Source organism: Coturnix japonica, chromosome 2 (assembly GCF_001577835.2).
Source record: "Coturnix japonica isolate 7356 chromosome 2, Coturnix japonica 2.1, whole genome shotgun sequence".
Taxonomy (NCBI): Eukaryota; Metazoa; Chordata; class Aves; order Galliformes; family Phasianidae; genus Coturnix; species Coturnix japonica.
This window is the reverse complement of record NC_029517.1, coordinates 96125835-96404080: the sequence shown is the minus strand read 5'-3', so window position 1 is coordinate 96404080 and position 278246 is coordinate 96125835. Positions and strand designations below refer to the sequence as shown.

Here is a 278246-nt window from a genome sequence, read left to right as displayed (position 1 = left end):
ATTAATGTAATTACTCAGGACAAGACGTATTGTCTTGAGATGGAAAAATTACTTACATAACAGTTGGGCACCCTGTTATAATAGTCTCAGTCTATACCACATTTCACTGGGTTTTTCAACAGGAAAATGAAGATTAAAAAAAAGAACAAGTATGATGCACAGAAAATAAAACAGGCTCACCCATTTCCTGGGTATAGTCATTAAATGTGGTATAACTGTGCATAATTGCTGGTGCCATTCTTGGTGCATTGGCTAAACTTTGCATCTGCGTAGAAATTAAGATGCAAATATGAGTTGTGTTCATTGGTATAGTTAGTGTAAACAGGAGATGTTTCTATTGTATGTTTAAGGTTGAGAAACATATCTCATGAACAGCTTATTATCAGCAAAGAGGCCAAGTGGTGATTTTAAGGTAAAGAATGCAGAAAAGTCAAACCAAAATGGATGATTTAATTTCTCATCATTATTCTACTGAAGAATTAAATTTGCAAGGTCATGTCGAGGCATATTCAGTCAGAGGCATATCACTGAAGGTAACGGGATTCAGATGAGTTCCCATCCAAGAGATATTTAAAGAAGCAGCTTTTCTCTAAATACATGTACAAATCAGTGTTGTCTCGACTCACGTTGCATATTAAACCAAAGCTCGGCTTCCTGCAGCTAAAGGACCGTATTTTTGTTCTTATCAAATATACAGACCCAAGTTCTGAAATCCACCTTCCCACATTCACTTTGTAAGATATCACCACATTTCATTTATGGCTTGCATGTACTTCATTCCTTTGTTTCATTTTAAAATTCTCTGCCCGTACCTGTAACAGCAGAAATATGCTTTCTGCACTTCCCATGCCTCACTAATAAATAATCATGGTAGAACAGACGTGAAAAATATCGGTTCCCTGCACCAGGCCCATGCATTTTATTTTATTTTTTAACATATCAGATGAGTACTTTCTCTAATTCATGCACGTAATAAACAGCTGTATTTCAGGTGTGTTTGCAATTGGATATGGGAAGAACAATTCAGAACATGGAAGGAAGGAAAGAAAGAGAGTAGAATTACCGTAGAAAACTCTCACAGGATAAATTTTGAAAAATCTAAACAAAATTATTTCAGGAGCGAGTACATTTTCCCTATTAATATTCACCTTTGTATTAATTTTCTTGAACTCAACACTGAATTGCAAAGATATCATTTTAGATCTTTTGAACTACTTTTGAAATGTGTATCAGCTGTTTTTGATTGAATTTATTATTAACAGTTGGTAGCCTTGGCTTTAAGAATCCAACTGTGATATGTAAAAATGATATCTCAGGTTTTTCTTTTAACCAAATCCATAATTTTCAGAGTCTTAAAAGATTCAGTTCTTCCTTTTATTTTATTTTTTTCCTTACTATTTTTTTTTTTTTTCCAACAACTGCTGGGAAACAAGCAGCCCAAGTACCAGCAATATGTCAAGAGTACCTGAGAGTTTTTAGCTTCCGTATCTTCTTCCACAGGGAGACAGACTTCAAACCCAAATTCAGATTAGTCTCTGAATGAGAAACAGAAGCCAAGTAACACTGAAATAAGCAAAAGTGGAGGTATCAGTAAGCTTTGTTCCTCTGTAACATCTCCTGCTATGCCCTCATATGGTTAAAACCACATGCAGCTTTGGGACATTTGATCAAAAATAATAAGCAGGCATGACAAAAGTGTAGTCACTTCTGTAATGGGGCAGAAAAGAACCCACACTTTCTTACCCAACAATCCGAATGTTCCACACTTCAGGTCTGATCACTGAGGAAACATCTGGGAAGGTGCTATTGTTTCCATCATGAACTCTTTCAAGTCCCATTAGCCTTAAGGGCTTTTATTTTTATTTTTTTTAATATTATTTTTATGTAGAAATGTGAACTTCTGTCACAAGCCCTACATAGCTGGCTTCCCCCCAAATCTCTGTAACTACATCGGTGCATAGAAATAATTTTTTACTTTCTAGAAAGTAGGGTTGGATCAAACAGACAATTTGGAGTTTTTATAAAAAGCATATTAGGCAATAACTACAGTTTTGCAAAGCTTGCGCTGGCCTGTGAAGCAGTCATATGAGACTTCCCCACCCCTTCTCTTGAACCTGCTCCTTAAATCCCATGAGTGTCACTTGAGGCTCTGTTTGTTCATGTATGTATTGTATTTCATCTCCTACACATCTCTGCGATCCTTTTCAGCACTCAAACCTTTGCTATATGTTTTTTTTGCACATGTGACAGACACACTGCAAATTAAAACCTGCAAGAAACATACTGAACAAAACCAAAGTCTTGTGAAAGCCATAAAGCACTGGAGTGGTTTATTAGACGCTGGCTCCATACCTCAAATGCAATTTTAATTAAAAAGCTTAACCATCACGCTGGTACTGTTTTTAGCAACTGGATCCTTGTATTCTAAAATTACCGCTCTTAGAAAATCTAGAGAAAACAGATGGGAAAGAGAAATTCTCCTTTGGGACCTGTGTTGAAACCCAAGCATTGGGGAAGTCTTTATGAGAAAAGGCCATCTCACGGCACTATCCACACAGAAGGGGTGCGAGGGAAAGCCAAGGTCAAATACTTAGCAAGTGGCTTTGAGATATGAGCCATTGTGAAGGACACACAAAACAGAATGGTTGCACTCCTTTGGATGCCATGTGCATTGTGAGTTTTACTCGGGAATTATGAGGGTATAATTTTATAAAATCACTTGGTGTAAAAAATGTTCATCTTAAACATATGATGCCTATTTTGTCTCACATATGTGGCAATTTCTTTTAAAGAAAAATGAAAACATGGAAGTGGGCTTATAACAGCTTCTTTAATTTTTTTCTGTATTCTAAATTATGCTTATTCACCCATACATTCCCTCTCTGAGTATTCATTTAGAAGGAAGGTTTTGCAATAGTCACATTTAATTTATCAGGGTGCAATAATTTGTGTTTCCCAATCATCTTGCAGACTTTGGTTCATTATACTATTGTTTCACATGAGTAAGTTAGCAAAGTTTGGATTGATTGACTCTAATTAACTAAAACTGGTTCCAGGCTGTGCATCTATTGTCATGGTAGCTACCCACAAAGCCCCAAACTGTTCAGTAATGGCAATATAACATACTATCGATATGAAAACTCCAGCAAATGTTTAACGTTGGGCTTGTCAGCAAATGAAGAAAAGCAATAGTGGAGGAGGGAGAAAGGGACATTAGGACAAGCATGTCTCAGAAGGCGTAGGGAAAATACAGCCTTCCAGAGCTGCTAGTGCCCTGATCTTCTAACTAATTGTTGCCAAGACAAAGCTGCGCACCCTGTCCTGTGATGGAAATTTCCATTTATTTTGTTCTCTAAAAAAAGCATCTGGAAATGTACCCAAAAATCTAGGCTAAGACATGACCTTCTGGAATAATGTATGGGGCTTCTCCCACTGTATATATATTTTTAATAGTCTTATTATTTAAAAATTATTTCCTCCTGGTTTTGTGAAGCTCACTTGCATCAAGTCCAAATCTATTCTCTTTATTGCCATGAAGATAATCCAACCATGAATAAAAGCATCCCCATACACGTGGCATTGCAGAAATAGCTGCACTGAGAGCTAGGAAAAATAAGCAAATCTTCTGTCTCCTTATTTGTTCTTTAGTGTTCTAATTCTGAAATTAAGCAAAGCCATGAGGATCTTAGAGGACAAGCTCTCTTCTGCACCGTAGCATGCCCAGAATGTGCAAGCATGAAAGTATAAGTCTTTTTACCATAACACATGTGCTCTGCAAAGGTGCATGACCTAAATTCTCAGCCACTTCGTACCTGTGAACCTTTACAGCATTCTCCTAATGATAATGCAAGTGTCAAGCACATGGGCTGGGAAAGGCCAAGACTGCTTTCCTTTGCTTGTCCAACTCATGTGACTGCATTGCTGCCATTTCCAGAGCCTGGCTCAGGAGATATTTGCAAGACCTGTCAGTATCTTAGGCCCATTCACTCAGGGGCCAATTCTGATGATGCTTAGTCCTTCCTGTGCTCCATGGGTCTGTTTCCCATATCTTTAATGTACATGATTAAGAACACAATTCAAGAACAGACATGAAATTCATCTCTGTTTTCTGTGCCCTGCAGCTACAGGGCAGGTCAGAGCTCTACTCATTTATATGTAGCAGTCTCTCTTTTTCAGATTCTCTATGTCCAAACCGTACTGTTTGTAGTGCCAGCACCTGATTGCAGCCAGTTTGACCCTGTGTCACCTGGCTGCCCTGGGGCTGTACAGGAGGGTCATCCCACCTTCTGTGGCACCAAGAATGGCTCTGCCTCAGCTGGGGCTGTGGTGGCTGAGCATTGCAGCATGGGCAGACAGGCTGCCTTGCATCTTCAGCCTTTATTCAGTAGAACTCTTTCTGGGTTTTCCAAACTGAAGTGCCTCATCATGGGCTGTTTCCAAGGAGACCTTTGTAGTTTCATGTTCTCCCCAGGCTGGACAGAGGGATTAAGAGCAGGGCTTGCAGGTAGGAGCCACAGGGGCACTCTGGTCCCGCTGGGGGTGTGTGTGCAGTTCCCATCAACTTCAGTGCAATTTGCGTCCCTGGGAGTGATGGAATTGGGTCCCGGAGCCCAGTGCCAGCCCTGCTCTGACTCACTGTGTGCCTCTGGGCAAGTCATTTCACACCAGGCTGTGATACTTCTCATTGAACTACACATTACGCCAAAAAGGGTCTCATGGAAGTCAATGGAGCTACTTGTGGAGCAGTCGCACTTATTAAGTGTGTCACAATCTGGCCTTCGCTTAAGTTTCCCCTTTTATAGGAAATTACAGGCTCATTTCCAAGGTTGTGGGGCTTAATTAGTTTATGTTTGCAAAACACATCTTATTGCTGGTGAAAGGGAATAACCATTATTATGATGATGATGCGTTCAGTGCATGGCAAGGTCTTGGGTCTGTTTAGGCTTTGCTTCATTTATTCTGTAGAAAAAAAAAGTCCTTCCTTTGCAATCATTTGCAAACCTATTTCCACGAATGGTGCACTCATTCTTCTGTCAGAAGCATGAGGGAAAAAAGGAAGCAAACTTTTCTCAAGCAAAGAGCCCACGGCGCCCATCCAGCAGCCATGCCAGAACAGCGGGGCCTGACCAAACGCAGCCACCTGTGATGTAAGTGCAGCGTGGATTGACTTGTTGGGTAATACTCCCCCAAACACAAATGCCATTCTCTTCCCCAGACCCGAGATGTGTTCTCCTTTAACCCTAATGTGTATCATACCTTTAAAGCTCAGCATTAGCACACAGTTTGGTGGCGTGCTTTTTTTTTCTCATCAGCTGTAATCAGTTTCTTGAATTCTGCTTTTTGTTAGGGTTTTTTGTATTTTTAATCCAAGTATGGTTCTCATGGTGTAGTAAATGACATTAGGCTTTTGTAAATTCTCACAGAATATAACAGATCATTGGTTTTATAACACAGTCACTGCTTTTGCATTCTGATGAGATTATTAGTAGCAGCCTAGAATACAACATCCCTGCATACTGTTAGTTAAAAAAATAAAAGTTTACTAAATGGTCTCTTGTCAACTGTATCTGAAAATCATTATATTTTCTCTGGTTTCCTTTATATGGAGAGGTTCTTCTGTGAGCTGGAGGGTTACATTGGTCTGAAGTTACAGAATTATTACAGAAATGCTGTTTATTTCTCTCTAGCACTGTTTGCTTTTCTACAGAAAACCCATTTTTTAAGTATTTACATCATGATTTTAAAAGTTGTTCCCATTCTTAAGACATGCAGCATGACATCTCAGCTCAGTAAATATATTTTTCCTTTCCTGTTTAAACTTAAACTACATCAGACTTTTTTTTCTCTCATGTCAAAGCACATACAAATCAAGTGGTTTTCTGATCTTCACACATATGTCTTACGGACCCAAAGCAGTTCTCCTGCCAGTGAAGAGATGAACCATGGGATCTTTCCAAGCCAAATTCCTCTCTCCACCCCACCCTACAGCTCCTGCTGAATGTCATAGTGTGCAGGGCTGCTGACCCACCCACTGCCTGACCATGCATCAGGCTCTCCTCACGAGGCAGAAGGGAAGGAAAATTTTAGCTTTGAAACATTTTTTTTAAGGACTAAAAATGCTGGAATTAAAAGCTGGCTACTAGCATGTAGCATTTTCTCTGCTTCCCTACTCTTATTAACATACATCTGTATTAGCGTCGTGACAGTCCACTCTACAAATTGATACAATACCAAATAAAGAGCCTGCACTGTGCACCTTAACGACTCTACAGGAACCATTACATCTGATCTAGTCAATATTATACATTTTTTAAAAATGTATAAATGCATATTTAAATGAGAGATCTGATCTGCTCCAGCAGTTCTGGTCTATCAGAAACATAATATGCATTTTAAAAAACTGCTGGCATACATTTTACATTTTTACCTGAGAAGCAGAACACATCCCAACATCTTCTGTTCTCTGCATGCCCGTGATGTGTTTGTTTCAAAACAAAGCAGAAATCTGAGCAAAAACGAATGAAGTGCTCACTGTCTTGTCTCACTATGTCATGGTTTCAAAATAAAGAGGGGAGATTTAGACTGGATATAAAGAAAAACTTATATTTTTTTTTACAATAAGGCTGGCAAAGCAGTGACACAGGCTGTCCAGAGAGGTGGTGGGTGTCCCATCCTTGGAGACACTCACTGTCAGGCTGGATGAGGCTCTGAGCAACCCCATGTAGCTCTTCGCTGTGCCTTTTCACTGCAGGGCAGCTGGACCATGTGGCCTTTAAAATTCCCTTCCAACTCAAAAGATTCTATGATATTACCAGCTTCCCTGTCACCCTGAAGTCCAAATCAGTGCCCCCAGCTTTGCATGTCCCTCCTGCAGGCTTTGCTCCATATCTCTAGCATAGTGAATGGGTATGTTTGCTTTCAGTACAGCTGGGAGGAATGATCCACTTGCATCTCAGCATGATGGGGCCTCTGCTGGTTTACATCACTGCTCACAGACCAGCCACCAGCTATGTATACCCACACATATGCTAAGGAAGTGCTGTGGGAGTGAGATACCACCTACACCCACAGGTTACCGCAGCTTTGCTGGTAGAGGATGGAGAAAGAAAGGAATTCGGATGTAAAGTATTAGGGGATGTAGTTTTCTTTTGAGTGAGCTCATTCCCTGCTGTTTTCCCAAGGGGCACATGGAAGTGGGAACAGCTCCTTGAGGCAGAGAGAAGAGCTCTGGGTAAATATCACCTAGAACACACAGGCTAAAGTTACATTTTGAAAAGTTACCATCACCCAATCTATTAGAAACCTTCCTCTGGATTTTCCCTTAATGCAGTCATTCCCAGAGGCTTGTGATGGTTGTGAGCATCTTGGTTTTCCAAACAAAAGCAGGCCTCTGTCACACACCTTTGTGATTTAGAAACATGTACGTAGGCTCTAGTCTCACACTATGAAGACACAATCATACTTAATTGTGTCTGTATGTTTCTTCTATCAGGCAACATGAAGAGATGTGCATCTTAAAGTGTGTGTAGAGAAGGCATTCCTTCTGTTAGCAAGGTGTACTAGTTGGTGTAAGGCATGTCACATCAGCCCTTCAAACACATAGGAAGGCATATTTCAGAACAGCCCAGGTGAAAATGGCAACTGCAGCTGTTTCAGGAGCTGCAGGTAAAAGTGGACTTAATAGGAGTAAAGATCACAGAGGATTTGGATGGAGATACAGTTTCTTGTACTCTGTGCTTTCTTTGCTTCCTAGGTGAGAGGAGCTGGGTGTTAGTGCTACTGGGGACATCCTCCTCTAACACTGCAATAAATAAGCTAGAAATGCAAGAGCTGAGTCTTTGCTTAGTACTGTGTAAGACAAAAGTGATGGTCCTTTACCGACAGATCCAATTCAGAGGCAACTCCCAGCTTAAAACAGTGAGCAACTCAGGCTGGCAAAGAAAAAAAAACTGCTCAGAAGGCAGTCCTTGATCTTAAAGTTCTCTTCTGTTCTCACATCAGAAGAGTAATTCAGTGTGCAAATATTATTAAAGAAGAAATGTATGAAATAATGAAGAATCATTTCTGTCAAATGGATATAAGATGCTAATTGGTGATGTGCTGAATCCCAGAGATGCTTGACATTCAAAAAGTGAGTGAAGTACGGCAGAGCATTTGTATAGGCCATCTGGAGATGTACACCATACTCTACACTTGATGAGAAAGTGGCAATAAACTGAAATTTTTGATTCCAAGATCTAAATATGCATCACTACAGGCTTCAAATTTCATAGATCGCTGGGAAGATCACAGATAAGCAGCAATCTGGCACATCTCCGACTAGAGGGAGATGTATGCCACTGAGAGAAATGCTTTGCGCTCCAGTCCTTACAAAAATATTAATAAAGAACTTACATAAACTTCAGTAAAAACTTCAAAGCTCGTGTTTTCATTTAGTTATACAGTTTTAGCTTCCGGAGTACTTTGACTGTGAAATCTCTGCGCAGACAGGGATATCCATGTTTCTTATCAGCAAACTCTGGTACTGCTACAAAGAGAACATGCAAAGCATGGCCAGAAACACCATACAAAACTGCCCAGTGATGTTGCCCACTCTGCCATGACACTAGGGTTGTTCTAGAAAGAGAATAAAAATGTTGTGAAAGCATGTACTAGAAGTAGCTGTTAAACACTGGCTTTTCTAAGTTTCCAGAAATTTGTAATTTATGCCAATGAACAGTTTGCTCTTTGTAAAATATGCCCTCATGAAGAACTTACACATTTTAGACCTTAGAAGGTCCCAGATGGTAGTTTCAGACATTACATCACAACTGTACACGTTGTTACTTCCTTTATACGTTACCATCAATTCTTTACGGTGCTGAAGGTCTCAAAGGCTACCATGACATGCTCTGAACCTACTGTGTCAGATGCTGTACCAGCACAAGTAAATCACAGCCCAGACAGCCCACAAACTGAATGTAACACTAATGCTAAGTCACAGTGTGACCTAGTGATTGAGCACTTGGTGGAAAGGTAGGGCCCACCCAGAAGAGCTCAGGTGCATTCAGTGTGCCTGAGTGACTGTAAGGGCTGGAGTGAGTATTTGGCTCTTCCCAGACTTCACTTATAGGTTGGCAGAGGAGGAAAGGGTATCTTGCTGGAGATTCTCACCTGCTGGATGTCTTTAACGGTAAGCAAATTTACTTCTTTTGTTTCCACATTTGTTGCTGCTGCATTTGGGCTTGTCCCCATTCTGCTGCAACCTAGGGCTTTGCCAACTTGCAATTATCACTGTGCTTTCTATCACATTATAGCGTTACAATGAAGAGTACATATGTGGCAGGAGAGTCACTGGGAGGCAGATAGAAGTACAAAGCAAGACTGAACTCTGCAGTTGTTGACAACCACAGGAAAATAGTAAGTGATCTTCTTGATGCCGATAAAAGCTTCTTCCCAAGCTTGAAGAACAGCAACAGAGAAAGTAAGAATGCGCTTTCTTTGGTGTAGCAGCTGGGAGTTGTTGACTACTCCCTGACCCTTGTCATCATCTCATCAGTGCCAAGATCATGGAGGATGCTGCAGGTTCGTTAGGGAGACAGAAATTCTGACAAGTTACACAGATGGAGGTTTGCAATGATGGAAGGTCTATGAAGAGCAAAGTCAGAGCTGAACCAGAAGAATTAAACGAGATGAAGTGAAGGACACTGTCTTTTGTGCTTTAAAACTAAATTTATGACAATGCAGTTGTGTGCTTTGCTTGCTTCACATCTAACCTGTGTGGTTTGGGGGTCTGCTCCTAAATGGATCCAAGGTTAATTAATGTGCTCTAGAAGAAAGGCCACCACACTAATAATTCACCAGCATGCCAGGTGAAAGAGCTGTGGAGATCACCTTGTCTGTTCCTCTGTCAGAAGTCAGAGGAGTGAAACTAGAAAAAAAAAAAAAATAAAAATGGAAAATATATCTGACCTCTTCTTAAATGTCCTTGTTGGTGGTAACTCAAGAACTTTCTTGAACAAACTGTGACAATACTCACTGCTCTTGTTTATAGGATGGTTTTCCTAGTATCTGAATGTAGTCTTTCCTAATGTCTATTGAATTTATCACTTCCTATTCTACCAATTAGGCTATAATCTTTAAAATTAAGTTTTGATCATTTGTTGTTAATGCAGATTCCGGTGGGTCTGTAGAGCTGTCAAACAGTTTTTGTGATAAGTTTCAATTGGGTAATTAATCATTGCAATTGTTTTCTGTTATTGTGATTCCATTTTGCATGTGTATACATGATTGATTTTTAGGCACACAAATGGTCTTATTAGAGGCAATAACACTAGTGGATTTATAGCTGAGCACATGCTTACAGGTTTGGAGAATTGAGATAATGGCAGTAATTGTGGTCTGTATAAAAATAGTCTCATTTCAGTCCTGGACTTCTCTTGTACCAGATCATAGGTAGTACATCAAACTAGGAATTAGTGACATCCAATAACCTCAAAAATCAGCAAATGTTGGTTACGCAGGTAAAGGATTTGGGTGCTGTCACAGCCAAGGAGTGCTTCAACGGGCTGGATTGCCATTTCCAGGGTGGCATTTGTAAGTATAACTTACCAATTGTTTGCACCCTTACAATGATATTTATTAAGACCATCAACCAGTGATTCTCAGCATCCCTCCACAATAATTGCACGGTTGCATTCAAAATTTTGGTAAATAAATATGCTGTTAAAGGATTGACTTCTCTAAGACACTAATAACTTAAGAGATGACCTCAAATTACTTGTAGTGGTTGACATCAGGGAGAATTTTTCAAATAGGAGTAGTGTAACCTGTTTCCATGGGTATTTATTAGAAAATATTCAGGCTATTTAGGAAAGTTTTTGAGAAAAATTATTAAAGAAAAAATGCAAACGTTTTAATTTGATTTGAATAAAGAATACAATTCAATATTAAATATACAGTCTGAATAGTCCATTCATCATGTTTCGTTAAAACTTGATAGTAGATTTTGAATTTCCAGAGAATCCTAAATTTTTAATGCTGGTAAAATTTGTCCACTTAATTTTTAGCTGATATTGAAATGCTTACAAGCTTATATGCGATGATGATCCCTTCTAGCATGAGAATGCAAACATTCATGTGTCTGCAACTTTTTGCTTTTCCTGTTTCAAAAACAGGAATCCGTATCCATAAAGAAGGACAATGCTACATAGGTGTTAAGAAGCCCAGTCTCTCCTATCACCCGTGTGAAGTATTTGCAAGGGCAGTTCATCTGGTCAGCATTGCTTTCTCCACATTTAGGAGAGACAGCTGCAAAAACATTTGGATGTGTTGCTGAAGGACATAATTTAGTGGAGGGTTGTTAGAGTTAGGGTAATATGGCTAGGCTGTGGTTGGACTTGATGACCTTTAAGGTCTTTTCCAACCTGAGCAGTTCTATGGTTCTGTGAAGGGCTGAGTGCTGCCCTACACACCCCAACCTCAGCTACCAGCCTCCATGCAAGAGGGAACATCTATTTTCCTGAGTTCCAGGATGTGTCTCCATTGGTAAACTGAGATGTGTATGGCTGTGCTTGCAATGAGCTTCAGAGAGTGCATTAACAGCCTAAGGTTCTCTCTCAGTGCCTGGGACAGAGCAGCATTTTATGCCCCTAAAGCACACTGTTCTTCTCCTTGTGCATCCAGGACATTCCCATCAGGTAAAAGTGCTACATTGCTGTGCAGTGAATGGGATGAAGGATATCTCTGAAGCTGCCCTCCTTTTCTGGTAGCATTGTTGGTGGCAGGAGGACACACTGAACCTGGTGTAGTGAAGCTTGGGCTGAGCTCTTTGTTTTCCTGACAATTAGCCTGGAAACCATCCTATTACCTGCTGATCATCTGCTCCCCTTATTAACTCACTGCAGGATAAAGGCGAGGATAGGGGAAGCAAAGAACAAATCACTGCTTACTTGCATCTCTCCCCTGCTACTGCCCCTTTGGGAGCCTGGGGCTTTCCTTTTTCAGGCAGAGGGGCAAATACTGCGATGCCAAGTTGATCTGTTTGTGTGAAATATCGCTATCATGTTTGATTTGTGTGATGCTCTCATTCTGCCATGTATGACTTCACTCTCATTAAGTCTCACTTGTTTCCACAGTGCTGCAACTTCTCAGGTTTGTCTCTGGGCTTAGATGGGTCCTTCACCTTTAGGAGGCTAAAAGAGGAAAACAACCTTCCTTGGCCTGGCTAAGAGTTCACGTCACTCAGAATGCTAAGTTGTCAGTGGGAATGGAGTCTGCTGACACTTCTATGATCCATTCCCTGTGAGCAGTAAGGCACATATGGCTGGAAGCCCTGTGGAGGCTGCAGCTCATGGGCACATGCATGCAGCCATGAGCAGCACAGAGCACGTCTTGTCAGGGCAGCCTTGACTGGTGCTGGAAGTCTCTCAGCTCATCAGCTGCTCTGCAGGGCTCTGCATCCCCACCAAATTGGCTGCACTAAGACCCACAGGAGACCTGCAGCCCCAAGCTTCAAGTCGTATGTCTCCTTAATATTCCCTTTGGCTAAGACAGGGGAATGGTACTAGAGCTGGCCTTTGAAGTCATTGCTGGTTTCCCATGGCCAGGACTTCGTTACGTATCTGTCTGGCGCTTTGCACCTCATTGTTTCTACAGGCAGAATTTGAGTCTGACTGCAAAAGAGGTAAAGCTTTAATGACCCCCTCAGCAATAGGCTCTCAGCTTTCCACAGCCTGTGCCTCACTAGCATTGCCCCCTGAGAAAGGGGGAAGCTTAAGGAAAGAGGAGCCTACAAGAGGAGAGTGATTCAATGAAGAAAGGAAACTGGCATCCTGCTAGAAAAAAAAAGAAAAAAAGAAACTTAGAAAAACTATGTGGGTGTAAAGGTGTGAATGCAAAAGGACTAATAACAGAGAAGCTGAGCCCTGTATTTTGACTCAAGCAATATGTAGTGTGTTACATTACAAAGCAGCAATACAAAATACTGTCTGATGTGGCATCTATTCATAGGTTACTTTGGAGAAGGCTCTCTTGGAGATTTCTGTCAACTTTACATCTTCTCTCAGTGCTCTCAGAAGTGCAGGTGGAGGAGGTATTAAAAGCAGTATTAATGACTTCTGGGTTGGGACAGGAGTGTGGAGGTATTAATGCAGCTATTTCACTTGGAGTTAACAACAACAACAAAGTAGTATTGTAGCCAGGATGAGGTAATTATGTATGGGTTTCCTAACATTACTCACAGAAAAATCTGATGCAGCAATGCCCTTTTCTACAAGGTGTTTATGTCACTTTGTATTATACCAGAAATGTGCAGTATAAATGCTGTTTGGTTCAATAGGTTAGCTCTTCTAAGTAATTCTCTAGTAAATCTCAGCTGCTATTCAGAGAAATTTCCAGAATCCCACTTGCTCCATGCCTGTTATCAACTCTGATTTCTACTGCTCATGGTGAGTCTTCATGGTCTAAAGGGCTGAGTACGAAGAGCCAGAAATTAGACACTTTTACAGGAAGAAAAATACATAAGTAGGATGTCCTTTCCAGGTGCTGAGTTGAGGAATTTCATTTTGCTCAGCTAAATTCCCCTTGAAGTTTCTGGTAGGTGCAACACTTTTCTTTATGTTTTGCTATAAACTTGTCTTCTGCTGTTCACTGCGGAACACTTACATGAGCAGTAGGCTGCATTTCAATGGCCAGTGGAGTCACATTTGTTTCTATTTCTTTCTGTTTGTAAATGCTCCAAGAGCCTTTTCTATAAAAGGTGCTGTATAAAATGCAAAATATATTTGTGTTTTGTGTGCCCCCTGTATGAATCTCTATATAGGCGGAATGCTCTGAAATTAATGTTTCCTATTTTATTATGTTGGTTCGTGATGTCAGAGGTAGATGTTGGTGGTGTGGCACTTGAGGTTGAATCTTCCCACCTATATTCCAGTAAAGCAACAGCTGCCCAAACGTGCAGCAAGTTAGTGTGTTACTCAAGTGCTCATCATCCTTTAAATACATCAACTGTTTCATATGCTGGTGAAAGTATCAACTCTATTCTGCCTATTCCCTGCAACAGTCACCCAGAAAATAGGAGAGAGATTATCCAACTGGACTAAGTTCAGCCAAAGCCAACAGGATGCTGAGGGTTGGAGTAGATGTCCTGTGAAAAGATGCTTTGGGACCACACTTTGCTTGGCCTGTGGATAAGACAGCTTCAGGGGACACCAGTGGCCCTCCAGTACCTATAGGAAAGTTATCAAAAAATCAGAGATGGGTTTTTTATAACAAGTTCAGAAGGCAAAAGACAACAGGCATACATCAAAATCAAGCATCTTCATTATGGATATAATAAAAAAACTTCCTTGGGCACTTAGCAAGAGAATGGCACAAGATGAAAAGAGAGACTGTGCAGCTGCCATTCTTGGAGATCTGTGGACCAGAAAAATCTCACAATTTGACTTGGTTGGAGAAAGCTGGATTAGAAACATGTTGAGGTCTTTTCTGATTTATCCTGTAATCATGTGGACATCACAGAAAACCTTTTCCTCATACAAGGAGTAATACAGCTGCGTCAGTAATTGTGGCTAAACAGACACATTGTATTTATAAAAACTCTTGTCCAGGGTTGGGAAATGACAGAATAATTTTCTGCCAACAACACCTTTTTAAGACTTCTGCAAACTTTCTGAGAGTTCTCCTATGGGATGAAATGGAAACTGTTAGGAAATTGGTTTGCATAGGAAGAGGGGGGCAGTTAGAAGAAAATCAAGCATCAGATGCTCAGCAGGTACTAATTGGGTGGTTAGTTGTGAAGAAACTGCTTCCCCCAGGTGCTGGGATAACGCAGCACAGAAATGACTTGAAATATAGATGTGACCCAATACCTCCCTTCTAATTCAATCTTTTTCCAGACCATCATTGGAATTTACACAACGTTTTATTGACTATGGTATCAGAAGCTATCAATTTGCTGCAGCCTCATAAAAATAAAATAGTGATACAGAAGAGAAACTGCTGTGTCAGACACACTTCAGCTATTTCCAGCTTTCCTCAACCCCTTCCACCCTCTTCTCATAAACATCACTATTCCTTTTGCTTCTTTCTTCTCCTAATCATTTAAACTGGGAAACAAAACGTGCAGTCCAGAAGCTGCTAATGCAAGACCCAGGAATGTGCCAAATATTTGACCTCTGAAATATTTGTTTGTATCAAAAAATTGAAAGGAACAAAGCAAGCAAACAGTATCAAAACAGGTGTGTCTGCAGGGAAGAGAGAGATAAAAGCAAGGCTATATATTCAAAATGGTGGAAGAGTGTTGAGTCATACCATGATTGCTGTGGTAATTATCAATTTTAATGCGTATTAGTGCAAACAGCTGTGCAAAATTCATGCAAATGTTGGAGTGTAAGTAATACACTCAGTTTAAAAAATTATAAGGTTATTTATTGGGGTTTGTTGTTTTGGGGTTTGTTTTTGTTTTTTGAAAGCTGAAGGTATTTTGTTCAGCTTGCTCAACTCTTTCTGACATAAAGCCTTCCAAGGAACAGTAACAGGGGTAACTGCTTAGCTCCTGGTGGAATTACACATGTATTGAAAATACTTTGGTTGGGCAGGTTCAGTAGTGTGTTTTGGAATGATACCTTCCTTTTGGCCCTGGAAATCACAGGCCTTCTGCAATATGTACTCTGTTTATCGTACTTTATACATGATCACCTGTCAAAGTACTTAACAAAACAAAATCACTTGGTTCTGAAGAAAATTCTGTTGTGACCAGGAAAACGGGATTTGTTATCAGGACGGTAGCAGGATCTGCAGGAATTCAGACCAAAATTATGGCCCTGGGTGATTTGAAGACATGAAGAACCATGACATAGCATCTTCAATAAATAGACAAAAGCATTAAGGAAAAACCACAATATCAGGACATAAAGGTGTGATCTTGTGCCTCGGGGCGGAAGTCCTGGAGCATGGAGCCTCTGTAACCACATCACCCAGATGTGGGCTTGCAAAATTTGCCAGAAAGTTGAAAGCATTTTAGTGCATGCATTTGCTGATGAGAGTTGTTCCCTTAAGTATGCACCCAAAGAGATAAACTTTATGCTGTATGCCAACTTTATGACGTGATAAAAGTTTGTGTTTGAGGTACTTTACTGATTATCTATTAGGTGGAAGAAAAAGAATAAAACAACCAATTAAACAGTAGCTCTCATATATGTATCTTAGCTAACCTGGTAATTGAAAAATGGCCCCCATTTTTCCCTCCCCCATCCATTTCCTTGTAGCATTTCAAGAACTCTGTCCAAGAATATCACTATATGAAAAAAAAAAAACATCATCTCAAAATTATTAAAATCTCTGTGGGAATTCATGATTAATTTTAAGGCCTGGCAGATTAAAATACATTATTATGTACACTCTAGTGCATCCTTTCAGATATTTTCAGAATCTGATTTTGCTCTCTTGATACACACCAATGATTCTACATGTATCTAGTAGATTGCAAGGAATAGATTAGCATTAAAGAGGCAGCATTGTGTTGTTAGGTTGTTATGTGTAACTTGTGCTCATACATTAAGAAAAATGTAGCTGGCATTCCCTTGGACATGACCAGACCCCTTAAAAAAAAAGAGAATTATTAATAGTTGGTTGTAATGCATTTGTAGAGCACTTCTGAAAATTTGACCTTTAGTGCATTAACTAGTTGTTTTTATCCAGCTCCCAGGCAGAGTAAGATTTACAGTAGCCTGCCTAGGAAATAGAAATAATGGGCATATTAGTGGGACTTGTTAAGCCTTCCTCTCCTGAACAGTGTCTCTTCTACCTTATTTCTGTACATAGCTTTGCAATGAATTTGTTGTGCTAAACAGCAGCATTAACAGCATTCAACATCAAGAAGGTACGAATGCTTTTCTTCGGGACAGACTGACCTAACTGATGATTACTGAAAAGCCATTCATTCACAGTTCAACTTTGTAAATATTAAGGCTCTAACTTCAGCCCCGTTATTTGATTCATCATATATTCCTGACCAGAGAATGGAGGACCCATCTAGCATCAGTTTTCCATCCTCCACAAACTCCTTTTCCCATACTCTGGCAAGGTAAGTAAATAGACCTCCATAGCTTGTTTGTTTGTTTGTTTTAATAAAGCTGTGTTTTCCAACATAATTATTTTTGACACTCTTTTGTGGTCCGCGTACAGCTTGGTATCAACCTGTCTGAGCCATGGGGACAAAAGCAGGGCATAAGACCCTGACAACACTGACAAAACCAAACCTCTCTTTTACTGCACAGCCTTCTGTTCATACAGTCAGAGACCACAGCAGATGTCAGGTCACACTGGAGCTCATGCTCTGCTGACCATCTTTTTAAGCGCCTTTTTTATAAAGGAGATGTCTCCTCCTTTTCAAATATTTTTCACCCGAACACTGCACATGCTAGAACTGTTTGTGCCATTGTCCTCATAATCAGACCCTTCTGTTGCAGAGATCTATCCAGCTCATTATTTAACATGGCCCCAAATGTCATGTTATGTCATCTGCAAACTTTATCATAATTATTTTATGTTTTCTTCCATGTCACTGATAATGTTAAATGATATACAGCCAAGAACCAATCCCTGCAGAACTCTATCAGCAACAAACACAGTCAGTGGCAATTGGTATTTATAATTACATTTTGAGGCATATCATTTAAACAGTTTTAATGTGTTTAACTTGTGCCACATTGGTTTTGTGTTGTTCTATTATATTAACTAAAGTGCTTTGAAGTATCATACCAAACACTATACAAAATACAGAGTACAACATCACTGTTATTATCAACCAAACCAATAATTTCATTAAAATGCTGGAAAGTTAGTATTGCAAGATGTATTTTCTGTAAAAATGATGTTAAATGTTGCTAATAATGTTATATTCTCTGTTAAATAGATCTTCTACCCATGATCCTATTTCAAGACTCTGGTCTAATGTCAGAACTGAGAGCAAATTGGATCATCACATTTACTACTATTTTTCTTTTAATACTGGCCTTTCTGTTTCTACTCTGCAACATCTGGACTGTTTAAAAATATACCGAAAGGTGATGTCAGCAATGTAACAGGTCCTTGGGTAGCTCTAAATAGAACGTGTATTTGGCATGATGATCTTAAATATGTAACCTTAGCAATGGCTGCCTATATGCTGTTGGGGAGTTGTGGGAAATATTTCATCAGCAGTTTCATGCCATCTGAAGATCTAGGCACATTTCTTCTGCATGCAGAAGAGAGTGAATTAAAATCGTAGAATCATAGAATTGCTCAGGTTGGAAAAGATCATCAAGTCCAACCACAACCTAACCATACTACCCAAATTCTAACAACCCTCTGCTAAATCATTTCTTGAATGCTTCCAGGATTTTGTATCATATATTTTTATTCTACTTTTTTAATCCATTTTTTTCCTTAAAAGCATCGTTCAGCCAGACCCCTTGTGAAAGCCTAAAACTTTAAAAAAAATAATAATTATCCCTTAACTCTCTTACTGTACATTTCCTCTTCATGTCCACTAGCTTCATAATTCAGTTTTCTGTATTTCCTTGTATTTCCTTGCTTTTAACATTTGTTGCTTTTGGCATTCCATTCATTTAACTATCTCTTTCCTTTGGTATTTATAACTATTTCTATTTTCATGCTTTCTTTTCTCATAGAGTTATTCTTCTGGACTTATGTGAATTTAGGAACGTAACTTTTTCTCAAACAGATTACAGTTATCATTCATATTTTTTCTGCTTGTATTATGTGGCACAGATATTTAAGGTTGCTTAAAATAGACCTCTTCTGAAGCACCAGATGTATGTATTGAGAGTTCAGGCTGTGTTCTGTTTTCATATCATAACATACACAGCCAATTTACAGTCCTGAATGTCTGTCAGACTTTATTTCAGACATAATTTTCTCTTTTCTGTTAGATGAACTACTGCATAACTTTTCCAGTGTTAAATACAGTTGTGAAGGTTTTGTATTTTTTTCTGGAACTTATGAAATCATAATACACACTTTAAAGAAAACCCAAGACCCTTTCATTTCTGCCAGTTAGAGATTCCCTGCTCACATCAATCAGACTGAAGTCTGCTTCCCTAACACAGCTGTTTTCCCCCTACCTCAAACTGGATATGCTGTTTTCCTCAGGGATTTGTTAGACCAGAGGTGTGAATTGTTACTTCATCTTCTTCCTTATCTGTTATATCTTTGGTAATCAGCGATTGTTATCACCTCTTTCAGAGCTGTCAGTTACCTTAAAGCAAGTACTGGCATAAGTGACAGAGTGCTTTTACTTCTATTCTTTAGCTCATCTGGTTGTTCCTTTAAAAAAAATCAACAACAAAAAGAAGCGTGCCAGACTCAAAATCCAGTCTATTTCATAATAGCCAGTATATGAAATAAAAAAAGCTAAATATGTGATTTTGTGAGATGACTGGGATTTAAAATCATAAGGTTCTGTTGCTATTGATTCACAGCATTTTCTCTTCAGCTTTACTACTTATGGATTAAGGACATTCCCAAACCAAAGGGGACTGCGCAGCTTGTGCTTTGGTCTCAGTGCACAAAGATCTAAGCAGTAACAAAGTGGAAGACAATGCACATGCAAGTTAAGTGAGAGTAAATCACATCATGTTTCCAAAATCATTTTCCTCAGTGAGTACTTCTGATTGCAGCATGAAGAACCTGCCCTCTCAGGTGTCGTACATCCCATTCCCAATATAATTCATTAAGATCTCTAAAGTGAAAAAACTTGGGTTGGATTTCATTACCCCTTCTCCCCATTTTAGATGTCCTCAGGATCAAGGTCAAACATATGTGAACTCTACCTTCAGTGCCTGTTCATGAACCCAAACTAGAAACCCAAACAGGAGCCTGTTGTTAGCATGGCTATTTTATTCCTCGTGTTTCAGTGCATCTGTTTCTATGAAGCAAAAATGGGAATAACAGTGAGTATAGGGAGACAACCCCTACAAGTACTCAGTCATCTGAAGGGGCCAGAACTATAAAAGTGTGAGTATGGGACATGATCTCACAGCTCTAGCAGTACCTTCTGATAAATGTATAATGTCGTCACCTGCTGTGAAAGCCAGAAGACCTAATAGCACTTAGTACCTTGCAGAAACTGACCTATTGTTGCTCATTATATTTACATATATATACACATATAAATATAGATATGGGTTTGTTTGTTTTTTTCTTTCCATAACATATGGTTTAAATAATGTCTGTATGTTAACTATTGCAGCTCTGAAGAAAATCTCTCCCTCCTCTTTTTCAGTTGCCTGAATCTTGGATTTCACTCACTTAGGTAGCTCTGGAATTTGGGAAGGTCTTCACATCTAAGCAAATAGAAGGGGCAGAGCAGCTTTATCTCCTGTTTCCCCCCTCATGGAATAAGTTGACTGCGCAAGCAAAAGGAAATGGTCTACAGCTCTTCAATAAGCAAAATATTTTCTGTATCCCTGAACAGGAGTTGGAAAGGGCAGGCTGTAAGGCATCAAGTTTTGGGTTAGAAAAATTCATAACACCTTGCTCACTAAGCAGACCTGAGACTTGCTTCTTTACTGTAGTCATAAAATGAAAGACTGAACAGCAGGTTGATGTGCTGATGCAGTATCCTGAGCTCATCTCCTCACCAGCAACCACAGGAGAACTAAACAGCCAGGGAAAAGGCTGAAATGGTAAGGCAGTGATACGAGGATAGTTGAGGCACAAGTATGAAAATGGAATAAAATCAATGAGATGTAGTGGTCACTTCTTTGGGACGTGTCTAAGGGTCTGATTTTCAGCTATATTGCAAACTGTATAACTAACTCCTTTCTGCTCCTGGTAACATGGGCCAGAAGTGGGTTAGACACTGCAGAAGTGCATGCATGAATTTTAGGTGGACAACATAATGTAATAGGTAATGAAATGGAAACAAATCCTTGTGAGAGAAGCACATGAAAATCTGCCAGTAATGCTTACAATCTCTTTGATGTATATAGATACTATATATATGTGTATAGATACATATATAGCCTGGCATTTGTCCCTTATATATTTCAAGGAAATTATTTTTTATTTTCTTTTAAAAACAAAACCAGAAATCACCCTATCAAAGGGAGAAGCCAAAGAGTATGCAGTCTGGATTCTTTCCTTCACAATTAAAGTGGCTGAGATTTTTTCTGTGTAGGAGAACACAAACCAAAATATTCCACCATCTCTCTGCTGTTTCTTTAGGGCTCTCTCAGATCAAACAGAGCTGCTATTCCTGCCAAAGCCGTGAGACATCATCTTCTCCACCAGCTTGTCCATGCTGTGGTGAGAGGTACCGTTATTTTATACTATTGCTCTGCACACAAACTGAGCCTCAGTTTCATCTGCCAGGTGGGGAGAAAAAAGTTTGAATATACAGCATCTGCAGTGACTCGATAGGTGCATTTAGTGTTTAGCATTTTAAATATCTCCACAAGGAGTTTCATCCTGAGTACTCATCTAACAGTGACCCAAATGGCCTAGAGAGGTGGGATTTGGGTATGGAGGAGGTCAGGGGGTGGAAGTTATAGGGCTCGTGTCAGGAGGTGATCAGAAAGCTGATGCTGTGCACTTTCCTGCTCCTCAGTGAACTGATTCGCTTTGAATGGTTCATTTATTTATGTGACCATCAAGGGGGAAAAAAGCCTTTAATTGCAGGCTCCATAATGTGTTCTTCACATTAAATTCCAAAGTGCTGATTTCAGTTGATTCTGTTTAGAGGTCCATATAGTTTTGGCGGTGAGCTATTCTTATGCTTTAATTCTTCTGGTTTTGGTGATATTATATTCTTTATAACAACACAAATCACCTTTGGAAGGTAGCTAAATACTGTTAACCCCTTTGTATGGAGAGAAAAAAAGTTAAAGAGTTTAAAAAAACTAGCATAGATTTGCCCCAGATATACTGTGATGTGTATGCAAACAAGAAGTAAACTCTTTATTATCGAGTAGAGATCACCTTCATAAGCCCTAGTGCTCAAGGAGGAAGATCCACATTTAGGCAAACCAAATATATTTCCTTCTTTTTTCACAAGTGCAGCTTGGTCACAGTGCACAAGCCTTGATTCTCAGAGGTGCTCTGAGTTCATTGTTTTGAGATTTCCTCCCATGAGGGCTTGAATATCCAGGAGCCATGCAGCGATATTTTCTCACGCCTCTCTCAAATCCCCTCTAGCAAATCTTTCTTCAGGCCTCCAAAGAAACTGTATTTCCACATCTTTCCTATGCCCCTTCAGCTGCTCTTAAAATAACCAGAAAGGCTTGTGCAAAAAGGGCATCCAAATGTCTGCTTTCTTTAACTGAAGCCAAAGATCAGTTTCCAGAATAAAGAGAGACCTCCATGAGAAATAAACAATGAAGATCAGTCTTTTCCCAGTGTTAGATATTAGTTCTTCAGGAAACAAAAACCTATAAGGGATTCTTTTGACACAAGACATTAATAGGCAGACTTGCCCACAAGTTTTCTATAAAACCCCAAATGTTATATATGACAAGTGGTTCATCCTTAGGATGTGAATTACATTTAACCCTCTTTCCGAAGTGCTAAACTCAAGGTTGAGAAACAGTAAAGTGATCTTGCTGTGCAGCTCAAGATTTTAAAAACATAATAACTGTACTTTTTAGATAGTCAGGACTTAGTGAACCATTGAAAGTGACCCAGTTCATTGAGCAGAGCTGAACAGATGGAATTCCAGCCCCGCCATGCTTGGGCGACTCTCTGAACAATACAAAATCTTCTTTCAAAACCCACTCCACCAAGCTTCCTGTCTTCTACATATAACATTTGGGGATGTTCTGGTCACTTTTCAGTTCAGTTCACCATGTTTTGGGGTAGAGCAGCCGACAGACTCTTAGCATTGAGCCATTTCTTAGGTTTTTTCATTGGGGCTTTTAAAACTGTTGCTGTTCTGTTCCAGACTTTAAAATAAAATCCTATAGAATTATCTCTGTTCACTGGAAAATGTCTCACCGGACTCTAGCCCCAAAAGTACAAGTTATTTTCCTCTCTTCTTTCAACTTGCCTACCATGAAACAGTGACAAAACATATTCAGTGTGTATTTGTCATTTTCAGCAAGCCCTCTCCTTTTCACAGGCTAAACAAATGACAAACTTCCCCTCATGTTTTTGTTAACCTCTTAATTGGCTTTTTGTCTACTATATTAATCAGTTTCTACAAGACTGTTTCTACTTAGGGAAATAACAAAGAGAAAAATTCGTCATTTCTAATCTAAACAATTTCATTAAAAATATCTGCATGGATATTTCTCATATTTTAAACAATATTCTTACACATTTACCAAAATTTGTGGGCAGTTTGACCCCATTTCATGTTGTTCTCATTAGAATGTTAATAAATGTTTCTAGAGTCAGAACAAAATGTGATGCTTTTTTAAAATGAAGTGATTTCTAAATCAGTTCAATGTTTGCTGAAAAGGTAACTGTCAAGGAGCAGCTCGGTCTTTTCATTTTAGAAAGGGTTGAAATTGAAGCAATTTTTTTATTTTGCTTTAAAAAATTTATTTCATAAATGCAAGATTACCAAAAAAATGGAAAAGAAATATAAAAGGAAATTAAAAAGGTGCAAATAAAGACATTTGGGGTTTATTGTAATTGTTGCTAGTAAATTGGAAACAGGTTTTTCTACTTCATCGGGGAGAAAATAAAAGAATTTTTCTCATAGTCCTAATTTAGAAACCCAAAACAAAGGTGAAAATGGAAATATGCCTTATACTTTTCTTCTGGAAATGTATAGCAGAAGACCTCCCAGCAGTCAGGCTGATCTGGATCCTCAGATGACATCCACCACTTTAAAGCTGAAAACACAGATATACTGAGCCTATAAATAGTTGTTCACACACATGCGGATAGCAAATAAATTTCCTTAAGGTTACAATGCAAGTGAGAGTCAAATCACATTTCTACAATCTTTTATGAGAAACCATAGAAAAAGTCAAAAATGTCACATTAGGATTCAAACAACTTCATTGGTTTCCCTATCAAAAGGTGCTTTCAAAAGGATAGTTTCCCTGAGTTCTCACTCTTCCCTGCTAAAATGCCCCATCAAACAATACAAAAGCAGTGGCACTTTATCAAAAGGTTGCAGCCAAAACAAATCAAAACTTCTGTTGCTTTGTTTTTAGAAACTCAACTGAATTAGCATGGTGCTTACATTACCTTCCTTGACTGCCAGTTGAATGAGCATCCTGGGATCACACCCCAGCTCTGCATGGCTTGCCCTGCTCCCTCACTTGGCACTGTTCTCATATCAGCATCTCCAAGAGACATGGCTACCCCATGGCTGCTAGGTAGAAATCACCGGCACCAGCTGTGGGCTGTCTACCACAGTGGGAAGATGAGGGGGAAGATAAAGTAATAAGTGGAAGGTATGGATAAAGGTGGGTGGAAAGCTGCCATCACTTCCAACGAGATCAGAGCAAAGAGAAAAAGAATGGAAAACTTGATTTAATAAGGGAGAGCTAAGCGTGGCAGACAGAGACCTCCTCTTAGAGCAGTGGCACTGCAAATTCTCCTAACAGCAAACAGTGCAGGACTCTGGTGTTCATGGGCTGACAAAAAGCGAGCTTGGATGAGGCAAGCTTCAAGCTAAGTGCAGGAAGGTGTGCACTGAAAGTCTGTAAGGCTTTAATCTTCCTGCATGCCTGAATAGCTTAGAAAACTGGCTCTATTTTAGATTCATTTTTAAGTGCCCTTAGCAATCTCTTCACTTCTCTTGGTTAGAAAAGTCCTGCTGTTTGTATCTTTGATAGTCAACTAGGAGCTTATTGATTAGATATAACTTGGTAAGAGAAAGATTGTGCATACTAGTACACCAGAGGGGGATTATGAATAAATAAACTGCTGGAGCCATGCAGCTTGGAATATACCAGAACAATTAGCTGTGGCACAGAGAAACACTCACACAGCTGTGCAAAGCAAAGGTCTTCTGAAATCATCTGAAACAGTGAGGTGACCAAATCCCAAAAAAAAGGAGCAAAAACCAGACAGGTCCAGAACAGGAATGAGTGGCTGGTCAGGGGAATGAAGATCTTGTGGTATAGGATACCAGAAGGTGTTCATCTGTTTAAATCCAAAGCCTCCCTTTATCCACCGTGGAAAAAAAAAATAAAAGAGAGATAAACATGGGGGTGGAGAAAGACTCTTTAACATAAAGGACAGTGTTCAAAAGCACACATGGGTATAGGCTGGTCAGGAGTGTTCCTGGCCAACTGAGAGGTCATTCTGACCCACTGGATAAAGGCCACTGCATTAGTGCTCAGCTGGGGCAAGCGAGGCCACGCAGAGCTCCATGTATCTGGCATAGCTTCACACAAGGAGAGGCTGCCTGACCCGGGATGCCTTCCTCCCCAGTCCCTGTGTACAGCTGTAGCTGGCATTTAGCATTTCTGCCAGTGAAAAAGTCTATAAGGAAGACAAAATCTTTTCTCTCTTCCACGTTGGCTGGGTGGCTCAGCAGAGGCGATGCAGACTGGGTTTTGAGTCTATCTCTGCTATATCCTTGCAGAAGACAAAGGGCTTCTCACCTGTATTGCACTTACTGGATTTTTTATTAGAACAGGTCCCTGAAGTCTGTCAATGTGATAATGAGAGATAGTTTAGATACCTGTAACCTAATTAACCCCAGTACCAATAACAGTTGGTAATAACCATGACTAAGTCCTTGACATACGAGCAAGCTCCTAGCCTCCTGGAAAGGCTTTAATCAGTTCCTGTGAGCACCTCATTGTCCTGCTCCACAATGTCTGTGCAGGGCGAGGTCACAGCCAGCTCTGCTGCATGCAACCACATCTATGCTGTGCCATTCACACAGCCGGGGCCAGTAGCACCTCCTTGAACAAGCACTTGATGCTGAATCAGGAGCATATCTGCCCGTTTTGGGGTACTGGTAGGGATGCCTACCGCCTATCTGAACCAAGAAGGGAAATTAAATGTAATGAACTTATTGACTGTTAAAGCTGGAAACTCACAGGAGAGGAATGCTCCTCTGATGGCTGTCAGCTCAGATTGCAAACAGGATGCTCCGGTGGCTGGGTGAGACTTGCATTCACCCCCTGAACCCACCAAGTGCTCCTGTGTGGGGCACTCAGGAATTTACAAGCACCAGGGGAACCACACCACAGCCCCGGGGCAGGTGAGGACCATAGAGGTTTGTAATACACACAGTTCTGAGGCAAAGTGAAGAGTGATGTGCCAAACTAGGATGCCCAGAGGCTGGGCTGCCTGACTGCACCCTTGGCACCACTTTCTCTCCTGTCTGAACCAGGATGCTTGATAACAGGCTGTTCTTGCTGCAGTGATTCCATGTGGTCTGGAGGGTATCACCTCCGATGTGCTTTACCTGTCAGACAGAAGGAAGGGGTGCATTGCAAGCCATCCCCACCCAGAGCCCCTTAAGGCAGTAACCTTTGCAAAGCCTCTGCCCCAGACACAGTGGCATCCATTTCACTGATGGAGAGATGCAAAAAGCAAGCAGTTTGTTTGATCCAGTTTGTTTGATAATCTGGACAACGAGAAACCATCCCCAATATATAAATGCCGGCATGAGCCTAGTAAGTGTTATAATTAGGTGGCATTAATTAGTGCCGGAAAATACTGTCATGTCTTATAGCAAGCCTTTGGGTAAAAGACAGGAGCAGAATACCTATCCTTAAAAAATTCCATGTCTATTTTCTTGTTTTACTAGTAGGGATTTTTAATCAGTTGAATGAACTTGTATGTACTAGTTAACTTTGCTGGAGTTTAGTGGTTGTATTTAAAGCAGATTTTATCCTAGAATGATATTAATTTGATAGGATCCCTGATCTGTAAAACCATTGGTTATCTTGGTCTCTCCTGATAAGAAAAAAAAGTGCCGAGGGTTTCCAGTTGGTGAGCACATTTGGGCAGAATCTTTCACACGTCACAAATTGCAGATGGGAGGCAGTGATCTCGAACATGCAGTCACATTGCGTGACCATCTGACACCTTCCATTTAGAAAAATAATACTTTCCTCACAGCATACGCTCCCTGCTGCAACCAGCACCAAAAATTATGCCTGGGAGAGCTGTTCCTCCTAGACTAAGGTCTTAAATATTTCTTAGGCTGCTTTTAAAAGATTCATGCAGCAGCACCACCTCACTCACATCCTGCTAAACCACAGAAAATACTGAAATTCTTCCCCAGATGGTGTTAATCACAAAATAGCTGAAAAGAACAAAAGGGGGAAAAAGACAGCGGGAAAATTATATACTCACACTGGCGAGGTGAACAATGGAAGGCTCCTGTTGTATGTGTAATTCAAACATGCCCATGTAAAACACCGCATGGAGGTATTTCCTACTGCTACCAGCTCCTCAGCTGCAGAAAATCCCACAGCTGTGGGGAAGCTCAGCTCTCAGGCACCCCGCTTTGTGCATAATTCCTTTTGACAATGCTGTCTATTGACACTCATTCGTTTGAAATAGTAATGACCATTTCAGGGTGTCCTTTGCTATATATTGAGGTGTCAGTAGTGATAAAAAAAATATTTACCGTGTAAGGACACAGCCATGTGAATTCAAAGGCTGACATCCCATGGTAGCTTATTCTGTCCTGCTAGTTACCAAGTCCTAGGAAATACTGAGAACAAAAATTAACCCATGTGCATTCTTTCTATCCAAATTACAAGACTGTCTTAGATGACATTTTTTAACCTATGAAATTATCGGCAGTAGGCCGGTGCGACCCATAGCAGGAAGCTGCTCCTGCTGTCCAATCTGACCTTACCAAGTGTAGCTATCTTAAAGACCGGTCCATGTTTTCCCATTCACCTGCCAAGGAGATGTGCCCCAGCAGCCAGAGCAGCCAAGCGCTTCATTGCTGCAGTGCACCATCCTCCCCACCCACAGCCTCACTGCTGCAGGTCTGCCACATGCAGCACCCTACACATCGCAGCAGGGCTCAGCCTGCACCCAGCACCCTGGCAGACCCCACCATCCCTGAGGACTTTTTTAGTGATAATATTGTCCCACTGTCAGTTTCTGCCTGCCCGGGCTGACCTGAGCCCACTTAGCAGTGTTACAAATGCCCATCATCCACAAATATCAATTAGTGCCTATGACTGTGGGTCAAGCTTGACCTCATTAAACAGAAGAAAGAACTTCCGTCTTCTTCTTTGTCCTCTGGCACAGTCTTTTTAACACCCCACCTGGGTGCCCGCCTCTTTGAATGCCAAACTGTTTGAAGACTTCATGCTGCTTCCATGACATATGACATCTGAGCACAGCGTTACCCCTTCCGTTACCCCAGCTGAGCTTACGGGATGGTGAACAAGAAAGTTCAGTCCTCCCTGGTGAGAGTGCTTTGGTGTGCAGGTGGGACATCTGCACCAGGTAAAGCTGCACACAGTGTGCTTGTGGGCCATATGGTCCAGGCAAGGCTGCACACAGTGAGCAGGTGAGACATCTGGACCAGAACCCACAGGCTAGAGAATCCCATGCATCAGGCAAGGATGACAGGGAAGCACTGGTTCAGAACAGAGAGCCAAAAATGAAGTGGGGGAGCTGTGCAGGTGCATAACTACTCCTCCATCCCTTGCCAAGGATGTGCACACCACTGAGGTTACTGCCAGAGTATCTCTGTGCTTATGCTGTGTTACATATGCCGCTGCCTCCTAGCCTGACTATTAGCTCCCCCATCGACCTGCATGTTCACAGCAATGATTAATCCACCCTTCTCACAGAGCAGAGGATGCAATTTTAGGATGCTGTGGGACTGACCAAAGGGTCTATAAGACAGCATTTATTCTCTTGGGGCCGAAAGTGTCAGGTGTGGTGTATTTTCCCTTAGGGACATGCTAATCAGAACATTCAGCAGTTTGTTTTCAGAGTTTGTGGGTATCTATTGAGATCACCGCAGCCCTCAGCTGTTGCCTAGTGAGGATTACAAGCCTCAGGTTCAGATCCTAAAAGCAAAGGAAATCAAGAATTCTCCCAACGACCCTAATGCTTGTCAGAGAAAAAGAAGACCTTATGTCTTCCCAGAATGAGCCCTTCCCAGCCTCATGGCTGATGTCTTCCTTTGCAGGAAGGCTCCACCTGAACCCTCTTTGTAGGTCAGGGCAGCCTGCGTTACTCTGGGGCAGGTGGATACCTGAAAACCAGACTTAGCCCTCTTGAACCCTGTGTTTTTGACGTGGTCTCATATAAGCTGTGACTTGCTGCTTGTATCTCATCCTTGTGTCTGCCAGGAGTCATTGCCGTGTCTGGATCAGCAAGACAGAGCCAACTGGTGAACTTGTCTCATTATCTCCTTGCCGAAAACTTACAAACCGTTACTTATTCTTGGATACTTGTAGTATTTATGTTTTTCCTACCCAGAAAATTAGCTCAGGCATAGCAGAGCTCAGAACACAAACCCATCTCTTGGCATTATCTTAGCCTGGGCTGGCTGTCATTTTACAGTAGTTGCACAAAAAGAGTAACTAGAAACAACACTTACAAATCACAGATTATATTGTATTGGTTTAGCTCATATTGTTTGCCTTAAATTTATATTGTGCTTTAAATGCTAGCCATTAAAATTATTAGGGCAAGGTTTGCCCTCAGTTTACAGTCTCTCTCTCCAACAGCTCATACAAGTAGCTGTGGCCCTGGTCTCTCCTTATTTTGTACAGTAGAAGTCACAGAGAGTATCCGGAGAGTCATAACACAGCCTGGAGCTATTTCACTTTTTCACTAACAGGTGACATTTGTGCTTGGAAATCCAGGTACAGAACTAGGGAATAGGCCTCCGAAAGCTGCATTTTGTTTGCTCCACCTGCTCACCCCACCCCAAATCCATGGCATATCTCTGGGTGCAGTGATGCAAAAGGGAACAGGGATTAAAAAGATCCAACTTGCTTTTGGCAATAGGTTATAGGGTGGCTATCTCAGCCTATGGAGGACCTTTCCCTTTTCTAGGAGTCTTCTTTATTAATGTATTCTTTTTGACTGTCATTATTCTCTCTCATGCGCTGCTTTGTATTTTTCTAGACTGTCCTCACATTTCCTGTAAGACATAGTTTTTAAATAGCTTCAGTCATGCATACTGAACTTTCTGTGGATGTTCTTAATCTGTGGAAACAAGATTTGTAGCATAGAAACTAATACAGTCCTAAGCACAGAGACATGAATGACACTTCTTCAGGGCTCTTAAAACAATGAATACGATCTTATTTTGACTATGACAAATCCTAGAGATGAAATGTGAGCAGAGATTGCTCAGAAGTCTACCTAACATGGGCAATGCAAAATTAACCTTTTCCAGCCCCACTGCCAGAACAGAACACAGCTGCTTGGTTTTTCTGTAAGGACAAACAAGCAGCAGAATCTGAAAAAGACATGATTTGTTTGAGAGTTGTATGAGGCAGAGTTCTTTGTATTTGTCCAGTGACAGCAATTGCAATTTGTCCAGAATTCCTCAATAGAAGTTTGAATTAACATCACAGCTATCTTATAGGCTCAACTACAGCTCTTAATATAATAAACTATAATAACAACTACAGTTCTTAATATAATCACAGAATGGCTTGGGTTGGAACAGACCTCAAAGCCCACCCAGCTCCAACCCTCTGCCATGGGCAGGGCTGCCACCCACCAAACCAGGCTGCTCAGGGCCCCGTCCAGACTGGCCTTGAGTACCTCCAGAGATGGGGCACCCACAGCTTCTAAATATGTAAGACACAACTGGGCAGTTTCCTCTAGAAACTTGAAATATATCTCATGAAGTAGTTCCCCAGCTGTTCATTAGCAGTGCACAGGGTGATCCAAGGCCATAATAGGAAAAAATTATTTACGCAGTGGGCAGTGAGGCCTAGAGGATCTGTGGGTGCCACATTCCTGGAGGTGCTCAAGGGCAGGTTGGATAGGACCCTGGGCAGCTGAACTGGTGGGTGGCAGCCCTGCCTATGGCAGGAGGTGAGACTGGGTGGGCTTTGAGTTCCCTTCCAACCAAACCATTCTATGATTCTATGATTCTATGTACAGCAAGACACAATTCATCTCAAAGAGCAGGCAGTGGAAGAGAAGATAATATCCCCCTTCTGCTACATACAACCTGTGATGTATGTTATATCACAGTGATGACCAAAAATCCATGAAAGAATAAGGGAGTCTGCAAGAGCAAGGAGTGGATTGCCAGAGATGTGTGGGCTGGTGGGTGGTGAGATGGCACAAAGACATGAGTGGCCGAAAAGCATCAGTATGTCCTTGGGGAGAATACAGCAAAAAGGACTATGGGAAAATGGGATTTGGAGATTCAGTTGAAAGAGAACCAGTGGAGGTGTCTAAACGAGGACAGATGACGGTGTGCCTGCAGGAGGCAAAGCAGTGTGTTTCACGGCCAATGGCGTCCTACATGAGGTTAAGATAAAGAGGCAGGTGGGAAAGGGAGAAGGCAGAATGTTGTGTGGAAGTATAGATAACTTCTTGTTACTGCAACAGTAGAAACAGCACATAAAGGAAAGAACCGGATTTTAGGAGTTTCCAAGAAGGAGAACTGGTCCTTGCATGCGTCTGGGGGAGCAGAGAAAGGACACCACATGTTTCTGTGGTGGGGATGCACAGGGTATCAGCCCTGGGATTGTGAAGAATTCTGTTGTCTCTTGCCCTTTGCAGGGGATGGAGATGGAGCTCTGGCAGTAGCTTCAGCTGGAAACTCTGCTGGAAAATCACCGAGCTGCTCCCGCACTGCAGCAGGAGCAGCTTGTGAAGTGTGTCACCCCGAGGTCAGGCAGCAAAGGGAGCAGGGGATGCCTTGCACAGAAGAGGAGAACTTCAGAAGGCAGGAAGCCTTCTGCAAAGCTGATATTGTATTGTTGCTAACTAAATTAGCTGTAAGGCTGTATTGTAGGAATAGGCCAGCAATGAGCTTATTTAGCAACACATATATGTGCTTGTAGGCTTTGTTCCTTTTTTACAGGTTCTGTCTGGAGCAATGAGGAGTGCTAGCTGTGCCCAGGAAGCTGTGGTGCTCACTGCACTGGTAAGGGAGAGAAGCATTAATCAGGAAAAAACTGCTTAGAAATTCAGAGTTATTATTCTGGCTTGTTCAGAGACTTCATTACAGTATCACCTTCTTTCTTCTTCCAGATGTGCTGAGCAACTTCTGTTCCTATGGAATTTTAGAGCAGGTTCAGTCACCTAGCCACTCTGAATGTCATGCAGTATCACACTCCTTGTATGTCCCTTGTCCGCCAGTGCAATACAGACACAACTGCCCTATGCCTTTTGACTGAAATGCCTGCTGAATTAAACACAGCCATTAGAGGTTGTTTAGGTATATGCTGTGTCTCAGCCCATGCACTGGCAAAATGCAGACATTTGCTTCACACAGACAAGTAGGATAAGACATAGAGCGTCAAAAATGGTGCAAGACAGAAAGAAAAGTCAAAAACAAATAGTGGGAAAAAAAAAAGAGAGAAAAATAGTAACAGGAGGGCTGTCAAAAAAGTTGGTAAGAAAAGTAGAATAATTATATTGGAAAATAAATTACCTTAAAGGGAACAGAGGTTAGATAAGGGGCAATATGGTACTGAAGGGGTCTGCCTAACGTCTCCTATACCCCTCTCATTCTCTGAATGGTGATGTGGGGTTGAACCAAGTGGCTGGCAGGCAGGAAAGGAGCAGCAGACCCCAGCATTGCCTGCCAGCTGCGACATGTGCAGTGCTTCCAACTGGGTTAGGGTGGGGCAATAACTCAATCTCATGGGTTTGTTACATTCTATGATTCCATATATCAACAATGTGTGACCAATCCAGCCAGCAGTCTGTGTGCTCTATGATGTCACGGGGAAAAAACAGTTGAAAATGCAAGTGATATACCAGGCACTGAAGGGGTCTGGATATTTCCTACCCACCACATTTCATCTTTCTGGGCTTTACTTTAGATTTCAAATGTCCTTCACATAGAGAAAAACCATAGTCTTGTTCCTGAGGTTTTTGAGCATTCAGACTTCTTTCTCCTTGCATTTTGGCCACTGTTGTGCATCTCGGAGGCCATTTCATGATGTTGTAAGATAAGACAAGGCTGTGACCCAGATTCTGGTCTCTTGGGTGCTGTGGCTCAGTTGCATATACTAGTGTTGCTTGGGGTTTCACTGTTTTTACCCTTCCTACTGTTCCTGTAAATTTGATTTCCCACTGCAACACATAAAGAGCAACAATACATGCTCCCAGGCATCATCTCTCACCTCTTCATCCTCATCCATGAGAAAATGCCCCTTTTAGCTGCACCTTGCTTGTATGCCTTTGGTTTCTGCTCTTTTTCATATTATTTAATATTTTCACTGCATTTTTGTGTAATTCTTTCTGTTAGATTTTAGATAAAACACAGAACACTAAGCAGATCTGCAGCTGCTTCCCTGGACAGTAAAAGCTATGGGTCAAATGAAGAAGAACAGATCTCTGCATGGTGGGCCTATAAAATGTGCATTTCAGGGGCAGTGCAGGAATCTGTTGTACACACTTCTGGCTAACAGCTAGTTGCCATGTCCTACAAATGCTTTTCCTGCTGCAAGCACATTGGAAGGTGTTTTAAGGCCAGTGTTGGCTAAGGAGGAATGGCCTGACAGGTAACTGAAGGACCATGGGACAATCAGATACCAAAGGGCCATTCTGTGTGCTGAATAATTCCTGGAGGAGGGGCCTGTTCGATTTCATATATTCCCCATAGTTTCAAAGTGCTCTGTAAGAAATAACAGTACATTATATCTCACAGAATCACGGAACCATGGAATGGTTTAGGTTGGAAAGGACCTTAAAGACAAACCAGTTCCAGCCCCCTGCTCCAGGCTTGGTTACCACCCACTAGATGTGTTACCTTACATTATTCACCAGTTTCTTAGAGAGACACTTTGTAAGATAGGTTTGAGCAAGGTTCAAAGTCTGCCTCTGTCCCTCTCCACTTGTTTCCTCAAGAGCAAGTATCTGGAATCACATATCCCTTGCATCTTTTTGCTGCTTCCTTCCTTACAGCACAGGAGAGGCTTCTGAATGTGTGCATCTGGACCACACTAATACTTTTAAAAGGCTTTATGCTTCTTGCCCAACACCTTCTCAGCACGACATCCTTCATTTAACCCAACAATACTTTGCAAATATTCTTATTGAGATCCCGTGGCCATAGCACAAGGGGCATTCAGAAGGATGTGACTTGCTGGACCACAGTGATGAGAGGAATGGGCTCAGTCCCAGGCATGCTCCACTGCCCTGAGCCCTTCCAGGCTTTCTTCTGCTGTCCTTCTTGGAGCTGCCCTCTGTCTGCAAGTTGAAAGAAAACTGAGGCCACATTGCAGGGCCAGCAGCAGGAAAGTACAGTGTGAGAAGCACTTGTCACCATGAATAAACAATGAAATGCATTTCTTTTTAAGTTGCTAATTCCACTTGGCATTTCTGAGTCCAGCATTGCAAACATCCATCTTGTTAAAAAGTGATGTCATTTGCGACACTAGTAGCACTAGAAGAGACTGCAAACATGTTCTCAACCTATTTTAATAATGATTTAACAACCAGGAAAGTAGTCAATATTTTAGGGAGAAATTTTCCACCGTGACTCTACCAGACTCCATCTGTGCCCATGCGGAGCTGTGTCTATGGATATGCAGGTGAAATTACCTGAGTGCATGTGTCAAACATGTGCATGTGAAATATTATACTGGCAACACTTAATGTTCTGAACTGAATTAAAAATCCCTTCATCTTTCTCCAGTCTCTGATAAAATCAATCCCACCTATCTTTCCAGTGAATCTATAAAATAAACCTTCATATCTGTTTTCTATTACATATTTTTGTGTTTAAAAGCAGCAAAATAAAACTTGGGAGATTTTGATAAAGCACAATATATAACACGATGAACCTAAATGTCATTTACCGATGAAATGGGATGAGATTTGCATTACACACCCTGGTCACAAAATGAGATTAAGGCATTCAGAACTGCTTGGATAATTGACAAGCAGGCAATTTTTTTAAAAGTGGCTATGAGGGAAGGGAAGGGAAGGGAAGGGAAGGAAGGGAAGGGAAGGAAGGGAAGGCAAGGGAACGCGCGCACACGCCGTGAAGCGGAAAGGGAAAGAGGAAGGGAAGGGAGGGGAAGGAAGGGAATGGGGACAGGAAGGAAGGGAAGGGGGACGGGAAGGAAATGGACATGAAGTGAAGAGAAGGGAAGGGAAGGGAGTCCTGGGGGTTCTTCCTTTTTAGTGCTGATTCATCCCAGGTCTACGTCACTGAAAGTGGAAGCTTTTGCAATGACTTTTGGCTTTCTGTTTGGTTGGTTTCATCATGTTCAGTGAATTGTTCTTATTGTTCTCCTTCCCAACAGAAATATTTTTACAAGGCTTTTTAATCATAGGCAAAGTTCTTGAAAATATCACAGGTAACCGTGGAATCTATGTATGTCCTCCTCTCTGGGGAGAAATAGAGCAATACTTTCTGAAGTAGTAATTAGATCATCATTTGTCTTAAACTGACCTCTTTGTTGTATTAGTTTGGGTTGCTTTTTTTTTTTTTTTTTTTTTTTTTAATTAACAGATGCTCTGAAATTTCCAAATCTGAGTCATCTCAGTTCACTTCTCCTCTCAAAAATCTTGGTTCTGTATGAAAATTCTGTGTACACCCTCATTTCCCTACAGCTATTTTTAACGTATCACCTGGCTTTGGATCTGGAATGCTCATGTTATTATTGATAGTAAGTCTTACTGACATTATCAGTCATATAATGATATTTGTTCTCTTATAAGGAGTTTTAATTAAACAGATTATTTTCAGTAAAGGATATCCAAATGGCCAAATTATGAAGGTCTTATTCCATGTATGTTCGATTCACTGAGTTACATTTCCACTTTGAAGTAAGCAGGAGTCTCTACTCATACCACTGTAACATTTGGTCCAAGACTGCAGGCACCACAATATGGATGAATCACTTTTCCATCAGTATTCTAACAGAAAATTTGGCTGTAATATTTAAAATGACAACTTTTCTTTTTTTTTTTTTTTTTCTTTTAGAGAACATGTTATAACCACAGTTTGGGAACATACTTAGCTCACCTGGATCTTATTAATCTCTCAGTATATTACTGAGGTGGGAGACTTGTGCTTCTGTGTACATATGTACACGTGTGTGAGCAGATTTGTGAAACAGTCTATACTTCCATCTCTGCTGGTATTTCTAACCCAACTTAAATATGAGAATCTGTGAAGTACAGAAAATGTTTTCTTGAGTGTGGTGCAAAGAGACCCTTTTGGGAAGTACAGAGATTTAGGTAGGATGTCAGAGGTATGAAGACAAATGTTTCAGTCATTCTTCTGAACCTGAGTTGTACTGTTGTCAAGAAAAGCCTTCTAAACCTAAAGCAGGCAGTGGCTTTTGCTCCTGGCAGACAGGCTTTTGCAGCTGCTAGGAGGTATAGGTGGCCCCTGTGCCAGTCTGTCCTACTGCCCTTGGATGAGCAACCAAGCCGGTGTCCCAGTCCACACTTGGACGGGAGATGACTTGGGAATCCCTGTTGTACTGTGATGCTGAGGAAGCTCCAACTTACCCCAGATGGGAGAGGAATGCCAGGTGTTGGTTGTTGTCTTGGTGGGCTATGTAAGCCATGCACAAAAAGGAAAGACCAGATCTTGGCTCTCCACACTGGGCTGGAGGGGCTGTCCAGACAGCTTAACACTGATGTATGATGTGCCAGTCAGCTGGCAATTGTAGAAGTCTTATTTGCCTCCCAAGAGCCCCAGAAGAAATTATACTGTAAAGGATCTGACCAAAACCCTCTGCCAGAGCATGTTTCAATGGGAATATATTAATTCCATGAGTTGGAATCCTCCCATGAAATATACCCTGGTGGTCTTTACCACTTTTCCTGCTTTAGTTTCTGAATGTGTGAACCCACAGCCTCCTAAAGTTATCCATTTCCCTATGTTTCCTCAGTCCAGCAGGTGAAACACCTGCAAAGCACTTAGACAAACAAGGGCTTTAAAAAAATGTATCTTCTGCAAGAAAAAAAATCCCAGACTCCTATTTGGGACTTTTCATTTTTCTCTGAAATAAAGAGTCCTTTGAATATGTAAGCATCCCTGCATCACTCTATTACCAAATTGGAGGAAAATTATGATATATTTGATGTCTCTATTTTTACAGTCTCTATCATGCATATGTCCTGGAAAGAAGGAGCATCACATCACACAGACCTAGGGATTCACTGAACACCAGAGAGTGCTACGGAGCGGAGTGTACAAAAATAGGACATTTATAAAAGGCTGTAAGAGTCAGGATAGGCTCCTTGTGGCCCGATTTTGTTTAACATGAGCTGGGCTTCTGTAAGCCTGGGAAGTACAGGAGCAGTGACAAACAGCTTAATAATTAGAGGATGGTACAACATATTACATGATCGTGACCAGTGACTCAGCCCAACTCTTGACCTGTTCTATGACTGTAAGCAAATTCTTTTATTGTTCCAGGACAACTCTACTGTCTGCATCCAGGCAAAACAGTCAATACAATAAAATTATGTCCTGCTGTATGTTTTATGACTAACCACAATAATGTTGTTCCTTTCTTCTTGCCTACAGCAGGATCTTCTTATACCACAGCCCCCTGAGGGACAAGGCTAAACGTGGTACAATTTGGCAACAGGCTGTGATCAAAATCAGATCTGAACATCAGTATACAGCAGTGGTGACCCACTTTCACTCTTTATTTCCTCCTCTCATCCATGGTTCTCAAAAATCACTTGCCTCTAGCACTGTCACTCCTTTAACTCCCAGCCTAGAAGATCTGCTGTGCCAGAGCACCCCATGACTCAGAGAGATCCAAAAAGCCTGAGCTTAGCAGCATGCCTACTGAACTGAGACAAATAAGATGAGCAGGTCAGTCTGACGAGCTAATCAGAACTCTCCTCTAGGAAAGATTATGCTTTCAGGACATACTCCACATATTGCAGAAAGCATGTGGAATAGAGCCAAGGCAGAGATACCAACTCCAGCATAACCCACGTTCCCTCAGACTTGCATATCCTCAAGGACAGTTTGTCTTTTGACCTAACATTCAGAACCCTTAAAAAGTACAAGATCTCTACCCTTCCCTTCCTTCTTATTAAACAGATGTTTCTTCTCTAATCACTTTATTTAATTTTGTCAAAAAAAAAAACCCAGGGATTTTACAGCCACTGAAAAAATTGTCTCCAAATGCCCAAGACAGAGTAGGTACAAAACCCTGTGAGACTCCTCACATCTCCTCTGTGTGAGTCCTTAGTGCCTGTATTTGTGACCCTTGGCAGGTTTCTTAGCCATGGCAATAGGTCTGAAGCTATTATGTTTCTTCTTTACCTTAGGCAGGGAAAGCCAATGTTGGGGCAGAACAGCTGTAGATGGTACCAACCACTTTAGCTTTACAAATGCATCTTCAAATTCTAGTCCAGAAATATTACTGATTGGTGTCCTCAAGCTTTAAATTCATCACTCTTCTACCTTTTTAGATACCCTACAGCATCTTTCTGTCTTAAATGCCTAACAAAAATCTCTGTTGAAGTAGGAAAGATGCACATGTTTTCTGAACTGAACTCCTCTTATCTACACAGCCATATCAACACAGTATTTTCTAGTGGTCTTGGTCAAGTATCAAAAATATAGCATATTAGCTGAATGGCACCCTGGGAGTGGCCCTCCTTTCAGACATGGCAGTGGTCATATCCATTCCACACACGATTCAGACTTCAGTGGCTTCAGAAGAATGGCAGATAACTAATGAGCAGCAGCCGCCTCTGCCACAGCGTGTGCTGAGCCACAGCTTTAGCTACAGCCAGTACATTCATGAACCCCTTTAAAAAGCAAAATTCTCATAGCTTTTCTAAGAAAGCCATGCTACAAAATCCAAGGGTTTCTTTGAAGCATGCTTTTCTCATTTCCATCATTCTTTATAATTTTTGCATTGGACAGGAGTAGTAAGACTTTGTAGATCAATACAAACATGCTAAGGGAAGACCTCTAAGAAAAACAATGCAGTTCTTATCTGCAATATGCTTTTTTAATAAGAATTACCCACTGCTGTTCTTCACTTCTTGTAGCACCAAATTCACGTGCAGGTTTAACACTGAAAATAAATAAGCAGTGACTTCCTCTGTGTGCATGAGCCTGTGTGTAGTATGGCAGATACTGGGGCAGATCGTCAGCTGGTGTAACTCAGCCTAGGTCCATTGACTTTAATGGAAACTTGCCAACTTACCCCAGCTGAGAATCTGATTATTGTTTTGCAAGTTCTTGCATTAAAGATAAGCATTCGCATTCTGCTCTGTTACACTGGTGTAAGTGGGAGTAACTTTGCTGGAGTCTCTGGAGTCCTTCTTCATTTACATTACCGGGAAAGCAGAATTTAGTTCAAAATCTTAATGACAGTAAAGCAGTTTTTACCTTCACTGTATTTCATCTCTCTCCTTTTCTTTAAAGCAAATTAATAAATAAAAAACAGAAAGGGGGAAAAGGAAGGAATTTCAGGCTGTTGTGGAAATTCTCAACTAAATATATATATTTTTTTCTCTGACTCTCATTTGCAAGCTTTGTGCAAATAGTTTATTTGATTTGACACCTACTGCACAAAAGGCTTCCCCTTCTGTTCTGTCAAGGCTGGTATCAAGAAAAAAGAGAGAAAAAATCACACAGCTGGTAATACAGAGAACCCAAAAATATACAAAGACGTACCAGAGGGAATAGTCATCAACATAAAGTGAACAAGCACCCAGACTATTGATTACATGCTGCTCACAGAACACCAGGCATTTCTGCCAACTTCTTTCCACTCTTACACTGAGCTGCAGACAGCATGTTGTACTTTGCATCATCAGTTTTGATGAATAATGCACTGATAAACACTGCAGCCAATATTCTGGAGGAGCTGAGAAGCCAGATGTCATCTGGACCTCCAATAGTTTTAACCCTGGGTCTCTGACAGACACAGAAATAAACACAAGACATGCACCGCAGAATGGGCGATTCCTAAATGTGAGGCTAGGTACAGTGTTAAGCTGGCAGTAACTTGGAAAATAGATGGGCATTGTAATTCTTTCACAAAATACTTCAAAAGGTGCTGATAGTGAGAAAGCTCCCTGGCATCATCTGCTTCCCGGAAAGATCTTCCAAATGCAGTGTCCAAGTTAAATTGGGGTGCCCAGACAAAGGAAACAAGGCTACCTTCATCAACTCAGTCCTACAAGGCACTTCCAGACTCCACTTTGGAGTGAGGGGAAGGTTCAAAGGACTCACCGCCTTGCAGAGTGAGGACCACGTTTGGAAGAGTGGATATGTCCATCCTATAGCCATGGTTTCAATGCTGTGTGTCTTAGAGATACACCCGATCTTTTCTTTTCATGGGCAGCAACTTATGGTGGTGTTTCTCAGCCTTTAAATATCATCTGGTGTTTGTCTTGAGTGCTTCCCCACCAGTGAGACCTGGCTTTTACCAAAGCAATCTGTGGGCCCCCTGGTTTTGAGATCAGTGCACAGGGGACATCAGGGTCTGGGAGGGTTTCAAAAGTGAGTCTTATCAGCACCAGCTGCCCTTTAAAATCTCACACAATTTACCAATATCATTAATGAGATTCTGCAATTTTTGAAGGAAGCTATTCTACCCACCACAGTAATATGAGGTCTCAGCATGCCACTTAAGAGTAAAATTTACTCTTTTAATGAATGAGAGAAAAGGTTCTGCCTTCCTCTGAATTATAGTGTAAAGGGCTCATTGCTAACTCGAAATCCTGTTCAAGGAAGATCTGCTTATATAAAAAGCCAAATTAGGCTCTCAAAGGCTCAGTGTATGCCTAAGCAACGGAAGAGCAGTTCCTCTCTGCTGGCAGTGCAACATTGCTAGGGTCAGGAAGCCCCCTCATGGTTTGCTCACCAGGAGGAGGGATGTATTATTTGAAGCATCCTAAATGTTCTGCTTTATTTTACTGCCAGAACCTCCCAAGAAAAAAACTACATGTAGAAAAGCATATATATGACTTAAATATTGAGGAGAATGTTTTCCCTCTATTTACTTTCTCCACTTTCTTTTGCACCTGAGTAATCACTCTTGGCATAGCTAGCAAATGTTCTAAGACATGCCCCTCTCCCGCTTTGAGGGGAAATCCAAAAATAGGTAGCACACTCCTTATACATGCTATTTCTTTTCCATTCAGCTTGTCAAATATCTGACAAACGTGAAGCATGAATAAGGACCTCTTAAAGGTATGAAACAGTCCAAGAAGAAAACTGGAAAGTGCTTAAAACAAAGAAATGGTTCGGGAAATGCTTACATAGACAAGGGGTAAGCGGTGAAAAGGCAGACACAGTGACTACAGTGGAATTTCAATTATACTGACATTGATGGGCATAGCAGTAGAGGAGTCATTAAGGATGGATGCGCGTTTCTAAGTGTGATACCAAACTGTTTTTTCGGTTTGAGGAGCAATCAACAAGACCAGGGGCTATTTTGGACTTAGTCCAAGGAAATGAAACTAGGTGAAATGAATAACATAGAAGATAATAAACCCTTAGGGCCAGGTTATAACATCATCAAATTGGAAGCACTTCTGAAAATATTTGTGAATGGTTATGAAAGTACAGTAATTTTGAGGACGGAATGAGTTGAAGAAAGTTGATTGGAATCAACTGTTTGTGGACAATAATGGAAAAGCATGCAGTATTTAAGAAATGGAGAGGCTGCTATTTCTGTTCAGTTTATTAGAATCAAAGTCAAAATGATAGCAAAAACAAGCTAATGTGGCCTCAAAAAAATGTAATAAAGGTATCAAATGCTTTCCTTATTTAAAAGGCCAGGCATCCTTGAAAAATGGGAAGGTTCGGCAGTTTGAAAATGAATGAGAACAACATTGAGAGAATACCAACAATGAATAATATCCATTAAATATTTCAATCAAGACTGAAGCCAAGTTGCTCAAGTGTATGCATGCAATGTAAATGATAAAAAAGAATAACAACAAAAAAAAAGAAAGATGATAATGAAACACGGAGCACTTGCTTATATCTATTTCCACACATCAAAAGACCAATGCTCAGACTACAATTCCCACAGCTTTGGCAGAGGAGCAATACAAGGTGCATCTCTTCAAGGAGAGGGCCACTGATGGAGTTGATGGCTGATGGAGACCTGCATAACAACTCCTGTACAGTGAGAATCTGGTCCCACTCTTGTGATGTTGAGAACCACTTAGAAATGGCCTTGTAACAGTGTGGGATCTATACTGGCAATGTGATGGTTATTATCACCTGCCATGACAACCTGGGAGATGAAAGTGAAACTGTGCTTACTGATCCATACAAAAGAATCCAATGGCACGGTCAAGTGATCAGAGAGGTGGTTCAATCACATCCGTTTTCCTTCCCAGAGTTAAACCACCTACACACATTGCTGAGTTTTCTGCCTCCCCTGGGATAGCCACAGCCTCCAAGTGAGAGGGGCTGTGGAAGACTTGCTTCCCCCAGCAAGCTCCCAGAGTATCTTGTGGTTTGCCTATGTTTTCAGCTGCCACTTCTGGGCAAAATCACCAGGAAGCATCTTACCCTGGGAAGGAAATCAGACATTGCCTAGTAAGAGGCTCTTCAGAGAGATAGACAGGCAGCAGGAGCTTGAGAAAGCAAGAGGCAGTGTGATGGGGAAGGAAAATGTGTTGAAAAAGTTACTTTGCCTCATCTTGGGGAGAAGCAGGATGTCCTTGGTGAGCATGCTGCAGTCAGCAGCAAGCCTGGCCAGCACAGACGGGGCTGGCCACACCTGGCTGAGCAGCAGTTCATCCTCCCGTAGGGACATGTTCATCTGGCAGCATCTCCTGCTGCTGCGCAGAGCCTGTGATGAAGACTGCTGTTTTCCCCAGGGAAGTAGGTGACAGAGCCTTCCTCCTTCCCTGCCCACATCCCCATGCTTCTCAGATCCGAGCACCAGCCAGATATGCCACAATAACACCAACAGAGCCAGCTTCCAACCTTCCCTAGCCTCCAGGAAGACTGGAATTACTTATTTCCTTTCAACCTCACACGGTGGAGATTCCAAGATCACATCCCAATTTTCAAAGTCTTTTGCCTAACACCTCTAGAAAAGCTCTTCTTATTTTTCATCATGCATAAGTTGAAGATTAAATAGTAAATCTTCCTGTGCTTCTCTGAAGATTTACAGTTTCAGAACCTGGAAAAGGACTGATTTAAGTGACTTTTTTCCTTCAGCTACAGATATTGTACTTCATTTTCACTAGGTACCTTCTGAACACAAGACCATTGAAAACAGAGGAAGTGTTTTTTGGGAAACACATTAGATATGACATGGGTGAATCTCTCCCTAAAATGATGAAACAACATGCAGATGAGTCTTGAAGACAGATGATTTCTGGTTTTCATGGTCTGATAAACTGCCAGTGGCTGAATCTCACAGTAAACCGTATACTCAGATTTCCACAGTGAGGGCCAAAGGCAAAAACAGACTGAAGAGGATCATGGCTGGTTTCTGGACCATGCTGTCATGATACTGTGGGAAGTAGGATAAATATTATATTCAACAGTTTTATGCAGGAGTAAGCATGGAATAGGTCAGAGAAAGTAGGTAGTTAACCCATAGAATGGCTGAAATTGTTATTTTGGCTTCAAAGATAAAAACGAATGGCAGTTGATTTTTTTCCAGTTATATGTTGTAGAAATGAACACAGTTCAAATTAAGCTTAAGAAGTGATTCAAATTGCAGATGCAGGCCTTGAAATTATAGGCTGGGGTCAAAACATAATCAGGACCAATCTTTTGCATGCCACCCTTCACTCACCAGTGAGACTGTTTGGAAGTAGAGGATGGTCCTGAGTGGAACTGAAGTTTATTGTATGAATCCTCTCCCCTCAGGCACTTTGGCACCTACCAAGCATTAAGCATCCCCCAGCTGTCCCCACAGTCTGCCTTTTCCATGCCTCCTGCATCACTGGTTCACATGGCCCTCTGGAGCTCACAGACACCCTACTAGCCTGTACTGCAAGCTGGCCTGGGGAGGATGGTTCATACTGTGATTGCAAAAATCACAAAACTCCATAGAAATTTCAGCCCTGAAATAGTGGCCCAATTTTCCATGAGCTCATAAAAATTTAGTGTAGAGTGTACAAGATCACACATGCCTGTGCAGAATTACTTCTCACTTAGGTGCTCTGGAAAGTTCAGAGTAATGGAGGCAAAAACATCTGTTTGTAGAGAAATTGTATGCTTCTTGTTTTATAAAGTGAAATTTGTAGAAAATGAGACTGTTGGTGATCCATAAAACCCTGGGAAGCTCAGATCAGGGTGTCCTTCCTTTTGTCCGAGCACCCATAGTAAGTGAGGAACAAAGAAAGGATTGCAGGAGTGTAGAAACCGGAGTAATTTATTTATTTTATTTTTTTTTGCAAATCCTACTGCACAGTCTGTCTGGGAGGAGGAGAGAGCCCCAGCCTTTGTGATGGGAAAACTTGCCACATATTTGCCCTGGGTAATGAGCTCAGAGGAGGAGATTTGCAAGAAGACTTTGCATTGTTCGTGGAGGCTCTCAAGCAGAGGGAGGGTGGAATTCCATCTGTTCACTCCAGCGCGGTTCAGTGAGCTGCTTCACTTTTAATGGTTCACTAGACTGTGACACTTAGCAGAAATTACGGTAAATGTTTTTTAAAACCTTTACATTATCATTTAAGAAGACGCATGACAAGATCACTGAAAAGCTAACCCTTTGATCTCTGTCTCTTGTGAGGTTTTTTGTCTGATAATGGAGACAATGTAGCATGTGCCATTGAGGTTGGGTAATGTCTTGGTGTGCTTATGTTCATTTCACTGCCCATCTTCATGACACTCTCCATCGTGTTTTTCACACAGTCACACATAGAAGATAAGATAGATTTTTACTCATAAAACCTATAGTCACCTTAGCATTTCCCATACAGCTCTTCACGTACTAGGATTGCTGAGATAGGAAGTACCCTATGTTACTGTTCAGGTGGAATTCCACTTTGCCTGCTTGAGTGACTCTTTGAACAATGTAAATCATTAAGTCTTTGCAGTGGTGCAGGAAGGTGGTGGGGGAAGGGAGTTCTCTGAGTGATGCTTGTTCAATGCAGTTTCACAGGAAGTATGTTTATTTTCCATAAACCTTTGAAAAAGAACAAACGGTAGATGACAAAATCAGTTTAACTTGAAAGACGCAAATGGGAAGTCACAGTAATTCTTATGCACCTTGGGGTTCAATCAATATTTAGGACATTTTTTTCTCCTCATTTTTTCTCCTTAGCATCATTGTTTTCAACACTTTGCAGTATGAATCTGTCTTTGCCATCTGGAAAAAAGTGTATGGAATGTCTAGAATTTCTAGAAGACATTCAGAAGTCATCACTGTTGTAGGAACCAGCCTTATAGATAGCAAGAGAAAGTCTTTATCTCTTTGCACAGAAGAAGAGAAATACATATGTGTGAAGTCAGACTCCCCACAGATCCATGGCTTGCAAAGCTCTCTGTCATTTTTTTCCTAATCTAGAAATGGTTTATAAATTTTTGAGACACCCCTTCTTCAACTTCACTGAGCAAGTAGTATATCTCACAAACAGGCAACCTGAGAAACAAATGGAAGCTATGGATTCCAGCCATTCTCACCTTCTCCAGCATTCAAGAGTTAATTACTAAAGCCTATCTTTTTCTGTAAATAAAAGATTCTACGATTTTAGCCATCACAAATGAGAACTCTGAAGTAAAACTTAGTTAAGCAAGCCCAGAGAATTCTTGCTATAGTCCTGCCATTGAGTTGGTCCTCTCACTGAAAAATATCTATTTTCTTCCTACAAGATGGAATATACGAGAGGAGCAGAAGGATGCTGAGACAGTTTAGGAGAAGGCTGACAACTATTCTCTGAGAAGAGACAGAGAGGTCACCGGACAGGGAGAAGAAGAAGGGCTGCAGCTGAATTCCAACCAGAATAACACAATACTTTGGATAAGTCAGTAGTAACAAAGGGGAAGAAACTAGAAGTGCTAGTTGGGATTCCAGCTGTGAGCAGCTTCATGTGGTCCCCTCTAGCAGATGAATAGGGTAAGGTATTTCTGGCCTTGAGAATTTGCCTGACACCTAAACCAGAATAAATAAACTGAGGAAATGCAAACAGCTAAATACTGGCACTAGAGACATGCTTTGCCTTGCTCCTTGCACCATCTCCATGCTCTTCTCTGCCAATGCTCCCAGCTCACCTGCACAGCTGGTAAGGCAAGAGAAGTCCTCACACCACAGCGCTCACACTGGTTCCTCCAGTGGGTTCTGGCTCATCTCAAGCAGGAGCAGTGGCAGTGAGAGCCCCCGCTCACCTTCCTAAGTTCTACTAAAATGTAAGTCCAAATATTTCCTTTCAAGCAATGCCCAAATCCCTCCTAGGGATTTTCAAAAGCTCATTTGAATGCCAGTGTCACAGCACTGGTGTAGTGGCCAGTGAATGCTTTATGTTGTAGGAACATGCTACCACTCTAAAAGTGGAATTCTTCCTGCAGAAATATCCGTATCTCATGGAGCTGCAAAAGCATGGCCAATATAGAGCAAATAAATCTATCTGCATGTGGACTTTGACTGGTATCAAACTGGCTCATTTATTGCCACAACTCTTTGCTGGGAGATTTTTGTTCTGCTGTAGAGCTGCTAAATTCCCCCTGAGTACTATTAGTGTTGCTGCTTTTTATGTCTCTCTCCATGACACTACTCAATGCAAGTTATAATTAACTCAGAGGAAGTAGAAGGGGATGGACTCTGTCTGTAGAAGGGAGATGGGTACAGAACAGGAAAAATAACCTTCAGACTTTTTATTTTCCCCTGTTAAATACCCTGAGTTCACTTTTCTTCTCAGAGGCAGCCCAAAGTCTGTTTTCAGCTACAAACAACAGCATCAGGACCAATGTTTGGGGCCAAAGGGGCACAGAGTGACAACTTGTGCAACCTTCGTACTGGTCTTTTGCACAAGACTGGTTTTAAGCCTTGGAGAACTGCAGAAGCCATCCCTGGCTGATATCCCAATACCAAGGGTGACATTTTGTATTTCAGCAACACTGGACAATCCAGAGAATAATGTATTGTTTCACTATTAAAGATTTAAATGTCAAGTGCAGAAGCTGCCCTGATTCCCACAGATTCCCACATTTGTGCATGTACATACAAGCCAGAGGGCAATTATGGGGCTGAGGCATGCAAAAGCAAGCTGAGAGAGGGCAACACAGCATTTCTGAAAGTATATGAAGTGAAATAGGATACTGGTGAGGCTTCTTGCAATTTTTTTAAAATACTACATGGTACAGAGTAAAAAGGTAGCATAGCCAGCAAAGTAATGATCACATCATACATGCTTTGGACACAAAAAATCCCTAGTAGCAAATAGTGTATGCCAGTAAGATCTTATCATCACCTAGCAGGGCTCTTGGAAGCTGACAAGAAAAGAACAGAGAAATGGGAAGTTTACTTGGACATCTCTCCTGTAGCTACATAAAGCCATAAGTAACTTTATGCAACTGAGTAAACCTACAGAGCTCAGCTGGACCACTTACATGTACACATTAGTCACATGGGTCTCCATACTGTCAGCTCACAGTCAACAGTTCTTATTTTTGAACTATTAAAAAAGTGAATTTCTGAACCAAGAAGCCATTTGAATAGCTAGCATGCTATTTTGTTCTGCATTCTAATTTGAAAACTCATCATTATTTACATGCTAAACATAAATGGTGCATTTGGAGTTGTTATGGTCCATCATGTAAATCCGTATTTAAGCATTACAAAAAAGAGGATTTGTGACTCAGTAGATCATATTAGCTTTAAAGCAGCTATTCCTGTTGATCAAACCTATTTTCTTACTGTCCCACGTGCATCAAATCCATGCGATAAAAAGTCCCTATGACATATTTACAGCTGTGTTAAATGATGTGGTCATTTTTAATTTCATTGTGTTTTTTTTCTATAACATTCTGCGCAGCTTGGCATTCCCAGAGGAGAGCAGCAATCTTAGCCAAGGTGGACCTACTTTGATCTCAGCCAGGTGGCAGGGGGTAATGAGCTCCCACAGGCTTAAGAAGGATTCCCCAAACTATTTTCCCCTTCACCAAGTGATGTCTATGATGTTCTCTGGGAACGTCTTCATCAAAAAAACACATCCCAGTGCCACAAATATTTACTACCATGCACAAGACAGAAGGTGTTTGTGGCATTTGGGAGACGCCTTCATCTGCCTGTGTGGGACTGCCAACCCAAGGAACAGCAGAAAAATGGAACCGATCAGTTTCATATCTCCCCTCATCATCTCCTATTTCCCCTGTGTTGAATCATTATCTCACTGACCCATCACAGTTCCTCATCCTACTAGCCTGGTAGCACTTATAAATGATTTCCTTGCCCAGAAGTTTTTTTTTTTTCCAAACTGAGTATAAGAGAGTTGGGTGATCTCTTGTCCCCATTGTCCCATTGATTCCTGTGGCAGAGTTCTTCAGTGGACATTGACTCTCCAGCTCTGCTCTACCATCAGGACAGGCAGTTAGAGGCAGACTCACTTTTCCTTCTGTTCCTCAGGCTGACAGCTCCACACAGACAGATGAAGGTATCTCTTAAATGCCATAAAGACCTTCTGCTGAGTGCTGTGCAGTGCATGTTTTTCTTTCTTCACGGTGGACGAAAATGACCACTTTCATTCTCCTTCCTGCAACATAAACAATGTGTACTCAGAAAGGGCTGGAAGTATTAACTAGAGAAATCAGCCTTAGAGTTTGGTCACAGGTAGGAACTTTTCCTTCTTGTCTCCACTTCAACCGCAATCAAAAAACATCTGCAATTGTCACAACCTTATTTATTTGGTGCAAAGTTTTTAGGGAATGCTAACAAGCTACAGATCTCAGGCAGCTCTCAACTGCCATCATCCTGTACATACTTCTAGGTATGCTCAGCAGGAAGAGAGAGGCAGATTTTTGTCCTCCTGCAGCAGCAGCACTTTGTACTCTTTCTGCTCTCTCCACTTTGATCACATTTCTACAGCTTGATTTGCAGAAAAAGGGGAAACAGACTTTGGTCCAGATCAGGAAACTGATCTATTTAAGAATGTTGCTGTTTTGTTATTATTGGTGGAGGTCAACCCCATCTACTGGGTAACTAGTGATAGTGGCAATAGATGTGATGGCTTTAAGTTGTACCAGGGGAGGTTCAGGTTGGATATTTAGGAAAAAATTCTCCTCAGAGTTGAAAGGCATTCAAATAGGTTGCCCAGGGAGGTGGTGGAGTCACTGTCTCCAGAGGTGTTAAGAAATATGGAGAAGTAGCAGTGAGAGACATGGTTAGTGGACATGGTAGGGATGGGCTGATGGTTGGACTTGGTAAACTTAGTGATCTTTTCCAACCTTAATGATTCTATGATTCCAAGATAAAACTGAGGTTATCTTTGCAAAGCCTCCATGGTTGTTCCTATTGGCCCAAGCTGTTGGAAGATTCCCACAAATCCAGTTTCTCTCTTTGCTGAGGACATCCAACAGCAGGGTCCCACCTGCAGTGCAGCTGCACTTCATCGACCTTCTTGGGCGAAATCTGCTGCAGACTGAAACTAGAGGATGAGTCAGAGAGAAGTAAAGAGTGAGAAAAAAAAGTAAGGCAAATGACAATGCAAAATAAGGGCAACATTCTACCTAACAGATGTTCTGTACTCCTGCAACTTGTTACCTTTGGTTAAATGCTTAAATCAATGTTTTTAGTTTAACAAAGAAAACAGATGCAAAATTTGTTAGGAATGAATGTCAGGGCACAGCAAGTAATCTGCACGTCTCCCAGGATTGTTTTTTTCAGTCCAGGATGGGAAACCCATTGTTTGAATTGTTCCCAGGCCATATCCCACTGGCCCTGATTACCTTGATGTTGGAGAAACGTCTCGAGGGGCATAAATTGCCTAGAAACATTTGCAACAGCTGCCAGCAACTGTGATTCTATGTTATTTCAAAAGCAATCTCCCTTTCCAGGAATTTGATTTGCAAAAAATAAAAGAATTATTAGAAATGGAAAGAAAGGTTTTGAAATAAGATCAATTTCCAGAATCCAGGTGCCCTGTGCTGGTTATTCCTTTGTGACACGATTACCCCTTATGATCTCAAATGGGAATAAATGCAGAAGTGACTGCCACAAGATGGTACCTGCTTGTGAAAAATAATTTTCTCCCTTGAATTTAGGCAGGCTCAAGTCAGTATTTCTTGCAGAAGAAATCTCTCCTTTAAGCTCGGTATATTTTCTGGAACAATGGATATTGAAATGTGTCTGTTAACATAATCACTTGACATCTACCATTTTGTATATTCTGTGTTCCAGTGAAACCTCCTCTGTATGGCTAATGAAATAATTTTTTTTATGTTCTCAATAATCATTATTCTCTTTAATGAAAAGTTAGGGCAGATCTTTCAGCCCTTACACGTGGGAATAATTTCTACCCTCACATTACTTTCTGGAGTAACTTTAGCTGAGTTGAGTGAATTAAAGTTTTGCAGGGATGGATTGTTCATAACTTAAGTGCTAATTGACATCTATTTCAGAACATGACATTCCAGAATAAACCTTACTTTAAAAAATTAATGCAATTACGGATTTTATACCAATTGACATAATTATATTTTGGGTAATAAGTCATTGTACTGGAATGTAACGTAATGCTTCATGACTGCTGCCTTCAAAAATCCCCTGTCCTGAGTTACATCAAGCATCTCCCACAAACACTGTAAAATAAAGGAACAGGAAGCATTGTGCTTCAGCCTTCTAATTTTGAGGCAAGACTAGTTGTCGTGCTTGGAAATTTTAGAGTCCTTGTATCACGCATGAAACAAACCGTCTCATTTCAATGACTTTGCATCAGAAAAAGTGTCAGGTCCAGATACAGAAGTCAGACTAATAAGTGATTAATAGCTAAAGTGAGCCTCTGGTGCTTTATTTCCCATCCCCTGCTCTGTCTCCTCTTTAACACTCAGGTAACTGTCAGAAATGGACCTGGCAGTTTATAGATGACAAGGGGTAAATGCCTTCGTGTTGTCCTCCAAAGGTTAAGGTTTACCAACCTCAGTTGGAAGCCACAATCTCCAATAACCATTAATCCACTAAACTCCAGCGCGAGTGAACATATTTATGGCTGCAGTCACTAAAGGGTGAAATAAAGATTAGTTTTTAGTTAGGAACGCAAAGCTTTTTAGATCAATACAGACCCACTGCTGAAATCAATCTAAAGTTTGGAATTTTTAAGTAAAGATTTACTGGGCTTCCTTGTACAGTTAATTTTCCAAAGGGGGAATAGTCTCAGCAATGTTACATAGTAATCAAACTGAGTAAACACCGTCAGTTTGTAAACTGACCTCAGTTATGCGCATAGCAAATGAGTGTACAGCAATAAAAATACCCATAATGTGGACAGTAAATTTGCCAATAAACAGGTAAAGCCAAAAAGCACATATAGATTAACACGATAAAATATTAGTAGCTACATTTGCCTATTTGAAAACATAAATAATCAATAGACATTAATAATGAAGCTGTTCGTGCGTTTCTTTATTACTGTGCATATTAAGTGTTTCAATTATTTCTACTTAGTTTGATAGATAAATGTATATGCACATTTTATGCCTTGAAAAGAACATAGGATTACTCTTCAAAACAAAAGCTACTGTTCAGATGAACGAACAAGTGGACTGGAAATTCTCTGCTTGTTATACCGCTCTGCTGTTCATGTTTGATGCATGTATACAATTTATTATGCAATTTCTTGAGATTTGACAAAGTAATTGTCTGGCAAACCATAGCTTTAATGATGGCTTTTCAGCTTCATACAGAAGGTTTGAAGGTAGTGTAGGGAAATGACTTAATAGATCAGTGTCTATAAACACCGTTAATGTGTATTATATATATATGTGCTACGGTAACCCAAGTTATTTTCTGAGTTACCGCACAATATGTTGTGAGATTCCATGTGGTAAATTCATTTTTTGTCATCAGAGCCACTGCATGAAATCTTATATGTTGGGCTGTAACTTCCAAAATAACTCGGGTCACTGCTGTCGCTTTAGTCCCAGTGTCTGTCACTGGCTGTTCCTGATGGTGGACCAAGGGCTGTGAAGGAGTCCAGATGTTATAGTATCACCATGGAAGCTGAAAAAAGCCAGAATTTCCACTGTTAATCCCGTTTTAAAGGGCCTGTCGGTTTGCAGTTAAAAACTGTTCAGGTCTGAAACCAAAGTCAAGGTGCAATATATAAATTTCCTTCTGATCATATTCGTTTTAAATCATCACCTCTGTTCTTGAGATAAGGAGAATAGAAATCCTAAAGTTTTATTATTTGGGACCCTTTCACAGCCTTTTGTAACTAAAATACATCTAATTTAAAAAAGAAAATGAAATTTTTTAGCAGAGGGATGTTCTTCATTTTGCCTATCTCCCCATTTTATCATCAGTAAATGACTTCTGGCCAGATTCAAGGCTTGTGTGAGTGAGCGCTGAGTCCACTAGGACCAACCCTTTACATCAGCAATGAACCTTTTTCTGCTGATGAGTGCTACATGAATGAAGTTAAAATGGAATCCCTTTTTCATTTCTCTTCAGGATCACTTCTCAGCCCGAGGATATCCAGGATGTTTATTTATACCTTGGTGTAAATGGATAGGAAGCGCTGGTCAGACAGGGAGATGTTATCTTATGAGCAATAGGTACCTGAAAATCACCCAGGCAACTTGAGCCAAAGAAAAAAAATGAGATGAAGTTCTAGTGACTGGGCTCTGACATCAAGCAGCACTTTATTTCACTTTCATTTTTCAGAATTAATGATATCTACCCTAGTACCTACATTTTTACCTCTTACTAACAGCTCATGAATTAGTTTGATTGTTGATAACGGGAAAGACTAAAGCTTCCTCTTAATTCTCTAGTAGAACAGAAACAGAGCTCATATTGACTTCATCACATTCTCCACTTGTCATCATGGAAATATCTGAAAAGGTGATGGGGAACAACTTCCAGCTGTGAGCGGCTGGTATTTCCTTTGCGCCAAAGCAGACCGCAGATGATCTGCTTGTATTCCAAGGCAATGTCACTCAAGCCAAATGGAGGGATGTTTCTATTATGTGAGATAGATGCTGGACTGAAGCAGCTGGCTGGTGACATGCAGGGCTGTGCCAGCCATTCCGTGATGACTTCTTTTGGGTTTCTACTGCCTGGGCCAGATGAGAACCAGGAAGCCAGGCACAACTGCCCACTGTTCTGAGATGCACAGAAACCCTCCAGCAAAGAAAAGAGATTATTTTCACGCTCTCATTTTCTCAACAGGTAGAGTATCTGCTACAAAATTTATATCTTGCCTAATGAGAAAACAGATTTGCACAGTTCTGCAGCTGCCCTGGGTTGCTGTTTCACAGTGGAAAGAAGAAAGAGATCCCTGTGTACCTGGTAGCTGGTTGGGGTAGGCCTGAGCTGCTGCTGGAGTTCACCCAAACCACAGTGCCTAACTTGTGAGGGTCAGCTCCAGCTAGGGGAAGAACATTTGACCTTCACTGGCCGTATGAAGTTAAAGATTACCTGGTTTTAATCTCATGTAGCCCTGTCTCCAGGTTTTGCTTTGCTTTTTCTCTTAGCAAACTAACTTACTTGAGTAAGCAGTTTCTGACTCTAAAAACACATTTTGGAGTAGAGGGGAGGAATACAGGGAGAAAGCAGTATTGATTGTTCCACAATGGTGAATAGCTCTGGTTACTGAGAAAGTGATGATACACCATCTCCATGGAGAGATCTCTTTCTTATGCTGCAGCATAAGACCATTCCATTTAGGCAGAGCCCTGCAGGGTATAGCAAGGGGACACTGTAAACCTTAACTCGTGTTTCCTTTGCTTTTTTTTTATGCTTCTGTTTATTTTGCTCCTAAAATCATGCCAGTGAAGAAATAACTTGGTAGTCAAAGTCTAAGCTGCATTTTATTTTAAATCATTACTTCTTCACCACCTTCTTATGTGGCACTTCCTAGGAGGATTCAGTCTTGGGCATTGGAAAGGAAGCACTGTGGCAAAATTTCCATCCACAGAGCACTTAGTAGTGGTGGTGAACAAAATTCTTTGTCAGCAGACTTTCTTGAAAGAGAATTAAAAATTCTTTGCAACTCTTCTCTCCCTTAAAAATGGTTAGTGCTCCTCTGGGGCTTGTGAGAGCCACGTCAAACCTACGGATTATGAATTAGATCAGTACAAAAACAAGCTCTAAATCTAGGCACTGCAATCCAGCCAACTTCTTTGACTCTGAAGCTTGTCTTTTCCCACTGTTTCCCAAAAATGCTGCCACACAAAATCAGCACCTGGGAAGAATAAACGTCCCACCTCCTTACAAAGCCTAACCATGAATTTGGAGAAGTCATAGTACCAGTGGCAACCAGTACATCCTCTTCCCTGTTTGCAGTGAGTCCTGCATGCACCAGGCTGGGGAATAAGCATCCCCTTTCAAGAGAGCACTTAAGTATATGCTTTGACAAATGCTTAAATGCTTTCCTGAACAGAAATGGACTTAAGCACAAGAAAATATTCTTTAATTTGAACCATGGTGCAGACACAATCACTAATGCTCATATTATGTGCCTGAATATCAAGTCCCAGAGCATAAGCTCTTCCGAGCGATGGTTAGAGGGTTCCTACTTGTAGCATGGTTCTGTATAGAAGGATTTGCTTAATCCACCTTGCTTTTAGATTGCAATTTCCCCAAGCTTAGCTGCTTCTTTTAACAGTTGTGAGTTCTGCCTCCCCAAAGTTATTTTAATAACTCTTTCAGAGGCAATACCTTGTAGTCTGATTTTTCAGAAGCTATCGGTTTGCTACAAACTTTATTCATGTCTTTTTGATTGCACAACATTGCATCGAATAGCTTTATTTTTTATTATTATTTTTATTTTTTATTATTTTTTACGTGATTTATTCTGTTGTCTATTTGGGGGCAAGGGAAGAAAGAATGGTTTTGTCTTTCAGTGTTCTTATGATCACTCCTGTTTATCACTCCCAGTTCTTCTTCATTAGGACTTTGGACAAGCAGGGCAAAATCCTGAATACCTACTGGTGTTGTGACACTGCTACTGACAAAATTCTTTGCGTACACTCAGACATGGAAACTACTTCAGGACATGGTTGCATGCATAAATAAAAACAGTCAGCATCCCTGGAGGAATCTCAAAGCACAGGGCAAGCACTGATTAAGCAGGGCACAATACAGGTGATCAGAATGCCAGTGACACCTCTGGGGACATCTGTGCCAGCCTCCAGAGCCACACAGCTGCAGCAGCCACTGGCATTGCGGGTGGAATGGGAAACGCTCAACAGCCCCAGCTGGGGGTGGAGCTAGGCAGATGAGCTCAGTAGGGCAGACAGACCACAAGCTGGGGGAGCCTTGGACTGCATTAATGAAAATCCTTTTTTAGCATTTATTAACTGAAGCACAAAGATACTAAAGGATGCACCTGGGTCAAGGTTGTTACATGTATATTACCAGATCCAGGATAGCTTCTGATTTGAGGACACTTTCCCTCCCAGATCCTTTGTTTTCAGGGAAAAGACCACTCAGGAAGAAACTAGGAACCCATCAGAGCTGGCCCAAACCCTAAAGTATGTAAGTGAGCATAGTTACAACCTCTGTGTCAGTGTGAGAATCCAAATATATGGATTTGAGAGCTATAGCATCATTCCAAGCTTCCCCTCCTGCCTTATTCCTAAATATGCTCCCTGGCAATGGATTAAGTGGGTTTGTCTGTAAATAGGAAGTGCCGCTGTGATGTCAGGCCTGCCTTCAGAAGAGGAATCTTATAAACTACCTCATCAGAAACTCTACAGTGGATTGTACAACAATTTTTGGCAGGAGCAATGTTACTGATAACACCCAGTACTGCTGTGGCTTGTCTACTTGTGAAGTACTTGCACTAGAGTTGGGACTGCATGCTCAGAGCTCTCCCAACAGCATGTATGGCACATTTTTCAGCAAAGACAACCCAGTTTATCTCCAGTCTTGTCCTCTCTTGAAAGTCCCCAAAAGAAGTTTCTTTTCCTGTGGGGAGAGACCCCATCCACATCTGGATGGTTCCAGCAAGCACTGTCAACTGGTCATGTTTTTTTCCGCCATTTGCAATGTGATAGTGGTAGAAATGCAAACAGATGAGAGAGTCCAGCAGGCCAGAAACTGCATACTAAAGCAACTTCTGTGCCCTAAAGAGTGAAGCCAGCCAAAGCTCTGTTTTGTGCAGCAGTCTCAATGACAAAGGGCAAGTGTTCAGAAGTGACTCTTTTCATTCATAGTGATTAAGACCCTATGCAGATAACTTGTTAATTTTGGAGCTGTGCTGGACTATCAGTGTCAATGCATATTACAACCAAAAAATACACAAAAAAATCTCCCAGACCACCTCAGTTGTACAGAGATACATTTCATACTTAAAGCACAGATATTATCAAGGGGTGAAAAGCTTCTCTCTTTTCCTATAGAATTACTCTTACTGAAAAGTGTTGCATGCTTATTCACTGAGTGAATTCTCTTGGATTTTAAAGACAACGCCTTACATTCTCTTGATGTAAGCCTCTTCTGCATGAGGACTTCTTCCTTGACAAAAAGTGTGATTCAGTTCACTCTGTGGGGCTGTCCACTCTGACACAAGCCTCTGCAATGAGACTTCAGCAAGCTGAGGCACATGCATGGAAGGGAGGCGATGAGTAGAGGGAAATCAAATGAAAGCACAACAAATGCTCACAGCTGAATTTCAAATATGAAAACAAGGGGTGCCGCCCTCCAGTCTGTGGGAATCCTGCTTAAGAACAGGACCCCATGGTTACAGTAAGGAAGGCTCAGGACTTAGCATGTGTTCATTGCCTCAGAGGAGATGCACTTCATTCTTAGTTTCTCTCAAGTCTGAGATACTCTTAAGCTATAAGGTAGAGACACAAAGTCTTGCTTAAACCATGTGGCAAGTATATGTAGTTTTGCTTGATAGAAGCAATGGATAATTTTACATGGTGTGGGTCTGGAGTAATCACAGAAGAAAGAAAACACAGTATTTTCTGCTGACAGCTGCTGCCTGTAAGAGGTGAACTTTAATCTCCTACTTTGCAGCCATAATGTTTAGAACTTTGAAAAGCACCCAAGTGAGCTGGGAGCTTTGAACTCTTCCTTCAGAAGAGCTCAAGTCCATTTAGAAAACAACATACTCAGGAGTTTTGAAAATGTTTGTTCAATGTGATTTAATTCAGAAAGCTTCAGGGCAGAAAGTTAAAAATTGGTGATTGGGAAGTGACCACAAATCACATCCATAAGTAGCTGTGAACTTTATTCTAACTTCAGTTAGTATACCAAAGTCAAATAAAAATTAATCAAGTCTTTTCGCTGAGAAAGACACACTAATCTGCTGTTCTTAGACACTTGCCACATGTTGGCACAGCCGTATCTGGCAGCTTTCAGTGGTGTGAGAGTGGGCAATATGAAACTTATCACTGAGTGAAAGCTGATACAAAATGCTCTGAGGGTTATCTACAGACATCACAGCTGCATAGTTTAGCAGCATAAACATGATCTAAGAATTGTCCTTCACTTCTATTACAGCTGGGAGACACCTAGCATGGATGGGGTCAGGTCCAGGTAACAGTGACAAGAGGTTTTGGCCTCAAGCTGTGCGAGGGGGTGTTCAGGTTAAATATTAGGAAAAAAAATATTTCCATAAAGAGTGGTGAGGCAGTGGCACAGGCTGCCCAGAGAGGTGACAGAGTCACCAACACTGGAGGTGTTCAAGAAACATGTGGATGTGACACTGAGGGACACGGTTAGTGGGCATGGTTGGATTGGGGGATTTTAGAGCTCTTTTCCAACCTCAATGATTCTGTGATTCTGTGATCACTAAAAACACCAGCTATGGTTGGAATAGAGCATTTTGTAATTCACTCATCTGCGTGGGGCCAAATCTGGGCGCTCAACAATGTATAGTTGGAATTAAGGGGAGGAAGAGCAGGAACAAAACAACAAAAATGTTTTTAGCAGAAGCATTAAGATGGCGTCATTCTTTTAGGAAGAATACTATGCCCTAAAACAGAAGCTATCTAATTTCTCTTGGAAATGTCTTACAGAAAGGACTGACACACAAAGGAGGAGGCCGGGAGCTCTCTGGTGAGGCAAAATGGGGAAGTGTGGCAGAACTTCTTTTTTAAGGTCACCAGAAGGTAAATAAAAATGAAACCTGTCATGATGCCTTTCAGTTCCATTCCTTTGCATCCCTGCGCAATCTGACTCCAGCTCTGCCAATGCACTGGCATCCTCAGCCAAGCCAAAGAGGAGGACCATGAGAGCTGGCATTTCAAGTCCCACTCCTGGAGTGTATCTCAGTGACAAAAGCATTAGTATTATCTGGGAAACAGGATAGGTCTTATGGATTTCACATCAAGTGAAACTTCCCCTAAGTGCTCATTCCAGCCTCCCTTCATGTGCAATTCTTTCAAGGGCATACATCCCACCTTTCATTTTTTTCCTCTTTTTTGTTTCTCTTTTTATTTATTTATTTGACAGTTGCAGGTTTGACAACAGAGGAACACACCTATCTATGTGAGGGTGCAATACATCATGAGATAAAGTGTAGAGAACGTGCCCTCTACCAAAATGTCCCTTTGTGGAAAGAAAAAGCCTCCAGGTGCCTACCATGAGAACTCCCTCTGCTTGTTCCAGCAACAAAGGAGCAAAAACCAAAGCCAAAACAAAGCCCCAGCAGCATGGGCTGCGCATGTTTCGGGGTATCAGATCTGGCAGAAAGTTGAAAGGTTACATTCGCGATATAGCAGCTGCTTTCCTGCCATTTGATTCAGGGTTCTGCATTGCAAAGTCTCGAAACTGAAAGACAAATCTGACAATATGCTAATCTTCCAATAAAAAACAACAAAAAAGTGACTTCTGAACCCTTATCTGTTGAAGAGCTGACAGTGAAGTTCAGAGACGGTTGTCTAACCAGACAAAACAATAGAGAAAATATGCCTTCAAACAAGATCATAAATCTTGAACAGTGCAGGGGAACAAATGGAAAGGGAACGTTTTGCCACTAACACCATGTAGGAGCCTCACTTTCTCTCTCTCCCCTCCGCCCCTTCAGCCTCACCCCGGTTGCTAGAAAGGAGAACACACCTCATCAACGCAATAATATAAATACTGGGGGGTGGAGGGGGCAATGTATCGGGTGCTGAAATCAGGCATTATTTCCATCACATCCGGGGTGGAGGGGAGAGCAGAGACATAAACCCTATGCAACCTGAATACAACAGCCTGCCCCCCCAGCAGCACACACACACACACACACAAAAAGTTTGCATATTGCACAGGGCGCTTGAAGATCATAAATCTATGCATGAGAAAGATGTAGTGGAAATTTTTGGGGGGATTAGAGTTTATTTTTGTCATCTCTGTGAGACAGCTACTCATTCATCCAGATCACAGCTAAGAAAAAAGCTGGTCACAGAAATTAGCAGTTTCAGCTCAGCAGCAAAGTCGCCAGCCTGTGAAGGCAGAGAGAAATTGACTAATTAGCAATGCGCACTAAAACTTGACGGTTCTTTATAGAGAGAGAGAAGAGAGAGGGAGAGCGGGAGGGAGGGAGGCAGCGAGAGGGGGGGTGGGGGGGGGGCTCGCTTTTTCCCCTTCTTTCTTCCAAAGATGTTTGAAATCGCAGTCATTTACGCTCGACAATTTTTACAATAGCCTTGAGCCATAATTTTGCGAGTCTCTCCAGCATCCATCCCCCTGTATGGTCTCTCTCCACTGGCCATGCACGACCGTTTCTCTCCCCAACCGTGGATTTCCTATTACTCTCGTTACGACTCACTGAGCCCCAGGCCCAAGGATAATGATGTGTTGTTTCTTGGTAGCATAATTTGTCACACGTACATTTTTTCTTCTTCTTCTCTTGCAGAAAGCTCTGCGCTCTCTCTCTCTCTCTTTCTCTCTCTCCCCTTCTCTCTCTCTCGTACATTTTCTTGCTGTTGCTAATTCATGGTGATCAAATGATGTACGACAAAATAAATTGTAAAGAGTGACTGCTCCGAGTTGGGAACCAGAAGGTTTTTTTTTCTTTCTTTCTTTCTTTCTCTCTTTCTTTTCTCACCCTTTTTTTTTTTCTATTTTTTTTTTTTTTATTATTATTATTATTTTTTCTTGAAGGAGCGAACAAACCTTTAAAAAGGAAGGAATATTGATATTTTTTTTTCTGGGGGGGAGCTTAAGTGAACCTTTACTTTGGCAGCCGGTCGTGGAGCAGGTAAGTTTCTGGCCTTGTGCCTCCCCCGTCTCGGCGCATTCTCTCCCGTCTCCCGATGTGTTTGTTGCCGGTGTGTGTGTGTGTGTGTGTGCTGGAAGTGTGCGCGGGGGGGGGCAGTTGTGTAACAAACGCGTTGGCAGAATAAACTCCGGTTGCAAGAAATGGGCAAAACGAGGAAGAAAGAAGGGGAGGGAGAAAGAGGAGGAGTGTGTGTGTGTGTGTGTGTCTATGTGTGTGTATGTATGTGCATGTATGTCTGTGTGTGTGCGCTGGGGAGGGGGGACTGACCGGGTCCGCTTAAAGGGAGAGGCTGCGGGAGCTTTCCGGAGCCGGCGGCGGGGCTGCGCGGTGCCGGCCAGGGGCAGAGCCGGGGGGAGCCCCGGCTGCGCCGATCGATGGGGTTGGGAGGGGGCGGCGGGCACGGGCAGCCCGGCGCTGTTGGGGAGCAAACGAGCGCGCTGCAATGGCAGGAGCGGGGTTCGGCGGGATCCCGCTGAGGAGGAGGAGGAAGAGGAAGAGCGGGATGCGGCCGGCGCGGGTCGGTGGCTGCGCAGTCCCCGCAGGTGCGGTCACGGCTCGGGGCTGCGGGGAGCGGGGCCGCCGGGCAGGGTCCCCCCGTGCTTCCGCCAACTTGAACTTCCCGTAGTTACCGGAGTTAGGGCGGCTGGCCGGCGGGCAGGACGGGCGGGAGGCCTCTCGCCGGGCCCGGGGCTGCCGTCTTCTCCTCCTCCTCCTCCTCTTTGCACGGGGCGCGCAGCACCGCAGCTCCCGGCCGGGGCGGAGCGGGGGCTCGGCGGGGATGGAGCGGCTCCGGGCGCTGCGGAGTTGCCGGGGCGGGAGAGGGGGGGGGGTCGAGGCTGCCCGCCTTCCCGGCGGAGTTCCGGCCACTTGGTAGTTACTCCGGGCACAGCGCGGAGTCGAGGGAAGGTCTAATGCTGTGTGTGTGCTGCGTTTGGGCTTGTGCTGGTGGTGGTGGTGGGGGGGTTGTTGCCTTTTTTTCTTTTTTTTCTTTTTTTTTTTTCTTTTTGGCGGAGGAGGGGGGCTGTTCAGCTTTGAAAACGTTACGCTTCCTCGCTCCTCCCCTGGAGAGCAGCCCGGCGTGGAGGGGAGGAGGGAGGAGAAAGGGGTGCTGTGTGCGTGTGTATGGAGCACCGGGGCAGCCCCAAGCCCGACACCCCCCCCCAGCCCTCCCAAGTTGCTGCGTCCCGCAGGCCTCTAAAGCTGTTTGTCGTTGTGTTCCCCCCGCCCCGACCCCTTCCCCACCCTTCTCCTCCCCACCCTCTGCCCAGGTCGGAGGAGGGTTTAAAGGCAGGTGCGCCCGAGGCCGCTCGCCATGTCCAGATCCGGGGACAGGACCTCCACCTTCGACCCCAGCCACAGCGACAACCTGCTGCACGGCCTCAACCTGCTGTGGAGGAAGCAGCTCTTCTGCGACGTCACCCTGACGGCCCAGGGCCAGCAGTTCCATTGCCACAAGGCTGTGCTGGCCTCCTGCTCCCAGTACTTCCGATCCCTCTTCTCCAGCGGCGGCGGCCACCCCCACGCCCTGGGGTTGGGGCCCGGCGCACAGGACGGGCTCGGGGGGCCCCCCCCGAAGGAGCCGCCGCCGCCGCCGCAGGAGGAGCCGGGCACGCCGTCCTCCTCCCCCGAGGACAAGCTGCTGGCCAGCCCGAGGGCCATCAACAACCTGGTGCTGCAGGGCTGCTCGTCCATCGGGCTGCGCCTGGTGCTGGAGTACCTCTACACGGCCAACGTCACCCTGTCGCTGGACACGGTGGAGGAGGTGCTGTCGGTCAGTAAGATCCTGCACATCCCGCAGGTGACCAAGCTGTGCGTGCAGTTCCTCAACGACCAGATCTCGGTGCAGAACTACAAGCAGGTGTGCAAGATCGCCGCGCTGCACGGCCTGGAGGAGACCAAAAAGCTGGCCAACAAGTATCTGGTGGAAGACGTGCTGCTGCTCAACTTCGAGGAGATGCGAGCCCTGCTCGACTCGCTGCCTCCCCCCGTCGAGTCGGAGCTGGCCCTCTTCCAGATGTCCGTGCTCTGGCTGGAGCACGACCGGGAGACCCGCATGCAATATGCCCCGGACCTGATGAAGCGCCTCCGCTTCGCCCTCATCCCGGCTCCGGAGCTGGTGGAAAGGGTGCAGTCGGTGGATTTCATGCGCACCGACCCTGTCTGCCAAAAGCTGCTGCTGGACGCCATGAACTACCACCTGATGCCCTTCAGGCAGCACTGCCGGCAGAGCCTGGCCAGCAGGTGAGGGGGCCGGGCCCGGGGGTCATTAATTCTATGATTAAGTGTTGTCACCTTGATACTGGGGATGCTCAGGTGATGTCCACACTGCGTCTGCAAACTCCTGACTTCACCCCCTCTGTAGTTGTGACATGTCGGTTATTTTCTTTGAATAATGCAATGAATCACGATGCCAAAGGTTGACAATGTGAGGTCGGTTTTGGGAACTGGAAGCACAGCACAGAGTTTAATGAAGAGTAAATAAGCCCAAAAAGAAGGGCTGTTTTGTTTTTCCTTTGGCAGTGTGTTCAGACCTGATCTCATTCAGAACCAGGAAGATGGTAATGCCATCCTCCAGGTACGGTGACACAGTAGTGCAGGAATCGGAGCCCACTCTGATTGTGTTATGCAGCCTTTTAGCTAAGAGGCGGATGTTGTTAATGACTTAACAGTAGCAAGAAGAGATAATACGTTGCTAAATACTTCAGAAAAAGTGCAGGGGCTTCTTCTTTTTATCTATGAGTGAGAGGTACCCTAATGATTTAAGTTCAGGAACGCTCTGCCTTCTTTTATTACCCAGCTAGCTGCTCTGTTAGTGTTTTGTCGTGCTCATCACCTTGCTGTCTGATTAATCTCACTCCTAAACCCCTACAAGAAAAAGCAAACACCAGCGTTTCACAGGGCAGAGTGTGTCTGAGAGGCTGCTGTTCCAGCTGCTGTGTCCCTTCTGCATTTCAATATTCAGAGCCGCTGACTTTCAGAATGCAAACCCAGCACGGAGTGGTGAGTTAGCCGCTGTGCGCCGCCTGGGGCATGCTGGGGCTCGTGTCCTGGTGGATTGCTGCGATACCAGCTGCTTGGTTCAGTGGAGATACCTTCCAGCTTCACTGGTCCATGTCATTTGAAGGATATGTAGTGGTGTTCTGACCACTGAATGCTTACAAGTGTCATGGATGCTGCAAGCATCAGATACTCCTGGTGCTGGAGGCTGGCTTGTCACGTAAGCAGGAGCATGCACTGAAAGATCCTACTTTAGACCTAGATTAGATTCAGAGTTGCGCTCACTTAATGGTTTATGGGGGGTCTAAACAACACCATTATTTCTGTAAGAGGTCTGCCTAGATGTGCAAGTGGTAGAATTTAAGAGCCCCTTAACTGTAATGGGGTAACACACTGTCACCTCCCCAACTTTAAACACATCCTAAAGGAAGTGCTGTTAGTGGCTTCTGTTGATTGAGTTCTTTGGCATTGTTGAAACTGGAGTGAAAACATCAAGATTTCTGTTCTTTGTAGACAGACATCAGAACTTAGAATGTTGGATGCTGAAATACTCTGTGTGATAAGGAATACAACAGGTACATTTCAATTTGGGCCTTGGGTGATTGTCTTGGAAATTTATAAAGGTCATGAAGGCCTGTTATTTGAATCTTACTCATGCTTAGATTGCATCAGAATGCCTAGATGTAGAAGTGCCTTCTCAAACATGAATGAGGAAACAAAAAATGTTCTCGGGACTATAGAAATATCCAAACTTGTGTTTTGTTTTACCCATAGCATCTCCAAAGCTGCAATTCTGACAGGTACAGCAAAATTTTTCTTTCAAGGAAGAAGATCCTCTAAAAGCCTCTCAAGTTACTAATTTGCAGGAGGAGATCTTAAAAGTAACTGAGCAGTTAAGTATATGTGCAAATAGATAAAGTCCTTCTCTGTGTAATAATTTTTAGCCTAGATTACCTTTTCTGTGAGCAATAGTGACCTTGGCAATTTAGAACTTAAAGTTTAATGAAAGGTCGTTCACAAAAGGCTCACATGTCTTTAGGAAGAGATTAATTGTTCCTCTTGTGCAGGATAATATATACTGTGTGATATACCACGTGCTGGTGAGAAGCGCAGCAGCGCAGAGCCGCAGTCACCTGCTTACAGCCCTTGGAAAGAATTAGGAAAATCCTGGAATAATCACACTCAGAATCATGGTTTGCCATCAACTTTTCTGCCTTTTTAGAAACAGTATTTTTTTTTGTAATGTGCTGTGTTGCAAAAAGTGCACGTACATATACACACGCTACCATTTTGGAATTGAGACTACTTATGTTTCTTAAGCAGAGTAAGTGTAATGGAGTGCACACAAGGTCTTGCTGCTGTCAAGCGGTTTTGGATCATGATCCAGCGTGTGTGCTCTGAGCAGAGCTGCTGGTAGATGTGGTGTTACTGGTGCAGATCCTGCAGTGCTGGTGGTACCTAGGCTGGGAGGTCCTGGTTTGTCTTCTGTGCCACATGGGCAGGGTTCTGCCATAAACAGGAAATGGTATTTACCCACAGGGAGAGCACTTCCATTTTTTTTCCTAAGAATCCTGATTGAAGTTTAGTGCTGGAATGCCCCCATGCATTCTTGTAACATTGTTTTTCAAAGCACAGCAGCTAAATGACTGCTGACTAAAAAGTTGAGAAATAACATTCCCAACTTCTGAACACTCTCGAGTTTAGGCCATTGTCACAGGAGGTGGATATTTCAGTTCACATCTAATCAAGCACCTCACTCTGCACAAGTTCTACTTGCTTGTCTGGCTTCTATGCCTTTAACCTAACATAGACCTCAGTGGATGAGCTGCTACCACAGCTTCCCAAGACACAGTCAGCTTTGACATCACTTGAAGACATTCCATGCAGATTAGATTGGGCCTGTTAGGATGACCCCGAACATTAGGCCTAATCAATTTTGGTTGTGCCTGAAAAGCACCGTATCTTTGCTGTGTTTTGTTTGCCAGAGGTCTGAGAAGAAAATATGTTTAGGTGGAAGCATGTTCATCTTCTTGTTATTTATTTGACTCTCGGGACTTCACTGGGGTATTTACCACAGATTAAAATGTCTGTGGTTTATTGTGTAATGCAACGTATTTTATATAAAATCTGGTATATGTTTTCAATTATTAAAAGGTTCACGGTTAGAGTACTACTGTGTTGCTGAAAAGAATTTCACTTTTGAAGATGAGTGAGTGAAAATTACTGCTTCAGTATTTACTTGCAACAGTGCAAATGGTCAAAAACATCTCTCTGCTGTCAAGTGCCAAGTTTTTACCTTTGATTTCGTTTGTGCTAATGCATAACATAGCTGCAGACAGACGATGGAGAAATGAAGAATACTTAGATGACAAGGCTTATCATGAAATCTTTCACATAAATATTGTTGCTTTCTTATAGAACATTGTGATAATGCAGTGGTTTTGCTCGCCTTTAACTATTTACAATGATTTCTGTTTCAGACGTGATAAGGTACAGAGGGTGGGGAGAGGCAGCACAGTACGGCCTGGGAGTTGTTTATCAGTCACAGAACACACACAAGCCTTGTTGAAATCAATAGGAATTTGGGCTGGTCAGCTCCTTTCCGGATTTGCAGGCAGAGCAGCAGTGAGAGGTCTGTGTGGCTGTATCAGGTAACTGGAGGCAGAGAAGACTGAGGAAAGTAGAGCTGAGAGAGAGAGAAAATGCAGGAAAAGAAAGGAATGAAGATACCCTGAGGGAGAAATGGGACCTAAGCCATGGAAGCAAGAAAGTGCACGTGAGAGAGGGAAAAGGGGAGAGAAGTACAGTTTTGAAGGGAGAAGAGAGAAAGAATACCAAATAGGAAAACAGGCAAATGGGGGTGTGGGGGGTGGGGGTGGGGGGGTGTGAAGGCAAATAAAGAGAAGAGAGTGATTGAAACAACATGGAAAAAAAAAAAACTAGTTCTTGACAGAAACAGCATCTGTTGTCAATAACAGCTGAGCATTTCAGTTTCAGGAAAACCTGTTTTAGATGTGCGGGAGGGGGGAAAAAAGGATGAGGATAAACCAACTGACCTGAGATGGGGAAAAGTCCTAGGCAGGAAATACGGTATTAGAGAGTGAAATTAAAAGGAGAAAAATAAAAAGATGAAGAGATAAGAAGGCTAAGCTTGACTATACTGTCTGTTTTCTGGGTTCAGTGAAGTTCCAGAATGCACAGACCCAGCTGTTTTCCTATACTTTTGTTCCCTGAGTTACTAGACCTTCGAGAGATTAGAAGTGCAAATTCTCGTCCAACTGAAGCTGATAATAGGGTTTTTTCTTTCTTTAGTTTCAGCAGAGAGAGGGTGTGATGCAGACTGTTCTGTATTTTGTAGTATTAGTGAAAATGTCAGGAAATTAAAGTGGCGGGGGATTAAGACAGGATGACCAGTTTTCACTCAGTAGGAAGGTGGTTACTATTGATGAAGGGGGGGAAAGTGAAGAGCAGCATGAGATGCAGGCATTTATGTGGAAGACGTACGTATCCAGTCTGTATTACATTCTGCAGAAGAGATTAAAAATATGAAGAAACTGATTGTCTCTTGGCAATTAAATAATTTCTTTCTTGAATGCACTATTTGTCTACGTACGCATTCCTTTTTACTTCAGTTCAACTTCTTTTCCTTCTAAGATTTTTATAGGGTCTCACTGGAGGTGTGCAGTGATTGTTTAAAAAAGAAAAGTGCTATTTATTTTTCCCACTGAAATACATTGTCATGTGTGCTGGTAACTGGCCACCACTTGACTCTGCCTTTGTGATTCTAACACCAGTATTTAAATTTTTAACTAACATTTGTACTCGTTTATTGCGAATGCGAAATATTTCAGACTCCAAATTAGCATCTGGATTTAAAAAATCCATCTTATAATGGACTTGAATTATTAAGGTTTGTACTACAGTGCAAACAGAGTGAACGTGAGGCTCAGGTTTATTTCGTTGGGCTTTGGATCGAATCTTATGTGCCTGAATTAATATCAGTAAATTGTTCCTGTGCCAGGACTCTCTCAGCTGAGCTGCAGAACAGAGACTGACACATTAGATAGAGGCTGCAGGGAAGCGAACCACAGAACTGTAGTCAGTTTAATCCTAGTTAGTCTCACCTACTTGCCTTACTTGCCTTATGTGCATTCATTTGCCTTTGTAGGCAGGCTGGTGCTGAAGTGTAAGCAGAGATATGGTTGAATATCCAAGAGGAGGGAGAACTGGAGCCCAGGTATGGTCAGAGGCAGCACTGTTGTTATAAAACCACTGCTGTGAGTCAGGACCATCCCTTGGAGCCTTCTTAAAGTTGTGTATGCCCTGACCATAAAATCCCCAGTGTCTTTGGGAGCACTGGGGAGAGCCAGTTTCTTGGCCCAGCTACAGTTATTTTTAGGAAAAAAAACCACATTACTAGTAGAATATTTAATAGTGTCTGTTGTGAGCAGTCCTCCTTCTGAAAACTGTACAAGGGGGTGCCAAGTGCCATGTGCACCAGTGCTCTGGTCAGAGGTACCTAGCTGAGCAATTGTTGGGATCTGCCAGCCCCTCCTGATTTATATCCTCTGGGGGCACTCAGTCTCAGCATCTTCTGCTCCTCGTTGCCCTCACACCACTATCAGGCAGGACTCCCTCCAGATCCATCGGCCTCCTCCTGAGCTGTGCCCTCTGCTTTTGTTTCTTGAAGGGAGTGGACATGCAGGCATGGGCTGCATGTGTTACAGTTTTTCCAGTAGCATACTGAAGATGAGAGTGGTAGAAAATAGAAAGCCTGATGAGGTGTTGTTTGTACCCTTCTTGTTGTCTTTGTAGGTAGAAGCATGCAGCTGTATCTGCCTGTCTAAACTTTTTATCCAAGAGGGGAAATATTTCACTGGAAAAGCCAAGGGAATTTTTCCTAGCCCTTTTGTTTCAGAGGGAAAATGATGTTCATTTAAAGAAAGAGTAAAAGAAAACAGCCTTATTAAGCCACTCAGACTGAGGAAAAAGTGCCAGTGAAGATGGAAACTTCTTGTATTTAACAAAAGGTGCCCCTTTCCATCATCTGTGGCAATCTGTGCAGCTCATTCCGAATCCTGTGGGTCCCTGAAGGAATGGAGTTGTCCCTCATGAGATCCTGCACTGATGTTAACCAAGCTTTGCCAACACAGACCAGGGCGGTTGTGTAAGGGGGAACATGAGCCACAAATGGTGCAGGGACTCGTAAGTAAGGACATTGTCTAGCAAACAATGTCCATTTAGTATGAGTTAGGTGTACTAACTTGCTAATTGAGTGCTGTAGGATCAAGGTGAACAGCACACGCCTGTCTCTCAGCTGTCTGCATACCATCTCTTTTCCTGACACACATCCTCCTCATATGGAGAGAGGAGATGGAGAGGGGAAGGTCATGCAGACACTGTCTGCATTTAGTCCTTGGAGGCATAGTTTCTCCTTAGTGGAAGAATATGGAGGTTCTGAGTTTGTGACTACTGACCAATAAATGTCACAGAGCAGGAATGGTGTGATTATTTCAGTTTATACTCAAAGAGAAATACTTAAAATCATTTGAGTTTGCACTCAAAGAGAATGTACAGTGAGTCTTGGGGGTGAGGGGAGCAAGCAGCACAAAATTGAGAGGAAGTGTTTTTGCAAAAAAAAAACCAAACCAACAAACTTTGAGTTCTGATAAACAGATGATGGGACAGAGTCCTCATAATCTGTAAAGACACCATTTTATCTTTTCAAATTACTCATTTAAAATAACCAATTATTATTCTTTAGCAAAGTATGGCCTGAAAAGATCAAACATCTGAGTTAACTGGAATCCTGATTAAAAAATTTGAGGCTGGCCTCCACTGTTCTGTAAACATCTCTTTCTGTTGTTGGTTTTGTTGCTGTCCTGCCTGGTATTACAGATTTATCAAACTACTTATCAACTTATCTAGTTACTAAAGAAATTAGCCTGTATGGGAAGAGAAAATCTGTTATTAGATACTTTCTGGCATTGCTTTTCAATTTTGTTGGCTTCCTGAAATTTTCTTTAAGGACTGTCATGCCTGGTACCATTAATAGTCGACTGTTCTTGCCGATTTCTTGGAAGGCAGACAATGAACTTTGAGCAAATGTTATCAGCTGCCAAGTTCAGTGGAAACAGACGGTTTGCACAGAAGCTGGAAGCAAACAGAGGTTGATGCTGCAGTAGATTCCTCTGATCTTTCCCTGACTGCTGCCTCCTTTCATAAAAATAAAGTGGAAAAGGTAACCAGTCATGGCTTATGTGAGGCAGCAGCAGGTTCTATTTCTCAGCAGCTTCTAACGAAAAGGAAGCTCAGCTGGAGAGAATACAGCCTCTGGTGCAGAGACCTCCTGTAGCCATAGATGTCTGATATAGAATCAAAAAAGAAAGACTTCTGACTTTTCACAGTGTGTGTGTCAGGAAGAGGAGCTGATTGAAATTTTCTAAGAGAAAAAGGCAGACTTGACCACCCTGAAGCATTCTATAAACATTTCATTTTACTGCTTCTATCTAAAACAAAGAAAAGAAGAGATGAGGAAAACAAATTTCAGCAGCATTTAGATTTGACATTTTCTTTCTTTTTCTATCTTTTTTTTTTTTCCTTTTTTTTTTTTTTTTTTTAAGTATTCAGGACCAAGGGAGTGTACAATTCTTTAGTGTTGCCAGCAATATGGTAAAATTGTTGTTTGCAGAGTTTTGCTCGTAGAGTTTATGACAGGAGATATTTTGACTGTGAGTATAAGATTTGCTATTAACATTGCCATGATTCAGATAGATCCCTTACAATGCTCCAGGTATTCACTGAGTGCCTAGTAGAGTTATCTTCAGCATTCGGAATCACACAGAATCACAGCATCACACAGCATCACAGAATCACACAGAATCACAGAATTACCCGGGTTGGAAGGGACCTCAAGGATCATGTAGTTCCAACCCCCCTGCTTAGCAGGGCCACCAAACATACGCCTTTACTAGATCACAGTAAATGTAAAGTTGTGTTCAGATGATTTGTTTGTATGGGTATCAGTGTTATAGGAAGTGCACAAGGCAATTAGACCTGCAGTTTTGTAACAAGCTTCCACAGAAAGATACTTGGTTTCAACAGAACTGGTGCACCAAGGATGATGCCTTTGATGAAGGAAATGTTCAGGGAGATAAGCTCATCACACAGACAGCACATTTATTATTATTAAAGCCTGTTTCAAGCTATAAGGTACAGTGGTGTTGTGTAGGGGTACAGCAACCCTAACAAAACTCCACAGAGAAAAGCTGCTGAGAAACTTTCTGAGGAAGTGGTACCAGTCTCTTCTCAACACAAAGAGCAGACTGGATTACAGGGAGACAAAGATGAGAGCACATTCCTGTGTGTTCCTCCCAAACAAAAGCTGATGATAGGTGCTACTCTTCCAGGATAGTGGTCCACTCCTAAGACATCCACTCAGAGGGTTTTGTCCCCAGAGGAAAAGACAGTCATTTTAAATATCCTTCAGCTGAAAATATTCCATAGCTCTTTGAGGTTTACTTATTCTGATTGAGTAGCAGCAATGGGATTGGGTTCATAAAGAAAAGATTGGGTATTCAGAGCTCCAAACATATTTTAAGTTATGGAAAAGAAACTTATTTAGCAACTGTAGGTATAAAGGCATTCAAAGAAGATCCCAGCTTTTCAGGTCAATGTACAGTAGTTAAGTGTGGCCTGTCAGACAAAACATTCACCTACTTGTGGGCATTTGCTTTTTAGATGGAGACAGAAATGGAAAATTGCTGTTGAAGCAATCAGTGAGTCTCCTTTCTAGTGCCGTTATTTTTTCAATAAAATACATTGAGTAGATTCAGAGAGAAAAAAAATGACGGATCTCTCAGTGTCTGCAGCAAATCATCCCAACCATGTAACTGTGCTCCTAAAATTCAGCCTGTCACTGGTCAGCAGGACTGTGCCCTGACTTTACGGCATGGAAAAAAAGCGAGGGAACAGCTGTATTTTGGGCATCACTCAAGATATTTAGTGAATGTCACTGTGATATCTGCTGTAATGAAAATGGGTACTGTGGGGTTTTTTGTTATGTAGGCTTATAAAATGAGCAAGGAGATGAAGAGGAGAGTCTTTGTGACAATAGTGGATGGTCAGACTGATTTTTAGGTTTAGAATTTCACTAGGAAGTTTTTCCATGGGTGGGCCTCCAGCAATACATGTAAACAGAAGAGCAAGAAAAGTCAATTCATAAAGAAGCAGCAATACGTGTGAACAGAAGGGCAAGAAAAATCAATTCATAAAGAAACATATTTTCAGTGTGCTTGTGAACATCTTTGGAAACTAAGAACTAAACTATTTCTTGATCACAATTTGCAAAGAGACTGAGTGAAGCCTCAGTGTGCTTCAGATTCTGAGGAATTCTTTCAGGCTTGTACATTGTCCCCAAGATGGATATTCCTGGCAGTTTAGAGTTGTGGCAGAGCTGCTGCTTGTGGGATGTGATATGTTGATCAGGAGAGTTTAGGTCCTTCCCCTGGCAGTACTTGTGGGGTTGGGAAGAGATTCTGAATACCTGTCACCTACAGGTTGCAATCCTCATTAATTTATTGATGTGAGACCAAGGCCTCAGGACATTTTTCTGCCCAAAGTAAATCTTGCATTTGTATATTACGTGGCTTTCATCAAGTTCATAGTTAAATTCCTGGTTAATGATATTTTCCCACTATTAAACATGTGTTACTAATCATGACTATCTTTGCAGTCAGCTGTAGAAGTCGAACTGTATCAAAATAAGCAGTTTTTGTAAGATGTTGTTGCACTGAAATGCCTATCCAGAATTGGGAAAGGGACTTGCTAAAGATCTCACAATATGTTCTGTGATGGTAAAACAGATTCTTCAACCATGGGAGGATGCATGTCTGCATCATCAGTTCACATTTGCAGTCAGTGACTGGATTCTCCCTTATATTTCTGTGGGATGCAAAACTACTTCTGAAGCCTCTTTGGAAGAAAAATATTGCAGAACACCATCCTGGTTTCTGAAGGTTTAATTAAGTCTTTAGTGTTAACAGAAGGAAAGTCTGTATCTGAATTGCTAACTGATGCAGAATATTTATCTGTGTATGCTTTTTCTGGGATTCTTGCTACTTGTTTCTTTGGTGGTATCACAGTGTATCAGCCTCTATTTTCTCTAATCTGTGGATGTACCTAAAATTTACCATCCATTCATGTGCTCTTACTAAATGTGAGCTGGTCTTTTGCTTATAATGTTTGAACCTCAGTTCAGTGAGAAAATGTCTGAGGTTTAGTTTGGCTCTGCTGTTTGTCAGGTCAGAACACAAGCATGAGTGAGGCATCCCACATGTGCCACAAGTTTCCTGTTCTGAAGAGCCACCTGACTCATTCCATACTCAAGCTGGAGTGACAGTGACTAAAAGAGAATGAATGGTCCAGGCTTTTGGTGTTATTGTAGCCTTGAGTTAATTGGAAAGTGGAGTTGGAACAGCCTTTTGTTTTGTTTTTCATGGATTGGCATTGTCACCTTTATGTCCAAGATGCAATTTTCTTTCTGATGTAACACTACTCAGAAATCCTGAAGAAACACAGGATTGTCATAGAATCACAGAATTACTCAGGTTGGAAAAGACCTCAGAGATCATCAAGTCCAACCGCCTAACATTCTTTGTTTCATTCTCTTGCATTCTGTTCTCTTTGCATTCATCAATGCAGAGAGTGAAGCTTTACTGCATTGTTTAAAAACTGAAGGAATCTGGAGCAAGCCTGTTGATGGACCTTGCTGGTTTTTGTAGAATGAACTTCTATTAAGTGTTGAGATGGGGAAAATAGAGCAGTGGAAGATCGATGAATAAGCTAATAAAAAAAAAAAAACAAACAATGTACAAGAAGAATATTTCCCATTAATGTGTTTTCTGTTAACATGAGGCTATCACAGTTGCAAAGGAGCTTTTGGTGGTTGTGGCTATAAGGGTTACTGAGATCTGTCACTGTCTTTTCTACTGATTCTTCATAGGATGCTATGTCCTTCTGGATTCATTGTTTTGCCCACTGTATTCTCAGTTAGTTTAGACTGTAGAATAAGCACCCTGGATTTTAGAGCTGATGCACATCTCCTGTAGCCTTGGAGGTCAGTAGCATTTAGGTATATGATAGGTATTCAGCAGTTCTGACAGCAAAACCATTTATAGCATCTCAAATTAAGAGCTCTCAGGTTCTCAGGTTTGTGTGCTTGAATGAAACAACACAAGTTGACTTTAAAGTGTGCTTTGTTTTACAGTCTTGTAAATATACAAAATAAGTTTCAGACCACACAGGGTACCCAAAACCTTAGTTAAAGTAAATTGTTTTAAAATCATTGCAGAACAGAAACTGTGAAATATTCGCAGAATAATAACAGCACATGATTTTACATCAATGAGAAATAGAGTTCTGCATTGTGAATATACAAAGTGCTTTTGGGATAAGATAATGACAATTTTATCTCAGCTTTTTGTGTGACATTGGCTTCTGGTTCATGGTAAACATTATTTAGCTTTCATGACCAAGACCTGCTACTGTTAATTGAACACAGGATGCTCATAATAGCCTTGCTAGGGACACTGTGAACCACAGGATGTGACTGAGAAGTATATTACACTGTAAAATAAAAACTGTATTTCAGATAGAATACCGGGTGTTACTCATGATATTACTGAGTTATCCAAGTAGCAAATATGTAATAATGCAAGATGAGGAAAATCTTTGTCTTACATATATTTTTTAAATTCTTCATTCATCTTAGTGTTTCACTGAATGGCACTATTAATACTTGGAAAAGGCTCCTGCACATATGCAGTGACCATTGCTAGATATTTCATATTTTAGTATATGTGGTGAGATGTACAAGAAAGTTTTAACAAAGCTGCTCAGTGTGCAGTCAAATACAGATCTAATGTAATATAATAGAGCTGAGAACATTGTTTTTCAAACTCTAAATATTGGGATTCACACCAAAACTTAAAGAGCAGAATTGGTTTCAAGTAAACAGAACTGGCTCTGAGAAAGCAGATCTCTTTAAAAACATATGTATCTTCAGTCACTCTATTATTTTTACTCTAGAAAGGCTCTCAAGACAAATTAGTAAGATATTCTATGTTTTTGAGTGAGATAACTCATCTCTTGGTAGTCAGGTGAGAATTCCCTTTGCTTTGGATAGAGACTATGCTGTTTATTAAATACATATTAAACTTTAATGAAAGGTTTCTGTTCATGCTGCTTCCCATGTTAAGTATGTAAGAAAATTAAATGTTTTTAGAAATTCCCACGTAGCAGTGCCACTTCTTCTCAGGATATAGCAAATTCTTAGATTGTTTAGCTGGAAAAGTAATGTTAAGGATAGTTGCAGCTGCCAAAGTCTGGAAACTCAGAGTTACATCTGACATTTCATTCTTCACCTTAACTATTGAGCCTTGGCCATTCATTGGTTTTTCACAGTGCTTTGGAGTTAGAAGGGAGTTTCACAGATGAAAGATGAAAATCAAAATAAACTCCTTTATCAAGTAAACCTTGCAAGGGCATTCTGAATTTTACAATACACGGGGAGTTGATTGTGATATAACATACAACACAAGGGGGTTGGAATAAACAATTTATTCTCTATTGTTAGGTATGACCATGCATAACTGACTTATGGCTCCAGTTTGCTCCGCCACTTGTTACATGTGTAGTCATCCCTAACTTGTACCAAAAATAGTTTATCGCACTTCAGCGTTGCATAGTTTTTTATCAAATGTTCTCTCATTAAAAACTTTACTGGGAGATTGAACGTTTCAAGACACTGGCAAATGTTTATGAAAGCTTTCCCCAGAGCTTGGTCTCACTGAATTGAGTCTGTGCTGACAGCAATCATGAGATGGCTCCTGATAGACATAGTCTAGTGGGCAGGTAACAGTGATCATCTGACAGTAAATAGCAGGTTTAGTGCCAGGGTCAAAGGCTGGCTGCTCAGTAAGCCTGTAGGCTGTGAGAGCTGTCTGGAGCTGGGAGCACAGTGCAGTTTGGGGCAGCTGTGGTATCACTGCCCATACGGTGCAATGCCTGCCCACACCGGGAGGGTGACTGTCTCCCTACTGGCAATTCAATACCTTCCATGAGCCCTCAGTTGTTTGAAAAACAAATAAGGTCATCTGCTGGAGGATTCCGTGGCCATCCCCGTAATAGATGAATCTACACTCTGTAGTCATCCACTTTATAGCCATTTGAAGGGTTTCATTTGTAAGTATCATCTGAATCAGGTATTTATCTTTGTGTTTCCTTCCTGAATGAAATTCAGGGCAGTGGAGCTGGAGGGTCTGAAGTAAAAGTCTTAGGAGAACCAAGCGGAAGAGGGAACTGGGACTGTTCAGTCTGGAGAAGAGAAGGCTTAGGGGAAATATCTCTACAACTCCCTGAAAGGAGGTTGTGGTGGGGTAGAAGCTGGTCTCTTCTCTCAGGTAGCAGAGGTAAGATGAGGGAGAATAGCCTTATGTTGCACAAGGGGAGGTTCAGGTTGGATATTAGGAACAATTTGTTCTCAGAAAGAGCGGCAAGGCAATGGCACAGGCTGCCCAGGGAGGTGGTGGAGTCATTGTCCCTGAAGGTGCTCAAAAGCCGTGTGGATGTGACACTGAGAGATGTGGTTAGGGTGAATGGTAGAGATGATGGTAGGACTAATTGATCCTAGTGTTCTCAGTGTTTTTTTCCAACTTGAGTGATTTTGTGATTCAATTATTTTGGGTGGCTGTGCACATTTAAAGCACAGCTCAAGTCATTTTGCACAGGCTTCTGAATAGAGGTTGCAGTCTTGGCACCAATCGGAGTTAGGGTGTCCCCACCATTTGTTTTAGGCCATAACTGGAGGGGAGCCACTTGCATGTCTTTGTGGCAGAGCATCCTATCTTGGAGTGCTCTGTAGGGCCTCGAGCACCTACTGGCAAGGTTGTGGTGATGGACTTTGGTCAGCAGCATACCCCACCTTGCTTTGCCAGGAGAGCTTACTATAGACCAATATATTGATAGCTGCAGTGATATTTCTCAGACTGGAAAAACACTGGTGTTCTGTAAGGGTGCTTTTCATCAAACACATGGTCCTCCTTCACATTTGTCCATGTTGGTGCAGATATTCTGGGCTACCTCACCTTCCTCCTTAAAAGGAAGAGTTTAAGCATAGACCTTGTTTCATTGTTATCACTCTCTAGCTTAGTATTACCGATGAAAGTTCAATTGTATGTGAAGTGACTGTTAAGGCACCAAGACTCATCCGGGGGTCTGGGCCTTCCCTCCCCTTTTTGCTTCCAATTGTGCTAAATCCCTTAATGTTGTGAAGAAAGCGTACATTCATCAGGTAGAGTGTTGGAGGCCAGGGTGCAGATAACCGCTTTTACTGCATATGAGACATTGCAGTCCTGTTCTTAAGAACTGCCAGGCAGATTGGGAATCACGGTCACGGTTAATAGCAGCGAATTGCCAGCAGTTGATGGGTGGGTAGTCACTCCTTTCAGTGGTTGCCCCCTGGGGGAGAAGGTAGAAAAACAGAGGGAGGGAATTAGAGTGACTTTGCACAGTTGAGCAGGTTCATGCCGCTGGATCAGTGGCAAGCATTGGCAGGGCTCCACTCTGGGGAGGCTCACAACAACATCACAGTCTCATTTTTACCAATTGGTGTTGCTATAGCCAGTGGTGCACAGGGGGAGAGCAAGGAGAAGGGGGGAGAGCTGGGGGAGAGGGAAAGCAAGAGCCTGGGCTAAATTAAACAAACAAAAGTGCTTGTAAGTAGTGTTTAACCCATAACCGTTAGCCCAGTGCTACTAATTGTGCTAAACTATATATCTGAAGTTCAGTGTGTGATTAAAGAGTTGGCTCACAAACTCTCTGCATAACCTTAATTTTTTCAAGGTTCTTTGAGTGTAGAATGGCTTATAATAATGATTTTGACTAATACGATTTTTGACATGCAACTTTAATGCTTAACCTTAGTACAACTCCAGAGCATTTCATGTGTATTCAGCTGTAAAGAGTGATGATTTAAAGGGATAATATAAGAAAAAGGTCGTTCTAGAATGAACCTCTAACAAATTGCATAAAGGAAGCTTATTATTCCATGAGTAGAGAGATATGCAGCTTTTCTGATCATTTTTCTGCTTGGTTCAAAAAATTGTTGAGACATGATTGGGGAAAGAAACACAAAAAAATGAAATGGAAAACTGCAAGCGGTGAACATTCTTTTGATGGTTATGATTTTGTTGCCACTAAAAATACTTTTCAGTAATTCAGTTGTTCATCCCTCTTCTTGTTTTGGGTGCAGAATTCGTTCCAACAAGAAAATGCTGTTATTGGTTGGAGGATTGCCTCCCGGACCTGACCGGCTACCCAGCAATTTGGTTCAGTATTATGATGATGAGAAGAAGACGTGGAAAATACTGACAAGTAAGTGGTTTATTTTTGTACAGTTGTCTTGATGAATTTAAAAACATGGTTAATCAAATTAGACACTTTATTGATTTGTTTCTCTTCAGAGATTTGTTTATGTATCACAAAGGGTTTCACAATGGAGCAATAAATTGAGATTGCAGAAGATGCTAATTTTATAATAGGATAGGCCTAAATTAACAATGGCTTAAAATCATTCCAGTAAGTTTTTTAAGTAAACTTGTAAGTCTTCCATCCTCTGACATGAATTGATGCATATTTATGTAGATGTGAACAAAATCTGGCTTAGGAAAAAAAATAAGACAGTGTTTAGTCAGCTTTCTCACTCGATTCCCCCGTGAGCCATAGCAGTAGAACACACCTTCAGCTCTCTAATGCATTTTTACTTCCTTCTTCCAGCTTTATTTGTTGTCCGCAGTCATTAAAGAAAGGTTTCCTTTGTACTGTTCTGCATCCACTGCTGACAGAAACACTGGTGGCATATGTGAGCTGCAGTAAACAGTGCATGGTGGCTTCTATCACAGAATTCCTTCCCACCTTCTTTTAAAGGTTGATTGTGTTTTAGAGCATGTATTTTGCCTGGAGCATTGAGGACTTTGGAACTTATTGTTATGTTGGTTGCGATTCCCAGTCTAACTTGGTCATGGAATCAAATCATAGCTTCTTGAGTGCAGCAGGCTGTGTGTGCATTAGTCCCCTTGTGGCTAAACTGGCTGCATTGGTCAATAAAACTAAATTTTAACTGTCAAAATTGCCCAAAGCAGTATAGATAAAATAATAAATGAGCAATTTTGATCCATAAATCAAAGCCATACTTCTAAAACTGGACAACTGGTAAAACCTGGATTTCTTAATGTACACCCTTTTTTGAAATAAAATAATGTTCTACAGAATTCTGTAATGGGATGCATCCATGCTAAACTTATATGCTCAGATTAGGATTAAATGGAATTAAAAAAACTGATATGATGCATTGAAATAATGCCTCTGCAAATTGCCTTATCCTGCGAACAGTTTAGAAGCCATTCTCAAAATGCTGCAGCATAAAGACTTGCCTAGAATTAGATACCTTGGATTAATAATTGAAGCCATTGTTTAAGAATGGAAATTATAAAAGGAAATACAAACTGTATATAGGGCAAGTCTCCGGCATCCATGCTAGTGGAGGATATGCTACACCTCATGTTTTTTAGAAGCATGGAATAGGGTACTTAGCTCTGTACACTACTGTATGGGAAACTGGTAATCACAGCATGAAGCTCTGAATAATCTGCTGAGGCAAGTGTGGGGTCAGCAGTAGGAGCACAAGTGAGGGTAATTCAGCTGCGCTCCCAGAAGGAGTGGAGCTTGACTCCACCTCTCCTAGACTTCATTTAAGGGCTGACCACCCTTAAATGCAAAAGCAGTGTCTCTTTGAGATTGCTCCTTTGTGGAGATTGGATAGCCAGCCTCAGCATTTTCCAGCCAGACTGAAGGCATCCATATTGGTGAGTTTTTCCTATAGATAACCTTTTGGATATCTATCACCATCCTTCTTGTATTATTACCATCTTTTGTATTATTTCACCTTACAACTACTGTAAGAAAATTCTAAAAATGGTCAGTGACAAATCAATGATATTATATAGGACTAACACATTTGGTATTTTTGAATTTGTTGTGTCTAATCCAGTGGCTCACCCTGATACACAAGAGAAATGCAACCCTCACTTCAAGATCTGAACCCTCCACTGCATGAAATAACTTCATACTGAATCTAAGTTACCTGTAGATATTTAAGGTTTTGTAAGAATGAAATTTATTCAGTTCTTGGTTACTTACAGTGTGATGCTATCTTCAAAGCTGTAGGAAAATGAACCTGAAGGCATGATACCTAAGTGTTTTGGTTAAAAATATTGACTTGACTTCACAGCAGTATCTGAATAACGCAGATGTTTATGGTGGTATAAAAAGATGTTTGTGAACTATTTTATGTGATTTTATCAAAATAATGTCGGCTTTTCTGGTTTACTTTAACAGATAGTAAACAAAAATTCTCTTTCCGTCCTGTTGGCCTGGGCTTGTGTATGCTGAAGAGAACACTTTTCTCACTGAATAAGACTTAATGACAGCAAGCACGATTCTCACTGAATCTACTCGCCAAATATTAACAATAATTCTTTTTGAAAAAATTGAGGCACATGTTTCGAGTATGCAGATGTTTTATGCCCATACATTGTTTTCCATTAAAGAGAGTGGGAAGTGGGAACAGGTTGGAATAGGGTTTTTGTCTTGTCCATCTGTAAAACACTGAATGACTCTGGTATAGCATATGAGCACATGGACTCAACGATTTTAAGAATGGGTTGAGCTGTTTTAGGAAAGACTTCAAACTAGTCACAGTATAACATGGTGATAGTTCAGTGCACTCATGATGTTGAATAAACACCGTGGTGTTTAGCTGGTATGTGGGAATTTAAGGACATTGTTCTATCTTGTTTTTGGAGTGCTTTTTGTAATTTAGGAAGTATATTTACATCCACTTTTGATCCTTTTGCTGTTAGCTCTATCCCAGTCAACAATTTTGGAAAATAATTGATCTGTTTATCCTATTCTGGCTTACAATCAGTAGTGAAGGAGGGGGAGGTTATTTCTGCTGTTTTTTTTTCCCCTTGTTCAAAAGCCATTGTTGGTCCTGAGGTTGCAGATTACCCCCCACTCATTAGGATAAGTGAGGAGCTTGCTCCTGGAGAACAGGGACAGATTAAAACCCATGTGCTGCTCATGTGTCTTTTTGATGAAAACAGTGTCAGTCCTTGTATCTGGTACTTCAGGGTGCTTCTCTCACAGTATCACCTGAGGTGCACATCATTTCCTCCTGTAGTAGCAAACGTTTCCTTTTGATCTACATTACTCATTTTCTGCAGTCCATGCTGGTGACATTGGGAGGTAGGGATACCATCTAGCAAACTTGCTCCTGGGTGCAGCCACTGAAGAGGGGATGTGGGTCTCCTCTCACCCTCCACTGAGAAAAGCCCCAGAAATTACTCAGGGGGATCTGCGAACTCATGTGCAGACATATGCTTGCCTCTTGTGTTTACTCCTTTCTTTTCTCTTTGGAGTGGCTGTTGGACCTATTCCTTTACTTAGGGCTCTGTGTCCTGCCTTGTGCGATGCACAGGGAACACAAAACACCAGCCATCAGGAACTGCTGTCTCCATGTAAGCCATAGCTCTGTATTTGGAGCCGTGAAGACGGTTGCAGGTGGAACAGCACAAGCTATTGAGTATGACGGCTCAGCAGAGTAGCAATCTCATTTTGTTCCCACTACGAGACTAGATCTATTGGCAGGGGATACTGCCCACCTCTCTCTGCCTGGCTACCCAAAGCACCAAACGCATCAGTACTAATGGGAGTAATTCTAAAGGAATCAGGAAAACAACTTGCCTTGTTCATAGATCCAGAAGAGGAGGGGAAGCGTGCACCCATTTCCAATTTTTTAATGTCATCATCTATAGGCAAGAATGCTATGGCTCAAGGGATCGGTAGATTTTTCACAGTCTAGTATTACTGTGTATATTTCCTGTCTTGTATTTCTCATAGAGTTATTTTTTCTATGTTGGCAACAAAGGATAGTGACAGAAAAAGAGAAAGCACGTGGCATTTCACAAACATTTTTTTGCCACCTAATTTTATTTGATGGGGTCACAGTCCTAACCTGAGATTCAATAAGGTGCACATTTCTGTATAGTTTGAAACATTTCTTACTGTACAGTCATGCCTGAGCAAAGTAGAGGATTTTATAGACTGTATGGCCAAGTACAGCGAGCAGATCTTTACTGTGTGATTTCTTTTCAGCCTTGCTTGCACATACACAACCCCAGTTCATTTTTTAACTGAGTGCTGCCTATGTCATGTAACAGCATCTGGCTGCTACTGGCAGTGACACAAACTGAAGCTGATGGGTGTTTGATAATCCTTACCACTCTGAAGGATTTTTCATTATTCTATGTGGTTTTACTGTCCTTGTAACTACTTACTGGGTGTGGGACAATCGGGGTCCCCATGTCACAGCCTTATGGTCTTATTGGCCAGAATGGGATGCCACTACTTCTGTTTTAATTTTGAGCTACAGCTCTGCCAGGAATCATGGGACTCCTTTGGTTATTCTCTTTATCCGCAATGTTTAAGATTAATTAAACTTTAAAGATGTGAAATAACGTTTTATTTGTTAGAATTATTCTGTAATCAATGCAAGTTTCAAACTCCGAAGCCTATAAAGATTTTTTTGTGTGTTCAGAATTGCATAGCTCTCCCAAAAACCCTACTGCTAAGGCAATGATGTATTACTTTCACTTTCATTATATGTTTTTAATCAGAGCGTGACTTCACACTAGACAAAGCAATGCTTTATGCATGGTCTCACTTGTTTTTTGCTAAAATCTTTTGACATGATTAATTTTACTTTAATGCTTTTGTCTTGTTGTAATGGTAAAGATGATGAGTATAAACCAGGACAAAAAAATACATGCTTTTCAGTCATAATGCCTATAAGCATTTAAAAATATATTAAATGAAAGAAAAAAATATCACAAGAGACTGATCCAATTGGAATTAAATTTCTTGCTACCTGAACAGAGAATGAAAGAAATAAATAAAAACGATGCAGTCCTTGCTTTATTTTTGGTGGGGTTTTATATATTTTTTTTCATGGCAGTGTATCCATCTGTCTGATTAGAAGTGATAAGTAGGAGAGAAAAGGTGTTTTATGCATTTTGAGGTATACTCTCAGTGCCGGGCTTTTTGTCCGTCCAAAGTAAGAAGGGGTAAAATGCTAGGAAACATTACCGAACACTTACAGAGCACTTCCCATCTGTAGTAAACTGCAGCAGATCTTTCCTTCACATCTGTACTTGTCTTTTTTAAGAAGATGCTAACTGTAACATGCCTTACCCTCCCTACATAACCACATTGTCTGTCTAAACCATGAAGAGGAATCAAGAAGAGTTAAAATGATCCCAAATATACATACAGGCAGTAGTGTATTTATGCTTAGATATTGCACTTGGTTTGGATTTGAAACTAATGTAAAAGCCAGTGTCAGTGGCCAATGAAAAGTATAACACAGGTGATATATTTGGGTAGGAAAAGAAATGCATGAAAGGTCACCAGAGTGAATAGTTTCACCAGGATAACCAGCACCTCCTTTCTAGTCACCTAGATAGCCTTAACCTGATTTTAACTCTCTCAAATTTCTGTGAACTTCCTGCTCTTTACTAGGACTACTTCAGTCTGCTGTATTTGGTCAGTCTGCGAGAACAAACAATGAATCAGGCACTTTGATTTCATTCTCCATCTCTTTCCTTCATGCCAGCAGCAATAATGCAATATCAGGGAGTTGTCAGTTGCTTGTCTGCCTCTGTCTGACGGGTACAACAAGCAGCAAGTAACCTTTCTGTGATCCCTTGTGAGTGCATCTTCCTTCCCTAGATTAGCTGTGTTTCACACGAGGCAACTTCTACATCAGGTAGCTTGGTTAGCATACAACATATTTTTATTTCAGTCATTCTGACTTCTGGATTTTCCTTCACTGCAGTCTGTGATAGTGCAGCCTCCCAGGCCGCAGTCCTCCAACTTCAGTAACAGCATTCCGAGTGTCAGCCTGCACTTAAATGTACGGGTGGTTCTACAGAGCCTTTCATAAGTGCACAGGCATTATTTATTCATTTTTACCAACAGATAATTCATGTACAAAGAAGCAAAAATGGTTTGCTTCATGTCATTGTTAGCATCAGAGAACCTGGGTCGCTCTCTGTCTTAGCCTGCTTTTTTTTTTTTTTACTGCCGGGATAGGGGTATTTCTTTTGTTTCTATTTCTGCTGGCAGTTCTGTGATACTTCACTGCATCAGCCTTTCCTGTACAGGACAGTACTCTGTCCTTCCTGGGTAAGTTACCAACAAACCCTTGCTCCACTGTTTCCTGTAATGGCTTCAGCACTGCAGTTTGTTGGTACTTTGTGTGTATTAGTGCCTTACCCAGTTTTCCCTTAAAAACTCCTCCATATCTTCTGTCCCAGATTGGTTATGTACAAAAACATGTAGTATAATCTATATGCTTACATCACAAGTTCTTAAGAGCAATTTTCAAAGGCATTAATATCAGTTTAAGTACTACTGTATGTCTAGCAGATACTGTGCCGTTGGATATTTTTACTTCTTTTAAGTAGTTGAATTCAGTGTAGAACTTACACTTACTAAAAGAATGTTAGTGTGTTAGAAGCAAAGGTTTCCTCTATCAATTTACCCCTAAACAATTGGTAGATTGAAAGAAGTGGTGCTTGCAAAAAGTGAGTAGAGTCAGATGGACAAGTTAAATCTCTTGACATGTGCCAGTTATAATTTCTTTTTTGTCACCTGTGAGAATAGTACATACTTATGTTAATTAAAAATGTGTCTTGATGAACAGCTCTTGGCAGCCCTGATAAATTTCTTCTCTCTGACTTCATTTATCCAGCAGTCTGGGATGCTGCAGTTTCTGCTTTAGTGCTGTATCAAGGATGGTTTCACCACTGCATTGAAAACTTGAGCAAGCATTAGTGCATTACTAAGGCAGAAGTCTTGATATTACCTGCTAGGCAAAATCAGTAATTGTGGTAGGTATATGTAGAAGTTGTGCAAGTATGTATACACGTATCCACATGCTCCTATTTATTCTCTTTCTTAGGCAAGCACACCTGGCTTGACCAAGCAGCCTGTTAAGTTCATTTCAGCTGAAACCCTCAGAGAACAAGGGGCTAATATAAATTATTCATGTTTTTTAAAACAATTTGAACTTATTCATAAAGCATATTATTCTGCATATTCCCCACTTTATTCATAAGCATGGTGTATCATAGGTAGCGGATGCCTTTCTCTTCCTATATTCTCAATTCCTTTATGTCTTTCTACACAGTGTCTTTGAAATGGCCAGTCATACTACCATTACTAGGCTTTAAGGCCAGATTCAGTCTGTTTGTGCTGAAGCCCTCAACAGTCATTCAGCTTTTCTTAGCTGCCTTCTGCCATTTGTTACAGACTTCTGAACACCATCTACCTTTATGGAAACATGGCTGTGTGGAATTTTTCATTTTCTTTTGCATGTGCAGAGATAACTTCCAGGATGCTGATTTTCTTTTGCATTTACAATCCTGCCTGAATCTTCTCATCATCATCCTCAGAAGCTCCACAAGCAGTTACTTTCAGGTGAAGTCCAAAAATCTTACCTAAATGTTCTGCTGCATATTTGTGCTCAGCCAGGACTGTTTGTGGGTACAGCCCTATTCCAAAATGTCCTTAGGCAGAGGCCAAGACAATGCAGAGGTGAGGAGTGGGTTGGCTCCAGGTAAGAAGCTGGCAGGTGTAAGACAGATGAAATATCAGGTGTGTCATTTCCACATCTTGCAAAGAAAGCTGCTGATTTCTGGAGATGCCGGTCCCTGCTGTATCCTAGCAAGTAAATCTAAACCTTTGACTCAAAACCTTCCTCCTACGTTGTAGATCTTACTTATTTCTACCTACTATTTCAACTTCAGTTACTCATCTTTACAGATCATTTGAGAATGACAGTTTGATTTTGCAGCAGCTTCTACAGATTTTTTCCAAGGTAAAATAAAACATTCTCTAAATCGTGAGAAAAGGATAAAGGCAACTGAAATTCAAGTTTTTGCATTTCCCTGCTTTGCCCAAGTCAGAGTATAATATCTTTAATTTGAGTCCCTCGTATATGTCCCAATGGATGTTTCATAGCTTTGTCCACAGTTTCAGAAAAGCCAATTGTGGATCAGAAGCAACATTGCTACAAAGAAGTTGCCGTGCTTTTCCAAGTAAACCCAAGTAAACAACATAGCCTAAGTGCTTAGACTTAATGGAGCCTTAAAGGATCTTCAGCATTTCAGGTTTTCTTCACTCATGAGGATCTTGTTTCTGCTGTAAATATACAAACTGTTGTCCAAGCAGAGTATCAGCTGTAAGCTGTGTTGGCTTAGGTTCTGTTCAAAGCAAATGACCCATTTGGATGGATATAGATTTCAGTAAAGTCACATAATCTCCAGTGAAAGGAAATATCACCAAAAACTTTCTCTCCAGCTCTTTGTAGGTCCCTTAAAGCTATATGGCCAGTGCCTCTAAAAACTGAGGCCTTTGGAATAGATAGCTTCCATGCTGAATTATGTGGTGTTGGATGAATTTAGTGTGTACTGGAAACATGGCTTTCTGCTTGTTAGATGATTTTAGGTAAAATGTATGTGTTCATTCTCACCTAGTTGCACAGCGGGTTATGTAGCAGTAGTGGGAACCAGGCATGTATGGAGATGAAAATCAAATCTGGTGTCTTCCTAGTTGCTTACTTCAGAAAGCACTCTCTTTTCTAGTATCTATTGTGACATTTTATTTATGTACAAATGGAATGCAAACAGGATGGCAAAGCACCACTAGCCGGGCAAAATGTAATCATAAACAATTCTCATAGAAATCCTCTGACTTCTTGAGAAACTAATAACGCACTTTATATGTATTCTCCTTCTTAAAACAGTTTCCTTCCAAGAGGTTTTGTTTGTAATTATCTGCAATACAGATTTCAGAAACATACCTTATTTTTCTCAGTTTCCTACTGCTGTTAGTGTTTCTCACAGCTTCCTTTGTTCCTTTCTTCCTTTCCTTCCCTATCCTTCAACCCTTCCCGACTGCTACACCCTCCCTCTGTTAAGGACAGAAATAAAATGTATTATGGACTTAGTTTTTTTTCTTCTTAGCTTTCTGTCTCATACCAGGTGTTGTATGAGCTACTGTTTTCATTTAACTGAATGCTGGAGTAAGTATCTGCAGGAAAAGCCTAATAGGTCTTTATGGGAATGGTTTTTGGTATGTTGCTTTATCACATTTATATATTGTGATTCTACTCCCAAATGGAGATTGTGCTACTATAGGGTATGCAACTGCAAAATGACTGTTCATACTGAGGGGGGGAAAAAAAAAAAAAGTGTTAACAAATTGAATAGTAATGAATTAACCTGCAGAAAAAGCATTTTGCCCTAGTACACAGAAACCCTGCATAACTAGAGCATATAATTTTAAATGAAGCAGGCTCTAGGAATGCCTCAATGGGTGTGATGTCGACAGTAGCTCATAATTCATGGATATGAATTATGGCTGAGTATCAGGAAAAAACTTTCTGACATTGAGATCTATTAGGTTGTGGAATAATCCCCCATGGGAAATGGTGGAAATTCCATTGCTGCAAGCCAGACTGAGTCCTAGGAAAGGTACAAATTCTGGCCCGGCCTTAACCTTTTAGGGAAAATGAATTAATTGGTTGGGTGGGTGCACAGCCTAATTAGGTGATTTTGGTCTGGGGCGAGCAGAAAAAGTCCAACGTGGGCTGGTTTTGTCTGTAGTGCAGTGCATAGCAGGAGCTGTATTTTCAGCACAGAGGGGACAGCTGGTTTCAGGTGCCCAGCAGCAGCCAGCATCCATGTGGGGCCTAGGACTGGGGAGCAAGCCTGGCTGCCCTACTGGGGAGTGCTGAGAGGGACAGTGAGAGGGAATTGGCTTCCCCTTTGTCTCATGAATGCTACCAAGTGAGCCTACCCAGATGCTCTAAGGGTTCAGCAAATGAACACCCATGGCTTACAGTATCTGATGTGAGTCTGTAGCTCTCAGTGACTCAATCTAAATTTCCCTAATTTTGTTACAATTAACTATTGTTTTCACTGCACACAATTTTAGCTTTAAAAACATTCAACTCTGGGATGGGCTAAACAGGAAAGGACAGTCAGAAGGACCTACGAGTGTAACGCTTTCAGATGGGGAGGCTCAGGAAATGACATTAATAGAAGTCGTTAAAATAGATTTTAATAGAATTATTATGATAAATAGTGTAATAGCTGCATTTCTCCTCTTACAATCTCTCCCCTCAGAGAATGGAAGAACAGAATGTGTGGGTCCGATCTTGGCTCCTGGTGGTCAGGAATTACAGCTGCTCTATGCACACAGCTTAACTAGCATGTGCGCCTTATGTAGAAGATACTTTTCTGATTGCAATGACATGAAAAGAATGTCAAACAGTTACCAGATGAGGAAAGAACTAGACTTCTTTTTTTTTTTTTTTTTTTTCCTAGATGGATCGTTAAAGAGTAACAGAAAATTCCAATTAAAGGTCATGGAGTGGTTTTCTGCCCTCATGCATGTGTAAGGCATTGCGCAGGCTTAACTAACGGAGAATTTGACTCCCAAATTTTCTCATTTACTGGATGCAAAACTGAAAGGAAATCTTTATGGCCAGCTTATAAAGCTATATAATGAAAAATTACAACAGCAGAAAAATGTATGCGTATCATATCTCTAATTCAGCAAAGTATTAATCACACTGATGTTCAGCAGTGTGTTTAAATACATGCTTAAGTAGTTTATAAAGTACTGACTGCAAACATCTTTATATGACTGTGCATTATCATAGGACAGAGATTATCTGTATGCTATCTCCAGAGAAGTGAAGTCATGTTGAGAGCCATGGCAGGCGGTACAGAGCTGGGTGACATATGGCGTCCAGTGCAGTGTTTGAGCCTCTGTCCTAGGTCTTCTTAACACATTTCAGGGGCTTTATGTACCATGTTCAGTTTCCCCCAACAAAGTTGGAGCCGCTGTTCTCTTATCAGCTCATGGGTACTCTCCAGCACAACTGGAAAGAAAGGATCATTTAAACACTCAGATTTTTCTTAACTGCAAAGATTTACAACAGCAGTAAAACCCTTCTCCTAGAGCAACGATCTGACCTCAGCCTCCTCATTTTAACAGACTGGCTTCTCCTAGCAGAGGATGGCTGCCATGGAAAGGGTTTGCCCACAGGAAAAATACCTCTAGTGCACTCCTGAAACAGTCTCAGTTTCATATTTTCATATTGGGAAAAAAACTGTCCTCATAGAAAATAAGCAGTTCCTTAAAGTCCTCTAGCTTTACACAGGCATGAAATGGCAGCGTCCTGCAGATGTGAAGATACGTCTTTAAGTAACAGAATAATTTGTTTGAATAATGCTAAGCTTGCTGTTTCAGGAGAAAATGTTTTTATGCAGAAAACTCCTATTGATCCACCACCATCTAATGATTTTCACCAAAATAAAATCTTCAGAGCTGGCCATTTACCCATAGAACATCACAGTTATTTGCCTCTGCTTCTGAAGACGCTAATTAATTTTTGAAGCCCATGAAGTTTGATCCCCAGAGCCCTGAGTTCCTCTCTGGCACTTGGGAAAAGGCTCCAGCAGGCAGGATGTTCTGTCAGGTGCTGGACCTGCCTGTGGATTCTTGTGGGTTGGGATCCTTCCTCTGGTTTAGCAAGGGACTGGACAGTCTCTTCTTACAAATACACAGATGTAATGTAGCACCAAACTGCTGCAAGATTCATGAGTGCACGGTTCCTGGGTACAAGGGATCTCTGTTAGGAGTGCAGGTGTGTTGAGCTAGTCCTTGGCTTTCATTGGTTTTCTGCTGCCCAAGGAAGGCAGACACCAGAGCCACCTTCCGAGTCCCCAGTTGGAGCTGTTCCAGGTAGGCAGCAGAGAATGGTGCAAAATTACCTGGAAAAAGCACAAGCTCAGGATAGTCTGAGTTTTTAGAGATAAGAAAAGTGAACTCTACGCGCCGAATTTATGTTGCTTTGTGAAAGCTGTGGAGGAAACATACTTAGAAATGATTTGGAGAAGTCCACAGATGCTAAAAATCTGGAGATGAGGATTTAATTTGACTGTGTTGATTGTTCCTATGCGCCTTCATAACTTGTGGATACAGTACCTATTAATTAAACTTAGGCCTTGGACCCACTGGGACCTTTGAAACAAAGGTGAACCTGAGAACTGTGCGCTAGTTTGAGCTAAGTCACGGAATTTCTTCAGGTATCACTGAACTGTACTGCAGCAATTTCAGTACTCACAGTTCTACCTTGGGAGTGTTCCCACTCAGAGCAGCAATAATGCTGCCCTTTGTCGTGAGCCTAAAGGAAGCCCGAGTGCCTGATTCTGATTCTTTCAGGGAAGTTCCTGCTGAGTAAAATTAGCGGCTTTGCCAACACTTTTATCTCTGATCTTGTACATTTATGTATTAAGGCAAAGCTTTGTGATTTGGCTGATTGTTTTTTGAAATGGGAGGGTTGGATCTCACGGTTGAAAATTAAAAGCAAATTGAAAGTAAATTGAAGGAGCGTCAAGCGTCTGTAGTGTCCTGCAGTTAGTGGTAAGGACTGCAGTTTTTAGAAACGTTTTGGGTTATCAGCAACTTGTACCATGGATACGTGTTCACAAGTAATGTGAAGTACAGTCATTGAAATTGTGCATATGAACCCTATGTGCTGCAATAGAATTAAATGCCTTTTTGTAATAACTCACGAGCTTTACCTATTTCAGAGTACCAAAAAATTACTTAATAATGTCCAAAAATAAAGCAAATAGAAGGACTGCTTTGAAAGCCTTCATATAGCTGATCATATGCTACTGTCTTACCAGGCTTAAAGTCTGAAGTTCAGCTTTAAGAACTTTTTGGATAGTGGAGATGTTTCTCTAATAGAAACACCGCTGTTTCTTGGGATCTTTATAGTCAGTGCAAAATTTCAGTTACACGGTGCACAAATGAAGTATGCTAGCATGAGAAATGGGCTGATTTCACCAGCTCATTTTGTAGGTATTTGCTATTACTGCTTGTTTGTTATCAGTGGATTTTTGCTGTTTTTGAGTCTAAAACCTTTGTAATTTGTTATAATCAAAGGATTGCGGGAGATCCTATTCACCTATTTTTCTTAAAGGCAGCAGCCACTAGTTGAGCCACAGCACATGATAGTGCTTGTGTTCCTCAGTGGTTACAAATGTGAGGTAAAAGGTGCTCTTCTGAACATTTCTAACCAGTGTTTTAAGGTAGTTTGAGCCAGTGGCTTTTATAATTTTTAGCAACTTAGAAAAGGAAGAGGAGCTTGCAGGAGCTTGAAGAGCAGGTCTGGGACAGAAGTGATCTTGAATACCTGCATTTCATGGGAGGCTGAAAGAAAGCTGGATGTTGGGAAGGAGTGTTCAGTTGTATTTGACTTGCAGGTTTGATAATAATTAGTGTTACTGGGATGGATGATGCCCTATACCTCTGCACATCACCTCTATAAAGAGGTGAGATGATAGCTGTAATTATGGTTTACCTTGATGCAATCCAGGCTGGGATTAGCCTTGAAGACAGCCCTGAGTCTCCTCTGGAATAGGAGAAAGAACTATCTTAGAGAGGTTCCATAGGTTATTTTTTTGTCTCTGTTTCCTCGGACCCTCTTTCCCCTTCCCTACTCTTATAGTGAGAAAGCGCTCGTTCTCAAAAGCAAGTGTGTTGCTTCCAGATCATCATTAGAAGAGAGAGGGTGGGAGCTTTGCAGTGTATTGGCAGGGAAGGGAACTGTGCCTGCTGTATTTCACTGGGACTGGTGTGTGGAGGAGAAAAGCAGATGTGTGTGGACTGCTGGAGAAATCACTGAGTGATTCTCATGCAGTCTGGGTTTGGGGAGCTGAGTCAGAGCCTGAGCACTCCCAGCGCCCATCATACCTAGTGGAGATGGAGGGGCTCAGCATCTAGCAGGATCCATGTGCAAAGCATTTATTGTTTTTTGGTTTTTTTTTTGTCTGTACTGCATGTGATTTCCTCCTTTTCACACTGAATGTGAAGAACAAACAGAAGTTAACTGCCTGGGAGGAAGCTGGCTATGTCTTTCTTCTTTTGTGTGTTGTATTTCACCCTTTTGTTTTTGGTTGGTTGTGAAACGTAAAGCCAAAATATGATGGAAATGCTTTTCCAAGGGGAGGGGGAAGGCTAGAACAGCGCACACCATCTAGTGGCTTAGCATACAACTACTGGCTGGAAGGAGACGGCAAGGAAGAAATGCGACAGGGGGAGGAGGAGGACTCCTGCAACTCTTGCCATGAACTCGATGTGCTTTGGACTCTGCAGCTCCGAGATGGGTGATCCAGAAATGCTGGAGCAGCTTCTGGGTACAGAAGCACTCAGCTGTCTATCAAACCAAGAGTGTATCACACACAAATGAGTTGCACTGAGCACAGGTCGCTTGAAAAGAACATTAGAAAGCTGGTGACATCAAGCCCTCTGAATCGGGAAATGTGAGAATTAAGCTGCTTCTGCAACCTTAATTTGGCCTCTGTTTGCTTAAGCATTAAGATACAATCTCTACTGATAACACGTGCTATTCTTTGTTATGTGTCAGTGCACAGAAGGGACTGTGCTGAATTTCTGCTCACAGTATTCTTTCTCTGTTGTTCAGCAAGTAGATCCAGTCTATCATACATGACTAAAATCTTTTTCTGAAGACAGATTTTTTTCCCCAAGGTTTCCTTCCCAGTGTTCACAATGACAGAATCTGACTGCTTCATTGGCAGTTGTTAGTGTATTTTGCCTTGTCCTCTTTGTGAATAGCATAGTCAGTCACTGTTAGAATTTTGCAGTTAAGGAACAGAGGTGCAATGAGATCCAAGTCAGAGGTATCCTTTACTTTGAGGGGCTCATTTCAAGACCCCTTCAGGCCTTGTTTTCCTGAATGCCTCTCCAGTCTGCTTTAGTTACAAGAGCACAAACAGACCACTCTGGCGTGTCTGACACAGAGGTCAGACACACATAGTGGCTGTTCTCAGAATAGGTGAAGCAGGTAGCTGTGGACAAAGTTAGCTTTAGGGACTTGCCTAGCACCGCAGTAAGAGTGTAGCACAGGCAGGGACAGAGTCTTGCCTTTTCAGAGTTGAAGCAGCCGTAATCTGCTCTGAAATCTGTAATTTCAGAGTTGAAGCAGCAGTAATCTGAAGTCTCTTTCAGCATTGTGTGATTCATTCACAGGGCAGCCCCATCCCCTGCACAGGGGCTATGGTTATATGGTGCATTAAGCTGTTGCCGTTTTTTCAAGTTCCATCCCATGATTCTGTCTCCTTCATTTCAGTGCTGAAACTTGTTCAACTCCCAGGTGAGCTCGCTTAGGGCGTTAAATCAAAATGAAACTATCCTCTCTTGTTTTCTGTGTTATTTTTTCTACCAAATTACTGCTTTGAAAGGGCTCACTGAGGAGTGTCAAGGAGAAACTGTGCTGGCATGAAGAGGGCCCTGGATTGCCTGATCTGTGAGAGGGACAGGACCACAGCATTGAATGGTGTTCAATCTAATAGGTTTGTACCATGTGTGCTGTTGCTGTGGTTAATGCAAGCTTGCACTGTTGCTGATACATCAGGCCTTTCTTCATGGCCTCTTGTTATGCTTCATTATCAACAGGTCTCTGAAAATGTAAAGCAGTACTGTTACTATAGAAAGAAAAATAAATTTAATATTAATTTAGTCCAGCTTTATTGCTGGGTATTTTTTTTTTAATACACGTTCTCATTTCATAGAATCATAGAATATGATTCTAGGATTCACCGACCCTGGGGGTGTTCAAGGAAAGACTGGATGTTGTGTCGAGGGACATGGTTTAGTGGGAGCTATTGGTAATAGGTGAAAGGTTGGACTGGATGATCTTTTAGGTCTTTTCCAACCTTGGTGATTCTATGATTCTATGATTTGATTTTCTCTGTACAGATGTACAAAATAAGTGTTCTCAGCTGATTTTACATAATTTTGCTTCTCAGAATTACTCATGGTTCTGCCATTTGCCTTCCTTGGGACTCCATCTGTGGGGAGAGCTCTAAGAAAACATTTTAAACTTCATTTCTTTTGGAGGAAACACTCTGCAGTTTGTGTGCATTTATTCCGTTGTGTCCTTCTGTGTTTAATACATTTTACAGTGGGCTCTTTTGTCCACACTCCAAGCAAGATGAATATTGTAAATTATATTTTTGTCTGACATGAAAAAGTGTCAACACTGAAACACCTGACATACTGGCATCCTGATTTTGGTGATGATGAGAGCATTTATTTCTTCCAGGGCAACTCTTAAGTGCTGTTTGTCTCATGCTATTAGTAGGGATTTGTAGAAAAGGGAAAGTCTGGACTTTCCTTGCTCAGACAGGAATGTTTTTGCCTACAGGTATGTGTCAGAGTTTAGTGAGAGCTGCTGGCTTCAAGAGGACCGGCCATAACAAATTTCATCCAGGAGATAAGGCCATAGGACTTGAGACAAGCTACTGTGTACCTACACAGCATCCATCCAAGGCAATGACTACCTGCAGCATAGGTCTGAGATCAGTCAGGGCCAGAGGTGGGGCTGGAAGTGAGCACACCTGCTGTATTACTCAGACCAGAACTGGGTGCCCAGACCCAAGCAGAAATTGGGCTCCTTGGCCCATGGGCAGCTGTATTGGTGGTGACTTCAAGCTGGTCAGCGTCAGTAAGACCAACTGCGGCCCTCAGAACCAATAATCTGAGTAGCTAGTCCATTAAAGATGAACTAGGAGCATTACTGTGACTGTTGGCAAGGATTCCTGAATTGAATGTTTGTGGTTATTCTGGAATAATAGCTGCAGAGGGAACTAAGCAAATGTGCATGTCTTGGGGTCAGTTAGAAAACAACTCACAAATGGGCCACTGCTCCTGGTGAAGGCCTTTCTTCCTATTGCACTGGTGGAAGAGGGGATGCATGTCCTTGAGCCGCAGTCTTAGATGATCTAAAAGTCTCCAGTGGGGCAAAATAGTGTTTCTTTCTGGAGCTTTCTGGCAACTCTGCTGTGGTTTTATCCCATCAGGGACTATTCATCATTTCCTCCATGTGGAGATTTTGTTGTGTGAAGTGTCACATATGAATGTTTCATCATGCGACTATTATGATGTGACGAGATGTCATTCCCTGGTAATATATGTCAGGCTCTACATTAGAGACCATAAATCCAGGCCCGAGTAGGTATACAGCGTATTCTGTTGGGAAACAGCTATCACTGAGGTAACATTGCATAACTCACTTATGGTGGACAAAAAGTGTTGCATGATAAGCTGCCTGACACCAGGCCAGGATAGTCCTAGAGAGGGTCTGGTTGGGCTTGGGCAGCGTGTTAGCACATGAATAGCAGATAAAAAAGCAAGAGGAGCTGTTCATGGCTTCTAAAACTGTAATTTGTAATGTTCCCATAGGATCATATATTAGATCCCACTGTTCTGCTTCATGAGAGGAAGTCGGGTGTATTCATTTACACGGGCTTCTCAGGCACTGCATCAGCAGTTCAGCTGAGAGGAGTTATTTCCATTAGGGAAGGGAATAGGGAAGCACTGCAGAGTGTATATTGGTTTTCTATGCACAGTGAGGATTGAGCCAGGACCTTGGTACTGGTGCTAATGTGTAAATGCAGGATTTTCCTACTTGATACTTACATGAATGCTTTGAATTGAAGGTAGATTTTAAACTTAGGTTTTCATTTTACCTTTGCTCCCTTGCAATCTCAGTTAAGTAGAAGCTGTGTCCTGGATGAACTCTGCTGGCCTCTGCCCATTGTACGTGTAATGGTTTGAATGGTGTTAATGCAGAACTAGCATGGATATGAAGAGGTTGGGAAATGTCTATCAGAGCTGGTGGAGCTCTCAGTGGTACAGCTGGACCATAGCTATTTTAGGTGGTTTCCCTAGGAGGTGACTGTGAGACAGAGTGCTTTAGCCTCACGTCTTAGGATTTCTGCTCTTGATGACTGCTGTTGGATTGTCCTAAACTTCCTACACTGCATTAAGCTCAGGCTCCAGACTGGTACTGACATGTTACTGGGAAAAATACATAACATACAACTATTTGCTTGAATTTGAGATGACAGAGTGCAGTTTGCAGATACATTAACAGAGGTATTTGCCATTTATTCTTCATTGTTCTCCTCTTTTAACATTTTTTCATTATCTTTTGAGCAGAAAATACCAGTGGGTGAGAACCTGATGCCTTCAAAAGTCATTTCACCGAGGCTAGGATTTCATACTTAATGTGGTCAGTCTTTCCCCACAGTTATTAAATAACTAACAGTTGAAGTGAACAATTCACAGAGGAATTCTAGCATTTATTTATATAACCTCTTGGTGAGTAATAACAAGTAACATGCAGTAGAAATATATAGTCTTCATGCAAATGATTTATGAACCAAAGAAAAGGCAATCAGTATTACTTGCTCTCCTTACAGCAAGTAATTGAACCAACTGTCCTCTGGCTAACATTTTTGGGAGTGGATCGGAAACAAAATGTTATGTTTCTGCCATGAGCAAATCACATTCTCCTACAGTGAGTTTGCAGGTGCCTTGTGTATGGGAATGAAACATCTTCTCACGTTACTCTGCCCTCTGGAGAGACGTGGAAAGACTCAGTTTTCAAGCAGCATTTGTTGAATATTATGCATCCAACAAGTTAGGCAGCTAATATTGTGGAAGGTCATTATTGCCTCCTTATATTTTCTGGTAATGATATCCTGGTCCTGGAAGCACTCTCTTCTCTTGCATCATCTGCACAGTTCATTAGAGATGATAACCACGACTTTTCGGTGTGTGCTGTGTCTTGAAGGGGCTGTGCTCAAGCTATGCAGCATCTTAGGAAGAGATTTCTTGGTTTTCATCACAGTACGTCCTATATCCCAAGCAGCTGAATGTTTCAGGGTTGTGAAAAATCTACGTTTTTTTTTTATTATTATTATTATTTATTTAAGTCCTTAAATAGAAGAATTGAGTGCAGTTTCTGAGAGTTTTTAACAGAGCAGGGGCATAGTTGTGGGCTGTATCACAATGTTCAGATCACCTGGGACCAGCGTTTATCTCTCTTTCTGTCTTTAGACATGCCATTCCCGTTCTCTCTTTTTCTCTGCTGGTTAGTATCAAAGTGTGGAATCGGTGGCCCTTGGATAATGTATCAAGAACAACCAGATATTGTTTCCTAAATGTACAAGATCTGCTCTGAAAGTAATGCCTCCTCTTTTACTGTGTTGACCCATTACACTAGAGGTTGGTGGTACAGCAATAGATATTGAGCCTTCCCACCAATATTCCAGTACATTTTGTTGCCATGTGGCAGATGGCAGCAGAGGGACAGTCTGACAGAACAGCATCAGACATGGAAGTGCTTGTGAAGGAAGGCTGTGTCACTGAATTCCTCCACGTGGAAACAAATTGTGCCAGTGTTGGAATATTGCAAAGTTTATAATATATAATATCTGCAAATTTGCTCTGTCAGATACTGTTACTGTACTCTTTGTGTATGTTGTAGTTTCCATGGAAATAAATAGGAGGCATTACTTTTGGAGCGACTTAAGTACAACTCTTGGCAGAAATGAAATAAAACTGGGTAAGGCAAACAGCAGATGTCATTGTTTGTGGGCTAAGTGAGAGATATCATTCAAATTCTCAGCATTCAGAAGTTAGAGGTGCCTTTGGAGCATGATGGCATCTGGCTGACCACAGCTGTTATGGTTGAAAGGGTTTTGATTCATGAGCATTGTTTTTGTCTCTTCTGCCTTCCAGATCATTCTCAAGTGTAGATCAGTGGTTTATTTTTAACCTGGGAAGTGCTTCCTGTTGCATATATGTACATGAAAAAATTCCTCCCACTTTAAGGGAGGTCTGAATTGCATGAGAAAAGGGCTGGTGGGGATACTGTCTCATCTAGGGCTGCTTGGATTTGTTTCTTCTCTTGGTCTGAGGATGCACAAAAGTAACAGTTTTGGAAAGTGTGTGAGGGGAGAGAGCTTAGGACATGTGGGTTCTGCTTGCTACTTCTAATCCACATCTGCCTGTCTCAAGTCATTCCCTGTCACCTATCACCTTGGTAGCTGAGCTTGTTTCTCAGTTGACCATGGGTTGTTGTTTTTTTTTTCCCCCATCTTTTCATCTGTTTAATAGTCTTCTTTTTAAATCTTACTTTAATAAAGTTGAGAATTCTTGCACAGGATTATAAACATGTGTTATTAAATTTTAAATCTGTTTTGAAAGTGCCTCTATCCTACTCCCTCCTAGTAAAGTGACCTTTTTAAATGGAGGGAAGTGGGTTTAGATGACAGTCATGATAAATGCGGTCATGTTCACTCAATAAAATAAGGCCCAGTGCATTTGAGGATAAATCAGTGAAATGTACAGCCCCACCTGTCTGTCTCCATCATTCATTTCCACTGTCACTTTCACAGTGGCTGATGGATCACAGTTGCTGTAAAATTAGACAGCCTTTAATCTCATTTCATCCTGATTAGCTTCTCCTTACCCTTTCCCTCTAACTCACTGACTGACACGCTAAAAACTCACACTGGGCTGTGTTTGAGCACGGCGTACAAACTTCTCTTCCAATACCCTTTTTGCGGGGCAGGCAGGTGTTCCACTGGCTGTAAGTGGAGAAAGGAGAGGATGTGATTTTCACACAACTAAAGCAGAACATCAGACAAAGGCTCGTGTAGAAATAATGGAAGCAGCAACCTGGGCAGTGTGTGTGATGGGCCAAATTCTTCTTGCTAGCATCCTGGCAAGCTCAGGGAGTTTGTGAAGACTGTCACTACCAGAAACTGAATTAGCAAGCTCCCTAGCATGTAATTTTGACTGTATATATGAAAGTTAGCTCCTGTACAGATGTGTGTTCATAAGGAATTATAGCTTATGACAGAAATTTTCAGGTGCTTTCCTTTTATAGCGGTCTTGTTCATTGCCCTAGTTTTGATTTCTATGTGTAATTCATGACTGTGAGGGACCCTGAAAATGACCAAGGAGAAAGGCTGTGACGTTGATGATTTCCCCATTTCAGTGCAAAAACTCCCTCAGGTACTGATAGCGTTGCCCAAATACCTCCCTCCTGTCCTGGGAAAGCTTCTCTGGGGCTTTCCTGTGAGCTGCAGATGTTAGCTCAGGTCATTTGGGCCCAGTCCCCCAGCAGTGAGAACGTTGCCATTGAGTACAGTGGAAGCTGGGATTACCATCATAATTATCATCATAAGCGTGGGAGTCTTATTGCGTAGTTTATGTGCGTGGAAACAGTAGAAAAGCTTAAAATATAATTTCTTCCTCTTCTGGCCCTGTTTGTGTCCATATGGAGGATAAATAAAGGATTTTCAAAAAATGGGTATACAACACATGAAAAATATGCATGTGTGCTGTGTGCACACGGGTCTTGGATAAATAGTACGTCTCTTCAAGTTGCCTGATGGAAGAGCCTGACTCAACCTCTGTCTTGGGCCTGATTTGAAAATGCTGTGGCACACTGAGCTAGGTAGGAACTAAAGACCTGTCTTCAGGAACCTCTTCTTGAGAGGAGCGGTCCCAAAGGCATCAAAGGGAGACAGCTGACTTCTTGAGGGAAGTCAGATTCATTCTGTAGCATAAGTAAGTTTCCACAATATCCAGAGAAGTTCAGAGGGTTTGAGAGATTTTAAGATGGGAATATGTTTGAGATTAATAAAATGGGAGAAGCATGGTATGGGAACTGAGAAAATAAACATCTCTGTCATTCTTTCATCCCACTGTGGGAATCTATAGGTAGTACAAATTCTTTGGCATTGCCAAGTACAGGATTATATTCCAGTTGGTTTAAGTTTGCTAAAAACAAATAACAACAATTAGTGATTTTCCACTGTACTTAGCTGCCCAATTTAAGAATTGTTTCACTTACATGACTTTTAAGAGCGCAGGCTATGAAAATGAGATTTGATCTTTACTAAAAACAAACTTACCTATTTGTCCTTGCCTTGGTAAAAACTTCAGGAAGAAGCTTAAATGAGCCCGCTTGATCCTTAAGAAAACGTGTCCTAAATAACAGAGCTGCACGCATTTCTTATTATTTTTATTTGCATACGCTGTACTGCATGGCCGCATTCTGAGGAAAATAAAAGACAATAAAACAAATGAAATGAGAGATATATCACCCAAAATAATCCAAGTGTGAGATAGGCTGCCTTTTTTTTTTTTCTTTTTTTTCTTTTTTTTCTTTTTTTTTTTTTTTGGCATTGGCAAAAGAGCACAAAGTAAGAGCTGGCCCTGAGTCATATTGATTTCCCACTGCACTGGTTTCCTAAGTGCTCTGTTGATCCGTGTCAAGCAATAAGTTCCCTGCCTGTACATGCACATCACCTCCCCATTTGTCCTCACCTAGATTTAAGGTACCCATATGATGAGCTGAACAAGGACATCATTTTTCCTACTGGTGTCACTGGGCCAAAACTACTATATGTGGTATGATAGCTAATGCTGCCTAAGTTTTCATTTACCATATAATATCAGTAGTGCTGTATGCCGCAGCACAGTAATGTATGCATATTTTGTATAGGTAAGCCCTTATTTTTGTGTTTTAATACTTGTGGTGGAAAATGTAAATTGAAAAAAAAAATAGAATATTGTGACTGTGTTTGGTCTACAGTAATTCCAACACCTCCAAAAAGAAAGGATACCGCAAACCTAATGCCACAGTTTTGATCTTTGTTAACAAAGGGCTTCCTGATTAGATGAATAGAAAATGTGTGATTGTGCTGCTAATGACATTGTACAGGAAATTAAGCGTATACATTTGGAAAAGGCATTAAATCAGCAGGACCTTAATTTAAAAACTTAAAACTGTATGGAAATGCAGCTTGTTCATTGCTGTGTAATAGAAAGCTACTGAACACACTGACTCTTCTTGTGGAAACATTGCCAACAGAACAAAGCTGGGCTGAGGTTTTTATGTCTCCTAGCATACCAGGATCCCTAGCATCTTTTTTTCCAGGAAAACATCAGACAACATCACTCATTTTAGCAGATTCATTTTAAAGCAGCATATATACGGGTGTGGGGGAGAACACCAAGGGGCCAGCATTCCTGTTTGATTCTTCAATTATCCTCAAGATCCAATAATGTGAAATTACTAATAAGCATCTGTTTCTGCTGTTAATTCGTCAGACATACGTGCTCGGGGTGGATGCTTTCTATTTGCTTTGTACAACTCCCATCATGGTGTTGTATTTTGTACCTTTGGAAGTTTTTATGGAATCCATGCCCTGAGCTGATAAAGAACTCGCTCTTTGCTTGCAGTTATGCCATACAACAGTGCGCATCATTGTGTCGTGGAAGTGGAAAACTTCTTGTTTGTACTCGGAGGAGAAGACCAATGGAACCCTAACGGTACGTACACAATATTAAAAGACAGGCAGCGTCTGCCTTCCTGTGTCTGTCTGTCAGGTCAGCTGATGTAGTCATTAGCAAGTGATTTTGAGGACCTGTAGCCAAATTGTTGAGCTACCAAAGGCTACTTTCAGATATTGATGTAATAAATATCTGGTACTTCATCATTAGCATCTCTGTCATTCATCAGCTCCCACATCCCTTGAGAAATGCCACAGGCAGCAGAACAGACTCTTTCAAGTGCATGCACCAGGCAGCAGCTGTTAGGAATTTTAACCTTCATTTCCAGTCTCCTTCCAGTCATAATATAATAATGCAATTGCAGTAGATGAATGCTTCCTTTCTATTGTCAAACCAGATACTCGCAGCTAAAGTTGTTAATGTGTTAATTATCTAGACCGAGATTCTTAAACTGGTCCCTTTTTTAGTCTTGTGCGAGAGCTTCTCATATAGATTATCTGCTGCTACCTTCTTTGATTTGATTACTTCATAAATTTACTGCAAAGAGAAATTAAACAATTTAACAGGCTTCTGAGCAAAGCAAAAGGAGAGTGCCATGCCTTGCAAAATTCACAAAATAGTCGAGACATTGTTAAAAAGCTTGCACACGAAGAAAGAGTTGTAGTTGTAGCAGCCTGTGTAACAGAGATAATTATGACTGAGAAACCATAAAACAGCTTGCAGGTACACATTTTTACTTTAAAACACCAGAGGATCCAGCTGAAATTACATATACTGCATATATTTTATTGTGAATGCCCCATTTCAGCATCTGCACTAAACCAAATTATAGAAAATTGTTACATCTGTTCACTTCCTAAAACCTGAGACAAACAATCCAGTGCACTCTAGAAACATATTTCCGGTGTAGTTAAAAATATCACTAAATGTCTTGGGAGAAGAGCCCTTCAGTTCTGCGGTTTGAATCTCCTTTATAATATGCTATATTATGCAGGAAGTACCGGGTCATAATTAATGGTAATTATTATTAGGAGTATCAGCCACAGCCAACAACTGAGGGCCCCCGTAAAGCAGATAACAAAAGGCAGACCTTGTTCCAGGCACTTTATAATTAAATAGCCATGTCATATGGAGGACGAAAGAAGAGACAAATAATTATACGCCATTTAAAGATGTGGAAACTTAGTCACAAGCTAATAGAGAGTTGTAAGAACAGATGTATGCCCTGAGACTGAGATAGGACTTGAGCACATGGTTTGTGATGTGGATAGTGTTCTATTTCTAAGGCTGCCTAGTTCACTTCCTGATCTGAAGACACGTACTGCAGACATCTGACAGCTTCTTTGATCTGTGAGTATTAGAGAGCTGTGATTTGTCCGTAGAGAAGTTACACGTGAAGGAGGTGGGAACAGTATTGATACCGATCTCTTTACGAACCTACCCCAAGCAAAGTGGATCCTGTTTGTCTCAAAAAGTAGACCTGAAATCATAAGTTATATTCACAGATATTTCTGGACTAGTTCTTTCTCGAAACTGATTTCCTCGAAGTGTGCAGCTACATGAGTGTGCTCACACACACTCACTTTTGTGTAAAGACCTTTGTCTACTATCCTCATAGTAAAGAAGGGGCTTCAAATGAACCTAACTTGAGCTTTCCTGCCAGTGCATTTCAAGGATTCGAGTACAAATGGAAAGGTGCCAAGTGTTGTTTCAATGAATAGTGGCAATGGAAGGAGCCTTGTGCTTTTCTTTAGGATTGTGCCAATTCTTGGGAAGCAAGGCGTACCCCAGGGAGCGACCCTGCACATCCTGTGCTGCTCCTCTGACTTCCTGACAACCCACGGAGCGTGGTGATATTTCTTCTCATTTTTTACATCCTCCTATGGCATCACCTTTCCAGTCACAAGGGATCCTTGCATGAGTAAATGTTGATGAAAGCAGGTTGCAGAGCACTGGCTTGGATTTAGGGCAAACATCTGTAACCTTCAGAGCCCTTCACCTTTTGGCATGAGTGCAGAAACCTTCTGTAGAGAGCAGAGCAGCATCTGCCTCCTTTTCTCTCATTATCCCAATTAACTAGTCCCGATTTCTGTTTACTTCTCAGTTTCTGCATTCTGACAAGCACTTCATGGCATGTGCAACCCTACTGACTGATGAGCAAGACAAAATAATAGATACAGTTGTCTTTGAAACTGAATTCCAAAATTAAATTGGAATGAACCCATTTATACCAGGCAGCTTAAAGAGGTTATCAAATCCTTTTCCTGCCATCAAAGGCATCATACAGTCCCATTTTGTAAATTTTCTAAGCTCCATTTGAAAAGCAGTTGGATTTTTAGCCCGCTCTACTCCTGTTGGAAAGCTGTTACTGAATCCAATTGCTCTCAATGACTAGGAGCCTTATTCTAATTTCCAGTAAAATGTATTCTTTGACTGTCTAAATCACCTTGTTCTCATGCCAGAGTTGGCCTTTAGCTTAATAGCTTTTCCCCTCCTGGAGATTTGTTCCTCTGATGTATTACAGGCAGCATTCCTCTTCCCTTTCAGCTTTTGTTTTGCTGGGTACAACAAGCCAAGTTCTGCTGGAGTTTATCTCCTGCCACAAGATAAACATCTTGTTCTTTTTGTCATCCTTGTGGTTCCTCTTTGTCCCCCTTCCAGTTTGATTTCATCTCCTTTCCTATGAAGTGACCAGATTTGTATCCTGTATCCCACTCTATTCGCAATAAAATCTCATTCTACACCGTGCTGCACAATCTGATACATAAATGGTATTTGTACCAAATATGTGTGTGATGTTAAGAGGCCAAGGTCCCCAGATCAGAACTTTGTAAGATACAAGAGAAAAAGCTGCCATTTAACCAATGGCTTCTGAAGTCCCAAGTAACTGAAAGATGCAGTAAGTAGAGCAGAAACCTCCTCACAGGAATTGAAACTTGTGATCGATACTTACCTTGTTTTGTAATCCCGCTTCTGAGGTAGAAATAGACAAATGCATGTCCTAAAGAGTGAGACCTAGCTGGTCAGGTCCTGCTATGTTATTGTTCATTGAATTTATAACTCGATATCTGTTCTTCTAAATTGTCATTGTAGACTAAAAGAATAAGTCTACCATCTCTAAACCCCGTGGAAAAAATGCTGTTTTTCCTTTAGCATATAAAGCTCTCACGCTATGCTCTGAGATGAGTTTGAGCAGCGCTCAGCATGCAGCAAGTTTGGTCTTCAGTAGGCACCGTGCTGGATTTGGAGCATGATTATACATGGCAAGAGAAAGAGTTTGCTTCCAAATAGAGTGGTCAATGCTTTCTTTCTCTGTAATCTTGTAGAACATGATCTTCAATGATTATGAATACAGATTCTAGCTGTATAATTTTTCTTCTCAACAGTCTCTTGATGGTCTATTTACACATGCTGAATAAGTGTAGAATGCAGCAAGTAAAGCAAACCAGTCCTACATTGGCTTTTCAGATGCAAAAATATTCACCTTGTAGAATACCCAGTGACCATTTATAGAACTGTGACATATGCAGTTGGGTTATTCTGCTGTCCTTTGAAGCCTCTAATTCAATTTTTTAGTCACACTTACACAAACAAAGGTTTCTTTTTCAAAGGTCCTCATCTGTTGAAGTCTCAGGTGTTACAAGAAATTGCCGTACACTGTCTTGCTTCAGTTTTCTCGCTCTGATGTCAATCTGCATGTAAAATAAGATGGAATCTTAGTGTCGTGAAGACATGCATACAGTTCTTGGGTTTGACAGCAAGATAAGCTAGTTAGCCAGTGTATGCTCATGTTTCACATTTTAGCTATCACACCTGGAATAAGACTGTAAGAGTATATTCCCCCTTTGATGCACATGCGTAACTCCTCCTAACTTAAACTGAAAGCACATGGTAGAATAAGCCATCTGGGGCAAACACTGCGTACCCCATGCTGAATGGCTTATGTGACTTCTAGTTACTTGCACACTGTTTTTACTGTGTTCCACATAGAGGTGAAGTGAAGAGAAAGAAATGCACGTGTTCTCCTTATGATTCTTTACCTGACAAAACACTCTAACCATAAAATACTATAGGGATATTCTCTTCTGGGCAGTAATTTTGTTTAGTACTGTGATTTACTGTGGCTGTGAAAGTACCACAGCATCTATAAGTAAATTTAAATACACGTTTTCAAGATCTTATTACAGAGAGCAAGAATAATCTCTATCCACTTTTACTGCTAACAATTGCTAATTCAAACCTTGTAGTGCCCCATTTGTTGAATTATTACTGTACACATAGTGTAATCATACATTGTTGTAAACGGGGTAACCCTTCATAAAAGCTGGCAACTTGTGAAATACGTGTAATTTATAATACAATCATGATGTTAAATACATGAAACAAACAGCTGAGTGTCAAAATAATCTATCTTTACAGGGAAGCACAGCACAAACTTTGTTAGCCGATACGATCCCAGGTTTAACAGCTGGATACAACTTCCACCCATGCAAGAGAGGTAAAAACCTACATGTTTTTCAATATATGTTTTATCATCCTAAGAGCAGCAGAAGTTTGGCTTAGTATGGAGAGTAAGGGCACCTACTTTGCAAATTCTGAGCTAAAACTGCAGTGTGCAGTTGCTTCCCATTTGTCTCCTAATTTTTTTTAAACATTCCAGATTCAGAACTCCACATGCCAAGCCCTGCAGTGCTAACTCATGCAAAATTACCATGGACTTTGTGCAATTACTGGTTGCCCGAGTGCAGTCTGAAGGGTTTTTCTGAAGTCTCTGTAGTGTCCTGTCATGTTACCTGACTGAAGTGTCATGATGTGTTTGCAGTAAACAAGCAGTAATTATAGACAGATACTGTACAGAGAGCTGAAACCTTCATATGTTGACCCCATCCCGTCTCACCACACCAGTCATGGAGAGCTCTCCTCAACATGACTTACCTTGTCAGAGGACTCAGAATCCTGGGTGGTCTTTGAATGAAGTTGCTGTCAGCCAATGCATATTAGAGTAGCATACATTTTAATCCTGCTGTGTACCAAAGAGCAGAGCTGCATGTGGACTTGAGCAAGGGCGTGTAAAGATGGCATAGACTTAACTCTGGATCCCAAATCCCAACCTAACAGGAAAAATGTCCCCCAAACCTGGTCTGAATGATGTGTGTTTCATAGGAAGAGTATCAAAGGCAGAAGATTCAAAGTAATTCTGTCATTTCTATGAAAAACTATTCCAAAGACCATCCATCTTTCAGATGAACACCCATCTTTTCATGGAACAGTGAAGAAATACAGTTGGTAATGCCAGGTGTTGAATGCAGTTTGTCTCATATTCCATAAGAGTTAGAAAGTCTGCTGAGCTTTATGATTGCTTAGCAGCTGCCCAACAATGAACTGCAATGTGTTAGTGCCTTAGAGTCATATAATCCCGCAGGGGATTGGGTTGGGAGGGATCTTAAAGACCATCCAGTTCCAGCCCCTCTGCTAGACTTTCTCAGAGCTGTTGCAGCCTTTGGAGGCAGGGCCTGGACCAGACAGTTTTTAGGTCAGACAAACTACAGGGATCTTTTATGCAGTCTCTTTCCCAGCTCCTTAGTTAGACTAAAGTCGATAGGCTACTTTTCTCCCTCCAGGAGTACAGGGTCACGCCCTGTATCTGCTGTTATAGTGCAGGCAGCATTGACAAGACAGACTGTTTAATGGGTTCTTCTGTGTCATTATGGTCCATCAAGTCAAAACCCACTCAGGAATTTTAGTCTGAGAATAATTGGCTGGATAGACTGTAATAGCTCCTTTGAAATGACTGCCAGGTAAATGTGGGTCTCATTCACAGGCAGTATATTCTCAAGTTGAAAATCTGTATGAAATATTTGATGAGTAAACTTTTATCTCATATACTAAAATCCATATCTGATTGATTTTACTGTTTGAGCTATAAAGAAAAATCTAATCTCTGTATGGATTCAGAGCCGTCAGCGTGTTTTGCTTTAAAGCCAAGTTTGGCTTCTTTTCGTTTGTAGCATACCTCAAGAATATTTGCCTTTGAAAAGTGTGCAGTGTTTCCAGTTGTGTGTTGCTGAGAAAAGCAGCCAATATCTCATCAGTTATTGAAATCCTGATTGGCCCAACCATGCAACCAGAGTGGGATACCATTTGGAGAGCAGTCCAGTTACACTAACAAGTTTAATGGATAACTGATCTTTGAACTTGTAGAGTGAATTGCAACTGGACACCTCTGTCCAGTACTGTCCCAACCCACCAGATCGGCCCAGAGCAGGACAAGGGGTTCAGAACATTTATGACTTTTGGTTTTTCTTACAATCCAATTAGAAGATTTTATTTCAATAGAAAAGACTGCATTCTGGTGGATCTGACCAGGCTGCCTTCTCTAATTAAGTTGAGTGGAGTGATAAACGAATCTGGGGGGAAACAAAAAAAAGAGAGAGAAAATAATGTTCTGTTTTATTTTAGCTTCTGGCTTTAATAATAGCATTAACCTTTGTTAAAATGGCTTTTGCTTTCTAAAAGCAAACCAAACACTCTAACAGTGACCCTGTAGTAAGATCCAGATTCTGCAGTGATCGGTCACAGTTTTATACCTCAGACTGGTATTTTGTGTTCCAGAGCATGGATTCATTTTTGGTAGAAACAAGAAAGAAGTGTTAGAAATGTTTCCCTTTTTGTGCGCTTATGAGAAATGTTAGCTGGGTTCATTACTGAGGGAAAGGGTTGGAAGGAAAAGCATTTCAGAGACCAGAAAATGTCAGACACTTGCAAGCTTTGAAGAAAATCCCCAAATAATTGTCTGATTGTCCATATTCACATCCTAATGTCCATTCCAGCTATTTAATTAGAGTGGGTAGTCCCTTCTCTGCTTTGTAGAAGTTGTCTTGTGAAGACTGCTGCATTATGTTCTAATCTGAATCATATTTTATATCGATTTAAAAAACCTTCCTTTAACAGCACATCCCTTGTGCGCTCTGTCACAGAGAAGTTAAAAACCAAAAGCCTTAACATATTAGTGGCAGGAGCTACTGGGTAAATAAATATTCACCTCCCAAGCAGAAGAGTGAAGGATGCTGACGCTCTCATTTTTGCTCCTTACAGTGACACTGTGTGGATGAAACCAGGAGTACACCTACAGAGCGATGTTCACAAAATCTCAGTTGAAGCAGTAGTGCCTACCAGTAATACAACCTCTTTGTTAAACTTGAACTAAAAGAAAAAAGCCAACAAAAAAAGAGAACCTGCTGTTCCTATGTAATAGTATATACTTAATAATTGCAGTAGAGTTTGGTTTTGAAAATTCATTCTCTTGCATGTTTTATTAGGTTTGTTACTGAAAATCTGACTAAAACATGTCAAGAACTGAGAGAGCAGTTTGTGCAGGGATTGTCAGAGGAGATGGGTAAGGACAGAGAGATGGGCATGAGAGAAGCCCAACTATGGATGCTGGAAGCCCTGCTGGTTTGTGCCAACTACAGCAGGGCCAGAGGAGATGTGAGCTCTGGCTGAGTATTTCTCAGCACATGCTTGCCTGTGTAGGACATCTAACTGGATGTGACCTCTGCAGCTTTTCCTCCTCCCGAGGGAGGAATGTGGGCTGTCTTGCCTGTCATATGCTCTCAGGAAGCGTATAGGCACTTGGTTTCCTCTAACGCTTTTACCCGCTGTCAAATTAGAGTGAAATCAGCCAGCAGTTTTTGGTGAGGAGACAACATTCAAACAGACATGGATACATGTACAGTGTAATCAAATAAGCTTTGTTTCCATAGAAAATCAGGCTAAAAACATAGATGCACAATTTACTGCCCGACCATGCGGAGCAATACATGCCATCAACTTCTATCTACCCATTGACAGATAAATTAAATGGTCTTATTTAATTCGTCAGTGTAGTTAGAGGCACTTAGCGGCATTCATTTCCTCCTGTTTGCTTCTTTCTCTATTCCTGAGGTAGTGCTCAGGAGCAAGAGAGCGCCATGTTGGCTACAGAGGTGGGCCTATGAGGTGTCAGACCCAGCAAGGCTCTGAGCTCACACACAGTGAAAGGTGGTGAGGCAGTGACCCAAGCTGCCTGGAGAAGCTGTGGGTGCTCCATCTCTGGAGGTGCTCAAGGTCAGGTGGGATGGGGCAGCCTGAGCTGGTGGGATGTGTCCTCCTATGTCAGAGCTGGAGCTGGCTGTGCTTTAAGGTCCCTTCCAACGCAAGCAGTTCTATGATTCTATGACTTGTTTAGCCCAGGAAATAATTATTGGTTTGGAACCAACAATTTTGCACCTCAAATTCTGTGTTCAGTCTGGGGCTCCTCACTGTGAGAAGGATGCAGAGTTGCTTGAATGTGCTCAGAGAAAAACAAAGATGCTGAGGGGACAAGAAAACAAGAATTACAAGGAGGGGCTGGGGGAGTTGGATTTGTTTAGTCTGCAGAAGGGGAGGCTGAAGTGAGACTTCATTACTCCCACAGGTATCTGAATTGAGGCTGCAGCAAGGAAGGTATCCATCTTTTTTCTCAGGTGACAAGTGATAGCAAGGAAACATCCTCAAGTTGCACTACAAGCATGGTGGTTACATTGCATATCATGAAGAATTTCTTCATGGAAAGCATGGTCAGGCATTGGAATAGGTTGACCAAGGAAGTGGTGGAGTCCCCAACAAGAATATATTTCTACCTACAAGAAATAGGTAGACGGAGTGCAAAGTGCTGTGGTTTAGTGGTGGACTTGCTAATTTTAGGTGATGGTTGGATTTGGTGATTTTAAGGATTGTTTCCAACCTAAATGCTTCTGTGATTCAAATCTAGTTTTTGTGCTGTGCTTCTTTTGCTACTTTTTCTCATATCATTGTAACTTACAACTAGAGGCCTCTACTCTGGCAAAACTTCCGATGGCTGAATAATCAGGGGAGCATCCCCTGACTGTTGCTTACACCAAGTGGGGTCTCTCTAAATCATCTTCTGCTCTGTTTTTACTTCAGAACAGACATCAATAACTTTAGAGTCACGAGAAAGACAAGTTAATATATGTCTAACAGTCCCAACCCCAAAATGTAATGATTTCCCTGCATACCTGAGTTACACACGAAACCAAACAGGTGGCTAAAGCTTTTCTCAGAGTTAGCTGGATGGAGCTGGACCTTTTTTGAGTTAAAGGGTAGAAATGTAACACCGTGCCCAGCTTAAGGAAAGTTGTTCTATTTGCAGTACTGCAGAAAGAAGAAAAAAAAAATGATAATTGAGGAAAAATTTTGATGATGTGGTTCTCTTAGTAAATTGGGAACAATGACCCTTGAAGGACCATAAAGAAAGTGAATGTCAAGATAATTTATTATTGTTACATTATCTACCTCATTTTTCACTGTGTCTTACTGAGTTGTTAAATCCCGTACAAGGTAATGCCCCAAACATTAATGAGCACCTTTTTATCTTTCACGGGTGTGAAAAAGCAACAAACAGCTTTGAAAGAAATGTATTTTCTGTCAGACTTACACGCGCTTAATTGTTTTGACAACAAAAATAATAGTGTAAGGTATTCATTTGATGTAGACCGTGTATTTGATTAACAAAGCAGACAAGGTCTTTAAGATAGACTGCAAACACGTGGAGCTTCTGGGCACTTCAGAAAGTATCATTTGGAATAGCAGCTGGATTTTAAGAAATGATGGGTGTGACTCATTGGCTGTTGGCTTTATGTTGTTTTCTTTTGCCCTGTCCCCCAGGAGAGCCAGTTTCTATGCCTGCCGCCTGGACAAGAACTTATATGTAATTGGTGGAAGAAATGAAACTGGCTATTTGTCCAGCGTGGAATGCTACAACCTGGAGACGAATGAGTGGCGTTACGTGTCTTCCTTACCACAACCTTTGGCAGCCCATGCAGGAGCTGTTCACAATGGCAAGATATATATTTCAGGCCAGTATCTTTTACAGTTTCCACTATATAAATATTTTGTATGCGTATATGTAAGTTGAGATACATATGTATACATATATATCTATAAGAAGAAATAAAAAGAACAAAACCCAGAGCTAAATTCCTGCTGCAGAACAGCGTCTTTGTTTACAGTTATTAACAGAGGTGCATTTATTTTGCAGGAGGTGTTCACAATGGAGAATATGTTCCCTGGCTGTACTGCTATGACCCGGTGATGGACGTCTGGGCCCGAAAACAGGACATGAACACAAAGCGAGCGATCCACACTTTGGCTGTAATGAATGACCGACTGTACGCCATTGGAGGAAACCATTTGAAAGGTCACATTTCTAATAGTGAAAAAGCATTTCAGTGTCAGCCATCTCCTGATAAAAGAGTATTTTTGTTAGACAGTCACTGTTAAATATACTAAAATACAGGCAGCACAATTTAACAGGACACTTGAGCCAGCAATTTTAAAAACATGTTATGCAAATTATTTTAAAATTATAACAGTACATTAAATATATGAGTAATGAATGCTTTAGATAATAGAAATGGGAGCTTCCATTACTCAAAGGCATGGACAATTTGTCATTACCAAGAATTCAATGAAACAAACAGATTATTCTTTGACCCGAAAGTACCAGCAATATTTTCCTCTGTAAATCATTTCCCAAACTGTGCAGTTAGAGAGAGCTTTATTCAGAGCAAATTGCAAAAACGAGCTCCTTATTTAATGGGGGGAAAAAAAAACAACAGCCATTAAATATTAGGCCTAAGCCCCTCAGATCCCTTTTTAGCATTGAACATAGCTTGTTAATTATGATTCTTTTTAGATATCTCTTGTTTTCAACTTCTGCAAAGATCTCATGTTAAGCTGACTGCTGCTTGGACACCTGGTGCTTTTGTCTTAATACTCACATGCCAAAGTTATTCTGTTAAAGAAATTCTGTTATTCTGTTTAATCCAGCCGCTCAGACAAAAAAACACAGCTCCTGTTCATTGTTCTCAGACAATATTTGACAGACTATAGTAGCTTTTCTTTTTTCCTTTTGCTTTCTTACTTAAGGATAGGAAACAACTAGGGAAAAAAAACACACAAAAGAGAACATTGTAATGCAAAAGGAATAGTAGGAATGGTGATGTTAACTGACAGTGATACCATGCCATGTGCCTGAACAACTCTGGCACCCAAGTACCAATGAGACTGTGAAAACTCGTGCTGCTTTTCAAGATCTGGATGTCCATGGTGCATACAGGGGACAAGGTCTGCATAGTTTCCAGTAGAGATTACTGGGGCACAAACCTTTGCAGCTGGGCTGATGTGCCTCTCTTCCCCACACTCAGTTATAATGGGTCTTTCTGGGCTGAACTTCAAAAAGAAAAAGGGGTAAAATCTGGCACCATCTGCAAAATTTGTAGAGATGGCGCTGTTTGCTTTGTTTCCTACTCAACTAACCTGTGTAACACATCTCAGTCTTCCGATTGGTATAACACTGGCCTTGGTTTGCACAGGCTTGAATTGTTTCCGTCTCCCTTCTTTCTTTACCCAGTTTCACCTCTGGGAAAGCGAGCATTGCATTTTTGCCTCTTTAGCTGCTGCCCTGCATTGCTGCCCTTTGAACTGCTTGCTGGTTGTTGTGAAAGGCATTTAACATCTAGGCTTATGGAAAAGCCAGTCTCTGGAAGGAGGGCTGTTTGGGAAGATAGCTTCTCCTGTAAAGTGAAGCAAAGAGGAGGAATGGGACTGAAGTGCAGATGAAATGTAGTAAGTTCTCCACTGGGTCAGAACTGCAGGGCTCTCATAGCCCCACGGCCAGGCACTTCTTTGTGAAGCTGGATTTGTACGGCTCTGTCAGCAGAGCGTATGCTGCAGCACAGCTAGTCATGTGTATGCTGCAGTTTATTACAGAGCTCTGTGACAGATTCCAGCGCACAGCAGTGGCCTTTCTATGGCTCCTTGAAAACACTGACAGAAAAATCATTACAGCTGTTCATTCCCTACTACAAGAAACACCATTTTGAAGTACCGGTAACACCAAACGACCTTAAAGCAGCTTTCAACTCATCCTGAACACTACATCCCTCTGGGACCAACTGTCTTATGCTCCATCTTCACTTGGGAGGCACTGATTCCTGAACAAAACTTAACCTGTTGGTTTTTTAATAGTTTAGATCTGCTGACCTTTGGGAGAGACTGCCAGGACAGACTTTTCCTACATGCTCAAACATGCATTAGCACTGATAGATGGAGTAGGAATATTGCTTGAATTTGCTTTGTTCATTTTTATTGAGTGTACTTGTGATTTGTAGAAGACCGTGGAACTAATGGTAAAAGCTTTTAACAGATTCATTTGAACTGAAGTAATGGGATATTATCATTATAGATGATGGCTTAGGTGTATATGGTAACATTTTCTAGAGGAAAATTTAATAGTGATGTTGTAATAATGCAATTGCAACTATAAGTTAATAAATTTAGCAGTAAAAGAAAATATTATAAAATAGTATGCCATAATGCGTGTTCTTCTTTCTCACTGCTGCTACTTAGGCTTCTCCCACCTCGATGTAATGCTTGTGGAATGCTATGACCCTAAAGGTGACCAGTGGAATATCCTCCAGACTCCTATTCTGGAGGGCCGCAGCGGTCCTGGCTGTGCAGTGCTTGATGACAGTATTTACCTCGTAGGAGGATACAGCTGGAGCATGGTGCGTACCTGCTTTCTGCACTGATCCTTTCATTCCTGCTGAGCTCTTGCACCCAGAGTGTATATTACTCAGATGGGACATAAAGGAAAAAAGGGGTGAAGAACAGGCTGCCTAGGGGAGCTGTGGATTCCCCATCCCTGAAGGTGTTGAAGGCGAGGTTGGATGGGGCCCTGGACAGCCTGGTGTAGTTCCTGACTAGGGGTTGGCAGCCCTACCTGCAGAAGGGGTTTGGAACTAGATGGTGTTTTAGGTCCCTTCCAGCCAAGACATGCTGTAATCCTATGAAAGGAAGGTAGCTGCAGAGACAAATTTTGGTTCTCAATTTGTGGAGAATGTGTATTGCTTTTTTACCTTTGTGCTTTTCTGTTTCAATGAGTTATTATCAGATTGTATTCACTAATAAGGAGTAATGTGAAAATCAGACATAATTTACAGAATCACAGAATGACCCGGGTTGGAAGGGACCTCAAGGATCATGTAGTTCCAACCCCCCTGCCTGGCAGGGCCACCAAACATACACATTTACTAGATCAGGTTGCCCAGGGCCCTGTCCAACCTGGTCTTGAACACCTCCAGGACGGGGAAGATTTGGTGGAAGTGTTTAGTGAGACTGTATGCCTCTAACTCTGCCTATAAGGCGCATTGTAAAGGAGCCTGGTTTTCAGAAGCTGGAAGCTCTGCCAATAGGAAAACCAAACCTTCGTAATGGCTCTGAAGTTAAGGCCCAAAACAGCGAGTCACTTTGCAAAAAAGAAGTAGCTTTTAATCTTTAATGCTCAAAGGTAACTTGGAGTTCACCCGAGCCACTTTTAATACAACCTTTTGTTTCGTTACAGGGGGCCTACAAATCTTCTACTATTTGCTATAGTCCTGAGAAGGGGACTTGGACAGAGCTAGAAGGAGATGTAGCTGAGCCACTCGCAGGTCCCGCCTGTTCAACTGTCATATTGCCGGCCTGTGTACCGTACAACAAGTGATAGTGGAGCAGAACCAACACGGACACTGATTGCATTTGGGAAAATAATGACGGGTGACGTAAATATTTTCTTAGAACAGGATTCCTGTTAAACAAATCTACTGTAATTGACCCTTTATTCCATACTTACGCTTTAGGAGCAAACTAAAAGAGAACAAAAAGAAAGCGTTGTCCCATCTCAGATAGAAGCCAGTGTCTTATGAAGCAAGTAGCTAAAACACACCGAACATGACATGCTGACAGACTGCCATTTCAGACTGATTTTAACTTTTTCCTGCTGCAGAAAGATTCCTCACGTCAAATCTAACTGTAAAAGTATGAAGGCTAAACGTTCAGACACAGCCTGAAGAGACAAGATCAGTATTGTGCATTGTACCTACCTGCATGTGATCTGTGTTGAAGTCATGAGGATGTTGTTTTCATGAATGCTTCAGAATTCAGATAGTGAAAAGCTCACTCTGCATTGCAGAATTGTCTCCTCCTGTAATCCCAACCTACAGCTACTTCAAATGCTCTGCAAGCAACAGAGGATCAGAAGATTATTAAAGGTAAAGAAACGTCATTCAGTTTTTGCACGGCTTTTCATCAGATACACTCTGCCTTCAAAGTCCCCACGTTTGAGTGCAGCGGGAAGCAAGACTACACTGAAACCCATGCTTTACAGAGCACTTCTTTCAGTAGCCACTTTGGGGACTAGGGTCAAATTCTCCTTGACACACCTGTGTAAAGTTAGAGTTGTTTCACTGAAATCACATGGAATGACTTACTTTTATGTTAATAGAGCAGAAATTTGGTCCTACGCCTTAAATTCTGGGTTCAAACAGTAAGTTATTTCTATAACCAAGTAATGAAGCAGCAGAACCCTTCCTTACTTTTTGTCACCCACCTGTTAGGAGCGTACGTGCTAGTTGCTTCCAAAGACAAGAAGACTGCATTTAACTGTAAATGTATTACTCTGGACTATTAAATGATTGCACACAATTTCAGAGGGGGACTGCTGAGTAGTTGAAATACTCCCATGTGACTGGTCTTCAAATGTAGTCAGAAAGATTTGTATTACTGATCCAAAGTAACTTGAGGCTGGACTTTCCACTGCCTTACAGCTCGTGTAATTATTTACACAGTGCAAAGCAAGTTCAGAGTGCTTTATTTCAGACTTGCTTTATGAACTCTTAGTTGCTTGCACAAATCAGACCGTCCGTGTTTTAAGCTTATGTCTTTCGGTCCTGGCATCGCGGAAGCAGTGACAAAATCTGAAGTCTGGTATTTAACACAATCATCTGCACCTCAGCAAAAGATATGCAGAATTCTTCCATTGTGGTTTACTGATGCTGCATCCATTACTCCCAAGACCATCTTCCTCATTGATATAAAGTGATATTGCTCCATTGAAGCAAGCGTGCTTTGATGTGCTTCTGGCTCGTGTCAGATAAGAATCTGGCCTTTAATTTGTTTAGCTTTAACTGGCTGCACCAAATAAGAGGCAAAGCAATCTCACATCCCGCGTTTTCAAGCTTGTGCATATCTTTCATGATAGGTTGTAATGCTAATGCACTAGGCAAGGAGCAGATGACTGCTGGAGGTTGGTTTCTACCACAGAAACAATAGGCGTGAGGAGGAATTCATTATTTGCTTTGCAAAATAGAAAGAGGACGAATGTATTTGGAAATTACACCACATACTGAAGCTTGAGAGCAATATAAATAATGGAGAGCGAGTGCTGTGGGACTGTTCCTTGCTGGCATCAGTCCAGTTTTATCGCAGTACAACTATTGTACTTGCAGCAGAATTACGCAGTTGTAAAACTGGAGTAATGCAGTAAAGACTGATAAGCATAGAGATGCAATAAACCAATTGATGGAGTAGCTGCACGACTGGAAAAAAAAACAAACACAAACATGTTTAAACAAAACAATTACCTGAAGATGCTCATATCTGAATGCGTCGTTGGGGAATTTTCCACTGAGCATCACCAAGGAACTCGTAATGGTGGAGTGTATATCCTGAAATCTCAATCCATTTCTACTATATCGTGCAATCTTAGTTGGTTTTGTATTTATTTATATTGTTCAGATCCAAGGGATCCCTTGTAAAATATATTTGGTGCAATCATGACTTTTGTTTTTCCTGTTGAAAGTATATAAATATAAATATATATTAAAAGGAAACTGTCGAGGTACTAAACGAGGAAACTTAAAAGGACATTTAAGATCAGGATAAGGTCTGCCACTAAACACTGACTGTCACTTGTCTCTACTGAAATGCACCATCTTAAAGGATATTTGTTGTCCTTTTAAGTGGTTCTTTTTTTTTTTTTTTTAACCAAGATAATTTAAGGATTGAAGAGGACTCTGTAAATCTTTCTGTCTTTCAGGAAGGCATGACCAAGGAAAGTGCTAACTGAATAAGTCACAAAAAGGATGTAAATTTTGTACAGTATTAGACTGTGTAAATGAAGCTTGCTCGTAGGGGGAAAACTTTAAATAAAACTTTATGTACTAATTCAACTGTCTGCCATATTCCTACTTATAAAGTGTATGTATAAATAATAACTACATTAAATTCTTTGGAACTTTTTTATCATGTAGATGTGTAAACTTCCTTTATTTTGTGGCCATACCTAACAGCCCCGTTGTTTCCAATTGCCATTGCTTGTAAATCGTGCAGTGACAACGCAGTGAAGCAGTGCCTTCCCCTGAGCGCAGTGCTTGACCTGAACACTGAGCAGACGCAAAGCAGACCTGACCCCTTGCTTTGGAGCAAGTGAGAGCTGTGCTGGGGCAAGGCTGAATCCTCTGTTCTCCTCTTGCCCTGCTGCCCTTCCTGCCAAGCACTGGTCTCTTGCCACTCAGGACAACACTCTTGCCAAAGCACTTCTGTGGGGCTGAGATTAGATAACCCACAAACCAGCACATGGACACATCTCCTCATCCCTGGCCTTGAGCCCCATCCATGACCCAAGCAGTGTGAGATGGCCAGAGAGCTGCTGACCTGCCACCCTCATGCCTACCCTCAGGGAGGGCAGAGATTTAGAAATAGCTTTTCACTGCTGATAGCACTGTCTTCAAAGGTGCTGTGCACCTTTCTCCCTAAAGCTGCCATTGTTTTCTGTCATGTCTGTCCTTCTTCCTGCTTTTTATACAGTGATTTAGTAAGCTTAACTGCATTTGGGAGCCAATTTATGAGAAAAATCCATACCAAACCTTTGTACATGCACTTCTTGAGGCTGTAATCAGTCACCAGTAAAGTACCAGAGTTGCTTTGTTTATAAAGAATAGACCAGGTGTCAGCTTCCTATTTACATGGAGCTTTCCAGGTACAGACAAAGGAGGCAGAAATCACAGTGAGGTGACTGCAAGGTGGTAATGCCCATAGGCACTTAAAGATACGCATTCTCTTTTCTGTTGTTAATGCAGCAGCAGGAAGACATCAGAGCTTCAGTCTCTTGTGTTCAGAGCAGGGATGGAGTGACAGCAGTGCTGGAGGTCAGAGCGGGAAGGAAAAGTACACTAATGAATTCTGGTGGGTTTGTAATGCCATAAAAGATTCAGTTAATCTGCAGCATAGATGTTGATCAGCAAAACTGAACCTGACTCTCTGGACCTTGTCAGATGTATTCTGTGCATGTCAGTGTTCCACACCAATTACAGATTTTAGAAGATGCTCTCATGCAAAACTCTGTGCCCTAATATATAAGTCAGCTCATATGTAACTAAAATTAAAATCTGACTGTGGCAAATCTCTGTGATCCTGATATATGAAAATCCAAATAAATGATTTGTTCCCAGAAATGAAAAATAACTTCAGCAGGAAATTTCAGAATTACTTATGCAGGATTAATCCAGTTCAATGAATGCATCTTGCGTTGATTAATAAAGCGTTCCTGAATTGCAAAGTAAAAAACACGAGAGGAGACTTGTGGTGCTGCTATATTTGTGTATTTCTGAAGCTGGAGAGAAATCTGTGCTTACAAGAGATGTGGTCAACCAGTGTAAACAGAAATTAAATACAAATAGTGATTTTCTAATTGTCTGTTTTCTCCCTGCAGCAGAAAACTACCTTTGTGTCATTGATCCTTTTCTTGAAGAACACAGGTACTGTGTTACCTGCCACAGTGTTGGATGAGCATCTAACACGGTTCTACAATGACTCCAATTAGCATCCAAATGATGTCTGTGGGTTTAAATGGCAAAGGAAGGCAGAGCTGGAGTTATTTTCCCCCAATTTCTTGCCACACAGACTGTGGTCACTCTGCTCAGAGCCTTCGTCAAGTAGCATTTGATTTTGTGACACGTTGCAGTTGAATTTAGTTGTCCTTACAAGTGAACAGATGAGAGAGAATCTATTTATAAGTTAAAAACAGGGGAAGGAGATTGAAAAATGCAGCATTTTCCCAGATATTTCTTTTCCTTTGGCATCCACACACACATGTAGAAAATCAGTTGGATTCATTTAAAGTGGTATCAGGGCTCCATCTAAAAACCTCTTCTTCCAATTGGAAAATTCTTCAATCATTGTAGTGTTTTCTAAAGGCATTCATTGCCATTTGTGCTTTCAGAAGTTGTACTTTGCAAACACCTCCAAAATCCTTCTGCTTTCCTCTCTAACAAATGGTTCCTCGTAGCACTCCTAAACACCCTACAGAAAAACACACTGGAGGAATCAGGTTTGTGAAGCTGCCTTTGTTATCTCGGTCTCTTGCAGAAATGGTGCAACCTTCAAAGCTGCTTTCTCTTCTGTTTCCAATGGAGGAGGAATCTGTCTGTCTCAACTCCTTTCCAACTTCCTTCTCTGCCGGTGTAGAGAAGATCAGGTAATTTCTGTCTGACCGACAGAACTGCAGCCTAGAGCTGCAATAGGTTGAAGCTCTGCAGTGGGGTCTTCCAGCTGTGCTCTGTTTTGGCTAGAACAAAGCTACCATTCCTTCTTTCTGTTTTCAGAATGGGTCTCAAGTGAGAATTAATCTGGTAGCTATGTGAATTTGTCATGAAATTCATGAATTTCATGAAAACACCAGCTCTTCCCTTTGACCTGTGAGGAATGTGATCAGAGATGAGCCTCCGTTGATTCCAGTGTGGTTGTTTGTTCTAACAGTGCTTATCATGTCTGTGCCCATCCCAAATTCATCCTGTGAAATGTATAATGGGCAGCCTGGTCTAATGGTTGGCAACACTGTCCACAGTGATAGGGTTGAAACTATATAATCTTTGAGGTCCTTTTCAGCCCAGGCCATTCTATGATTGGTTGATTGGTTGATAATACTGCCATGGTGCAAATAATGCCCCTAGCACAGCCCCTGCCAACACTTCATTTCCCCAGGCCTGTTTTCCCTTCTCTCTTCCTCCCTTAACATTGCCACCTCTTGATCTAGCAATGGCAAGATCACATACTTCTGCCTTATTGCATGTTTCATGCTGGCAAATGCCATGCACTGGCACTATAGCTCAGTGTGAACAGAGTGTTATCACACTCCTTAGCAATACTGGATGTGGTTACTGCGTCTTTGCTTTCAGGATGCACCTACACTTCCCATTCCTCTTATTGTGGGAAATAGAAGTAAAGGATTGTAGCAAATGACACATCACACTCCGTGTCTGGTCCATCCCATATTACTGGGGAAGCCTTGGACTCATGCACCCCAGTGGCTGTGAACCTCACACATCAGGCAGCTCAGCACTGCGTGGCTTCCCACTCTCTTCCCTCCTTCAGTGCCTGCAGTGTGCAGCTCACCCCAGTGTTCCCTGGGCCACAGGGCAGGTACTGACTTGGAGAGGGACAAGGAGGACTTGGAGAATCGTTTTATAGATTTGGAGCAACACTCGATAGATGAGAAAGTCTTCATCCTCTACTCATTGGTTCCAATTAGAGGATGACCTGTCCTCTATTTTCCAAAGCGTGTTATAATTTTGAATGAGTTTCTCATGGGCTGTGGGCTACCATAGGCAAATCTCATTTTGACAAGTACTAATTGTGGATGAGGCAGTGGCAGACTGTAATCTCTGTCATGAGAGCTATCAACAGGGATGCAGCGAAGGCTTTAACAGTGGGTGGCAGTACTATGGGTCAAATTAATCACTACCATAATGACAATGAAATCAGTAGAGCTTTGGGATGTTAAGTTTGATAAAAGAAGCCATTCTGTTCTCTGTCTGGCTGTTTACATCACAGCCTGAGTTAATCTTTTGTTAGGCTTTTCAGGGATGGGGTTTCTGGGGGGAGATGGAGGAGAGAACAAAGAACAGCCCCTCTTGCAGAAGCAATGCTTTCATGTCCAGATCCGAGCTGCTGCATGTGGATTAAGGAAGTGTGAAACAGACAGCCCCAGATTTGCACTGCCAATTATTCTAAGGCACACAAGAAAGACACAAAAATGTAAGTGGCATTTTTGGGGGATGCAACCTTGGATGTGCCGATATGCACGGTCAGCTCCATTTGTCCTCGGCTTTTGCCAGAGAGATTTAAGAACATCTCTTCCACCGCATTTGCATCCTTCAGCTGTGCTGTAGGGCCTGAGGTCTTAACAAGAACCTTACAAACACAGGATGTAGGCGACTTCCAGACACAGTGTGCAGATACAGCAATGGGCAGAGGTGTTGGGGAGCAGCCAGGTGAGCAGCTTCTGCACATAATGGTGCTACACTAAACTGTGTCAGATTTTAACCCAAGTAGAGCTATGAGCTCACTTGCTGGGAGTGCTTCATACTGCTTTACTCTGCTTCAGACATATGCTTCATGCTCTGCTGCTAATGGCTTTTTCTGTAAAGCCAAGCCTTGGAACTTTCCTCAGTTCCTGCATTCACAAGGATGCTCCATCAAGACCCTGGGGGACCCCAAGAAGGGCCCATGCAGGGGCTGGGCAGGAGCTGCCACCTCCAGCGTCACCCAGTGCATCCCACCATGTCTTTGTGGACACAGACACAACAGGAGGCACTGCAGCTTGTGTGGGGCACAAGCACTAAATACCTCTGCTTTCCACACAGGACTCCTCCATCTCCTCCCTTCCTCCATTAAGGAATATCTCCCCATGTCTTCTGCATCTTCTGGCAAACCATCAAATACCGCTGTTGAAGACAGCTGCCCAGCCTCCTGTTTGGGACTACAATGGATGATTTTCATTTCTACATCTGTAATCCCATCTAATAGGAAGAATCAAATGTAAAGCTATTTCATTCCATCCGCCTGTTTAAAACAAGAGTGGTCACAAAAATGCCAAGCAGTCCTAAAATTGATATAAATCGCTATCCAGCGCTTGGGATCCATTTTGTGACTGCGCAGAACCATCTCTTCTTTCATTAGAATGGTTTGAGGAGATTTAGAGGGAGGAAAGAGCGTGGTGACTTCCAAAGGAAGAGTGAGTGAGTGATTCAGTGCAAAAAGGGTAAATTTCATCTGCACATTCTTAACGGCGAGGACATTCTGCACATCTCAGGAGTGCACTAAGTGGTGCAGTAAACCAGTAAATTAGAAGAATGTAAATTCTTTAGTAGGAATTGCACGCAAGGGAAAAATGCTTCCTCATGCTCATATTTGTTTTCATGAAAATAATGTACACTCTTCCTAAAATCAAACTGGTACAGCGCTGAGTAAGACATCAAAACCAGTAATAGGTATTAGACTGGACGAAGAAATGGCAATGACACAATTATCTTTGGTGTTTCTGATGATCACTGTGATAAAGCGAGGATCTGGCATATTCAGAGCCTGGCACAGAGCAAAGAGCATTGTGGTTCCCTTCCCCTCTCACTCTGTCTGTCTTATTTATCTCTCATTAAGCTAAATTGTATTCTTATTGGCTGACTGACCTCTGATATTGTTATTAATTGATTTATATAGTGCCTTTTGCAAGCCTCAAGGCACTTCAGAGAATTGCAAATATATACGGGGATCACTTCACCAGTCACCTCAGTGCAGCCACCTTTAGGTTGGAAACAGCAGCCACTGCAATGGCACTAGAAATCTTTTGGGTTAGCAGGGAAGGAATACTGATGGAGTATATATATCTATATGGATTTCAGTCTGGACACCATGGACACCAGTGCAGGACCAAAGCATCACTAACAGAAGGTAGAGCATCCAACCTTTCGGCTTTCCTGGGCAGCATTGAATGAAGGGGAATTGCCTTAGGCCTCATATTAAATACACAATATAGTTAGTGTACATGATTAACAAAACTTATTTTTAAATATTTTTTATTAAAACAGAGTGACACAACATAAAACTAGTGAGATGGGCGAGTGTTTTTGTGAAACTAATACATCAGCCAGGTTCGATGGCAGTGCCTGCAGTTTGGAGTGAGTTCTGAAGATGTTTGCCAGAGAGTTTTGATGAAATGTCACCCTCCCTGTGCTTCATCACTGAAAATAGTTTCAGACAGGAACCCCACGGGCTTCAGAGAGGGCAAGGGCAAATTTCTGCACCTGGGGAGGAACAACCCCAGGCACTGTGACATACTGGGGCTACTCAACTGGAAGAGATCTAGGAGTTCTACTGGACACCGAGTTGAACTGAGCCAGCAATGAGCACTGGAAACTAAGGCAAACGGTGTCTTGTGCCACATGAGGACAAGTGCAATATTTCCCAAAATATTGTAGTTTTGTCTTCATTTGTAACATTTGAATGCCTCTAATTAAAACAAAACAAAACAAAAGCAAAAACAAATTCTCTCCAAAGGTGCAAACCCAGCAAAGAATATCAGAAATACCTTGTAATGGTAGGTCATCCAAGTTACTTAGACCAGAGTGAAATGCACTGTACGTATCTGAAGGTTTCATACCCTTTCTATTAAAATGAACCCTGAGTGAGAAAAAGTGCCCCCCACTTCGGAACAGAATTAATTTTACTAGCTACATTAACAAGCAGGTCTGCACTCCTCTTATCTTTCAAGAATTGTATGCCTGATTGCATTTATGTTCTCATTTAGCATCTCAAAATGGGCACTTTCTTTCAAGAAGGGTTAGTGCATGACTCACCCGCTTAGTTAATCTGACTAATTAGCATACTGTCGCCCATTAACAGCATTAGAACAACAACTGTAGCTCTCACTACCTCACAGTCTGGAAAACAGATCTCTCCTACTTTGCAAGGACAGTTGTTGCTCCCTGTCTTTTGTTAACTGTGGGGTTATTTATCACACCAATGCAGGATTTGCAGATAATGTTGGAAAGGGTGATATAATACCCTGCAAAACCTCATGGCCCATAATCTTTTCCGGTGACTTACTGGAAATTATTCTAAAATTAAGTCCTTAACTCTGCAAGAAAGCTCTCTGGAACCCAAGCTGCTCTCATGCATCTCTTCAAATTTCATTGAATTAAAAAAATGATGGTGGAAATCAAAGAAGTTATTCTTATGTAGGGTGATTTCCAGTAAGAGTATTGCTATTAAAAACTTCTGCATTTCAAACCAGCAGCTGTGGTCCTGAACTTACTTCCCACTGATATTCCATGCTCAGAAGCGTTCATGCTAGGATGGAAGTTAGAGGGCATGGTGGTGATGGGGTAGCGATTGGACTAGAGGATCTTTTCCAACCTTAATGATTCTGTGATTCCATGATGCTAAGATGGGTGTGTCTTTAGACGAGAGGCTGTAGAGGAAGCCACACTGCATGCCAGCAATGGTTTTATTCCCAGAAGCGATGCTGAGAACAGCAAGTTAAAAGACTGAGCAAGGGAAGCCAAGGTAGCAACTTCCAGAGCCCCTGAAGGCAACTGGCAATTGCTCAAAGCGCTCAAGGAGATTTACGCACCTAATTTCCCACTCTCACATTAAGCCTGCCTCCAAATAGGCTGAAAAAAAACAAACCCGCAGGAGCAAGATTGGTGTGAATTTCTATTATTTATCTTCAAGGGCTGTTCTCAGAAAGCCTAATTATGACCACCTAAATGCCAGGACATTTAATCGCTGCATTGCAGTACCCCAAGGGTGCCTAACTAGCACATATCCCCGGCATCAACAGCAGGCAAGAGAAAGGCTCAGGTACCACATGGGAAATATTTAACCTCCCTTGATCTAAGTATGAAACTGTTGGATGTTCATATTTGGATACATTCTGCTTTGTATTACTCGGGAATTGCACAGAGCCAAAAGGATGGGCTGATGTTGGCCCTGCTCAGTGCCTTGGAGCCAGTGTCAGAGGGGTGAGCTCCAGAGGTTTCCTAAAGCACCCCACCTCCTCCTTACCAGCACAGATACAATACATGAAAACATGGATGTACATAATGATGCAGACTTTAGTTACCTGAAATGTTAAGGAGATCTGCAGGTTTTTCCTGAGACACCACATTAATTAGGGAGGCCTTTGTTCATAGAATCAGAGAATAGCTTGGGTGGGAACGGACCTCAAGGATCACCTAGTTGGATAGTGAGCCTTGCTCACACTGAGCAAGGCTTCCTCCTGCTCTGAGCAGAAGCTGAGCAATAAATTCACTAACGAAGAGCCTGTTGCAGAGCACAGGTTTCTGCAGCACATATCTGGGTCTCAGCTCACTCCCTTGCCATGGCCCTGCCGCAGGTGCTGCTGGGCAGTGTGAGCTCCTAGCAGAGACAGCAGCACCTGCACGGCTCAAGAGCTCCAGTCTGGTTTCCAAAGTGTCTCTGGTGGGACTGGCAATGATTTTACATTAGCAGCTAAACTAGTTTCAGGACCAGCGGAGGGCAATATTGCTTTGGCGTCCTGTAATAGGAGGGCCCAGACAACAGCTCTGGTGCAAGGCAAAGTCCTTGCTTTGGGCACAGACTGACACTTTTCGCTCTAAAACAGCAGCCCCCAGGAGGTACGGCCTTCTGAGCACCATCACCATCCCGGGAAATGCTTGGCTCCGCTGACACCAGCTTGCTGTACAAACTGATGCTTTTGTGCTATGACCCAGAACAGTGCACAGGGAACAAATAACAGGGGTGGAAGCAGCTCCAGAATAAAATAGTTCTGTATGCACCAGCTGCAGTCCCCATACAGTCTCACCACAGAACAGCAGTGCCACATCCTCTTTACAGTTTACCCCGTCCTTACTGTAAGGGGACTTACCACAAAAGGAACCATATTGAGGACTCTTCCTCTCACGGCTTTTGTTATTTTCCTCATTACGAATTTGACTCAGCACTGAAAATTTTCCCACTTCTGCATTTAGCACGAGTCCAAGTCTGACTAAATTTAGAAAAGAGGTCAAAAAAGGGACACGTAGACTGTATTTTGTGGAAATAACATCTGCTTCATGCAGGACCTGACGTGCTTCTTCTGGCCAGAGTGAGGGATAAAAAGGAAAAGTATAAGCAGTGGAAGCACTGCTTAGAAGCAGTTTATTTAGATACATTGTGCAGAAGAGACAGGCAAAGGAGCATATACTCCCTCCGATAAATAAAAGTGAGACCTGGCCTCCCCAGACATGGAGAAGGCTGAGATTCTTAATGAGTTCTTTTTCCCTTGGTCTTCATCACACATCTTGTGTCCCTGAAGCAGGGGACAATCCTTCCCAGAGTAAGACTGGAATAGTTTAAGTGGAAGTTTGAGACAATATCATGAGTTTGAATGTGTCTTTGGGGCCAGATGGCAAGCATTCCTGGGTTCTGAAGGAACTGGCTGGTGTGGTTGCCAAGCTACTCTGTCATATTTGAAAAATCATGGCTGTCAGCTGAAGTCCCTGAGGACTGAAAAAGAGAAACATAATTCCCATATTCAAGAAAGGGAGAAATAAAGACATGGAGAACTAAAGGCTGGTGAGCCTCAGCTCTGTGCCTGGGAAGATTGTGAAGCAGATACTTCTGGAAGAGATGTTAAGGCACATGCAAGATGAGGAGGTGATCCAAGACAGCCAGCACAGCTTTGCCAAGGGCAGATCATGCCTGACTGATCTGGTGGCCTTCTACAATTGACTGACAATCAATTGTTAAGGCACATGAGGGATGAGCAGGTTACCTGAGATACTCAGCATGGCTTTACCAAGGGAAGGTTGTGCCTGACCAATCTGGTGACCTTCTATGATGGAGTGATGACACTGGTGGACAAAGAGAAGGCAATCAGTGTCATCTACCTGGACTTGTACAAGGCCTTTGACATGGTTCCCCACCACATCCTTATCTCTAAATTGGAGGGGAATCAACTTTTTATGTTGGTAGGCAGTGATAGGACAGTGGGGAACGGTTTTAAGCTCACGGAGGGAAAGTTTAGGTTGGATGTCAGAGGGAAGATCTTTACAGAGAGATTGTTGAGGTGCTTCAGCAGGCTGCCCAGAGAGGCTGAAGATGCACTGTTGCTGGAGGTGTTCAAGACCAGGCTGGATACCGCCCTGGGCAACCTGGACGAGGACCAGATCTGGACGTTGGTGGCCCTGCCTGTGGCAGGAGGATTGGAACTTGATGATCCTTGGGGTCCCTTCCAACTCAAGCCATTCTATTATTCTACAACAACATCACTGGATGGAGGAAGGGCAACTGATGCCATCTATCTGGACTTGTGCAGATTTAAGGTTCCCTCCAGCCTAAGCCATTCTATGATCTCATGGGATAAAACTATTTACTAGGATAGAGAAAAGGAAAATAGTTATAACTGTATATATATATGTATATATAAAATATGTATATAAGCTTGTATAACAAGTGTTGCATAAGCAATTGCTCACCAACCCCTGACTAGCCCACAGTGAGCAGAAGAGGGCCATGTGAACTCCCACCCCCTTCAAAACTCCCCTTGCATGATAGTATATGGCATGGAACATCCCTCTGGCCAGTTAAGTCAGCTGTCCTAATTCAGTCCACCTCCCAGCCCTTTGTTAGTATAAGCTGAGAAACTGGAACTGCCTTGCCTCTGTATAACACTGCTTAACAGTATCTATAAACCTCAGTATGTATGTGTTCAATCTCATATTTTGGTGGAGCAGAATTTATTTATACAGCACAGAAAAAGACAGAAGATGGGAACTGAATACTGGGAACCCTTAACACGGATTTGGGGTACTTTTTGCATGAGAGAATCATCTATGTTATTTATAGTTAATTATTAATGATAGGACAGCAGCAAATGACTCAGTGAAGGCCAAGTAGTTTCTCAAAGGAAACTGATTGATTGATGATATCTCCACTTCATCTTTAACATGTGACTGTAAAGCTCATTCCATAACAAATCAGTCTTTCTCAAAGAGTTTTGATGTTAGAAATATTATCCAAAATATCAGTAAAGATCTAAAATCTTTAATCACCAGATAAGTCCCTTGGAAACCTAAAATCAATCCAGGCTTTCAACTCTTTTTTGTTTTGTGATTCTACCAGGGACACAGTAGGGCCATAAGGCTTCAGCAGTTTTTCAGTCCCTCACTGCAATACTCTGACACAAGGAGCACCATATGATTGCATTACAGACATGAACCATGTTTGTGGTTGCAGAAGAAAGAACTTTGTTGAAAAGCCTTCACTTTATTTAGCAATGAGAGGCACTGGGATGACTGCTCAGTGGTACCAGCCTTCAAGCATGCTTACTGTATGTATGAGGACTTGCATCTCTGAACAAAGTGGGGAGTGCAGAGGAACTATACAGTTATATGACTGTTGGAACACTACAGAATACAAGCATGTGTTTGTCTTGCTGTACTGAAACATGACAGTAACTCCATGCCTGTCCATCCACGTAAGCTCACATACTTGGAAACAGCCAGGTTGAGCACACAGGTATGAGTCTGCAGGGCTAGTTTAACTCCTCTGTAAAAAGCTGAGAAGGAAAATATTATTCTCTTCTATTACATTTACTATAGCATTACCAAAAATATTGAATTAGGACTTTATTTAGATAGAATTATTAATTGTCATATGGGCTTCCAACTCATTATATCAGTGCATCCAATTATCTTCAATTCACAATCCAGTTGGCTTATAACAGATGATCACAAGGACTTCATTATATATCCTCAGATTCTCTCTTGAGATGTCTGTATTCCCCAGACAAAGGTGACTTTAGCCAAAGAATTGCTGAATTTGTACTGCTGAGATAATCACAGAGGGTTTACTAAGAACAGTAACTCTCATTTCTGTAAGGATGGCGCAGGCTTTTCAACAGTGAGCAAAATACAAGCACATTTCTAATCCTGCCTCAGGAAAAGGAAAAGGAAAGGACAGAGGTGGATTGGAGCCAAAGTTCTGTCACTGCCTCTTCTTACAGAGGACAGAGGTGATGCTTCTGGGAAGGGTCCTTAACCCAATACATACTGGGTCTACCTACCTTGCCCTCTCCATCCTGACTTTCCAGGAGTAAGGAGCATGGAGCACAACTGGGCTGTTCTGCTGTGCTCGGTGACCTAGAGCTATTATAAACAGGAAGGGATTTGGAAAGGCCATCAATACACTCATCAGCTATACTAATCATTCCTGAGCAATCTTCTCCAACCAGATCCTAACCCCAACAATGAAGAAGTCAGTATCTTCCTAGATGACCTACAATACTGTCTCATAGCTGTTGCTTTCAAACATTTCCTAATATAGACTACACATCTAATATACACTACGAACATAGACTACTTACCGCTTGTTGACTGTTTATTTTTGTCCTGTTTTAGGTTTTTTCCTGCCCTCTTCACCAGTTACGCTTTTAAAGATGGTTTATGTGCTTGCTTCAGTTCCTCTCTTCTTTAGACAGAACAAACCAAGTTCCTTTAATCATGCCATAGAGCCAAAACAGGGAACAAGCTCACTTCAGCTTCATGGGCTCAGTGTTCAAAACTAGACACTTTTCTCTGCACTGAGCAGAGGGAGAAAACATCACATGTATGTCAGACAAAGAGCTCTTTTTTATATACAGATTTGTCCAATGTTTACCTTTTTGCTGTAACCCGTATCCTTAACCTCAAGATCTTCTCCATAGCTTTGTGTTTTATCAGTGACTCCAAGTTTTGTGGGTTCTGGAGTGCAGATTTTCCTTGATGAGTGTGGAGTTTTTCCTTACAACCCTGCAGAGTATTTTGTTCTCATCCTCTTCTCTGAGACACCAGTATAGTCTGTGTCCCAATTCTGACTTTCAAAGTGTTGGAGTTCCCTCAGCTTGTGGTCTTCTGCAAATTTCGCAAGTGTTCTTTATTTCATCAGCAATGTGGCTGTTGAAATTTATTCTGAACAAATATTCAACAACTAAATATTACCAGGTTTGCGACAGACCTCTGGGTCATTATCCCCTGAAACATGCTCCAGTTTGGCAAAGAACCACTATCAACCACTCCTGCTGTTTTTCAGAATGGTTTTGAACTCCCTTATCTAGACTATATTTCCCTTATGTACTCAAGGGGATTCAGTAAGTAGCCATGACAAAAGACTCCCCAGTGCTGTGATTTATGGACTCTGTTCCTTCTTCCCTAATCCCTAAGTCCTGTTATCCTGTCATAGAAGGAAATTAGGCTGGTTTAATGCAATTTGTACTTGACAAATCCAATTTGTCCTTGCAGCTAGTTTGATTATTTGTTCTATAAGTCTCTTCCTTTCCCTGCTTTCCAAAGATAAGCATTATATTTATCATTTTCCAGGCTTATCCCGTGTAACTTATCTGTCACACATTTCCATACTTGTTTTCATCCCCAGCTCATTATGTAGGTGAGATTTGGTCAGCATCTCCTCAGCACTCTTTTAAACTGCTTTGAAATGAGAGTGATCAATAGCTCCATAAGAGCTTTGGAGGTCTCCCTCCAATAGTTAGTGCTAACAGTTCTTATTTCGGAGTAAATACTGCAGATAAGCAGCACAGTTGCCTCAGTCTCCACAAACACCGTCTCCACCATCAGCTTGTCAGCCCTGCTTTGGTTAGCCACAACCAGCAGTAGTCTGGGGTACTTCCATTTCTCAACCCAAAGAGCCACAAACTCAATATTTCAAAGTCATCTTGGCCATTCTCCTTTAAGCAGTGACTGGAATTCCTAATCACCAAAGGCATGAAAAGTTGAATGGCTTTCCCTCTGAAAGCATCAGTTTGATACTGACGGAATATTCTGTGGCAATATTAAAAACATCCAGGTAAATTGCAAGCGCAAATATTTTAGAAATGTAAACCTGGTGATTTGCTTTATGTTGGAGAGAGAAGTGAGCATGGCATGCAGTTGCACAATCTGTGCGACCCGCTGTAGGAATCAATTCTGCAGAACAATCCACGTGGGCCGTTGTCAATATTTATTTATTTATTTTGCCTTCTCTCCAAATAGCGCTCAATCGTTTGCTCAATATTTCAAATGATGTGCCAAATCACTCTTCCACTATTTTTTTTGTGGGTGTGAGTAGACCTGGATGGTATTTTGATTTGTTTTGACTGTAAATCAAAGCAAACGTTCTTGATTTAAAACAGAGCTTCTACTTATGAGAGGCATGTCTTCAAGATGATGAAGTTGAGCTAGAACTGAGCATTAATCATTTCATTCCTCTGTGACACAAATGCATCCCTGTTATGCCTGTCTCTTCAATGGGTACTAAATGTTCAAATTCATATAGTTTTCTTCCCCTCCACACCTTCCCCAAAGATTTATTTTTACATTATTTTTTTTGACAGGAGAAGGGGAAGCTATCAACTGTGTTTCTTGAAAACCTGTAGAATCCAAAAGACTGTACATTTATTCTGGCTTGTTCTACAGTTACTGTTCCAATAGCTCATCAGCGGGTGTCAGATCCTTAATTACATTTCACCTTCATAAAGTCATAGAATCATAGAATCACCAAGGTTGGAAAAGACCTAAAAGATCATCCAGTCCAACTGTTCACCTATTACCACGCATTATCATACATGTCCCACTAGCTCCCATTTGACAACTTGACGAGGTATCCCAATGGTCTTGGGAACAGAATCAGAATGAAAATTTTTGATGTGGATGCATGTAAGCAACATTACTGTCTTTCACCAGGGCAAAATGGAGGCAATCCCCTATCCTAGGCACTGGCACTAGCAAACCTACAGCTGCATAAAGAACAGCAAGAACAGTCACCACATTGATTCTCTCAACCCTTACTGGAGCACCACAGGGGCTCAGCAACCTGCATATGAATCAGGTCCTATGGCCTGTAACCCTGACAGAGTTCCAAACATAAGGAGACCCTTGCACTTGCACTGATCACTGCAAGCAATACATTGTTATCTGACACACAGAAAGCTACATCCATTTATTTGTTTGTTTTTAATTCTAAGCGTATCCACATTTTTTTTTTAACCTGCAACTTTATGTGATTTTGTAAATAATTTTTTAAAAAAAAATCTAAGACAATAGATTAACATTTAGAAATTATCAATAGATATTTTACAGTTTTGAGAAGCTTAGTAATTTGTTCTATCTGCTTCTACAGGTAGCTTTAAATAAAAATTACCTAGGAGCTGAATAATGACTTTATAATCAATAATGACTCCTTGGAAAATACCTGTGACTCAGAGATGTTTCAGTGGAAATATTATCATACATGAAGCAAAGAGATTGCGTTTGTTCTCGCTAAAAAGGCACTGTCTCAGAAATACCAGTTGTCCAAATGGCGCGGGCGGTGATCACAGAGAAAAAGAGAATCTTAGACAGCCAAACTTAGCTAGGAAAGAAGAGAGACAGTACCAGAACAAAAATGAAAGATGTGAGGAATTAAATATGTTCCACACAAATCCTGTATTTCAAAGGTGGAAAAAGTCCTCACACCTCGGACCTCTGCTTCACGTTAGTGAGGAACGACTGAGGGATATAACCTGTCAGTTTCAGAAAAGATAATTTCTATCCTTTTATCAGATTATAATTTCATTTTTACAGAACAGCCAAATTCTTCAAATTCCTCTGTGATGACAAAATACATTTCTGTTTAGCTGAATCATGCAGAACAATCCCAATATGTCTTCTTTCCAGGGCTGGTTTTTGCAGCCAGTGCTTTTATGGGACTTAGATGAGTTTTTGGTGATTCATAGTACTTAAACTGCTCGAGAGCACTTTTTCAATTGGAAAATTCACTTGAAGTAAATGCATCATCAGCATGATTGTCCATGCGTGAAAGAACTACAAGCAAAACAATGAGCACCATTTTTTAAAACCTACGCTTAAACCAAGAAAAACAGTTATCATGAACTATTAAAAGACCTTATTTTTCAGTTTCACGAATCTCTCATGGAAAACATGGGCTATCCTTGTCTTTGCATCTCTTATGCTGAGAATCCTAAATTGCAAATGAAAAAAATATAATGCGCACATTGTTTTAGAGTCGTTAACACGATACATAGAGACATAAATTATATTATCTTCAACAGATTTAGCTGCTACTGATTTAGCCTTATTCTAACAGAAACCTTTTCTAGGAAGAATCTTACACTGCTCTTTTTAGAATGCTAAATTAACTGCTGTTTTATTTCTTAAGGATTAATGGAAGATGCTCTGCTATCTGCCAAGCACACAGTGGATTTGAAGAACATGTCATATGCTTATGTGAAAGCAGACTTCTGCATTCTTGACATTTATCTGAAGAAAAAAACCATGGGAGTACTGTGTGTTCATGTGCCTATATGGCATTTTCACAGATGATTGGATAGTGGTACTTCCAAAACATTTTTACTTCAAATACCATCAGTACAATCTTTCACTTTTAATCCATCTTGTCAGTGTTTATTTATTTATTCACTTAAATAGATTTATACGGTGCTTTAAAAAGGTCTAACCACAAATGTGTGCTTTTGATATATAGGAAAATACAGTCCGACCAGTGAACACAGGCGTAAAAACAGCTGCCCATATTAAATCAGAGAACAGTCACCTCAAACCAAAATGAAAACTACTCCATGCTCCAGACAGCCATTCAGACAGCCTGCACTGATCAAGACCACTATAACAATTTGAGAAGGTGACTTCAAATTGCACGTGCCTTTGAAAAAGAAGCCCAGAAAATGCCAGCTTTGAGCACTCCCTGTCCAATCCCCACTGTCCTCCTTCCCTCTCCATGTCTGTCAAGGACTGAAGATGGGTGCGTCTGCTCTGACAGTTGGAGGAGCCTGTCCATTTCACCTTAGTGTGGTGCAGACCTAATGTGATGGCTCCTTTACAGTATCATTTCTTTCTGGCCAAAAATGAAGGAATATGTGCTCATGATGCACTCTGGGCAAAGTCTGGGGGCAACTGTATGCTCTCAGACCTGAAAAGATGACTTTGTTGAGGCAGTTGCCACCTGTTGACCTGCTTGTTACATGATGGCCAGAGGACTGAAAGGCATCTCCAGCAGATTTGGGTATCACTGTTAGAAAAACACTGCTCCACAACTGACAACAAAGCTGTGGCCTGCCACAGCAAAACAGTCACCTTGAGGCTGGCATTATAATCATCCATCTCAAGCATCACACTGAGAGGACAAGGACCCAGTTGTCCTTGCATGCAGCCTCGCTGTAGAAGTTGGCTCATCCTGACCATGGCTTCCCCACCTTAGCTGGGTATCTCACCAGTAGCTGGTGAGTTTGGTTTCACTCCTGCCAAAATCCAAGTGACAGAAACTGAAGGTTAGGTAACATTGACAGGTTAGATGAGAGTCTGTGCAGATTCACTTGCCAAAGCAGCTCGCTTGGTGAACCTGAACAGAAATACAGGTGTTTCCACTACAGGTGGCACAGATGGATGCTGTGTGTTCTCAGGCTTGTCTACACGCATTGACTGCCTGCATTATTTTCCCCCTATTTTTTTTCCCATGAGATAAAAAGCGATACTTTTAACAGTATGAGAAAGCTTTGTTTCAAAGCTGTTTCTCATAGCTGCTTAGCCCTTGGTTATATGACTTGTCTAAACCACATAGAACCATTTTGATCTTCTGAAAGTGCTGTAGGAAATTATTCCCAGGAAAATGCCTACAGGCCCCTGAAAGGATGAGTTCAGTCCTTTGCCCTTAGATACACTGTAATTTTCTATTCCTCATCCCCTTGATTCAGAAATTAATCATCTTCTTCAGTTGACATTGCTCCTGACATTAGAAGTGCTACGAAAAATCAGAATACACACATCTACTTCGTGTCCCTCTCCTTCTCTCCATGACATGATTAACAACTTTCTACCTGGAAGTCAGACACAAGACGTTTGTCCAAAGAAAACCTGAGAACAGACAGGAAGAGAGACAGTGATGCTGTTTAACAAGACATCTTTGCTTAAGAAGACATGGGAAGTAAATATGTGATGTAATTTGCAATGTGATAACCAAGATAAAGCACTATTTTAGCCCTAAATGACCTTGCATGATACATGCACACATCAGCACAAACTCAAATCCAATTTTGCTGTAGTTGTCCAAATCCTAGAGCTTCACAGGGCTGTAGAACACTCATACGGTCATACAACAACACTTTAAATAACCTTTCTGTTTTTAAATGTCCATGACACCTAACTGGGGCAACCTGAGGTTGTAAATATCCTTAAAAGTGGTAACGTACAGTCTTATAAGTATTCATTTAATAATTATACTTTAGTTTTCTCTTGTGTAAGTTCCTTTATTGATCGTTTTCAAGCTAAGGATTATCATGGTAATGCACAAAAAAAAGCCCTGCATCAAATAATCATTTTAGTATTGTCATCAGAAAATATGTTTTCTTTCACAAAACTAATACAAACCTAGTTTTTAACGTCTGTTCCAAATGAATTCTGTTGTTACTACAATACGTTTCAAGTTTTGTTTCAAAGAAGCACAAAATATTTACTTTTTATTAAATTAAGAGAAGAGACTGCAGGCCTTGGGAGGGGCAATCCAACTTCCTTAGAAACTCATAGAAGCAGAAGTAGCTAACTGGCATCTCACAGATGGGTGAAGTATGTATTTAGAAAAAAAAAGCAAGGAGTAAAACTGCAAAATTAAAGACACTCAGTCCAATTTCAACACTCCAAAAGATTGGGATAAATATTTTCTTTTTTAGAAAACACATAGAGAATCTAGTTTTGGCAAGGACATATCAAAACTAATTTCCTTCTCCTACAGTGTACCATGAATAGGAAGGCACCCTAGACCGCACCCTTTGCATTTCTGTGTGCCTTCTCTGATTATAGTCCCAGTGGCAAATGAAATTCAAATATACACAAGAGGTACACCTGGGACACTTCGTTGTGTGGTATGACATGGAAAGTCCCAACAGTGTAATTGGAGGTGCTCACTGGGGGCGTGCAGTGGATGCTGGAAGAGCTTATCCTGATGATAGGCAGCTGGCTGCCCCAAGACGCTGATCCTGCTGCTCAAGGAAGCACTGGTACATAGGCAATTATTGGTAACCTCACGTATAGAACATTTCAAATGTTTCTATCTGATGAAAATATGTTAAAGCTATTTCCGTTAAATATATAGAGGGTAAATACATTTTCTAGAGAATCAGCTTCTAATATGTACTTTTCTAAAGCTGTACGTAGGCAACAAAATGAATTTCAGAATTTGTGAGGATCTGGCAGTTTCCATTTAGCATATGTGCAGCTGGATAACCTTTTAGATTCCTAAAATTAATTTAGAAAGAAAACACTAAACGATATTGAAATTTTCTTCATAGCTAACTAACCAATGACCCCCTAAAAGCACAGTTTAGAGTTCAGGGAAGTCCACGTGACTCTGGAATAACAGTGAGTATTTAAAGTTCATACTTCTTAGGCTGCTCAGTAACCAAGGCTGACAGTGAATGACTGACAACTGTCAATCACTGAGATTTGATTGATTTGAAATTCTCCTTCTCTGGAGATATTTAAGACCCGCCTGGACGCCTACATGTGTGACGTGGTGTAGGGAACCTGCTTTGGCAGGGGGGTTGGACTCGATGATCTCTAGAGGTCCCTTCCAACCCCTACAGTTCTGTGATTCTGTGAGATACCAGAGCAACCCAAAAGCTTCTGTTTCTGGTACTTCAGTATTAGAGATGATGTAGGTGCAAGCTAATGAAGAAAATAACACTTGCGCCCCTGCCATAATGTTGTGATTTTTTTCTGAGTGAACTTCAGATATAATCAGGATTTTATTACTTATGCTGATGGCAGATATGATACTCCCCTAAAATAGCTATTCCTTCTGCTGCTCCAGATTCAGGGGAAAAAAATCATACAACACAAGAGGAGGTGCAGAAGAAAGACTAACTTTTCCATCACAGAAACTATAATGTCTTTGTTGAAAAGAGGTGTTCTTGAAGCTGCTGGTAGCAACTTGTAGCCAGTAACCTTTGTTGGCCCAAGAGCAATGATGCTGAGATAGACCTGAGTACAACATTCAATACTAAGTTTTTGAAGCAGTCAGAACCCGTAAGGTAAGGCTTACAACATCTTATTTTGTACTGCTAATATTTGACCTTCTTATCACTAGGCAAGAAGCACGACTTTGAACCACGAGGTACCAAAAGTTAAAAGCCCATACAACTCTGAAACAGGTCACGAACAACTGAAAAGAATACGTATCTTATTGAAATCACTTCTTCAACGAAGAGTTTTCATCTGCAATCTCACACTTGAATTATTCCAGTTCGGAGAGATGCACCGCTCTCTGCTAAAATCTTTAAAATTACACTCCAATTATACTCCAGTTTAACACCGAATCCTGTCTCTTAAATAATGAAAATACTTTATGGTTGGCCTAGAAATTCATTTAGGGATTAGTGAACCCTGTTTTGCCTAACGTGAATGATTTGCCTCACTTTTGTCCACTCAGAAGTAATTTTATCTTAACACTAATGAAACCAAAGAGTTTAACTTTTGTCACTTAACAGAATCTATTCAGTACGTAATTCTGGCAAGTGCAGTGACTTATAACTCAGGATTTAAAACCCATATTAAGCCTTATTCTTTCTGCTCATTACCATTCTCAGCTTATACCCTTCAGCTCAGGAAAACGTAGATGAAGATGCTACTAACAGTTTTAATTCAATCAGTATTCTAATATTTCACCAAAGTAATTTCAAATGGAATTATATTCAACCTCTTTTCAATATCTGGTAAGATTTATTTCATTAAGGATTTCTGCGGCATCTGTGATGTACTCATCGTGTTTCAAAATCAGTGTTTTACTTGAAAGCTGCTGTTTCCTGAGGCTTGGTTTGTAGTTATTTTGGTCTCTTTCACAAGATCGCAAGAAGGATCTTGACAGTATGGGGAGATGGGAAGAGAGAAACATCTTGAAATTCAGCTGAGGTAAAAGAAGGTCCTACACCCAGGGAGGAATAACCACATGTATCAGTATAGGTTAGAGGCTGATGTGGGAGAGAAGTGAGGAGAAGGACCTGGGTGTCCTGGTAGACAGCAGGCTGGCCATGAGCCAGCAGTGTGCCCTTGTGGCCAAGAAGGTCAATGGGATGCTGGGGGGCATTAATAAGAGCATGGCCAGCAGGCCAAAGGAGGTGATTTCCCATCTCTACTCTGCCACATCTGTAAGGCCATATCTGGAGTACAGTGCTCATTTCGGGGCTCTTCAGTTCAAGAGAGACGTGGGGCTACAGAAGAGAGTCCGGTGATGGGTTACTAAACTGATGAAATGATGAACTGAAGCTCCACTCCTCTGAGGAAAGGCTGAGGGAACTGGGCTTGTTCAGCCTGGAGAAGGCTTGGGGGGAGCTGATCAATGTCCATAAGGATCCGAATGGCAGGTGGCAAGAGGAAGGTTCCAGACTTATTTCACTGTTTCCTAGCATTAGGATGAGAGGAAATGGGAGCAAACCAGAACACAGAAGGCTCCCTCTGAACATAAGGCTTCATTTCTGTGCTGTGTAGGTGATGGAGCACTGCACAGGTTGCCCAGAGGCTGTAGAGTCTTTTTCTCTGTGGATATTCAAAAGCTGCCTGCACACAATCCTCAGTAATGTGCTGTAGGGGATGCTGCTGAGCAGGGTTTGGGCCTGTTCTCCAAAGGCCCCTTTCTACCTCAAGCAATCTGCTATTCGGTGATTCTGCAATTAGTGCACGTTCTGTCTAATAGGAGCTGAATCCCAAAACCTGTGTAAGCATTCTGAGAAAAAATGCCAGAAAACCTGCTGTTACTTTAAGAATAAACTAAGAGATTCCTAAACTGTACATTTCATATGAGAAACATGTAAGTATTGTATGTATGTATAAAAGTAATACTAACCATTCACAAGTATCCAATGAAAACAAAGACAATATCATAATAATCTATTTATAAAACTAATTTCTAATAACTCTAGTCATTTTTTTTCTGTGTTGAAATGAAAAGATCTCCCATTAAAGTATTACTATTCATCACATTGCTGGAAAGAGAGATAAAAAAAATGCAAGCAGATGATTAAAAAAAGCAAGAGGATAAATGAGAGGCAAGGACACCTTTTTCCAAGAGTATCTCAGTGTACATCACGGTAACTTTATTCTGTGTTCTGCACTGATTTTATTGTAGCTGCCCACTCATTGTTTTCAAGTAATCACCTTCCTTAAGCTAACTTTATTTAGGACTAGTTCTATGAATTCGGTAACTTCATCTAGTTTAGAAAGATGGGGATTTTTTATTTATTTATTTATTTATTTTGCAATCATGAAATAGTCTTAAAACAAATGAAATTTCATTCACTGAATGGTAGCTGTTCAAGGAGCTAACTTTTAAATTGCTGTAGTCAGTGGTAACAGATGGAAACACTGTCCCCTTGTGGATAGGAATATGAGGAAAGTGATATCGTATCCTGCTGATAGCAACGATAACCTTAGGCATTGGGAGCTTCCTTAAGAAATTAAATAGAATTCTGCCTTTTATACTGCTTATAAATAATAATAATAATAAAAGAATGCACAAAATATCTGGAGGTCCTTTTAATTTAAATTGGTTGGCCTGACAGACAACACAGGGTAAATGTAACATCTACGATATTATATTATTGATGATATAATAATATGATATAATAATAATGATATTATGTTGATATTATCAACATAAATGAGCTAATGTAACATCTCTGATAATACCATCAGCCCACGCAGTCATCTAAACCTCACTGCTCTAGGCAGCTGCAGTGTTGCCCTCATCTGAAGAAGGCTGTTTTGTGAAAAACATATTCAGAGTAGAGAACTGGAGAGGGCTTCAGTGACCAGAGGGGTATTGATTCATAGCTGACTGGAGACATAGCTGTTGTTTCAAATGTTAAATTAGCCATAAATGCTACACATTGTCCATACGCATCATCATCTCTGATCCATAAGAACTACCAGAAGATTCTAGAACTTCATCATAGCTCAGATCTGGGATAATCAACAGCAACTTCAAATTTCTGCATGAGGAAGCAGAACTTTCTAGAACTGCTTAGAAATCAGGGGACATTTCTCATATGAAGCATCCTGGTTTACAAATTCAGTCCTTCCCTGCAGCAGTCAGTCAGTCATAGCTTCCCTAACCAGCTCATCATGTTATGTCTTCATCAAGATTTGCCTCTTGATTATCTCAACTGAATGAGTGCTCTGAAATGCCAGTAGAAACCTCGTAATTCGCAGCTCAGACATATTCATGGTCACTGTGCATCTATTCCTTCCCTTATCCTTTTGTTTAATTACCTGTTTTCTTCTCCTAATTGTTTAATCCGTGACAGACAGTAATGCTATTCCCTCTGAGCCTTCAGTCTGTTGAAGTAAGCAGCTTCACTGTACAGGAAGAGCTCCTCAAATGCTTCCAGAAAATGAATGTTTCTAGTCTTATTAATGCACAGTATTTCTCTATCCCCAATGGAAATACTTTGACTGATACATTCTTTGGCAGTAGTGGGTTTTCTTACACTGTAATGTCTCACAGATATCCTGAGAAGACCAGCTAACTCACTAGATGACCTCATTCTTTGTTTCTACTGATTATTCCCCAATTTATAGCAGATTTTTAGAATTATTATTATTATTGTGTTGTTTTTTTCCCCCCGTCAACGAAGGAAGCTGCACTGATTTAGAAACAAGTTACTGTTATCCTTCAGAAATCTGCCACCACAAAGTCGTAAAGGTTTGTGGCTAACCAGTTTCATACTGAAGTGCAGGTTTGTAGGTGGCTGAGAGGGGAGTGATGGGGCCATCTGATAAGAAGACTTCCCAAACTGTGCTAAGTAGAACTTCCAGAGTTGTTCTCCACACAGAAGGTGTTAAATCTGCTGTCCACACAGCTCACCGTGACAGTCAATTACAAACGAGAAAAAGAGGAAATTCTTTAAGCTCATTTCCTCTGCCTCTCCGCCGTTAGCTCTCGTAAGAACAAACGGATTGCGTATCTCCATCTCCAGCCACTCCAAGCCGCCTCAAGGAGGGCAGCCCGCTCTCGAACCGCCCGGCCTCTCCCCTCAGCCCGGCCCCGCGGGCGTGACGGCCCCAAGGCCGGAGGCGGCGCTTTCGCCATGACATTGGAGCGGCCGAAGCGCTGCGGCCCCCGCCCGGCCCGGCCCGGCTCGGCCCTCCGTGCCTCCCGCCTGCCATGGCGGTGCCGGGACAGGGCGATGAGGGGAGGTCGGCGCTGCTGATGAAAATCGTGATGGCCGGGGAGTCCTGCGTGGGGAAAACCTCCATCGTGCGGAGGTACACGGAGCCCAATGCGGCTGCCGCCTTCTCCTCCTCCTCCTACCTGGCCACGATCGGTGAGTGCCCGCCCGCCTTGGGCCGGCCCTGCCCTCGCTCTCCTCCGTCCCTCCCGCTCCCCTTTCACTCCTCGCCGTCCTTGTGCTGTCCGTACCTGCCTGGCTTTGCTGCAGGTGCCCGGTGCCACCCGCGTGTGGGTGCTTGGAGTGTGACAGCACTGCAGTGCCCGTGGTTCTGGCTCCAAAACCGCTTTGCTCCAGGTCCTGTGCTGTCACTGTGCTTTTTCTGTGTGGAGGCGATTTGTTTTGTGTTGCACTGTTGCTCGTAGCTTCAGGTAGAGGCCTGGCTGTGTCACACTGATGTGCCTGCAGAGAAAGCTGCCTCTACTTCAGAGTGCTCTCAGACTTCAGTAACGCTCCCAGTTCCTCCGTCTCTCCTGACAGAAAGACTCTTAACTTCATATTAGAGCACTTTGATGGTGTAAAGTCAAGATGGCCTTTGCTCTAAGTAGCCACATATGTCAGTGTTGAAGCAGAGACACTGTTCAGCTGGAAATGGTCATCCCTACTGTATGCAGGGGATGTAGCATTCCCCATTTCCACTGTCACTGTGGTCCCATCCCCTGTCACCCTCAGAATGGCGAGCTGATCCTCAGCTTGAACTCTTAAACTCAGCAGGGCTGTGGGTGATGGCTTCTGCAATAGTGATGTTGAAGGTGGAAGTTCCATGCTCTAAAGGACAGACACAGCTGAGAAAATGGAAGTTTCATTCTTTGCAGCACAGCTGTGGTCAGTAATGGGGTAAAGGAAAAAGACGCATTGCCACATTTTGGATTTTTTTTTTAATCATGATGTCTTCTTCCTCTTTGTCGACACTATCAAAATAAATGTTGTCAACTGCGTGCCAGTTTCACACAGGCTCAGCCCCGTCAGCCCTCTCTGCTGTGCAGCCTGTTGAATGCTCATCTGATGCTTTACTTGTTGTCTCAACGTTGGCGAGAGAAGCAGAAAGCTTATCCAGGCTGTTCAAACAACTGATTTTCCTGACAAAACTGTATGTCACCACCACCCTCAGTGACAAATGGTCACAGCTAAAGAAGCTGAAAGGTTGTCTGGGAGCTGTGAAGAATCCTGTGTTGTCATGAGTCACGGGTTTGTGCAACTAGAAAAAATCTGAGTGTTATTGCAGGGGGAGGAAAAATAAATCCTGCTTGGCTCCAGCAGGGAAATTGTCTAAAATTATGTATTTTATGAAAAAATAAAATTGCAGTAAATTTTCATGGAAAGCCCTTTATGTGACATTTGAATGCTCAAGGATGGGTGCCCTTCCTCCTCCTCAATTATGCAGTTTGGGTAAATTATAAGCAGTTAAAGTTTTCTAATTAAACTTATACGCATCATAAGGCAGGTGCATTGCATTGTGAATGGTGGGCTGTAGTAGGCTATAAAGAATAAGTGTTTTTGTTTAAACAGTGGCATTGCATATAACGCCATGGAGAAAGTTTATGAACAGAAAAACCCCTCTTGTATATAAGTGAATAGGATTGTGGGCTCATGATCTCACATTCTGTAAGGCTTTTCTTTTGCTGGACTGTGCTGGCTGTGGTCCCAAAGGCATGTTTTATGTGGGAAAGAGGTGTGAATCCTCCCTAACCTACTGTAGGGAACATGCTTTAGCAGGGGGTGTGACTTGATGAACCCCTGAGGTCCATTCCAACCCCTACAATTTAGCGATCTCTGTAGATACTCCAGTACTCGCTCACTCAGGAAATAGAATTTGTCAACAAAAATTAATGATATTGAAGGTGAACATGTTTTGTTCTAACAATCCTAGTTGTAATCCTCATCTTCATTCTGGTGAAGAATCATAGCTTACACTCGACCCAAGTGAGGTGGCTCCAGGGCTAGAAAAGTAAGTCCCAGCTGTTCCATGGGCTGAAGTCCACCACCAGTCATGAGCAGCACATCAGTGGATTTCTTTTAATCAGCTGCTGTTAGATGATGAGATCATTACAACAGCAACCCAGTTATTACTTCTCATGCTTGCCAGGAGCTCCCAGTTCTTCCTTTCAGCTCTGCCCTGGCTATTGCTGTGCAGGACCATCTCATCTGTATCGGGGTAAAAAGTGTATTGTGGTTTTCATAGAACCATAATATCTTTTGAGTTGGAGAGACCTTAAAGGTCATGTAGTCCAGTTCCCCTGCAGTGAATTGCACCAGGGCAAGTTTAGGTTGGATAGTAAGAAGAACTTCTTTACAGAAAGGGTAGTTAGGTACTGGAATAGGCTCCCCAGGGAGATGGTTGAATCACCATCCCTGGTTGTGTTTAAGAGCTGTTTGGATGTGGTACTGAGGGATATGATTTAGTGTATTGTTTTTAGAGTTAGGGTACTGGTTAAGGCTGCGGTTGGACTTGATGATCTTCAAGGTCTTTTCCAACCTGGTTAATTCTATGATTCTATGAACAGAGAAATCTACAGCTTAGTCATGTTGCTCAGAGCCCCATCCAGCCTGACCTTGAATGAGCCCACTGTTCAGTAGGCAACTTGCACAAAACCTATTGGAAGAAAACTTTTGCAGGTGGTGAGTGTTTCATAGATAGTGAGGGTGGAGATGGGCAGTCTACAACTGAATTCCTGAGTGCTGACGATTTTAAAGCTCCTTAGGCCTTGCTGTATTTGAAGTGTCTCAGTCCTCATGCGGGCATACTTACTATTTTGAATATAAAGAAAATAAATGTATGTCATGGCTATCAAACTTGGACATAACAACTAGAATATGAGTTTTTACCCAGTGTACCCATTCTTTGTGTAATTTGACAGGTGAACAGAAGCAAGTACAAGCTGTTGCATTCAAATTACGTTTATCTCAAGAGTGGTAATCAATGCTAGCTTTGCTATGTTGTTCATCTTGTGTAGTACATGGGCTTAAATGCATCTGAAACCCGTGAGCTGTCTCTTTGGCACTGTATTTCTCATTTTTCTTTTTTGTCTTTTCAATTTGCTAAGTTTGCATGAAATTTCATATAAAGACATGAACAATTCATGCATGCACAGCATATTGACTTCTGCTTTTCACTAACATTCATTGACCTTCTAGGTCAATAAATTTTGAAGTTGACTTGAGAAGTCAATACGCCTTATTTTAATTTAGATTAAGGTTTAGCCTGATTCAGCACTCTGCTTCCCTTCTTATAAACAAAAAAAAAAGCTTATGTCAATTTATTATTAAAATGTATGTCAAATCAGAGCTGTTTCCTATAGGGCTGGGGATCCCTTGCTGGATTTTAGTTTTTCTCTATGTTCCCAATGCATCATTTGGAAGTGACATTCCAGCCTCCCAGTGCTTGCTTGGTCCTTCTCAAGTGTTCTAATATCAATTGTAGGAAGCGATACAGATAATTAAACAAAACTGTGTGAATTTCAGGAGCAAATGTTTTCCATAAGGTTCAAATTTCAACTTAAATGAGCACACGAACAAATTTGGCTTCAATTATATTTCCAGCTAACGTTATTAATTCCATCAAGGAAGCTTTGCGTAATATTAATTACAGACAGCGATTATATAATTTCATCTTCCATTGCCATTGAAGTAAAAATCCATCAAACGAAGGACATGATTATCATAATAATTTTAAACTCTTTTACTACATATACCCCAAAATGTTATTACCATTGGAATCTTGTATGTGAGCACATACTCTTCAACATTTTGCACAAAATGCATTTGGAAATAAAAAAGAAAGGAAGGGAATGTATTTTTCACTGCATTTTTATATTATTGCCAACAGTGTTTTCCTATGGAAAGGTCATTTGGCACTAACATTGCTTTTTCAGTTTTGGTAGTTGTTTCAAATGGCATCTCTATGGGTGACAAGCTACCCTGGAGTTATGTGGCTGTATTTAAACCTCGTGGATTCTTCGAAAGGGCTGACAATAGAAGGACACGGGGAAATGGTTTTAAGTTAAAAGAGGGAAAATTTAGGTTGGATGTTAGGGGGAAGTTCTTCACTAGGAGAGTGGTTAGGCCCTGGAACAGGCTGCCCAGGGAGGTTGTGGATGCCCCGTCCTTGGAGGTGTTCAAGACCAGGTTGGACGGGGCCCTGGGCAACCTGATCTAGTAAATGTGTATGTTTGGTGGCCCTGCCAGGCAGGGGGTTGGAACTACATGATCCTTGAGGTCCCTTCCAACCCGGGTCATTCTGCGATTCTTCACCATGGGGAAGGCTGCGTGGCCGGCTATGGCAATGCTACCTTACCTTTATTTAACGTAGCTGACAGAAATAGCCGCCTTAATTTTTAGGGGGAAAACCTGAGCAGACAAATCAGTAAAAAGTATTTCAGGTGTCAACAGTATAGGAATTGGAGAGAGACATTGTTACAAGTGAGGAAGTGCATCCCTCTAAGGTTGCAGTGATAGCAGGAAGATTCCAGCCTTGGGTTGGAGCTGCAACAGCCCACAAATCTAGGAATCATGTATCACAGCTGGAGTAGTAATTTGATAGTGTAGTAAAGGAAAACACAACAAGTAACAAGGAAAGTATCTTTAAAGAAAGATGAGTAATGTATGTAGAGACAACGTACAGCACTGGTTTCAAGTGCTAACACCTGATTTTAGCATTAACACCCTGTATTTGGGATAAAGAGAGATTAAGAGTGTAGAGACAGATGTTGCTGATTTGAATGAAATCCAGTGTATGTTCGTCTTTACATTTAATTAATACAGCTAATTTCTATCCCAGTTCATGCAACCCTAGATTATTAGTTTTTTTAGGGATTTGTAAGTAAAAAATAGAAAAACGGCACTTTGCATGTAACAGCTTTGTAAGCATTTATTGCTAACCATAGCTGTTCTGCAATGCAATTGGAAACAACTGAAATCACCAATGTATTTGCCAATTATTAATGTGCCTAAGCCATGAAGCTGCTGTCCTGCCACATGCCTATTAATTGAAGTATGTATATGCACACATAGTGTCAGAATATCTTTTGCTTTGACATGCCCCTATTGCTTTTATTGTAATGTATTGTCGCTTATCTGTTTTCACCACTGAATAATCTTCTTTTGCAACTTCCATTTTGAATGTGTATGATTAATTACTTATTCTTTGATATGATTCCTTCTCATTTTCATTTTCTGTTTTAAACTGCATGGTAACTGGTGTTGAGAAATTCTTCATGTGGAAATCCGCTCTATTATCAGAAATGTTACAGATTTTCTTCTTTCTTCTAGGCATTGATTTTAAAGTGAAGTGTGTAACGCTTAATGATAAAACAGTGAAACTTCAAATATGGTAAGTTTTAATCTGTGTCACAAATAAGGGCCAACTAATGTACATTACAACATGACAAAATCTTATCTGTTTTTAATTGCATGCCTTTATAAATTGCAATTGTTATGTAGTAAATCATTTTAGAATTTGAGTTTACTAAGTTAAAAAGAAAATTGTTACTAGATCGCTTTAACAAAATTCTGTTGTTGCAGCACGCAAACAGTGCAGATCTACAAACCACATTAATTCTATTTAATTGTATTAGAACACTGAGGGAAGTGACAAAGCAAGAAAATTCTGTATTTCATTAATGAACAAGTGCATGCTCAAAGAATGCCGAGAGAAATCTATTTTGATGAGTCTTTGGGAACCTACACTCTATTTTTGTTTGTTTGTTTGAGCCATGTCTACAGGCATCCCATACAGAAGGTTATCTATATTTGCAATTATCTAATTCCTCAGGAAGCAAGTGAACATGAATTCACTAACCAGTGTTAGATCTTCAGTTGCTCTACCTCAGGTGTTATTGCAAAAATCTTGAAGGCTTGTTGTTAGCTTTCTTAAAGCCTAATTGCAGATGGGAATCTCTGTACCCTCTTACGCTGTGTCTTTTCCCCAAACCTGCCTTCTAATTAAACCAGCTCCCTTTCTGTGTCACAGTTTACAAAGTGCTACAGTTCTACAGTTTGTTCAGTGATATCAAATTTATTTCCTTATTGTGGACTTTTTGTGCTTTCTTTCAGGGATACTGCTGGCCAGGAACGATTCCATACGCTCAGTACAAGCTATTTTCGTGGAGCACAAGGCTTTGTTCTTGTATATGACATCACAAATCTGGACAGCTTTCAAAGTGTAACAAGCTGGATGAAAGACATACATGAGGTAAATAAATCAAACAGCGGTTGATCTTTTAATGAAGGTAATCAATGAATTAATGCAGTTTATGTTTTAAACGGCTGCATGAAATTTATCATTCCTTGAGCTGTATGTTCCTAACCACAATTTCTTACTTCTTACTCAGCACATAGTATGATAGTAGGATTACTGTTACGTGAAACTGAAAGACTGTGTAGATTATCCAGAACAACCCCTTGCTGATACAGGAGTGCTTCTTTGAAATAAATTGAAAATACATCTCTTAATCCAGTTTTGGACATGCTGAGTTAAAGTGTTTCTGTCACCAGTGTGAGTGTTCACAAGACCTACAAACCAATCTCCATGAGCTCATCCCAGGATTTTAATTAGCTTCAGCATCAAAATTAACCAGTGATTTCCCATTTCTAATTCCATTTTTTTCTGCATAGTTGCTTCATCCCCAAAATTGAATTAAACAAATGAAATGAAAGATTCTGTTTCCCCTTTCTGGATATTCCTTTTCAGAGGTTGCTTTCAAGGGGGAGGAACTGACAAAAAGGACTGACTTTCTTTGGTGGCTTGGCTCAGTTGCTTGTAGCGCTGCAGCCAGGGAAATGTGGTTTCAGGTGATGTAGGAAGTGATTCAACAGCACAGGGTTGCCAGATGAGGTGTTACCTCCCAGCTACCTTGTCTTCGGTCTCAATATTTTTTCCTATTCTGCTTCTGGAGCCTGTCAGAAGCTTCACTGTACTTCTCTAACGTGGTGGAAAATTAACAGACAAAACGGTTGGGTAGGTTTTCACTGCATTACCAGGTTTATGGGGTTCACAGAAAGGTCTGACAGATATCAGAGGTGGCATAAAGTAAGGGGGAGGAATAAGAAGGCCAAGAGAATAATGCATGGCAACAATGTGAGGAAGGAACCGGAGAGGAGCTGACAAGCCCTCAGGCATCAGGTCCTTGTGCTAATTGTAACCCAGTATGCTGACCCATGCTAAGCCTGTATTACTCGGTCCCTTTTGATATGTTTGCTGTTGGATAATGACAGGTCCATTTTCTAAGTAATAACGTGAAAGTTTGTGGTTACTGTGATTGTATATGATTCCAAATAAGATAATGCTTGTTGTTGATTAAAATCAAAGAAATATGCAGGCAGGTGTGTTTTCTTTTGTTTGTTTTGTTTTTTAACAATACTTAACAGCCTCCTATATGACTTGGTAGGGATGTGATGTGATGGATGGAAAAGCCCATTTTAGAAAGCAGGCTCAGGAAGAAAAACCATCAAATGAATCCTTTCCTCTTGTCACCCACTCAGTACACAGATGAATTAATGAACAACACATGGTCATATATCCAATAATATATACTTAGGATATTAATACTATTGCTAAGACATTGCATATACATTACTTTAGTATGAAGAACATTACTATGGTAATGTAGTACATCATTATCCTTGACCTTACAGCTATCTTGGAAGTCTTAATGTCATCGGAGCGTAACTTCACTAATGTGCTACAAAGGAAACCTGATGATAAAAAATTCTTACCGACTTGGCTGAACACACTTCAACCTAAAACATGTGTTTTATCATTTTGTTAAGAAAAGTCTGTGACCTTCTGTCAGGCAAACCAACAAGTCATAGGATTATAGAATCACAAGGTTGGAAAGGACCTACAAGATCATCTAGTCCAACCATCCTCCCATTACCATTGCTACCACAAGCTTGTGGTGCGGTTTCATGAATGTAACAGAATATTGATGGGAGTCTTTGATCTCTGCTATCATATTGCCAACATCCACCTCTGATGTCACGGGCTGATAGAATAAAATAGGAGGCATTGCTTTTGGAGCAGCTCACACATGTATCATAGGAAATACAGCCATGACTTCATAGTTGTTGGAGGGGTCATTTTGTCCTATCATTAATTATGAAAACAGAATGGTTTAGTCATTGGGTTAATATGTGCAAATATAAACACACCGTACCTGGGCCGTGTGGTTGGGGTGGAGAGAAGGATGGGACTGGCTCTTGTGGCCACAGTGCCAGAGAGGCTAAGCTTAAGTCAGTGTAAGTCAATCAGGAAATCATACCTGCATGACCATTTTTTCTGTTCATAATACTTAAACGCTTTCATGTAAGAATACTCAAGCTATGGATGCTTTGTTTAATCTCACTGCCAGAAAGTAATACCTTAGTTTAAAATTTTAAAAACATGCAGAAATGCTCAATTTAGGCAATTTCTAGGAATGTAAATGGCATGATTGATTGTACCAATCTCAAAGCTAGCAATTAGTGAATGTTGTAATGGAGCTGGTTAATAATAAAAAATTCAGTTTAGTCCAAGTGTGATATCAATTTCTGAAGTGTCTTGGTGAAAATGTATGGGACCATTCATTGCAAAAGAAGTGTTTTTATGCAATAACTGTTAAAACACAGGGCGTATCATGAAAATTAATTACTTGCTTCAGGATGGTGACATTCCTTGCATTTGCTTTGGTCTGCAAATCACAGAATCACAGAATTATCAAGGTTGGAAAAGACCTAGAAGATCATCTAGTCCAACCATTACCAATACTTCCCAGCTAAATCATATTCATCAACAAAACATCTAGACGTTTCTTGAACACTCCCATGGTTGGTGACTCCACCACCTCCCTGGGCAGTGCATTCCAATGCCTGACTACCCTTTCTGAGAAGTAATACTTCCTAATGTCCAGTCTGAATCTCCCCTGGCGCAGCGTAAAACCATTCCCTCTAGTTCTATCATTGATTACACGAGAGAAGAGGCCAACCCCCACCTCACTACCACCTCCCTTCAGGAAGTTATAGAGAGCAAACCAGTATTTCATACCCGAGAAATGACCAGTGTTAGAGCGGCTGCTGCTACAGCACCCTTAAAAATGTGCAAGGGTAAAAAATACATACATATATATATATATATATATATATATATATATATATATATATATAAAATTAAGGAAGAAAACGGAGAGACAGGTTTTGCTAAATGTCAGACTGATGAAGTTTACACCTGAACCAGTCAAACAGGATTGTTTTGAAATGAGTCGGTGATGACATTGCACTTTCATTCTTTAATTCTCTTCACAGAGATTTTAAACAGAAAAAAAACGTATTTCAGTTATTGAAAGTGTAGAATTAAGCTCTCTGCTATTAAAAATGAGCTATTGTTTAAGGATATTCAAGACATGAATATATGGTAGCAGATGTCGTCTTCTACCACTTGTATTCAGCACTAGTAGGAACTAATAGGATGGTTTATGAAAACGCTTTCTAGAAAAATATACTTTCAGCTGAGTGTCTTAGAACTTCATTGACAAATCCCATACAGGCATATTGGATTCATAATGCACTCATTAGGAGCACAATCACTGTAAGAAATTTACTTTATAACCTGAAACTGTTCATTATTCATACGTGATGCCTTATTTATTAAGGTGTTCCTCCTGTCTGCTAACATGGTTTTAGCTATTGAATGCAGCTGTTCTGAGAGGCTGATCCTATTTGGCCATTAAAAAATCAAATACAAGCAACCATGTGCCAAATCCAGTTGCAGAAAGCAGTTCTTTCCAAGATGTGTTGAGGGAGCTTATGTACTGGTAAAAAGATTTTATGTTGAAGATGTTGAAAACTCAGTTCAACGAGTCCTTGAGCAACTGTCATAACTTCAAAGTTGTCCCTGCTTTGAGCACAGTTAGACCAGATGACTTCTGTAAGTCCTCGCTAACCTAAATTCCTTACGTGATTCACACGTTGTTGTCTGGGTCACCAGAAACTAACACAGATGATGGGCTCTATGTGTTTTTCAAATTCATTGGGCTGGTTTTCATTGTGCTGAAGTGGCCACGGGGCTGGCATCATGATATCCTAATGACTACCACCATGCTGGAATTTTTCTGCAAGCATTTGCTGACGTAATGTACTGCTGCTGGGATATATTAGCTTTCTTCTTGTGGTTTCTAAAAGAAGTGACCCCTTAACCAGGGTATTAAATGTGTGGGTGTGGTGGGTTGCTGCTTGTTTTGCATTTGTGCCCTTTTCTGCTTCTGTCAAATTCAGTGCAGCTGAGAGTTGGGATCTGAGACAGTATTTCTGCATTATGCTTAAATAAAAGCACTACAGCAAAGTGCTTTGCAAATATAAATTAATCTGATTTCAAACTGTTCTGAGTTTTAATTTCTCAGATGGGAAAGCTTGGTGCCAGAAGGACTGAATTGTTCCAATTCATAGGTGAGTTTGTTGTTAGCACGTTTATTAAACCTGAAAATTTCTTGTCCTTGTCACCTTGCTAAATTGTTATGTCTCTAAATCCGGATTGGTTTGAGGATAAATTATTCTATGTCTAATCAAGTCAAAGTTTACTAAGAGACAAACAAGTTCCATCACTTGTAGAATTCCACTAAAGTCCTGGAAATGAGACATTTGTAATTGAGATCTTAACGTGGCAACTGGAAAAGTACATGGGAAGATGTATCTGTGAGAATCATTATGTATGAATGCTATATGTGATGCTGTGGGGACAGGATATTCCTAGTAAATGATTCTTCATTAGTACAAAGAATGTATTTCTGGTCTCATTGTCTAGCGAGTGAAGAAACTTCCAGGCTTTGTGACCTTCCCCAGCTTTGCCTTTATCTTGCAACACGCCGGTGTGTATTTCTATATCATCTTTGTTTCTGAAAAGTGATATTAATGCTACACTTTTCCCTCTACTGCAGTCATTAGATTGTAGCATTAAAATAGCATTTTTATCGGACCTGGGTTCTCAGGTTCACCATTTGGACCCCCAGATAAACTTCTGTTCCTATTTCAAACTGTAATCAGTGGTCACAAAAATAGTGTGGCGCTGAACAACTGTACCATGGAAATGTGTTGGAAGGAGAAGGTGGTGTTTCTGCAGGAAAACCTCACTTCACTGGATCAGAGCTTTATACAAGGAGAACTCTGGAGCCTATGGTGCTGCTCCCTCATGTGGCCACCCATCACAGCAGCCCAGAAGTGAGATCCAGCTTTTGCCCAAACCTGATGGATTTAAACTCTACTGGAATGCTCAACAAACTTGGGCAACCCCAGAGAATCTTACAACTTGCACTTCTGGAGGAAAAAAAAAGGACATATAGTGCTGATATTGGACATTTCCAAAAAGATGGGTTAGGTTTTCTCCAAGTTCTAACTCTTTTTATAGGAAGCTATAATAAAATGTGAATGTTAAAAGCAGAGTAAAAACTCAGGAGATTGAATCAAAACTCTGATGTGCTTTTGGAAGGTACCAAAGCAACACGTTTTCCTTCTTTTTATTCTCAGTGTTTAAAGGAATTTACTTCTTTCTTCTTTTTGCCTTGATTACATTTCTATAGTACTTTTCCATGACATGGGAAAAATGTTTCCTGACTCTGTTAGCTTGGTGAATGCAGGAGTACCTAATAGCATCTTAATGACTGTAAAATAATCATCTTCTTTTTAGCTATAGATTTAGCATTTGGAAGGCTTACTTCTGAGCTATAAATAAAAGAGGATGAAAATACACAGTCAGCTTTTAGAAGCAGCAAAGAGCCATATTTTTGGCCCATTGGAATCAGTGCACCTCTGCAGTTTTTATGCCAACGAAGTGCATGGTCAGGCTTGTGCATAGTCATACTGAGTTAATCTTTTAAGAGCTCACCTGCACAATCAGTTCTCAGAATAAAGGTCATTTTGTGTATATCCTTTAGTTTGCTAAGGGGAAGAAACTGCAATTTAACATCTTAAAAATCCAATTAAAGTGAAAACTCATGATTAAGTTTTATTAATGTATGAATAAATACTTACTGAAAAGCTAGGTGTCTCTAGCCTTTGAATTTTGTTAATATTTGAAGTAGTGTAGAAAGAACATTCGTGCTTCAAAGATTCTTGCTCTTTGTGCAGAAATAAATTTGCAGAATGAATTTCATGTTTTTGCACAGAAAGGATGCCAGTATTTCCCTTTGACATTTCACTTCAGACTAAAGTCAAATGTCACTGGTAAAGCTTTCTGCTACATACAACAGTCTTTCAAATAAATTGTTGATTACGTGATCAGATTAGATTGTCTATTTACTCTATTTTAAGGACTGATGTGTACATATATATGTGTGTGTGTATTAAATTGTGCCTGCTGCTATACTCTTCAAGTGAAGCAAGTTAGTTGTGAAAGAGCACTAGACTAAAAACAATGGCTCTGTCATCCCTTAACGAACAGAGATCTTTCCTTCAGTTTCTCTGAAGGGAGATACTTGTGTCCATGTGCATCTGTGTGTGCTCTGGGGAACTGATGTGTCTTCATCTGAGTTTGTCTTCTGGTATAGGTTCTGAGAATCAGGGTTTGAGGGCTTGAAGTTTAAGTCATAGCACAGGTGACAGCAGGGCAGCTGGCCTGGCCTGCTTCTGGAGGTGACAAGTCATCCCTTGTCCAATGTACTACAGCTGTAATGATGAATTATCAGTGTGTCTGTTAGTTTGAAAAGAGGCATCTTCTGTCATATTCTATGACACTGGATAGGTAGATGTGGTTGTGCATGTCTCTCCCTTTCAGTCTCTCCCCAGAAAGCTTTTGAAGACATGAGGTAGCTTTAATCCTCTCTGCAAGAGATATAAATACACCCTACAGCTTGATTAGTATTATAAAAATTAAGACTTTATTGGAGACCAGAGATGTCATCAGCAGCATTGCAGAGAGATCAGCAGCCTTAGTTCAAACCTTCTGAGTCATTAGAGAAACTGTGTGAGCATTTGCTTTCAAAGTACATTGTGGAAACAGATTACATTTGAGTTACTCGTTTCTAGACAGAGACACTTTTTCCATTTAGGCATCAAAAGTGGTTTTAAATACTACGTTTTTAACAGCAAACGTCACTTTGCAATTTCCACTGTTCCATTTCCTTGTCATGATTGCAGTCATCTATAGTTACAATAGCTTATCTTAAAATAACACTGATGCAAAGCATCCAGTGCATTTCACAGTTATCCCGTATGTAACTGGATTAGTGGAACAAAGGATGGAGGCAAGGTCAAAAAGTTAGGTTTTTCCTCCTTTTGAAGTCAATGAGGTTTTTAAAATTTTACTTCATTAAAAAATATATTGCCTTCTTCCAAGTGTCTTGGAATAATCAAACTTTTATGCTGAGGTTGAGTGCTTGGACTGTAATTTTGCTGTCTGTGTGCGAAAGCAAAGTATGGGGAGGTATTCTTTCAGGTGTAGCAAATTCCTTAGTTTTTTCTTTTCAGTGCTGGATGCAGACCTGACTAACATGCTAATCCATAGTCTCATTACTTCAGGGAGGGCAGCGTCTGTGACTTTGGAGCAGTTGCAGTCACTTTGAAGCCTCAAGATCAAGCATTCATCAGAAGATGAAACCCATGCACCATATACTTTATTCCTCATGAAGGGTGTTCCAAATTATGCCCTTTACTTTTAAGTGGCTTTTTCCTGCTCTTTGCAGTCTTACCATTTTCTTCAGGATCTCGGTAACTGATGAAAAACATTTGTACAGATGGAAAGGTCAGGAGGAAACAGCCTTTACTTTCAAGGGAATTATGTTGATGGTTTGTGTGAGTTGAAGGTAAAGGGCTTAGGGCTTATGTTGTTTGATATTTATTTATTTATTTATTTATTTATTTATTTATTTATTTATTTATTTTGTTAACTTGATGCTTATTAATGCCGGTCCTCTTTTAGAAAGCAGGTGATGAAGTGGACATAGTACTGCTGGGCAACAAGTGTGATAAGGAGTCAGAACGTGTAGTTCCAAAACATAAAGGAGAAAAGGTACCACTGATCACCAATGCTTTCTTTGGGTTCTCCTGAGTGTGTGTGTGTGACTATGAGCTGTTCCCCTGACAATGAAAGAAGTTTTCTCGATTCCAAAAATTCTGTTAGGAATTGCTCCAAAAGAACAGTAAGTTGGATGGCTTGTTTTTAACGTGTGAACAGGAGTGCATTAAATAACTCCTGGCTGCTCTCTTCAGAATACTGATTTTTATTTTGAAAGCTACAATGATCTTAAACAGTTTCAGGCATTGTAATTATTTTTCAAATTATAATTTAAAGTATTTTAAAACTTATGGTTTAGTGGCTTGTCGTAGCAAGGGTAATGGGAGGATGGTTGGACTGGATGATCTTGTAGGTCTTTTCCAACCTTGTGGTTCTATGATTCTATGTAAATCTGCATCTTCAGAGCACTCCTCTAATAAGGAGTGCTAGCATATAATGCATTGCACATTCTGCATCACTTTATGATGACACTTATCAATGACTTTTTTTGCTGCCTAATCATATAGAACTATTGTGGCAGCTTGCACACTGTGATTGTACTTATCTATAAGTAATCCTAAAGAATATTGGACAGATACATTCAGTGGACTTGCAGGTCTTTTAGTTCAAACAGTAGATTACACAGTTGAGACTACAGTATAGATTAGACTACAGAGGAAGAACTAGTGTTAAGTGAGGAGTACTGTTTTAAAGGCAGATATTACCATCACTGAAAACCTGAGGAAATCCAGGGGCCATTCAATGGGAGAAGAAATTGTGATACTGATTAAAAGTCACAATGTAGATTGTGTGTGTGGTGCTCCAGAAGTAATGCCTCCTATGTTAATATACTGGGCCACAATGCCGGATACTGATGTTGGTGGTATGGCAGTAGAGGTTGACTTCTCGCAAGTATTCCATTGCATTTTGGCAGTAATGACAGCAGTGTGAAAGACAAGCCATGTTCAGGATAGCAATGTCCATTTTCATGAGTGTGGCATGCAGGCCATTGTTCATCACTGAAAAAAATGCATTACTAAACGTAGTGCCTCTTTTGAAAAATAGAGAAAAAATAATCTTGGAATGAGCCCTTCAAGTATGCAGTCAGATAGCTGAGTCAGGCTTATTATACTGTGTTTGAGGAATAGCATGCTGATCGTTTCTTTCTGATTATGTAAGTACAGATTAGAAAGATAAAGTGTAATGTATATATGCACAGGGAAAAAAGGTTGCTGAAAGGTACGGGTATACTTTCACTCAAAGAATATACTATCAGAAATCTGGATACTCAATGGACACATGTGCACAAGAGGGCAGTATTAGGGTTTTGCATGTGGTATTAACAATGACATTTTATGCATTCTTAACCATGCAATCAAAGCTCCTCTTTATGTAGACTTGTTTGGTTTTTTTTGAGGAACAAGTCTTCACCTCTTTACCAATGAGTCTGCTTTCTAGATTTCTCCTGTGTTCTGAGACAGCTTCTCAGTTACACTGTCTTGTTCTTTAATGTGATTTCAAAATGCCAGAGAATCTGACTGAGGCAGCTGGAGAAATATTGCATTAGCAGAGAGTGAACTAATAATACCATCTCACTCCAAAGATGAAAATATCCATATTAAAAGGCAAAATGGTTTACAGCAAGCTCTTCCACATTATGATTCATTCCACAGTACCCTGTGAGTATAAGCTGTGAGAGTGTTCTTCTGCTTGCAAGGAAGATCTAAGGATTCACTGGGAATCTTACTGCGTATGTTGGTATTTCTATAGCAATCTGTTCTAAGTGAGCAGCCATGGTATACCAGTATATAAACTAAAACAGAAATTATTTGAAAAAAAAATAAAAATTAATTGCATCATTTTGATTACTCATAAATTGATATACTTAATTTTAACACTTTAAGGATTTTTTTTGTATTAATAACTTGAAAAGTTTGAACTCAGCCTTTCTGGGCTCTTCCACTCCCCCCTCTCCAAATCAGTATTTATATATATTACTTAATGAAAAATAAGTATAAATATTGAAGATTATATGACTTTTTAGAACGTGTACATTTTCCTTTAGTCACATCTTTCTAACAGAAATAGTCAAATAAAATGTTGCTGTGTGTTTGTTTTTCCTTTTCTCATCTTTGTGTGCTTGGCTTTAGAACTGATATTACATGTACAATACAAGTGAAAAAACATACTCCACAGTGATACAGTGCTAGGAATACTGCAGGCACATCTCTCTGATTCTACACAAAGAAACCATAGCAGGATTTTACTAGGAAACATTATATTTTGAGATAAAAGCATTAGAATAAAACTTTGCTTTGGAAAAGATAATGGCATTATTTATTTTCTTATTGTAAGTAAGTCATATTTCACGTGAGCTCTCCAAATTCTCAAGGATTATATAAAATAAAATTTCCAAGTAGTATTATTACCGTCAGTTTGTACATGTATGTATTTTATTTACAGGTATATACAAGATGTTCCCAAAGGCAAGAAAAAATAGTAATTCTTTGAATGTGCCTTTCCAGTTTTTTGAAGCAGAATAGACAAAGCTGTGCTCATACTTGAAGCTGCATTAACACTGATTTTATTATTTTTTTTATATATCCAAATTTGGAGATAACTTGCTTGCCACAACATTATCAGTCTGCAAAAGTGAATTTAAATAGTACATATATTTCTGGAATCTCCCTCCTTGGAGATACTCAGAAGCTGCCTGGACACAGTCCTGGGCAGCCTGCTTTGGGTGTCCCAGCTTGAGCAGGGGTTGAATCAAGTGGACACGCAGGTTTTTGTCAACTAGTCCATGATTCTGTGATTAATATTCTTTCTGTGATTAATATTCTTTTTCCAACATCATGCACAAATGGAGAAAATAGGACTGCACTGATAGATGCATTTGACAGCATCAGAAGGCTGATATACTCAATGTTACTTTTTTCTTTTGTGTTGGTCTTTACGTGTGGACCTTCTTCCCAGAATTCTGCATGTACTGGCAGAGCTTAGGGAGGAAGCAGATCAGCCATCAGTAGGAGAGCAGGGTTAGAAACTGCTTAGGAAAGTTGAGCACGTCCATGGGTGTGATGTTCACCCAGCTGTGCTGAAGAAGCTGACCAATAAGACTGAGGCCTCTCAATCATTTATGAAAAATCATTATGCTTGTTAACTAGACAAAGGCCAGTCTGGCATCTATGTTTGAAACAGAAAGGAAAGAAGGAGGGTTCATACAACCATGGTCAGTCAGCCTTCAGTCCATGGAAGGGTCATGTCCTTTGAATGGATGGAAGAGGATTTGATGACATGAAGATGATTTGGCAGAATCAGCAGGGGGGTTAATTTTGCTTTGCCTGCTGATTGCCAGAAAATATATAAGGCCAGAAAATGTGTGTGAACATAGGAATAATGGTGGTTTGTAATATATTTTGAATTTAGGCTTTTGAAATTTAACATGTCATCTGCTCTTGGAAGCCAGGAAATGTGAGCAGGACAAATGAGCCACAAGAAGGAATGAAAATTAGCCAGATTATTTGATGCCAAGGGTAGCAATTGAAGGTCATGTGTCTAGTTGGTGTCTAGTAAAGAACAGAGTACAGCAGAGGTCTATGGACCCAAATTATTCAACCTCACTGACCTGATGACAGAAGAAGAGTTCATTGCAGTCAGCTTGAGTTTAGAATAGAAGTTCTGAAGAGAAATGTAACAGATAACTTTCTTATTTTTCAATTTTTCAAAATTATATCTCATTATAATATTTTGGAAAATGAGCTATTTTGCTTGCTTTTTTCCAACCTTAATATCATCCTTACAATGTTTTAATTAAAATACTATGCTTTTTTTAGGTTGTTTCTAAAGCTCATTGAAAGCAATCATAGCTGGCAATTGTAGAATGACACAGGCTGGTAGAGGCTGTAAGGACCATCTAATTCCAACCCCCTGCCATAAGCAGCGTTGCCATCCACCAGACCTGGCTGCCGAGGGCCCCCATCCAACCTGGCCTTAAATACACCCAGGGATGGAGCATCCACAGCTTCTCTGGGCAAGCAAGATTAGACTTTTTATCCTAATGAAGAGCCTTCCAAACAAATTAAGTGGTTAGTATACATTAAGAGCAGTAGTAGCATAATATTTTAATTAAAACATTGTAAGGATGATATTAAGGTTGGAAAAAAGCAAGCAAAATAGCTCATTTTCCAAAATATTATAATGAGATATAATTTTGAAAATTGAAGAAACTGTCTGTTACATTTCTTCAGACAGACTACTTCTAAACTCAAGCTGACTGCAATGAACATCTTCTTCTGTCATCAGGTCAGTGAGGTTGAATAATTTGGGTCCCACCATAGATTGGGTTTCCTTGATTGGGATTGCTTTCTCCAGATGTGTACCGAGAGGGGATTTATTGCAAAGGCAGTAAATAGACTCCCATTATGTTTTTTTCTGGCAGATATTCCTCCCACCTTGGTCTCCTCCCCTGGGAGGCAACAGTCAACTGTTTTTCTCTGTATATTTAACTGTATAAATTAAAATAAATTCAAGACCTTAAAAAGCTGTGATTTTTGTAGTGTTTTTTTCTTCATGCCAATGTATTATCTAACCAAGTGTAAGAGAGGTAGACTGGAATTGAGCGAAAACAAGCAAATTAAATAAAATTAGCCAATATAAAATCTATGCTGCCAATTTCCTCTAAACGTTTTCATTATTCACCTATTACCATAATATATTTTCACATGCACATCTGTTCTTTGCATGTTTGTTATCTCTGTGCTTTTCTCTCTCTTTGGTGAAAAGTTGCATCTATTTTTTTCATTCCATCGTGCCTGCTTTTCTGTGGTTTTTGTCAATTTTTTACCTGTCCTTCAAGCATTCTGTTAATTTCCTGTAAATAACTGCCTAGGAAACAAGTCATTTTCTAAACAAGTCAAAACACTGAGAAGAGATCCACTGGAGTGTGTTCTTATTTACAAGTAAGGATAGGTTCTGAACTTGCTTTGAAAATACATTAAAAAAAAATATTTAAAGACATATCTGAAATCTATAAATGGAGGATAAATATAGTGTACTTTACTGAGCTGATGTTTTCTTAGTCAATGTTTTTGTAACACGTTAAGAGCTGTCAGAAGCACCTACACATCTATTGCTATTAGTATTAATAATGTTTAATTCTGTTTTCCTAAAGGCTGTTCATCCCATTGCTGACTTTGTTTTATTTTTCTCCAGCTTGCTTGGGAACACGGGATACCCTTTTTTGAAACCAGTGCCAAAGATAACGTGAACATTGAGGATGCGTTTTCAGTTTTGACTAAGGAAATACTGGAAAAGGTAGGCTGGGAAAAAAATTAAAAGGAAGATTTCAGGAGTGGAAGTACAGGATAGCTTTGCAAAGCACAACTCGTGCTGGTTTTGCATGATGCAGTGATGTTTGGGAGGATCCTTTAGCTACAGACATCCGAGGAGAGAAATACAGAAAAAGAATTGTGGGAGAACATAGACAGAGGAGAACAGGTACATGTTAAAGTGGAAGGTAAAAACGCAGGGAGGCTGTGTTTGTGGCTTTACTTCTCATCCTTTTATTCAAAGGAGGGGTTAATATTGAATGGTTACAGGATAGTTCAATTTCTAAGCCAGGATAATTCCTTCTTTCTTTAGGTTTTCTCAGAATATACTGAATACTGTTATGAGGCAGCAAAGTCATGAAAGGAGTGGACATTTTATGTTCAACAATTAAATGTTTCATCCTGAAATCATAGCTGTTTGTTTGGCTGATTTACACAAGTGCTTTTGAAGTTATTAGAACCTAAAGAGCTAAGTTAATTAGCAGTAGAATCAATATTGTAGCTGTCAAAATCAGCATCTTTAACAACCTAGCTTGTGTTGGTGAAAAAGCTTCTTGCTACTCAGGGTTTCCATACAAAAATCTTGTGTGGGACTGAATTATTGTTAATTAGCTATGAAAATGTTTTGCATCACAATTTATTTTTAGACAGTAGAATATTATTTTAGACATTAATGGATGTTCTTCATGCAGTGCATTATCATTGCCATTCATCACCAATATCAGTTATATGAAACTAGCCTTCCATTCCGAATACTCTTGAAGTCATAATAAAGATAAATGAGCAGAATTACTGACAAAGTCACAACTTGCAGTGTTTTCATTAAATAGCCATAGGGGATGGTCAGGGTAGTAGCTGAGGGTTGGACTGCTTGTAAATGAGAGTCTTGTCCTCTCATACAATAACACAAACTTTAGTTTGTTGGGTTATTTTGCTTTGGTTTTGATATATATGACTTCGGTTCCCTTAACATAAAAATAAACTTGGCAACTTAACTGCCAAATGTAATTTAGATGAGGAGCACAATGACAAGTCTTTGAATAGCTAGGAAAAAAATTGGAAATAAGATAACTCTGATTTTTCTTTAAATGAAAAAGACATTTTCTACTGTAAATAAATAATATATTTGTAGCGTGAAGCATGAAAACTACAGACCAAAAGTTATGATCATGGCTGCTGCGAAGACAAATATCTGTGAAGTTATAATCTCCGCACGGTGCATTTACTAAGATCTGAGAGATTTCTCTGCAGCATTCAGAAATAGTGTTTGGGTATTTCTCATTGCCTGCGTTCATTTCACTTTAAGTGGAGCTTTAGTATTCCTACTAATCTTCGTGAAAATCCATGGGGTTTTAGTGTGGCCATGCAAACAAATTTAGGCCATTATACTTCAGCATGGAGTATAATTATTAGAACTGCTTGCGGATGCAGTTGTACAGTCTACATACATGCATTTGTGTTTGGAAAATATGTCCTTGGGAATTTGTAAGTTTGTCCATAGCAGTATTTCTCTCTAGAAATATTTACAATCCATATTGGGGCCTCATTTATGATTACTTTGATGTATAATTTGCAATTGCTAGTGAAAGGAATTTGTTAATTTAAACAAGAAACCCTTTAGCCCAGTTGGTACTGCCACTGGCCTGAAAAGAGTGAGTCCAGAGGAAAAAAAAATAAACCAAAATCCATCATAGAGTTTCATCGTGGTTATCTGGTTCAACAAAATAATTTGCTTGTTCATGAAACTGTGAAATCTGAATATACTACTTAAATTTTGACTTCCTGTAACTGATGAAATTGCAGAGAAGAAAAAATGTGGTAGGAAGTGTGACTAGTAACTGTGAAAAAATGACACGACAGATGCCAGTCTAGATCACTTCAGTCACACATTCACTCTGCAATAGTGAGATATGTTCATACAGCATCGCACAGCGCTTTGGCGCAAGATAGGTATGTCTGAGGTTGCAGGATATTGTATCTCATTTATTGTATCTCATTTCATTCTGCAGTAGGACTGTCTATCCTAGACTAATGAGATGACTCAGTGGTGAAAGTTTGTCACTGCTTTACTAGTCCCGAAGAGGAAAATTGTTTTAAGGAGCTCTCCTGAAAATTCTAGTATGGCCTTGCTTTTTGGAGGTAGGCTGAAGGCACTGAGAAGGCAGGCAGGCAAGCTGGCAGACAGTAAACCATTTTCAGATGCATTGTAGTATGCTACATTAATCTCAGGACATTTTTGATTGTTTATATGCAGTCTTGTTCACTATCTACTATGGGCATTTTTTTATTAACTACTTTTAATAGCAAACATGTAGATGGGGAAAATCAACATCTGGAGTTACAGAGGTCATGTGAAATAATGAGCTTCCTGATTCTTTTGAGATTTAGAACGAGTTGTGGTTCAAATGAGAATTCCCAATTGAAAATACTAGGTAGATACGTTTCATCATCACTTTGTGCTGCCTTTTCCTATTTGTAGAATAGATTTAAATCAGTAGTGCGCGTTACTTTCGCAAGACCCTGCTATCTCTACTTTTGTGGCTTTGCTTTTATTTGGCTTAAGAGAGGAAGATTACTTCTGTATCTCAGCGATTCAGATAACTGAAGCACAATTTAATTTTTCAGGTATTTATAGTCTGTGAAAATTATTCTTTGATGAGTCTCAATGCCACAGCTCTAAATTGCATGGATAGTCTCATTAAAACAATCAGGTGCTATTAGAGAACTTACCTTGGTAACAGCTGTGGAGTTATACCATATTTTGAGAATAGTTAACTCACAGTTTTCAATCACAACAGTTAATAATGACCGATTTGGAAGGGCTGTAGTGGAAATGAATGTTAATGGCACTTGAAGCCTTTCCCACAGGTTTTCTTAGACCTGTTGACAAATAACATTTTACTTTAATTCATAATTCTTACAAGTCTCAGAGAGGCCTAAACTTGTTTATTAATTGATGACAGCTGTTCCTTAGCAGTATTTCTTGTTGTCAGTGAACTATTTGTACCTGTGACTCAGTCCTCAAGAAACAGCCAAACCCCCCAAATGACCACCGAGAATGCAGTTACTATTCACACTTCAGTGTGGTTTGGATTCATGGCTGACAAGCAGTACTCTTCTCAGCTCGCTTTTTAAGAAGTCTTACAGGCCTCTGCATTTCTCTTTATGGGAGCAGTGGTTGGTATTTTTCTAAAGCAGGAGCAGAAGGATGGAAAATATATTCAACAGAAGGAAAGAAAACCCACACAACTGAAGTTCTTGCTGTCTTCTGAAGACTGCTGTAAAGCTAACCAAAACTCATGTTATGTCTACCTCCCAAAAGTGATCGACTGCTAAGATTATTTTAATATTATAATAAATAAATACAGATCTTCTGAGCAGAGTCGAGTCAAAACTTATTTAAGAACTTTTCTTGGACTGTTTAGGTTAACATTTGAAGTTTAACAGTTGGATGTAATTTGAGATCAATATTTGAAAATAGCAGACTTCAGTTCTGTTTTTCCTTCATCTCTTTAACTTCCCTTCCAAGGCAAGAAGATTTTTGAGATAATGCAGTATGTCTCCGAATATTCCACAGATAGAAAGTCTCCAGCATTGGTTCATACAGCATTAGACAGAGATAACTACACAGAGACTGAAAATTGCTTCAACCAGCCGCTCCAGCTGGAGCTTGCAGCGTAGATACCAGATTTAATTCACTGCAAGACACAAATCCATAGGAAATCAGAATTCATTATTGCCATGGTTCTGGGAATTGTCGTTTGTCCAAAAGATCCCTATCTTAAGCAGCACCCATTCAGTATTTGTTTATTATCCTTAGTCATGTATGAAGCCCCTGGCTTTATGTGTCCTTTATTCATCTTGTACTGACCACAGAATATTAATTCTTTGTAAAGTTTTTCATAATGCTCTTAATGCTGTATTTTAGATCTATTTTAGATTTTATCTTCATAACCTTCCTAGTAACACTAAGGAGTATGTTCAGCATTGCACACATAGGAACTGTGGAACAGACATTAAAGCAAAAAGGATAAATGGTACCAACTCACATAGCAGTGCAACAATGTAGGGCCTAATTTTACTATACAATCTTGTTTAATTCAAAAAAATCTGTTCTGAACATTGAATAAGCCAGACATTCTCCTGGAAACTGTAACACATAATTAGGCCATGTAAATCAAAACTAAATCATAATGCTTGAGTATGCAGGATGAGATTCTTCTTAGTGCGCAAATTTAGCCAGCAAAAATAATTAGGCTGGGGTAGTTGGATGGAACCATCTACAGTCAGTGGATAGAGACGCGTCTTCTTAGGATGAAACTGTTCCGGAGGTGCCTTTCTCTCTTCATTGATAATAGAGGACTGTGTACATCAACCTTTCGATTTTATATTATTAAAGTTAACTAAGTTAAAGAAGACCAAAGTAAAGTTAGCACAGTTGACTTGCTTCTGGCATTGACTGACTCTGAAAGAATCGTAGGATCACAGAATGGCCTGGATTGAAAAGGACCTCAAAGATCATCTAGTTTCAAGTCCCCTGGCACAAGCAGGGTCACCAACCACCAGACCAGGGAGCCCAGAGCCTGGCTTTGAATGCCTCCAGGGATGGGGCATCCACAGCCTCCTTGGGCAACCTGTTCCAGTGCGTCACCACCCTATGTGTAGAAAAACGTCCTCCTGATATCTAACCTAAACCTCCCCTGTCTCGGTTTAAAAACATTTCACCTTGTCCTGTCAATATCCACCCTCATAAACAGCTGTTCCCCCTCCAGTTTATATGCTTCCTTTAAGTATTGGAAGGCCACAATGAGGTCACCCCAGGGCCTTCTCTTCTCCAAGCTAAACAAGCCCAGTTCCCTCAGCCTTGACTTTGATCTTGACTTCGCAGCCTGTTCGCTTTCTGAAATAGAGCTTTTGAGGTGAAATTACATTAATCTTTACTCAAATGATCAGTAGTGTTGGAGTTTTTTAAAGCATAGTTTTTTTCTGAAGTTTGCAGGATAACTGCAGTACAGTGTTGTCATAGTCATATGTTATTAACAGGAGAGGGAGATAGAGACCCACTCTTTGTCAGCGGGTTAGATGTGTCATAGACATTGTGGAATAGCAGGTTTAGGGAACAAAGGCTTTTATTTAAACATACAGAGAAAAATTCTACCAAACCAGTGGTGAACTGTCTCTCTAAAATATATCAAAATAACAAGAATTGGTACCAGAGTAGGTGAATCCAACTTGGCTTAATATTGCTAATCTGAACAGATTTCCAGCAACGACCGGGCAGCTGATCTTAATTAAGCTGATCTTAATTATTACATTAGAAACCATTCAAGGAACTTTGCTTATTTTCTAATGCTATTTCTCTTCGTATACAAACTTAGCTTTATTTATCCAATTAAAAAATAATGATTAGAGGGATACCAGTCATCACAATCTATCTAGAAGTTACCTGGTGTCTATTGGAAGATAGTGACACAACTTCTGCTTAGTGCTGGTGAGGAGACCAGATGGCTGTGGGGAGTAGTTGATCCTGTCTCATTTTCTCCACTGATTCTGCATGGAGCTTAGAATGCTTACACAGATGCCTGTCAGTTTGGTGAGACACGTCTGCTGTGCTATGTAGCAGGAAAAAGTACTATCTTAGCAGTAGATTTCAATGTCTTCCTAGAATCACTATGGGGTAGAAAAGCATCTATTTCTTCAGTTTTATTTTCAAGATTTAATTCTGTCCGTGATGCTGAAGTGGAAACTTGAGCTTCTTCATACCACTTCGGTTCCTTTCACCTTTCTGCTGTTTTCAGTTGTTTGTTGGCTGGCTTGCAGGGAAGATTTTCATTAGGCTGAGCTGAAATGTGAGCTTGGAGGGAGCCCTGAGTGTGGAATGTTGCCTGCCTTGTTCTCTGAGATAGGCGAAATTTGCATACATCCTCTCCTTAATTTCATGTGAGGAAGGTGCTGTAGCTCTTCAGGGCTTCTTCTCAGCACTCTGTGGGACTGCACTCATTGCTTCAGCTTTTCATGCAGGACCCACAGCATCTCTTCAGGTTGTGGTTATGCACTTCTTAAATGTGTGTAAAGCACATTGGCTTAAAGGAATCCCAAGCCCTTATCTACTTGATGAAGATCCTGTATGAAAGACTTACCAAACTGAAGTGTTATTTAAAGTCTTCAATATTTACATGTCTATTAAAACAAACTATTATCTCTTCTTTATTTGTGGAGAGGTGGTTCTTGTCTTTCTGTCCTGTGTAATTCATTGTTAAGTACTATCATGTAATGATTTTACAGACAGCGTGAACAAATTCGTTGTCAGGTAGGTTTTGCCATTATTAATCACCTATAGTGCTAAGGATCCTTGCTGAACCTACACATGCAGTAAAATATTTGCAAATAAACATCATAAGTATTTAAGGAATATACAAATTATTGTCCTTTAACTGAAAGCATGAAATGAAAACATTCAAGGCCAGGCTGGATGGGGCTTCAAGCAACGTGGACTAACATTAGGAGACATTTATTTTCCCTGCATTTAGATTCATCTAAGTAATTTCAGGTGAACTTTTCTGGGTGTAGACAGGCAGTTCTGTGCTATTGTATGTGTAATCCCTAGACTTTAAATAATGAGTAGCATGGGGCTACATTGTACCACTTTTTTCTTCTCCCTTTTATCCATACACTTTGGATATCATGGCTTCCATCTGAAATACCTGTTCTTTCTGGGACCTTTTCTTCATTGTGAGAAATGGTAATTTGTGACTGTTGTGCTTGGGATGAGAGAGGAATGTGGTGATTCCATTGGTTGCACTCGCTTCTCTGTGTATCACTGAATACTTGGTTAACCTGCCAAGAGGCATACATGAGAATGGCAAGTAGAATTTGGACTTCTTTTTTCAAGGCAGATAACAATGAATCTCTGTGTCATTGTGCTTGGGTTCAGGTTTCAGCATTCGTATTGTTAAGAGTCCAAAGTTGCAACATTTATTAGTACTGTATTGCACAACTGGGTCTGATTGTTTCTCTGGTCAGCACTAATTATCTAGTTGTGTTTATTGCTGAAAGGAAGAGTGCTGGTTTTGCTGATTTTAGTTTTTAAATCTGCTTTTGCAATCTGCAAATAAATGTTTTACCAGGACGGAGAGCTGGTAATTCTATCATGAAAAAGACTGAGCTGTTTCCATTTGGTGCCATTTCTGTTTTTTTAGAATGGATTTAAGAAAATACAGCAACTGGAGTGAATTTCACAAAATGCAATATCCTTTTGTATCAAATAATCATAGAATCATAGAATTAGCCAGGTTGGAAAAGACCTTGAAGATCATGTCCAACCGCAGCCTAACCAGTACCCTAACTCTAACAACCCTACACTAAATCATATCCCTGAGTACCACATCCAAACGGCTCTTAAACACAATAATAGTTGATGCCTTTTTCTAATGGGTACCCTTCATCTCTATTTCTCTATCCATTTCAACTGGATTTTTGCATCTCATGCCTAATAATTCAAAGATTAAGGTAATTAATAACAAATCTGTGAAAATCAGTACAGTCAAGAGAAGAACTGGTATATCTTGAACAATTCATGTAAGTAAAGATTTACATGATGGTTTATAGCATCTTCTCAGAAGACATTACATCCTCCGTCACCTTCTGAGTTAGAGGAGATGTTTGAGGCACCTGTAGAATGTAAATACACCAAGCTGTAACTTGCAGGAGCATCAGTCTCCCTTTAATTTATTAGAAAACTCTAATCTCCTATTTAAATACATAAAGGGAAAACGTATCTAGTGGCTGCACCAGATCTTTTACATATTAAAATATGTGAAAATTCAAGTTTTTCAACTGCATTTCAGTTATCTTAATTAAATGTTTGCTTTTATTTGTTTTACAGAAGTCCTGGGTATTATATGACTTAGAAGTTGTGGATCTAAATGAAAGTAAGAAGAGAACCTGCTGTTCGTTCTGAAATATCGTTTATTATTTCATTTCCTCTTCAGAGAATATTAACTCTTAAAAGGGAACATAAAAAAGAGAATTTAAAAGGGAGTCTGCAAATCCCAAAGCACAGAATGTAGGCATCCTTTTTATTACAGAAATGTTGCTGCCAAATATTTTGACGTTCCTATTTTTTTATTATTATTTTTAATGTGAAGTCGAAGCAATTATCTGACTTTTGAATCATTTGCATACAAATGGTTGCACAGGTGAAACCTGAACGTACTCATTTTCTCTCATTAAAAACATTTGCCTTAACATTTTCTTGTGCTGTTTGGATCAGATTTTTAATGTCGTGAACACTGACGTCACACAGGCAGCCTTTCAGTAGGTGAAATCACCTATACTGTCCACAAGATAACATGTGTGTAATCAGCTTATACTCTGTAGTCCTGTAAGATGATTTTCTGCAGGTTTTTGGCTTTGTTTCTTTAATATCCATTGCAGAAATGTATTTCTTACTGGAGAGCTTTTGAACAGGGAGGTTGCAGAGAGGATGGCTGAGATAAAAGAATATACCATACACAGCATCTGTGGGTTGCTGAACCTACTTTAGAAAGTAGAAAACATAAAATAATAGAATGTCTCCAGTATCGTGCTAGTATAGCCTTACCATTCCATTTGGATCTGTTTTACATTGATACATAGCAGCTTTAATTTCAGGGGGGGATAACACATTCCATTTCAGTTTGAATGAGGGCAGAATAAAGATGCCAATTTCTGTTTCTTCAATTAAAAGCAAACAGGACACACAGAAAGCAAATGCAGTCTGGGAAATCTGAGGAATCGTTAAGGTTATATTGTCTTTTTTGTTTGTTTTGACTGAGATATGTGGTTCTTGATTATAAAATTCAATCATTCTACCACCATTGGCAGAAGAAGAATACTACTAATAGTACTACGCAAGACTGTGTGGTAAGCTATCCTAGTATATCCAGAGTAATGAGCTCCACTGGCCTAGTGTTCTGGAATGCCACTGTCTGAAGTGGTCCTGTTTCCTTTCTGAAGGCTTTCTTCAGCTTGTCTTTTCAATCATATTTAGTATTGAGACAGTGACATCAGCTCTCAGGTACTTTCCAAAGGATATGGGACACACTATGCCTGAGCCTTCTGTCAGGTTACTGTGCCACCAGCTATTCAGTGTGCTTGCAGGAGGGGACTGAAAGACAAGGAGGTTTACTTATTTGCAGCTGATCCTGAGACTGCTCTCCTAGGCAGTCATTTAAACTAGCATTTAGAGCACAGTCTTAAAGAACAAAGGATAATCCCTGCCTTAATTACAGCCACAGCAGATGAAGAAAATAGTGCTGGGAGGGATTTTGAAAGGCTGTCTAGTTCCTCCTCTTATCTCATTCTCAGATCAGCTGTCCCTGCTGTATTCCAGGAAGATGTTTAAAGACCTGCGGTGAAGGAGGGGATTTCACTGTCTCCCTGAGTAGTGTACAATCCTTACTGAACTGGTTTTGCAGGCAGGAAGTTTCCTAATACCTCGCCTAACTGCTGCACATGGAAAGCAGGTTCTCTCTTTCCTCTTTATGTGCATACTTACCTTTCTGTGTCCTCCTCTTTTTTTTTTTTAGGCCAGAGAACTGTTTTTTTTTGTCATTTTCTGTGTATTGCTTCTTAATTTTGAGTTGCTTCTCTGCTATCCTGCAGTGTAGAACTGAGAAGTTACCACACTACTCCAGTTTAAATAACCACAGCTGGTGAGGTTAAACTGATGTATTTCATTATCTTATCTAAGATCTCCCTACTTGTGCATTCCAGTATCAGCATAATGTAAGATAGCCTAACGTTGCGAACTGTTTAGCGTGTGTGATCTGTAATCTCTCCTCTGAAGAACTGCTTTTCTGTCCTGGCACTTATTTGTGCGGTGGGTTATTCCTCTGTATGTGTAGAACTTTCTGTTTCTCCTTGTTTAGCGGCGTTTCAGCTTTTCCAGTTTGTCAGCATCCCTCTCAATTGTCATGCTGCGCTTCAGCTATGCTGGAACCTCTGCCTGGAGATACAGCCTTTGCATGTGAATAAGTGTATTCTGTTTAGTCATCCAAGATGTTGATGGAAATACCAAACAGCTCTGGATTCAAGACAGATCTCAGTGAAGTCCCTTTCAATACATCCTTTCAACTTGGGAGTACCAATTATTTCAATATAATTATGCACTCATCCTGTATACTTCTCTAGATCTTTTTTTCCTTTCAGTTAAGAGCAACTTACGTGTAACCCTATGACCCTCACTTTTTCCAGCCTATTCACAAAGCCTGTTGCCACCTGGTAGAAGTGATCTAGGTTGACCTGGTGTTGGTTGTTACTGACAAACCCGTACTGTTACTTCTCATGTATTTACTTTCAATATCCTTAAAAATGGTTGGATTGCCTGTTCAATTTTGTTCAAATTTTCTGGGGAAAAGAAGGCTGAAGGGAGACCTTATTGCTCTCTTCCAGTACCTGAAGGATGCATACAGTGAGAGCAGGGTTGGTCTCTTCTCACTGGTGACAGGACAAGGGGAAATGGTCTCAAGTTGCACCAGGGTAAGTTTAGGTTGGATATCAGGAAAGACTTCTTTACAGAAAGGGTTGTTAAGCACTGGAATAGGCTCCTTAGGGAGGTGGTTGAGTCACCATCCCTGGATGTGTTTAAAAACTGTTTGGATGTGGTGCTCAGAGATACAATTTAGCAGAGGGTTGTTAGAGTTAGGGTGGTATGGTAGCGTAGGTTGTGGTTGGACTTGATGATCTTAAAGGTCTTTTTCAACTTGAGCAATTCTATGATTTTATGATACTATGAAATTGGTTTGTTTTTTTAAGAGTAGAAATAATCAGTTTGTATCACTTTTTCCTTTCCACATTTTTTCCTTTTCCAGTTTTGTGGAATCTCATTCATTCCCTGTTTATTCTTGGCGTTAATCACTTGCAACTCTAACTCTGCTTGTACCCTCGGGGAATTTCATCATATCCAGTCTATCAAAAATCTTCTATTTATACAAGTATTTTCCAGGATACTTCTTCATTCTTCTAGCTTAAGCTGTTAGTCCTTTCTCAGTGGTGCTAGTAGTGAAATCATATCTGCTTTTGACTGAAGACAAAGGTTTAAGACATTAGGGTGTCTCAGTATCCTCAGTGGTGATGTGATAATTAGATAGATTTCTTCGTTGGTAGAATAATAGATCAGTTAATTTCTTGGTCTTCTCACTGTACTTTTTGTCCAGCTTCCTTGTTGTCTTTTAATTCAAATTGTTTGGTTATTCATAATTCAGTAATTTGACCTGCTTTCTGTTTCCTTTCACGCCATTGAAAAATCTCATGATTCAGCCAGGTTAGTTCACACTTCCTTGCCATCCTCTGTGCTCACCAAATTCGACAGTGGATCTCTGCTGAACTTTGAGCTGCCCTGAACTCACACAGGTTTTGCTACTGGTTCTCAGAGTTTGTGTCTCTGTTTGGTTCCTCATCCTCTTCCCAGCAATGAATATAATCAATAAAAGAGAGTCAGTTTGGGTACTAAGGGTTTTGTTGTTTCTCTGTATAATAGGAATTCCTTCTATATGTTATTTAATTTTAAGGGGTTTTCTGTTACATTGGTTCAGGTGCTATCCTGTCACTGGCCCATCTTAGGGAGCTGTGAATATTTAGGTTCCCTAATGACAACAAATGTATCAGGCTGCTCAGATCATTGCTAAACATCAGAGAAATGGTTATATCTGAAGTGTTAATTATGCATAAGGTACAGTTAACACAAGAAAGAGTTGTGAGGTTCTTAAGTTCTGCTGATTTGAATACTTTGTATGCAATAGCAAAACAGACTTCAAGAAGGTTCAGCTACAGTACAGGTAGGACACATTACAAAGTCAATTTAAGAGCTCCAGTAAGACAGTTAAATAATAATGGGCTTTAGGATTTATTTTTGCCTGGAAACAACTAAATGAAATTTAGATGGTATCTCTAAGTTGCATTTAAAAATATGCATCCCGTTCCAGTGCAGTGAGTAAGAAGAGGTCAGGTTTCTACTGGCGAGAGATGAGAATGGCATGGCTATATATGAGAACAGGCTTAATAGATGTGTGACTCCTAAAATTGAAGGAGAAAGTAATCAGGAGTAACTGAGGGGCAACCTATGGTAGGGAACCTGCTTTAGTGGGAGGTTGGACTCAATGATCCCCAGAGGTCTCTTCCAACCTCTATGATTCTGTGGGAGAAATGTTTCTGCCCAGGCACAAGTGCTGTGTGATGCCTGAGAGAAGCCTGTGAGGTGAGGCTGTGTCTGTCCTGAAATTAACATGGGTTGGGATCGCTTTTAAAGCCACTTCTTGACAGACCCGTGCTCCTGGTCCTAGTGAATCCCAGTCTGACCTGATCTGTTTCACCTTACGCATAAAAACCTTGGCAAAGCTAAACAAGTTAAAACCGTACTTTGGCTTTCCATATTTCAACAGCAATGCTTTTAGCTATTATATCACTTTGCACTTCAATAGCCCAATTCACTGAAGTAGTTCAAAGCATTCTGCAAACTTCATAAAAAGGAAGCAACTCTGGAAAAAAAAAATCCAGTGTCTCATATTTGTGAAGCTAGCAATTCCGGTAAGTGGAATCTAACAGCACCAGGACCGAGTTCAGAGAATGAAGGACTTTCATAGGGGTGAGAAACCCTTACCCAGACCCCTTTAAAGCAAGTTAACTTGGGTTTGTGTTACCCCCTCTGGCTTCCATAGTTGTCATTTCATCTCAGAGTATGGACAGTCTGTCTGCAGCCAAGCAGAACAAGAGCATATCTGTCTTAGCCTTCCTTGTTTTCGTGGTGCTGCTGGCAGCAGCCACATAGCACGCAGTTATGGCTGGGCCTGATACAGGGCAGGAGGAGGAAGGGGTGGGGGGGCTGCAGGCAGATAAGAAGCTGTGGGGGGTAGGAAAACATTTTATCAAAAAATATCCAGAATTGGGAGGGATCCATATGGATCACCAAGTCCAACCCCTGGTTCCACACAGAACCCCCTAAATTTCAACCCTTTGACTGAGTGTGTTGTCCAACACTCCTTGAACTCTGGCAGCTCAGTGCCATGACCCTGAGGAGCCTGTTCCAGTGCTTGACCACTCTCTGGTGAAGAACCTTTTCCTAATGCCCAGTTTGACCTTGTGGAGATCACATAAGACTCTGTAGCATCATTAACATTGGAATAGACGACTAATATCAGCTAGACCAACTGTCATCCCCACCATGCCCCCTAACCACGGCTCTCAGTGTCACGTCCACACGCTGTGGGCAGCTCCAGGTGCCCACCTGCCGCCCCTCCCCTGCACGTCGGCCGAGCGGTCGGAGGGTGGAGTGAGAGGGCCGGGCCGGGCGGCGGCACACCCCGGCGGGCGGGCAGCCCGGCACTTTCCTTTTCGGAGCGGGGAGGAGCGGCAGCTGCGCAGGCGTTGCTCGCACCCTGTTGATTAGTCAGTGCTGGGATGGCGCTTCCTGGGCCAGGCGCGGCGGCTGGCGGCCCCAGCCGATGCCGGGGGGCGGCGGGAGCAGCGGCGGCCGCTCGGCGGGCCTCCCCCTCTGCCTAGCCCGGCATGTCCCGCGGCCGTAGCCGGCGCTGAGCGCGGCGAGCTGCCTTCCCCGCTTCTCTCCCCGCTTCTCTCCCTTCCGCCGCCGTCCTGCCGGGTGGGAGCGACCCCGCCGGCTGTGCCCGCCCGGTTCCCTCCCCTCCGCGCCGCTGCCCTGTTCGGGCCAGGCGGGAAGATGGACCCCGGCTCCTCGCTGGGCTTCAGCCTGAAGGACGTGAAGTGGAGCGCGGTGGCCGTCCCCCTGGACCTGCTCGTCAGCACCTACCGCCTCCCGCAGATCGCCCGGCTGGACAGCGGTGCGTGGGGCGGGCGGCGGGGCCGCGCGGGGGTCGGGCCGCTTTCAGCCGCACCGGGGGCGGCCGCGGGGCCCCGGGGCTTCGGTCTCGGCAGTGCCGCGGGGCTCGGGCACACGGCTGTGCGAAAAGTGCCGGGGTGCGGGGGCTGCTCGCTGCCAAACCAAGTTAGAGAGGCGCGAGGTGCGAGAGAGCCGGTGCGGTGGCGCGATGCTGCAGCAGGGCCGAGGGAGGGGGAATATCGCACGGCAGAGTCGGGCGCGTCTCCTGTCACCGCTTGTTGGGAAAGCGGCGGAGCTGTGAGAACCAGGGGTGACTTGAGGAGCCTGCACGGCTCCCTGACAACTTCTTACAGCTGTTCCCTTGGGCGCCCACCTGCACGAACCGCTGTGCGTGTGCCTCCCGTCCGGGGGATGAGGAGCAGCGCTGGGCGGCGGCGGTGCCCACTGAGGAGGCAGCGCTCAGTGGATGGGCAGCGCTGGGGCTTCTCCGTAGGCTCGTACTGCTGCTTCGCTATAGCGTTGCATCGTGTCTCCCTGACACCGTCCTGCTTTCCCATCGCTGAAGGAATGCAGAGGGTAACTCAGAATTAAACGTGTCAGGGCTCTGTGCTTTGTTAGCCTATGAAGTGGCCTTGCAGTTGCTCGATGGAACTGATCGGAGCTCTCACGAAGTTTTCTGCTGCTTTGAAAAGTGAAATAGGAGCGTGGGCACTGCATGCTGCAGCTCCCCGTGTGCTAGGCAGGACCGGGGCTGGGTTACTGCTTAACTGCAGTTCCCATAACCCTGCAGCAATCTCAGCCAGTGCTTTTTGACTTTGTCCCTTGGTTTGAGGCACGCTTCCCAGCCTTAGCCCAGAGCTGCCGTGCGGGAGCAGGCTGGAGAAGGCTGCTCTGCCATTTTAGCCGCAGCTGGCTGTGCTTCGTGCTGCCAAACCTGTGTTGTCCTGCAATAGTGGCAAAGCTGCTGTGTGAAGGAGTTCCTCCTGTGGTACTACCTTCTGTCCCTGAAGCAGCCAAGATGGCCTCCAGTCACTGCACTTAAGGCTATCAATTCACTCGCGATTCCTGGCAGTGGTTCAGGCTCTAACAGGGCACATGTATTGATGACTTACTGATTTCCTTCTCCCTGTGTCAGGCTCCTTCTCAGCCTGTCTGCTGCCTCGTGAATCGCTCCCTCTGGAGGGAGCTGGGAGTTCTCTGTGGATGTTGGGAGGTGAGCAATCTTTTCCCCTCCACCCCTTTTTTGGATGTGTTTCTGGGGGTGTCTTGTGCCAGACCTGGTGAGAAGGATGTCCCAGAGACACAAGTGCTGCTGCTTTTGTGTAAGGGCTGCTCATCACCCGTGTGCACCTGAAGCACATCACTGTGTAGGTGGATGTGGGCAGTCATGCGCTCTGTGAGACCATGTCCTGGAGTGCCCAGACAGAGGCAGCTGCATGGAGCAGACAAAGGCTCTCAGGCCTGCTTTCCCTCCTTGTACAGATGCACCTTTTAACTTAAGGGACTGCAGATGGCAGACAGATCAATATTTTATAAAGAGCTCAGACGCTGTGGTCTCAGTGGTACCAAGAGGACGCTTTTCCTGTCTTCAAGGGAAGCTGTCTTGCAACAAGAGGAAGCAGGCATGAATCAGTGCATGGTGTCCAAGCTGGGAACATAGTGTGTTGACAGATGACTGGAGCAACTCCTGTCCTGGGAGCTCACCCTGTGTGCCTGTCTTCATCCCGCAAAGCTGCCAAGTAGAGCTCTGTCAGAATTTCTTCATGTGGTAGTGAAGGAAGTGCAAAATCTGTTCCAGATGTGTGTAATCCTATGCTACAGGCAGATAGGTATAGAGTTCTCATCTCCACACTGCTGATGGTACAGCTTGCAGGTAGTCACCAGCATATCAGAGCAGTACTGGCGCGGAAGTGGCCTGTCCTGTTCCTGAAGAGCTGAACTCCTGTTGGGGGTGGTGGGAGCTGAGTGCACTGCACGTGGTGGTTGATATCTGTCTTCAGGCACCTTCTGGCTTTGATAGGACAAGGGGAGACAGTTTTGAACTGAAAGAGAGGAGAGTTACATTAGGTGTTAAGAGGAAATTCCAGATTGGATAGGGTCCTGGGCAGCCTGAGCTAGTGGGTAATGCTCTTAGGTTATACACACACATATACAAGATCTCAAGTTTTTCACTGCTGCCTCACCTTCAGGCCTTGCAGTTGGAAGGGGGAGAAGGGCTGTGATGAATGTGGTTTCATGCATGGAGTTAAGATGTGCGTCTCCTGGAAGAGTGCCCTTAAGTAGTTCAGTTTGATTTCTTGACAGGATGAAGTTATGAAATATTGATGTGCACTAAATTTGATCCTCTGCAAGAAGGAAGGATTTTTCTGGATGGCATGGGATAGTAAAGCAGGGAGGGAAGGAAGCAGTCTCTTGCTGCATCAAGGTGCAGGTGGGAGCAGTTAGGCAGCAGTGCCTACCTTATCTATCCTTAAATGAGAAATCTGTCAGTGTCTGGTTCTCAGGTGAAATGCTAGTGCTGTTTAGTTGGGTTCCCGTTATCTTTCGGATTCCAATTTAAGTTTTTGAGATGGACATTATGAAGATGGCCAGTGCCTGTGTGTTTGCTTTAGTCAGCTTTGTGCTTTAGTGTTTTTCTGGTGAACGTTGTTAAGATTGACTGAACAAGTAGAACAAATAGTGTTGCTCCTGAGAGGAATGTTTTTCCAGTATATATATATATAACAGCCTAAATGTTTCCAGAGGGCAACTCAAATACAAAGCTTCTGAAAGAGTACTTAGCAATGGGAACCCACAGAGGAAGGGGCTCGTGTCTCAGCCTGGCTGTGGCCTTATGGCTGGAGGTGTGCATAGTTGGACTGAGAGCACACAGCTGGGGAAGCCCTCAGCTGGTGGAGAAGTGAGTCCCTGCTGTGTGCTATGAAAAACAACAGTGATTTTCTTTTCTTTTTTTTTCTGGAGGATCACTACAAGCCGTTAAGACTTAGAAGGAAATTCTTTCCTGTAAGTGTGTGGTTACTTTAAGGTGAAATGACAGGAATTATGGCCAGAAAGAAGGAAAAAAATCTACGTAATAGGCAGGAATCTATTTATAAAAGCGATTCCTGAGTCCTGACAGAACTCTTGTGAAGGGCAGCACTGGGGTGAATAGTGAGTTTGTGCTGCTACCGCTCCTGGGGACAAAGAGATTTTATTTATTGTAAGTATTCAGGTTCCCTTTTTCTCTCCCCTTTTTGCAGCCTTTCCCTATGATGTCCTTCTGCTCCAGCACTCTCAGTGCCCTGTTGTTTCCTGCAGCACGTTACTGTGGGGCTTATTCCTGTTCTAAATAAGTTGAAACAGAGCACCCTTGCAGCTTATCAAAGAAGATCGTACTGAAGAGAACATCTTGGCCGTGTACATAATGACAATTTCATCTTGCGTCAGTCCACAAACGCGGGTTGTCTGTGCAGCCAGACAATGCTTGGAAACTACAAAGAATCTTATTCTTTTTATTCTGGGTGCTGCTGCCCTTGCATTGATTGTCCTGAATGACCTCTTTCTCTCAAGAAGCTGCTGCGCAGCACCTCGGTAGCCTGCTGGTGGTGTGAGGGGGTGCGAATCGCATGGGGGTGGGACGTGGCTTTCAAGTAGACCAGAAAAGGCACTTTAGATGTGCTGTGGCTTTGAGCAGATGCTGTGATCTGACCTCCCACTCATGGCACGGCTGGCTGCTGCGTGCTGTGTTGGTAGGTGACAGTTGTTATATAGTCTGTGCAGATAGACTAAATTCTGATTATGTTTTTTGTAACCTACCCACCCTGAAATATGTCACCAAGCCATGTGGCTATTCCTCAGGTGCTGAACAGCTTTTAAACTCCAGTTTCTTGTTCTTTATGTTGTGCCACTGTAGCAAAATATCACAAGCATCTCCTTGCTTTCTCCCTTTTTCTCCTTTGCCTTATGATCTGCTGTATTTCCACCAAGACAATAAAATGAAGGTACAGTTGACAGGTTGCTGCTAACCACTGGTGCTGGTTGGTGTTTTTTATTGTTGTTGTTGTTCTTTTTCCCTGTTGGCATAGATGTGTTCCAGGAACGTTTTAGTGAAAAAGCTTTTAATTCATTTAAAATCTGCAGCTAACAAACGGTGTCTGTCAAGATTACAGCGCCCTGCTGGAGATGGAGTCCAGTAGCTTGGCAACACCTGCTCCCAGGAGTACCACTGGCTTCAAAGGAGGCAAATAGCAGTTCAGCAGCATACCTGCTTTACACCTAAAATCCAGTCCTATTTCATATTCGACAGTGGTTTTGTGTGTATTGTGTGTTCAGCGACTTGTGTGCTGTTCACAGTATACCGGACCATGGTAGTGCTGCTATAGGGCAGCTAAGATTCAGGTAATTACCATCCCCCTTATTTACAGTGCACTTTAATATTCAGATTTTTTGCTACCATACATGATGTACAGCTTCTAGATTGTGATTCCTGCTTCCAAATTTCTGGCTCTATTAGGCAAAGCTTCTATGTATGCATCTTCTATGTATGCATCAAAGCAAACTTCTGGTGATGAAGCACAGTTTGTCTTTTACTAACTGGAATTCAAAAGCTATGACTTTAAATCCAGGGGCAGAGTTGGAGGGGCTGCTTAGTGTCTTGGCTTCTTAAGCTTCAGTTACATATAGCTTTTAGGTAGGGCATAAGGCGTAGATACAATCAAAAGAATTAAGGTGTCCTAAACAGTCAGTAAAACTCTAGATCTTAGAACAGATGAGGTGCAGTGAATCACATGCTCCTGTTGCAAAATGTGGTGTTGAGGAATGATACATGTGTAGGAAAGAAGGGCTTTGTTTCCTAAGCTTTGTCTGTAGGTGCTGTTCTGGGACTGGGTGTTCCTGCTGCAGTGACTGCACAGGTTAGTGCTCCCTGTAACAGCGACCCAGGGAAGTGTGCCAGGAAAGCAGTGCAGGAGGTGTTGGCCAACATGGTGTGATGCCTCAGGATCCTTTGCACGCTGTGAGCAGTGTGTTTCCATCACAGTGGTTTGTCAGCAGTGCAGGGTATGGGTGTTGCTGTGTTTCCTCTTGGCATTAGGAGTAACAAGTTGGCTGGATTAGGGAAGCTTAAGTTCCTCCCCTATAGGAAAATATGCATCATCTTAGTGTGCCTTGCGTCTGACTCAAAGAACAACCTGCCTAAAACTCAGTGAGCCAATATTTCGAGTCTGAAATTTGTGCTCTGAGTGGTTCTCTCCTTTGGAATGAATTCCATGTAGCGTTTGCGGTCTGCTTTCTTCATGCCAATTGTGGGATGAAAAACTCGTGGAGCTCACTTCACTGTGCCTTCGTCTGTGAAGCACATCTACTGATCTGAACAACTGACACCGTAATTTAAAGTCATAGCTCAATTTTATGTTTCTCTGTGAGCACACTGAGAGTGCGTCTTTGCTGAGAACAGGGCTGTGTCTGCCTTGGGGTCGTCGTGTTGGTGTACACATCAGCATAAAATTCCTAATGCTGTGGCCTTGCCAATGTATCAGCTGAGGCCCAGCAGCAGCCAGAGGAACTGCCCTGCCCCAGTGCCTCTGGCATGGCCCCATTGGGACTGGGGCTACTGGGACCCTGCTGGGGTGGGCAGAGTGTGGAGCCCTGCCACCTTCTGTGCTCTGCCTTGGTGCTTGGTTTGTGTGAAGGAGGAATGAGAAGGCCCAGACTGCAAGCGATGAATCTGAGCTTTGTGAAATGCAGTCAGTCCCTGGATTGAGCTGTGGCCTAGGCCTGCACTGAGCCCTGGGAGCAGCTGGGGTTGTGGGTTTGGGAGGTCTCAGCAAGGGAACCCGTGATGACTTGACTGTGGCAATACATCAAGCCTCATTGTGGCAGGTGAGATGGTGCACAAATTGCTATCAGGAGTTTTGGTGTAGCCAGGGGTGAGCAGGTTTCTGCTCTCCAGGCATTTTAGTGTGGAAAGATGTGTGCTGATGCCTCTTCTGGCATTGTCTCCCTAGTTTCTTCCCCTGCTCCCAAACTGGCGCAGGCTACCCAGGGAATCTGTGGGTGTTCCATCCCTAGAAGTGATCAAGTCCAGGTTGGATCAGCTCTGGGCAGCCTGTGACTGTGTGAGGTGTCTCTGCCCAGAGCAGGGGTTTGGGTGGCTTTTGGTGAAGTATGAGGATGAAAAGCCTCTCTTACAGGGCCGTACGCATCACACTCTGATCTGCTGTGTGTCTTTGTGATCATGACAAAACTCCCATGTGTTCTGGGTGAGGGGATAACTTGCTAGGCAGCAGTTTTAACAGAGATGACCTGGATCTGTGGTGTGAGTAGCAGTGGCCCATGTGTGGTGCTGTGCGAGGGCACGTTGTGTGAGGCTGTGGTTCAACTCTGTGTCCTTGGGCAGATGAAGGAGGATGTAACTATTTGGAGAGCCTAAGGAGCAACAGCCTTAACCTGTTTATTCACAAACTGTTTTCTGCACTATTGGTACGAGAAAGAAATAAATGATTACTTCTTCAGGATAGTGTAGGGAATTGTTGTGAGGCCTTGAGAATCCCAAGAAGATAAAATAACGTGTTTTCTCACACTTGTTTTTGTTTCTTTTCTTGGGTTTTAGGTTGCTGTTTGAGCAGTGCATAATAGGTGCCTCTCAGGGATAGGATATTTAAAGGATCATCAGCCAGAGTCAGCAGGTGAGAGTTGCCTGCTATCACACAGAATCACAGAATGACACAGGTTGGAAGGGACCTCAAGGATCATGTAGTTCCAACCCCCCTGCCTGGCAGGGCCACCAAACATACACATTTACTAGATCAGGTTGCCCAGGGCCCCGTCCAACCTGGCCTTGAACACCTCCAAGGACGGGGCATCCACAACCTCCCTGGGCAGCCTGTTCCAGGGCCTAACCACTCTCCTAGTGAAGAAAGTTCTGTTAACCGCAAGGAGTGACCCGTAACTCTGTAATAGTTCTCGTGCTCAAGGGCATTTCAAGAACATATTCTCAGCTCTGTTGCAGATGCAGAGTAAATAGCTCCTCTGGATCATAGGGACAGTAAATTAAACTATTTGTGTTGTGGGTTACTGTGGTCTTGGGTCAGGTGTTTGTGGAGGTGCTGTATTGTTGCATGCTGCTGGCCTTTATACAGGATGATTTCTCCAGAACTTACTAGGAAGAGACTGAAGGAGGGATCAGCCTGTGTGACCTGGAGAATCTCTTGCAGTATAAATCTGCCTTTTAAAAATGTTTGCTTTAAAACTTTATTGCCTCTTTCCTGAAAAGAGTGGGACTGTGTGTCCGAGATTGAACTGAGAGTACAAGTGGAGAAAGGTAGCTGTGTGTATCTTAGGCAGTCACTTCCAAGCTGTTCCTGCTGACCTTCTTGGGAGTCTTTGGCCTTTGCTCAGCTGCTGAGCCTGCTGTTGTGCTGTTGTAAGGTAAAACACCCAGGACTGTCTAACAATAGCAGTTGGTGCTATCTCCAGGTTTTCTTTTATCCTCCCTTGTTTTGAAATAGTACAGTCCTCCCTTTTGCTTCTTCTAGTGTTTCTGGTGTGATGTTGTTGTTTCTGTCCTGTTGCTCCCAGACAAATCATTCTTCTTTATGCTCTCAGCAAAAAGAACCTCTGGCTCTGAGGAAACTGGGGATGGGAATCAAGAACTTGTTTCTTGGACCAGACAGCATGTGGTCTTGGACAGTACATGTACCAGGAGTGATATCTGAATATCGCCAAAGGTGAGGAAGTAGATAGGAACAGCCATATTGGACATTTCAAGTCCCAGAAATCCAACCTTCTTCTATGTTAACAGTTCTGTTCATGCTTTTATTTAGGAAAAGGTCCAGATGCCCCTTCTCCTCCCTGAAGGAAATGTGTGCTGGCTAATTTATGTGATCATGTCTAAGATGTTTGTCATTTTGTTATGGCCAGGCTTTTTTCCCTACCCTGGTCTACAGATGTGAGTCTGCATTATATTCATAGTAGAAGACCATAGAAAGCATCAGAGTGCACATGAATCAGGGAGATATTAGGGTTTTATATGAATATACAAAACGTGACTTGTTACATCTGTATGTTATTGCAATCACTGAACCCAGGATGTGGCTGGAGATGAGTAGCGAAGCTGCTATACCATTACAACTGAATGTAGGGCAGTCCAGAGATCAGATCATCCCTGTTGTGCGCTTTATGGGTTGTATTGTCAAATATCATTTGTGTTCCTGTCAATATAGAACAAAATATCTTGAGACTGAATAGCCTGTGGGCAAAGATAAATTATTCCTCAAGGGGAAAGTGAAGCATGATGGGTTTTCCTTCACTGTCATTTCTATGTGCTGCTCACCAAAAGTAGCTTTCCCTCTTTGCAGGCAGTGCTTTCTTCTTTTTATTCTTTCTTAAGATGATAAAAGCTGTTATCAAAGGGATATGACTCTCTTATCCCTTATGTTTGTTTGTGTGGTGGTTTTTTTCTTAAACAAAACTGTTCTTTTTGTACCTTTCAGTTTGTACAGAGTTCTCTGAAACAATGAGAATTAATTGCACCCAGGATTAGGATTGTTCTTGGTCAGGAAGGTACGAGGTGCAGCCCTGCTTGCATTTCTCATGTTGATATTCCTATATTGTTAGGATACTCTTACTGTACAGAACGTAACCGAATCGAGCACGTGCCTAATTACCCTTGAACACCTACAATTTATGTGTATGTATGTGGTCAGCCCGTGTTTGAAGAGGCATTACCCTGTCATTAGTGGCACTCGAAACATACAAGGTGGTGCAGGAGGGGTGGCACTGCTGGAGCTGCCATCCAGAGAGCAGCCCCCCAGCACCAATTAGTGCGCATCAATTAGTGCCTGCACTGCATCTGACAGCGTGGGGACCCGGGCCAGGCAGCTCGGAGAGCAGCCAGCGGGCATCCCGGCTGCAGAGCAGAGCTGAACTTCTGCTTGCTCCCAGCTGTTTTTATTACATCCCTACCCTGCTGCAGAAATCGCAGGCAAATTAAAGTGCAATGATGAGCTCTTGCAAAGCCAAAGAAAACTATCCTTGAGGAGCTCCTGCATTTTTGGCTACTTTATTTTTAATTGGGAGTTTGTCCAAGATGCCCTAAGTTCAGACAGGGATCACTGCCATGCAGCACAAAGGAGCGTAGTGTCTCTTTAGGACTTGGGATGTATAATGAGAAGGCTGAGCATGCTTGCTTGGCTACTGTTTAAAAAAAAAATCATCTAATTATAAATCATTGACAGTAGGCAGCTCCCCAGCTCTCATGCTGTGCCCAGGGAAGGTCTGAATGAATAGGCTACTTTTCTGTCTGCCAGGGCAATCTAGAATCACGTTCTGGATCTCACAGCTATGGGGTTGGCAGGGTCAAAGGTTTTTCTGTGGGCATCCTGAATCCAGGGAGCACCAGTCAGACCTCCATGACCAGACTCCAACTGATGCACCTGGGAAGGGGAGCTCCTTGGAGCAGCTAAAATTTGGATTGTCAATTAAAGCAACCATTTTGTTGCTGTGCTTGGAAATAAACAGGCCAGTAGAAGCGCACAGTGCAATGCTAACTGCTGACCTCCCACCTTTGAAGTATTAAGCTTGTCCAGCTAAGCAGCTGATGTTAAACAGGCTCTTGAAAGCGTATCCTCTAGTGGCCTTCACAATATTTACAGATGCTTCTGAGAAGGAGCTTTCTATCATGTGGAATGCTTGCCTCTGGTAAGGGAAAACCTCACCTCTCTTAATGAGGTATTTAAAGGAGCTGATTTGGATGGCAGCACGCTGCTCAGAAATCCCATTAATGCCATGGGTTTGGTTGGTGTTGTTTGGTTTTTTTTTTGATCAGATAGATCTGTCATTCCCTTTATCACTACCAATCAGTTATTGGTCTTAATTTCTAGACTTGGTGCTCTGATTGCAAAGGACAAATAAATGCTTTAACCCCTGTCTTTTTCACAGAATCACAGAATGACCCGGGTTGGAAGGGACCTCAAAGATCATGCAGCTCCAACCCCCCTGCCTGGCAGGGCCACCAAACATACACATTTACTAGATCAGGTTGCCCAGGGCCCCGTCCAACCTGGTCTTGAACACCTCCAAGGATGGGGCATCCACAACCTCCCTGGGCAGCCTGTTCCAGGGCCTAACTTTTTCTTAGTCTTTGGCAATGAGAATTCAAAATGGAGAACAAGCTGAATCTACACATAAATTCCTTTCTGGAAGGTTGGAACCTTTGTTACCTGCAATGTAAAGTTATTAAGCTTTCACATTCACAGTGGTTCTGATCTCTGATCATTCTGAGTGTCGCTGATATGAGATTCCTCACTCTTATTCTTTGAGCTTCAGATTTGTGTTCTTAGGTAACTCCAGAATGGATTTATTTTCCATGAGAATCTCATTATTTTTTTAAACCAATTGGATGATTCTCTGATCAAATCTCCCCCCCTCTAAGTCTAAGGTACCAAAATGATAATAGGCACTGTTTCATATCTTGTAGGGTACTGGAGTAATTTAAAGAATTCTTGGGTCTTTCTGCAGTGGTTCGTAAGTAACTGGGGTAATGGATTGTCTTGTTGAACCAGTGTTAAAGCTAAATCTATGAAGTGGATGAATCTGTAGTTACATCTGATAATGTTCGGCATTAATAAGAGTAATTACAACAGTGACAGAAAATCACTGTGTTTTGGAATGTGAATGTTAAGATACTGTTGTACTGTTGTTGTTTTTTCCCCCGTGTGGGAGTGGAGAGCAGGCCGTGTTGAAAGATGTGCTTTGACTCGCTTGGCTTGAGTTCATGAAAAGTGAGGTTTCTCATTCTGGGTTGTTTGTTCTGAAGGCAAGCAAGCAAGACTTAGTGAAATCTGAGTTGTTAGCCATATTCTTTTATTCCCACCAACTTTCATATTGAAGATGCATCAAGATACCCAGGTCGCTGGAGTCAGTGGAGCATTCCCCATTGAAGACAGTGGCACCAATGTTCCATTTGGCACTGGTGTAAAATCTTTGTGCTCTTCACAGAATCAAAATCACAGAATTGTAGGGGTTGGAAGGGACCTCTAGAGATCATCGAGTCCAACCTCCCTGCCAAAGCAGGCTCCCTACACCACGTCACACAGGAAGGCGTCCAGGCGGGTCTTGAATATCTCCAGAGAAGGAGACTCCACCACCTCCCTGGGCAGCCTGTTCCAGTGCTCCGTCACCCTCACTGTAAAGAAGTTCTTGTGCACATTCGTGCGGAACTTCCAATGCTGTAGTTTCAGCCCATTACCCCTAGTCCTGTCCCCACACACTACTGAAAAGAGACCAGCCTCACCACTATGGCTCCCACACCTCAGGTATGTATAAACCTGGATCAAGTCCCCTCTCAGCCTTCTTTTCTCAGGGCTAAACAGACCCAGTTCGCTTAGTCTCTCCTCATAGGGGAGACCCCTCCCCACAGTGGGTTGAACAGGTTTTCTGAGGCTTGCTGAGATGATGTCTGTGCATCGGCAGCTAGAGAAAAGCCTGTATTGGAACAAACCGGATTTTTCAGTGGATTAATCTGTCCCATAGCCTTATAACAAGATTATGGTTTATGCTGATTTGTTGCAACAGTACTGGCATATCCAGTTGTTCCAATAGCAAAATCTTAATCCTAAAGAAATAAATCTGTCTTCTTCCTGGCAAGTGTAGAAAGAAAAGGGGGATGGGAGTTGTTTCTCTTTTGCTGGGTATTAGTGGATGGTAGCTTGAGTTCAGCATCAGATGTATTGAAGCAATTTGATTGTATCTTGCTTTTGCAGAAGGGTTGGAAATTGCAGAAGCAAGGGCTTGTCTACTTTCTCTTGATTGTGAAATATTTAATGGTCTCCCAAAGCGGTGTTTGTTCACGGTGCTGTGAGGCTGAAGGACTGCGGAGATAAACAAAGCGCTGCAAGTAGTGATTTTAGTCTGTGGGTGAGGCTGTCATTGCCCCTTGTTTCAAGATGTGGTCAGTGAAACAAAATGGAAGCCCTGCTGTTCAGTCACCACTGAAAGCTGTTCCAGCTGTTCCTTCCTCCCTGGTGAGGTCTCCTCTGGAATACTGTGTCCAGTTCTGGGCTCCCCAGTACAAAAAAGACAGGGATCTCTTGGAAAGAGTCCAGCAGAGGGCCACTGAGATGGTGAAGGGCCCGAAGCATCTCCCCTATGAGGAGAGACTTAGGGAACTGGGTCTGTTTAGCCTTGAGAAAAGAAGGCTGAGAGGGGACTTGATCCAGGTTTATACATACCTGAGGTGTGGGAGCCATAGTGGTGAGGCTGGCCTCTTTTCAGTAGTGCATGGGGACAGGACTAGGGGTAATGGGATGAAACTTCAGCATAGGAAGTTCCGCATGAATGTGCGGAAGAACTTCTTTACAGTGAGGGTGACGGAGCACTGGAACAGGCTGCCCAGGGAGGTGGTGGAGTCTCCTTCTCTGGAGATATTCAAGACCCGCCTGGACGCCTACCTGTGTGACATGGTGTAGGGAGCCTGCTTTGGCAGGGGGGTTGGACTCGATGATCTCTAGAGGTCCCTTCCAACCCCTACAATTCTGTGATTCTGTGAACTGTAGCCAGCAACAGTTGTTTCATCTGAGGTAAACTTCTTTCAGTAGCTGCTAAGGGCTGTGCTGTGGAAAAGCCAGGCTGGTAGAGACGATGTCATGGGCTGTGCTGATCCCATTACCCATGGCCTCTTGAGACCAACAGGCTGAATCTTAGAGAAATGTGTGCTGTCTCTCAAGCTGTTAATTTTACTTGATTTCCCCTGCTTCATTTGCTGTTTTTACCTTGATTTTGGCAAATGAGTGAATTTGGTTTAAAATCAAAACCTTTATACTGTCTTGGAAGCCTTTTATCTACTGGAAGATGCGAAATCTATTCAGTTGATGGCGCTTCAAATCAATATTACATTATATTTCTTTCCAAAAAGGAGCGTTTGGGAATTTCACTTATGCCAAATACTGACTAACCTGGGTAATAGGAACCAGCACCCTTGAATGTGCTGCTGGAGTGAAACAGACAGAAGCATTTAAAACCGCTCAGCAGATGGAAAAGTAAAGCTAAGAAGTGAGTTTTAATATTAGTAGCCTCAGATAGCTGTGATTTTTGTTCCCAATTGTTGTGTCACTATTCATAAAGTTGTGTAGCTGTGGACAGAGTTTCCTACTTCCGTCTGCTGTGCTCAGATGCAGATGAGGCCACTGTCAGGCTTTCAGAATGAATTGGCTTGTTTTAAATTAAAAATTTAGTATACTGTTCTGTATAGCTCAGAGATGATTAAATGTTAATGCTTCCCCCCCCCACGCTGCTCCCAGAGATTGCAATATTTACCCTTCTAAGTCACTGTCTGCATTTAGGTTTCGTGTGATCCGCCCCCGTGCAAGTTGTTTTGCTTTTCTTTAACCAAAGAAATGCATTTGATCAGCTAGATAATTCCTGCCCTTTTCTATGTCTGTATGGAACAAAAGTGAGACTGATAACGTGGGGAGACCTTCAAGGAAGGGCTTTTTGTTTGTTTTCCAGGCAGTAGCAGTTTTTTCTACAATTGAGTGCTCTTTTTACTTCTCCTCCATTGCACTTAATGCAACAGTAACTCTTCCAAGCGTCTATTCAGTCCTAGTGACAAAAAAAACACCCAGATTTTCAATCCTTGTAGATCTGTGGTGTTGCTGTAATAGGGAAACTATATGTACCAAATTACTTGTGAGGTTTTCTATCATTCGTTTGTTAAGAAACATTATAGCGGTCTGATTTTTTTTTTCTTTTAATTTTTTTTTTTAATACTAAATCTCGTTGCAGCTTCACAATGGGAAATTTAGATACTGTTCTCATCCTGTTGAACTTCTTTCTGACCTACATTTAGACCAGGGCAAGTTTGATTTTTGCTGAAGCAATAGCACTAGCAGGGCTGAGCAGCTCATTCAGATTTGACTCAGTAACCAAACACACCACCAAAGGTTAAGCAAGCAGATGGCCCTAGCAACACTTAGTCTCTGACATTTGCTGAGATATATCTCTATAGGTGTGTACCCAACCGATACTCTGGAGCATGAGGAACATTGTTTAAGAGTGCAGTTTTGTGTGCTGAGTGAAATAATTCATACTGCTCTTAATTTAAACTCCAGTTTAAATAGATGCTAAGCCTTAGAGGTACTAGAAAATGGACTACCTGGAGATTCAGTAGCTCATTGTAGCGCATTGTCATCTTAGAGGCAAAAGCATTCACCCTGGTCCTAAGACCTGCTGATACCTCAGAGGCTGCCTTGGGAAGGTTGCAGTTACCTGTGGTGCTCACAGATCCTCTTTGCCAAGAAAGCTGAAGGCTGTGTGCGTAGTGCCAAAGTTAATGGCAGTGCTGGGACACTTGGATCTTTCTGACCTGCCCGTGTCTCCTCAGGTGTGCTGTCTCATCAGTGCTGGGCCCTCTTCTCCTCATCTTTATAAGGGAAACCTTGAGCTTGTGTAACAAGAAAAGCTTCAGCTTGTATCTGCTGTGAATCTTCCAGCAAGCTAAAAAGAAGTAGTTTACCTTGGGATACTACCCCTGTAGGAACAGTGTGACTAGCAAATATTTGTAGAGACACAAGCTGACCTTCTCTAAAACAACTCATACTGTTTGACTGGTGTGCAGTGTTGTAGATTCTTTCTTTTAACCTGGAAAAGCAGTGTTGGCATTTATTTGCGTTAGCAGTGTGACCTCCCTCTGACCTGAAATGTCCCTCTGCACAGAGCCTGAAGGCCATAATACATAATATTGTCTTTTTTGTTTTTTTAACAATGGATTATAATTTCATTCCATCCTGGCTGAAGCTGTGCTTACTGTAGGATGATGTTGAGGTGTATCTTAATGCATGACTTGTTTGGTCCTCAGCCAGGAGAAGAGCCCCTGCTGCTTGACCTGTGCAGTAGATACCACATAAGTAAGGAAGGCTCCTCAGTGCTATGATATCATGTTAAATAAATAAGAACCTCTCGTCTCCAGTTTTTCTCATCACTCTGCTTTCTGTTTGCTTCTGGTCATTGCAAAGCAAACCGTGTCTGATAGTCTTCCCTTGTAACACCAGCTACGTGCTGACAGGTCTTCCTGCTCCTTCCACAGAGCTCACCTGCCTGAGCAGCTGTCTCTGCTGCTCCTTGAATTAACCCTTCAGTCTTAGGAAGCGTTACTACAAGCTTGAGTGGGAAGAAAGCTGGAGTTACTCATTTTTGTGGGGCTTTTGTAGTTAACTGGCTGAGCGCCCACTGAAAGGATTTCTCCTGTTGCTGAGGTTTTCCCCTGTAATGATTTGTTATGCAACTTAGAATATTAGGTGGGATAATTAAAGCCCACCACCTATTTAACTCATCAAGGTGATGCACTTAATTGTACAGCAGCTGTTACTTGGCTGCAGACCGAGTTTAGACACACATGGTACTAAGTCTTGATGTCTCAGGGGTTTAGCAGGCATCTCCTTCACCAGCTATTTCACAGCAGCAATCTTACTTTTGTCACGAGTTTAGTTATTTTCTGTATTTTCCTTTTGTTCCGGGAAAAGCAAATTCTGCTTGCTTGATCTAATGTGCAAGGGACAGCATTTAGCATTTAGGAATGTCTCCCTAATCATCCTCCTGGCATGAGGAGATGGTATCCAGTTCATCCAGCATGTGCAAATGGTATCTGATACGCTGCTGGAACCTTGTGTGGACTTCTTTCTATTCTAATGTCCCTAGACACAAAGCTTATGCTTTAAGGCTGTGATACAAACTCTTAACCAGGATGACAAAGTGTGTGGCATTTTAAAATGTTTATATTCCTGTAGATGGCTGCTTATTTTTAGCAGCATAGTTTCTGTGAGTGAATGAGTCATGTTGGTCTACATGTTTTGCAGTAAGTTGAACGTCAGCTTCTCAAAACTAGAATGAGAATCCTGAAAGTTTGTCATGTTTGGTTTTTTTCCATTTGTTTCGTTATTTTTCTTTAGTGGTTGGTGTTGAAAAGTCACTGCCATCTTTGGCAAATGAGAATGTGTGGAACCATCAGGAATTCTCTTGTATGGAAATGTACAGGCCAAGCTTTAATTATTGATCCAGGAGGCGGGAGAACTCAGTCCCTTCAGAAGTGGAAGATCTACAGTTATAATGGAGTCTTCACCTCAGATGTTTTGAGAATTGAGAAATGCCAAACAAGCTCATTCTCAGAAAGTGGTAGTGGCAGCTCGTGGGGATATCAGTGCTTGCTTCAAGAGAAACGTGCCTGTGTGTCATGGCTTTCCATGGATAAATTCAGGCTTGGCAGATAACCAGCTACTGTTTTCTCATCTGGTTCTGAAACATGGCAGTGAGAACAGAAACTCATCTCTGAACTTGTAGATTGAGGTATATCCCACTCCTGGCCTTGCTGCAGTTTTTAACTGTTCATCTGAAGTTGGAGTGTGTACAGTGACTGAGCCAAGATTTGGTGAGCAACGCATTATACAGCTCTAGAACTGAAGAGAATTGTGAAAGGAGTATCGGCATTTAATGTAGGTGGTATTTAATAAGCATAAGAATGTTGATTAGGCAGTTATCTTTTTCTTGTTTTTTAACTGTACCGATGTTTGAAGAACTTTCCTTTCGTTGCAATTGCTCTTGAACAACAGTAGGCTTTTATTTGTAGTTCTTAGGAGTTGCATGGATATGAAGTTTTGCCAATCATGCAACTAAAACTGATGATATCCGATTGAGAAAGAACACACGAGTAGCTGTTAAAGCGCTGCTTCAGTGGTGGGTGGTGAAGTAGCCTGTGTCTTGGTCACAGTGCTCACAGGATGACAGCTTGGTTAGGAATACACTGGCTTACTTCTCAGTTCAGAGGTGTGAGGCTTTTATTGTAAGGTAAGGATGGGCGTCAGCGCTTTATTAGGATTTATGTGCTGTTAGCAAATCATGGGTTTCTTAGTCTTGGGCATTATTATGAATAAAGTTGACTCATGCTTTGGAAAGCTGTAGTGAACTTCGGGAGGTGTGAGGAAACGCGTGATAACTCCTTGCTTCTGACTGTTATTTAGGGGAAATAATGAACTCAAGTATTTGCCTGTAGATACTTTGTAGTGGTATAATTACATTGCAGGCATTTGGGGTGGGGAGGGGATGGCGAGATACGGCTAATCCATATTTGATCACAAATTGTTACTAAAGATGAGTGACCTGTATTCTGTTTTCTCATGGAGTCTGATTTTTATGTAAGCAGAAGTGTAGGAGTATGTTGAATAGGGGAGAGTCTAGATGCATAGTTTGTGGATGTGAAGGCTGCTGACTTCTCTCCCACATAGCTAAAATGTGATTAATGAAAGACTTGCATAACCTGTGTTACTGAGATGAGGAAAAAATCAGATTGGATGTGTGTGGCTGTGTTGCAAGTTACGGGTTGCTGGGTAAAGTATGAAGGGCTGCATCTGGGTGTGCTTAGGCCAGAACATGAGAAGTGTAGCCTGGTTTGGACGTCTCCCCAGCCTGAAGAGAGGAAGCAGGTATAAAGGCGCTGGGCAAGTCAGTGGAAGGACACAGAAAGAAAAGCGTGCATCACCACATGCCGTTCTCATTCATATTTGATGCTGTCTTGTATTTCCCCATAGTGCAGAGGCTGTTGTTATCCCGGTGTTTTTGCTAATCCATTAATCCCTACAAGGAGAAGTTTTGTCTAAAGCAACCCCAGGACCTTTGCTCACCCTAGACTAGAGAAGCATAGGGCATGCTGGTGCCTGGCCTACCTGCTGTGCACGTCTGCCTTTCTGCTCTGCTCCAGAATCCAGGGGGAAATACAGACTTTGTTTCCAATGTAATCTCTTCAAGGGAATGGTTGTTATAATGAGTTTTTGTTTCCAAGATTCTGCTTAAAAGAAAAGTACTACTTTCAGCAGCAGAGTTAGGTAGGTAGTCACTGTTGGGAATGCCTTCAAAATACCTTTTTACACTCACCTGTCCCACCCAGTTTTAGGAGTAACCACTTAAACAGATCGTGGCTTGTGAGCCATGACTGGAAAGCTCCTTTTTGTTATGTGTATATGGTATTTATTTTTACTGAAAACAGAAATTCAGACTCCTCAAAAGCTACCTATACTGTAATTATTTCCCTGCAAATCCTGGATGTAGAATTTGGGCTTTCTTTAGGTAATGGTATGAAATTAGAACTACAAATTGTGAGGCACAGTAAAGCATACCAGAGGTGCTTTGTCTTTTCTTCAAAATCTGTTTACTACTGTCAATGAAACTAGTAAAATACCAGTTCTTCCCTTAGGTGTCATTGTTCTTATTTTGTTGTGGGATGGAATAATTGCTTGTTGCCATGGGTTATAGAAAGTGTAGGTTTAAGACTCTGAACTGAAACTTGAGTTTCAGATAGACCATATATTATCATCACGTTTCCCTCCGGAATTATAAGTGTTTGCTGGAGTAAGCTGAAGAGAATTTTTGTGCCTATTGTGAGTTGTCTTGTGAGCAGAGAACAGAAGATGGTCAAAGTCAGTGAGCAGGATCTGGTGCGCAGCAGACTGCCTGCTTGGCTGGACTGCCTTGGGACTTGGAAAACAGTTCTTGAAATGCTGAGCTTACTTGAAAGTGTGCCTGCTTGCTGTCATATCACAGTAGAGTCCATGAGGTCCATCTCTTGGGTTCATCATAGGGGGTTGGAAGGGGCCTCTGGAGATCATCAAATCCAACCCCTTCCTAAAGCAGGTTTCCTGCTGTAGGTGACACAGGGAAGTGTAGAGGTGGGTTTTGAATATCTTCAGAGGAGACTCCACAAGCTCTCTGAGCAGCCTGTTCCTTTGCTCTGTCAATCTGACTGGTGTTTGGTGTTTGCTAGGTGTTCCTAAAGGTTCATTTGACTGTTTTCAAGATACCTTGAGGAAGGCTGTTTTCTCTGTGTGTACAGACAGGACTGTATAAGTGTAAGAGCAGTCTGCTCTGAGTGATGATTGTGGTGTGTGTTAACATTCATTTATTTTTTTCCTCTCAAGCAATAGGATTAAGGTTACATATACAGAAGTAGCTGGTCACCTAGTAGCTTGCAAAGGGATAGAAAGAGAGCTGAAATCTCTATCTGCAGGTGAGGTACCGAGGTGCTTAATAGTGATGAACAGCATTTGGCTTTAGGTGGCTATGGATTGCAACTTAGTTAACTGGATTTCTTAACTTATTTAAACTGGGTTTCTGAAAAATAAATAGAGATAAGAACACAATGCCTACTGCGAAGACTTGCTAATTCCATAGGCAATAAGTGTAATTTTAAAATCATGTATCTGTTTTTCAGGAGAAACTGTAGAAGGCCTTCGAGAGAGTGATTACCTCCTGATTCATTCGTGCCGGCAGTGGACAACAATTACAGCTCACAGTCTGGAGGAGGGCCACTACGTCATAGGGCCAAAGATAGAAATCCCTGTACATTATGCAGGTAAAGCTGCTGTTAACCTGAAATACAAATTTCAAGAGAATGAATTGCCTACCGCTTATGTTGATCTCCTTAGTTGGTGGAGCAAAGCTAAGTCTTTAATATCAGTGACTGTGAATTAACGCTACGGTGCTCAAGAGATAGTGACATGCACCTGGGGCTGCTAAGATGTTTCACGGGGCAGAACATTGACAGGATGCGTAGCTATGTAGAAGGATGTCAGTTTTGAACATAACAAATCACCAGCTTTTGTCATCTGTGAACATGGTAGGGAAAGATGGAAAATTCCCTGAAATGATCAGTCAGAGATGGAATGAGGTTTGCACTTAATTACATACTCAAGCTGGAGGGAGATTTTTAACATTTCTGTGTTAAAAGCTCAAGAGCCTTCAGAACAGTGGTGCAGTTTTACACTGGTGCTCTTTAGTAGTTCTTTGTTGCTGCCTGCCTTTTTGGATGATGCTGTAGTATCTTTCTTCCAAGTAAACAGATGGGGTGCAGCTAATCAGTGTTTATTTTATGACTTAAAAAATTAGCTTTACTTTCCAAAGAAAGTATTTCATTCATTTTTATTCTAGTACTGTTTTTAACTGCTTAATATCCTTATTCACATTCTGAATAGAACAGTCCTAAATGAATGGGAAGTACTTACCTTGCTGCAGTTACGATGCACATTCCAGCTTTAAAAATGTTGTGAGGAAAGGAGCTGTGGATATAAAGGAAAGATGTGGGCTTAGTACTCTGCTTTCACTTTGTCTTCTGAATAGCCACTTGTCAGTTGAGTAATCTATGCAGCTCTTTTACTGTCTCATTTTAAATCTCGTTGTAATGAGGGTGGGCTGAGTTGTACAAGAGTTGACTGAGATGTTTCCATCGTGCTGCTGCTACAACGGCACTATATTGCAGTGATGGAACTTAATGTTGTTTCTTTTTGGAGCTGACTTCTGGAAGGTTAATTTTAAGACATCTAAAAATTTTAGACTGGTGACATTAGCACTCAGTGGATTTAACTTCTTCAGTATAAATAGTTTCTAGTGCTTGTTCTTAGTAACTGTGTTTTTTGTTGTTTTTTTTTTTTTTTTACATCTTCTGACTCCATAAACTTAAGTGCCATGACCAGATAAACACTTTACTTCCTTCAGACTGAATGATGCATTATGAAATTCTCATTGGCTTGTGGAAGGAGAGCAGCAAATAACTTGGTTATTGGCATGAAAGAAGATTGGACTCTTAAGTGGTTTACTACAGCTTGGTTATTAATTTTTAAAGATCTTAAAGATAACTACATAAATTCAAAACCTGTCCCCTACGATACTGCAAGTGTCTTGATGTACTTTTCTTCTTGGCTTGTGTTAACAGAGAACGAGGGTGAGTATTTACTTCACAGAACACTTTTTGCTGTCAAAAAATCTCCAGAAAGTTCGGTGACATTAAACACCTCATTAACTAGACAAAAATGCAGGCAAGTTCACAAAATTGCTCTGAAGTGAAGGTACTTAGTGAATATCTGATAGACTCTGATGCTGCCGAGGGAACCTCACCAAACTGATGAGTGCTAACTTGCAGTGTCAGAGCACATGAAATAGGTTCGTTACCTGTGAGAAAACTGAGACTTATCTAAGGATGTGAAGGCTTAGCTAGAAAAGTACTTCAAACTACTGCTTGGATGCTGACATCCTAAAAGCATTTAGAGAGATATTCTGTATACTGAAAACAAGTTTATGCTGACATGACATATGATACAGCTGTATAAAGTGGTGTTGAGTGAGCACTCAGTGCTGCGTTGTGCAGTGCCTCGTGGCATGCTTTTGGAATCCAGAACCCCATGTGAAAGTGACAGTCTTCAGTGTTAGATTTGTACTCCGCGATGAAGTTATACTTCCAGCTCAGGAACTAGCTTGTGCATCTGCTGTGCTGTAAGCAGTTAGAAGTCTGGGTGATGGGAGTGCTCCAGAATCATTAGCTTCTCAGAGGAGGATGTGCTGCTGCCAAAAGGTAGGAAGTTCAGCTGGCCAGCGCCCTAGGAACTTGCTGGCACTGCTCTCCATTTGCATCCAAGAACTTTCCGTCTTTGTAGAACAATTGACAGACTGTATTTATGGTGTTCAGCCCTAAGTCTTTGATTTTTAGAGGTGGGGTCTTATTTGTAAACTGCATTGCTGTCTCAGGGCATATTTACTTATTTACTGACAAGTTTGGGGTTATATTGCTGCTGCTTTTTTTCCAGGTTGTAACTTTAAGCTTCTGTTGAGTAAGATGCTTTTGTGAATGTGAAATTGGCATTGCTTTTTATACTGCCAACCAGAAAGGTCCTTGGACTTTGAACATAACTATTCATTAAAATGATCTTTCCAGCTTTAACAAAATAAATTGTGACATTTGAAAGCAGCAAATTTTAGCATGATTTTGGCTGCTCTTGTTGAGTAGAAAGGGAATTTGAACCTGATTTTATTCTCCTGAGGTTTGTGTTTACATACTGCAAAGTCATCACTCATATATAAATACTAGTATAGCATAAATCTGATTTTGCTACTTGATAAAATCAGATTTTGGTACACTTATTGAACCTAAATACAATAAAGCCCAGTTAAAAAAGGAAAAGGCTGTATTTTACGTTTATGTGAAATCTCATTACTGCAAACTCTGTTCCGTAGTGCTGCTAGCAGGAAGCTACTACCCCAGTTGTTTCAGTTCAGTGGGATGTCTGACATGGTTAATTTTTGCTGTTCCTGTCAAACAACAGTCATATATGACAGCTGTTAGTCTAAGCATTCCCTTTTGAATACCCTTTCCAGTCTGCTTCTCTTTAGCTAAAGTTAGTGTAGCACTGAGATAAGTTTTCATGTAATTAAAAACAAATTGGTAATGAATTTCTGGTTCCTATAGTAGAAGAGACCTTCATGTATTTAGAATGAAGAGTAGATCAGAGTTATTTTCCTGATAGTGTCCTGTCTTGGTGTAAGAGAATAGATGATCTTAGAAGTCTTTTCTGACCTGTGATAAAGAGGGCAGACTTCAAAGGCCTCCCAGGTTAACTATTGCTATTTACAAGCTTGGGTGTCCTTTCATCAAGGCCTGTTATTCACATTTGACAAGTCCTTACCTGCTATCTGAGCTAGCTTTGTTTCTGGTACTGTATTCCTAGTATTAAATTTCTGTTCTAGAAAAGAGTAGGTATCATCTGTGTTATCCAAATGCTACCATTGGTTTTGGCTTAGGCAGTGCTGTAAACATTATCTTGAAGTGTCTCCCTCAGTAACCTCTGGAAAATGTTGTATGGTCCAAATTTGATATCTTGCAGAATTAAACTTCGCTGTGTTACTTCTTATTGGGGAGATGTCTTGTGTTCCTCTGTAGCTATGTGGAAAGATGCACATTCATGACCACTTCTCACTCATGTGCTGCCATAACTGAAACTGATTGAACCTGCCTTCAGAAGAAGGCTTGAACACTGTGCCCCTCAGATGTTGTCTAACCCTTGTGTTACATTCCAGGGTTATAGAGCTTGAAATTGCCAGAAGTGTTTGTGAGGTTTTATCAGCCCAAGCCACAGAGATCTCCTGCTCTGACCGAAGAGGCTGGGTTCAGGCAGTTAAACATGCTTGTGTTATGTGGCCGTGGCTTGTTCTGGGGGCAGATCAATGCTTTGCAGTGGAGTGGAGCTGGCTGTGGTTGCTGCAACTTGCAGTACAGGAAAAGCAGCTCTCACTGTTGCCTGTGCAGCGCAGCTATTTCTTCCAAAGGCCACGCTGTTGTTGGTGAGCAGATGCAGTGAAAGAAAAAACACTTGAGGATGAGTTGGCAGCATCAGAGTTACTTTGCTCCAGTTCTTAATCGCTTTGTAACAGGATCTTACCATTGCTTTTAGCACTTTATCTCTGTTTTGCGACTCGTGGTTCATTTCCACTCTTGTGGTGTCTGTTAGAGGCTTTTTGCCTCCTGAGAGCAAAGCCGTTCCCTCTAAATGATTGTTATTAGCATTGTTGTTTGTTAGTATTGTCTAAATAAAATTGACACCCTCTCTACAGTTTCTTTTTTCTCCTTATCAGCTTTGTCCAGGGTTTGGAGGGAAACAGCTCTTGCATCAGTGCTGCTGTTGGTATGTTTGTGTGAAGCAACTAATAAAGAAAATACTTCCAATTAAGACACTAGAAAGTAACACCCTATTGCAGGGTGTACCCTGTTGTAACATATCCGGGGTGTTGGAAATACTCTTCCTGTGACCTCATGCCTGCCAGCCACAAAGTGAAGGTGTTTGATTACTAATACAGAGCAATCACTTGTTCCCTGTCTGGTTGCTTACCTAAGTATACTGATAGCTTTCTTAATGTCTTTGAAATGAAGAAATATAAAACCTTGTCATGTGAGCCCTCCCCAGGTGGGGCAGCTGGTGAGAATGAGTCAGAAATCTTGTCTCTGCTTTTAGAACCAGAGTAAATGAACATCTACTGAAACCTGTTTCTACTAGTTGGATTTGTTAATCACAGAGCAGTGCCTGATAGGCCTGTTCCTCGCTGCATCCTGTTAACAAGGAGGAAGACACTCTGCGGGTCTTCTCAAGAGTGAACTTGCCTGTGCAGCTGGGGAGCAGGAGACATTAATAGCATGCAGCAGCAGCAGCTTCCATCTCCTGCCTCTAAGACAACTGTGCACTGCTACTAGTCCCACTCTTGCCTGCTCTGGGGTACTCACAAGTTGGACACAGAGAAGAGAGTGCTGAAGTTTGGTGCCAGTATGGCATCTCCCATCTGTCTTCAGATGTTGGCAACAGCTGCTGTTGATCACCCTTGGATCTCCTCTATATGAGATGTGGAATAGTGCGGTGATGCAGAACGCTGTTAGCTGTTCAACAGAATGTTAGCTCTTCTCATAGTATGATTACTTTTCAGCCTGGAGAAGAGGAGGCTCAGGGGAGACCTCATTGCTCTCTATAACTTCCTGAAGGGAGGTTGTAGTGAGCTGGGGGTCAACCTCTTCTCTCGTGTCATTAGTGATAGGACCAGAGGGAATGGTTTCAAGCTACGGCAGGGGAGATTCAGTCTGTACATTAGGAGGTATTACTTCTCAGAAAGGGAGGTCAGGCACTGGAAATGGACTGCCCAGGGAGGTGGTGGAGTCACCAGCCATGGGGGTGTTCAAGGAAAGGACTGGATGTCGTGTTGAGGGACGTGGTTTAGTGGGAGCTATTAGTAATAGGTGAATGGTTGGACTGGATGATCTTTTAGGTCTTCTCCAACCTTGGTGATTCTATGATTCTGTACCTTGTGGCCTGGGAAAGAGGGGCATATATTATATGGGCAAACAAATGCTCATTCTCAGTGACTTTATGGCAGCTGTTGCCAATTCTATTACTTTGGAGATGGGATACTTTACCATCTTCCATTCAGCTTAGTATTTTCATTTCTGTAAGGATAGTTCAGTACTGTCTGCTATTTAGGGAAGGTACAGGTAGACAAAGAGCCCTTTTGCTCAGCTTTGCCTCCCTACAAATTAAATATGGTTTTGTGAAGAACTAAGCTTATTCTTTTGTGAAGGAACACAGCTCTGATGGAGTAACTTTAAAGTTCAAAGAGGTGGGTGAGATCTGAAGCAGGGAGGGACGGTGCTTTGGAGCAGAGAACTTATTTAGGTGAGTCCTCCCGAGCAAACAGGTACACCACTCCCTGATACGAAATGTGTTTTGCATTTTAATTTGTGTTTTGCTTTTAACCTAACCTGGCACCCAACTATCACATAGTTCTCCTGGGGCTTTTGTGCTGTAGGACTGCACAAAACAGAGCCTGAATTCAGTGTTTCTGAAAGAGGCAGGCTGTCATGTGTATGGGCTGGTAAATGATTAATGAATGTACGTCCTCAAAAGAAACCCAAGACAGAAAACAGCCCCCATATTTAGCCCCCGGTACTCTAAACTTGTTTTTGTTTTGCTTTCTTTAAAAAGGCTTTTTTTTTTTAATCCTAAAAGCAGTCAGAGGAGTGAAAGCTTCACTTCACGTGTACGGCTGATAAAAGCATTGCCACCAGCACATGGCCTTCATAGCTTTAAAGCAGAACTGCAACATTTGTAACACTAAACATTTGGTTCCGTCAAGTTTCATGAGAATTGCAAGACTTTTCTCCTCATAAAAGTATATATCTTCAGTATCAGTTCAGAAGGGTTGTTGTAGAGCAGTGTTTGGGTGCTACAGTTTCCCTCCTCAGTTCCGAAATCTGAGAATAGTTATCTCCAAACCAATTTAAGTTGTCCATGGAATGTCATCCCATGCTTTCTGTGTTGGGGGTATGACTGTGTCTTAATCTATACTGATCTACTCATTTTTTGTTAACTCCAACTGTATTCTGGACTGCGTGGAAAGAGAGATGGCCAGCAGGGAGAGGGAGGTGATTGTCTGCTGGTGAAAGGAAGGTACAAAGCCTCCAAAGGAAGATCACTAAGATGGTCAAAGGGGTAGAGCACCTCTCCTATGAAGAAAGCTTGAGGGAGTTGGGCTTCTTTAGCTTGGAGAAGAGAAGGTTTTGGGACAACCTCTTTGCAGCTTTCCAGTACTTTAAGATAGCTAATAAACAGAGGGGAGACTGATATATGTAGAATAGATAGAAATTATATAGATATATAGAATAGATACAAAGAAATTCTGTCAGAGGGCGGTGAGGCAATGCCGCAGGTTCCCCAGTGAAGCTGCTGCTGTCTCATTCTTAGAGGCGTTCAAGGCCAGGTTGATTGGGGCGCTGGGCTGCTGACCTGGTGCTTTGCAACCCTGTTTACAGCAGGGGAGTTGGAACTGGGTGTGCTTTATAAGGTAACCCAAGTCTATAAGTCTTTATAAGTCTTTATAAGTCTAACCCAAGCTATTCTGTGATACTCTTTTTTTTTTCCATTCTTCTGCTACCACTAACTGTTTTTCTGTTCTCAGGAATCAAGGCTTTGTAGTCTGGCAACTATCTTCATATGCTGGATTTCTAAAGCCTTGTTCCTAGTAGATGAGCTGTTCTTCCATATGAACAAATCTCTGTATTCTTAATTTGTTTGGTGTATTTTTCTTCCATAAGCTTACCACCAAGTTTAGCTGATGTCAGACTTCCCATGATTCCCCGTGGCCCTATCTGTTATTTAAATTCCTGTGTCTGTTTAAACTTTGGCAGATGCATTTCTGCTGGCCTACAGTGCAATATCGAATCATAAGCTAAAAATGCAGGCACTGAAAACACTGGCAAAAAAGTGCTTATTTCTTTTGCACCTTTGGGATCATATTCTTCCTGTTCCTTCATTTTCCCCCTACCCACCATTGCCGAGTCAGATGATGTAGCATCATTTTACATAAGTTTAGTTAAATGTTCCTCTTTTGTCTGTTTCATCTGTATTGGAGAATCTCTTGTACTTTCTTTTTTTAACCTATTAAGGAATATATCTACAGAATTTGTAGATTTTGCTCAACTTTCAGTGGGCAGTGGATGTATCAAATCTTGTATTCAGTGTTCTGGTGATAACCCATTCAACCGCTCAAGCTCCCCTCTGCATTCGATACTGCTGCCTGGTATCTTTCAGTGCTATCTCAGTAATGTACTTGGCAGAAAAGTGTATGATTTTAGACACAGTTACTTTTCTCTGCTTTGACTTTCACGTCAGTGCAACCTTGCCCTTGTTAAAAAGCCAAAGATTTGCTTCGGCACAGAACTTTGTTTTGTTGGTGAGAAAGGGCTGCGAGTAGGAGGGAGGAAAATTAGCAGTTTTACAACTGCTGATTTGTAGCGTCACATGTTCTTCTCAGTCTTCCATGGTTCTTGGCTGTTATGCCATGTCTGCAAGCATGCAGCCTGCTGAAATTCAGCTGTGACCTTATATGCTTTCGTTGTAAGGTGTTTTTGGTTTTTTTTTCTGTTTGCAAAGAAGCTGATAGCTGTTGCATCAATTAAGATAGAGCTCTAGAGGCTCATACAAAAGAAATTAACTGGCGAGGAAGACTTTTTAGAAGATTGCAATTGAGGGAAAGCTGAATAGCAGCCAGAAAACACTTTCCCAGAAGAGACGGGCTAAAACCATGCAGGATTTGCTCAGTACTGCATAAATTGTCTTGCCTTAGCTCTTGGCTGGTATGGTGGAGCACTGGACTCGTTTGCATGATAGTGGAAGGGCTGAAGTGCTTGGGGGAAGGCTCTTAAAAGCTGCCTAACATAACTGCTAGGAAGCTCAAGGGATAAGTCTGAGCCACCTTGGGAGCTTTCATGTATTTAGGGCTATACTCCAGGTTCCGGGATGCTCCCATATTTACAACCACTTGAGAATGTTCTGTCTATGAGGATGTGGAAAGTATGGCTCCTGTGTTACCAAGAGGATGCTGTTCTTCCATGAGATCAGCCTAAGGCATTAAAAAAGAGGATGTATGTGAAGGCTATGGCACTGAAAGCTCATGCCAGTGAAGCTGGGACAGGAATGGGCATTTCTGTACTTGCATAAGTTTCTAGATATGGAGATGGAGACACACAAGCAAAACAGATTGCCTGAGTACCTCCCTACTGTATCCTGGAAGTGGGATAGATGGAAGAACAGCCTGGTTTCAGGCATCATCTGGGGAACTAGGTATGAATTAAGTGTGAAGCTGCTTCATCTTTTCATGCCCTGAAGTAGATGCATAGGGAGGTAGGAAACAATAATGTTAAAAAATGTGATGGGTAATTAGAAGCTTGAAGAGGATCTATTAGCTTGTAGTCAGTAATTGCAAGCCTGGAACTTCTTATCTGTTTTCATAACAGTGTGTGCATGCACATGTGTGTATATATATATTCACCTAATTTTAACAGGTCTAATATCATCATTTGATAGGACAAGGGGGAATGGTTTTAAACTGAGTGAGACAGAGGAAGTTTAGGTTCGATATTAGGAGGAAGGTTTTCCACTCAGGGGGTGTTGATGCACTGGATCAGGTTGCCCAAGGAGGCTGTGGATGCCCCATCCCTGGAGGCATTCAAGGCCAGGCTAAATGTGGCTCCGGGCAGCCTGGTCTGGTTGTTGGCAACCCTGCACATAGCAGGGGGGTTGAAACCAGATGATCATTGTGGTCCTTTTCAACCCAGGCCTTTCTGTGATTCATTCTATGATCCACCTGGCCTCAGAGTCAACCCTTGATGGGAGAAGAGAACGAAGAGAAGTCAGTTGCAAAGGCATGTGCTGTTTAATCAACAAAATGTATATACCTTCTCTTCTGTGCCAGACTTGAATTTTTATAGAAGACTGTTCCATCTGAAAACTGGTGTGTTTCAAGTTGATAGTTCATAATGGTAACGATTTTCTTTGCTCCTCAGTGCTGGAGTAACTGAGCTATGTGGCAAACAAGCGAGGCAGAAATTACCAGTGTCTTTCACTTCCCTAAATACACAGCCCAGCTGACAGCAGTCTGCAGCAGGGTTCCATGAAGGTTGTGTTTCTCCTATAGCCACAGAGAAGTGTGCTGCATGGGATGATGTCATCTTGTGAATTTTCGGATGCCCGAGCAGACATTTTTTCCCTGGAGCTGGTATTTGGTGCGCAAAACAACTGATGGGAAGTGTGGTAGGAATTCTTCAGGCAGCATCCTCCCCATGGAAACCAGCACACTTCACGTCTGGGAACGAAAGCCAGTCACGTCAATGCTGCCTATTAAAGCGACTGACATCACAGACATCTTAAGCTTCAGCTGAGCTACTGTACCCATTGGTGCCAACAAGAAAATAAAACCCTGCTATTTAAGCCATGCATAAGTCTGTTTATATGGAGAATGTAATTTGTGTGTTTAATTTAGCCTGTGACCCAAGAAGATAATTTTGCTGTGTCAGGCTGGGGATGGTAGTGCTGTGGGCTTTGAAACTTTGAGGAGTGGAAAAAATGTTGTGTTTTTTTGTTTTCTTGTCCTGAATGATTGGGCAGAGACTTTCTGTTCTCAGGTGGAAGTGTTTAATTCATGTCTGTGTGTGTGGGAAAGGGGTGGATGCAATTTAACAGTAATGTGGCAACTTTTACCTGGCTAGGAGAAACACGGGTATTTTGCTTTGGGTTCTTCACAATTAGAAGTAATAGATGGAAACAGAAGCCCGTGGCTTATTACCCATTCTCTTTGCTACAGATGGGACCCAGCTTTCCCTGTGAAGCAGAGTGCCTTGGTTAAACCTGAAGGCAGGTAAAATTGGGACATAAAGCACATATACAGAGCATATGTGAATGTGTGCTCATAGTGCTCATGAGTGACCCCAAATGAGGAATGGCTGGCTGGTGAGCTACCGTACCCTAAGTAGAGCAAGACCTTTTAAATCTACCTACCAATTTTATGTTTTTCAAAGGAGTTACATTCACAGCACTGTCCTTAAATATTTGTCACTGGTTTAACCTTTTCTGGTTCATCTCACACAGATTACATGTTGTGTAGACTGGGAATAGCTAGCTGGGGCTGGCTGTGTATGGGTGTCAGGAGCAACTCTCACTGGCTGTGTCCATTCGTTGTTGCTTTCGTACTTACCTGATCTCTCTCCCAATGTGCCTGGGGACCAGCTCTTTGTGTACAGGGTCCCATTTTTGTCACAGTGACTGCACACATGCAGGAGAAAGGAAGAAGAGAACGGGCAATTAGGATGCATGATCACACTTGAAGGTTTCTAAAGGTCTTCATCAAAATGATGGGAACCACGTTTGTCATCTTCTGCCAGGAGAAAAATAATAGTTGGTGGTTTTGTTTTGTGGTGGATCTTCTTTTTGCATTAATAAACTTCTAAACACAAGTGTGAGATGTGTATCTGTAGAGAAGAAAGGGGAGTGTAGGAGGTAGCAGCAACTGGGAAAAGCCATCTGATAAAATATGTCATGGGCCTCTGCTGTGTAAATAAGGGCTGTGTAGGGCAAGGGGGACTTCTTTGAAGTTGATAGGAAAAATGGCAAGATAGTGCATGGGATGGCTTGTTTAATCCAGTTGATTAGCTGCTATGTTCCTCTTGATTACTAAGGCTTAAAGGGGAGACTTTGTGACACTTGCTATACGCGTGGCTTTGACCAAAATGAAATAGTGCTGTGTTTGACCTGAGTGTCTTGAGCTGATTGATTTTCATGAGGGTGACTTGGAAACCCAGAACCAGCTGCTGTGAGGGGTGTGTTTCTCACACAGCAGAGGTTGAGGACTCTGGCGTATCTGTTGTGCAATGAGAAACTCTGAAGTTTGCAATGGGATAGTAAAACAGCTAATCAGCTCCCATCCCACCTCCCCCCCCAACACACGCACACTGCTAATGTGTTAGGTGGGTGAGATAACCATTTCTTGTGACTGGTGGTGGTATCGAGTCTTTCTGTGAAATGCTTTCAGATCTCCAAGAGGACCATTGCTATAGAAACAACATGAACTGAGACAAACCTGCTGACTAAGAACTGATGGAGAACCTGAATTTGACTTGAGGCTGGCAGCGGCTTAAAACAGGATGTAAACAGAAAGAGGCTGACATTTATAATAAGATCTTGTGTGCATATGTTCCTTTCTGAAAAACTACCTTAATCCAAAAAAGAGGCTTAGAGCTGCACTTGAAATCCTAGGGTGTATTTTATGGTGGTGCTGTGGTCACATTTTTTGGCTTTTCCTTTTCAGCAGCTGTCCATTGTGGTAGTGCAGGAGCCCTATAGCTGCCTGTGCTTTACCTGTGTTTCTCTATTGGTCTGGTGTCCACACTGCTGAAGACTGCTGTGGGGCTGGAGGTCAACAGGGCTGCTCTGGGTGTAGGGTCAGGAGTAGATGTGTTTCTGTTGCTTTCTCATGCTGGAGCAGCAAGCAGGCTACTCAGTCAGCTTGTCCTCCTGCAATCATTGTGCTGGATGTGGGAATAAGCAGGAGAAATCCTGCAGTGGTGCTGGGGAGGGAGAAGGATGAAAGAGAGGTGATGATGCGGGGGGGGGCAGAAAGCAACAGCAGCAGTCTGGGTGGGGGATGGAGGACAGGAGGAGGTGGTCAAGAAGGAACCCTCAGCCTGGTACCGTTTTTGCAAAGAAGTGGCTTCGCTGATTTGTATTTCTGGTTGAAAGTCTAATGACTTGAATTAGTCTTGTCCAGAAGAAAGAGACATATGGCAAGCAAATGGCCCTTTTTAATGAGCCTCCCACTCAGCAGTTGGCTGCTCATCCAGTTTGTGTGTGGCACAGAGTTTTAGAGCAGCATCTTAGTGCCAGGAAAATAATAATCCTGCAACCTTTTGGTGGGTTTTCTTTGGAGAAGTGGGGGGTCGGATCATAATGAAGCACTGTGGAAGAACAAAGCTTGGTGTTACCTTTCTCCACGCTTTCTTACCCAAACTATAAGGAAGTGTTCCAGAATGTAGTTTAGGGAGCTGGAATGCACCTGTTCTTTACCTCTTGCTGGTGATTGTTACCACGTGTACCTTTTCACAACATCCGGAATTTTCTAATGATAAATAAGTGACATAATGTCTGATTTCTGAATATCACAGCAGTCCAAAGGCCGTAGAGTGTGATTGCAGCTGGTGCATAAAATCACGTTAAAATTAACTCGTGGCACATTCATTGGAAAATACTGTTTATAGTGGACAGTAGTGGGTGTGGAGGATTGAAGGGGGAGCATTGTTCCTAAGCTGTAGGTACCACTGGTCTGGGAGCATGAGATTTATCGTGACCAGTCATTGCTACTGATGGCAGCTGTGTGACTGATCCGAGAGGAGTCCAGTGCCAAGGTGTAGCTGTGCAAGGAGTTGTGTGAATAGCATATCCAGTTATTTATGCCCAACTTCCTCCTTAGATGAACTTGTGGCAAGGTCAGGCTGTCCTTCAACACATAACCTTGCCTGGTGAGGAATACTCAAGTGCTGTGGCAGTCACGTTTGATATTGGATTTGAAGTTTGTTCTCAAAGTGCAGTTTGTGTGTAGCAAATGAGAAGTACCCTCTGCCACCATGCTGTGCATCCCAGGTGCAGCAGTGCCATTTCTTCTTGCTGTTGTTCCTTGGACTGCTCCCTGCCATTCAGGGACTGTGTTGAAAAGGTGAAATGCTTTGCTACCTTCTGTGTGCAAATGCCCAACCTGTAGCTGCGGAGAGACCACTCCTTCTGCAGGCTGCAGTTATAAGCAGTGCTGCCACACCAAGCTCAGCTGAGTCCTGTGTCACTATAAGGAAGAGCCAGGTTAAGTGTTTCTGCAAGAAAAAAGAGAAGTATGGTTCAAACCCATCTCAGCGGGACTTCTTGCAAGAGGAATGAGAATTGCTGGAGTTCACTGGCATGGTGCAGCAACAGAGCACATATAGTGCTTTACCTCGGTGCTATTTGCTTTATCTCCTGATGCCATGAATAAAATTCTTTTTGCTCTTTCAGAAGAGGATGGGAAGCAATTAACAGCAATGATTGTGCACATCAAGCCCTTTTGATAAGATATGAACTAGCTGTTGCAGCTTAAAATAACCTCTCTGAGCCCACTGTTATCTAAGCAGTGTGGAAGAGGAGTGGCACAGCTCTGCTTGGGTGCTGCCAGGTCTGGTGGCTGGCAGAGCAGGCTGAAATCTGAGTACAAGATTTCAGCTGGCCAGCAACGTCTGGGTGGTTTGTTTGTTGGAGCTGTTAATCTGCAGCCCTGCAGGCTTTCTCACAGCTGTGGCTATTGCACACTGCCCAGCTCTCCCTCCCCAACCTGGCCTGGATGTGGGCCAGCTGTGTGTGTGCACAGCCCTTTTTGTTTCAATGACTGGTGCCCAATTATAGCCCTGCAACATGGGGTGAGGGGAAGAAGGCATTTGGCACTCTCTGTTTGCCAAGTCATATTACTGTAGTAAGGTGTGAGTAATATCCACTATATATATATACATGCACAAATGCCAAATCTCAGTTTGATTTGATTTCCAAGGTATCTGTATGTCAGAAGTCAGTCACTTCCAGATACCTTCTCTTCATGCAGAAGCATTAAAAACCATTCAACACCAGTGGGCTGATTTATTTTTTGCTGGAGAGGGAAACATAAGTAAATTCATCCTTAAGGAAGTTGCGCTCTTCTTTCATGGGCGAGTAACTGAAAAAGCAATACCTGGTTTTGCCGGTGTAGCTGAGCTGAACAGTGTTCCTTGCTGGGATGCGTGCATGGATCGCTATTTATTTGTTTTATTTGTTATTTTAAAAGAGCTTGTTATTCCATTGTAAAGGGAACACACACTTTGATAGATGAGTTGAATAAGCTCAAAGAGCAGTTGATGCATCCTACTGGCTGTACACCAAACAGTAGAAAGTTACAATAGTGTCTGATTCTTTTCTTTCTGGGAATAAGCTGGTCAGGAATCTAGTTTATTTCCACTGTCCTAAGTTCATCCGTAAAAGGGTGGGATACATTTAATGCAACATAAAAAGAGGCTTTTACATTTTTCTGTCTGTGGTTACTCAAAAACAGACAAAAGAAGGTTCTTTTAAATGCAGTTTGTTGTTGTTGTTGTTATTTTGAAGGAAAAACAACTACAGTTCTTTGGACTGCTGGAGTGAAATGAAGTCCTGAAATGCATTAATAGCCAAAGTTTCTAAGAACTTAGGATAAAAACTTAGAATAAAGTTAACTGCTGTGTTTCTGGGAGGTCGGCATCATGGAAACTCGTCATCAGCGTCGTGTGTATTGATGGGTAGCACTGATTATTTTTTTAAATGCTTCACTTTAATAGTCCAGTCGCAGTGGTATTTAGTCTCATTTATCAAATGATGCAGAGGAGATTGGTAGGGTTATTGATTGTGGTCTCATCTCGAGCAGCAGTAAGTCTGGCCCTTCAAAATCCAAATTCAAAGTGGAAAAGTGCCTTTGGAAAGGCAGCCCTTGAGTAATACTTGATCGCAGCTCAGTTTAAAGCAGGATCAGTTTAAAGCAAGCTCTTTTTAAAGGCTGGTTTAGATGTCTATAAAGCCCAAAATCGTGCATGGGATGGCTGTTTGGAAAACTGCAGGGTGGAATCTGATCGGCTAATGTTTGCCCTAGGCTGCGGTATCATCGACTTCAAAAGAAATCAACAATAGAAACGACTTTGGCTGGTTTTGGTGGATGAGCGTTTTGTTTGTTGTTCTCCTTGGTTGGAGGGTTGATCTTGGGAACTAAGAACACTTTGACTAGCGTTGCTGTAATTGTTGGTCTCCCATCCAGGAATTCTTTGTACTAAACAAACAAAAATGTTTTTAAAGATGTTTCCTTTTATGTGAAGAACCATTAAAAAGAATATAAACATGTGTACTTACATCCTCAAACATTTTCTTTCTGAAACTGATATAAATAACCTTGTGTGGTGATTTCTATATTCGAGGCCTGTTCCCTGTTTGTAGCTACAACCTTGCTTTGCATGATTGCACATGCTGTACCGTGTCATGGCTTCTAGGCCAGACAAGTATTGCTTATGGATAACAAATGCTGCAAATCAGAACTATAACTTGAATAATCACTTTTGTAGTTTCAGGGCTTTCTAACTCCCATTGGGTAATTCTTCACTAAGTATAGTTATGATGTAAAAAGCTCATTAGTCTTTCATGTTAGTAATTCCTCTTTGGAAGAGAAGGAAATTCTTTTCCTTCCACAGGAGGAGAATGGTTATGCCTCATCCTTCACGTCAAAACTTCTGGGTAATGTTTGAAGTAAGTAAAGAAACAAGCAGCATCAGGGAGTGATTAGACCAAGCTTTTAACTGGCATTTTGGGTTAGAAGAAAGCTTTCTCTATTCTCTCTCTCTCATAAGTAGTTTTGCAGAAGTATGTAATGTTTCTTGAACTGAGCCATGGATTTTTTTAGGAGGGATGAAAGTACCACTGATCTCACTGGGAGCGGAGCTAGATTACTGATAAGGGCTCTTCAGAAAAGTCTACTTCTAATCATTTAAAAGTACTTGTATTCTCTGCCATTCTGCTGCTACTACTGTGGCTCGAAACGTGAGAAATGTAGGTAAGTGATGAGAATGGATGCCTTGTAGCTGTGTGAACTGCCATGGACCTCGGGGCTCGTTGCCGTGAGAGGAGGTAGAGGATTATTAGTGGGAAAGTTTTTGAATCTGATTGAGAAACTGTTAAAAAGGTACTGCCTTAAACTCTGAAACTTAAACTGATCTGAAGGCTACAAAAGAATGTCTATCCATGTAGAAATAAATGTCAGATAAAACTATGTAATACATAACGGTGCATGTAGTTAACGCGCATAAGAAAAATATGCATATATTTGTTTAGCTGATTTCATGGTAAATATAGGTCAAATAGAATAGCAACAATAAAAAATGCCTAGCTACAAACTCAGGCATTTAAAATATACCAAATCACTCATTCCCCACCACCCACAGCCATAGATTTATGGACGTTGTGTTTTGGAGCATTGCATCTAGATTCCTTACAGTTTCGATGTCTAGGAAACACGGGAGTAAAGAACAATATAAATGTGTTTTCTATTAGAAAGAGGAGGTGCATCAGCATGTACAAATGACTTCTATGATTTATTAATAGTACTTCTTGCGAGGGTTGGGCTGCAGAATAAACCATATCCAATCAAATATTTAGAAGCAGATGCACTCATCTGTTGTTTCTTCTCTCTTCCATTCCAATGGATGCAATTGCATGTATAAAAGCTAGTTGGTAAAGATGAATTGTGAATATATCTTTGCTTCAGGGAAAAAAAAAATAAAAAACATAAAAACCTCACAAAACTACACCTGAATTGTTGCTTTACATAGGTGGCTTGCTTTGATAGCCATGTAAATTCATAGAATTTTTCATCCTGGTTGTAATGTGTTTGGTATAGAAGTCATTGATACAGTAAATGTAAAGTCCCACTGAAGGGCTTCAGTGAACTTCTTTAAGTCTGGTGGTAGAGAGAGCAAAATTTTGTTTGCAAAGAGTTGCAGATGTGACATGGAAAGCAAATTTCTCCATCAACGTCAGTGTTCCTTAAGTATTGTAAACAACCAGACAGCGATTTACAAACCTGTCAGAAATCTGATTGCGTCTGGATTGTGATGTATCATCTCACTTGGAGCTGCGAAGTCAGGGTTATGTTCTCATAAGGCATTGTTAGATTGCCACTCATTTTTGTCCTGTACTTCTGAGCGCGTGTGTAGTATCACCTGAATGTTTTAACTGTGCAACAGCCTCATGTTATCTAACACAAAACTAAAGCAAACACATGACAAATTGCTAAGAGGGTTGTGTAGAAATTGGGTAAAATCCCTCAAAAGAACTTAACATTTGGAAAAATTCCAATAAAAAAGATTTGTACTTTTATACTATCAGATTGAATTCTTTTTTTTCTTTTTTTTTCCTGTATGTGTATTGGCTTCAGGCATTGGCGACTGACCTGAGTTATATTTTCGGAGCTGATGTCTGTATTGTATTGATTGTGCTATTCCTAAATATAGCAAAGTCACTTTTAGACTGTTCGCTCCCTTCTGTTTTGAAATTACTCAGATTGTTCTGCAAGTTCAATACCTTTATGTTTACTTTGAGAACTGTGAAAAGCAATAGTTTATTAAATATCTCCGTGCATTTGTGAATTGGCAGAATTTTTGATGTTTTTTTTGAATAGCTGCTGAATGTGAGTAGTTTCTTGGTCACTTTGAATGCTTAAACACTTCCCTCTTTCATTGTGCAATTAAGACCACTTGTATGTTACTTAGGCAAAGGTCATTACCTAGGTTGTTCTTGTTGTGGAGCTCTTGGAATGGGTCCAGAGAAAGGCCACTAAGATGATCAGAGGGCTGGAGCACCTCTCCTGTGAGGAAGGGTTGAGGGAACTGGGCTTGTTTAGCTTGGAGAAGGCTCCGGGGAGACCTCATTGTGGCCTTCCAGTATTTGAAAGGAGCATATACAAGAGTAGATATTGATAAGACAAGGGGGAATGGTTTTAAACTGAGACAGGGGAGATTTAGGTTAGGTATCAGGAGGAAGTTTTTCCAAACAGAGGGTGGTGACGCACTGGAACAGGTTGCCCAAGGAGGCTGTGGATGCCCCATCCCTGCAGGCATTCAAGGCCAGGCTGGATGTGGCTCTGGGCAGCCTGGACTTGTGGTTGGTAACCCTGCATATAGCAGGCGGGTTGGAACCAGATGATCATTGTGGTCCTTTTCAACCCAGGCCATTCTATGATTCTGTGATCTGGATACAGGGCAAGATTTGTGAGACCAGTTGCCATTTGGTGCTGAGTTACAAAGTGTTCATGGGTGTAGATACAAAACCAGGCGATCATCATGTAGCTGCAGTGGAAAGCGTCTGTCCAGCCACTGACATCTCACAAGTAGCCATGGCTTGTGGAAGCATTGGATCTGAGACACAGCCCAGTGCCCCAGCTGGGCCTCATGGCCTCATCTGCACAGCCATCCTGGGCTGGTGTAGCTGGTACATGGCACTGCCCGTCCACTGGCACAGGGATGTGACTGCCAGAGGGTGAGGGTGGAGGACACCTATCCCAGAGCCCTCATGTGCTGCTTCTGTTCAGTAAACGGAACGTAAATCACTGCAGGAAGTAGTAAAGGCAGTAATTTATAATCCTAACTTCATGATGTAATCAAGACGCTTACAAGAGGGGATGTTGTAACCGTGTTTCCTGTTTTATTAGTATTATCTTGTGTTGCAAAACTGTTCCTATTACGGCATCTGTTTGTAGATGTGTTTACTTGTAAGGGCTGGGACTTTTCTTTCATCCACAAATTAAACTATTAATGTCTGGTGTGTTTAAGTTACACCCATTTGCCATTTTTTGAGTTCTTGGAGGATTGCAGTCTGCATTTTAACACTGTCTGCTGACCATATTGTATCACAATTGGTTTGAGTCTGATTTATGACGTTTTTCTTTCATTGGGACTGTCAGTTTCCTCTAAAAATACTGAATTCTGTACCCTTTTCCTTCCTTTTTCTTCCTTCTGCTGAAGCTGGCCAGTGAGAAGCCTTTGGTCTATATGTTTTTGCTTACACAAAGTGTAGATTTGACGTAGGAGCTTGTTACAACATGTCTTACGCCAAACTTATCAACAAAGGTTTCAAGCAGTACTAAAGTTTAGCTAAAGAGGGCTTAAATAATACAGCTGAAGTTTATGAAAGCAAAGTTTGTTAAGTTGCAGTCATAACTTCTTAGAATCATAGAATCCTAGAATTGCTCAGGTTGGAAAAGACCTTTAAGATCATCAAGTCCAACTACAAACAAACCATACTACTCTAACAACCCTCCTCTAAATCACGTCCCTGAGCACCATGTCCAAATGGTTTTTAAACATTTCCAGGGATGGTGACTCAACCACCTCCCTGGGGAGCCTATTCCAGTGCTTCACAACCCTTTCTGTAAAAAGTTTTCTGATAACCAACCTAAACTGCAACCTGGTGCAACACGAGGTCATTTTCCCTTATCCTGTCACCAGTGAGAAGTGACCAGCCCTGCTCTCACTGCAATCACCTTTCAAGTATTTGAAGAGAGCAATAAGGTCTCCCCTCAGCCTCCTTTTCCCCACACTAAACAGCCCCAGTTCCTTCAGTCTCCTCATATTCTCCAAGCCCTTCACAAGCCTTGTTGCCCTTCTTTGGGCCTGCTCCAGCACCTCAGTATCATTTCTGTACTGAGGTGCCCAAAACTGAACACTGTACTCAAGATGAGGCATCACCAATGCCAAGTACAGGGACATGATTACTTCCCTGGTCCTGCTCAGCACACCGTTCTTGATACAAGCCACCTGGAAATGATCCTTTCCTAAATATAATAAATAAAGAGATAGGTGACCTTAATGATCCTTTAAAAAAAAAATCAGTTGTAAATTTGCTAGGAAGTTTTTAATGGGGAGCTTTTTAATTTCTTCAACAGAAAATAGAGAGTTTCTTTTATCAGCAAAGGTGTTTGTTCCAGATTTTATTCCTCTCAACTTAGAAGCTCATATGCTCTGAAGTCTTAAAAAATAAAATGCTTAATTCCAGCCCCTGGTCTTCAGCAACAGTGTATGAAAAATTCTAGTCTTGTGCTGAAGGAAATTCAGGATACCTGGGGAAAAAATGGTTATCTAACTTCAGAAACCTCTTACCTATGGCTTACGACCAGTTGCAGTTTAATTAAAGTATTAAGTGGCAACTTCCATATTAAAATAATACTTGCATAGTTGGGGGAGGAGATAGAGCTACGAAACCATTTTTAATTGTGTTTTATGCCCTCTGTTGCAATGCGTAGTGTCTAGGTTACACATGACCTACTAGGTTTACAAGACATATTCTCACACGTGGTAGTGTGCATGCATTCAGTGCTGCCTGTGATCAGCTGGCAGGCTGCAGATCACTTTTCTATCAGCTCTCCCTTCTAAAGAAAAGTGAGCATCTATGTGAAATACTTGATTTCAAACTGTATTTAAGTTGTTGAAATCGGGCGGGTATAGCATCTTAAGGACCATTTGGTTACATAGGCAGATAGTCCTTGTTGAGCGGCCTTATCTAAAGCACCACTCAGGTACACAGGCAAACAGCCCTGGGGGTGGGAAACTTCCACCCTCCCAAAGGCACGTGGCAGGCGAAGGGAAGAGGAGATGGCAGCAGAATGTGTAAATGTAGTACATACGCTGGGTGCTGCACGGATCTTACTTGAATGGCTATATGATTTGATTTAATAGTTATTAATTTTTTTTAAGCTGGCAACCTCTTCAACAACTGAGTGATGCTTCCTGTCTCTCTTTCTTGGTAGGGAATCGTGTGTTCTGCCAGAAAGCAGCTGTCATTTGACACAATCTGTTCTGTGCTCTGGCGTAGGCTGGGTGCTCAAAGGGGAGCTCTGTTGATTCTTACACATTAGGAGATTAGGGAGTGACTTCAACCTCCCTCGGTTATTAGGGCTTAATAACCAGCTGCAGAGCGAAATACTTGGAGCCTGTCTCAGTAGCTTTCTGCAGCGAAGTGGGTCAGGGTTATGTGCTGAAGGAGGGACGGATATGCAGTTCTGACATCTAGGCGTGCTTTAAGTGTATCGATGTGGGTGTGGAGATGGGAAAATTGGGGGATTTCTATTAAGGAGGTTTTGAAGTGGGGTTTTTGATTGAAAGGTGAGGTCTATAACTGCTACCTTTTGGTGACTCTAAGCAGTTTCGAGTTGTGTGGTGCTGCCACTGAAGACCAAATTTTTGTTACAGAGAGCTAAAAATAAGTACTAAGCTTCCATGATAATAACAAGTGAAGGAAAGAAGTGTTTCTGTAGAATTAAACCTGTTTGGGAGGCATTCACCACCAGAATAACACACCAAAGCCTAGTTGCAAGTTGCAAGTTACTAATAGACACTTGTATATAAGATTATTTCTTAAAAGTAATCCTCATTTAATAATTGGCAGTACACGGTATTTTTCCATCTGCTGGAACTTCTGAGAGTGATATCTAAAATGTTTTTTCAGAACAACTTTGGGAGAGTTGTTAGTGCTTATCCTATCTGTACATAATTAACTAAAGGCTCTGTTTCAGGTTCTGTTTCAGTGACTCTGCAGACTTTCCAGTCTGATAGGGAAGTAGCAGCTTTTGGGTGTATTAGCTGAACTTAACTGAAGGGCAGCATGGCTGAACTGATTACCCTTTAACACTTTTTCCATTCCTGAAGCTGAATGAAGAAATACTTCTTGTAATCCATATTACTCTTACATTTCTGGTAAGCGTGGTCTTAAATTAATGCAAACTTGTTGTGAAGGCGCCTTTTATGCTTGACATTTACTTGTCTTTGCAAAGAAGATGTAGTTTAAGGCTACTGGATAAATTAAGGTGATTTGAGAAAGTTATGTGAAAACTCAAATGTTACTTTATGTTTGAGCTTCTCTAGTGGTTATATAGGAAACGTGACTGTGTAAAATGTGATCTGTTTTTTCTTTTCTATTCGGAAAGCTAACATGGATGGACAGTATGTGAATGTCTTCCAACTTCAAGAAAGATGGAAAAAGTACCAAAGAATGTAATGGCTTAATAAAAGACAAGTGCTATCTTTGTTGGCAGCCTCACACTTTATATGACAAACTGTGGCACTTCTTTGGCTTCTTTAAAGAGAGAAAAAAAAAAAAAAAGAGTAGAGATGAAACTTAGAACCTAGAGATGCCTTCATCCCTAAATTGTGAACTCGAAGTTTGTCACAGTAATTCTGAAAACTCATGAGTTGCGCAGACATTGTGAATGGTTCAGCTGTTCGTCTTTGTTAGAGACCACGAGATCAGATCCTTTTTGCCTCTCTCCCACCCCCTTCTCTCTCCTCTGTCTGTAAAGGCTGTTTTGTTTGTATAGTTTCTTGGAACAAAATCCACTGACAGCAATCTGTGCTGTAGATTTATTAAGCAAATACAGTAGCTTCTTCTGTAGCTTCCTTTCCTGTACCATGCCTGTGACCCTTGGAGATTTTCCAAGTCGATGTCAGTCATAAGCATGATAGCTGGATACATTAATTATGCTTATGTGGAGAACTAGGTGTCTGAGACTTCACTGATTCATTGCTACACTTGGCAAATCTTGCCAAGTTAACTGGCTCTGGGAGGTATCAGTTCCAAAGCAGAAGGCTTTTAAGTTACAGCCTATGGGACCTCTTGTTGGTCTGTGTATAACCATTAGCATGGTGACACTGTGCTGCTCCTAATTCCCAAGCCAAAAGTAAAACCTTTTACATCATTGCTTGTATGTAGCAGCTGTGCTTGCTGCGTTCTGCAGGTGCTACTTCAAAAGTAATGCCTCCTATTATACTGGCTCACAATGTCAGAGGTGCGTGTTGTCAGCATGGAAGTAGAGGTTGAACCTTCCCACCAGTATTCTGTTACATGTTGTTGCACTGTGGCAGATGGCAGCAGAGGTGTTATGCTGAAGTAGGAAATTAAATGAAAATGAAGTTGAAATAGTGATGGAGGTGGAACAAACTTGGCAGTAGTAAGTACTGATGTCTGTCATGTGATTTTGAAAATACAAAGCCTGGCAGAGTAGGAGGAAGGAACCAGGATTCAGTCACTAAACATGTTGTTTGCTGTCAAGTTCCCCAGTTGTCTGATTCTTCTCTAGTATGCGAGTAGAATGTAGAGTTCGCTCTTCTTCAGGTTGCTTTATATGTAAAACCTGTAGCTACTATGCAGACTGAAGTGTGCTTGCATCAGCAAAAGGAGTACTCAAGACTTAGATCATGAAACTTTTGTTTATAAATGTTCTTGATTGCATATTGACTCAGTTATGATAGCTGATTGCGATGACGCTGTGCCAAATTGAAGTATTTGCATATTACTTCCACAGTCATCAAGAATACCTTTAACTAGCGAGGGCTTGATTTTTGTCATCAGTGCTCTGCAGCATAATTTTATGTTTTATTTTGTAGCACGTATAAGTTTTTGCTTAAGAAGAATGGAGGAAGGCACGTTTCCTATCTCACATTTGAGTTTTACTTCTAGCTCCTAGGTTGGTCTTAAGACCTTCAAAGGCAGTCTGTGGTAGATGTTGATTGCTACCAATGAAAGTAATTGTTGGGAGCTGGTGAAAACAGTTTTATAGCTTCTTCCAGATGCAGTTTTGTTTCTGAGTTCTCTTACTTTACTAAATGTTTGCTAGGAGTTTTCCTGGAGATTCACATGGTGTCTGTAGTCTTGTAAATTGTTTTATAAACATGTTTAATTAAATTCTCTTTAAGGACCTAAGGTTTAAAGGTAATTACGATTGTTTCGCAGCAACTAAGAAAGATACCTGACAATTTTGCATGGATGGATAAATGTTGGTAGCATTGTTAGAGCAATTGAAATAAGCTGAAATTTTCTGACTGTCCTCAGTCTGAACTGAAATGAGCATCTCATGGCTTACATGTGAAGCAGCAGTTCATGCAGTTAGTCTGGAAATCCCATCCAGGTGAGCCAAATTGAGAAGTAAGTCCCACAGAGTACATTGTTTGAAGGAAAACTGGCTTTCGTTGAGTTTCAGTACCACACTGGAAGAGGTGAAGCGGCCTTATGTGATCACAAGAGAGTCTCTGGTATTATGTATGGGGCTGTGACTTCCAGTTGGTGATAGGTTACTGTTCATTGGCCTAGTTCATGGACGTCCAATCTTTTGGCTTGTCTGGGTTTTATTGAGTGAAAAGCCCATTGTCTTGGGCCACATACAAAGATATAGCAAACGTATGCTTCATAACTACTTTAATTCAACTACTACTATGTTCAAAATGAGAAAACCAGTGTAGGCAGGAGGTCTTGGAAATCCTAATGGACTACAGAGCTGATGCTGCAATGCTCTTGTGGTCTTTCAATGATCTGAACTTAATGGGCTCAGGTGACCCTACAAGTCCTATATTTCTGCAGGTGCTACGTCTAGCTGATGGCAAAATGGGAATGCCTGACGTATCAACAGAGAAGAGTCCTTTGGGTAAAGCTCTGAGCAGTTTGGGTGCTCTCTAAGTCAAGTAGCTGACAGCTTTTTCCATAGCAGTCAAGGCAGTGACAAATTTAAAACGTGGATAGCCTGGAATGACTTATTTCTTCTTGCTCCGTGGAAAAAGTGAGAAATAAGGAAAAATTCAAGTGCAGAGGGCTGGTAGCTGTAGTGTTTGTAGACATGTTGTTTCTCTGCAACAATTTACATAGTGAGGCATAATATTTTTGTTAGACCAGTTGGAATTTAGATACAGTTGGGAAAGGCAGGCAGACTTTTGGGCTCACAGTCATTAGGGAAGAGCGGCTGTTTTTTGCTCTACATGGGTGGGATGAGACACACGGAGTCCTTGATGAAAAGAAGAGATGGGAGGATGTGTGTAGTGAAGTAGGAGGTCGAAACGTAGTTTGATGTACGGCAGAAAATGAAGAGATTTGTGAGGAAGGATGTTGTAGGATCTGGAACCAGTGGCTGTAGTAGCTAAATGCAGGGAAGATTTATTAGAAATAACCACATTCTTTTTCTTTGTAGTTAGAGATGTTTTTAAAATACTAATTCTAACAGTGTTTTCTTGGGTTGTTGTTGGGTTTTTTTTGTTTATTTTTTTTTGGGGTGGGGGGGAAGTAGTGCATCTCTTTACTCCAGTCTTTGCCTATCAAACAGGATGTGCTTTATTAAACTAATCTCAGTTTGTCCTGTAAAAGATTGAGGATGGTTGTTTTTAATGTTGTTTTACACTAATCTGATTGAGAATGGCTGAAAGATGACTTATGTTCTGCAAGGACTTTTCGACAATATTCATTTACTAACTACCACAAGAAGAAGGGCTTGGAGTGCAAACTCAGTGGGGCCTGATCTTATACTGCATATATTACTCATCTGTTGATTAATCTGAATTACAGACTACGGTTTAATTTAGGCAGTTCAACCACAGTGAAAGTCCTGTGGGTCTCTTGTAATAGATCTGAGCTTAAATCTACTGTAAGAAAATTTTAGTTCTCTAAATACTCTTTACCACTGCTTTACTTCTGGTCTAATTCAGATGCTAGACACTGTAGTCACCATAAACATCAGATGGGAGGGAATAAAATCAAATATGCTATTTTGGATCGTGTAAAGATACCATGCAGGCATATAGAGCTACTTAATAACCATGTAGTGAAAAGCGCAGCAGTGCACCTGCTTCAGTAAAGCAAGCATTTGGTCTTCCTAGATTTCTTTCTTCAATCTTCACTGGAAATAGTAGGTTTAGTTGTACTAAAGTTCAGGCAGCATCCTGAAACACCAGATGAGCCAAAAGCTTCCTAAAGATGCTTGTTGTCATTGGATTTTGGGGCAAAAGAAGTCAGGAACGGGGGTCTAATTGCTTAATTTACAAAAATACTGGCTAGTCATAGTAATAGAAATATTAACATACTTTAATTTAGAAATACATTGTTGCCAGACAGACCTGCTGTTGAAATTAGTTAAGTGTTTCTCTTCCTACACTTAGTAAAATAACATTGCTTCCATGAAGGACTCTGAAATCTTAACTAAGGCCAGATCATTTCTTTATTCCATCTGAGCATGGGAGCGCAAAAGGCAAATTGGAAAACTGATGTTTGTAGTAGAAAGCTGTGTTTAGTAAAATGTGGGAAAATAAATTTGAAGGAAAGGCTGAACGATGTTCATCGATAGAAAGTACAACTCATGTCTGTTGCTCTCATGCAAGACAGTAGCATCTTTCATTATGAATGAGCAAGGTTTTAATGGTGTTTGCTACCATTACTTTTAAAAGTACTTCCCTGCCCTGTTAGATTTAAATGTTGTTATGAAATACTCTACTTGGAGATGCTCGGTAAAGTTTGTCATAATTAGCCATTCATAAAACCGTCCAAGCCAAGCTGTTCCTTAAGTGATGTGCCTTCCTAGGGCCAGGAAGCTAGTTCTTTGTAATCGCTAATACTTGAAAGCAGCTTTCAAGATGCAAACTGTTCTAAGGTTGGCCTCTGCACTCAGTGTACAAAGTACATCAACTAACTTGAACTCCTTCCTGCTACTGTGTGTTGCTGTTTTTAAAAGAGAAAGCCAAGGATTTTGTTTCTTTCCAGAAAGAAGGCTGCAGCCTGCCATAGAGCAGCTTCCAGAACTTGTAGAATAAACAGGGAAAGGAAAATATTAACTGTTACTTGGGAGGTATCATTGAGATGTCCCATTTCAAAGTTCTTAATTTTCTTGGTAATTTCTCCCTTTTTCAGTATTACTTCAGTCTTTATTTCTATAAACTCTTATGTATTATTAATGCTTCTTGTGACTTCTATCCGTAGAAGGGGGGAAAAAGCATGTTTGCCTGACACCTTTCAGTAGGAGGATATTAATAGAGACTTCTTTGTTTTCTTAGTTTCTTCTACTAATTTACTTTGAGGAATTCAAGGCCTGAATTAGAACTTTAAGCCTATCTTAGGAGAGAGAAAGTAAGTGCAAGTAAAGTCTTCAAGCAACTGACTGTCATTACCTGGACATCTTTCCAATTGCATTAAAAAAATAATAAATTAGGAAGTTATAAGACTCTCACACTGAAGTGTGTGTATTATCTCCTGTCTATTGCTTTGCATATTTATAACACTTCTCATAGAATTATAAGGATTGGAAGGAGCCTCTGGAGACCAGCTAGTCTAGTTTTCTTACAGTAGGTTACACAGGAAAGCATCAACTCCTTCTACATGCTGGCTATGCTCTTCTTAATGCACCCCATAATCCTGTTGGCCTTCTTGCCCACAAGGGCACATTGCTGACACATGGGGAACCTGCTGTCCATCAGGATGCTCAGGTCCTTCTCCTCAGAGCTCCTTTACAGCAGATCAGCACCCAACCTGTACTAAAGCATGTGCTTACTCCTCCAAAGTTCCAGAACTCAGAATTCCTAAGGTGCCTCTCTACCATCTCCTCTTCCTTTGACTTCTCTTCAGCTCACTGCACATCTTGAGCAGTCCTTGCTGATTTGTGTTTCAGCAATCCATTTGGAAGATTACTATTGCAGAATTCATCAAAGATGTCATCTATTCCATCAAATGCTCTAAAATGAGCACTGTTCAGGAGTGAATTTTGTAAGCTTTTAGAGAAGAGAATATCTATATTATGAAGGCAGTTGTTTTTATAGATAAAGAAGCTGTCTGAACTCAGGAATGTTTTAGAGTTGCAGACTGAGCATTTCCTTGCTGGGTTTTCCCAGTCAATTTTTGTACTGCTACAGAGAAAGAAATCAATGTGTAAAACTGAGCCCTTTGCTTGTTTACCTGAGTGGTTGCTGCAAGTGACTCTTTCCTAGTTATGGTCCAGTTACCTAAGATGTTCTACATCATTGTAATTTTAAAGAACAGGGTAAAGAAAGAACATGCTTCTTGCTCTGTCTCACATTTTCTTTTGGTGTTTTTTGTTTTTGTTCTAATGTTATATTCACTGTTTTTCATACCATCGTCATTGGTTGTTTTTTAATGGTGTATTTTCATGAAAATATGGAAGACATTGTCCATGTTGAGCTGCTATGTTCCAAGGTAACCAAAATGAAAACCTTCCCTTTCACTCACATGGAGAATTGGGATTAAAACAAGTTGTATTTATGGTCTATGTCTACCACTCTGTTATGTCTGTATTTATTTAGAAAATGACCTTCTGATATGTCTGAAGATCAGCCATCCCAGTCACTGATGGTTGAAGTTGGAAAATAGTTGACAGCTGAAAGCAAATCCACTTTAAAACCAGAGTGTGAAAAAAGGTTGAAAGGGAGGCTTCAAGCACGTTGCTGGCAACAGACATCAAAGACCTTATTTTGAGCTGAAAATTTAAGTATGGAAAACAAGTTCTCTAATAGTTTACTTCTGTTTATAAATCTGAACATGAGTCATTAGTGTCATGATGTTGCCTCAGGGAAAGGGGAGGGGTGAAGTGTCTGAGATAAAGCTTTTGGTTTGTAGCATGATATCATTCTGCTCTCTTCACTGTTGGTGAGGCATCAGTCAGCTTAGTAGTGTCTTAATTGTCCACACAGAGTTTTAATGTCCAAATCGCAGCAGCAGAAAAAATCACAGTGTAGGAAATACAACACTTGAAGGAAACACTGATTTGCACCTTCTAGAAAAGAAGGTAGTTCAGATGCATCAAGTATGTCAAGTGAATTATCCCCTCACCCAGTCTGCTGTGTGGAGGACAAAACAGAGGAGTAAATTCTAGCAAGACATAACGAAACAAGTTATTCCAGCTTATTCCTGAAACTTTACCAAATATGAGGATGTGACATACTGGCAAAAATTGCCTAGACAGACAGTTTGGATGTTTTTTAGAAGAGGTCCAACAATTGGTGTAGAGACAATAAGTTCTTTATTGGAAGTGAGAAAAGGGAGTGAAGAGAAGGGATTTAAGAGAGAACCTCTGGACATCTGGTCTTTTTTCTGTTGTTTAAGAACTGAAGCTGTATAAAATGCTTTTATATTTGTTCTTTTTCATCTTTGTGTTTTTAGTATTTGTATGAATGAATTAAATGTCTGGCAAACAGGACATAAGTAGTAAATGGAACCAGGCTACAAATTGATCTGCTGTAAAGTGATATTTACTTCAAAGCAGACCAAAAGGAAAACTGCACGTCCAGGAATGGAGAAATGCAAGTTATGCTTGTAGTGAAATGCTATTTTCAGAAATACTAGCTCTGAAAATGGCTGTGAGATTGTCTGATTTCTGTGGTAAGTGGTCCTAATGCAATCAATGAATGTATAAAATAGAAGCATGTACAAATCTTTTTGCGACTGATGCGACTGCAACTGGAATACAATTTATGGCTGGTTTTCAGTAAAGGAGTCAATGATGGTAAAGCAGAGTTCCTAGAACAGGCATAAAAATAGTGGGCTCGAAAATAATACATTGCTTGCAAAGTCCAGGGGTTTGGAAGAGAAGTGAGTTTTATTCATCTGTGGTCGCCAGGAGCTTTACCTTATCAAAATTGTGGATTTAAGCTCTGTAATGTAAGAGCTGAGCCTGCCTGCTAGACCAAGTCGTGACAGAGCTAGCAGTGAAAGGAAACAAAATGTTAGCAGTGGATGTGAGGAAAAAATGTGAATTTGTGGGTTGAATTTCCTTTCCTGGAAATATTTCAATCAAGATTGAAGGTGGAAATTTTTCTCCCTTTTGGAAAAAGCAGAAATCCATAGGCATTAACTCAAAAGAAATAATTCATTGCAATCCAGTGTCTTCTGCTATCAAAGAGATTAGGCTTGGATGATTATGTTGGCTCCTTCTGGTTTCATGATTTATGTTGTAAAATGTTGGGGAAGTTAAATGAGAGATTATCAGCTCTCATGGGAGTAAAATAAGGGTTTTCCCATGACTGGCATTTTGTAATATCTCTTTGAAAATGTCTATTTTGGTCGTTTTGCCTGTTCTTTAAGGTAATTAATCTTATTATTGATTGTGATGTCAGAGGAACATCTTTTAGTTCTTTTGTTCTTGGAGCAAGGAGGGTGTAGTAAGTTACCATCAGAGGAATTCCCATCAACTCTTACTATTATTCTTTTGTTTTGATAGTTGTTTAATTTATTACTTTGCCTAACACTACAGTTTCTGGAGCCAATACAATTTTATTTCTTTCTTATTAAAGAAAAGTGAGAAGATACTATTTGAATGCATCCTGAAAGCTTTAATAATAATACTAAAAAGAATTAAGGAGGAAAAACTGGAAACAAGCAGTTGGTGGTATGGATATTTCTCAAGTTGCATATATCATGACTTATTTTGGAGTTGAGGAGGCTTGACTTTTATTTCCAGTATTTGTTAACCCTTTATAGAGAAAACCATGAAACTATCAACACTTATATGTCAAGGGAAGTGGCAACAATATACTGTGTGAAGGAACTAGGTGGTGATGAAAGATTGCTGACTTGAAAATGATTTTGTTAACAAACTGAAGTTCTCTGCAAATTTTAGAATGTCTGGAATAAGGGATCCCCTGGGGGCTTTAGTTGATTATGTATGAGGGTAGATGGAGGAAATTCAGCCTGGAGAAGGGAAAGGTGGGGGATGGTTCTCCACCATCCAAAGGAGGTGATAGAAAAAGCAGGTCAGGTCTGGAAGGCCAGATGCATGCAGTATCTGATTTTCTGAAGACACAATGGGTTCTCCATCCTTCAACACATTCCTGCGTTGATGGAACAAGAATCCACCTTTCAGGTTTGTCCTGCTTTGAAGAAAAGATTAGACTTCACAACTTCCAGAGATCCCTTCTAAATTCAATTGTACAGTCCTTTAAGGACATCATGGATTTGTGCATCATCACCACAACAAATTCCTTCTCTTAGTGTTGGAATTCCTGTCCTGCTTATGGATAAAAGCTGTTCCTGTAGTACTGAAACCTTAGTTTTCAAATAGAAAGTTTTATTCCAATTTTTTGGGGAATTATTTTATGAGAAGCCATCTGGAATTAAACAGCAAGATAAGAAAAGGAATGAACCTTCTTTTATCATCTACCATACACTGGTAAAATCTTTTTTCTTTTTCCCTGTAGAGGAAGCTCTGTGAGATACTTCAGGGTGTCATGTTAAGGGCAGAAGCCATTAAGTTTCTCATGTTTCTGTTCCCCTACCTTCCAAATTATAGAATGAGAGTCATAGACTCCTTGGAGTTGGAATGGACCTTTAGAGTTCATCTAGTCCAACTCCCCTGCAATGAACAGGGACCTCCACTGCTAGGTCAGGTTGCTCAGAACCTGGTCCAGCCTAGCTTTGAATGTCTCTAAGGCAAAGGCTTGTTGTCAGATTCACTTTCTTCTCCATTTATGCAAGAAGCTGGGAATTCACGTGGGAGGCTTTTTTTTCCCCACTCCCTCTCCTTCCTTGCATCCTTGTTTAGTGCTTTCTAAAGTTTATAAATGCTGCCAGGAGATAATTTGGCATTTCCATCTGATTTAACTGTTCACTTATTCCTAACTGATGAGAATATGCTTTCAAAAATACTAAGAATGTTCTTGTTTTCCAGTTTGGTTTGAGGTTTATTTTGTATGTAATTTGTGACTAATTGGGTATTGCACATAATGAAATTATTTTAAAATTAGACGCTTAATTTTTAGTCAATTTTGATGAAGTAAAGGAATTTTTCTCCATTAGCTGCTGGTGTTTCCGGGGCATCCTGTTAATGTTTGAGCCTAGTATGGGCAGATCTTGAGTTCATAGCCTAAGTTCATGTAACAGATGGCCTTCCTTGGCTAACTTGCCTGTTCTCCTCCCCCTCTTTTCCCTTCTCACTCAGAGGTCTCGGTGCTTGTGGCTGTTAGCTTGTGAAAACTGGATCCTGCTGGTTCAGGTCCTCAGGCGCCCAAGTTGGGAGTAATCACACACATCTGAGTGGTTGTTCTGGTGTACATAACTTTTTTCCTCCTTCAATGTTCTTGTTTTCTCCCATACAGAATTTTTTTGCCGCTTCCCTGCTGGTTGCTTCTTAGGCTAGTCAAACATCCACTCAGTTTTTCAAGAGGTATAAGGAAAAACTAAGCTCGATAGTCTAAGACTTTGTACAAATTATCACCTTTTTGCAGATTTATTGTATCTCACCCCAAATAGCTTTGCCTTCAAACTTCCCTGTGGTCTGATGTAGTAACGCTGATGAGTTTGAGCTACGTTGTTTCCTTTGCAGTATGTTCTGTTCTCTATTTCCCTTAAGCCGGGTCATAATTTCTTTATGAAGGGTTCTTTGGGAGCCCTCCCATGCAAGTTGGAGCTTCAGACAGGAGTGGAATGAGGAGGCTTAGTGATTGTATGGGAGAGATGCCAAATAGCTTCCTCTGAATCCTCACCCCTCTTTTAGCCCTGTTCCTTGGGAGATGATAGATGCACTGCTGCTGCAGTGTAGAGTTGCCTTTTATTTTTCCAGCTAAAAGGACCACAGTTTCTAAGCTTCACAGTAAGAATTTTAATTAATGAATTTAGTTCCTTACTAGATATAACAATACGATCAATCTTGATTATTTTTTTCCCCCTTGGTGTTCTGGAAACATTCACAGGATGTGCTTGCTTTGGGATGCTTAAACAACTCTCACTACATCACACCTGGTTCTTGCACTGAAATCCAGCTTTGCAGCAAGTGGCAAAAATGCAACACTGTGAACTCTTTTTTTTTTTTTTTTTTACTGAGCAATAAGCTCCATTCTGTTTAATGACTGGAAATCTTGTGCTGATGATGGTCTTTGCTTGAAATTATGAGAGGATTTTTTTCTATTCATTGTAAAATAAAAGTGTTATTCTAGTAAGCCATTAATCGTACAGCTTTATCTTTTACCAACTACAAGTACTCTGAACTATTTAATATTAACTGAACCATTTTACTAGAAATCCTCTCTTAAAACAAATTCAAATACCCAGGAAAGCCATGGAAACACACTTATTTAGTTGGGTTGTTCTTTTGCTGAAAACAAATGTTCTGTTCTCATACCATGTGAAACTGGATTAGGTTCAGGTCAGCCAATGTATTTTCATTCTTGGAGACTCCTTGGCAATTTTAACTGCAGACACTTCCCTCTTCAGCCCACTCCTTTCACTTCTAACTCTGAAAATGAGAATTCCTTCATCATCTGGGAACTGCTCTTGCATTTCTCTTGGCCCTGAAGAATACAGTATGTTAAAACATTTAGTGGAACACATTTAGTGTGTGAATTGGATTCTTGGGTGTTGTGATATGAAAATACTGACATCCCCCCAAAATGGTTTTTGGTGGGATCTTTTTTCTGGAATACCATAAGTGCTTTTGTATTTCTTTCTGTATTACAGAAATTGTAAGGGGGGATATAAATCTGAGTAAGTCATGGCAGATCAGCAAGCTTTCATTGGCTGTGATAAGAACTATCTCTGATGAACCTTAAAACCTTGTGATGTTATGAATGCAACTGTCCCCTAGGCTGTGGTGAATGCTAGTAAGCAGGTATTTGTGCCTTCATCCCCAGCCTTCACCCAACATCCAAGTAGGGATATGCTCCCTGTGCTAGTAACTGCCTGACTCCTGAAAAGCTAGGAAATCTCCAGGAGAGAAAAATACTACATACAAAGTTGCACTGGCCCTTAGCAGGGATGCGGCATTGTATCCTAGTGGAACTAAAACCAGTTATTTGCTTTATTCATTTCAAAATTGTCCTTCTATCGCCTGTATACAACTTGATAGTTCAAGTGGCAGCAGAGGCTTTAGAAGGCTGTATTGTGCTGAACAGAATGAGGGCTGTTCTCTAAAGCCTGTTCACTGCTACACAGGGTCCATCTATATTAGCAAAAAAGAATAAGTAACAACAGATTAGTTGTGCGTGGAACCACTAAATACGTTGTCTATATGGAAGATTTGGGCCTTTTTTCAACATTGCATTCATCTACTTCTGAAAAGGTCTCCCTTCCCCCACCACTGTTTGTGACCCCACACCTTATTTTTTCTCTTCATGATGTGTTTTTTTGTTTTGTTTTGCAAAAGTTTAATGTGCTGGAGGTGGCTGGATATTTTTCTCAGCAAAATTTATGCTTTGCATAGTTATCAGGTCAGCAAACTGATAAAAATAAAAGCAAGAAGGGTTGAGCAAAATCTGAGCCAGCCATTTACAAATAAATCTCCTGGGGTCTCTAATCACTAGAGAATCTAGCAATCATTTTGATTTGAAGGGAGATTAAGGATTATAAATATTCTGTAAATCTATTTTTAGCTTCAATGCCTTTACACAAAAGCAAAGGATTCAGTGCTGCTGCTTGATCCTTTCCTTGCAGCAGCCTGGGAAGATTCAATTGGCAGTTCTGCAGTCTTTGACAGGGAGTGTTTGAGTGCTCTAACACACATATTGACAGCAACCTTCTCTGAAATCTCAAGCTGCTGCTAGCATGCACACTGGTACTCAAGGATGTGCAGATGCAAGCCATGCTGGGATTCAGGTCCATGGAAGACACTCAACCCCAAAAAGTTGGATTGAAAAAATTCCTATTCTCCCTGTATTCTCCCTATCACCCCCTCAGCCTTTTTGTGGTGATTTATTTATTTGTTTATTTATTCGTTGAGGACTTGCAATATCAAACATATCCGGGATATAGACCTTAGACAAGTGCTAATGAATATGTATCTATAATTAAAGTTAGGAAAAACGTAAAAATATTTCTACGCTGTCTATACCTTGTGCATGAGGAAACCTGTCAGTGTTGTAGCATGTAATGCGGTGGTACAGAAGTGAAGAAAACCACAAAATGAGGCAGTGGAAAGAGTTGGCCTGGGAAACTCTTAATTTATACAAATCCTGGATGGGTATTTCGAGCTTTCATGACTATTTATCTTTGAATAGGTTTGCACAGTTGTGCTGTGATTCCCACTGAGGAGAGAGCAGTGCCCACAGACTATTGAAAATCGTTTACTCATCCTTCTGACTTGCTCTTACACGTGTTGAGATTACATGCTTTGTTCTTGTTTGTCATCATTCTCCTAAGTATGATGCTCTCAAATGACAGAGGAAGTAGCAAGGGTGAATGTATATAGGAAGAATCGAATGACTGGATAAAAGACAGTGGTCTTTGTGGGTGGGTTTGCTTTCCCCTACTATGTCTGCACTTGGTCTTATCCAGAGTTTCGCAAAACCTGTTCCTGGCAGTGAGAAACTGTACAGGAACCCCATGGTTCACAGAAGCCCCAGGAATTCACAGCAGCATCTGTTAGTTCTGCCTTGTACTCTGTTCCCCTCTGTATTCCTGAGCTGCTGCTTTATTCCCTGCTGTTGTGACTGCAGTTGACTTGCTCCCCAAACGTCTTTTTCTCAATGTTTAAGAAATAAAATGTGCTAAATTAATGTAATTGTCATAAAACTAAACTAACGTGGAGAGAGTGGGGCAGTCAGCCCCGATGATGTGTGCTTCCCTAAAACCTTCATAATGTGGTAGTACTTAAATATTTGAAGTAAAATTCTAAAGAAGTACCTAAATGTTCCTGAAGTTTAGCTGGGGTAAAGGTGTCGAGATTTGCCTCCTGTTGCCATCTGCATATCTGTCAGTGTAATGTTTGCTTTTCATATTACTCTTTCAGCCCTCTTTAAGCTATTTTTCTGGCTTCTGTCTTATGCTCTTGATATACAAATAAATCTTTGACACTGATCCTCCTTTTGATTCTTCCCATCAGTCCTGATGCCAAATGAAACAGAACTCCCGTGTACCTATCAGCATAACCGCGTCTCTACCTCTGCAGGGGGTGAGTTGCAGTGTAGCCCTCGCCTTGCCACCAGTCTTTAGGAGATTTTGTCATGAAGTCAGAAGATCCCAGAAAGCCAAGAACAAACTCCTTGAGACCTGTCTCCAAGGCATCAGCTCTGGCACCCAGGGCAAGGAGAAAAGCAGGGCAGAGGATGAATTGTGGCTTGCCCCTTCCACAGCTTTGTGTAAAGCTTTGAACCTTGCCCTAAGGGCAGGCAGCGTGTCCCTGCAAGGCAGGGGGCTCTAACAATACCCCCCCTTGTGCTGGCTGCCTTCTCCACAACTACAGAATCAGGGCTTATCCTGTAAATTGCCTGGTGAGAAGGAACCCCCTTCTGGTGTAAGAATGATTTCCTACTCTGCTTGATGAATGACACTGAAATAAAGTAGTTTAATTTTTAGAAAACTGTCGACCCTGAAAGGATTGAGCTATTATTTTAATTACTGTAATGAGCAAACACTACTTGGAAGTCATTAAAAGAACATATACATAGCTGCAGATCCTGCTGCCTGACATGTATTGATGAAACATTTCTTCAACCAGAGGGATGCAGGTTAATTTTTCTCTGCTACTTCAACACCAGTGGGTGTAAGACATTTTGCTGTTGCTTTCTATTGCATTTCCATCACCAGGAAATCTGTCATCAAATACAGGCTATTAGTGTAAGTATGGGTGAACGCTGTAAGTGAAGGTACATAAAGGCTCTTCACAGCAGCCTGAAATCAGTTGGCAGAATTAACTTTGTTATCCCAACTTTTCATGGAGGTACTAACCTGTTGAAACTTAGAGGACCACAGTGAATTCAGTTTGAAGAGTTTCTTGGTTTGGTTTTGGTTGGCTGATTTTTGGTGTTGATTTTTTGTTGCTGTTAATGTATTTGTTTTGGATTTTGTTGTTGTTTTTTTTTTCTTAATTGAAAGACTTCTCAAATGCACAGTGGAAATAGGAAAAAGTACCACGCAATAACAGCTGACTGCAAGCATGTGCATCTCCTGCCCTGCTGGATTTCAAGTCTGGACTTCCATCTTGCTTCCCATCTTCATGGTTCCCTGGCCACAACGTGCAATCAGTTGCTCTGCTCCAAGGATTGCTTGGAGCAATTCTCTCCCTTTATTTACGTATGATTTTGACTGGGGCAAAAAGATTGATTCTGTGGCTGGGAGAGACTGGATTTAAATCGTCAGCTGAAATGAATCGAGTGAAAGAGATGTGTAATATGAATGCAAGTTGCTTACCGGTTTGTGAGTTTATCCAGACCTGCTTGGGGCACTGTGTCTGTATACATGCATCTTTTCTGTGGGTGGCAAAGCACTGAGAAGGCGTTTCAGAATAGTTCTGCTGCAGAAAAGAAGTAACTCCCACACTTTAGGTCTGCACAAGGGGCAGACAAGTTTAATGAAATTGCTGAACGCAGAACTATTTTGTGCACTCAGTAAATAGATTTTGTAGGGAGTTTAAGATCCTTTGGTAAGAGACTGCTGAAAAAACCTTCCTACTGGGCAGCTCCTGAGGATGATGGGTGAGCTGATCCAGCAAAAACACCGTCGTTTCTGTGTCTTTAAGTTGCATGTGTGCAGTACTTCTACGCTTTTTTCTCAAGGAGACAGCCAAAACTGCTGAGCTCTCACTATAGGTTTGGAGGAATTGCTCAATGAGGAATGGGATTCCAGCTGTGGACCTTGAAGAAGAAGCTGAAGAAGTATGATAACAGGGAAAGAACTTGTTACTATTCAGACGTTGAACTCTGCTGTAAAGATAGGTTAGACAGCCCAGTCCTTGCTTAGTTTCCCTCATGTAGTTTTCATCAACACTGTTTGAGTTCAGCTATGGAGGAGGAACTGGATTTCAAAAGGGAAGCGAAGATCTCATTTTCAGACAGTTTGGGTATCAAAAGCAGAAACATGTTATAAAGCTTGATGTTTTGAGCTCTATGAAGGTTTAATTTTTCAGTAGAAAGTGTCATTACATTATTTAGAGTTCCTGGATTAGCCCCTGATGCTTTCTGCTATAATCTTGCATGAAGACATTAATTGTGTGGGCTTGTTATTTATGTTACACGTAAGCTGCTAATTAAAGAGCTTTCTGGTTTTGAAGGTAGTATCTGGTTCAATTTACGTTTGTTCATTATAGATCATTATAGAGTGATGTGCTGTATGGGCACAGGGAAGAAGTAAGTAACATAATGAGAGCAGGCTTCACACATCAGCTCTCTGCCATGGCATTAGACTTAGTTCTGGTAAACCCTGAAAGTGAGACACTTCAGGTCTGCCCACACAACACAGTGAATGTTTAATCTCACAGCATGTACTGACTTGCCTGATTTACAATAACAGGGAAGCAGAAGTGGCTCAGTGTGTGGTAGCAACCAAGGTTTGCCTGCCTGGAATCTCTGGAAGTGGCTGACTGCAGTGCTGAGGATTAAACCCTGTGCTGCCATATCTGCATGGCTGCTGTCAGGCCTGCTAGTTCAAGGAGGCAGATGTCTGTGGTAATGTGCATGATGCTTGTACGCCTTCAATCTGTTCAGATACAGCAGTCGTCATCTCTGCTGTGGAAAGTAGCCACCTTCCTATCATACTGCAGATGTTAGTTGCTTTGTGGTGTTGGATTATTGTAAGGCTCATTTAATGTGAATCGGATGCAAAGTGCAGTATGGTTTCCTGATTCCTGTCCAAGAAAAATCTTGGGTATAAGTTGGCATACAGTTTTTTGTAAGCTGACTCAGCTGCATCTTTCTGGAGCCGGCAGCTGAGATGTGTGATCAGTCATGAAATGCTTGTACCAAGCAGCAGTACAACACCTACGGTATGATGAAGAGTAACGCATAGATATTCAGATATTCAGCAACTTGAACAGTTCAGAATTAAGAGTTGCTGGGAAAACCTGTGTGTTGTCATCAAAGAACAAACAATTGCAAGGAAAAATGTGAGGACTCTGAAATTAAACATTTTGACATCCGTCAGTCAGAGAGCCTCCTGCTGATAATGTGACATAGGGATCTGACTGTATCTGACTTATCTGAGCTAATCACTTTCTTTCAGGGACTTAACTAAACACGTTGTATATCAGTTTAGTTAAATGACCAGTGAAACTGTATGTTGATAAGCCTATTAGCTATAGCTCCGTATGTCCAGGCAGTGGAAGCTGTGCCTATGACTACTTCCCGTCAACACAAGTAGCATTGAGACCGATCTTTGGACAGTCCTGTATTTTCAGTTGCTCCCAGCTTGATTTACCAGTCTTTCTGGTCTCTAAGCATAACCTGGTCTCTCGTTCTCTCTCACAGTTTCTCTAGTAAACCAATTCTAAGTCTGAAATGCTGTCTTTTTTGTTGTTCTTTTTCCTATCCGTGGCTTCTTCACCACGTTAAATCTTCGTGCTCACACAAACTGCCTAGTGTTGACTAGTTTCATTATTTGGTGAATAACTTTTCTTTTTGATACAGAGATATTAACAGTATTTTTTCTTAGGCTTGGAGGTAGCATTGGTATGGCCTCTTTTTAAAGGAAAAGTTCTTCCATGGCAGTCTAATGCACACAATTTCTGTAGACCATTTGCCGCTGATAATGTTCGCTTCTGTAGTTAAAAATTAGTATGTAGTAATGTGTCTAGTGATAGTCTAACATCTGTGAAAGCATGCGTGCATTCAAAGATGAATAGGAGACCAGACACTTTGATAATTACCACTTCACAGCCCTTTCCATGAAAGGCTGCAACATGGAATTGGTACAAAAATGGCTTTTAGCTGGAGATGCCCCAAGCCAGTATTAGCAAAAAGATTTCACTAGAATCACAGATAAGGTATTCACTATAATTTCAGGAAGCATCGGCAATACACGGTTTAACTTTTTTAAATCGTGAATTATCATTTGCAAGGAGAAAACAAAATCACCTGAGTGATCTACTAGAAATACACACAATTAAAGCACAAGATGTGTAGTCTGTAGTATTTACTTTCTGTCAGGCGGTTTTAGGCCAGGCTGACTCCATTAATGGGTTTCATTTAAGGAGAAATGAAGATGAAATGAGGTGATGATGCTGGAGCAGTACTATCTTATCCACCAACTCTCTTCATTCATCTTTCAGCTCATCTGGTTTTTATTTATTTATTTTTTGGTTTGACACTTTCACATATGCTGTGAATGTATGCCAAAACGTTCATTCTTAAAAGCTGCCTTCATTCATTTTGTACTGTTACTGAAAGCTTTCTTGACTTTGTAGATAAATTGCACAGCCTTGAATGAGCATTGGGTTGTACCAGAAACCAGATAAATGATTCTGACATACTTTACTGCTTTTATACACAGTGATTGAAAAGATGGCTTACCACATGCAGAACACAGGTAGCAAAACACCTTCTCAGCTGAGGTGATGATGTAAACGTGACAGCTGACTGTAAATAAATGTTAGAAATGTTTGCTGCAAATTACTTTGCATTCTTGTTGCATATTCCACCATTATGGATGAGAAAATTCTGAGCATGTAACTTATTACACGTATTTAATTAATGATTTTTTTAAGATTGTCTATCATTTTGGCTTTCCAATCGTTTAAATTCTTGATAATATAGTTTTAGCTGTAGTGTAAGTAGATGTAGCACTTATTCCGCTATGGTCTCTTGCCAAAGCTGGATCTACTGTGTAAATAAGGAGTTTCTTTGGAAACTGGCTTCATTTCAGTTTGAAATACGTTGTCTAATTTGTTCCAGAAGTAAAGTGAACTTTTTTTTCTAGAATTTGCTCATAATTGCTGGTGGTCAGAGCTATAATAAATTGCATTCACACCCAATTTAAACATTTTATAAATACATAATCTAAGATACAGCCTGTGCCAGGCTTTTGGGGGGGTGGGGGGGGGGTTGGCAAGGGAGAGGAAAAAAGAAGAGCCTTTCCTAACAAAATACATTTCAGTTGCTTTAGCCTCTACCTTGTTGATACACAAGTGTTGGGAGCTATTAAAGCAACAGGTCTAATAATAATAATTTGCATGAAATATTTCAATAGATTTAAGTTGAGAAGCGGGGTGGGGAAATACGAAGTTTCTGCTAGAGACTGTGAATCATGTGTGTTCAGTGAGTGAATGAGATACCAGCTACAGAACAATGAGACAGTCTATAATGCACAGACATTCTTTCAGGCTACCAAGCCCAGGCTCTGAAGCCTCTCTCTACATTGATGAAAATGTATAACTCTGAATGAAATATGCATATTCTGCCTTGTGTAAAGCCCTGTGAGTTACCAAAAGCTGGAACTGCTGACTCAGTCATTGTTCCTGGTTTTTAAAACGCTTCCCATTCAGTTAATTATAAAACCTGTTCCTGAACATGAAACAAAAGCACTTTGTATACAGTATTGGGCTGCATACATTTAAAAGATTTCTGCTCTGTGAATGCTTTTTTTCTTTAGCTTTGTTTATTGCACCAAACGTGTCTGCCAGCAGCAGTGCTGCATACATGGTTGTCCTTGTCAGCTGGGCTGTTCTACCGCACACCGGCCTACACTCCTACCACAGCCTGCGTAACGGGGAGCGGGGTCAGAACCTGAAGGGCACAAAAGGCTACTCAAGCAGCACGACAGCAATGAATGCGGTTAAAGTCAGGCTGTAGAGATGGAGATTGTAGTGTGGGAGTAGTCAGATGAAAAGGTTCTGTCAGCAAAAGAGCAGAAAGAGAAGGTGGTGTGTGAGTGCAGGCTGTGTCTTTACAGTGGGGCAGGAACACTGGTTGCTTGAGTTTTGGTGAGCATTATGTTTATGAAATAAATAAAAGCCGCTGCTGAGTTAGACGAAGTTAATGATTAAGCTTAGCCGTCGTTGCTGTTATTTTTGCAAAAACTTTGACTTAACAAGAAATGTCTTAACAAGAATATGTATGGTGTCATTTGGAAAAGCCACTTTGTGTTTTGTCAAATACATATTCTGAAAGGTGGCTTCCAAATCCAGCAACTTGTGTAAGATACGAATGCAGAAGTTGCTTGTTTTGTCTCTTCCATCTGTTCGTATAGGATTCCTCCATTGCCACTGGTAGACAAAATTCTTTTTGAATGCCGTCTGGTTTTTATTTTAACCTCAAATAAACATCCTCTTTTACTTGTGGCCGTTAGTAATAAGGATGTATATTGAACTACTGTTTGCAAGTGCAATCTGTGTTTAAAATACTTTAACTCACTGTTGGTGCACAATCTCTCTTTACCTTTTTCAACGTATTGAGACACCAGAAGTAAAATAACACTAATCAAACTGAGCTCAGGCTATGAAGTACTGCTGCTCTTAAAAAACACTTCTGTTCTCCATTGATACTTCAGTTGCACAAGAAACCTAAGTCTGCTATACCAATTTATATATGTAAAGAGTGAAAAGACAGAAATGCTTCTTCCTATGTGGATTTCCCATGAGAAAGTGCCTTCTAGGGGAAGGGACAAGGCTGGGTTTGGAACTTGGAGTCACATGTTATGAACTGCAGTTGTGCCATTGCTGGTGGCAACATCAGCCTAAATAGATGTTAATGAGGAAATCCATGATAAAGGCAGAATTTCTTGATGCGGCTGTGATACAAAATCTCCAGTACGTCTAGTTAATCTGTAACAGGTATTCTAATACGGCTTGTTGGAGCCTGCTTGAACCTAGTAGTATTAATTTCAGATGTTAACGAGGGGTTTATTCTATTACTCTCATCGTAACTTTCTTCTGTGCCTTAATTAAATGTTAATCTATTGTAGACAGCCATGTTCTTGTAATGACTTGAAACTGGTGTATACTGATGATCTGGGAGGAGATCACCTAGATAAGAGGAAGTTTAAAGACTGACTGAGCCTGTACGGCCTCTTAACTTTAAATGTATGTAATGACTTCTGCTGAAATAGGAAAATCTGCTTGGGTTAGAAGAATTCCAATATATTTACTATATATTGGAATTGTATATTGGAATAATATTGGAATATGTACTATATATATTTACATTCCAACAGAATTTACTATTTTAAAGAAACATGCACTTATCAATAAATATTAATACTGGAAATCAACGTTCAGTTTTCTGGGCTAACTAAGATTTTCTTAAGGGGCTTGAATGCCATCCAGGGCAAAGTTTGATCCTGAATTTGGTTTCACTCATCTAAACTGAGTCACCACTCCTCAAGTCTGATTTTTAGCTCTGACTCAACTTTGATGTATCAAGTATAAATGGAAGTGAAGTATTTGTTCAGAAAAGTGATTTTAAGTACAATAAGAATTGTAGTCACATACTTCTTCACATTTGGTTCTACATCTTTCTCCATCCTTTCACAGGGAGGACAGTTTCTGGTGGAGGCGTCTGTTTGTTAGGCAGGAGACACATTCGCTTTACCTTTGTTCTGGATCATCAGTGGTGACAAGCATTTCCAGCGGTGGTTCTCATAAGGATACTGAGTGACACTGCAGTAATGAGTGTAGCTAGCTCTTAGTGACTTAGCATTTTCTTAACTGAGAGGTAAGTAGCACTCCAGTGCAGCTTGAAAAGAATAGCAATCACATAAGGAAAGCTTCTTATCGGACATCTGCTTATAAATAAAGTCATCTCAACTCTCTCATGCAAGCTCTGGGCTGTTTTATCTGGCCTCTCTGTAACTTTACTCTCTTGCTCTTGGCTGCCTTGTGCTGCAGTCTGAATTAGCTTTGCTGTTCGCCAGGAGAGTGTGGCATCTTCATGCATGTGTGTTTATGATCTTACTGTTCAACAGGAAACCAGCAGTGGCTTTTCTTGGTAGTAATTAAGAAAGTCAGACAGTGCAGTAGTCACCAGACTGCTCTGCATGGCCACTGAAGTGTGTGAACTTGAATGCTGACAGAAAACTGCGTATGAAGCATTCATAGTGTCTGCTGGTAGCATGTGGGAAACGAATGAAATGATATTAATTACAAGTTCAATTGATGTTAACCCAGTGAGTAAGTGGAATCTAGTCAGCTTCTTACTAGTCCAGACACTCCAACGTGACCCCATAAAATGGAACATTTCATTGTGGTAATATAGCATTTGTGATGATAATAACTTATGCAACAAAGGATAGAGGTTAGACTTGTTTCCTGTCTGTCATTTTACATAATCAGTAACCTAAATTTCCCTCTCATCCATAATCGGTTACTTAAATCGGCTTTAAACTATCATCAGTCACCATTTGGACTGAGTTGTCTGCCTTATGCCGCCAATAGAATCAGATATTTTGTTGTGCTGAGTAAGAGTCATAAGAGTAAGATTTAGAAAATAGCATGCTAGACTGTATCGTCTCCATTGCTTTGGCAGCTTGGGGTTGGAGGTTTAGATGTGAAGCACAATCGTTGTGTTGCTGTGTGGGGAAACCTGGTTGCATTCCCTCCCTTGATCTCTCCACTGGTATGCATATGAGCAGGTGGTGCATCAGCGTGCTGATGCTCTGCTTCAACATGTCTCACTGGGTTCTGACGCTTGACTCATTCTGCTGTGGTTGAATGGGTATTTGTATAGCAGACATAACACGGAGAGGAATAAAGGCATTTAAGGCTTCAAAATCTTGATAATACTTCTGAGAAGTAAAGCTATTCATCTGAAGGGCTCCTTCCCCACCAAACATTGCACAATCTCTGACTGAATGTGCCATTGTGCCTTGCCCTCTGCTTCACAGGGCCATAAGTTTAGCTCCAGTACACTCGATGAATTCTAATTGTATTATGTTTACTTAGATATGTCCCTAGTTCATCTTTCATCTGTTGTTTTTTTGTTATTTTTTTTTTTTTAATTCATTCCCAACATTTCCAAATGACTGGGGACAGATGGGGACACGGGAAGTACTCTTCCATCCCTTTCCCCTCAAGGAAGAAGTATAGACAGGCGGCTCTTAAAAAACAGAGACAGTATTTCAAAGCTATTTCATGGTGATTACAATGTAAGATTCAGTTGTAGCTTTTCTAGTTTGTGGGCCAGTCCTCACCCTTTGGAAGCTGAGACTCGTGTTTTCCTGCTGTATTCTCTACCCTTTTATAACCTCCTGTCGCTTTCAGCAGGCTGCAGTACACTAATAAATTCTTATGAATAACTCAGAAAAACTTCCATCTTCGCACCCTACCTCTCTACCTTGTTTTAATGTAGCTCTCAGAAGATGTTGGTGTGACAGATAAGGGTGAATCTGTACCAGGAAGGGTTTCCTTGCTCTTTATTTGATAAGGGGATTAACTTAGCACAGAATTGAATCATACCCGCGTCAGTTCTCTGGCAAGCTCCAGTCCAAGGTGAAGCCAATAGCTTCTTTGATGAGGAGCCCTCCTAAATGGATCAGGGAACTAGCTTTCCTGTCCTTTCCTTGGGCACTGAGCTTTGAGCCTGTCTGCACAAGCTGGCTTGAGGTTTGCTGTCTTCCTCAGTAGTTGAAAACAGTGTTCTTTAAAACAGTGTACCATTGTATTTGCTGTTTTCCTCTGTAATAAGTCTTTCCTGCCTCAGCTGTCTTCTCTACAATGGAGACCCAGGAGCACTTCTGCTTCTAAACACCTGAACTCCAAGGTAAACATCTGTCCTGTAGAGAGCTAGGAACAAGCTCTGGATTTCTGCAAGCTGGAAAATGACAGAAGCAAAGGAAAGCATTAATTTCCTGCTCCCTGTTACATCTGCATGTCTGCCAAACCATTTGTTATTGATTTAGTTGTACATTCCCATGTTCAAAGTGTTCTTTGGTCTTTCTCCCTTCTCTCAGTTCTAGGCATCTTCAACCAATGTCACACCAGTACTCCTTGATGCCACATGTAGGCTCTATGCAATGACATTTTGGCAGTGTCAATTCAAATTAAAAAATGATTTGTTGTTCTTGTCTGGCTGAATTATCTGAAAATTAGGAAGGGAAGGAAGAACTCTTGCTTATGACATAGTTGGTGGAGTTGAAAAGTGAGGAAATAAACTGACATTCTCCCTAGCATCTAGCAAGCTACCTCGGTTTGCCCTCTTTACAGTTTCTTTTTTTACTCTTTAGACTTCTGTTATTCAATTCTGCTCAGTTATATCAAGGATCACCCTTTTGGAGTGGAAGACAAAGTTGTTACCCGTCATCTTGATGCATGGAAAACTGTAGACAGAAATTGGCTTTTTCCTAAAATGTGGTCATCTGGAAGGCAGAGAGCCTTTTCTCTTTGATTCAAGTCTGTTATTCTTTGAAATACTGAAGTGCAGTCAGCAGTCGACAAATAATATGAAACATAAACCTCTGCAGTACTTTGGCTACCCCGCTGTGCTGTCTGCGCAGTCTGGAGGAGCACAAGGCTTTGCATGTAGTGTCTCACATAGAGATGTGAGACTTGCTAAGTAATCAAAGCTGCTGAAAGACAATACAACTCCTGCCTCCTTAGGGAAACATCTAACAGCGAATGCAATTGAGCAGATGTTTTGGTGATCTTCCATGTTTTCTACTGATGACATACCACTAATTTTTTTCTTGTTATTTACAGAACAGTCTGATTTTTGTTTTGGAGATACAGGTCAGAGCTTTTATAACAGCTGGGCTGTTTGGGTTTGAAGGAGAGGTTGCTGCTAAGACCAGCAGACCTTACATTGAAGAAATACCTGAGTGAGTTGCACTGCAGTTTTGTATCTCCATAAACTTGCAAGAGCCTAAGCAGTGGAAGTGGCAGAAGCAACCAAATGGCTGGGGTGGAAGGAGCTGGTTAATGACCTAGCACAGATCCTGCTCACAAGTATTTGGTTTCTGGCAAGAAGGAAAATGGACTCATCTTCCTACTCATTTTTAATAAATGCCTCCATAAACTCGGGGATAAGCCCTGGTTTAATTCTTTCCCTGCATTTTATCTTTTCAGATTCATTTCCTTTAGTGGTGGATTTACAGTCTCTGCTGTAAGTACCTTCACACGGAAATAAGATTTCATAATCTGTGTAGATAATATATACTGGAATGAAATTGTTCCAATACTCTGTCTGCCAGAGGCCAGACTTAGAGATAAAGAGATATAAGGCTTGCAGTAGTCATTCATTACTCCCTTGCACTTGGCTGCAAAGGAGTAACCACACCTGCTCAGTGGACTGTGCAAATATAACATATCGCTGATCTTTCTGAACCTGCGCTGATTTACTAGAGGAATATTTCATTATTCTTTCTGTAGCAGCACAAGAAAGGGGGATAGTTCTACAAATGTGTAACTTTAGATTTTCTTCAATTTTTTTTGTCACATTCCCAGTTAGCGCGGTTAAATTGTGCAGTAATTTGTTTAAGCTTGCTGTCAGTTTTGTAAAGTCTCTTGATGGATTCTTGTCTGTTGTGAAGGATAATAAAATTCCATTTCAGCTTGTAGTCAGGACTTATGTCTATTTGACTTGTGTTTCAGCTATGTTCTTTTTTTTTTTATGGCAGTTTGAGAGACTGGGGAGGAACATAATAAGTAATTGTCTGCTTCCTCCCTGTTAACTTACTTGACATCTGGCTCAAAAGTGTCTTGCAGGCCCCTCTTCTGCCCTTTTTCTCTCTTTCCAATAGAAAAGTCTGCCTTTCTCAATGAAGAAATAAATTCCAAAAAAAAAAGTCTGTAGAAAATCCAGAGAATTTTCCAAAGGAAAAGCATTTTAACATCCAGCCCTGACAGCTTCCATGCACAGAATACTTGATTTCGTAACAGAAGAAGATTAATGCTGCCCTTCTATTCTGTGCTTTTGGATCTGTATGTACTCCTCTGTAGTCAGCCTCCTTGTGAACTGCAGTGTTTTAGCAGCGAAGGCACAGACAGTTTTGTGTTTGTGCAGCTCAGCTGAAGGAAGGGAGGATGGCACAGACAGCTACATAGATGGTTCTGAGCATCTCTTTGTACCGAAGCAATACTCCAGCTGATGGTTTTGGTTTTCTTTACAAGAGCATGTGCAAGCCTGCAGTAACTAGCAGATCCTTCTACTGGTTGCTGACAGCCTAAAGCTTTTGTTCTGTGGTGAGGAATTTTGGACTATTTTGTAGAAGTTTGAGTTGTAATGGATGACTGGCTTTTTGTTACCACCAGGCCTACGTATTGTTAAATAGATCACAGTCGTAATAAAATAATACTAGTGCACTTCCACACGGAGTAACTAGAGGACCTAGAATTAAAGACCTCACTTAGAGTGCTGGATGAATACTGTTTGGGTAATGTTATTGTTCAAGATGATGTTCTCCTCCATTATTCATATGAATTCATGCCCTGTCACTGTGCTTAACTCAATTCCCACTCTTAAGCAAGATTTCCCTATTTATTTCTGAACCAGCAAAATATTATCTCTGCAATATATCACAGTTTCCAGCTATTACGTAGCTTCCATGCAGTATTGTATTCAGCTCCGTAAGGGTGTTAAATCAGAGGTAACCCCACTAGCTTTAGCAGATCTTTCTGAGGTTTCTAGAACTTGCAGTAATTTTGTTTGTTTATTCCTCTGGGGACTTGAAGTATAAAATGCCATTATAAGTTGTAATCACAGTTTGCCTCAAATAGCAACTGCAGCTGAGAATCTCACGGATCAAACCCCTGGATCCCAAATTGGGCAATCAAATAGGGTTGCAGCCAGGTGGCTGTGCCATTAACTGAAGAGGGGCAACAGTGTTCCCTGTAGAGCAATTCCAAAGCAAGCAGGAGTGAACTACAGCCAGTAGTTAACCCACGGAGAACACTGTGACAACTTCTCTCAATTTTAAAAGTGTCTTATCCCTAATGACTATATGTGGAACAGTGTCATTGGCTCTGTGCTCCAGAGTGGATTTCTCTGTTCTGTCAGGCACTCCCTGGTGCCGCACATAGTCTCTGCTGCTGTGTCATGTCTTAGCACATGTCGGTGAAGATCTACCTTCACTTGGTTCATGCACTCTCTTGAAATTCCTTCATAGGAGATCTGTGTGTTTGGAGGGAGGAGGACCTGCAGACCTGGGGAGTGAATCTTTCTCTCAGTTAGGAAGTGGCTGACAGGGAAGTCCTAACACCAGAACTACACTGTCTATGTGTAGTGACTAGGGGATTAAAAAGCCCAGTTCTTCCTTCATCTCTCCCTCTCTGTCCCTTATCAACAGCACAACTTCCAGCTTCTCTCTACTTGTGAGCAAGTGAGCTTGTGAGAAGCTCCACTTCAGAGCACCTCTCTACTTGTTTTATGAAGGTTGATTGCTTTGCACCAAAATGGGCTGCACAGTGTTGATACATTTCTACTGAGTATGTAAGGTGTTCTTTTCAAGTGCTCATCTGCTGTAGATTTCTTATGGCTACCTGTAGTGTCTGAAAGGCACAGCTTTGTCATTCCTGCAGTTTCTGCTCTTGATGTTGGAGGCACTGTAAAGCCTGTGGGAGAAGTTGCCAACATTTTTTTTCAGGTTGGGTATCTGTTTATGTTGAAACTTTCAAATACCTTCAGGAAACAATAAAATGTACAGGGTAGAAACTTAGAGCTACTAAGCTAAAACCTCTTCTGTGCTCTGAACATCCTTGAGCCCCAGGTTCCTCTGCACCGAGGCAGAGCTTTGGTCTGATGTGGTGAAGTCGTCCTTGAAGTGTATGATGGCAGTGCGGTTCACTACAGGAACGGCATCAGCAGGTCAGACCAAAGGTTTGCCTATACCTGCAATAGGAACAGTAGCATTGATCTTTGAAGAACTTGGACTTGGCTGAACTTCAAATGATGGTGTGTCCTGAAGCAGACATAGCTTCAGCTTCAGCAGACAGCTGAAGTTTGAAGTACAGTTGTTTATTAAACAGTTGCAAAACAGCACATGGGAGATGACAGCGTCTTTAGCTATTCTGTACGGGTGAATCCTCTGAAGATGTCTGATGAAGGTACATAGGAGAAACAGTGTGTGGCACACAAAAATGCTGAAGGAGTGGGAATATTTCTGTAGGTGGCTGACATGTATTGGATGAATTTTCATGAAGTTGAGCGCTGTGAGCAATAAGCCAATGCCTGGGCTCATTGCTCAATTTAAAATATAATTTACAGATTTTAGTCGGACTTCTACGCATTTACTTGAGTTGCTCCTTACAAGGAGGCCTGCTATGCTGTTCTCTCGCTGAGATCATCCTCTAGCCTAGTAGTAGTTAATGTTAGTAGTTAATGTTTCTAAATTTGGGGAGATCACTCTGCTGATTTGTCTCACAAACAGCAACATATCTGAGTTTTCGTTGTGCCTGTATTTATAAAACAAACTTCTAAACTTGGTGTATGTTACTCACAAGAGCAATTGCTCCTTGGTGCTGGTCCTTGCCTTCCACAACACTGAAACCATGGGAGAAGACAACAAATGGTTCTTCCTAACACTCATCAGAGGCTGACCACCTTTGAGAGGATTTTATATGTGTATTGTCATGTTTCTTGTGGTGTTAAAGTTCTCAGAGGGCTTAGCTTGTAATTAAGCACTAGGTGCTGTTCCACACTGTTCCACTGTTAGAAAAGCCCAGGGGAAAAGGGTTGTAGCCTCACATTCTTTCATGGCGTTTTGATGACACTAAAATATATACTTCAAAAAAAGATGTATTTACTGTTTGGGGTTTTCTAGTACTGGGTGTGTTTTCTCTCTTTAACGCTTCTATTATTAGGGGCCAAAAAATGTTATCTGTACAGATACTATTCCAGTGAATTAAGTACACAAACACAGGGGCCTCAGTAGTTATTTACTGTTTCTAGACAGCATAAAAAGATCTTATAAAATTTGCAGCTCCCACACATTCTTTTTGTTCTGTCCTAGTGAAACTGGGTGCCCTTCATAGCAGGTTCGGAAGGCTCTTTGCAATCTTTTCATTTTGTATTTTGGCTGCTAATAACCGGAAAAATTGACCGAGGAAAACAGTGAAGAAGTTGAGCCAGCAGTTGCCACAGTGACAGTTGTCCAATGTAAATATCTTACAACTCTTCTGTTTGTCATCTGTTTTCAGGGCAGTTTAAGCTGCTGGAACAAGACCGAGATATTAAGGAGCCAGTGCAGTATTTTAACAGTGTGGAGGAGGTGGCTAAAGCATTTCCTGAACGAGTTTACGTCATGGAGGAAATAACATTCAACGTTAAGGTAGTCCCTGAGTAAATATTTATCTCTGTCTCAGTGATTAACTGTTACAACCTTTATATACATGGCAAGCGAGCAGCAGCGCTGTGTGGGAAGTGTGATTTCTGAGACAAACGGGTCTTTAGTTCTGCCTTCTGTGGTGGTGCTCTTCAGGAGCGTTTTTGCAGTGCTAAATCAACACGTCCTAGAAGGGCTGTCCTATCCTATGGCACTTCAGGGAGCAGTCCTGATGCTGCATCCCATAATTCATCTAATCGGTATGTTGCTGCCAGATTTTAAACAAATGTTGTTTGTTGCCCCCTTTGTCCTCCCACTTCCAGCAGTTTGAATTTTATTTTCTGGTAAGCAGCAGCTGCTCAAATCCCTGTCCAGAAAGCCTTATTCTCAGAGAGCGTGCAGAGTGAAACGATGGTGTTGCTTCTCTCCAAATTACTGCAGAAAGTGTCACTGTGAATAGAGGAAACAAATAGAAAAGGTGGCCTTGTTCTGTGCATTTGTGTTTGTGCATGCGCACTTCTTGGGCTCATCTTTGGATCAGCAGTGTCAGAAGAGGGCTTCACATCTCCAAACTACAGTGCTATGGCATGAAACAATGGTTAACAGATCATGTTCATCTCCTTTGTCTTACCTGTATTTCCCGGAGATCACCTGTGCAAACTAGGTCAGGTCTGGTGAAAGAGCAGAACAGCATCCCAGAGCTGAGGTGCGGTGGTGTATATTTGCCCTATGTACAGAAGAGACCAGTATAGAGTTTCCCACTCCCTGGTGTAACAGGGTGTGGTTTGATTTTTTTTTATAACCCATATATTTTTAATGGCTTCTTTCTTGCACTGCTAGAGTTGGGGGACATCAGCAAAACTCAGGTTTTATAGGTCTTGAAACATGATTGCTGAAGACTGCGATAATTAACTCATCAGTTAATTCATTTAGTGGCGCAGACTCTTGCTTTTCAGAACAATAAGTTTCTTTTACATTTATGATATCAATTAATTAACCTGAGACCATGCAACAGAGCCTTTCATGAATGAAAACTACAGGGGAAAGATAAAACACTTGAATTTTTAGGGTATATTTAGCCAAATAAAGAAAACAAGAAAATTCAATTTCTGCTCAAGAAGATCGTTATCATCTTGGAACTGCCAGCCTTATCCACCAATGTGCCAATATTTCTCAGTGTATCTGTGTCCAGATCAAGAGCATGGCACAGTGAAATGTGCAGCCATGATTTTTGAAAAAGGCAGCTTTTCAAAATATAAAACATTACGTCTTGAGTTTAGCACCAGTATTCTCAAACCTCTTTGTCATATTTAGCAAACTCAGAATTAAGCATAGCCTACTATTATGTATCAGATCCATTTTAAAAGATATTTTATTTGTGCACTTCAATGTAAATAACAGTAATAATAATCCAGGTTTAACCTAGTTAAAGAGGTATCTTGGCAGTATTTCTCTTGGCTGTTATTCCAGTTTCATAGAAGTCTGTTCCAAACTTGTCATCTTCTAAAGAATGAGTTAGCAGGACTTGTAGAAGTGAACTATACACAACAGAATGACATATGCTACAATTTTAGGATATGAAAGATGGTGTTTCTGTCTGTAGCAGTGTGTTCACTTAAATTAAGATTACCAGAAGTTAGCTAATCTGAGACAAAAGAATAAAAAATGTCTGAAATATCGAATGAAGCGCTTCAGATGAGGAGGCGTCATGATGTCTGGGAGTTTTTTTTTTCTTATTCTAAAAAATCCACTGCTGTGGGTACGTTTTGGAGAAAGAGCTGGTAGAATTAAAGACTGCCACTGGACAGTTCTTGTATGATGGTGTGCTGAGATCTATCTGAGCGTGCTGAGTGCCACTGCTGTAGTTGACTCCATGCAAACCTCGTCCTCCTACTAATTCCTCTGCTGCCTAGGCAGCAAGATCTGTAGTTTAGAGAACTGCTGCTTTCTCATGACAAAGTGCCGTGACATCTTTTCTAAGAGGGAAGTTTTGTTTTATTTTGTGTGCTTTCAGTTCATAAAGAGGAAAATGAGCCACTTTACCTTAAGAAAGGCCGAGGAGACATCTCTCAGCTAGGCAGGCTTTCTGGGAAGTGTGCTGAGGCAGAACATTTAGGTTCTGTGGTGTATTTGGAGGAGTGCTGTAAGGCCATGCCATCAAAAGCAGAGCTGGGAGTAAAAGGTAGAGTCCCGAGTGCTTTTCACAGAACAGCAAGCAGGAATTTGAGATTAAACCAATTTTTTGTAATGGTTAGTACTACTTATGTTAATTTCTTCTGATGTGTGTATGTGTCAGTACTGTGCTTGTATACCTTGTTGGTCACCTCTGGTACCCAGTAGCCAGCAGCATCTATGGGCACAGTAAATCTGAGTGATCTGGGGATAAGCTAATTCCCTTCAGTCAAAATCTAATCTATTCCTAGCAGAAAATTATGGGCATTCTGTCTGTTCTTCTGTGAACATGTATCTTACAGCCTTTTCCGTGTTAATATTCATTGCGTAATCACAGATTATTTTGTTTTATTTAACGGCATTACATTACAGTGATGAGGATATTCTGACCCTCTATGCTTAGAAGTAAAATCTTAAGAAAGCATTGCTACTCCAGGACTCTATCTTTGGCTGAACCAGCAGTAGGTTTATGCTGTTGGATGCTGGGGTTCCACACAGATAGCAGTTTATGCTGATAACAAGGAAGCTATTTGCATTAAGACTGTGGGGAGAAGAAAAGTGGGGGACACACAGCCACACACACACAAATGAAGATTATATTGAGAGCAATTCAGAAAGAAGTTCTTGTAAAAATTACTGATATATCTGATAGATTATTGGCAAGCCATGAATTCCTGCTCTCCAAAAATCAGCCCTATCATCATTACAAGACAATTCAAATCTTCTGGGATATCATTTTTGCCCTGAAGATATCAGCCCATCTCCTTAGTGAGGCTGTGAAACTGCTTGCACATTTCACGGATGGAAATGTGCATTAGTTAGCTAATCATGTAATGATTCTTTTCTATTGAAGACTTTGTTGTGAACTTTTGATAGCTGATTTGTTTGATGTGGCTCTTTGATGTAAGTGAAGCAAAATTGATCTCCTCATTTGGTTGCAGTTCTGTTGGCCCTAGTGAACTTGCCATGAGTTTCCTAAAAGCACCTACTTAGAAGCCTGTAACCAACACTGGCATTTTCAAGTGCTGCAACAAAAACTTGGTTGAAATCAGTCTGCGTACAGGTTTACAGGTAATTCATAGTACTTCAGTACTTCATGAGTGCTTCAGTCCCCTCTGCACACTTTGCCTTGATGCTGGCCTCACGAGGCAATCTTACTTTGGTCCATGGAAGGTTTTATTCTCTAGCCCCTCTGTCAAAGCACACAGGTGGCACCTTGGTGACTCAGTAGTACTGCAGTGCTGTGGCTGCCTCTTTCCTCCAGAGTCTGGTGCATTTTGCATAAGAGAGAAGTAGACCTGCTGAGTTTCTGCTCTGAAGGGAGCCTGGCTAGCAAGCTCCATCACCCCGTGGTGGCTTCATGTGCTGGCCTTCCTGGTATGCCCATTTTTAATGTAGTAATCAGGGCAAAGAATCTGACAGGGGAGCATATGTAAACTACCACCAGGAGTTATAGTTGCTTATTCTGTCATGTGAGGCTAGCATTTATAAAAGAAAAAATAGTTAACTTCCGTGAAGAAGTTTGATTGTTTTTTCTTGTTACAAATCTTCTGGACACTCTGTTTTATGTGAAATAAAAATCTTTATCCCCTTTGTATACACTATTACAAAAATTATGTTCTGGTTTGTCTGTTGGCTTTAACAGTAGAATCTGTATATGTTAACTATGCATCAGTTCAAAAAAGTCCTAACTGAATTTTTACAGGCAACACAATGCTTGTATTGCTCTAATAAGATCTAGCAGGTATAACAAGTTGTATGAAGCTGCAAATCATTTTTATAAGGAGTTCCTACATCCCCAAGTGATTAAGGACTTCTGCCTCTTAAGTATAACAAATTACAGCAATTGGAGCTCGAGACAGGATATTGGCTCAGGTGCTATCAGAATCTATTTTTCTGAGTTAACCTTTCCTTAAGCAAAAGAAACAATATGCTTGACTTTTCCCAAAAGAACATGTTGCCTAAGTCATCATTCATCACTTTCCCGATGACCATCTTTTGCAGTAGATATAATTGGCTTCTGAATTGCAAGCTGAAAATATTAGAGTGACTTAACCCCCACCCCTACTTCTTTGGCAAGATGTCTACAAAACAGCAGCCTTTCTGGTCGGCAGCCTGGCATCAGTACTGAACTGTTAGTATGGCCCTGCTAGTTCATGTTGGAACTACATGATTCTTGAGGTCCCTTCCAACCCGGGTCATTCTGTGATTCTGTGATCAGTATGTATAAAGGTGGAGAGTAGATATAGTATGGAGCAGAGTTCTTCTGGTTGTGTGGATCTTCTCTCATACTGTTTAGTCTGAACATCTAGTGTTGGTTGGGTTTTTTTTTTGCAGGATAATGTGGCGAATGATGCTTCTTCCACAGAGCTAGAAGCACTGGTTATGCTCACCTATTACGAGGAAGTGATGATTGGCAAGAACAGAAGGATGAGGGTGAAATAAAGCTACAAGGCTGATTGTTTTAATGTGTAAATCAGCTCTTGAAGAGAGAACAAAGAAGAAGAAAAATGTGTATGGGGAAGGAGTTACTTCAGGATGCTCCCAAGGCTCATAATTAGATAAAACTTTATCATGGCATTGAGAGGTGTAGCAGTTACAGCTGCAGGTTGTTGTACTAGAATTGCCCAGTGAGGAGCCTGTGTTTTAAACAGAAGATATAAAGAGTGAGCATACAGTGAGTAACTAAAACGAGTGCACTGTCCCACTAAGGAGAGGTTTGAAGAAAATGTGTTCACCTTTCCTTTGACTTCAGCTGCTCTCCTTTCCTGCTGCCAGGTTGTCTGTTTTCATAGCTGAGGATTCAAAGCAGGCCTAATGAAACCACTGAGGAGATGAGAGCGTGGCTCCAACATGGGGAAAGCAGGAAGCAAAGGCAAGCAGAAAGCACACGGCAGGCTGCAGTCACACTGGGAGTTGTCAGCCCTCCTGGTGTGTTACACAGATGAATGAAGGCTTTTGGTGCCTTTTGTTACTCTACATATTTTCCAGAATTATGAGGAGATTCCAGCAGTTTGCCAGAACAACAGATTTTATATCTGCATCCATCTATAGTCCGGGCTGCCTTAACTGCCACTCTGAGATAGAGCACTATTGTCTTCTTTTCTTCATGCAGCAATTGTATGTTGTGGGATGTGCTGTCAGCAGTTCAAAGTGTCTGAAATAGTCTAGGATTCTGTTACATCCTTGTAGTGATTTCACAACAGGCAGTGTATGTTACATGCTTCAGGTGGTAGTACAAAGACATGCTAGGGTGCTTGAAGGTATGGCTCCTGTTGGGTTGGTGCTGAAAGCTTAGAGGATAGAGGGCTTGGTCCTATCTCTGTCACCTTTTGGAAATAATTTGTGATTTCTCTTAAGATCATTTTGTCTTTAAGCATATTTTTTTGTTTGAATCAAATCTGTTCCTAGAAGCTTCTAATCAGCAGGTAGCTGTGTCTGACTGCTTCATTTTCAGAGCACAGGAGGCTGAGGGGAGGCCTCATGGCACTGAGCTCTGCTCTCTGGCGACAGCAGCAGAACCCAAGGGAACAGCATGAAGCTGCTTCAGGAGGGAGGATCAGATTAGGTGTTAGAAAGAGGCTCTTCAACAGAGAGTGTTTGGCATGGAACAGGCTACCCATGCAAATGCCACATCTCAAGAAGCACACTCAGACAGAAGGTTTGCATTTGGGCAGTCCTGTGTGAAGCCAGGAGATGAATTTGATGATCATTGTCGGTCTCTTCCAGCTCAGGATATTCTGTGATTCCCAGACTGGTGGGAGCCCCCTAAGATTCATCAGAGTGGGCACAGAGCCCTGTTCCTGCCATGGGATTAGCCCTGGAGCAGGCAGACTGTCCAGGAAACAGCTTGTAGAAAAGACCTAGCAGGCAGATGTGGAGCTGTGGAAAGGGCAGGCAGCAGCATGTGGGGCTGTAGTAGCAAGAGTAGAGCCAGCAGGTCAAGGTATATGTTTATTGCTGATGTTCTGCTTTCATGACTGTGGCTCACTGTGTCTCTGTGCTGGCTCAGTACCTCCTATGGTTTCACATCTGAGTGGCCAAGTTGTCCTTCAGCATGGGCTCCTTGCAAATCGCTCAGAAGCTGCAGGTTGTCAAAGCAGCAGCTCCTGCAGTCGTGGATTACAACAGCTCCCTCACTTCTGTCCCCACTGTGCAGAAGGCAGGAAGAAGCTGTAACACTGCTGTCTCACATTAAAATGTCTGACAGTGTTGCCCAGAGAAGCCCTTTATGGGGATTTGTAATTACTAAGAACCCACATTCTTATTGGATGTGCCCTTTCAAGAAGAGATGGTGAACTAAATGGGACATGCACAGAGCCCTGTGTCTTCAGCCCCCTCAGCTCCACTAAGGTTAGGGCCTCACTAGCAGCAGCGTGAATGTAGCACTCATTGGTTCTGAAGAGAAAATAGCAATAAGCATCATTCTGGTGCTATCAGCAAAAACATCTGAGTGCTTTCTTTTCGTGTTGCAGCTTTTCATTATATTGTCTGGCCAGCAGCGTAAACTGTGACTACTGTGTACAATAAAATCCCAGTGGTTTCCTGGATTAGGCCAATTAGAGTTTGTTTGGATAATTCAGGGCTTGAATGGCTTCCTGTCAGGAAGTGCCGAGCTGAAATACTCTGAAGGCACACCTCTTCTGAGCTGCCTGGCCATTTGCTCCGAGAGGTTTCCAGAAGATAATAATGACTTTACAAATACAAGTGAATTGCGGATCACATCTTACAAGAGGAAGCATCATTTACAGCACTTCTCAATTACTGACTAATTGGTATTACAGCTCTGATTTCATGCAGTGGCTGTCCTGTGGCGATGGCCAAGTCTGAAGGCTGGAATGTGAACTTCACATAGCTACGTGGAATCTTTAGGAGTCACGTAGATGAGGGAGGGAGGGATACATTATTCTTGCTTATTTTTGGCAGTTTTTTAAAAATATGTTCAGTGTTCCTGAGCAAAGCGGTCTGTAGCAGGCCTGCAGTGGTTAGCTGAGGCACCTTCCTTTAAGAGTCAGTATCTGCTTCTGCCGAAGGGGAGACCTCATTAAGTTCTGGTTGGTCCCTGAAAAAGGCCTTTCACATGAAGCCACTCAAATAGAAAGCAGAGCAGTCTTGTGCATAAAGAGTTATTCCAGTCTTAAGGAAATAACTTCAGGAATAAATGAGCCTTGGACATCTGTTTTGCTTTTTTTTTTTCCTTCTTTTTTTTTTTTTTAATTCCAGTACAATTTCTATAGTAGAAAAGCACACACATGGCTTTGCATATGTTGTTTAATCTCTTAAATTGCAATTATGATCAAAAAATGAGGAAGGAAGTCTGATGGCAGAGGGGGAGTTGGGCGTGTGGGATAGAGCCAATATTCTTGACTTTTCCTTCAGGGAATAGATGTCATCTGTCATTCACCCCAGCTGTGAAGAGGTTATATCAAAGGGCTGTGCTTCATTCATAGTGATGAGATCACCTTTTCAGCTCCTCAGGGAGATGAAGTTGGTGGAAGAAGAATGTTTGCTTCCTTCAAGAGCCTGGCAAAGAAGTTACAGCAAAAAAGAGGAGTGAAGAGAAGATACCCAAGGAAATCCAGATAGGCTCTGTCATGTGACACAACTGGCTGTTTGAATTGCTGGGGGTAGTCCTTGTTTGTTATGTTTGTTCTCGTACCTTCCTTGGCATTTCCAAGTGGCTGCTTCCCCTATAGTAAGATGAAAGAATACACAGAACAGTATAAAATGTTACTTGACTGAGCTTTACACTAAACCTCACACGTGTCTGACTGCTCAGCTCTTCAAATAGTTCTGTTTCTCCCAAAGTACTGCCTTTAAGTCCACTCTCATTAGGTTTGATATGATTTGCGATGTTGTTTTCAGCGAGGTAAAAACGATTTCTTTCATTACTGTTTTGCAGGTAGCTTCAGGTGAATGCAATGAAGACACTGAGGTTTACAACATTACCCTTAGTACTGGGGATGAGCTCACTTTAATGGGACAAGCAGAAATCCTTTATGCAAAATCTTCTAAGGAGAAGTCACGGCTCAACACCATCTTCAAAAAAATTGGTAAACTTAATTCAATTAGTAAGCTTGGCAGAGGCAAAATGCCTTGCCTCATCTGCATGAATCACAGGACCAACGAAAGCATCAGTCTCCCATTCCAGTGTAAGGGCAAGTTTAGCACCCGCAGCCCGTTGGAGGTGCAGATGCAAGAAGGTGAGCACACAATTCGTAATATAGTAGAAAAAACTCGTCTGCCTGTTAATGTGACTGTGCCAAGTCCTACACCAAGAAACCCCTACGACCTGCATTTTATCCGTGAAGGACACAGGTACAAGTTTGTCAACATTCAGACCAAAACTGTGGTGGTTTGTTGTGTTCTTCGTGGCAACAAAATTATTCCCATGCATTTTCCTTTGCACTTGGCACTTCCAAAATTCACTCTACCTGACAGTCTCGTGAAGGGGGAGCTGTGGCATGAATCCCTCATCCAGCACTGGTTTAATATATGCCAGGAACAGTTTGACATAGACGAGTATTCTCGGGCCGTGCGCGATGTGAAAACAGACTGGAATGAAGACTGCAAGAGCCCAAAGAAGAGCCGGTGCAGTGGGCACACTCACGTGCCAAACTCCCTCAGCTATGCGCGGGATGAGCTCACGCAGTCCTTCCACCGGCTGTCAGTGTGCGTTTATGGCAACAATTTGCATGGCAATAGTGAAGTGAACCTCCACGGCTGCAGGGACCTGTGTAATGAGTGGGCTCTGTTTTCTCATGATGCACTTCAGTACCAGGATTCTGGTGACAGTAGCAGCGATTACCTTTTTCCTGAGGTTGGTGAAGAGTCCATGTTTCTGCCTACGAAACCAGAACTTCCTTACGAAGAGCTGTGGTTGGACCAAGGGTCTGGAAAGCCTGGTGAGCAGCCGCTTACTCGCTCACTAAGTGAGAAGAACAAATGTGACAATTACAGAGGATCCTTCCGATCAAAGTGTGGTAGTACATCTCTTCCTGTGCCTGGGACAGTCGATGCAGCAACAAAGTCTGCGGATGTTTCCCTACCTCCACCTCCAGTGCCTCCCAAATCAGAAGCAGTAAGTCAGGGTTGCTTATGTTGATGTCTTTCTTTTTCAGCAGATGAAGAGTTAGCTTGGGAATTCTTTAGGGGGAAGACATTAGAGGGGGTAGAGAAAATACAGGGAAATAGGGAGAAGAGGTGTACAACTTCAGCTGACCTCACAGCAACTGTAAGTCACATCCTAAAAATCATCCAAGTATATTTATATAACTGATCTAGTAGCTTAATCCTGATACTTCGGGTGATGTCATCTCTACACGTGTGCTCTGTTTTCTCATATTTTCTGTGACTGAAGCGTGTGGTATACAAACCCACTTGGAACAGCCACAGGTCACCTTAGTGTGTGTCTTCCATTAAGAGGCCCTAATATTAAGGGCAGCCAGAATTTTTACATGTTTGAAATGTTTGCATTTTTTTTTAATGAAAGATCATCTTTTCTGATGCAACTCCAGGGCAAATTTTGGGGATTATTAGGTTCATCACCCTGAACCAGACTTCATGGAGTGATTAATCAGCTCTGTTTTGGTAGTGTTTATTGAAAGAATTTATGCTTAAATGTAAACTCTGCAGCAGAGTTTAGAAATGAACCTTTTAGAAGACTCAGTTTTAAACAGAGTGAATTCTGTCTGTGGGTTTCAGATGAAAACTCTTGGGAGAAATCACTTTTCCAAACCTGAATTGTTTGAACTGACTTCAGAGATGAAATTACAAACATATTTTTTCTACAGGAGTTTATGTGGGTTGGGTGGAAAGTCCACCCATCACATGGTCCCTTGAGGTAGTCCTACACGTTGTTTAAAGAAACAGAGGAAAAAAGAAAACCTGTTCAGGGAACTTTAGCAAGATTAGGTGATACATAGTTGATTATGTTATTAATTAACAAATCAGTTAATCATTTTTGCAGGTTTGTTGTTTGTTTTTTTTTTTTAATGAAATTTAATTAAAGAAAACGTCCTTCTTGCAAGTTGAGCAGTGTTCTCAAAATCATACGTACACAGTAAGCTGGGGCTCATCTGAGACCAAACTGCAGCACTTGATGGTGATCCCTCTGCCGCTGCCATCTTCCTGTTTCAGCAGCGTTGGCAGGAGCCTTTCCATCGTGAATCAGATCACAGCCTGGTTGAAAACTGACCTGGTTGAAAACGATTTATTTCTTTGTGCTGGGTCAGCTTTCAGTGGATTAATGTGCTGCTATACAGCCTCTAGGGAAGTGCTATGGGGAGAGAGAGAGAAGGCATATGCCGGCACAGGTGTGAAAAGCACAACTGCAGCCCTTCAAAACTTTCCCCAAAAGCAGCCACGGCAGCTTCAGCAAAGACAGGAAAGTCAAGACATTACGTCGTCTTAGCAGAAGGAGTGTTTACGTGTTTTGTCTGAGTGCTGGAACCCATGAAGCATTTCCTTGCTGTCAGGGTCAGGTATGCACCGAAGCTTTGTCCAAAGTGTTTTGGAGAAGTGCCCACTGCACTGTATCAGGATGAGCTGCGCTAATGTAAACCGGCACGGGGCTGCTCCCACCCTTCTCCTCTCCCAGCCTCATGGGCTTGGCTTTCCTTTTGTGCTGGCTCTGGCACTCCTGTGCCTGGGCAGGGAGCCAGGTCTGGATGTGGAAAACGATTAGTTTCCTGCTGATTTCTGTGAGCCAGACCGCTTCAGTGCGGGGCTGGAGCTGAGGCAGGGGGAGGGGAGGGCGAGAAGGAAGACTGCTGTCACAGTGGCCAAGGGGAAGGGGAATGCCATGTCCTTGGCCTGAGTGCTGCCCCCCACATCATGCTTCAGGGACCCTCATGGAATAGAGTCCCTTCTGGGGACAGCAGCATGGCCTCTGGGGGACATGCACGTGTTTTGCCTTTTATTATCAGCTTGATATCATGTCTGTCTTACCAGGGCTGAGGTAATGCGCCCGCGTGCTGTCAGCAATTTCAGCGTGGCTTCCTAACCGTGCAGGAGAACTCATTTCTGCTAAAGCTATTAGATTGCATTTAGGGGTGGGCAGGGTGTAACCTCGTGAAAAATAAAAATAAAAAATTGCCTCTCTGTAGATGGGATAATGATTTAGAATCAGTTTTGTGGCTTCCTGGAACAGCTTTGGAATGAGTCTCGGTGGCCGGCCGAGCTCATCAGTGGGCTGGGGCTGGCCGAGATGCTTGCATGCTTTCCATGTAGGGTATTTATAGAATAAGTGGATCTCGGTAGCTGCTGGTGAACATGAGGTTTAGTCATCACATCCTCTGGAATGATATTCCATAGTGTTTCTGTATAAAGGTTGGCAGGCAGATGTGTTTTTGCATGCACTAAATTTAAAGTGTGTGTGTAGGAGCTGGTTGTGGGAGTAAAGGACGTTCAGGTGTTTTAGAAGCACTTCTGTCTTTCTTCACACCGCCAGGGCAAAATATTCTGATGTAATTTGTATTTTCTAAATACCATTCAGAAAATCAAAGTAGCGTGAAGGGAAAAGAGGAAGAAAATGACCTCTGAATTAAGGCCTGTAAATCAGAAATTGCTTTGGTCCCAGGACGCTAATTTGCATGATATCAGGGGCTGTTTTCCTGATTGATTTACAGCGTGCCCAGATGGAGCATGCCGGAGGCTGGCGTTCCTGCAGGCTGCGTTACGCTGGTGGCAGTGCTTGTGGTGGGGGGTGTTGGGTTGGCATCAGGGCCAGGGCTGCTTGCACGGGTGGTATCACCCCAGGAGAGACGAGTTGCGGTGCTTTTTGAAATCCTTGCAGCACCTCATGCTGTCAGGAAGGGGTCACCGTTACCAGGCTCACCATAGGAAGGATTGTTTGAGTGTGGGAGGAGATGTCCCGGGGCTCTCATTGCAAGTGCACTTTATCTCTCCCTGGCAGCCTTGTGGCATTTAGCGCTGCTGGGTGAAAGAGTGTTTCTGTGTAACTGCAGCAGTCACCGAGGCAGACGCTGTGTCACACCGCCACTCTTTCCCTCCTCTCCCACACTGTTTCATAGCTGTTCTCCCCATGAGCACAGATCTCCTGTGAAGTTTCCCCGTGCTGCTGTCGGTTTAATGTGCAAAATCTCCTTTTGGTTCCTCTGCTGTGTTTCCCGAGAGCTGTGCCTGGCAGCTGTAATCGCAGTCTTGTGACAGGGACCAACTGGGACTGCAAACTGGTATTATTTACGGCCCACTTCTGATCTGCAATCTAGGTCAGCAGAGGAGCTGGGCGTAGTTAGCTCTGCCAGTACCTTTGAATGCTGGTATTCTTACCAAGAAAGCATTTTTTTTAACCCCATGATGGTCTGCTGTGCCCCAAGAGCTCCCCTGAGTGGTCTGTGACCCCCATGGGTGTGTGTTCCACAGCATGCAGTATTAACTTTGCCTAGTTAGTTTCCCTGACTTGGGGAAAAAAGAAAAAAAATGAAGTCCTTATGCATCCTTGGGGCACAGCACTAAAATGGTTGAAGAGTTTTATGCCTGAATTCAATAACAAACATGAATAAAATTGATTCCTTTTTTTTTTTTTTTTTCTCTGAAAGAGCAAATAAGAACCCTTAGAGCAAGATTTATTTCAGTATTCTATGCTGTCAGGCATTTCCTGTAATTTTGTCTTGTTCTGAATTAGGGAAAAATGTACTACAATGTCCCAGTCCCCGATTTTCCATTTTACTTTAGTACTAAATGGGTTGTTGCATTCCGAATGCACTGAAGTGGATTGCAAAAGGTTCCACATTTATTTTGTTTTTAAATAAATTAAATCACTTTAATTGCTAATTATGTGTTGCAAAACTGCTAAGATAACTCCTAGTTCTGCAGCATTGGTAAATTTAAAAATAAACTAATTTTCAAACACAAAGAGAATGTTCCTATTCTGGTGCGTCTGAGATGATTTCAAATGAGGAGAACATGGAGATCTGCTGCTGTGTTGGGGAAACAATGAGTCCTCAAAAAGGTTGCCTGGCAGCCTCATTCTCAGCAGCCTCACACATCTCTTGACCTACCAAGTTGCTCTCCATTGTATGTCCTGATGAGATTAAGGTCTTAGCTCCACATATCTGCCTTGTCAAGTCTGGCATTAGAAGTATACCATGAAATAAAGGCGTATGTTTGGTGGCTCTGCTAGCGCAGGGGGGTTGGAACTACATGATCCTTGAGGTCCCTTCCAACCCGGGTAATTCTATGATTCTGTGATTCTGTGATTCTGTGAAATATACTGAGGAGAAGGAGCATTGCCAGTGGTGCCATGGCCTCTGCTGGGTAGCCCAGTGACCATCAAGTGCGGCAGTGACCATCAAGGTCAGTTCTGCTTAGTGCTTTCCTGCAGATAGTTATATCCTGGGTGCATCTGGTAAATCTACAACATGTGTACTGTTCTGAGGGGAGGGAAGCAGGGAATTATCCTGGAGCTGGATGGTGAGCATCACTGGTGAAGTAAGTCAGGAAACGTCAAAGTCTGCTGAGATCTTTTCATTACATAAGCTTGGCTTATTGCATCTAAATAAACAACACTAATGGAGTTTGAGCCTAATGAATTGCTTCTTACAGAGTATAAAATATCTGGAACAGTCTGTCTGGTTTTGTATGTTACTGGAAGGTTCTTTTATATAATTTCCTCGCTCCTTTTTAAATGAGTGGATCTCAAACTACTTTAAAGCACCCCATAAAGATTGGTAGTAGCTCTACTGGTAGTAAAGCATTCTTTTGTAGCCACATACTGTTAGAGATGTATATAGTTAGCATCATCTCTCTCTTCCCCTCCCTTTTAAATTATTTCCTTTCACAGAATAAGCCCAAACCAGATGTGTTTCATCTGTTGGAGAGCGCTGTTGCCTGAGTTTTCTGACTGCTTACTTACATGTCCCTTTTTTACAGGTAAAAGAGGAATGCAGGCTCCTGAACGCTCCCCCTGTTCCACCACGGAGTTCAAAACCATCTTCCACCAGTCCTTCCATCCCTCCTCGCACAGTCAAACCTGCACGACAGCAGACACGCTCTCCTAGCCCTACTCTGTCCTACTATTCTTCGGGACTGCACAACATGTATGTTATTATATAGGACATAGCAATTTGTATTAATTACCTACTGCTATAGGTAATCTCACCATAAGATGGCAGAGACTATTTGACTGGAAAATCCTGTACAGTTCTGTATAATTCTTAAATGCCTTGAATCTTCAAACCAGATAATCTCAAGGCTAGTGCATGTAGCACTACCTGTTCCTGATAACTGGGGGCATAGAAGGGTGTGGTAATCCAGAAGTGTTTTGTGCCAACCAAATGTGAACCTACAGGTGAGTATGATGGAAAGCAGTGAAGCTGGAAGACACCACTGAGCATGAAGTGAGGAAAAGGCAAAATGGATCCAGGCGGCTTGTGGATCAAGCCCGCTTCAGCACAAACTTAAACCACAGACTGGAAAATCTATTTAGGGTAGTCAGAGTTTGACGCTGGATTTTGAACTTTTCTTTGCAATGCAGTGTTCTTTCTTTGTCTTTAGAAACTGTGTATTACTTTTGAAATTTTACCTCTTCTTTGAGTTGGATGTCTTGCTGCCATGACTTTTTTGTACCTCTTCAACTTTGTTGCTAAGAAAGTTCCAACGTACTGCTTGAGTGTTATTGATTGATCAGAAATGCCACTGAAATTGTTTCTGCCTAGATGCAATGGTATAATAATTCCTGGAGTTGCCTTTCTAAGCTATACTGCACATTTTCAGCTCAGTGTTGTGTATATGGCAATGACCACTCTAAATCAAGGCTACTCAGTTATTTTTCTGGAAGCCTATTGGATAGATCTATGAAGATCTGTAGGAGGTTAAGCACAAGACTTGCCAGAATTTGGGGCCCACCAGATGCTGTTTTCTTTCTTGACCCCTAACAATGCATCTTTCTCCCAAGAAAGCAAGAAAACAATAGTTTCTCATGCAGGTGACTTATTTTGCTTGGACTTCACAAAATTCACATGAAATTAATGTAAAGCTTGGGTCCATGCCAGGTATCTCCATTTTGGTGTTGTTGATCTGGAACTGCTGGGGAAGCTGGTGGAAAATAGACACCATGCAAAGCAACCAGATTACTGGTGAATTTACTTTTCCAGTTTTGACATTTTGATCATATTTTCCAGATCGTGAAAAATTGCAACTAGTTTTTCAGCAAACAAGAACAATATGATTCCTCCTTTTTGGCCCACTAAACCCTGTAAATTGAAGGTTTTTCTTGCATCCTTTGGCTCTGAGTCTCAGCAGGTTGATTTTAGTGCAGTATGAGTAAGGAAATGGTTTGTGAATATTTATCGGTTTTAGTTAGTTCTATTAAGCTTTTGAATTTCTAAAATGTTAATGTTTTAAATGTTCCTATTTCTGATATTGGATTAGACAACAGAAGCAGGTTATTACAAAATCTATTACAGAAGTCAGTGTAATTCCTCTGTATGGTCAGTTGTTCATAACACCTCATTGACTGTCTACTCTGAATTGGAAAACCCAGTGTTTAGATTTGGGGGAAAATGTTTTTCAGTAAAATGACCAGTTGAAGGTATATCCTTGATGAGAGTGGGATTTTTTGTTGTGTTTTTTTGTGTGTTTGTTCGTTTTGTTTTTTTAAGTGTGGCATTGTTATAATCCAGCTGTTTTTACTGGCAGCTTTATGGAGGAAAAGAAATATTTGGAGATCATTGAGTGGGATAGCAAGTTGTTAAGAGAGGGAAACTGTGATGGAGTTTAGTTTAACAATCGATTTCTTAGTGATGTAGATTAGAACTGCATTTATGCATCTACCTTTTGCAAAGCAAGTCCAAGTTGGTTTCCTCCTTAACTCACTGTAAATGCATGGGAAGTATTTTTTTTCTTGTGGCAAAACTGTGGCCTATTCAAAGACTGCCTCCCTCCTCAAACAGTTTTCATTGAGCTGCCACAGAATTATTGCCTATTTTCTTTCTTGAGTAATTAGTTTCTAAGGGAGAGGTGAGTAATTAAAACAATTATTTCAACTGTTGGTTTCCCTCTGCTGCATTAGGTAAGGATTTTATAAGTCTGCTAATTGTTTTTGCAGTATTCTGGCTTAATTGGCCAGAATTCCAAACATCAGCCAAATCCTTCAGACTCTCTTTTAGAAAATGGCATAAAAGCAGATAACATTCACTTCTGGTAACATATTGTATGTATTTGTTAGCATCTCAGTCTTTTGGAAAGGCCTGGCTATAAACAGTCAGTTTCCTTGGACAGGGTGAGTTTGATTTACTGCCTGGAAGTAGGTCAGGAAGACTTTCTTTAGGTGCCTTTGAAAAGCAAGGGCTTTATGTCAGAACTTTTTAAAGATACGAACAAGCAATTTACTGTGGCATGAGTTTAAAACCTGGTACTTCAACATATACAGCTCTGTCTACTTACCCTTCCAGGTAAAAAAATCTTCATTTGACAGTAAGCAATAATTTGTTCTGTGTTATTGTACTGTACACTGGTGCAATGCCATAGCAAATGAAAATACTGGCCCCAGAGGGGCTTTTGATCATCTCTTTTGTCTACCAAGCTTGTATCTACTGCAGTGGTGACCTGCCTCTGTTACGAGTTTTTACATACTGTGATGCATCTGTGGTGTTTATAAATAAAACACGGGATTAGAAAATCTTCTAGCATGCATGAAGCTATTCGTTTACCATGATGATGTCCCTCAGGAATTTAACAGTGAAAATCTGAATATTTGGGAGATGACACAAAACTGAATTGAGACATCTGTTCGTGGGGGTTTTTTTTCTGACCTTAAAGAAGCAAAACATGAATCTTCCTCGTGAGGCTTTTGAGTATATCAACATCTCGTCAGGCTTGTAGAAAAAGAACCGTCAACGTTTGTATTGTTAATTCAAATCTGAAACATTCTGACAGTAGAAAAAAAGATTCTTTCCTTACAACAACTACTTTCTGTTTTTGTTAGATGATTTATGAATTTATTCACGCTTTACTTTGGTGCTAACCAGATCCTTTCTGCTTTGTTTCTTAAGCAACGTCACAGAGAGTGACAGCGCAAACCCAGCTGACAGCAGCACACCTGTTTCTTGCTACCCTTGTACCATGATGAAAACCGAATCCAAAGAGCCTGAGAACACAATGCCTTTTGGAAGTCCCTCAATCGAAGCTCTGCCTTCCAGATTGTCTTGGCCAAACCATTTTTCTGGAACTACAGAAGGCCAAAATAGGAGTGATTTCCTGCTTGATCCAAGCAGGAGCTACAGTTACCCCAGACAGAAGACTCCAGGCACGCCAAAGAGAAACTGTCCAGCACCTTTGACTTTTGACTTCGATGGGTGTGAGCTCCCTGTGGGGTACTCCCAGCTGTCCCCAGCAGAGTTCAACATCTCCAGCTGCCCGAAGTCAGCAAGTTACTCTCTAGACTGCACTGATGAGAAAACTCTGGGAGACAGCAATGCAAAGCAGAGTCATTCATGTCCTGCCTTACCTCCTCGGGCACCAAAGTCAAGCGAAGAGAAACAAGTTACAGACATGTGTCCTTTGCCACTAAAAATAGATGGTGCCGAGGAGGAATCAAAAACTGATTCTCCAGACCTCCTGGAAGATCAATATCTGGTTAAAAAGGGCATGCAGGATACGTTCTCTGTGTCTTATCCCTTCTCATCTCCCCTCCACCTCCAGTTAGCGCCAAGGTCTTGTGGGGACGGCTCTCCCTGGCAGCCACCCACAGACCTTTCTGGACTCTCAATAGAGGAAGTGTCTAAATCACTGAGGTTTATTGGTCTGTCAGAAGATGTCATATCATTTTTTGTTACAGAGAAGATTGATGGCAATTTACTGGTTCAGCTAACGGAAGAAATCCTGTCAGAAGACTTTAAGCTAAGCAAATTGCAGGTTAAGAAAATACTACAGTTCATTAATGGCTGGCGGCCCAAGATGTGATGCTGACTAGTACAGTGGAACTGTATGAGATGTGCTAAAGGCACCTCAGCTAATACATCACTTCCTGTTTTTTGCACTAAGAGACCTTCCTGTAAATAGTAGTAGAAAAATTCTTAACTATGCAGATAAAAGTTTTTGATTGGTGAGCGGTGGGTTGGTTTTTTTTTTGTATGTCAATAATAATGGTAGAGAATCTGCAGAGGTGTGCCTTGTGCATCCCTGAATGTTCAACAGCTGCTAAAAACTGGACACTAAGGGAACTTTCACTCCGTACTCTGTTAAGACTTAGTCATATTTATTACTGAACAATTTGATGCTGAAAGACACACACACACACACACACACCAGTTTACAGTTTTGAGTTAACTGCAAAAAAAATGCATTTTTTATGGGAGTATTTCTGTTCAAATAATATTTGACAACATGCTGTGACTTTTTTTTTTTCCTTTTCTGCTAACAATAAGCGTGGTCAGAGATAGAAAAACATGGCTTTGACACTACGTCTGAAAATGTTAAGAATTGCTGTGAAGTGCCACTAATGCACTACTCTTGTAGCTTGTTTTTATTAACAGTGTATGACTACCTGTAATGTGGATATGTTTTCCACCTTACTTTCAGAGAAAAGAGCTTTCTTAGCTCAGTTCCCAAAGAGGAGGGAGAAAGGGAATTTCCCTACTGAGCCACTCTGCCCTGGCCAACTAAACGTTTATGACCTGTAGATATCAAAAGTGGCTTTTGTAGTCAGGTAGCTGCAGTCTGTGGCACAACTTGGGGTCGTGCAGCTTTGATATGTGAAAGGCAGCTCCCTGCTCAAGCCCTGTCCTCAATGGCTCCAGGCCCTCACAGGCACCAGCACATCTGTCTGAACAGCCTGGTAGTTGAGCCCTTCCATTTGCCTTGCTCTTCCCAGAAGAAACCCGTCATGTTTCCTCTGTTGTTGTTACCATCATCTGAAAATGTGCTGTGCTATTCTTGGAGTCAGATCTGCGTGGGAAGGTGATAGTACTGCAGGATGCCTTTGAAATAAAACGTTGGTGAGGCGCAAAGAAACAGGAGCAGTGCCTGCTACGCAGATAGGAAGGGGCCAAGTGAGCATTTGGGCCGTGCCTCAGGAAATGGTTGTGATGCTTAAGTTCACCTGTTCCATTTGCAGCGGGCTACGGAAATGTGAGTGTCAAAGTGGAAGGGGCTGTAGCTTTATTGAGATGTGCTAACTCAGTTGCCCAGTGGCAAAAACTTGCTGCAGTAGATGCCGTGCAAAAGTAACAGCCAAAAGTGAGCTCAAGGATGGGAAGGGGGCATGGGGCTGCACCTCGACACCTTCTGAATTGAAGTGTGAAAAGTCAGAAGTAGGATTGACTATTGGTTATCCATTGCTGAGTTCTTATCATTGGCAGAGCTCTAAAAAATGTCTAAATAACTCCAGGGTCCCGAGATCCCCTGCCTTCATAGTCACAAAGGAAGGATTTGTGGAGGTCCTCAGGAAAGCCAGTAGAGCCCATCCTCAACACTGAGTGCCCAGAACCCTCTGTCATTCAGAGCCAGAGATGCTGGAGCAGCTTCACCTGCCACAGAGCAGAGCACTGCCTGAAGTGACCATTACCTGCCCCTCTGTCCCTTATGAAGGACAGAGAGCATCTTTCAATGGACGTCTTGGGAGCATCAGGAGAAAATACAGAGCAGGGGCAAAAATGGGAGGCTCGTTTTGTCTTTTTTTCCTCAACAAAATAGACTAATTAAAGCAAACGTTATTTCCAAAAGGATCTTTCTGTTTCCTGGGCAAATTTCATGTCATGTTTCCATGCTGAAGCCAAGATGCATCATTTGTCCTGCAATAATACAAACCAGTTTCTAACCAGAGTAAGGCCCAGCTGGGTGTGGGTAATAGAAGGCAGAGAGCCAAAATATATCCCTATAGAAAAACCCGAGAATTCATCATCTTACTCTTCTCTGTTAATGTATTGACTTTTAGAACAGATCAGTAACTTCTTCTGAATGCATTTTAATTAGTGTCCTAAAATATTTTAACTGCAGTTAAGACTAAATTGAATTCGAGTGCCGGTCAGATGCGTGTGCTTTTTGGTAGGCTCATGCAAATTCAAGTCATTTCTTTTTGACCCTCATTATGTCAAAAGAACATTCATTTGTTACAGGGGCAGATTTTAAATATCAAGTACCTCTCTTTGTTTTTGCTTGGCTTGTTAATTCTGGGTGAAAAAGTGAATGGTCTCTCTCTCCCCGGAGCTGCAATCTTGATGTTAAATACTTCTGCAAGTAGCCATCCCTGAGAAAATAGTGTTCTTTGACTACAGATGGATACCTACCATGTTTCTGTGTTTACCTGCTTGGAATGTGTTTGAGTTTGTTTGTTTTTTTCTTGCAGAAGAAGCCTGATGGAATCTGCTTTCATTAGTTTGCTGCATTAACATCATGTATGCTTGGAATAGAACTGGCCTGTACAAAGGCGCAGAAATGTGCAGTGATTTTACAAGCAGATCTTATGTACAGAAGTACCGCTAAAACCTCTTAATTGCAAGCTTGCTACTGATGTCCTGCCAGTTGTCTTATTCTGGCTTAGCACTGCTTGCTTATTTTTATGCATATGTTAGCGTTTGACCTTCACTGGAGCCCAGTGTAGCCCATCACCTTCACTTTCCAAACCTTTTATAGCAATTAATGAATTCCTAACCTTTGTGTTAATTAGAGGGCTGCAGCATCGAGCCACTGTGCACATGCCCAAGCAGGGCAGAACTGTCTGTGCTGGTAAAATCAGGAGAGGAAAGGGCAAACCGTATCAGCTGGGGTGTCATGGCTCGCTTGGACTGGACTGGATGTAGACATCTAGTATAGGGCAGTGCTGATGCCCACAGAATCTCATTTCCTCCTGAGCTGGTTGGTCACCTCGTGTTGTTTGTAGCAGGTTTGCTTTGTGTGTTTAAAGGTATGACTTAGGAGACATTTAATGACTCGTGCACGCATGCACGTTGCTGATGTGGTTTTGAGCTTAAATAGGATGCAGCCTGTGTCCTTGTTAGTATTAGCCAGATTTCTTGAATACCAGTGAGTTCATAATGGTATTAAAGACTCCAGTTTGCAACTGGCAAGACAGCTTTTTGGAGATGCTTTGCTAATATTGGCCAATCCTAACTTTGGGCTTCCTTCCTCCTGTTATTTGAATGCAAGGCCTTTGATGCTTATTTAGGTAGCAGAGTCTGAAGTAGTGTGATACCATTGGGGATCTTGTTTGTTTGGGGATTTTGGTAGCAAAAATTCTGGCCTCTCATTGTGTGCGGAATTGTCTCTTGACACTGCACCAGGAAATACATCCTTTCTATGCAGCATTCGTGTGACAAAGCATTGATGCTGCCTTCAGCTGTGAAAGCTTCATTCTAGCACAGGTGTTTCTCCAGATTGAAAACAGAATTGGCAAGAGGAGGGATGGGAGAAAACTTAAGAGGAAATGCTGGTTTCCTTTTAAGAAGGATTGTGCCTAGGATTAAGATTCTTCGTCATAGAATTGTAGAATGGATTAGGTTGGAGTGTAACCTTAAAGATTAAGAACCCTGCTGCCATGGGCAGGGCTGCCACCCACCAGCTCAGCTGCCCAGGTCTCCCTTCCAACCAGGCCTTGAGTGTCTCAAGGGATGAGGCATCTGCAGCCTCTCTAAGCAAGATGTTCCAGTATCCCTCTGAGCAAAGAATTTCTTCCTAACAACTAACCTAAATCTCCTGTCTTTTAGATTAAAGACATTACCTCTTATCCTGTCACTATCAGACCATGTAAAAATTTGTTCCTCTCCTGCTTGTAAGCGCCTGTCAGATACTGGAAGGCCGCAGTGAGGTCTCCCTGGAGCTGAACAAGCCCAACTCTCTGAAACTTCATTCACAGGGGAGGTGCTCCAGCCCTCTGACCATCTTAGCGGCTCTCCTCTGGACCCATTCCCAGAGCTCCATGTCCTTCTTGTACTGGGGGCTCCAGGCCTGGACGCAGGACTCCAGATGGGGCCTCACAAGGGCAGAGCAGAGGGGGACAATCACCTTCCTCTCCCTGCTGGCCACCCCTCTTTTGACACAGCCCAGGATACTGTTGTTCTTCTGGGCTGCGAGAGCTCACTGCTGGCTCACGTCCAGCTTTTCATCCACCAGGACCCCCAAGTCCTTCTCTGCAGGGCTGAGACTTTCCCCACAGGGCTTTCTCTGCAGCTTTGTATCGCTGCCTGGCTGCCTAACCAAAATTCAATTGAAATCAACTCAAAATGCGGATTTGCATTCTTGTTGTACTGTAAGAATTGCCTACAGCTAGAAATTGGGAGACAGAAAACATTTGGTCCCTCCAAAATTACAAGGGCAATGTGTTTTGAAGTGTTCCTGCAGCTAGAAGCATGGGTTTGAAGCGAATCTGCATCACGCTTTTTTATTTGCTTTTCCAATACAACAAGTTTTATTTGCCGCTTAAACTGACTTTATTCCACAACAGCTTCAAGAAAAAAACAGTGTAAATAGCAATACTGTTTCAAAAACAGCGTACTTCCAATCTGTCTGTAAATACTTGAAGTGTTTTCTCCTGTTTTCTTCTTGAACTGACTCCTCAAGTTGCCTCCCTGCTCCACAAAGCCTGCTGGCACCAACCAGTTGTGCGCAGGGGCCAGGCTGCCTCAAACCAGGTCAGGGCTGAGCGCTCTCCCCTGCCTCGTGTCCTTCATGTCCAAAAGCTGCAGCGTGCCCATGTGCAAAATGGAAGGTACGAATGAAATGGTGATCCAAGCAATGCTTTTAGTTGCTGTGTTAGTGTGCATCAGGGCAGTAAGGAAATCGATGCTCCTTGTTGAGACCTAGCAATAAATGGTTCTTTGTTATGTCTTATGCTCCTGTTCATCCAGGAGTTGCTCGTTTCTGTGCATAATAACCAAATTTTCCAGAGCGAAAATCTACAGAGTGATTCTCTTGATTTTGGACAATCTTCTGAAGTATGTTAAAAGTAACTGGTAGTTCTTAGCTCTTTAGATTCACTTTGGGTAGGTCAAGAAAGGTAACATTATGGGGTGGAGGGGGGGGAGGGAAGGGAAGAAATAAAATAGAGCCCCCAACCTTCAGCTTAGTGCATTTCCGTTACCAAACGAAACATGGTTCTGGTGGAAACTCTGTGCTGTTCTGGGCGCTTGTGTAAAAGGCTGAAGCCGGATTGTTATTTAAACCAGGTGCAAATAAATGTCCTTTTAATGTATATGAACAAATCTAAACTGCGTATTGTAAGTATATAAACTGTACATTAAAGACACTATTTTCATGATACTTCCAGCGTGCACGGGATTTGTTGTAGCAGAGTGGTTGGGTTGCACGTGCTCCCTACAATTGTGGCTTTTCATTCAGTAATTCCATCGACTCGACCCCGTGCTCATCTCAGTGTAAGACAGAAAGAACCACCTCCCAAACACCACATTGTAGGAAAGCACTTTCAGTGTATTTGTGTGTTCTTCAGGCCTGACATGTTTCCCATCCTCCTGTAGTCACTGTGGCTACCTGCAAAATACAGGTAAGGATTATAGCAGAGGAGCAACCTGAAGATGCAGCTCCCTTCTTTTAGAGAAGGGCAAGCTCAGTGCTTATCCTTATGCTGCCCTCCTGGCATAGCTCACTAATTGAGCCTTCTCTGGATCTTCAGGTGTGCACGTACCTGTTCTGCCTCGCTGGGGCCCCCTCCTTGTGGCCAGTAGCTGCAGCATTCAGGATTGGACTGTTGTACAGCTGCAGTGACTCATTGCCAGAGCGCTGGCTGCAGCTGTGCCAGCCCAGGTCACCAGCAGCCTGGGGCACTCTGGTTGTGCTCTGCTGCCCAGGTATAGGTATGCTGGGTATTGCCAGGTGCACATATCATGCACAACTGCTTCCTCCATGCCACCAAAGTCTATAAACCCGGGTGAAGCTCTACTCTGCTTGCTCCATACCTGAGCAGATCACAGAATCATTGAATATTGGTTGGAAAAGATGTACAAGATCATGAAGTCCAACCATCAAACTGACCTACTGAGTCCCACCACGCAGCCAAGTCCCTTAAGGCCATGCCCACATGTCTCCTAAACACCCAGGAATGGGGATCCCAATGCTTCCCTGGTTCTTAGGGCTGCCCTGGGTCCCCTTGCTAACCATGGTCTCTGCCCCTATGGTGGGCATTGGAACGCCAACTTAAGTGATTGCTGAAAAAAAAAATCAAATTAACCATATTCTGCATATACATTTCTTTCTCCTTATTTCTCTCTGCCCTGTGGTTGTGATGCTTAAACAAGGCAAGTTATTTGTTAGTTTGTTTTAGTTTTTCTCAGCTATTTCCATTTATTTAGTTGCCTGGAAGCAGGACAAAGCATTGCTGCCCATTTCTACTCATTGCAGTGAAGTGGCTTTGACAGAGGTGTCTCCTCCTCACTCCCACTGTAAAATGCCAAAGGTGGAAAGTTCAAGCTGGGCACTTCATTAGATCAACAGAAATATGCTTGCAGTCTTGATGTATTGCTCAACAAGACCTCAACATGCCCTTGACTCCTGGGTGGGACAAAAGAAATCTGTTGCCAAACACGCTTGGATTAAATGAAAACCATTCCTCAGAGGGATTGCAGGGAGGGTAGGAAGAAGAATAAAAGAAAAAGGAAATAAGGAGGAAGGAGAGGACACATATGAGGTGCCAAGCTCAGAGGTGGCAGGGAGGAGCAGTCCTTGCTTTGTGCAGTACTCGGATATGCCACACTGGGTCAGGCTGGCACCCAGATGCTGGGGCAGGAGACCTGTGGCAGGGGCCGATGGGGTCAGGAGCTCATTTGGACTCACTGCCAGACCCATAAAGTGCTGCCACAAGAAACATCTCTTTTGACTGTGCTGCTGCCATTCCATTATCCAGCATCAGCAACTACTGCTAGTGAATAAGAGGTAAGTAAGGCATGCCAACAGGGCTGGTTTTCGGAAGTTCTTGCAGGAAAAAAAGGAGGAAGCTCTAATGGGTCAGTGCTGTCAGGAGGGCTAAAAGAGTTCTGAAGAACTTTATATATCTTGGCTGATCGTATTTGTTTAACTGCAGCTCAGCAAGCAGGAGAAACATCTGACAGCTAAAAATGATCACAGATGCTGGTGCCGGGCGGTGCCTGCTCCGGGCAGGCAAAGCAGAGTCTGTCCCAGTTGCTGCCCTTTCTTTCCCCTGGAAGACAATGGGTTTTCTTATTAGCCAGACAGCTGGGAAAATTGTCCTGGGTTAATGCTTCTCCCTTTGGTGGGATTGCAGTAGAGATGAGCACAGCCCGCTGCCTCCATAGATCTCATGGACGTCCACGGCTCCTTTTCCTTACTATTGATTTCTTGAATGTTCTTCTGAGAGCTGAGAAGCCTCCAGTTGAGTTTCCTCTGGTTGTTCTGTTCTTCTTTCCCAGTTCTTCATGTGAAAATCAACCTATCCCCAGGCCCAGTACACGACCTGCTGTTATTTCTGCTCCTCCTGCCCTAAAAGCAGTTTGCCTTTTTACCACTCTGGGGAACACTGAATCATCCTCAACTACTGTCTGACTGCATAAACCACTTCATTTATTTGTGATAGCTAGAAGACGGCATTTGATTTTTGTAACTTGGCCAAATATCTTGTGTTCCTACTTCCTTATACTGTTGCTTTGACAAGAAAAAATATCTACCTGAAGTGAAACTATATAGATGATCCTTGAAAATGAATATCACTCCTATTGATAGGCCTAGAATTTGGGTTTTATCTAGAAGCACTGAGCTGAGCTGGAGATGTAAATGACAGATGATACATTCAAAGACCCCAGCAAATTACAAGAGTAGCATCAGCGCGTTGTATCTGTTCTGTTTGTGCAACCTATTCAAAGGTGTTGTAGATTCCCGCAGAGTTTGGGATTCATGCAGCAGCGTGTGGAGCACGTTCAGTTAGGAGATGCTTGATTAGGAGAGTCTTGATTCTGACTTGAGCACTGGAAAGAACTGAGCAGGCAGGTGGTGGAGTTCCTGTCCTTGGCGGTATGCAAGAGGTGTGTGGGTGAGAGACATGGGTAAGTGATGGCACTCAGCTTGAGGACTGGACTTGGTGATCTTGAAAGTCTTTTCCAACCCAGATGATTCTATAACCGGGTACAAAAAAGCATCCCAGTTCTCGAGAGGAGCACTTCACGCCCACTCATTCATGCGGTTCTAAAGGAAACACCCTCAGTACCAAGGAATAACATGTGTTGCCTTGGACTCTAACTTTCAGCATTTCTCAAGTTCTTGATGAAACCAACCTTACTGCAGGAGCTTCTGCATTTCTTTCTCTGACCAAACTCACCCTGAAATGAAATAGGAACTTTTGAAGCTAAAGGGAATTCCTGCCAAGAATCCCGGACAATGTTCATCAGCAAAATCTGACCAAAGACGTTATTGAGCCTCTTAGGCTTATGTTATATATCAGAAAAATTGCTTCCAGACAGCTGTTCTCCATCACAGCCACTGTTTATTGCTCTCAGTTTTGCCACAAGCCAAGTTCATAAATGCATTTTTACTTGATGGAATGAATAACTTGGAGTTTTGTTTTTTGGTTTTTTGTTTTTTTTTTTTTTTAAAGGTGGGTTATAATTCCTTTGATTTTACTAAAATACTATTTCTGAGATAATTTTAAATAGGTTCCTTCTAGAAGGCTTTGCTGCTCCTTCATTTTAACCCTCACCAGAAGCCATCTAAGGTGAGGGCTCTTTCACAGTCATTGTGTCAGTAAAGCTGAAAGCCTCTTAGCCCTGCTTGGCCCGGAGAGCATTACACCGCTGAGTGCAGGTGTGTGTGCGCACCTGGATGTGTGCATATGCACGTCGCTATGTGCGTTCTGCCTGCAGGTGAGGGCGAAGCAATGACCCTGCCTGACAGACAGGTAGCACCATCTGTGCCAGGGGACAGCCTAACAGCTCTAGCACAGGGGAATGGGGCAGGGCTGCCCCAGCTTCCCTTTCCAGCCTGCTTAATAACAGGGTTCTCTTCTAACAAAATCAAAGATTTTACTCGCACAGGTAAAGAGCTTTTTAATTTGATTGTTTTAACTGAGAGTCTTTATGCAATTTTCCATTTGATTTAATTCTATTTAGTATGATAAATGCTGTTTAATCTGAAATCCTTATTTATTTATTTATAAACCCCCGTTTTTGGTTTTTCATTTTCATGTATGAAAAACAGAGATGAAAGATTAGCTCCTGGCGACCTGCATCAGAATGTAATTTGGCTGGGAACTGAATGCGCTGGGGTTTAGCTGTATATCTCCTAGATAATTCTGCTGCAACCACAAATCTTCATAGAGTTAAGCTGTCTCTGCTCAGGGAGCGGTGGAGGCACGTGAGGCTGAGCCCGGAGATGCTGGCTGCCTGTGCCTGGCTGTGCTCGCTGCCATCAGATCCTCGGCATGTAAAGGAATTTAGGATTTCAAAGTCAGATTACGGCAGCAGCTTTTCACGGTTTAATTATTTTATATTGGAGGCTGTTGAATGATGCGTTCGCTGAGCTGATTGCTTTTCAGAGAGCATTAAGAGATTTAGTCGCTCCCTGTTTCAGACGTTTGGAACTGGTCGTGTTGGGATTGAAGGAGGCTGTGGAGCAGATCGTGTCTCCCCTCCTACACCAGTGGCTCGCTTCCTTGGTAGCTTGGGCCGTGTGGAAGGAGTTGTGACGAAATGTAATTATTTTGGATTTAAGCTTTGTTGTAGCTCCGTCTGTGTTTTTCCCCTCAGCTGTGTAAAGCAATGTGTGCTGCTTGGCGAGGTTTTATCTCCCCCTGCTCTGCTGGGGCCACGGGTCCTGGTGCAGAGCCAGCACGCATCCCTGCTGGAAGACATTTCTTCACATTTGGGGTCTTCTTGTTCCTTGGGAGCAAAGCACAACTCAGGGGAGTGCGGGAATGGAAGTAACAGACAGCAACTTAAACATGTTGCGGGCCGCATGCTCCCTTCCCCGCCCTGCGGTTAGGTGACCACCGTTGGCATCCATTCTTGCTAACCAAAGAACAGAGATCCTCAAGCTGCAAGTCCTCCTAATTCCATGTAGCTTTCTCTTGCAATTATGACCATAATCTCCTAAGAGCTTTTCCTTAAGGACCTGCTCAGAAAGACCCCACTTGTTTTGGAGCTTGGTGATCTGTGGCCTGCATGCCATCAGAGACCAATGGCTCCCCAAAGCAGAAGCTGCGGTTAGCCCTAGCTCCAAAACACATCGTTTGGTGGGATGCATTTGGCTTCACCAAACACAGATAGCTGTGCCACTAGCGTTTAACGGCAAGGAAGGAATGGAATCCCCAGTGCTATGGAGCTGCACTGCATCACTCTGGTTCTTTTGAATTCTGGTGCTGAATCTTTGTTAAATCCTTTCTTAGCATGGATTTCCCTAGCTAAGCCACAATATAATGGATAAACTTAATAATTTCTTTGAATTTGATTTCATTTGCACATTCTCCTTCCTAAGCAGCTTTTGGTGTCATGAAAACAATGGTCCGGTTTGTACTTAATAGTTAACCTATTTAATAGTTAATCTCATGACATTTCTCTCCATCTGAAGGAAAATACGTGGGACAGCAGTGCTGGCTCATAATATCAAACTGATGAGCAAAGAAATAGCACCCACATTCTCAGCTGATGATGTGACAAAGATCAAGAAATTCTGCAAAGCTCAAACTAAAGTAAGTTATAAATTGCGCTAATACCGGCTAATGGATAATGAGATTCCATTCTAATGTTGGTAATGTGCAATGTAAGTGTTTGCTGTTTCTTAAATAGGATATCTTTGACCATTTAAGCAAGTCTTTAGCACCAAACATTCATGGCCATGAGTATATTAAAAAAGCCATTTTGTGTATGCGACTTCGGGGTAATGAGAAAGTTCTCAACAATGGGACACGCATTAAAGGAGACATCCATATCTTATTATTAGGTAAGAGCGTGTAGAGTTAATAGCGCATTGATAAGTTATTTTATTATCCCCCCTCCTTGTTGTGCCAGCGTAGTTCTGTTATGCAATATTAGCAAGAAAATAAAAGCCAAACCAGTACAAAGACTCATTTTGTCTCATACAAGGATGTTTGTTAGTGTCTTAGGATCAATTTATTTTATCCTTGGGCACATTTTTACAATTATTTCTGTTTTGTCCCACACTTCCCTATTTGCTTGACATCTGTTCAATGTTTCTAACTGGTGTTGGCACAAAGTGCAATAGACTCTAATCCTGCACTGTTTATTCAGGCGAGACACCCACTGCTCTCATGAATGGGCTTTAGCTTATCACTCAAGTTGATGGAACTATTCTGCCTCTGTCACTTGTAGGCACGTCAGCTCTTCAGTCTTTACTTCACTTTTAAATGCTTTGTTTTCAGTCTCACAATTAAGTTACATTAACCTGACAATGCAGAAATGCTCCTGGAAGAGGTATTGTCTTTTTTGCAGGCATCAAACTCACTGAGTGTCTGCAGAGATTCAATCAAACATTCAGGAGGTACTTTACAAATTGACTAACTAAAACAATAATCCTCAACACACTGGAACAGGTTGCCCAGGGAGGCTGTGGATGCCCCATCCCTGGAGGCATTCAAGGCCAGGATGGATGTGGTTCTGGGCAGCCTGGTCTGGTGGCTGGTGACCCTGTGCATAGCAATGGGGCTGAAACCAGGTGATTATTGTGGTACCTTTCAACACAGGCCTTTCTATGGTTCTATGATTTTCTTTGCATAAACACGCCCTCTCTTGCAGAGGATGGCTTGCACCGTTACATGGTCAGCAGCACTGGGACAACACTTTGTCCACACAGTTCTCCCAGTGTTTTAGCCACATCAGGGCAGTGGGAGTGGGAGTGATCCATCATGATCCAAAGATTTAATGTCCAAAGAGCTTGCCCAGCAGGTGAATTATCTCATGGGCTATCCAAATATAACGTGTACAGAGGCAAAGGAACTCTGTTTGATTATATAATGGCACTCAATGACATGCAGATTTGCCAGGATGTATAACCCAAAGGTCTATCTAGTAAAACTTGTTAATGCCCAAATCTGACCTGGTCATAAAGTGGAAAGCATTTTCTCCTGTTCCAAAGTTGAAACTTACGCTTTGTGATATTTATGTGGAAGTTGTGTTTTCAAACAATATAGGAAATAATAGAATCCTGCAGCCGCTACAGAGAAGGCATCATCTCATATACCCACAGCACACCTTGAGATAATAGCCAGGGGCTGGGGAGGGAAGCAGGGAGGAGGTATTTGCTGTGTTCCTATTTAACACGTCAAGGGAAGCAGTGCATCACAGTCACCTCACAGCTGTTCAGCATGGATTAATCACTCACATATATGCTAAATAAAATGGTGGCAGCAAAAGGACAGAATTTGTCTACTGTTTACTAGGCTGCTTAGTTTTCTCATTGTTCTCAACCCAGTGTGCACAGGGCTGCAGCTGAAGGGTGGTGGAGGGCTCTGCATTCCCCTTTAAGAGGTGATCTCTGCATTGCAAAATATCCCCCAAATCACTTCCACTGGCAGCAGGGGGTCTCAGGGAAGGCAGCAGCTGTAACTGCTGATTACAAGACTGATGCTCAGCCTTGCGTTTCCAAAGCCAGCAAACTTTCCATCTCCTGAGCTTCACAGCCCTCCCATGGCGCACGGCCCCACTGACATGCCCAGTGCCACCAGCACCAACCATGAGGGTGCAACCTGGGGACAAGTCAGGCTGCCACAGGGGTGTGTTTGCTGAACCTGCATTGCTGTTTGCATCCCAAAGGAGAGCAGCACGGATGGGCTGCCTCTGCCCGGGATGCCGGCCTCGGGTGTCACTCAGATCACTGAGATGCTGTGGGAAGAAAGACAGAAAGCAGAGGTGTGAGCAAGTCCATGAGCAGCCATCCTGAGAGGGAGCTGACAGGCCTGAGAAGTGGCTTGTGTGTGGGGGTGCAGGCACACACAAGGCACACAGCTGTTAAAGTTAAGGCATGACCATTGTTCTTTTGGCCAAGGCAAACCTGTGGTTGTGCTGAGTGCCTGCAGAGATGATTCCTTCATCAGCTGAGCTGATTGATGCTTTCAAATCCTGCCCCTCTCCTTACCTCTGCCTCACCCTGACACATATCTGCCAGGGAAGGAGGCATGCGGCAGCAGCATGACTCTTCTGAGTGGCAACAGCGACTCCTACCATGGTTAATAAACTAATAAACTGAAGTTTACTAAGTGACTTCATAGCTTAATGAACCAATGTCTTACTTAACAAACGAAACCGAAGCCCCAGTGTTATTTCATGGAACTCAGAACTCACTGTTGTGAACATGCCAACATCATTTGAATGAATGAAAGCTGCCTCCGAGCTCAGGTGTTCACAACATGATGAGAAGTGTGGAAAAAAAGCAGAATCAGAGCTGAAGAGGGAGACGTGCTGCTGGCAGGATTTGGGCTGCTTTTCTATAGTGCAGACTGCCTGCATCCAGATGGTGGTAAAAGAGAAACGTGAAGGGGAAGTGCGCGTGCACAGAGCTCTGGCAGTGCAGGGTGGCTGCTTCTAGTTACATGATAGGAACCTCGCAGCAGAAATGCTATCGTTGAGATGTTTATCTAAACGTTCCATCAAACTGCTCAGAGATAAGATTCAAGTCTGATAAAAGTACATAACTGTTGGCTTTTTTTTCCCCGTGAGTATTTCACTGCAGGAGGCATGATGTTTATGTATTATACCATTAAGCACTGCGACCTTGGGAAACGATGACGTTTGGTTTGGTTCTCTTAGGCTCCAGACATTCAAGTTCGACTTCTTTCTTTGATGCTATTTTGTCTTTGTTGAAGGCAAAGTCAAAGGCAGAGATCAAGCTCTGGATATGAGAAACAGCAGTTGACTGCTTCTCGGTCTGTTCAGTGGTTGGCTTCTCCCGCTGACACTTACCCATCTCTCTTCACTCTCTGCAGTGACAGATAGACTGAAAATGCAGCCTGAGCACACAGGAGAATTAAGATTGTATTTAAGAAAATCACAGGTATTTTAACATGACTTCTGTGCCTTAAGAAAAGTCTCCAAACAGTGAAAAAAAGATAGAGAAATGCCACTGCTCTGCTCTGATCCCACAGGCTGTTTGCACTGAAACAATGGCCCTTCCAGACTCTGTCACGCTGCAACCTGCCCACCTGGGATCAGTCCCCCCTTTGCATTTAGACAATGCCATTTCAGCTGGAGCGTTATGATTCAGCTATTTGCTACCTGTGCGAAAGCTGGGCTGAGCAAGTTAATCCATCTGTGTGATGCAAATAGCAATGAAATTGGTCTGGTTTGCCTAGAACAGGAGTGGGAGGCTGTGTGTACTGTTTAGCATAGATATTAGGTGGCATGCCGGAAAGATTTTCTGCGGTGCTGAGATTCTTGAAGGAAGACAAAGAAAGAGATAGGATAACCTACTTTTGAGTTTCTTTTGTGTGTGGATGTGTGTGTTTTCTTCTCCAAACCCGAGCTGCTGGCTTGAAATTGATTTATTTACCTATTTATCTATTTTTAAGCCCAGGCAGTAACTCCCAACAGACTGAAGGATGAATCATGCACACAGGTCTCAGTGCAGAGTGCATTTCCTGGCTCCAGCTGCACGGACAGACCAGAGCCCAGGAAAGGAGGAGCAGTGAAAAGCACTGTCACTTAAGCCAGGGTCTCTGCCAGGGGATCATCAATGTTAATGGTAATGTTAAGTATTTGAGCCAGGGTTGAATTTGTGAACAGTTTCATTTGTGTCTTCTTAACGCCATGTAAATCTATGTGCATATATTAGTTGAAGGCACATTTGGAGATTTATTTGCATGAAAACTGCTGATGAAGACATGTCAAAATAAGAAAGTTATTTTAAGACAGCTATAGTGGGGTATCTCCCTCTCCAGGATGTTTGTTAGCTCTGACAATTCTTAGTTAATTTTGTCTGGCTGTTTTCATGAATCTTTGGGTTCCAACAAAAGCTAATAAAACCAGCTATGAAAGCTTTAAATATAACCGCATCTCAGTGAATATTAATCAGAGGAAGACTACATGCGTATTGCCAGTACTGAACCATACGCATTTGTTGCTTTGTGTTGTGCGTTCAGAGGAAGACTGGTTCCCTCATCAAACTCCATATATTTGAACTGTTCTTGCCCAGAGTTAGGGTAAATTGCACAAACAATTCTGTGTTCATCAACATCCATTCCAGGGAGTCAAACTAGCTGCTGACCTCTACATGTGAATACATTCACATGCCAACCTGCCAACTGTTCAGTGTGACCTGGTGTTTTCATCACTAGGACTCCTGTTTCTTGGAGTCCTCTCAAAACAACTGCAAAATGTGATGCTCTTCAGCCATGCTGACTGACTGAAAAGTGTTCTTGGGAAGAGAAGTCATTTCCTCTGACCCTTCTATCCCCAAGCCTAGTCTACTCTTGAAACCCAACCACATTTGTAGCCCTAATCAGGGGCTAGGATGCTAGGAGAGTCGCCACCAAACTTAGAAGACCCAGGATGCTGCCTAGTGGCTGCTGTGTCCAGCCAGGAGCAGTCCCATGCCCAGGTGATCTCTCCATCCCACTCCCAGGGGTGCTGCTGCTTCTCTTCCTGCTGGCAGGTCTGGCCTGTAGAAGGACACACAAACAGAGGTCCCAGGTGCAGCTGGCCACACAGACTTCCACACATACAGAGCATTGTAGGCAGCAGCTCATGGTTTACTTAATATCTGTGACTGAACCCTGGAATCACTAACCTAAACCACTGTCTCACAGCAAAAGTTTTTCCAGATGTGGCTTTCCTCCTACTCACCAGCTAGCTCAGCTTGAAGTTTGCTAGCAGATTATTCATACACACAAACAGGATTAAATTCACTGAGGAAACAAAAACATAGGCTTATCCAGTTGCTGGCACTTAGACTTACACACCCACACGCACCTCAAGATCTCTGGTTGCTGCCACCTCGACCTAAAGCTTTGATGCCCATGACGTCTCCTCCGCTTGCTTGAACCTCTCGACACGCAGTGCTAGTCCCTCTAGTTGCTGGCACACAGACCTCCTGCATTCTCATCCCTTCACATGGTAACATCTAGAACCAGGTGCCCTAAGACCTCTGGGCTTGACTCTTCTGTAAGTGAAGAGTCTCAGTAACAGTCTCTGCAGTTGCCAGCACCATTTTCCTACACTCATTTCCCCTCTGATTCATCATGACCACCCTTTTCCTTTTGGACTCTTTGGCCCTTCTCCTACATGTCCCATAATAAGTTTTACATAAACCCACAGTCCCCTTCTGATAGCCAGTATCCCAAATAGCCTCAAATATCCCGTAATCTTTGTGTTAGTTGTGTTTTCCCTTCTTACCAACTGCAGTTTGTAGGTCAGGTTGACGTTCTTCAGGGATA

At 41.7% G+C, this 278246-nt stretch overlaps 4 protein-coding genes and 1 long non-coding RNA gene across 14 annotated transcripts; 3 read left to right on the top strand and 2 right to left on the bottom strand.

Moving 5' to 3' along the window:
* Positions 1–57869: 57869 nt before the first annotated feature.
* Positions 57870–61647, bottom strand: LOC116652931 (formin-like protein 14). Its single transcript, XM_032442592.1, has 3 exons — positions 61631–61647; positions 60601–61525; positions 57870–59554 (listed from the first exon to the last, which is right to left on the bottom strand). The coding sequence occupies exons 1-2, from the start codon at positions 61645–61647 to the stop codon at positions 60610–60612; spliced, it is 933 nt and encodes a 310-aa protein (XP_032298483.1). The 3' UTR covers positions 57870–59554; positions 60601–60609.
* On the top strand, positions 60793–116938 carry KLHL14 (kelch like family member 14). Its single transcript, XM_015855482.2, has 9 exons — positions 60793–60875; positions 61602–62574; positions 77642–77763; positions 100720–100809; positions 105190–105268; positions 110476–110666; positions 110849–111007; positions 113221–113378; positions 114215–116938. Exons 2-9 carry the CDS (start codon positions 61646–61648, stop codon positions 114353–114355), a joined length of 1869 nt encoding a protein of 622 aa, XP_015710968.1. The 5' UTR covers positions 60793–60875; positions 61602–61645; the 3' UTR covers positions 114356–116938.
* On the bottom strand, positions 95740–129448 carry LOC107310124. Of its 6 annotated transcripts, XR_004306213.1 has the most exons (7): positions 128858–129448; positions 116274–116481; positions 114735–114868; positions 109827–109962; positions 103724–104462; positions 99387–99529; positions 95740–98051 (listed from the first exon to the last, which is right to left on the bottom strand). It is a non-coding gene; the product is annotated as an uncharacterized LOC107310124 (long non-coding RNA). The 6 variants fall into 6 exon arrangements; XR_004306210.1 differs by lacking the exon at positions 109827–109962 and adding an exon at positions 117553–117833 and having other exon boundaries at positions 114735–116481; XR_004306212.1 differs by having other exon boundaries at positions 114735–116481.
* An 11002-nt stretch (positions 129449–140450) lies between these two features.
* LOC107310111 (ras-related protein Rab-10-like) lies at positions 140451–168285 on the top strand. Of its 4 annotated transcripts, XM_015855453.2 has the most exons (7): positions 140693–140848; positions 143611–143665; positions 146021–146081; positions 146804–146942; positions 154632–154721; positions 159921–160022; positions 167922–168285. In XM_015855453.2, the coding sequence occupies exons 1-7, from the start codon at positions 140804–140806 to the stop codon at positions 167994–167996; spliced, it is 567 nt and encodes a 188-aa protein (XP_015710939.1). In that variant the 5' UTR covers positions 140693–140803; the 3' UTR covers positions 167997–168285. The 4 variants fall into 4 exon arrangements, with proteins under 4 accessions (XP_015710938.1, XP_015710941.1, XP_015710937.1 ...); XM_015855452.2 differs by lacking the exons at positions 143611–143665; positions 167922–168285 and adding an exon at positions 160350–160825 and having other exon boundaries at positions 140451–140848; XM_015855451.2 differs by lacking the exon at positions 143611–143665 and having other exon boundaries at positions 140461–140848.
* Positions 168286–173429: 5144 nt separating this feature from the next.
* On the top strand, positions 173430–262020 carry GAREM1 (GRB2 associated regulator of MAPK1 subtype 1). 2 transcript variants are annotated; one of them, XM_015855448.2, is made up of 6 exons: positions 173430–173871; positions 193102–193242; positions 243651–243781; positions 251850–253028; positions 257843–258009; positions 260965–262020. In XM_015855448.2, exons 1-6 carry the CDS (start codon positions 173751–173753, stop codon positions 261872–261874), a joined length of 2649 nt encoding a protein of 882 aa, XP_015710934.1. In that variant the 5' UTR covers positions 173430–173750; the 3' UTR covers positions 261875–262020. The 2 variants fall into 2 exon arrangements, with proteins under 2 accessions (XP_015710934.1, XP_015710936.1); XM_015855450.2 differs by lacking the exons at positions 173430–173871; positions 243651–243781 and adding an exon at positions 181477–181576.
* Positions 262021–278246: the final 16226 nt, after the last annotated feature.

Coding starts and splice junctions, on each gene's coding strand:
- KLHL14 (XM_015855482.2), top strand. CDS start 61,646: ATGTCCAGATCCGGGGACAGGACCTCCACCTTCGACCCCAGCCACAGC. Junction 111,008..113,220: donor TGGAGGAAACCATTTGAAAG/GTCACATTTCTA, acceptor GCTGCTACTTAG/GCTTCTCCCACCTCGATGTA. Junction 113,379..114,214: donor GAGGATACAGCTGGAGCATG/GTGCGTACCTGC, acceptor GTTTCGTTACAG/GGGGCCTACAAATCTTCTAC.
- LOC107310111 (XM_015855451.2), top strand. CDS start 140,689: ATGGCGGTGCCGGGACAGGGCGATGAGGGGAGGTCGGCGCTGCTGATG. Junction 154,722..159,920: donor CAAAACATAAAGGAGAAAAG/GTACCACTGATC, acceptor ATTTTTCTCCAG/CTTGCTTGGGAACACGGGAT. Junction 160,023..167,921: donor CTAAGGAAATACTGGAAAAG/GTAGGCTGGGAA, acceptor TTTGTTTTACAG/AAGTCCTGGGTATTATATGA.
- GAREM1 (XM_015855448.2), top strand. CDS start 173,751: ATGGACCCCGGCTCCTCGCTGGGCTTCAGCCTGAAGGACGTGAAGTGG. Junction 173,872..193,101: donor GATCGCCCGGCTGGACAGCG/GTGCGTGGGGCG, acceptor TCTGTTTTTCAG/GAGAAACTGTAGAAGGCCTT. Junction 193,243..243,650: donor AATCCCTGTACATTATGCAG/GTAAAGCTGCTG, acceptor ATCTGTTTTCAG/GGCAGTTTAAGCTGCTGGAA.